Raw genomic sequence first — 288,358 nt, 5'->3', positions numbered from 1 at the left:
TCCCCCTCCCCCGTATCACCTGATCACTGCCTGATGTCTAACCATGCATGCTTCATTGTGTATCGCAGGACCAAACGTCCAGGCACCCATCCCCGCAGATGCAGACCGCCCGCAGGATGCCCCTCGGAGACCACAGGAGACGGAGAGACCCGCACCCTCCAGCATGCGACGCCCGCAGGATGCCCCTCGGAGACCACGGGAGACGGAGAGACCCGCACCCTCCAGCATGCGACGCCCGCAGGATGCCCCTCGGAGACCACGGGAGACGGAGAGACCCGGACCCTCCAGCATGCGACGCCCGCAGGATGCCCCTCGGAGACCACGGGAGACGGAGAGACCCGGACCCTCCAGCATGCGACGCCCGCAGGATGCCCCTCGCACACCACGGGAGACGGAGAGACCCGGACCCTCCAGCATGCGACGCCCGCAGGATGCCCCTCGCACACCACGGGAGACGGAGAGACCCGGACCCTCCAGCATGCGACGCCCGCAGGATGCCCCTCGCACACCACGGGAGATGGAGAGACCTGGAGCAACAGGGAGACGACACCCCCGTCACGTGCGGGAGCGACCACCCAGCGATGAGGGGGGCAGCCACAGGCCCCCGTCACATCCGAGCCAGGACACCCCTACACGGGACACCACTACCCAGGACACCCCTACCCGGGACAGCACTACCCGGGACAGCACTACCCGGGACAGCACTACCCGGGACAGCACTACCCAGGACACCCCTACCCGGGAAGACGAAATACCGGACAGTGACTCAGAGTGGATGGGTGGAGACGAACCCCCACCCCAAAGTGCCATGGACTCAGAGTGGGACGAAGAGCACGACACAACGCCACTGCTGTCACCAACACCCTCCACCATCGCAGAAACACTCACCACGGTTGGGCACTTTAGTGATGAGGCGTCTGGTACACTCACTGGTGCGCACAACACAGCCGTCCCGGTACAGCAGGTGGAGGTAGGAGCAGCAGAGGGACCGGGCGGTCGGAGGGCAGCCCAGGCCAAGCGAACATCTGCCGCCCAGATGGATCCCGGGTTCCTGCAGTTACCACACCCACACATAGATCCGATGCAACCACCGACCCGGAGACGAGCGAATAGGGTGACGGGTGGCTTGCGGCGGCTGCGGTCGCAGGTGGAGGAGTCCACCCGCATCCAGGAGCTGGGAGTGGTCCCGGTCATGCGTGCCACCCAGGCTGACACCGCACGGGTGGCGTCCGCGGTGGAGGCAATGGGTGCGACGGTGTCAGACATGGGGAACGGTTTGCGAGGCCTGGGGCCTTCCGTGCAGGCGGCGTCTGTGGCCCAGGAAATGGCTGCCCTCTCACAGGAGGCCATGAGCCAGTGCCAGCGCCAGATGGCAGAGGCGCTCAACGCCATAGCCCAGTCTCTGCAGGCCATGGCCCAGTCTCAGCAGGCCATGGCCCAGTCTCAGCAGGCCATAGCCCAGTCTCTGCAGGCCATGGCCCAGTCTCTGCAGGCCATGGCCCAGTCTCAGCAGGCCATCGCTGAGGGCATCGGCGCCAGTGGCCATGTGCGAGCTGGCGTCGCACTGTCGCAGACAGGGTTCGACAACCCCCTGGGCTCCATGGCTGCAAACCTGCAGACCCCTGTCGATACCAGCACGGGCTTCCAGGACTGGCAGCGCCAGATGTCGGGGGCGCGTCGGATGGCCAGTCCGTTCGCATCCCCCACCCATGTAGAGGCCTGGGGGCCATCGGGCACCCCGAGGGAGGAGGAGGTGGTGTGGTCCGTCCCGGCTCCCTCTGTAGGGGAGGTCCCGGTACACCGCGACACCTCGGACTCCCCCCCTTCCGTCCTAGGTGCATCGGGTGGGCAACGGGCAGGACAGGCTGGCAGCTCGCCATCCCAGTCGCCCGGGCCGCAGCCTGGCCCATCTAGGCCAGGATGCCCCAGGAAACGGCCGCCAAAGGGATCCAGTGTCAGAGGGCAGGAATCACAGGAGTCCACCTCCAGTTCTGCTGTACCGTCTGGGGAACCACGTAGACGTAGTCAAAGGGCCCGTAACGCCAAACAATTAGACACTGAGTAAGTTGGCACGGGTGCAGGGCACAGATGAGTTTTAGGGGCTAGGGCACGTGCATGAACTCCTTTGGTTATTAAAGTCAATGTTACACCTACCGAAGCTGCCTTTGTGCTCTGTCCAAAGTGTGCGGGCGTGTCATGTACGTTGAGCGCAAGTGTGTGTGTGACGGGTGGTCTTACCTCAGCCCCAGGTGAGTCTGCCCCTTCCCCCTGGGCCGCCATCAACATCCTCCGGGCAGAGGACGGGACCGTGCGCTGCAGTGTCACAGCCGCATGCAGGGATTGTCCGGGTGGATGGTGGTACTGTGGCCATGGGTCAGACATAGTCCAACGATGTAGAGCCAGGAGCTCATCGGAGGCGGGTTGTCATCATCCTCCATGGCCTGCGATAGACACGCGTCCACCCGCAACTGGGTGAGCCCGGCCCGTTGTGCCGCCGGTGGATCGGCAATTGGGGGTGGGGGGGTGGTGTGCATGCGGGTGGGGTGTGTGGGGTTGGGGAGGGGGGTGAGGGTGCTGGATGGGTGGGGTGTGTGGGTGGTCGGCTGTTGTCATGGTGTGCGGTCTGTGGCCATACTACCCGATTCCCACGCCCATCTAGTCAGTGAAGCGGGCGTCTATCAGTCTGTCCCGTGCCCGCTGGGCCAGCCGGTAACTGTGGACAGCCACCCGCCTGTGTCTACCCCGTCTGCCCTGACCATTGCCCCCATCCCCCTCATCTGGGGAGGACTGGGCCTCTTCCTGCTGCTCCTCCACTCCGCCCTACTCTGCCTGCGGCACATCGCCCCTCTGCTGGGCTATGTTGTGCAGGACGCAGCACACCACAATGATGCGGCCGACCCTATCTGACCGATACTGGAGGGCGCCCCCAGAGAGGTCCAGGCACCTGAAACGCATCTTCAGCACGCCAAAGCACCTCTCGATTACTCCCCTTGTCGCTACATGGGCATCATTGTAGCGGTTCTCCGCCTCATTGCGTGGCCTCCGTATAGGCGTCATCAGCCACGATCGCAATGGGTAGCCCCTGTCGCCCAGCAACCAGCCCCTCAGCCGGGGATGGCGTCCCTCGTACATGCCGGGGATGGATGACCGCGACACACGAATGAGTCGTGTACACTGCCTGGGTGACGGGCGCAGACGTGCAGGATCATCATGCGGTGGTCGCAGACCACCTGTACGTTCATTGAATAGGTCCCCTTCCTATTAGTGAACACGGCCCTGTTCTCTGCAGGTGGCCGCACGGCGACGTGCATCCCATCGATCGCGCCCTGGACCATGGGGAACCCGGCAACGGCAGAGAAGCCCACGGCCCGGGCATCTTGGCTGGCCCGGTCCACGGGGAAGCGGATGTAGCGGTGCGCCATGGCATAAAGGGCATCTGTCACTGCCCGGATGCACCGATGCACCGATGTCTGCGATATGCCGGACAGGTCCCCACTCGGTGCCTGGAATGACCCCGTTGCATAAAAGTTCAGGGCCACCGTAACCTTGACGGACACGGGGAGAGGGTGTCCCCCGCCAGTGCCACGCGGTGACAGGTGTGCCAGCAGGTGGCAGATGTGTGCCACGGTTTCCCGGCTCATCCGGAGTCTCCTCCTGCATTCCCGGTCCGTGAGGTCCTGGTATGACTGCCGGGGCCGGTACACACGGGGCGCCCTCGGGTGCCTCCGTTGCCGTGGGGCCGCGATGTCCTCCTCCCCCTCCTCGTCCTGTCGGTCAGGTGTCCCTCCAGCCTGGGCGGCTGCCGCCTGCCCCTCTGCGGCAGCCTGCGCCGCCTCTCTGGCACGCTCCTCCTCCTCCTCCTCCTCCTCCTCATCCAGGGCAACATAGACATGAGCGGCTGCCACCACGGCGGCCAACATCGCTGGATGGTCTGAAAACATGACGGCCTGGTGGGGGGGAGGGGAACGACGACATGTCATCATTGCCCATATCCCCTCCTCCCCCCAGCCAGGTGGCATGGACCGCATGGGTCCAACTGTTGGAGGCTGGCACCTGGCCAGGTGGACCAAGTCATTTGCCCTCCCATCACCCACCCCGGCACGGACCGCCTCCCCAACCCCCAACCTCCACCCCAGCACGGACCCCCCCCAACCTCCACCCCGGCACGGACCCCTCCCCAACCTCCACCCCAGCACGAACCCCCCCCCCAACCTCCACCCCGGCACGGACCCCCTCCCCAACCTCCACCCCAGCACGGACCCCCCCCCCAACCTCCACCCCGGCACGGACCCCCTCCCCAACCTCCACCCCAGCACGGACCCCCCCCCCAACCTCCACCCCGGCACGGACCCCCTCCCCAACCTCCACCCCAGCACGGACCCCCCCCCCCAACCTCCACCCCGGCACGGACCCCCTCCCCAACCTCCACCCCAGCACGGACCCCCTCCCGGCACTCCCCCGGAGCCCAGCCTACTCTAACCACCCCCCCCCCCCCCGCCGCACACACACACACACACAAGCCGAGACACACCTCTCCTCACGCAATCAGTCTGCAGCCACGCCATTTCCTGCCCAGAGCCAACCCCCCAGGCCGTCACTCACCTCCTCGCTGGTCGGCGTGAGCCTGGAGCACCGGGTCACGCCGATGAAAAGGAGGTTTGATTCACGTCGACGTGAACGGTCATCACGTCGACGGGACTTCGGCCCATCCGGAAGGGAGAATATCGGCAGGCCGAAAATCGGCTGCCTTGCGCAGACCCGTGACATTCTCCGCGGCAGCGGCGCCATTAACGCCCCGCCGACTTTTCTCCCTTCGGAGACTTCGGCGGGGGCGGGGGCGGGATTCACGGCGGCCAACGGCCATTCTCCGACCCGGCGGGGGGTCGGAGAATGACGCCCAGTATTCTAAATGGGGCCTAACTAATGCTTTTCAAGCTTCAGAAGTACATCCCTGCTTTTATATTCCAAGCCGCTTGAGATGAATGACAACATTGCATTTGCTTTCTTAATTACGGACTCAACCTGCAAGTTTACCTTTAGAGAATCCTGGGGTGAAATTCCCCCCCTACGGCGCGATGTCCGCCGGCTGGCGCCAAAACAAAAACGGCGCCAATCAGACGGGCATCGCGCCGGCCCAAAGGTGCGGAATGCTCCGCATCTTTGGGGGCCGAGCCCCAACATTGAGGCGCCTGAGGGATTTCCGCCCCGCCAGCTGGTGGAAATGGCGTTTGGTGCCCCGCCAGCTGGCTCGGAAATGCGGCGCATGCGCGGGAGCGTCAGCGGCCGTCGACAGTTTCCCGGCGCATGCGCAGTGGGCAGAGTCTCTTCCGCCTCCGCCATGGTGGAGGCCGTGGCGGAGGCGGAAGGGAAAGAGTGCCCCCACGGCACAGGCCCGCCCGCGGATCGGTGGGCCCCGATCGTGGGCCAGGCCACCGTGGGGACACCCCCCGGGGTCAGATCGCCCCGCGCCCCCCCCAGGACCCCGGAGCCCGCCCACGCCGCCTGGTCCCGCCGGTAAATACCAGCTTTGATTTACGTCGGCGGGACAGGCAATTTCTGGGCAGGACTTCGGCCCATCCGGGCCGGAGAATTGAGCGGGGGGTCCCGCCAACCGGCGCGGCCCGATTCCCGCCCCCGCCCAATCTCCGGTACCGGAGACTTCGGCGGGGGCGGGGGCGGGATTCACGGCGGCCAACGGCCATTCTCCGACCCGGCGGGGGGGTCGGAGAATGACGCCCCTGGACTAGGACTCCCAAGTCCCTTTGCACTTCAGCATTATGAATTTTGTCACCGTTTAGAAAATAGTCCATGCCTCTATTCTTTTTTCCAACGTGCAAGACCTCGCACTTGCCCACGTTGAATTTCATCAGCCATTTCTTGGACCACTCTCTTAAACTGTCTAAATCTTTCTGCAGCCTCCCCACCTCCTCCATACTACCTGCCCCTCCACCTATCTTTGTATCATCGTCAAACTTAGCCAGAATGCCCCCAGTCCCGTCATCTAGATTGTTAATATATAAAGAGAACAGCTGTGGCCCCAACACTGAACCCTGCAGGACACCACTCGCCACCGGTTGCCATTCCGAAAAAGAACCTTTTATCCCAACTCTCTGCCTTCTGCCTGACAGCCAATCGTCAATCCATGTTAGTACCTTGCCTCGAATTCCATGGGCCCTTATTTTACTCAGCAGTCTCCCGTGAGGCACCTTATCAAAGGCCTTTTGGAAGTCAAGATAGATAGCATCCATTGGCTCTCCTTGGTCTAACCTATTTGTTATCTCTTCAAAGAACTCTAACAGGTTTGTCAGGCACGACCTCCCCTTACTAAATCCATGCTGACTTGTCCTAATCCGACCCTGCACTTCCAAGAATTTAGAAATCTCATCCTTAACAATGGATTCTAGAATCATGCCAACAACCGAGGTTAGGCTAATTGACCTATAATTTTCCATCTTTTTCCTTGTTCCCTTCTTGAACAGGGGGGTTACAACAGCGATTTTCCAATCCTCTGGGACTTTCCCTGACTCCAGTGACTTTTGAAAGATCATAACTAACGCCTCCACTATTTCTTCAGCTATCTGTAGCCCATCTGGGCCCAGAGATTTATCAATTTTTAGACGTCTTAGTTTCTCTAGCACTTTCTTCTTTGTGATGGCTACCATATTCAACTCTGCCCCCTGACTCTCCGGAATTGTTGGGATATTATTCATGTCTTCTACTGTGAAGACTGATGCAAAGTACTTATTTAGTTCCTCAGCTATTTCCTTGTCTCCCATCACTAGATTACCAGCATCATTTTGGAGCGGCCCAATGTCAACTTTTGCCTCCCGTTTGTTTTTAATGTATTTAAAGAAACTTTTACTATCATTCCTAATGTTACTGGCTAGCCTACCTTCATATTTGATCCTCTCTTTCCTTATTTCTCTCTTTGTTATCCTCGGTTTGTTTTTGTAGCCTTCCCAATCTTCTGACTTCCCACTGCTCTTTGCCACATTATAGGCTTTCTCTTTTGCTTTGATGCATTCCCTAACTTCCTTTGTCAGCCATGGCTGCCTAATCCCACCTCTGATAACCTTTCTTTTCTTTGGGATGAACCTCTGTACTGTGTCCTCAATTACTCCCAGAAACTCCTGCCATTGCTGTTCTACTGTCTTTCCCACTAGGCTCTGCTCCCAGTCGATTTTCGTCAGTTCCTCCCTCATGCCCCTGTACCTTTATTTTTGTAACACCTTTACATCTGATTCTACCTTCTTTCTTTCAAATTGGAGATTGAATTCTACCATATTATGATCACTGCCTCCTAAGTGCTCCCTTACTTTAAGATCTTTAATCAAGTCTGGCTCATTACATAAAACTAAGTCCAGAATGGCCTGTTCCCTCGTGGGCTCCATCACAAGCTGTTCCAAAAAGCCCTCCTGTAAACATTCAATGAATTCCCTTTTCTTGGGTCCACTGGCAGCATTATTTACCCAGTCCACCTGCATATTGAAGTCCCCCATGATCACTGTGACCTTGCCTTTCTCACATGCACTTTCTATTTCGTGGTGCATTTTCTGCCCCCGGTCCTGACCACTGTTAGGAGGCCTGTACATAACTCCCATTATGTTTTTTTTGCCTTTGTGGTTCCTCAACTCTACCCACACAGACTCCACATCATCTGACCCTATGTCGTTTAGTGCTATTGATTTAATTTCATTCCTAATTAACAAGGCAACACCGCCCCCTCTGCCCACCTCTCTGTCTTTTCGATAGGTTGTGAATCCCTGGATGTTTAAATGCCAGTCCTGAATCCCCTGCAACCATGTCTCTGTGATGCCTACCACATCATACCTGCCAGTCACAATCTGGGCCACAAGCTCATCTACCTTGGTCCGTACAATGCGCGCATTTAAATATAGCACCTTTAATTCTCTATTGACCATCCCTTTTTGTTTTCTTAGTGTGGTGGACCTTGGTTTACTGAGCCTTTCCATACACTGTGTCATATTTTGTGGGATGGGGACTATCGTAACCTCTCCTGAGTTTTGTCTTTTTGTGCTTTTTTGTATTCCTAAGCAGCTACGCTTCCCATTGATTACTTCACCTCTTGGTTCCCTGACTTTCCCTTCCCCCCCAATCTTCAGCTTAAAGTCCTATTGACCACCCTATTTACTCTTTGCGGGACTCTTTATCCTGCTCACAAAGGATACTATCTATCCCCCGATAATAGAATCCCCTACAACTACAACTTGCCTATTTACTCCCTCCCCTTGAATGGCCTGCTGAACCATGGTGCCTTGGCCAGCTGACTCATCCTTCCTGCAGCCCTGTTCGCCATCCACACAGGGAGCAAGTGCCTCATACCTGTTGGACATGGTCAAGGGCTGAGGCTCCTGAGTTCCTGACTGCTGGTTCCCTTTACCTGCCTGACTTGCAGTCACACCCTGCTGTCCCTGGCCACTGGCAGGATTTAAACTACTTACTCTGACAGGTGTGACTGCCTCCTGAAACACAGTGTCCAGGTAAGTCTCCCCCTCCCGGATGTGCCTCAGTGTTTGAAGCTCAGACTCCAGCTCATCAACTCTGAGCCGGAGCTCTTCGAGCAGCCAACACTTACTGCAGGTGTGGTCGCTGCAGCTCGCAAAGGGATCTGCCAGCTCCCACATCAAGCAGCTCAAGCACATCACCTGACCAGCCATCACTAATTAATTAATTAATTAGTTTAATTTAAGTTTACAAGTTTAGCTGTGTTTTTTTTTTTAATTTGGGGCAGATTTGCTATCAACCAATCAGATCACAGCTTCCCTCTGACATCACTTTTGGAAAAAAAAACTGGAAAACAGGAAGTTACCGTTAGGTTTTTATACTCACAGAGACTGCTCCTCCTCCTCTGCACGGCTCCCGAAATTAGGCCCGAAGAAAGAGAGAGAACAAAACAGGTGGGAAAAAGCACCTTCTCCCACTGTTCACCGAATTACCTCACTGCACCAAATTACCAAATTCTCACTCTGTCTGTGTCTCACTCACCCAGGCTGTGTCTCTTTGACCTGCGCAATGCTTACTAATGTGCGCTTTCTGTCTGCCTTTTATACAGACGTTAGGATGACTCACACTAAAACTTCAAAGAGAAGAATACAATGTGTACCTTTGTGCCCCTTAACAGGCCTCAGGTGACTGCCAGATAACTGCCTCTGAGCAATTAGGGTGGGGGCAGCTTCAGCCAATCAGACACTAATCTACACTGCACTTTTAACTGAAAAACAGCAAAATTAGATTAACCACTTACCTTTCCTGGTTACCTCACTGCACCAAATTACCAAATTCTCACTCTGTCTGTGTCTCACTAACTCAAGCTGTGTCTCCTTGACCTGCGCAATGCTTACTAATGTGCGCTTTCTGTCTGTCTTTTATACAGACTTTAGGATGACTCACACTAAAACTTCAAAGAGAAGAATACAATGTGTACCTTTGTGCCCCTTAACAGGCCTCAGGTGACTGCCAGATAACTGCCTCTCAGCAATTAGGGTGGGGGCAGCTTCAGCCAATCAGACACTAATCTACACTGCACTTTTAACTGAAAAACAGCAAAATTAGATGAACCACTTACCTTTCCTGGTTACCTCACTGCACCAAATTACCAAATTCTCACTCTGTCTGTGTCTCACTCACTCAGGCTGTGTCTCCTTGACCTGCACAACGACTCAAGAGGCGCTCCAATGTAGCCGCAGGAGGGTCTCTAAAATTGTACCGGCCTGCTGTGTCCTGCACAACATGAAATGAAATGCAATTAAAATCGCTCATTGTCACAAGTAGGCTTCAAATGAAGTTGCTGTGAAAAGCCCCTAGTCGCCACATTCCGGCGCCTGTTTGGGGAGGCTGGTATGGAATTGAACCGTGCTGCTGGCCTGCCTTGGTCTGCTTTAAAAGCCAGCTCTTTAGCTCTGTGCTAAACGAGGGTGCAGCAGAGGGGGAACATGCTGGAGGAGGAGGAAGAATGGCAGGCCTCATCTGAAGAGGAAGATGAGGAGGGTGTCCATGAGGATCTGCGCATGGAGTCCGGGTTGACAAGGCAAGCCGCGTGCTCCAGGGTCGTTGTACACGGGACAACCTCATCACCTCCCAATTTTCTAACTAAGAGACCTGGCCACTGGCAGCTCCCCCGCCCTGTCCCTCATCTCCAGCTACCTCCGCTCCCTGCACTTCATTCAGAATCCCCTTTCCCATAAGTGCTCAACCCTTGCCTCACCCTCAATCCTTCACTTCACCTTCCCTATCACCCTTTAATCCACCTTCCCTCTCCCCCAGTCCCTCACTCCACCTACTTCCACTCCATCCACCTACCAGAGCTCCCTCTGTCCTCTCCGCGGGTCCTACCTGTATCACTACAGGGTGTTGGCCATGGGTTGGCATTATCAGAGGTTCTTGTCCACAGGATGGAGGATGATGATGACTCGCTATGAGATGAGTGTCATGATATTCAAACACACACATCATGATGGACACACTAACAGGCAAATCAGAGTACACAACACCACAACCAATCACAGACAAGAACACCAACCATATAAAAAGCACGAGCACGACACCTGGTGGTCAGTAGGTCTGGGGAGAAGGGAACAAGAAAGAGCTGTTAAAACACCACAAGCAGGGAACCCCCCACGTGCAGAGTGCAAAGACCAAACTGTAAATAGTAAGTTTAAATAAAGAAGCGTTGTACCATATGCAACTGTGTTGGCTCATCTGTGTGTCAGAACACCCAACACCACATGGTACAGGAGTGGATCGATACCTGCCTACTAACCTGCCATTCTGGACATGGACCACACCGGCAAACCGCAGCCGATGCAAGTCACGGGGAACCTAGGTACCAACTGGAAGCTCTACAGGCAGCGATTTGACCTGTACATCCGTGCCACCAAAAAACAGAATGTCTCGGATGACTCGAAGATTGCAATGCTCCTCTTCTACGCAGGTCCGCACGCAACCGACGTCTTCAACTCACTGGTGTTCGAAGAAGGCGAAAGCCAAGACAAATATGACACGGTCATCCTCAAACTGGACCAGCACTTTCAAGTTGAAGTAAATGAAAGTTTTGAAAGATACCTCTTTCAGCAACGCCTGCAAGGTAAGGAGGAGCTTTTTCAACCCTTTTTGACGCACCTCCGGATTCTAGCGCAGTCCTGCGGTTACGGCACCACCACAGAGTCCATGATCAGGGACCAGATTGTTTTTGGCGTTGCCTCTAGTGGCCTACGCCAGCAGCTTCTTAAAATGAAAAGCCTCACCTTAGCGTCTGCTGTGGAAGCCTGTGTCCTCCACGAAAATGCTACCTGCCGTTTTGCCCGATTTCAGGCGTCCGAGTTGGCACGGAGGGGGTCCCCAGCCGTCGAATCGGCAAGCCAGGCCGCCCACGACGTCGAACGCATCCAGGCCGTCGATTACTTCCCGACCCACGGCCCGGACGACAGCGGCCGCTTCCCGCGCTTTTCGCGGTCTCCCGCGCAGGTGCGCGCCAAAAATAACGGCCACAACGAGGGACGCACTGCGCAGGCGCGCCCACCGCAAGATCGCACTGCGCATGCGCAGTGGCGCAACGAACGCCGTGACGTCATGACGTGCGGCAATTGTGGAGCTCTACATTTAAAAGGGCAATGTCCTGCAAAAAACCGACAGTGCCACAGATGTGGCACGATGGGCCACTACGCAGCCCACTGTCGTTCGGCTCAACCCATGGATCCGGCGCATCCTCGACAACCTCGCAGACGAGTCAGGACCGTCCAGCCCACGCATCAAGACTTCCAGTTAAGTGATGCAGATGACCAGGATGCCTTCCGAGTTTCCGTCATTGATGTCAACAAGGTCAATGCCATCAATCCAGCCGATGAGTGGTGTGCCACCCTGACGGTCAACCGATCTCGCGTCGCCTTCCGTCTGGACACCGGCGCATCCGCCAACCTGATTGCTTACTCTGCAGTCCAGGCCATGAAGGTCAAACCACCCATCATGCCATCCCGGCTCAAGATGGTTGACTATAACGGGAACGTCATCCCGTCCATAGGATCTTGCCAGCTACAGGTGACTCACAAGAGGTACACGGCCACACTCCCCTTCGAAGTTGTCGGCTCATCAAAGGACTCGTTACTGGGCGCACAGGCGTGTAAGGTCCTTCACCTGGTACAGCGCATTATGTCTCTCTCTCCAGATGAGACATCCGACTTCCCGGATGCTGAGTTCCACGCAAATCTCCATTCCCTCCTTGCTCACAACCAGGAGGTTTTTGAAGGCATGGGGACATTGCCATACACGTACAAGATTCGACTCAGACCGGACGCCATCCCTGTCGTTCACGCACCTCGCAGGGTTCCTGCGCCACTCAAAGACCGCCTCAAGGCACAACTGCAGATTCTTCAGGACCAAGGGGTCCTATCCAGGGTCACGGAGCCCACGCCATGGGTCAGCTCCATGGTCTGTGTAAAGAAGCCCTCTGGCGAGCTCCGTATATGTATAGATCCAAAAGATCTGAATAACAATATCATGCGGGAACACTATCCCAACCCGAAACGAGAAGACCTCACCAGCGAGATGGCACGAGCCAAAATATTCACTAAATTGGATGCGTCCAAAGGATTCTGGCAGATCCAACTGGACCCGGCCAGCCGAAGACTATGCACATTCAACACCCCTTTTGGCAGATTCTGCTACAACCGGATGCCATTCGGCATCATTTCGGCATCTGAAGTATTCCACCGCATTATGGAGCAGATGATGGAAGGCATCGAAGGGGTACGTGTATATGTGGACGATATCATCATTTGGTCCACCACTCCGCAGGAACACATGCATCGTCTACGACGTGTCTTTACCCGCATACGACAAAATGGCCTGCGTCTCAACCGTGCGAAGTGTGCCTTCGGCCAGACGGAGCTGAAATTCCTCGGGGACCACATCTCAAGGTCAGGGGTCCGTCCCGATGCAGACAAGGTTAGCGCCATCACAGCCATGCCACGACCGGCTGACAAGAAGGCTGTCTTAAGATTCCTGGGCATGGTCAACTTCCTTGGGAAGTTCATTCCCAACCTGGCTTCTCATACAACAAATATGCGCCATCTCGTAAAAAAATCGACAGAATTCAACTGGCACCAATCGCATCAGCGGGAATGGGAGGAGCTCAAGCACAAACTGGTCACGGCACCAGTGCTGGCCTTCTTTGACACGACTCGCCCTACAAAGATCTCAACAGACGCCAGCCAATCTGGTATTGGAGCGGTACTCCTGCAAAAAGACAGCACGTCATCATGGGCCCCGGTTGCGTATGCCTCACGAGCCATGACCCCTACCGAACAGCGCTACGCGCAAATCGAAAAAGAATGCCTGGGCTTGTTAACTGGACTGGACAAGTTCCACGACTATGTGTATGGCCTGCCACGATTTACAGTCGAAACTGACCACCGCCCCCTGGTCAACATCATTAACAAAGACCTGAACGACATGACTCCTCGCCTCCAGCGCATCTTACTTAAACTCAGGAGGTACGATTTTGAACTGATCTACACTCCGGGGAAGGAACTCATCGTGGCGGACACTCTTTCCCGAGCAGTGAGCACACCACCAGATGCGGAGGGGTTCGTGCGTCAAATTGAGGCACACGTAACTCTGACAGCAGCAAATCTGCCAGCTGATGATCCTAGTCTGGCCCACATACGCGCAGAGACGGCGACTGACCCCCTTCTGCAGCGAGTGATGCGCCACATGACGGAAGGGTGGCTAAAAGGGCAGTGCCCCCAGTTTTATAATGTGCGAGATGATCTCACCAACATAAACGGGGTCCTTATGAAATCACACAGGATCGTTATTCCGCACAGCGTGCGCCAGATGATTCTTCATCAACTACACGAAGGCCACTTGGGCGTCGAAAAATGCAGACGAAGGGCCCGGGAGGCGGTATATTGGCCGGGTATTAATGAAGACATAGCCAACATGGTGCTCAACTGCACAACCTGTCAGAGGTTTCAGCCGGCGCAACCTCCGGAAACACTTCTACCACACGAGATGGTGACGTCCCCCTGGGCGAAGGTGGGTGTTGACCTATTTCACGCGCTCGGCAGAGATTACATTGTTATTATAGACTACTTCTCAAACTACCCGGAAGTCATGCCTCTCCATGATCTGACGTCGTCCGCAGTCATTGGGGCCTGCAAGGAAACATTTGCTCGCTATGGCATTCCAAGGACTGTCATGTCAGACAATGGACCTTGTTTTGCCAGCCGTGAATGGTCGTCCTTTGCCGCAGCATATGGTTTCACTCATGTGACGTCCAGCCCTCTGCATCCACAATCGAACGGGAAGGCTGAAAAGGGTGTCCACATCGCCAAGCGGCTCCTGTGCAAGGCGGCTGCTGCCGGATCGGACTTTAACCTTGCCTTGCTGGCCTATCGATCGGCCCCGTTATCCACGGGTCTCTCGCCAGCGCAGCTACTAATGGGTCGCTCCCTCAGGACGACGGTACCGTCCATCCTGGCACCAACGACAGACCATGAGGCGGTTCTTCGGAACATGCAACTGCAGCGTGATCGCCAGAAAAGTCGGTACGACACACGAGCGACGGACCTGCCCCCCCTGTCCTCCGGAGACAAAGTACGCGTCCATCAACCGTATGGTGGCTGGTCAGCACCGGCCGAAGTCCTCCGACAAGTGGCTCCCCGCTCGTTCCTGGTTTGCATGCCGGATGGTTCCGTGCGTCGCCGCAATCGGCGCGCCCTTCGCCGACTTCCACGCTCACAGCCACACAGCACGCACACGCCAGATCCTCAACAGGCTTCCGAGGATGACTTTGTGGAGCTGCCGCACATCACGCCCTTTCCGTCGCCGCCCATGGCCAGGCCTGCACAGCAGCCGGTGGTTCTTGATCCACCCTTGAGGCGGTCAACCCGAACTCGTCGCAAGCCCATTAGACTGGACTTATAATACCGTTCATATGTTTAACAAGTTGCACAATTTTACATGATAACCTGTTGTTGTTTATCGTTCCAGAGGTCGTCTGACTGGACAACTGTTCAAGTTTTTTTTCTTCTTCTCTCGTTTGCATTTATGTTATGTTATGGTACAACTTGGCTCATGTGACGCACCCGACATCGCCCCATGTACATAGTTCCGTCATATGCACATGTTGCACACGACACACACACACTCCTAGATGCACTCACGACACGATCATATTTATCACCACGTAGGCACATATCTTTGTAAAAAGGGGGGATGTCATGATATTCAAACACACACATCATGATGGACACACTAACAGGCAAATCAGAGTACACAACACCACAACCAATCACAGACAAGAACACCAACCATATAAAAAGCACGAGCACGACACCTGGTGGTCAGTAGGTCTGGGGAGAAGGGAACAAGAAAGAGCTGTTAAAACACCACAAGCAGGGAACCCCCCACGTGCAGAGTGCAAAGACCAAACTGTAAATAGTAAGTTTAAATAAAGAAGCGTTGTACCATATGCAACTGTGTTGGCTCATCTGTGTGTCAGAACACCCAACACCACAATGAGTTCAGATGCTCATCATCGTTTGACAAAGTCTGACTCCTGCCTTTAGGATCACATTCCACTGTCTGCCCGGGTGGTCCCTCCATGTATGCTGGCCAATCCTTCTCACGGGCTCGCCCTCCCTCAGTAGCCAGGGCGCCTGTTTCCTGATTTTTGAAACCACAAGTGAAACTCGTCGTCAGTAATTCCTCCGAGCGGAGGCAGAGCATTACGGAGGCCCCGGAAAATACAGACGCCCACTCCGGGCCCATTAGTGATATGCTAACGGTGTTTACTGTATATGCGCAGTAGAATCGCGGGAGGCACTGCACATGGCATTCCGTCGGGATCCCGGCGCCGGCCACGATTTCCGGCTCACACATGATTCCCCACCCAATTCTGGCATCGCTGGACGAAGAATCCTGCCCCCAATCTTCCTATAAGCTCAGGGATAGGAGGAGAAAATGAGACAAAGGAGGGGCCTCACCACTCAACAACTGAGGATGTAAGGCCAGCAGCAGACAGCAGTAAATGAGATTCAGGAGGCAGCCTTCCAGGGATGGTAGAAGAAGGTCACTGACACAGCAACACATCTTCAGGTTACCGACAAATTATCTCCAGATGTCTGAGGAATCATGCCAGGGATGCCGTTGGCTGTCCCAGGAAGCAGTCACTGGAAGTTGCCAGATCCTGCAGAAAAACCCGCAGCCACATGGATTTGGTGGCAACCCCATGCCAGTGGCTCTGAAAGTGACTCCGGTGCTCAACAATTTCATCGTGGGCTCCACAGGCGGCATGTATGGCAGCATGCAGGCTGCCACACAAAGGAGCATCAAAGAGGTGATTAATGTAACGCCAAGTAGTTCATCAGGTTTACCGCCGATGATGACATCATGGAATTGGGATTTTCAGCCATCACTTGTTTTCTTGAAGCGAAAGGTGTAATTTAATGCTCTCATGTTGCCGTTATATTGCCCCAGGGGACTGCTAGTGACATATATAAACAGCAACGGATTCCACTCTATAAATGTCCAACTGGTTTGTAACCACAGGCAAAAAATGCATCCGACATAAAATAGAGAGTTCTTTCTACAAAAGCACATAGACCATCGCACATCCCTCCCCCCATTTTCACCCTTTACTTCTGGTTATGGGTCTGCCTGTCCTGAAGGAGAAAGAAGAGATTTACTGACTTGACAATGCCACGTGACTCCCTTGTTTTCACGCAGCCCCATCACATATACCGGCCCGTCCATGTATCCAATCACACACTTAACCAAACTGTCACATGGTTTTGTGTGCAATGAGATCCTAAGACTGATCAGATAGTCACCCACCTAGCCCTAGCTGCAGACTTTCACAAATACATAGCCTCATGCCCACCGTGGCATTTACCCAGGTGGATTGAAATACGTCATTGACCCTTTTCCTTTGCTGAACCCATGGGAGGGAATCTCCATCGGCTGACGCCGGTATCGGGAAACGCGATTGGGCAGAGATTCGATTTTGACGCCAAAATTGTGCCGGGCGCCTGTTTCATGGCAAATTACAATTCTCCACTGCCTCGACGGGCGTGAATGCGTTCCACTCCGCACGTACAGTAAACACCGTTGGCATATGATTAGCAGGCCTGATCCGGTATTCTCCAGGCCCTGCACGATTCTCCGCCTCCATTGGGGAGAATTCCGGCGGCGAGGTTCACTTGTGCTTTTACAAATCATGAAACAGGACCTGTGGCTGCTGAGGGAGAGAGAGGGGATACGGAAAGTGTCCAACATCGCCATAGTTTCTCACAGTTGTACCGCTGGCCGGGGGGCTTCTGCCAGTGTCGAGGGGAGGAGCGTGGGGTGGCCAGGAAGTGGGCTGTGGGGTCGGGATGGAAGGGCATGGAACACCATAACCGCAGCCTGCAAGGCAGCCATGCAGTTGTGCACGCCACTTACAGCCTACTGTGAACTTAGTGCCATGGGTCATGTGGGTGTCTCCCAGGCCACACCCCCAGGTGCCCTCTGGCCACGGCCGACCTACCAGTGGGATGGGTACACTCCAGCGCAACCAGTGCCATCTTATTAGCTGGGATGGTGTGTGTGGGGAGTGAAGTGGGTATATGCGGCTGCAGCTTGTCAGCCTCCTGAGTGTCAATCGTGAATCTGGCGAATCAGACATCATTTCTCCTAGGAATCGATTGTGTTCCACGTTGCGGCAAGGTCGCTGAATCGGTCCAGGTGCGGCGCCAGTTTTGCTGATCATGGAAGTCCACAAATCCTGTCCCGGTGCCAACACTTAGCCTCAGGGACGGAGAATCCTGCCCACAATCTTTGGAGGACCCCATGGTAGTTAACCTCCTCTGCAATTTTCATCCAGGCCACTTGAGTCAGACAGGAGGATCCCCTGTTGCTATCATTCGGGAATAGCATTTCCCTCCATTCTCTGACAATCTGGAGCAATATGAGGCAAAAGCTGTGACAGTTTGGATTGAGTGAGCAATTGGATCCAACCTAGCACATTGACAGGACAGTATGTATGATGGGGCTGCATGCAGACATGGGGTCAATTGGCATTTGTCAAGTAACCAGGCTGGCTACCAGATGACAGACCCCCTACTCTTACCAAGGGCAAGTACTGAGAGAATAAAAATCAAAGCAGAAAAATGCAATTTCAGGTGAAAAATAAACTGATGATATCTTCCTTGGTAGAGACTGCATATTTATTATCAAGAGCGACACATGGAAGTTGCAGATGTTGAAATAGAAACTTGGATGATTGTAAAGTCAATGATAATTCGACAGGGACATTTTTTGATGGAGCTAGTGTCGTACATAGAAAATGATAAGAATTTAAGGCAAGGTTTTATGTGAAAACCCTGTAAATCAATGACTGATGCATCGGTTTTTCTGGCTGCACATTTACCTTGACCCTTTCACTTTCATTCCCTGACAGATAATTTTCAAAACTTCCTCAGGCTAATTGATCAGCCTGCTTGATGCATTAGTGGATTGAAGTCTGATTCATGTGTCAAACTGAGGAAACAAAGGGTGACTTGAAAAGACTGTTGATGATTAAGTTCAATAACTTTCACAGCATGGGCAAAACTTTGCCTTGGTCAAATGCGCCTTAGGTAACTCCTTGAACTGAATTAGGTTCAACCGGGTGCATGAAAACATGGAGTTGACCCTGTATTGAGCCTCCCTCCAACTCACACCTCTTGCCTGCCTCGACAGATGTGTTGGATAAACAGTCCAGAAAGTCCAACATGATCAATTTAGCTATTGGGGGGTTTGAATTTATACAGGTCACCATCATAGGATTTAAACGCCTCATTGACCTGGAGAGGGGAGGAATAAGGGGCGGGATTCTCCCATCTTACGGCAGAGTGTTGACGCCGTCATAAAAACTGGAGAGTTTAACGATGGTGTCATCGGACTGCTAAGTGTAGTGATCCCCTGCCTTACAGGAGGCCAGCACGGCACTGGAGCGACCCACGCCGCTCCAGCTGCCGATACCGGCGTCAAATGGCCGCCACGGGTGTCTGCGGCTCTGCGCATGCGTGCTGCGACCAGCGCGAATGCGCACTGCTACCGGCGCAAGTGCGCGGTACCTTCCTTCTCTGCACCGGCACTGACACAACATGGCGTAGGGCTACAGGGGCTGGCGTGGAGCAAAAGAGGGCCCCCCACAGGAGAGGCCAGCCCGCCAATCAGTAGGCCCCAATAGTGGGCTAGGCCACAGTGGAGCCCCCCCCCCCCCCCTCCCCCGGGATGCCCCCCCCCCAATCAGGCACGATTTGTGCCCGGCCTGGCGATTCTCCGAACCGGTGTGTGCTGAGAGAAGCCCGTCCAAGGTTTCCGCCCAGATCGACTATCTGAGGGATCTCACGGGAGGCCTCATGGTGTTTGAATTGGTGAGCCAGAAGATTACTGGCCATCTCCCTGTGTTCATAAAAAGTGTCCCTGGAGCGCTGTAACTAGTTAAAAGTGTCCCTGGAGCGCTGTAACTAGTTTACATCTTTGTTAGTGGACAGTAGCTTGAACTGGATCTGGAAATTTTTCCTGAGCGCCAATAGAACATAGAACATATAGTGCAGAAGGAGGCCATTCAGCCCTTCGAGTCTGCACCGACCCACTTAAGCACTATCCCCGTAACCCAATAACCCCTCCTAACCTTTTTGGACACTAAGGGCAATTTAGCATGGCCAATCCACCTAACCTGCACATCTTTGGACTGTGGGAGGAAACTGGAGCACCCGGAGGAAACCCACGCAGACACGGGGAGAACGTGCAGACTCCGCACAGACAGTGACCCAGGAGGGAATCAAACCTGAGACCCTGGCGCTGTGAAGCCACAGTGCTAATCACTTGTGCTACCGTGCTGCCCCCTAAATCTGGGGTTGGATCGAGCGAGTAATGGTGATCCACCTCTAGAATGGAATCCACCAGCCTGTGCTGCTCCAACTTCATTGTCCTCAGCATGTATGCTCTAAAGATTAAACAGTGCATAATTGATGCTTTTTAACAAAAGCTTCCGCATCTCCCGGTATGTCAAGTGATCTTATTCCCCGAATGTCACTTGAAGGTGAGCTGGATAGAGCTTCCCGAACTTGACTCTATTCTTGTATAGGATGGGTTTTATTGCATCAAATGCAGCTCTTTTTTTTTTAGCTAGATCTGCACTCTTGTCCTGGGATAGCCTTGCAGATTGGCCTTCCCATTTGAGATCACGATGCTTCTTGGCCCATCAAAGGACCTGCTCTTTTTTGTTTAAAATTATGGAACCTTGCAATCATCGCACAAGGTGGAGCTCCAGGGCGAGGCTCAGGTCGAAGTGATCGATGGGTCTGATCTAATTTGGAGGGGGATGTAAATACACCCTCACCCACCATCTTGTGGAACATGCCCGAGAAATATTCAGTAGGGGTGCGCCCCTCAGTCCCTCCGGTAACCCCGCATTCCAAATATTCTGTCTCCTGGATCTATTGTCCAGGCTATTCAGTTTGGTTTTTAATGATCTGTTGACTTCGACCACCAAAGCAAGATCGGACTCCAGAGAGGAGATCCGATTTCTATGATCTCATAATGCTGCTTCATGCTCTTAATTGTGGCTCCATGAGCTTCGGCGGTCTTACTTGTAGTTTCAAGAACCAAATGAATGGGGCCACAACCTCTGCAATTGATCATTTAAGATCCAGCTCGATCACCAAAATGCTGGTGGGAGCCTTGGCCTTTAGTGAAGTGGTCGGAGAGGAAGAAGCTACCTCTGCCATCTTACCTCCAGTAGTTCCTTGAGAGGCTTCAGAATCAGTCAATGAATTTCGGCTCAAAACGTTTTTGGCTCTGTCTCCCTTGGACATCTCAGAGAAGGGAGAACTCTACCCAGCTAAATTTCAAGAGGGACCAAGAAGTAAAAGACCTAGCACCTACCTGGTGTAACCAGTAAAAAGGACAAAAAGAAGAGTTATCCAGCAGGACACGTCTCGTGCGCATTTTCCCCTCACATCGTGCCACCAGTAGTCTCTGGTGTTTCTCTTCTTTAAGATGACAATGCCATTGGTCAATGCTGGAAAGAAAAATGTATACAACTCCTCAACCATAAATGCACATTAACGGCTGATACCGTCTCGGCTATTGCCCCAGTATCCTATGGTAGAATCCATGGTTGAACACTATTAACGGGAGAGCTACGAGAAGCAATTTGATGAAAAACAACAAAGCCTGCAGCCTCTATGGTATTCTAACTGAGATTTTCAAAGCCGGTGGACTATTGCTGACATCTACATTCAATGCACTCATTCTGCCAGTTTGGCAGAAGGAATAACTTGCCCCAAATTCAGGAATGTGACATTTCTAACTATCTTCATGATGAGAGCTAAATCATGCTGTGGAGACTTCACTCTTGTCTATAACAGGAAAAATCCTGATACTATCCTGATACGTCCGTTAGTGAGGAACTCCCCAGAGACAGCGGGCTGAATAATACTGTAGGTGATCGGCCTTTATCCCGGCCAATGAGTGCTGACAGGTGGGAGGCCCGGTTTCAAACTGGCATAATAGTATTGGAGATGCCACCAGGCATCGTCATGCCCAGATTACATTCAGTGCTGTGGGAATTGCTCCTGATCTGCGAGTGTAGTATTCAGGTCACAGTGGGGCTTTAGGTCTTTCAGAGAAATTTCTGACATGGTCCAGACTGAGTCCGCAGCCGCCACGCTAGTATCCCAACTGGCAGGCCCACATTAGATCCACGCCGTCGGGACTTCGGCCAGTCGAGGCGAAGAATGGCGGAGCGGGCCTCCAGGAATGGCCCCAGGTAGGTGCTATGCGGCACGGCATCAGGGTGTGGAGAATCCAACTCCAGATCTACAGTTTGCGGATGCCTGCAGTTTCATTGTCCACTCTGCACCAGATTTGTAAGCGGTTCTTTATCTCATCAATTCTGCATTTAAGAAACTTGGCCTGTCCTTGAATGTTGCCAAAACAAAACTCAAAAATCAACCCAGAACTAATCAGCCAAATATTCCACCTCCTTTATACTTTATATGATGAAGGAGAATCTCTGGAATAATAGACAAGACTAATGTACTTCTGATCTTTGAAGATCGAGGTTATCGTTCTAAAAAATATTTAGGAGTATTACACAGATGCTAGAGTAGCCAATTACATACAAAACAGTGCCAAGATATGGTGGAGGACTTCTTGTCTTCCTCGTGTAGATGGGAGTTACAAAAGTTTGACCAAGAACCACATAGCTGAAAATGTTATTCCCTTCCAATACTAATGAAGCATTAGCCATTAGGGTCCACTGAATTTAATCCACTGAAGTTTCTAAAATCCCTATCTTCAGATTTCTCTCTAACAACTACAAGGAAAGAATCCCACTTATTGGAGAAGTTTTACTTGACCCACCCTCTCCTGCATTTCTTCTTGGGCCTGTCTAGTTTTCTGATGATCTGAAGGTGGAACACTCTGGCATGGTAGACAGTTCGCCTTCTCATTTAAATGCTGAATTCTGTGCAGGCAATTTGGTTTCTCCAGGATCAAACTTTTCCTTGGAAACTGTGACTCAGTATAATGTTATGAAATCCCCATTTTTTCCAAATGTCAGCCACTTCATTTGCACTCAAGTCACCATTATTCAGGTGTTGTCCCTCGAAAGCAGAATTAACATCAGCCGAAAATTTCACAGAAACACTTCACTTGAGATGACTCAAAGCTTCAGATCTGTCAGAGGTACTCACAGATCAAGTCAGCAATTTTAGTGCCACAGACAGGGGGCTGCATGCTCCCAAAATGGGACTGTGTCTCCCCTCTGGCGCAACAACGCTGATGTTTCACTCTCAAGATTCCTTGGAAAAAGATGAGCTGATTCACTGACCTGCAGGGGGCTATCAGGGGCCCAGAGTGATTCACACAGCTTTAGCTGTGGATATGGGCCCCCACACTTCTGGTTTTGAGTCCGCGCATGTGTACGGCGGTGGCCTCCAGCGGCCGAACACCTTGGCAGACTCGGACCGCAGAGGCAGATGAAGAATGTAGGCCCCCCCCCCCGATCGTCCGTGCGCCCGAAGATCCGACCACCCCGATCTGTCCCCTGGCTGCCGAGAAGGACCCCCCAACCCCCGGTGTTCGATCCCCCGCCCCCAACCAGGTTGGAACCATGCCGTTGGGAACGTGGCCGGTCCGGAGTGGAGGATCACTGGGCGGGCCTCTGGCAATGGCCTCCCAGCTGCGCGGAGTACTCCGCGAACACGCCGATTCTCGGGTCCCGGAAAATCACCGAACTGGCGCCGGGCCCGATTTCGGCGTGAAATTGGATTCTCCGCCCCCGCGCCAAACGCGATTTTGGGGCGGGGCTGTGGAGAATCCAGCTCATGATATGACTGCAGGAAGAAGGGTCTTTCGGGGGTGACATCTTTGTTTTGAGAGGGAGCATGCATGTTAACCCACTGAACCTGGAAAATTATCAAACACCTGAACAGCAATTTACTTGTACTTCTTTCAATTTAGTATACTGTACTTGCCGCCCTACACAGGCGAGACTAAATGCAGATTTGCTTTTTTGCTGAAACACAGCTTCCTGTCATTTTAATTCTCCACCTTGCTCCCACTCTGATCTTTTTGTTTGTGGCCTGCTCAAGTGTTCCATTGAAGCTCAATGTGAACCCAAGGAACAGCAGCTGAACTTTCGAATATGTTGTGGTCTCCTGACCAAAGGAAGGGTATAATTGCCTTAGAGGGAGTACAATGAAGGCTCATTCATCTGATTCCTGGGATGAGGGAATTGTCCTATGAGGAGAGATTGGATAGACTATGCCTATATGCTCTAAAATGGAGAACGAGACGATCACATCAAAAATATCACATTCTTAAGGAGCTTGACAGGTGCTCCTTGTTGGGGAGTCTAAAATGAGGATTCAGTCTCTTTATCTCAGAAGGTCAACGATTTATAATAATAATAATCTTTATTGTCACAAGTAGGCTTACATTAACACTGCAATGAAGTTACTGTGAAAAGCCCCTAGTCGCCACATTCCGGCGCCTGTTCGGGCACACAGAGGGAGAATTCAGAATGTCCAATTTACCCAATAGCGCATTTTTCAGGATTTGTGGGAGGAAACCGGTGCTCCCAGAGAAAACCTACGCAGTCACAAGGAAAACGTGCAGACTCCGCACAGACAGTGACCCAAACCAGGAATCGAACTTGGGACCCTGGAGCTGTGAAGCAACAGTGCTACCCACTGAGCTACTGATTTAGAACTGAGATAAAGAGAAATGCCTTCATTTAAAGGTCATAAATTGACGGAATTCTCTACCACAGAGAGTTCTGGAAGCTTATTGTTGTGGATATTCAAGACAGCTTTTGGGGATGATGGAAATTAAGGGATGTGGGGATAGTGTGGGGAAGTGGAGTTCAGCTAGAACAGTGGTTCCCAAGCTGTGGTCAGTGGACAACTGGTGGTCTATGAGAGTACTGCAGGTGGTCCATGAGAAAAAATAATGCCGTTACCTGTACCTCCTATGTATCATAATCAATGTTACATTATTATCCACAATGTAATTTGTTTCACAAACATCCTTGTGTAATATAATCCACAATGTATTTGTGAGTATGCATCATAAATTACTAGAAATAGCCACGTTTTTAATTCATGTCAGGCGTAGGCTTTTGATGATGATCTATGATCCACATAAAAGAAAAGGTTGGGAACTGCTGAGCTAGAAGATCAGCCATGATCTTACTAAATGGCAGAGCAGACTAGAAGGGTCAAATGATCTACTTCTCCTATTTCTTCTGTTCGTATATACAGATATATTAATTAGCCGAAATTTTCCGGCTGCTCCCAACGAGATGCCCCCCCCACCCCCCCACCCCCCCACCCCTCACCCCTCCACCCCCAGCCGTGGGTTTCCCAGGAAAACCCGTTGACAGTGGCGGTGCCAGAGGATCTCTCTGCCAGCCAATGGTGAGTTGCCTCTGCAAAACATGTTACGTACGGGATTGGAAATGCTTCCCCACTGGTCTTTGGTCTTAGCCAAGTTGATTACCTACCAAAGAGTTTGCTTTCACAATTGAAAATGAATTGTCTTAAAGAAGTCCTGCCAGAAATGCAATGGGGGGACTTAATTGAACTTACATTTGCTCTTTGACAAAAGCTAACACTATTTAAAATCTTGAGCAGATTGATAATGAACTGAGATATGACCCTGCTATAAGAGAAGAATGTTAGTAAGAACTCATAAGATATGCAGCTTTTGTTATGGTGGTGCCCACTGCCATCCTCCATGGTGCCATCAAAGAGTAATATTCATCTAAGGAGTGCACCCTAAAGTAAGAGGCATCAATCCCCATAATTGGCGATGAAGAATTCCAGGCTAATGAAGTCTCCAACATGGAAACATTTCCTAATCATCTGCAGATTGAATAGAATATCACTGACAACTGGATTCAGTTTTCTCCTGAAGTGCAATTTGGAACCAGGCACACATACAGGCAAGGATTTAGAAACCTTAGTGATTCCATTAGATCTGTCCTCCTACAGATCAATAAGTAATAACTCTACAAATGGGATTGCAAGGGAATGGTTCATGAGGCCTGCTCTGCCTCACAAGAGGACAGGAGAATTCTCAGGACAGTCCTTCCAGGTGACTCCACAACTGGGAGTTAATCTGTGCCTCTGACTTCTGAGGATCCAGGCCCAGATCCAGCCTGTTGCAGATTCATTGATTTATTTTTTTCTTTCTTTCTGAAAATAAATTTAGAATAAATTATTTTTCTTTCCCTATTAAGGGGCAATTTAGCGTGGCCAATCCACCTACACTGCACATCTTTTTGGTTTGTGGGGATAAGACCCACGCAGACAGGAGGAGAATGTGCAAACTCCACACAGACAGTGACCTGGGGCCAGGGTCGAACAGGGCTCAATGGACACCTTTGTCTTTAGAGGGTCATTGTAGAGGTCAGGAACTATTCACATCACATAGTTTAGGCCCCTAGATAGGACCTAGAAGAAATGTAATAGGGCAAAAGAAATATCATAAAGCATAAATGAGTTAAGAATTATGGTGATTCTTAGTTTATCGTTCTGAAATTTCTTCAAGACCATATGATGGTTCTTTCAATTTGTTTGCATTTCTTCATTTAAATAGAAATGTTAATATGGATTTTATTTTTTCAGAGATCCATAAATGTTAACACAAGTGAATAACAATCCTGGGGTGTAAGTTACAAATAGCTCCTTAGAATGACCCTATGGGAAAAATATGCAGCACAGTAGTTGCTTTCTCCTGCACTGTGTAGCCTTACCTTGTTCTGGAGCCACAATCTGTAACCTCATGGCCCGGAATGTCCCACACTCTACCACTACCACCAACCTTGGTTCAATGAGGAGTGCAGGAGAGCATGCCAGGAGCAACACCCAGTACACCGAAAAATGATGTGTCAACCTGGGGAACCTGCAACACAGAACTACAGCATAAGCAGCAAGTAATAGACAGAGCCAAGAGATCCCAAGAGATCATATCCAATCTCTACAGTCCTGGCACATCCAGCCATGAATGGTGATGGAGAATTAAACAACTCATTGGAGGAGGAGGGCCACAAATACTCCCATCCTCAATGATGGAGGAGCCCAGCACATATGTGCAAAAGACAAGGCTGAGGCATTCGCAATAATCTTCAGCTAAAAGTGACAAGTGGATAATCTATCTCGGTCTCCTTCAGAGGTCCCCAGCATCACCGATGTCAGTCTTCAGCCAATGCGATTCACTCCAGGTGACATCAAGAAACGGCTGAAGGTGCTGGATTCTGCAAAGGCTACGGGTCCTGACAATATTCCGGCAATAGTACTGAAGACTTGTACTCTAGAACTTGCCACACCTCTAGCCAAGCTGTTCCAATACAGCTACAACACTGGCATCTACCCAGTATTGTGGAAAATTGCCCTGGTGTATCTTGTACCCAAGAACCAGGACAAATCCAACCCAGCCAATTACTGCCGTATCAGCCTACTCTCAATCATCAGTAACGTAATGGAAGGAGTCATCAACAGTGCTGTCAAGCGGCACTTACTGAGCAATAACCTGCTCATGGACGCTCAGTTTGGGTTTCGCCAGGGTCACTCAGTTCCTGACCTCATTACAGCCTTGGTTCAAACATGGACAAAAGAGTTGAACTCCAAAGGTGAGGTGAGAGTGACTTAATTTGATATCAAGTCAGCATTTGACTTAGTATGGCATCAAGGAGCCCTAGCAAAACTGGAGTCAATGGGAATCAAAGAAAAACTCTCCACTGGTTAGAGCCTTATCTAGCACAAAAGAAGATGGTTGTGGTGGTTGTAGGTCCCGGGACATCACTGCAGGAGTTCCTCAGGATAGTGTCCTCATTCCAACCATCTTCAGCTGCTTCATCAATGACCTTCCTTCCAACATAAGGTCAGATGTGGGGAATGACTGCACAATGTTCAGCACCATTCGCCACTCCTCAGATACTGAAGTAGTCCATGTGCAAATGCAGCAAGACCTGGACAATATCAAGGTTTGGGCTGACAGGTGACAGGAACATTCGCGCCACACAAGTGCCAGGCAATGACCATCTCCAATAAGAGAGAATTAAATAATCGCCCTTGACATTCAATGGCATTATCATTGCTGAATCCCCCACTATCAACATCCTGGGGGATACCAGTGACCACAAACTGAACTGGACTTGCCATATAAATACTGTGGCTACCAGAGCAGGTCAGAGGCTGGGAATCCTGCGATGAGTAACTCACCTCTTGACTCCCCAAAGCCTGTCCGTCACCTACAAGGCAAAATCAGGAGTGTGATGGAATACTCTCCACTTTCCTGGATGAGTGCAGCTCCAACAACACTCAAGAAGCTCGACACCATCCAGGATAAAGAAGCCCACTTGATTGGCACCCCTTGCACAAGCATTCACTCTGTCCAACACCGACACACAGTAGCAGCCGTGTGTACCATCTACAAGATGCTCTGTAGGAACTCACCAAGGCACTTTCGGCAGCACCTTCCAAACCCATGATCACTAACACCTAGAAGGACAAGAGCAGCAGATACCTGGGAACCCCACCACCTGGAGATTCCTCTCCAAGTCACTCATCATTCTTACTTGCAAATATATCGCTGTTCCTTCACTGTTTCTGGGTCAAAATCCTGGAATTCCTTCCCCATAGCACAATATGTGTCCCTACACCACATGGACAGCAGCAGTTCAAGAAGGCAACTCATTACCACCTACTCAAGGGCAATTATAGATCTTCAACAAATGATGGTCTAGACCGCAAAGCCCACAACCCATAAAAAATTGATTTTTTAAAAATGCTTGTCTTATGGAGGGTGCAATGCCTCTCTCAGGCTTTAGAAGTGAGACAGAGATTCTGGAGCTGAAAGTCCATTGAGATCATTGAAAAAGAAGCGGCGTGGTTTGTAAACAATGCTCTCAGAGTATCTTCGTGAAGGCTTGACTCTTCTCTGCATCTGGCTGATTCACATAACCTGAATATCAGCTTCTTGCTGATTATCCACTTCTTGCTCCAATAATTCATTTAATTGCAGCAGAATTAAACATGGCGAACATTACCCCACTAAATACTCCACAATGGAAGGTCTGAAGTTTAGCTCCAAAATCAATTTACAAAAAAATACCAAGGCCAACAAAAGTTACAGTGAGAGGTTTTGGAAACATTGGACGGAATTTCCCTATTTTTCGGCACAGTGGCACAGCAAGCAGGAAAAATGGCGTGGAAGCTCCCGGCCCAAACATATCATTCAGCTGATAGCCAAATAAAAGGGAATGGGTGGATCCCACAATATTAACAGCGCGCCCACTAGAAGCTTCATTTTAAAAATAGTGCCCCAATGCACAATATTAAAATTAGAACACCACTCCATTACACAACTCCCACATGGCACTCTACCCGGTACATCCTTCTAGCACTGCCCAGGCACTGCTTCCCAGAGAAAGTGCCAGGGGGAAGTGCCAGGGGACAATGCCCAGGTTTGACCCACTCCTCCCTGAGCGATGCAGTCACTTGAATTCCTCTGGCCGGTTCTGCTCTCCAGGTGCACGCTATGGGAGAACTGTTATAATTCATGTAGGAAGGAGGGCACGCCAGATTGTGCAGGATTATGTAATGGGTGTGATTATCAGGCATAGAGGCCTTATGATGAGATGTAATTTATTGTAATGGACTTCCCAACATTGAATATCAGGATTGCCATTACGTTATTGGCAGGTTTGGGGGACAATTGAAATGGGAAATCCCAACATTTTAAATTGCATTTTGTGCCTCTCAGGATACTTTCTCCTCCCATCCGCATACACGCCCACTGAGGGCGTTTCAGCTCCTAGAGGCTGATCCACCTGCCATTCAATTAAAACATCATGATCTTTATTTAATTTCATTTATCTCCCTTTGATATTTGTCCCAAAAATATGTATATTGGTCAAATTTCCCTTCAGAGGTAGTTACAGAATTTCACTGTCCTTTCTGTGAAATAGTACTTCTTGATTTCTCTTTAAATGGCTGAGATCTCTGGCCTTTCTAAAAACTATTTTCACCTGCTTCATCAGATCCAATCATAAAAGCCTGTTTCATTAACACTTCTAAGAACCAAAACTGTAGGATAGACATGATGGAATTTTGTACACCTGGTATTAGCATGTCCTAAGTTAATTGTAAATTGCACTTTTTCAGATTGTTTTATTAAGCAGCCAATTCCTGAAAAATATTAAACAGAGCATAAACTGGGAAGGAGCTATCACAATTCTAATTCTCACCCTGCACCTAGAGGTGGACTAAGGCACACTTCCATCTGTTTCCATAACTAGTAAATGCCACAACAGGTAACTAGTCTGTCACCAGGGCCTTATAACTTGAGGGGCACCACATCAAGTGTAGCTGACCAGGAGTCCCTCCCTCTCTTACCGCCAGCCATTGGTGTGTTTGGAAGGATTTGCAGGTTGACCCACTTAAACCTGTGTGACCGCATTATGAACGCACCTTCCTTGGCCATTAAGTCTGTGGTGGGACTTGAACCTGAAGTTTATGGCTCAGAGGTAGGGATGCTACCCACTGCACCAGAGGACCACTCTTTAGCGAGCATGAGCATCATAGGTTTAATGGGCTCTGTCTGCGCTTTGTACTTTTATGTTTCCATGGAATGGATTTGCCTCTGAATTAACACGCTTTCGGAAGATTGGGGAATAAAATTGAGTACACGGTTGTCACTTCAAAGCCTCCAATAAAAAAGCAGTACCAGAATTATCCTCCAAATAAAACTATCAATCTATTTTAAGGCTTGCCAAGAGCATGATCCACTTGATGTGGATGCGAATGTTAATCCCTTCGACAAATTATCTCCAAGGTCCTGCCAAAGAATTACTGCAATTATATGTTCTTCGAGTCATTAAAAGATTCCATTAAGGCATAGATTTTAATCTTTACCTGTCCAGTGAAATCTATTTTGACTGTGATGTTAAAATGTAGGGTTTTCTGTTTCTCAGGCAGATAAGGTACCTGCTAAATAAGCTAATTGATGTCTTATTGCATCATTAAGAACTGATACAATAACTGAAGCCTGAGTCGGGAAGCTGCTGCTATTTTGTAACAGGGCAGAAGCTGGTCTGAAGTCAGAAAAATCTATTTTGATAAGTCAACATGGGGTGCGATTTAATGGCCTCATCACACTTCGGTGACTCCACAAGGCTGTTGAATCTTGCACGAGCCTCTCACAATATTCAAGATGCTCGAAACGTCTCATGAGATACAACAAAATCTCACGAGACATTGCGATCTGGCTCTCACCCTCGCTGGGCAAGATCCAATTAGCGTATTTAAGTGAGCTATTTCCACCTGCTTTACCAGATCAGCTGTGTGCTGCACGCCAGATAGTGTCCCAGCAGCCTCTTCACTAAAGTGCCCTACCGAGGTGAGTGTCTCTGGGATGGTGGAGGGTGTTGGAGACAGCTATGATGGAAAATCATTGTCATCCTCCTGTAATAGGTCCATGGAGGCAGAAGTCCTTTCACCAGAATCCCTTTTATTAACAAAACCAACAGCAGTACATCCAAGTGAATTCAGCTTGCTGTCAAGGATCAGGGATCTGACACTCCCTGTTATATACAAAGAAAAGGCTCCCTGATTGGCCCACTAATCAGGGAACTCGTATTCCAATTGGCCAATCGCAAAGGCCTGGTCTAAGTCATTATACCCCCCCCCCCCCCCTCCCCGCCCCCAAAGTCCGAGGAGCCCCCGTGGTTCTCGTGACTCACGGGTCTCCTGCTTTGTCCCTGTGCCGGGTCCTGATCCTCCACTTCGGCCTCCGACGTAGGTGTATAAGGGCTAGGCGCCCGTCTTTTCTGATGAGAGGGCCTGAGGTGCGGTTCGCCACCTTCCTCCGGCAGCATTATCCACGGTGTCCATATCCGAGTCCGATGTCCTCACCAGTGGTGCCGGAGGGGCGTGAATCGTTTGTCGGGGAGGACTCTCCACGGTCCTTGGTCTGCTGGACTGAGTCAGCTCCAGGGGAGGAAACAAATCCAAGGTCTGCACCTGGTCCAGGTGCTTTTTCACGACGTGTTCTCCTACATGTATCTGATACGACACATGTCCTGTCCTGGCCTTGACCATTCCTGCTACCCATGTGGGGCTATTTGCATAATTCCTGACCTATACGTTTTCGCCCGCGTTGAACTACCTTTCTCGGCAAGTGTTGTTGTGGCCCCTGCATTGGGCGTCTTGGTGTTTTTCTACTCTTCCGCCTAAATTTGGGGATAGTAGGCTCAGCCTGGTTCGGATAAAGATAGGGGCCAAGTTCAGATCGACCCTTCTCTCCCTTCTTCTCCTGCTCGCAACCTTCGCAAGAACCATCGACCAGAAACCGTAAGTTTGACTCCAGCGATCGCTACCCGATAGAGACTCCTAGCCATCGACCTGTATCAGCCTTTGAATCCCGCAGACCAGACCCAATTCGATAAGCCATTCGTTTTCCTGACCTGGTGGGCCATTCCCAAAAGTTAGATATTGGCCAGTAGTGGGAGGTAGTAGTCTAGAAAGTACGATTATTGTATAAGTATTTATTGCTGTATATAATAAATGACCATTGATTTTACTCTTACTAAGCGGTGTGCTGTCTTATTAATCATAACTAGAGCTTGAACCACGTGGCGGTATCAGAAAGATACCTGGCGACTCGTGAGCAAAGGTGACAGAATTAGAGCTAATAAAACTAAGGCTAATAAGAGCAACAACATCGTCTCCACAAACTGAAAAACAAATTAACTCTCCAGGGACTTCCCCAGTCAAACTACTATGCATTGATCCAGACTGAAAAACACATTCCTTTGGTCAATCTTACCTTCTACTTCTAGAAGCTGCCAGGCCTTGCAAATCAGGATTCTTCAAAAAAAAAAAGACCATTGCAGTCAAACACACTATAACCCCCAGGCTTATAACCCTTAAATTGTCCAATACGTAGAATCCAATATTCCTGAAATCTTCCAGTTGCCACAGCAGGTAGGGTGTTGAATTGAGCAATGAGTGTGGCTAGTAGTTCAGTGGTAAGGATATGACATATGAAGGTGTATTCACTGAACTTGACTACTTGTGAGCGGCCATTGAACTTTTTGCAGCATTGATATCTGCTCCTAATGCCTTCACGGTGTCTGTCTAGAGGGCACACTGACGTCCTATGAGTAAAGGATCTCCCACCTTTTGTTCGCCACTTGTACCGAATGTCAGAAAGTCAATGGACTCAGAGGCTGACTCCTATGTGATTGGTGATTTGTAAGCATTTGTGTATGCCTGTAATATGAAAATCATTGCTACAAAGATTTTAGCAGAATATTCCTGTCATAGTTGATGAACTTGCAATGCTAAGTGACTTGAAGATCAATGTTGTTACAGAGAAATACACAGAATATGCAGCATAGAAATAGGCCATTCAACCAACTAGTCTTTCCTAGGTCGGGATTCTCTGTCGGCTGATAGCAGAATCGAGAAACACGATTGGGCGAAGAATCGGTTCCGATGGCGAAATTGCGACGGGCACTGATTTCACGACAAATCACAATTTTCCTTTGCCTCGACAGTGGCATCAATGCGTTCCACAACACACGTACAGTAAACGGCGGTGGCATATCATTAGCGGTATTCTCTAGGACCTCCACGATTCTCTGCCTCCAATGGCCGAATAACCGATGGTGAAGTTCACTTGTGTTTTTAAAAATCATGAAACAAGCGCCATGGCTGCTGAGGGAGAGAGATGGGGTACGGAAAGTGCCCAACATCGTTATAGTTTGCTGACAGTTGTGCCGCTGGACTGGGGGCTTCTGCCAGGGCCGGTGAGATTAGCGGGGGGTGGCCAGGGGGTGGGCTGCGGGGTCGGGGTGGGCGGCACGGAGCACCATGGCCGCAACGTGCAAGGCAGCCGTGCAGCTGTGCACGCTGCTGACTGCCCACAGTGAACTTAGGGCCACGCGTCATACGGGTGTCCCCCGCCAGGCCACCCCCACTAGGTGCTCTCTTGCCCCAGCTCATTCATCAGTCATATGGGCACGCTCCAGCACACCCAGTGCCATCCTGTTGCCTTGGATGGTGTGGGGAGTGAAGTGTGTACATGCGGCTGCAGCTTGTCGGCCTCCTGAGTGTCAATCGCGAATCCGGCGAATCCAGCACCGTTTCTTATTAGCCCCTACACAGTCACTGAATCGGTCCAGGTGCGGCACCAGTTTTGCTGTCATGGAATTCCACAAATCCTGCCCCGGCGTCAACACTTCATCTCAGGAATGGAGAATCCAGCCGCTAATTTCTAAATTACACAAGGGCGGGATTCTCCGAGCCGCCGCAATCGTGCTCGCCGCGGGGGCGGAGAACAGCCGTCAGACCCACGATCGGGTCCGACGCCGCTTCCGCGATTCACCAGGGTGTGGAGAATCGCCGCCAATCACAGGCGCGCGGTCGACACGGCGCTGGTTGGGGGCCATTGAAAGAGGCCCCCGCGGCGATTCTCCGCCGGACACTGGTTGAGTTCCCGCCGGCGTGGTTCACTCATGATTCAACCCGGTGGGCACTCGGAGTGGCAGCTGCGGACTCAGTCCACGGCTACCCTGGTGGAGGGCGGGGGGATCGGTCACCGGGGGGGGCCTGCAGGATGGCCAGGCTCGCGATCGGGGGCCACCGATCCGTGGGCACGCACGATCGGGGGGGCCTATATTGTCGGGGCCAGTCCGCGGTGAGAATCCACCATGTTGCGCGGGGGCGCCGCCGCAAGACACCGCTGCGCACATGCGCGGAGTCCCGGCCAGAAGTGCAGGCCCCGTATCGGCAGCCGGAGCTGCGAGGAGCATTCCGGGGCCCTGCAACCCCCTCAGGTAGGAAAATCACTCTGATTGGTTCCCATTTTCTCGCGGGCGTTGGGACATAGCCCCATTATCAGAGAATTCCACCCAAGATTCCTCAAGTATATCTGAGACAGCTTTTCAGCATCTATTTCTATTACGTTCTCTCCCATGTCTTAATCTAGTTACCAATTGAATGCAGCCCAAGACCAAAGTTCAGAGAGTCGTGAACACCACCCAGTCCATCACAAGAACCCGCCTACCATCCATTGACTCCATCTACTACTCCCGCTGCCTGAGGAAAGTGGGCAGCAAAATGAAAGACCCCTCCCAACCAGCTTACTCACTCTTCCAAATTCTTCCATCGGGCAGGAGATACAAAAGTCTGAGAACACGCATGAACAGGTTTGCAAATAGCTTCTTCCCTGCTGTTACCAGACTCCTAAATTCTTATGGACTAACCTAATTAATACTACGCCGTATATGCTTCACCCAATGCCGGTGTCTATGTATTTACATTGTATACCTTGTGTTGCCCTATTATGTATTTTCTTTTTATTTTCTTTTATTATCATGTACTACATGATCTGTTTGAGCGGCCCGCAGAAAAATACTTTTCACTGTACCTCGGTACACGTGGCAATAAACAAATCCAATCCAATCAGTCAGTTCCTCTGCAGTGGGTTCCACATTAGTGCTAACCTATATTCAAGGCCCCCGATTTTTGATTCTCTCAAGTGGAAAGTGTCATGATATTCAAACATACATCATAACACAGACATAATGATAGACAGACCAACGGACCAATTAGCACACATAACACCACAGCCAATCACAGACAAGAGCAGACACAGTATAAGACAAGAAACACGACACTTCCTGGGCAGTCTATCTGGAGACAGCACAGGGCCAGGACCTCATTAGCAAGACACTCACACAGTCACAACGTGCTGAGTACCAAGTCTGATGTATAAATAGTTAGATGGAATAAAACTGCGTTGTACCAATCGCAACCGTGTTGGTTCGTCTGTACCTCAGAGCACCCAACACCTCATGATACCAGGAGTGAATTGATACCTACCGGCAAATCTGCCATCCTGAGCCATGGACACCCACAACAAACCGCAGCCGTTGCAAGTCGCTGGGAACCTGGGCACAAATTGGAAGCTCTTCAAGCAGCGATTCGAACTCTTCATGCAAGCCAATGAAAAACAGGGCGCCTCGGACGAAACAAAGATTGCCATGCTCCTCACTACCACAGGTCAGCACGCCATCGATGTATACAACCCCTTGGTGTTCGCGGAAGGCGAGAACAAAGCTAAGTATGACACGGTCCTCCTCAAGCTCGACAAGCACTTCAACGTTGAGGTCAATGAAAGCTTTGAGAGGTATGTCTTTCAGCAGCGCCTGCAAGGTAAGGATGAGCTCTTTCAGTCCTTCCTGACGCACCTCCGCATACTCGCGCAGTCCTGCGGTTACGACACCACCTCAGAGTCCATGATCCGGGACCAGATCGTTTTTGGCGTTGCCTCCAGTGGCCTACGCCAGCAGCTTCTAAAAATTAAAGGCCTGACCTTAGCATCTGCAGTTGAAGCCTGTGTCCCGCATGAAAATGCGACCAGCCGCTATGCCCAATTTCAGGTGACCGAATCGGCACGGAGGGGGTCCCAAGCGGTCGAATCGGCAAGCCAGGCCACCCACGAGGCCGAACGCACCCAGGCAATCGCGTTTCTCCCGGCCCGCGACCCGGACGAGGGCGGCCGTTTTGCGCGCTTCTTAAGGCCTCCTGCGCCAAAACCTACGCAACACTGAGGGACGTGATCGGCAGGCGCGCCCGACGCAAGACCGAACTGCCCGTGCGCAATGGCGTAACGAACGCCGTGACGTCATGACGTGCGGCAACTGTGGAGCTGCACATTTAAAAGGGCAATGTCCTGCAAAAACCCGACAATGCCTACGCTGTGGCAAGATGGGCCACTACGCTGCCTACTGTCGAGCGGCTCAACCTGTTGATCTTCCACATCTCCGACAACCTCACAGGAACGTACGGACCATTCAGCCTCCACATCAGGACATCCAACCCAACGACACAGATGACCAAGACCCCTTCCGGGTTGCGGTCATTGATGTGAACTGGGTCAACACCATCAATCCGGGCGATGAATGGAGTGCCACCCTAACGGTCAACCGATCGCCGATCACTTTCCGCCTGGACACTGGCGCCTCCGCCAACCTCATAGCATGGTCAGCATGCTCTGCCATGAAGGTCAGACCACCAATCCAGCCATCCCGGTGCAAGATGGTCGACTACAACGGGAACGTTATCCCGGCCCGGGGATCCTGCCAGCTCCAGGTGACACACAAAACACACACGGCCACACTCTCGTTCGAGATAGTTGGCTCATCGAAGGACTCCCTGCTGGGCGTACAGGCATGTAAGGCTCTCCACCTTGTGCAACAAATTCTCTCTCTCTCTCCAGACGGCACGTCTGACTTCCCGGATGCAGAGTTCTACGCACAGCTCCAATCGCTCCTCGCCCACAACCAGGAGGCATTCGAAGGCATGGGAAAACTGCCATACACCTACCGAATTCGCCTCAAACCGGACGCCATCCCGGTCATTCACGCACCTCGCAGGGTTCCTGCGCCACTTAAAGACCGCCTCATGCAACAGCTGCAGGATCTCCAGGACCGAGGGGTCCTATCCAGGGTCACGGAGCCCACACCATGGGTCAGCTCCATGGTGTGTGTCAAGAAGCCCTCTGGCGAGCTGTATTGACCCCAAAGACCTCAATAATAATATTATGATGGAACATTATCCCATACCCAAACAGGAGGAGATCACCAGTGAAATGGCCCAGGCGAAGATATTCACGAAACTGGATGCTCCTAAAGGATTTTGGCAGATCCAACTGGACCCGTCCAGCCGAAAGCTATGTACCTTCAACACCCCTTTCGGCAGGTTCTCCTACAACCGGATGCCATTTGGCATCATCTCGGCATCCGAGGTCTTCCACAGAATCATGGAGCAGATGATGGAAGGCATCGAAGGGGTGCGCGTATATGTGGACGATGTTACCATTTGGTCCACCACACCGCAGGAGCACATACATCGTCTCCAACGCGTTTTTGCCCGCATACGGGAAAACGGCCTACGCCTCAACCGAGCCAAGTGCTCCTTTGGCCAGACCGAGTTGAAGTTCCTGGGGGACCATATCTCCTGGTCAGGGGTCCGTCCGGATGCAGACAAGGTGAGCGCCATCACAGCCATGCCGCAGCCGGCCGACAAGAAGGCTGTCCTACGCTTCCTTGGCATGGTCAACTTCCTGGGGAAGTTCATTCCCAACCTTGCCTCCCACACGACGACTCTGCGCCACCTCATCAGAAAATCCACAGAGTTCCAGTGGCAACACACACACCAGCTGGAATGGGAAGAGCTCAAACGCAAACTCACTACGGCACCAGTGTTGGCGTTTTTTGACACGTCTCGTGCCACCAAAATCTCAAATGATGCCAGCCAATCCGGCATTGGAGCAGTGCTCCTGCAGAGGGATGACACGGCATCATGGGCCCCAGTGGCCTATGCATCGCGGGTCATGACCCCCACAAATCGAAAAAGAATGCCTGGGCTTGCTAACCGGTTTCGACAAGTTCCACGATTACGTCTATGGTCTTCCATGGTTCACGGTCAAAACTGACCACCTGGTCAGCATAATAAACAAGGACCTGAGCGAGATGACCCCTCGCCTCCAACGCATCCTACTTAAACTCAGGAGGTACGACTTCCAACTGGTCTACACTCCAGGGAAGGACCTCATCGTGGCGGATGCCCTATCCAGAGCAGTGAGCACACCGCCAGATGCGGAGGGGTTCGTATGTCAGGTCGAGGCACAGGTGGCTTTTACAGCGGCAAATCTGCAGGCTGACGACTCCAGTCTGGCCCGTATCCGCCGAGAGACTGCGGCCGACCCCCTTCTGCAGCGAGTGATGCGCCACATGACGGGAGGATGGCTCAAAGGTCAGTGCCCGCAGTTCTACAATGTACGAGCCGACCTAGCCATCATTGATGGTGTCCTTCTGAAGCTGGGCCGGATTGTGATTCCGCACAGCATGCGCCAGCTGGTTCTCAACCAACTACACGAAGGCCACTTGGGGGTCGAGAAGTGCAGACGGAGGGCTCGAGGGGCGGTATACTGGCCGGGCATCAGTGACGATATTGCCAACATGGTGCTCAACTGTACAACCTGCCAAAGGTTTCAGCCGGCGCAACCTCCATGGTGACGTCCCCCTGGGCGAAGGTGGGTGTTGACCTATTTCACGCGCTCGGCATGGACTATGTCATCATAGTTGACTACTTCTCAAACTACCCAAAAGTCATACGCTTGCACGATTTGACGTCGTCTGCTGTCATCAGGGCCTGCAAAGACACCTTTGCTCGCCACGGCATTCCGATGACTGTCATGTCGGACAATGGGCCCTGTTTTGCCAGCCATGAATGGGCGTCCTTTGCTGCTTCGTATGGCTTCACTCACGTGACGTCCAGCCCTCTGCATCCCCAGTCCAATGGAAAGGCGGAGAAGGGCGTTCACATTGCCAAGCGGCTCCTCTGCAAGGCTGCTGCTGCCGGATTGGACTTCTACCTCGCCCTGCTGGCCTATCGCTCGGCCCCACTAGCCACTAGTCTCTCACCAGCACAGCTGCTGATGGGTCGCGCCCTCAGAACCACTGTGCCTTCCATCCTGGCACCAACAATAGACCATGCTCCGGTACTGCATAGGATGCAACTGCAGCGCGATCGCCAGAAGAGATCGTACGACATACGGGCAACTGATCTTCCCTCCCTGGCCCCTGGAGACAACGTCCGCATCCACCTACCAGACGGTGGCTGGTCAGCACCTGCCGAAGTCCTCCGACGCGTGGCTCCCCGCTCGTTCCTGGTACGCATGCCGGATGGATCCGTGCGTAGGCGCAATCGCCGAGCCCTTTGCTTACTTCCACGCTCGCAACGGGACCCTTCACAGACGCTGTGTCCTCCACTGGTTCCTGATAGCGACTTCGTGGAGCTGCCATATACCATGCCCCTTCTGTCGCCACCCGTGGCCAGGCTCGCACCTCAGCCGGTGGTTCTCGACCCACCCTTGAGGCGGTCAACCCGAATTCGTCGCACACCTACTAGACTGGACTTATGAGATTGTTCACATGACAAACTTTTGCAACTACTGTTTTATAACATGTCACTGTTTTATCGTTACAGGCCTCGTTTGATCGTTCCAAATTTCAACGTTGTTCTTCTTTTGTTATGGCACAAACTCGTTAGCATGTCACACCTGACATCGCCCCTTGTATATAGTTAAGCCCCATGGACATGATGTAAATATTACGCACACACACACACCTTTAGCTGCACTCAGGACACATTTATATTTATAACCGCGTAGGCACATAATCTTGTAAAAAAGGGGGAATGTCATGATATTCAAACATACATCATAACACATACATAATGATAGACAGACCAACGGACCAATTAGCACACATAACATGACAGCCAATCACAGACAAGAGCAGACACAGTATAAGACAAGAAACACAACACTTCCTGGGCAGTCCATCTGGAGACAGCACAGGGCCAGGACCTCATTAGCAAGACACTCACACAGTCACAACGTGCTGAGTACCAAGTCTGATGTATAAATAGTTAGATAGAATAAAACTGCGTTGTACCAATCGCAACCGTGTTGGTTCGTCTGTACCTCAGAGCACCCAACACCTCACCATCCAGCCATTTGGAATGGGCGTCTACTATCATAAAAAACATTGAACCCATAAGCGGACCTGCAAAATCGACATGAAGTCGCAACCATGGTCTACCCGGCCTTTCCCATGGGTGCAGCGCAGCTGCCAGTGGCACCTTCTGCCCTTGTTGGCATTCTTGGCACCGACCTACTAATGTCGCTCTGTCTGTATCCAGGCCCAGCCACCAGATATAGCTCCTGGCCAGCATCTTTTTTGAGACTTCAGGGTGCCCATGTGGTAGCTTGGCCAGTATGGCTCGACAGCCCTGACTCGGAACTATTAGTCGAGCTGCCCATAACAGTATCCCGTCTTCCACATTAATCTGGGGCGAGATTCTCCGACCCCCCGCCGGGTTGGAGAATCGCCGGGGGCTGGCGTGAATCCCGCCCCCGCCGGTTGCCGAATTCTCCGGCACTGGAGATTCGGCGGGGGCGGGAATCGCGCCGCGCCGGCTGGCGGGCCCCCCCTCCCGCAATTCTCCAGCCAGGATGGGCTGAAGTCCCGCTGCTAGGATGCCTGTCCCGCCGGCGTGGATTGAACGACCTCTCTTACCGGCGGGACAAGGCGGCGCGGGCGGGCTCTGGGGTCCTGGGGGGGGGCGATCTGGCCCCGTGGGATACCCCCACGGTGGCCTGGCTCGCGATCGGGGCCCACCGATCCGCGGGCGGGCCTGTGCCGTGGGGGCACTCTTTTCCTTCCGCCTTCGCCACAGTCTCCACCATGGCGGAAGAGACTCCCTCCACTGCACATGCGCGGGAATGCCGTGAGCGGCCGCTAACGCTCCCGCGCATGCGCCGCCCGGAGATGTCATTTCCGTGCCAGCTGGCGGGGCACCAAAGGCCTTTCCCGCCAGCTGGCAGGGCGGAAATTAGTCCGGCGCGGGCCTAGCCCCTCAATGTTGGGGCTGGGCCCCCCAAGATGCGGAGGATTCCGCACCTTTGGGGCGGCGCGATGCCCGACTGATTTGCTCCGTTTTTGGCGCCGGTCGGCGGACATCGCGCCGATACCAGAGAATTTCGCCCCTGCTCTCTTCTGCTCCAGTAGGGTTGGACTTCCGCCTGGACTGGCCTTTCCATCTCCCCTGTTAGCACCGTGTGTTTTATTTTTGCTAATACTGGGTCCCTTTGTGTTCACAAACGAATGATGTGTGTGGCCACCGGAAGGGTGTCCAGGAAATGTAGCCACACCACCATTTCTTCTATTTTGGGTACTACTGGCGGGGTGTCCGGTAATGGCAGCCTGCTTAGTGCATCGCGGTTTGCAACCCGGGTTCCCGGCCGATGATCCAGCTGATACTGGCACGCTGCCAGTAGTAGGCCCCAGCGTTGGATCGGGGCCAAAGCTATTGGTGGCACCGCTTTGTCTTCTCTCAGCAAGCCCAGCAATGGCTTGTGGTCTGTGATTATCGTGAATTTCCGCCATGTTGTACGGCGCAGACGTTGCAGGTTGCCATCGTGGACATGCGCGGCCACGGACCCGGCAATTCTCCATCCGTATCTGCAGCTAAAGCTGGGGGCTCTATCAGGACCTATTCAGTTAATGATAGGGAGTTGGGGAGAGTTACAGAACAAAGAGATCTAGGGGTACAGGTTCATAGCTCCTTGAAGGTGGACAGGATGGTGAAGAAGGCATTCAGCATGCTAGGTTTTATTGGTCAGAATATTGAATACAGGAGTTGGGTCTTCTTGTTGAAGTTGTACAAGACATTAGTCAGACTACACATGGAATACCGTGTTCAGTTCTGGTCGCCCTATTATCGGAAGTATATTATTGAACTAGAAAGAAGAGTGGTCTGAGCTATAAGGAGTGGCTGGATAGGCTGGGACTATTTTCCCTGGAGCGTATGAGGCTTAGGGATGATTTTATAGAGGTATATAAAATAATGAGGAGCACAGATCAGGTAGATAGTCGACATCTTTTCCCAAAGGTAGAGCAGTCTAGAACTAGATTTAAGGTGAGAGGAGAGAGATACAAAAGAGACCAGAGAGGAAATTTCTTCACAGAGAGGGTGGTGAGAATCTGGATTGAGCTGCCAGATGCAGTGGTAGAGGCGGGTACAATTTTTTCCTTTAAAAAACAGTTAGACAGTTACATGGGCAGGGTGGGTCTAGAGGGATATGGGCCAAATGCGGGCAAGTGGGACTAGCTTAGTGATAGAAACTGGGCGGCATGGACAAGCTGGCCAAAGGGCCTGTTTCCATGCTGGAAACGTCTATAACTCTATGACTCTAAAGAACAATACAGCACAGGAAGTGGCCCTTCGGCCCTCCAAGCCTGTACCGGTCATGATACCAACCTTTGCCAAAACCCTCAATACTTCCTTGTGCCATATCCCTCTATACCCATCCTATCCTTGTGTTTGTCAAGATGCCTTTTGAACGCCATTAATGTATCTGCTTCCACAAACTCCCCTGGCAACGCGTTTCAGGCACTCACCACCCTCTGCGGAAAAAACCTGCCTCGCATATTTCCTCTAAACTTTGCCCCATGGACGTTAAACCTATGCCTCATGGTGACTGACCCCCTCCATCCTCGAAAAGAGTGCCTGCCCAACTACTCGATTCATGCCACATTAGCTATTCTCCAGTCCTCTGGGATCTCACCTGTAGCCAATGAGGATACAAAGACGTCAGTCAAGGCCCTAGCAATTTCTTCCTTTGCTTCCCTCAGTATTTGGGGGTAAATCCCATCCAGCCCAGGAGACTTATCTACCTTAATATATTTTAAAAGACCCAATACCTGCTCCTTTTTCGATGTTAACATGATCCACACTGTCCACACATCCTACCCAAGAATTATCTTCCACAAAGTCCATTTCTTTGGTGAACACTGATGCAAAGCACTCATTTAGTACCTTGCCCATTTCCCTGGCTCAACACATAGATTCTCCCCACTGTCCTGAAGTGGTCCAATCCTTTCCCTGGCCACCCTCTTGCTTTTTACATTTGACTAAAAAGCTTTGGGATTCACTTTAATCCTACTTGCCAGGGACTTTTCATGACCCCTCCCAGCCCTCCTAACTTCCAGCTTCAGTACCTTCCTACTTTCTTTATACTCCTCAAGAGTTGTGACTGTCCCCACCCTTCTATACCGTACAAAAGTCTCCTTTTCTTTTTGACGCGGTTCACAATATCTCTCGTTATCCAGGGCTCCCTAAACATCCCATTCGTATCCTTCGTTCTCTCAGGAACATGACTTTCCTGAATCCTAATTGACTGTTGCTTGAAAGACTCCCACATGTTCGATGTTGATTTACTATCAAACCCAATCCAAATTCTTCAATTCTGATGTTATCGTAATTTGCCTTTCCCCGGTTTAGCACCTTAATGTGAGGGTTACCCTCATCCCTGTCCAAAAGTACCCTAAAACTTAGGGAATTGTGGTCACTACTCCCAAAATGCTCCCCGACTGAATCCTCAGCCACTTGTCCAGGGTCATTCCCGAATACCAGATCCAGTACTGCCCCTTCTCGAGTGGGACTATCGACATATTGCATCAAGAAGGTTTCCTGGATACACCTTACAAACTCTGCCCCATCCAAACCCTAGGGGCTTTTCACAGTAACTTCATTGAAGCCTTCTTGTGACAATTATTTATTATTATTATTAACCCCTAACTAAATGAGTCCCAGTCAATATAGGGGAAATTAAAATCCCCTACCACAACAACCCTGTTACTTATGCACCTATCCAAAATCTCTCTACGTATCTGCTCCTCTATCACTTGTTGGCAGTTGGGGGGCCTGTAATAAACGCCCAACATTGTGATTGCCCCCTTCCTGTTCCTGAGCCTCATTGTATGAGCCCTCCAAAGTGTCCTCCCGCAGTACGGCTATAATATTCTCCTTAACCAGTAATGCTACACCCCCACCCCTTTTACATCCACCTCTATCTCTCCTGAAGCATCTATATCCTCAAATATTCAGCTGCCAATCCTGCCCTTCCTTTAACCATGTTTCTGTGATAGCCACAACATCGTAATTTCAAGCTATACTTCTGCTGTTGAAACAAATACATTTCAAACCACTGCGTTTGAGCAGACAGGTGATGTTGTTCTCTTATTTTTGTTCTCCATTTATCCTTCAATTATTACACCTTCTAAGCTAGCACTCTGGTTCCCATCTCCCCTGCTACACTAGTTTAAATCCTCCCGAGTTACTCTATTGGTGCCCCTCTAGTTTAGATGCAAACCATCCTTCTTGTACAGATCGCATCTGCCCCGGAAGAGATACCAGTGGTCCAGAAATCTGAAACCTTCCCTCCCACACCACCAGTTTAGCCACGTATTTAGCTGCACTATCCTCCCATTTCTAGCCTCACTGGCACGTGGCACAGAGAGTAATGCTGAGATTACAACTCTAGAGGTCCTGCTTTTTAGCTTATTTCCTAACTCCCTCAACGCTTCTGCAGGACCTAATCACACTTCCTGCCTATGTCGTTAGTACCTATGTGTACTACAACCTCTGGCTGACCACCCTCCCCCTACAGGATGCCCTGTGTTCGTTCAGAGACACCCTTGACCCTGGCACCAGGGAGGCAACACACCATCCTGGAGTCTCTTTCCCGTCCACAGAAGCACCTATCTGTGCCCCTTACTACAGAGTCCACTATAATTATTGCTCTCCTGCACTTTGCCCTTCCCTGTTGAGCAACAGAGACAGTTGTGGTGCCACTGTTCAGGCTGCTGTTTACGTGGCGCGGCTGCTAGCCCCCCACCAGGCGGAGCATCCGTGCGGGGGCAGCACCGACTTTTTCATTGTAAAACTAGACACTTCCTCCAGACAGTCTCAAAATCAGAGAATCCAGCCCTTAGTCTCAGAAACTTTATCTTATCTTATCGTTAATTTCCTTGCTTAGCCATGGATGTTTTTGCCCTTTTACAATCTTTCTTCCTCTCTGGAATATGTTTTAATTGAGAGGGATTGAATATGTCCTTTAACATCTGCTACTGCTTGGGTGGGATTCTCCGACCTCCCGCTGGGTCAGAGAATAGCTGGGGCGCGGTGTGAATCCTGCCCCCGCTGGCTGCCGTATTCTCCGGCGCCGGGGATTTGGCGGGGGGCAGGAATCGCACTGCACGGTCGTCGGCCGCTGGCAGCGGCAGCCCCGGAGATTCTCCGGCCCGCGATGGGCCGAGTGGCCACCCGTTTTCGGCCAGTCCTGCTGGCGTAAATTAGACCAGGTATTTGCCTGCGGGACCTACCTGTTGAAGCAAATACACTTCAAACCACTGCGTTTGAGCAGACAGGTGATGTTGTTCTCCTATTTTTGTTCTCTATTTACCCTTCAGTTATTATTCAGCGGGGGCGATCTGGCCCCGGGGATGTCCCCACGGTGGCCTGGCCCGCGATGGGGGCCCACCGATCCGCGGGCGGGCCTGTGCTGTTGGGGCACTCTATTGTTCCGCGTCGGCCGCTGTGGTCCTCCGCCATGGCCAACGCGGAGAATATCCCTCCCTGCGCACGCGCTGGGATGACGCCAGCACATGCTGGCGCTCCTGCGCATGCGCCAACTCGCGCCGGCTGGTGGAGGCCCTTCGGCACCGGTTGGCGTGGTGCCAAGCCCCTTCCCCACCAGCCGGCGTGGCGCAAACCACTCCGGCGCCGGCCTAGCCCCTGAAGGTCCGGAGGTTTCCGCACCTGTGGTGCGGCCCGACGCCTGAGTGGTTCACGCCACTTCTCGGCGCCGGGACCCCCCGCCCTGCCGGGTAGAGGAGAATCCCGCCCCTTATCACCTGTCCTACCTTTCAGTCTTCCTGCCCAATCCACCAGGGGAATATCTGTCCTCATGTCTTTGTAATCACCTTTATTTTACTCCAGAACTCTATTGCGGGACTCCAGTTTCTTACCCTCAAACTGAATTTGAAATTCTGGAATTCTATGATCACTTGTTGTCCCTCGATGCTCCTTTAATATAAGATCAGTATTTAATCCCTGCTTATTACACAGAACCAAATTTAGAATAGCCTACTCCTCAGTTGGCTCCACAATATATTGCTCCAATAAACAATCTCTAATACATTCAATTAACTCTCCCTCAAAGCTACTCTTGCCAATTTTTAAAATCCAGTCTAAATGCAAATAAAGATCACCCATAATTAGTATCAGACCTTTCTTAGAAATCCCCAGTATTTACTGGTTTATACTGTGTCCCAGTTGACTGTTACCCCTGACCATGTGTCCGTGATTGCTTATATGCAGCTGCAGCTTGTCACACTCTCGACTGCCACCCCTGACCCCGGCAAATTACATGCCAATGTTGGTTGGAATTCCGCGAGTTCCACGTGGTGTCGGTGCTGGCCCATTAGGATGTCCTGAATTGCACTGGGACCAGAGTCACTTTCGGGGCCGTAGAATTCACGTGATTCATTCCGGCATCAGCACTTAGTCTCTGAAACGGAAAATTCCGGCCCTCATTTCCGTGTCAGAAATAGACTAGCCGACAGCACCCATTCTGTTGCTCCTAAAACAGGACAGCCCCGGTCCTGTAGGTAAGGCATTAACTACGATTGTGTCAGTAAGGATGGCCAGGATACCTGGTGAGTGCAGCATGTTTTTAATCTGCCGGAATGCTTGCTCCTGCTGTGCATCCAAACACCATACTTGGGCCTTCTTCAATAGGTGCCTCAGACTCTGTGACTTACACACGGTTCACTTGGAATCTTGGTCAGCTGATTTACCATATCCAGGAATCGGCGAAGATCTGGAATGGATGACAAGTTCAGCAATTCACTGATAGCCTTTTTTAAATGGGTCTGCCATTATGTCTTTGCTGCTCACAAAGCGTCCCAAAAATCAAGTGGATGGTTTAGTGAATCCACACTCATCATCAAATATCCATCCTACTTCCTGGCAGCGGTTCGTGACAGATTTGAATACCTGGTCATGTTCTTTGGTGGTTGCTCCATTGACAAGAATGCCACCAGATTATGCCTTTCAGGCCTTGCAAGATGGAAGACTTCCTGAAAGATTTTGGGTGCCAAGTGTTGTGTTATGTTGCTTTGGATAACATAGGCTGCTACTTGATGAAGTCTTAACTAAAGGAAGCTCCAGACTCTGAAATGAGTTCAACGTGTTTATTGAACTATTAACATAGTTCTCAAATGAGTTCGACTCTCTGCTAATCTAACTGTAGTAACTCAGTCTAACTGTACCAGCTTGCTCTAAGCCACGTACTGAGATGTGATGCTGCTGATCAACCCTGTCTAACTCGCTAGATGTCTGTCTGTGGAAAGAGGCAGGGTGTGAGTGCCTCATCACTTTTATAGTGTTTATGTCATGCCCCCTTGTGGTGATGCCACCTCTGAGTGTCCTGACTGCCCATTGGTTGTGTCCTATTCTGAGTGTCCATTGGTTGCATGTTTGCATATCATGACATCTCCCCTTTTTTTCTTTTAGATGTATATACATGTGAATGTGTCTGTATGATGTGACTGACTGAGGAATGCAGAACAGAACAAACAAAACAAATGCTCATAAGTCCAGTCTCTGAGGCTTGCATCTGATCCTCGACGACCGCCGGAGAGGTGGTGGAGGGGATGACGGTGTCTTGACAGGCGAGTGGGAGGCACGACTGGTGGCCTCGTGGATCGAGGTGTCTGGATGTGGCAATTCAACTTGTGGAAATTGAGGAGAAAGTGGTTGTGGGCAAGCAACCTTTCGCAGTGCCCGTCGATTCCTTCGCACAATGGAGCCATCAGCCATACGTATGACATAGGATCCGGGCGCGGACTGTCGAACGGCAGCCGGAGCAGACCACCCACCATCCGGTATCTTGATCCTGACCGTGTCTGCCGGGGAAAGCACGTCCAGATCGGTGGCATGTGCGTTATAGCCCTGCTTCTGGCTGTCGCGACGCTGCTGCATCTTCTGCAACACCGGGATGTGATCAAGGTTGGGCAGGTGTATGGCAGGAAGCGTCGTCCGCAGGTCCCTGTTCATCAGCAGTTGAGCCGGCGACATGCCAGTGGACAAGGGAGTCGCCCTGTACGCAAGTAGTGCAAGGTGTGTGTCGGAAGCGGAGTCCGAGGCCTTGCGGATGAGCTGCTTAACGATGTGCACCCCTCTTTCGACTCTGCCATTGGACTGCGGATAGTGCGGACTGGAGGTGACATGCCTGAAATTGTACCTCTTAGTAAACATGGACCATTCGCGACTGTGGAAGCACGGGCCATTGTTGCTCATGACGGTGTTCGGGATGCCATGCCGTGAGAATGTCTCTTTACACGCTATGATGACGGTCCGTGAGGTGAGGTCTGGCAGCTTCAGCACCTCAGGATCGTTCGAAAAGTAATCGATGGTTAGGATATAGTCACGACCATTCGCGTGGAATAGGTCAATGCCAACCTTGGACCACGGAGAGGTCTCTAGGTCATGTGGTTGGAGTGTCTCCTTGCTCTGCGCTGGTTCGAACCTCTGACGGGTTTCGCAGTTCAGGACCATGTCCGTGATGTCCTGGTTGATGCTGGGCCAGCAGACAGCTTGCCGGGCCCTGCGTCTGCACTTTTCTATGCCCAGATGTCCCTCATGAATCTGCCGCAGCACCATGCGCTGGAGACGTAGCAGGATGACTATACTGTCCAGCTTGAGCAGGATGCCATCGACCAGCTTCAGGTCGTCCTTGACGTTGTCGAATTGAGGGCATTGCCCTTTCTGCCAGCCATTGCTGAGGTTGTGGATGACTCGCTGCAACAGGGGGTCTTTGGCCGTCTCTTCTCGGATGGAACGATCTTCTCATCTGTTGACGGGAGAATGCTTTCACACAGTTGTACCTGCAATTCAATGTGCTGGATGATCTCCAGTGGTTCACTGGGTGAGTTGACGGAGCGGGACAATGCATCGGCGATGATGAGCTCCTTGCCAGGTGTGTACACCAAATTGAAATCATACCTCCGGAGTTTGAGCAGAATTCTCTGCAAACGAGGCGTCATGTCGTTCAGGTCCTTTTGGATGATGTGGGCCAGAGGCCTATGATCCGTCTCAACAGTAAATGTTGGCAAGCCGTAGACATAATCATGAAATTTGAGGAAGCTGGTGAGAAGACCTAAACACTCCTTCTCAATCTGCACATATTTGGTCTTAGTGGGTGTAATTGCCCGTGACGGATATGCTACTGGTACCCAGGATGACGTGCTCTTTGAAGCAACACCGCCCCAATGCCATCCTGACTCGCATCTGTGGATATCTTGGTCTCTCGGTCTGGGTCAAAGAATGCAAGGACGGGTGCAGTGGTGAGCTTGGCTTTCAGCTCCAGCCACTCTGTTCGGTGCTCCACCTTCCACTCAAAGGCGGTTGATTTTTTCACCAGGTTGCGTAGGGCCGTGGTGTGTGTGGCCAAATTCGGGATGAAGTTGCCAAGGAAATTGACCATTCCCAGGAAGTGCAGTACTGCCTTCTTGTCCTCGGGGACTTTTATTGTCTCGATGGCTTTAATTTTGTCTGTGTCCGGGCGCACATCGTGTCGCGAAATCTGATCGCACAGGAACTTCAGCATGGATGTCTCAAAACAGCACTTGGACCTGTTTAGCTTGAGGCCATATTCACGTATGCGTCGGAATACTTTCTTGAGTTGCGACACATGTTCCTCTGGGGTTGTGGACCAGATTGTGATATCGTCAACGTAGACACAAGCCCCTTCTAGTCCCTCCATCATCTGTTCCATGATGCGATGGAAAATCTCTGATGCCGTAATGATGCCAAATGGCATTCGGTTGTAGCAGAATCTGCCAAAAGGCGTGTTGAAGGTGCAGAGCCTTCTGCTGGATTCTTCAAGTTGGATTTGCCAAAATCCTTGGGATGCATCCAATTTTGTGAAGAAGCGCATGTGTGCCATCTCACTCGTGATTTCTTCCCTCTTCGGGATGGGGTAATGTTCCCGCATAATGTTTTTGTTTAGATCCTTGGGGTCAATGCAGATGTGTAGGTCCCCCGAAGGCTTCTTTACGCACACCATCGAGTTGACCCAGTCGGTTGGTTCAGTGACCTTGGAGATGATGCCTTTTTGTTGTAGACTCGTGAGCTCTGCCTTCAGGTGCTCTCTCAGTGGAGCAGGGACACGTCGTGGTGCGTGGACCACTGGCTTGGCATCAGGCCGCCGTAGAATCTTGTACTTGTACGGCAGCGTGCCCATCCCGCTAAATACATCTGGGTACTGGGTTAGGATGTCGTCGATGCTGGCCTGAAGCTCCGAATGGGACGGCGTTGTGGTGTAGACCATTTGAATGAGGTTCAGTTGCTTGCAGGCGTGCGCACCCAGCAGGGACGCCCTGTCTGGTTTAACAATCTCGAAGTGTAAACTTGCTTGTGTGTGTCGGCTGGACACCTGCAGATGGCAGGACCCCAGTGCCTTGATTGCGTTTCCATTGTGGTCCAGGAGTTTGCAGGCAGCTGGAGGGATTGTGGGGGGGCTTCTTGATTCTCTTGAAGTCCACCTGCGAAATCAAGTTGGCAGAGGCACCTGTGTCCAGTTTGAACTGGATGGGGCAGTGGTTGACCTTCATCACTGCATGCCATTCGTCCTCGGAATCCACGACCAGGATTGATTGGACTTGCGATGTGTCCGGTGTGGCGTGTTCGCACTTCGTAATAATGCCCACCAGGTGAGTGTTGTCCAGGTATTCATCATCTGGATCCGTCACACTGCCTGGATCAGAGTCATGCATTCGGTGTTGCACACTTCTGATGCGCTGCTGTCGGAATTGGGAGCGTTGGCTCCTGACTGGTGGTGCAGATCTGCACAGGGCTGCTTAGTGGTTTGGTTTCCCACAGTTTAAACAGCGTCTGCCTCTTGCAGGGCAGCTTTTTAAAAAATGGGTGGTGCCACAGTTCGCACACGTCATGACGTCGGCGTCATGACGCTCAGTGCGTCGTTGTACATGCGCGATGCGGTTCTCGGACGTCTGCACCTGCGCAGTGCTGTTTTCGGCCATTTCGTGTTCCCGATCGCATTGCGCATGCGTCGGGCCCCAGGAAGAGCGCGCGAAATGGCCACTTTCGTCAATGTGGAGGCGCTGCATCTGGGAGATGGCCTGGACACTCTCCACCTCGTGGGAGGCTTGATTTTCACTTTCTGCCGTTTTGTACTGTGAATAGCGATTTTTAGAGTGCTCATGCACAGTACACGTTTCAATCGCGACTGGCAGGGTCATGTGCTTGATTTTCAACAATTGCTCTCGCAGAGGATCAGAGTGGACTCCAAAAACGATTTGGTCTCTGATCATGGAGTCAGTGATATCACCGAAGTTGCAGGATTGCGCCAGCAGTCTAAGGTTAGTTAGATAGGAGGTGAAGGATTCGTCTTTACCTTGCATCCTCTACTTGAAGATGTAGCGCTCGAAGATTTCATTGGTGTCCACCTCGCATGGCTGTCGAATTTGTCCAGGATGGTTTGGTACTTCGTTTTGTCCTGCCCTTCGGAAAAGTGAAAGGAATTGAAGATCTCTATCACATGGTCACCCGCAGTGGTGAGTAGAAGAGCTATCTTCCGCACATCGGTTGTGCCATTGAGGTCGGAGGCTTCCACGCATAGTTGCAATTTCTGCTTGAATGATCACCAGTTGGCACCAAGATTGCCGGTGGTCCTGAGCTGATGAGGAGCCTGAATCTTGTCTATTGTGCCAGTATTCAGTAGCTGGTTGTCACGGATCTTGCTGAGTTGAACTAAATAGACTGAACAGTCACTCCTGGTATCATGTTGTGTTGTGCTGCTTCGGATAACACAGGCTGTTACTTGATGCAGCCTTAACTAAAGGATGCTCCAGACTCGGAAATGAGTTCAACGTGTTTATTGAACTATTAACACAGTTCTCAAATGGGTTCGACTCTCTGCTAATCTAACTGTAGCAACTCAGTCTAACTGTACCAGCTTGCTTTAAGCCACGTACTGGGGTGTGATGCTGCTGATCAACCCTGTCTAATTCTCTGGATGTCTGTCTGTAGAAAGAGGCAGGGTGTGAGTGCCTCATCCCTTTTATAGTGTTTATGTCATGTCCCCATGTGGTGATGCCACCTCTGAGTGTCCTGACTGCCCATTGGTTGTTTCCTATTCTGAGTCTTCATTGGTTGCATGTTTGCATCTCATGACACCAAGATTGTTCAAAACGATAAACAATCAAAGCAAAATCTGTTGAATGGGATAATAATGTCAGTAATTTAGATTTTTCATCTGACAGTACCTGCTAAAAGCCACTGTGCCACCCCCCAGTTTAGTCAGGTCAACACTGATCTGAAAGGACCTATTTACTTTGGGAAGCGGAATCATTCCAGAACACCATTCTGTCAGCTTAGTAGCAGGGGAGATGACTCCTTCCTTAGTCATCGGGTCAAGTTACAGTAGGATGTTGGATGGGGCGGCATGGTGGCATAATGAGGCACTGCTGCTCCACAACGCTAGGGACCCGGGATTAATTCTGACCTTGGGTGACTGTCTGTGTGAAGTTTTCATATTCTCCCCATGGCCGCGTGGGTTTTCTCCAGGTGCTCCGGTTTCCTCCCACAGTCCAAAGATGTGCAGGCTAGATGGATTGGCCGTGCTATATGTCCCCTTAGTGTCCAAAGATGTTCAGGTTAGATGGGGTCACAGGGATATGGCAGAGGAGTGGCCCTGGGTAGGATGCACTTTCAGCCATTCAATACAGGCTACTGATAAAGGCATCCATTGGTTCACCAAGTTTCTGGGCCCTTTTGTTAAACTTGGCTCGTTCGATTAAATCTTATTACTAGATTACTTGAAATAATTATCAAAGACTTTAAAACATCTTAGAATTTGTCCAATGTTTCATTGATACCTGTCTTGCTATCACATCATCACTCGTTGCTCCAATAGAGTAGTGCTCCATTATGCTCAACTCTGTGTCTGATTTATCCCTTCCATGTGCCAAATCGGTCTGACAAAGTAAATTTGGAATCCATAGTTGTTTTAATCTTTTAGTAGGTTTTCCTGAATTTTTAAAAAAGTTTTATTGCAGTCATTCGAACCAGGGTCCTCAGCACCTAGGCAGCAATGCTAACCACTGTGCCACCGTGCTGTCCTGATAAGCCTTATTCAGTCACATCTTGCTGCACTAGCCAACAGTTTCTGATGCTTCTTTCCAGAGGAGAAGTTCCAGATTTTGAAAGAAAAGAGGTGGGTGAAAAATCTGTAATATCCCACACAGGGCTTATGGGATGGGAATGATTATCATCCCCATGCTTCTCATGCTGAGGTGCAGGGGAACTCAATTTAGATCGTATAAAAGGTCGGCAGTAAGGCACCGACTAGAGAGAGACCCAGTAGGGATCTACCGGGAAGGGTATGTACCGTAATTGTAAATAAATCAAAGTTCTTTATTTTACTCAGTGTGGACTCCCCTTGTCCTTATTAAAAAATCTCTTTGAGTTTGAGACTCCAGGATCAGTTATTAACTTACAGCTGACTCCAAATGAGGAGACTGAGCTGCTGCACCTGACCTGTGATGGCACATTAAAAACATGCCACAAATCCATGAGGCTGTCAGCATTCTGGAGTGGCATCTCCAGTGCTGAGTAAAACAAGCATTTTGTTGCTATTGCCCATCATGTTGACCTACATGTGCGAGGTTGGATTTTCCGTTCTCATAGAGATGAAGACGGCACAAAGGAACTGGCTGAACTCTGCACCTGATATGTGCATTGCCCTCTCCTCCTGTGAACCTGATTGGACTGAGATCATGAGGACCAAGCAAGCTCACTTGTCACATTAAAGGTAAGAAACTTGGAGTGGGGTCAGCATTACCATCACTGAATCTCCTACTATCAACATCCTGGGGGTTATATTTGATTAGGAATTGAACTGGTCTAGTCATATAAATACTGAGGCTTGGAATCCTATGGTGAGTAACTCACTTCCTGACTCTCCAAAGCCTGTCCACCATCTCCAGGGCACATAAAAGGCAGGGGTTTAATGGAATACTCTCCACTTGCCTGGATGAATGCAGCTCCAACAGCACTGAAGAAGCTCAACACCATCTAGGACAAAGCTGCCTGCTTAATTGTTACCCCTTCCACAAACATTCACTCCCTCCACTACCAATGAACAGTAGCAGCAGTGGTACCATCTGCGGGATGCACGGCAGGAAATCACCGAGTCTCCTTAGGCAGCATCTTCCAAACACATGACCGCTACCATCCAGAAGGAAGGTCAGCAGATACATGGGAACCCACACCACTTGGAAGTTCCCCTCCAAGCCACTCACCATTCTCACTTGGAAATATATCACCGTAGCTGGGTCAAATACCTGGAACACCCTCTTTATGCCTACACCTCAGGGACTGCAGTGTTTCAAGAGTCATAGAATCCTCATAGAATCCCTACAGCACAGAAGGAGGCTATTCAGCCTACCGAGTCTGCACAACCCTTGGAAAGAGCACCCTACCTAGGCCCTTGCCTCTACCTTATCCCTGTAACTCCACCTAACCTTTTGGATACTAAGAGGCAATTAATCATGGCCAATCCACCTAACACGCACACCTTTGGACTATGGGAGGAAACCGGAGCATCCAGAGGAAACTCACACAGACCTGGGGAGAAAGTCATCCACACAGTCACCCGAGGCTAGAATGGAACCCGTACCCCTGGCACTGTGAGGCAGTAGTGCTAACCACTGTGCCACCGTGCCACCCGTGAGAAGGCAGCTTACCACCACCTTCTCAAGGATAACTAGGGATGGGCAATAAATGCTGACCTCGCCAGCGAGGCCCACATCCCATAAATTAATTTTTAAAATTACAGAAAACAGGATGTGAGGAAGTGCAATCAAAGTAGCTGTGGAAGTCAGTGGGCAGGATTCTCCGATAATCGGCGTGATGGTCGGAACCCGGCGCCAAAAACGGCGCAGATCACTCCGGCGCGGGCCCCCCAAAAGGACGCACATTCTCCGGCCCGGAATGGGCTAGCAGCGGCGTGACGCCATTAGCATTGGCGTCACCCGTCACAGATGCGCCGCGTCATTGACGCCGCGCGGCATCACAGCACAAAAGACACCCCCCCCCCCCCCCCGCAGAGAGCCGTTCCCGGAGCGAAACATCGAGGCGCTCCTGGACGCAGTGGAGCAGAGGAGAGAGGCCCTGTACCACGGACACGGCCGCAGGGTCGCTCCTCGTCGCAGCCGCCGCCAGTGGAGGGAGATGACAGAGGCCGTCAGCGCTGTGGCAGTAACACCAAGGACAGGTGCCCAGTGCCACAAGAAGGTCAATGACCTTGTCAGGGGAACCAGGGTGAGTACCCCCCCCCCCCCACCCCACCTCCGATGTGTGGCACAGCCCTAGGTGCAACTGACATGGCTGCACCCACCCATGCAGCCTGCAGTGGCAGGATGTGTTGCGCACCTCTGCCAATATACACACAACCGCCTGCATGTATATCCCTGCCTAACACTGTTGCCCTTTATCACTGCCACCCACCCGCCCCCCACAGGAGAAGCGCGCACACAACAACAGGGAGCGTGAGAGGACCGGAGGGGGTCCAGCTGATGAGAGACCACAAACTGTTCATGAGGAGAGGGCCCTGGAACTCGCAGGCAGACCCGAGGACCGGGAGGTTACGAATGCAGAGGTCGGAGGCGCACCACCAAGTGAAACCCCCCACGGCCTGCCCCCTTCTCCCCTTCCACCATATCCCCCTGCCCCCATATCCCCTTTCCCCATATCCCCATAACCCCCATATCCCCCTTCCCTCATATCCCCCTTCTCCCATATCCCCCATATCCCCCTTCTCCCATTTCCCCCATATCCCTCTTCCCCATATCCCCCTTCCCCCATATCCCCCATATCCCCTTCCCCCATATCCCCCATATCCGCCATATCCCCCATATCTCCCATATCCCCCTTCCCCCATATTCTCCATATCTCCATATCTCCCTTCCCCATATCCCCTTCCCCCATATCCCCCATATTCCCCTTCCCCCATATCCCCCAATGTCCCCCATATCTCCCATATCCCCCTTCCCCCATATCCCCCTTCCCCCATATCCCTCTTCCCCCATATCCCCCTTCCCCCATATCCCCCATATCTCCCATATCCCCTTCCCCATATCCCTCATATCCCCCTTCCCCCATATCCCCAAATCTCCCCTATCCCCCTTCCCCCATATTCCTCATATCCCCCTTCCCCTATATCCCCCTTCCCCCATATCCCCCATATCTCCCATATCCCCCTTCCCCTTATCCCCCTTCACCCATATCCCCCAATCCCTCTTCCCTATATCCCCTTTCCCCCATATCCCCCATATCCCATATACCCCATATCCCCCTTCCCCCATATCTCCCATATCCCTCTTCCCCCATATCCCACATATCCCCCTTACCCCATATGCCCCATATTCCCCATTTCCCCCTTCCCCCATATCCCCCTGCCCTCATAACCCCCTTCCCCCATATCCCCCGATTACCACCTGTGTGTCGAACCATGCATGCTGTATTGTGTATTGCAGGACCAAACGTCGAGGCACCCGTCCCCGCGGATGGCGACCGCCCCCAGGAGGATCCAGGGCGGCCACGGGACAGGGAGCAACCCAGCCCATCAGACATACCACGCCCCCGGGACGATCCAGGGCGGCCATGGGACAGGGACTGACCCAGCCCATCAGACATACCACGCCCCCGGGACGATCCAGGGCGGCCATGGGACAGGGACAGACCCAGCCCATCAGACATACCACGCCCCCGGGACGTCCCAGGGCGGCCACGAGACAGGGACAGACCCGGAGCACCAGGGAGACGACACCCCCGTCTCGTGCGAGTGCGGCGACGCAGGCGGCCAGCGACGAGGGGGGCAGCCACAGGCCCCCGTCGCAGCCAAGCCAGGACACCCCTACCCAGGACACACCCACCCAGGACGCCCCTACCCAGGACACCCCTACCCAGGACACCCACACCCAGGACACAACCACCCAGGACACCCACACCCAGGGCGCCCCTACCCAGGACACCACTACCCAGGACACAACCACCCAGGACACCCACACCCAGGGCGCCCCTACCCAGGACACCACTACCCAGGACACCCACACCCAGGACACAACCACCCCGGACACCCACACCCAGGACACAACCACCCAGGACACCCACACCCAGGACACCCACTACCCAGGACACCCACACCCAGGACACCACTACCCAGGACACCCACACCCAGGACACCCCCACCCAGGACACCCCCACCCAGGACACCCCCACCCAAGACACCCACACACAGGACACCCACACCCAGGACACCGCTGCCCAGGACACCCACACCCAGGACACAACCACCCAGGACACCCACACCCAGGACACAACCACCCAGGACACCCACACCCAGGACACCCACTACCCAGGACACCCACACCCAGGACACCACTACCCAGGACACCCACACCCAGGACACAACCACCCAGGACACCCACACCCAGGACACAACCACCCAGGACACCCACACCCAGGACACCCACACCCAGGATACCCACACCCAGGACACCACTACCCAGGACACCACTACCCAGGACACCCACACCCAGGATACCCCTACCCAGGACACCACTACCCAGGACACCCCCACCTAGGACACCCACACCCAGGACACCCACACCCATTACACCGCTGCCCAGGACACCCACACCCAGGACACCCACACCCAGAACACCCCTACCCAGGACACCCCCACCCAGGACACCCACACCCAGGACACCGCTGCCCAGGACACCCACACCCAGGACACCCACACCCAGGACACACCTACCCAGGATACCCCTACCCAGAACACCACTACCCAGGACACCCACACCCAGGACACCCACACCCAGGACACCCCTACCCAGGACACCCCCACCCAGGACACCCACACCCAGGACAGCCCTACCCAGGACACCCCCACCCAGGACACCCACACCCAGGACACCCCTACCCAGGACACCCACACCCAGGACAACCCCACCCAGGACACCGCTGCCCAGGACACCCACACCCAGGACACCCACACCCAGGACACCCCTACCCAGGACACCCACACCCAGGACACCCCCACCCAGGACACCGCTGCCCAGGACACCCACACCCAGGACACCCACACCCAGGACACCCCTACCCAGGACACCCACACCCAGGACACCCCCACCCAGGACACCCCCACCCAGGACACCCCCACCCAAGACACCCACACACAGGACACCCACACCCAGGACACCGCTGCCCAGGACACCCCCACCCAGGACACCCCCACCCAGGACACCCCCACCCAAGACACCCCCACCCAGGACACCCCTACCCAGGACACCCACACCCAGGACACCCACACCCAGGACACACCTACCCAGGATACCCCTACCCAGAACACCACTACCCAGGACACCCCTACCCAGGACACCCACACCCAGGACACCCCCACCCAGGACACCCACACCCATGACAGCCCCACCCAGGACACCACTACCCAGGACAGCCCTACCCAGGACAGCCCTACCCAGGACACCCTCACCCAGGACACACCCACCCAGGACACCCCCACCCAGGGCACCCACACCCAGGACACCACTACCCAGGATGCCCCTACCCAGGACACCCCTACCCAGGACACCACTACCCAGGACACCTCAATGCCCAGGGCACCGCTACCCAGGACACCTCTACCCAGGACACCCCTACCCAGGACACCTCTACCCAGGGCACCGCTACCCAGGACACTGACACACACGACACTGACACACAGGGCACTGATACACAGGGGACGGGTGGACTGGAACCACCACCCCAGGGGACCATGGACTTTGGGTCGGACAAGGAGCACGACGCAATGCCACTGCTTTCTCCAACACCCTTCACCATCGCGGAGACACTCACCTCAGTTGGGCACTTTAGTGATGAGGCGTCTGGTACACTCACTAGTGCGCACAACACAGCCGTCCCGGTACAGCAGATGGAGGTAGGAGCAGCCAAGGGGCCGGGAGGTCGGAGGGCATCCCGGCGCGAGCAACCATCTGCCGCCCAGGCGGGTCCCAGGTTCCTGGAATTACCACAGCCACCCATAAACCCGATGCAGTCACGGAACCTGGGACGATCAAAGGGGGTAACGGCCGGCTTGCCGCAGCTGCAGACGCAGGTGGAGGAGTCCACCCGCGTCCAGGAGCAGGGAGTGGTGCCGGTCATGCGTGCCACCCAGGCCGAAACCGCAAGGGTGGCGTCCGCGGTGGAGGCAATGGGTGCGACGGTGTCAGACATGGGGAACGGTTTGCAAGGCCTGAGGCTTTCCGTGCAGGTGGCGTCTGTGGCCCAGGACATGGCTGCCCTCTCACAGGAAGCCATGAGCCAGAGCCAGCGGCAGATGACAGAGGCTCTCAACGCCGTGGCCCAGTCTCAGCAGACCATGGCCCAGTCTCTGCAGGTAGTGGCCCAGTCCCAGCAGGCCATCGCTGAGGGCATCGGCGCCATTGCCCAGGTGCTGGCCGGCGTCGCCTAGACACAGACAGGGATGGCCAACTCCCTGACCTCCATGGCTGCAAACTTGCAGACTCTTGTTGATACCTGGGCGGGCCTCCAGGACTGGCAGTGCCAGGTGTCGGGGAAGCGTCGGATGGTCGGTCTGTTCGCATCCCTGACCCATGTAGGGGCCCGGGGGCCATCGGGCACCCCGAGGGAGGAGGAGGTGCTGAGGCCGGATCCGGATCCCCCTGTAGGGGAGGTCAAAGAACATAAAAGAACAAAGAAAAGTACAGCACAGGAGGTGCCCTCCAAGCCCGTGCCGACCCAAGCCCGGAACACCGCGACTCCTCGGACTCCCCCCCTTCCTTCCCAGGTGCATCTGGTGGGCAACGGACAGGACAGGATTTCAGCTTGCCATCCCAGTCACCCGAGCCGCAGCCTGGCCCATCTAGGCCGGGCTGCCCCAGGAAACTGCCGCCAAAGGGATCCCGAGTCAGAGGGCAGGAATCGCAGGAGTCCACCTCCAGTTCTGCTGTACCGTCTGGGAAACCACCTAGACGTAGTCAAAGGGCCCGTAAGGCCAAACAATTAGACACTAAGTAAGTTGGCACGGGTACAGGTCACAGATGAGTTATTAGGGCTAGGGCACGTGTATGGACTGTTTGTTATTAAATTCACTTTCACACCTGCAGAAGCTGCCTTTGTGCTTTGTCCGAAGCGTGTGGGGGTGTGATGTGAGATGAGCGCCAGTGTGTGTGTGAGGGGTGGTATTATGTCGGCCTCAGGTGAGTGTTCCCCCTAGCCCCCTCCCCCCTGAGTCGCCCTCGTCACCCCCCCGGCAGAAGACAGGACCGTGCGCTACAGTGTCACGGCCGCATGCAGGGACTGTCCGGGTGGAGGGTGGTACTGTGGCCATGGGTCAGACATTGTCCAACAATGTAGAGCCCGGAGCTCATCGCAGAGCGGGTCGTCAACATCCTCCATGGCCTGCAATAGACCCGCTTCCACCGGCGACCGTGTGAGCCCGGCCCGTTGTGCCGCAGGTGGATGTGCAATGAAGGGGTGGTGTGCATGCGGGTGGGGTGGGGGTGGTTGGTGTTGTGTGAGTGGGGTGAGAGTGGTTGGTGTTGGGTAGGCGGGGTGAGGCTGGTTGGTGTGTGGGTGCGGTGAGGGTGGTTGGTGGTATGCATGCGGGTGGGGTGAGAGTGGTTGGTGGTGGGTGGGTGGGGTGGGGTGAGGGTGTTCGTGGTGGGTGGGTGAGGTGAGGGTGGTCGGCTGGTGCCATGGTGTACAGTCTGTGCCCATGCTCGGCGATTCCCACGCCCCCCCCTAGTTAGTGAACCTGGCAGTTATCAGCCTGTCCCGTGCCTGCTGGCCCAGCCGGTAACGGTGGACAGCCTCCCATCCATGACCAGCCGGACAGTCCTGACCATTGCTCCCATCCTCCTCATCTGGGGAGGTCTGCGCCTCATCCTGCTGCTCCTCCACTTCCCCCTCCTCTGCCTGCAGCACATCGCCCCTCTGCTGGGCTATGTTGTGCAGGACGCAGCAAACCACAATGATGCACCCAACTCTATCTGGCGGGTACTGGAGGGCCCCTCCAGAGCGGTCCAGGCACCTGAAATACATCTTTAGCAGCCCAGAGCACCTCTCTATCACACCCCTGGTCGCTGCATGGGCATTGTTGTAGCCGGTCTCCGTGTCAGTCTGTGGCCTCCGTATAGGCGTCATCAGCCACGACCGCAACGGGTAACCCCTGTCGCCCAGCAACCAGCCCCATAGCCAGGGGGGGCGTCCCTCGAACATTGCGAGGATGAACGACTGCGCCAACACGAATGAGTCGTGTACACTGCCCGGGTACCGGGCACAGACGTGCAGGATCATCATGTGGTGGTCACAGACCACCTGAATGTTCATGGAATAGGACCATTCGTGAACACGGCCCTGTTATCCGCAGGTGGCCGCACGGCGACGTGCATCCCATCCCATCGCCCCCTGGACCATGGGAATCCCGGCCGCCGCAGCGAAGCCCGCTGCCCGGGCATCCTGGCTGGCCCGGTGCTCAGGGAACTGGATGTAGCGGCCCGCAATGGCATATAGGGCGTCTGTCACTGCCCGGATGCACCGGTGCACCGATGCCTGTGAGATGCCGGACAGGTCCCCACTCGGCGCCTGGAATGACCCCGTGGCATAAGATTCAGGGCCAGGTAACCTTGACGGCCACAGGGAGAAGGTGTCCTCCCCCAGTGCCACGCGGTGCCAGGTGTGCCATCAGTTGGCAGATATGGGCGATGGTTTCCTGGTTCATCTCCTCCTGCATGCCCGGTCCATGAGGTCCTGGTACGACGAGCGGGGCCGGTACACACGGGGCCTCATCGGGCGTCTCCGTGGCACCACCTCCTCCTCCTCCTCCTGTCGTGCGGGCAGCCCTCCAGCCTGGGCGCCTGCCATCCTGCAGCATGCTCCTCTGCGGCAGCCTCCGCCGCCTCCCTGGCACGCTCCTGCTCCTGCTCCCCCAGGGCAACATGTAGAAGTGTGGCTCCCGCCACGGCGGCCAACATCGCTGGGTGATGACCGAACATAACGGCCTGCAGGGGGTGGGGGGGGATATACAACATGTCATCATTGCCCGTACCTCCCCCGGTCGCCGCAGCCAGGTGCCATGGGCTGCATGGTCGCGACTGTTGGAAGCTGGCACCTGGCCAGGCCGACAACTTCCCTAAACGCACCCCTCCCTGGCAGTCGGCCACCTCTCCCCGGCACTCGCCACCCCCCCCCCCCCTCCCCGGCACTCGCCCCACCTCTCCCCGCCAGTCGCCCCCCCACTCCCCGGCACTCGCCCCCCACCCCTCCCCAGCACTTGCCCCCCCTCCCTGGCCAGGTGCCATGGGCTGCATGGTCGCGACTGTTGGAAGCTGGCACCTGGCCAGGCAGACAACCTCCCCAAACCCCCCCCCCCTCACCACTCTTCCTCCCCCTCCCCGGCATTCGCCCTCTCCCCCCTCCCCGGCACTCGCCCTCTCCTCACCACCTCTCCCCCCCCCTCCACACACCCCCTCCACACAGACACACCCCATCCACACACCCCCCTCTCCACACACACCCCCTTGCACACACACACCCCCTTCACGTACACCCCACCCTGCGCACACACACACACACACCCCTCCACACACACACACCCCTCCCCACCGACTGCGGCCCTGCCGTCACTTCTCCTGCGGCCACCCCGCGCCGTGACCTACCTCCGCGCTGTCCGGCGTCAACCATCAGAACTGGTTGACGCCGTTATATAAGTGTTTTAATTTACACCGACGTAGTCACGTCGGCGGGGCTTCGGCCCAACCGGCCGGGAGAATTCGGGCAGCCCCGGGGCCCAAAGCGTCGCCTCGGTCCCCACCATTCTCCGAGGTGGGCGGCGTGATTCACACCGGGGCCATTTTTGGGGGGTCGGAGAATTTGGAGGACGGCGGGGGCGGGATTCACGCCAACCCCCGGCGACTCTCCGCCCAGTGAGTTTATAGTGAATATTTGTACTCTAACACAACACAAGTTCAGCCTCATTCCTCATCATATTCTTTTTACTCTGACTAACATATTATCAACTGCAGGTATCCTGTTAAAAAATGGTGAAACAAATGCTGCCCATTTCAAACATGTGTGGAAAATTTCACTTCAATGCCCTATCTATGCCAAATTTATGATAATGAAATAGCTATCACATTAATTCCTGAATATTTGAAAAGGAGCATAAAACAGTTGAGTTCTTCAGAGCATAAGCAATAAACACAAGTGTGATTAAATGTATTCCTGGAGGCTTCATCACTTGAATTTGTCCCCATGCTCTTGCTATGAGTCAGCCAACACAACCTTTGTGACTTACTGCCTTCCTAAACCAGTTGGAAAGGATAAAAACAGATTATCCAATTCAACGATGCTTGACTGTCAACCAAACAGCCTTTTTATCTCCCATTTTTGATAATTTTATATCTGGTAGCGAGAAATGTTCAAATAAAACAACAACAAAAAACCACAATTTTTTTAACCCCAATGATTCTCCTGCAGGATTGCACAGAGCAGCTTCCTGGAGGGTTGGTAACTGTAGCTGTGACTATGGTGACACTGCTATCACTGCATTTCATCGTGACTCACCTACAGAATTAGCGAAACATCCAGTTCGATGAGTTTTTCAATTAGCAGATAAAATATACCTTAATTTTTCCAAGGCAAGTAAATTCCATGATGGCTTTACTTTTGCAGTTTACCTGAATAGCCATCACCATAGCAACCTACAATTCAAACACATGCAGTAAGGAAAATATTTTGGTACCAATTTATACAGTCATTTGTTTCATTTTGAAGGAGTTTTTATGGAAACATGAGGTAAGTCAGAGGCTCGCTTCTCATTCCACAGCACCAGATCAGAAGCAGAGGTCATAAAGAATTTGAACATGAAGAACACACACATTAAAATAAATCTTGCATTTGAGTATCAGCTACAGGTACCTAATTTCAGGTTAATCAATTTGGAGATCCTGGAGCTATCAGTACAAACCAGAAGGCTCCTTTTTTTCCAACAATATGTTAATGTGTTGCAGACATTAGGATTTGCAGTCCTAGATGCTAATTAATTCAACTTTACAGATCCCAGGATAGAAATGGGAACCTGTATTTTCCTTTTCACTGTTCCTGAACCCACAACGTTTGAGGGAACACAGGTAAGTGTACAAGAAATAATCCTCTTTAATGTAAGCCTATTTCTTGGTTGTGTTTGACATTATGGCCGGGATTGTCCCTTCCGGGGACTAATTCCCCACGCCGGTGGGAAAACCGCCGTCAATGACTCCGGCGTCAACGGGCCCCCAAGGTGAGGAATTCTCACCTGTCTAGGGGGCTAGGTGGATGCCGGAGGGGTTGGCGACGCTCCAGCCGGCGCCGAAGGGACTGCGTGAATTTGCGCATGCGCGGAACGGCCGCCGTGATCTCGCGCATGCGCGGAACCACCATCGTGATTCCGCGCATGCGCAGACTGGCCGTCGTATTTTGGCACATGTGTGGAGGGTTCTCTTCTCCGCGCCGGCCATGGCGGAGCCCTACAGGGGCCGGCACTGAAGGAAGAACTGCCTCCACGGAACAGGCACGCCCACAGATTGGTGGGCCCTGATCACGGGCCAGGCCACAGTGGTCCCCCCCGGGGCCGGATCCCCCCGCGCCCCCCCGAGGACCGTCCCCACCGACTTACCTGCCAGGTCCCGCCGCGTGGGACCATGGGTAACACACGCCGGCGGGACTGGCCAAAAACGGACGGCCGCTGGGCCCAGAGAATGGCCGGGGCGGCCGCTGCCAACGGCCCCCGACCGACGTGGCGTGAATCCTGCCTGAAAAATGGCAGCGGAGAATACGGCAGCCAGCGTCAGGGCGGCGGGGTGGGATTCGCGCCGCCCCCCTGGGATTCTTCGACCCCGCGTGTGGGTCGGAGAATCTCCCCTAAAAGTGTTGTAAAAGATTGATGATATGTGCTGACTTGAGTGAAATCTTCGCCACTTATTATAAAAATCGGGTCAAAACGTGTACATTGGATCACTTAAAAACAACCAACTGTCTGAACAAACGATATGGTTTGTAGGAATATAACACACTCTCAAATTGAGAGAAGATAAGTCAAATACTCTTAAGTTAAAATTGGTGCCATGAGTCATTCTTGTTGATGTACTTTGAAGATACCAACCAACATAAACTGTTGCGCTCAAAACTTCTTCCAAGTAGAGTTCTACATGAACTACTGATTCATTAATTGAGGGAGGACAATGAGTCATAGGCCCGGATTTGGGGGGTACCCCAAAGATGCATGGAGGAATCTCCCTGGGAAGTACCCAGGTAAGGGTTTACATGCTAATTGTCTAGAAGTGCAAACCCAGGCAGGCAGGGAGGGCTTCTAGATGTGCCTGGGGTGCTGGCACCCCTGCTCTGCTGCTGGAAGGCCACCTCTTGGCCAGTAAACTGGTCCCAGCTGCTGATATAAACCTGCAGGCCACTGGAAAATCCCAGTGAACCTCCTTTAGTTGCCTGTGAATGGTCATTAATAAGAGGCTGTACTGTTTGTCACATGTGGACTGGTAGCCCTGCGAAATCCCCACACATTTTGCTTCCTGAAATTGACATGGGGACAGGATACATCCTGGAAATGGACGCAGCAGCCGGTGGGACTATTCTTAGTGCCCACCGCCTCTGCCGTCAGCCCTGGTGGGGGCTTGAAATTCTGTGCAACAAGTGAAATGTCCTCCTTCACCTTGAACTTTCAAGGTTTCTTTCTGTTTCAGACTATGTCAGTTCAGTAAAGGGACTCACCACCATCACATCAAGCCAAATTTGGGGGGGATGATAAATCTGGGCCTTGTCAATGCCAATGATATGCCTGCTGTCACATTTACAAGGGTCTACCACTGAGCAGCTGAAGCACCTGTCTGTTTCAAGCAGAAGCCCCTTAAATATGCAACCTATTGCTATTTAGGACAGAGCTGCAGTGTGCATTTTGCACTTTCTGGCCAGTTTTATCAGTGATACTGTGAAAGCTGTCTCAGTGAAAGCTTGAATTATATGGAGGAAGCAGAACAGCAGTGCCCCGAATAACTAATGACAGTGCTGTCGGCGTGACATACTTGCTTCACAGAACAGATTTTGCCTCTTGCTAGAACCCCTTCAGACTTTGGCTGAATGTCTTCAAATAGCTGCTTCATCTGGGTTCTTTCAGCCTCTTCCTTGTCTTCAGAGAAGACTGCTCCGCTTTAAAATATCCTTCTTCTTTTCTAACTTGTCCTGCTGGGAGAGAAAACTGCCTTTACTTGTGGTCAAAACAAGGGTTGCCAAATCAGACTTCAACTCTTCCCCAAAGCATTCTCAGAACGTCTCCTTGGCCCAGTGGCATAGTGGTTAGCACTGCTTGCCTCACAGCTCCAGGGACCCGGTTTCAATTCCGGTCTCAGGTCACTGTCTGTGTGGAGTTTGCACTTTCTCCCCGTGTCTGCGTGGGTTTCCCCCGGGTGCTCCGGTTTCCTCCAACAGTCCAAAGATGTGCAGGTTAGGTGAATTGGCCATGATCAATTGCCCCTTAGGATCCAAAAGGTTAGGTTAGTTCGGGTTACTGGGTTTAGCGGGGGGGGGGGGGGGGGGGCCTGAACCTAGATTGGGTACCCTTTCAGAGGCTGGGTGCAGACTTGATAGGCCGAATGGCCTCCTTCTGCACTGTAGTGATTCTATGAGTCTTAGTTCCACCCAGCAGTGACATCATCACCCCAACTTGAAAAACAAATTAACTCTCCAGGGACTTCTCCAGTCAAACAACAGTGCATTATTTCAGAATAAAAAAAAATTCCCCTGGTCAATTTCACCTTCTGGTTCCTAAAAGCTCCCAGGCCCTGCAAAACATGGTCTAAACAGAATAATTTTTTAACAACATGACCACTGCAGTCAAATACACTATAACCCCAAAGCTTGTAACCCTTTCACTGTCCAGTAGTTATAATCCACTGTTCCTAAGATCCTCTATTTGTCACACATACCTGGTCTGGCCTCCTTATGACTCCAGATTCACATCAATATGGTTGATTAATAAATGCCCCCTTGGCCTAAAAAGTCACTCAGCTCAAGGGCAATTAGTCATGGGCAATAAATGCGGGCCTGGCCAGCGACACTAGCAATCCATGAAAGAGAAAAAGGTCAGTAACTTTCCTTAATTTGTAGTTTCATTGACGTGCCAAAATGTGAACATTGCTTGATGGCATTCTGTGCTATCATTTTTAACATGTTGTGCTTTTAATTGTGGATAATTGATAGTGCTGATGACAGAACTCTTGGTATTGGATAATTACGGGTTCTCCAACAGTCTATTTATTCAGGAGGAAATCTGCAGAGAGGATAGCACATATCTGAAAGTTTACCAAGCTGAAAGAAATACATTCTAATAGGATCTTTTAGGGCGGACAGTGGTTAGCACTGCTGGCTACGGCACTCAAGACCCGGGTTCAATCACGGCCCTGGGTCACTGTCTGTGTGGAGTTTGCACATTCTCCCCGTGTCTGCGTGGGTCTCACCCCCACAACCCAATGGTGTGCAGGTTCGGTGGATTGGCCACGCTAAATTGCCCCTTAATTGGTAAAAAAAAAACTGGCTACTCTAAATGTAAAAAAATTATAATAATAGGATCTTTTAAATTTAAAGAAATAAAAGTAAACATAAAGATGAAATAAAAGGAGAGAGGGTGGAGGTGCTCAGTCCAGGGGTGGGATGGGGTGGGGTGGTGAGAGCAGGGAGGGAGTGGGCAAGTGCTGCAATCTGGGGGAGAGAATGGGCAGAGTTGCTGCAATCAGGAGAATGCGGTGGGGGAGGAGTGATGGGGAGGGAAGGGGGGTTGGGACATGCTGCAATCTAAGGGGGGAGGGAAGGAGTTGTAAAAGAAGGCATAGAGAGGTGTTAGAATCTGGGGAGAGTGGCAAGCAGAGGGATGGGAAGAGGGCAGAAGAGGGGAAAGGTTCTGCAATCCAGATTGGAGAGGAGGAGATGCTGCAATCTGGGGGAGTAGGAAATCAGGGATACATACATAGATACATAGAAGATAGGAGCAGGTGGATTCCTTTTGGCCCTTCGAGTCCACTCCACCATTCATCACGATCATGGCTGATCATCCAACTCAAAAGCCTAATCCTGCTTTCTCACCATAACTTTTGATCCCATTCACCCCAAGTGCTATATCTAGCCACCTCTTGAATATATTCAATGTTTTAGCATCAACTACTTCCTGCCATAATGAATTCCACAGGCTCACCAACTCTTTGTGTGAAGAAATGTCCCCTCATATCTGTCCGAAATGGTTTACCCTGAATCCTCAGACTGTGACCCTTGGTTCTGGACACACCCATCATTGGTCACATCTTCCCTGCATCTACCCTGTCAAGTCCCGTTAGAATTTTATAAGTCTCAATGAGATCCCCCCACATTCTTCTGAACTCCAGCGAGAACAATCCTAACCTAGTCAATCTCTCCTCGTATGACAGTCCCGCCATCCCTGGAATCAGTCTGGTAAACCTTTGCTGCACTCCCTCGAGAGCAAGAACATCCTTCCTCAGAGAAGGAGACCAAAACTGCACACAATACTCAAGGCGTGGCCTCACCAAGGCCCTGTATAATTGCAGCAACTCATCCCTACTTCTGTACTCGAAACCTCTCGCAATGAAGGCCAACATACCATTAGCCTTCTTTACCCCCTGCTGCACCTGCATGCTTACCTTCAGCGAATGGTGCACAAGGACACCCAGGTCCCGCTGCACATGCCCCTCTCCTAATTTACAACCTTTCAGGTAGTAATATGCTTTCCTGATTTTGCTTACAAAGTGAATAACCTCACACTGGAGGTGGCAGGGGGAGGGGGAATGGAAATGGTTGCAATTGGTTGTGATGGGGGAGGGTTAGATCAGGGGAGGTGTTGCATTTGGAGGGAGGGGGTGGTGCTGTAATTGGTGGGAAGTCAGTCGAGGGAATTGCTGTAATCTGGAGGCGCGAGTTGGTGTGTCTTTTTGGCCAGGCTATGTAGCCCAAAGAAATTTGCAAAAATTCCCGATGAGTGCAAAATACATCCAAACTTAATGAATAATTGTGGAATAAAAAACTGAAATAATTTTTTTATTGCTTCAATGGAATACTCCAAATCTATTAAATTCACAGAAATACTGAGTTTATTTTCAAGAGCCAATTGCGACCTGCTGTACATCTCAACAAATGCGAATCGCCATTGAAATTGTCAATCATGTAATTCTTGAAACTTTGTCTGGACCTTTCTGGCCGTGCATGCTGGCAGGATCTCCTGGATCTGTTGACAGCACACAAACCGCCGCGGGTTTCCCAACGTTTAGGCGTGCATTCAATGGGAAACACTGTTGACAACGGTGGGACTATAAGATCCTGCCATCGGCCAATGATGGACCTTCTCCTCCCGCCGGGCTTCACAGAAAATCCCAACTGTTGTTTCTGCACAAACAAAACAATTTAAAATCAGACAATAAAAATATTCCTCAAATGAAATTTAATTAAAAGAACACAGTGCTGAAGGCACTGGATACTGCAAAGGCTATGGACCCTGACAATATTCCGGCAATGGTACTGAAGAATTGTGCTCCAGAGCTTGCCTAGCCTTTAGCCAAGTTGCTCCAGAACAGCTACAACACTGGCATCTACCCGGCAATGTGAAAAATTGCCTAGGTGGATCCTATACAAAAGAAACAGGACAAATCAAACACAGCCAATTATCACTCTATCAGTCTACTCTCCATCATCAGCAAACTGATGGAAGGAGTCATCAGCAGTGCGATCGAGGGGCACTTACTCAGCAATAACCCGCTCACAGACGCTCTGTTCCCAGGATGTAACTGTTGTGCACACTCCCTGGGAAGCGAACCTCCGAACCCTTGGCCCATCTCTCCAGACATCGCACCCCCTCCCCAGGCACACCGTGTTCAGGTGATGGCTGTGAGTGAACACTCAGCAGACAGACAGGGGTCAGATTATGGCATGGATTGAGGAACACCAGTGCTCAGCTCTCTGCAGGTTATCATCACCACCCTCCCCTCGACAGTGACCCGCCAACAGTGCTGACACAGTCCCAGCACCCTGGAGTGATGAAACACATACCCTGGGAGTGTGGGAAATGGGGGTGGGGGTGGGGTAGGTAGCAATGATGGACCAGGCTATGTCCTAAGTCAGTCAGGCGAGTATGAGGGCCTCCTTGGCCCTCTGGGCTTGCTGGGCCCTTGTGGTTGCCACCTGTCCTGCAGCCTCTGGCTGGTTCCCCGGTTCATCTGTGGGCTCGTCCCCCTGCCCTTGCTGGTCCAGAGCCTCCACCTCATCCTCGCCCTCCTCCTCCTCCTCGGAAATGGTCACATGCTGCTCATCACCAATCTCAGCTCGTTGCCCCGTTGCTGTGCCAGATTGTGGAGGGCACAGCAGACCACCACAAAGTGGGCGACCCTCCCGGAGGTGTATTGGAGTGCAACAGCAGAGAGATTGATGCATTCGAACTGTATCTTTTTTTTAAATGTTTTAATAAACATTTTATTGAGGTATTTTTGGTATATTAACAGCAACAAAATAAACAATATACATGAAACCATAAACATAGTGCAAAAGCCATTTACCTTTCGTACAGGTCCCACCCTTATTAATCCCCTTATCTAATCTAAACTACGCCCCCCCCCCCCCCCCGCCGTCTGCTGACGATTAATTTTCTGCAAAAAGGTTGATGAACGGTTGCCACCTCCGGGCGAACCCTAACATTGACCCTCTCAAGGCGAACATGATTTTCTCCAAACAGAGAAAGCTAGCCATGTCCGATAGCCAGGTCTCCGACTTCGGGGACTTTGAGTCCCTCCATGCTAATAGTATCCGTCTCCTGGCTACCAGGGAAGCAAAGGCCAGAACGTCTGCCTCTTTCTCCTCCTGGATTCCCGGGTCTTCTGACACCCCGGAAATCGCAACCTCTAGACTCAGTGCCACCGTTGTTTTTAACACCGTGGACATGACGTCCGCAAACCTCTGCCAATATCCCCTAAGCTTTGGACACGCTCAGAACATGTGGACATGGTTCGCCGGTCCTCCCGCACATTTTGCGCACCTGTCCTCCACCCCAAAGAATCTGCTCATCCGGGCCACTGTCATGTGAGCCCGGTGAACAACCTTAAATTGTATCAGGCTGAGCCTGGCACATGTTGCAGACGCATTGACTCTACTCAACGCGTCTGCCCATAGACCATGCTCTATCTCACCTCCCAGCTCCTCCTCCCACTTGCGCTTCAGTTCCTCGGTCTGCGTCTCCTCTGACCCCATAAGTTCCTTGTAAATGTCCGAGGCGCTCCCTTCTCCTACCCACCCTCTGGAAACTACCCTGTCCAGAATCCCCCTTAGCGGTAGGAGCGGGAAGGTTGACACCTGTTTGCTTAGGAAGTCCCGTACCTGCAGATACCTGAATTTGTTTCGCCTCGCCAACCCAAACTTCTCCTCCAGCGCCCTGAAACTCGGAAAGCTCCCCTCTATAAACATATCCCCCATCCTCTCAATCCCTGCTGTCCGCCATATCCGGAACCCCCATCCATACTCCCCGGCACAAACCAGTGATTATCACAGATTGGGGCCCAAACTGATGCTCCCACTGCTCCCACATGTCCCCTCCACTGGCCCCAAACTCTCAGGGCCGCCACCGCCAATGGACTGGTGGAGTACCATGCCGGCGGGAACGGTAGAGGCGCAGTTACCAATGCCCCCAAACTGGTGCCCTTACATGAAGCCGCCTCCATACGCACCCACACCGACCCCTCCTCCACCACCCACTTCCTGATCATGGCTATATTTGCTGCCCTGTAATAATTGCTGAAATTTGGCAGCGTCAGCCTGCCCTCTCCACGACTCCGCTCAAGCGTTACCTTCAAAGAATAAAGAACAAAGAAAAGTACAGCACAGGAACATGCCTTTCGGCCCTCCAAGCCCATGCCGAGCATGCCGCCCGACTAAACTACAATCTTCTATACTTCCTGGGTCCGTATCCCTCTATTCCCATCCTATTCATTATTTGCCAAGGTGCCCCTTAAATGTCACTATCGTCCCTGCTTCCACCACCTCCTCCGGCAGCGAGTTCCAGGCACCCACTACCCTCTGTGTAAAAAACTTGCCTCGTACATCTACTCTAAACCTTGCCCCTCGCACCTTAAACCTATGCCCCCTAGTAATTGACCCCTCTCCCCTGGGGAAAAGCCTCTGACTATCCACTCTGTCTATGCCCCTCATAATTTTGTAGACCTCTATCAGGTCGCCTCGCAACCCTCTGTCTTTCCAGTGAGAACAAATCGAGTTTATTCAACTGCTCCTCATAGCTAATGCCCTCCATACCAGGCAATATCCTGGTAAATCTCTTCTGCACCCTTTCTAAAGCCTCCACATCCTTCTGGTAGTGTGGCGAACAGAATTGAACACTATACTCCAAGTGTGGCCTAACTAAGGTTCTATACAGCTGCAACATGACTTGCCAATTCTTATCCTCAATGCCCTGGCCAATGAAGGCAAGCATGCCGTGTGCCTTCTTGACTACCTGTGTTGCCCCTTTCAGTGACCTGTGGACCTGTACACATAGATCTCTCTGACTTTCAATACTCTTGAGGGTTCTACCATTCACTGTATATTCCCTACCTGCATTAGATCTTCCAAAATGCATTACCTCACATTTGTCCGGATTAAATTCCATCTGCCATCTCTCCGCTCAAGTCTCCAAACGATCTAAATCCTGCTGTATCCTCTGACAGTCCTCATTGCTATCCGCAATTCCACCAACCATTGTGTCGTCTGCAAACCTACTAATCAGACCAGTTACATTTTCCTCCAAATCATTTATATATACTACGAACAGCAAAGGTCCCAGCACTGATCCCTGCGGAATACCACTAGTCACAGCCCTCCAATTATAAAAGTACCCTTCCATTGCAACTCTCTGCCTTCTATGACCTAGCCAGTTCTGTATCCACCTTGCCAGCTCACCCCTGATCCCATGTGACTTCACCTTTTGTACTAGTCTACCATGAGGGACCTTGTCAAAGGCCTTACTGAAGTCCATATAGACAACATCCACTGCCCGACCTGCATCAATCATCTTTGTGACCTCTTTGTAAAACTCTATCAAGTTAGTGAGACACGACCTCCCCTTCACTCGCGGGGTCTTGCCCTCCCAGACAAAGCCCATGATCACTCTGTTGACCCGCTTTAAAAAGGACCGCGGAATGAAAATGGGGAGACACTGAAATACAAATAGGAATCTCGGGAGGACGGTCATCTTCACCGTTTGCACCCTCCCAGCCAGAGACAACGGAAGCGCGTTCCATCTCCGAAAATCGTCCTTCATTTGGTCCACCAGCCGGGCAAATTCAATTTATGCAGCTGGTCCCATTCCCGCGCCACTTGAATACCTAGGTACCAAAAGCTTCCCTTTACTTACCTAAACGGAAGCTCTCCCAGTCGCCTCTCCTGTCCCCTCGCCTGGACCACAAACACCTCACTCTTTCCCATATTAAGCTTATTCCCCGAAAACTGGCCAAATTCCCCTAGAGCCCTCATGATTTCTTTCATCCCCTCGATTGGGTCCGAAACGTACAGAAGCAGGTCATCCACATAGAGCGAAACCCTGTGCTCCCCCCCTCCCGACCAGTCCTCTCCAGCCTCTCGAGGCTCTCACAGCAATTGCCAACAGCTCTATAGCCAGCGCAAACAACAGTGGGGAGAGGGGGCATCCTGTCTCGTCCCCCAGTGCAGTCTAAAATAGTCCGATGTTGTCCTATTCGTCCGTACACTTGCCACAGGAGCCTGATACAGCAACCTGACCCAATCAATAAAGCCCCGCCCGAATCCGAACCATCCCAGTATCTCCCACAGATAGTCCCATTCTAGCCGATCAAAAGCCTTTTCTGCATCCATTGCGGTCACTACCTCCACCTCCCTACCTTCCGGGGGCATCATGATCACATTTAACAGCCTTCTTACATTGGCCACCAACTGCCTGCCCTTAACAAACCCCGTCTGGTCCTCCCCAATAACGTCCGGAACACAATCCTCAATCCTGGAGGACAAGATTTTGGCCAGCAACTTGGCATCCACATTTAACAGGGAGATCGGCCTGTAGGACCCACACAGCTCCGGGTTCTTGTCCCACTTAAGATTCAACAAAATCATTGCCTGTGACATCGTCGGGGGCAGCACCCCTCTTTCCCTCGCCTCATTGAACATCCTCATCAACACCGGCCCCAATATCCCAGAGAACTTTTTATAGAACTCCACTGGGTACCCGTCCAGACCTGGGGCCTTACCCGCCTGCATGGCCTTCAAGCCCTCCACTATCTCTTCCAACCCGATCGGAGCCCCCAGCCCTTCTACACACTCCCCGCCCACCTTTGGGAAATTCAGCCCCTCCAAGAAGCGCCTCATCCCCTCCGGCCCCGCAGGGGGTTCCGACCTGTACAGCCTGCTATAGAAGACTCTAACTGCCGTATTCACCAACCAGGTTCCCATCTCCGTCCTTTACTTTCCATATCTCTTTAGCTCCCTCCCTCTTCCTAAGCTGCTGTGCAAGCATTCTGCTGGCCTTCTCTCCATGTTCGTAAATCGGCCCCTCGCCTTTCTCAGCTGCTGCACCGCCCAACCTGTGGACAGCAAGCTAAACTCCGCCTGTAACCTCTGCTGTCCCCTTAAAAGCCCTGCCTCTGGGGTCCCCGCACACCTCCTATCAATCTGTAGTGAGATACCCTCAATTACGACTCAGGAGATAATTCAATGGCTTTAATTAGCAGAGAACCAGACAGCTGCCGAGAAGTGTGCTCACTGCACGCTGCCCACTGAACATTACCGTATATACAGTTCCCTGGGGGAGCGGAGACAGAGGCGGAGTCATTAAAGTACCTATTTGCCGGCGGGACAAGGCGGCGTGGGCGGGCTCCGGGGTCCTGGGGGGGGCGCGGGGCGATCTGACCCCGGGGGGTGCCCTCACGGTGGCCTGGCCCGCGATCGGGGCCCACCGATCCGTGGGCGGGCCTGCGCCGTGGGGGCACTCTTTCCCTTCCGCCTCCGCAACGGTCTCCACCATGGCAGAGGCAGAAGAGAGTCTCCCCACTGCGCATGCGCGGGAAACTGTCAGCGACCGCTGACGCTCCCGTGCATGCGCCGCCCCAACATGTCATTTCCGCGCCAGCTGGCGGGGCAACAAAGGCCGTTTCCGCCAGCTGGCGGGGCGGAAATCCCTCCGGCGTCGGCCTAGCGCCTCAATGTTGGGGCTCGGCCCCCAAAGATGCGGAGCATTCCGCACCTTTGGGGCGGCGCGATGCCCGTCTGATTGGCGCCGTTTTGGGCGCCAGTCGGCGGACATCGCGCCGTTTGGGGAGAATTTCGCCCCCCGGTCTTAAAGGGATCATCACATTAAAGGTACAGTTATACAGATATCGTTCATCACATTCACCCCCTGTTTAAAAAAAACGCATAGTCCATCAGGGGTGAAGTGGAATTACATGTTCAGTCTTTTGGGTGGTCTGATTGTCCGTGTTGACCTTCTCAGCTCTGGCGGTGGTGCGGCGGATACGGTCGTCCTCGGTGGGGATATATCCGGGAGCATAGTTGTCTGAGCCTTTGCCCGTGTTGGAGCAGGGGGGTATCTGGGGTGGCTAGGGTGATTGGTGCCGGCACCGGCTGGGGGAAGGGGACGCTATGGGGGGGGGCGCTGTCGGAGTCGGCAGCCGGTGCGAGGAGGGGAGCGTCGGTAGAAGGGGGGCATCGGTGGGAGAGCCAGCGGGTGCCAGATCTCGCAGGAAAACGGTGTCTTGCCTGCCGTCGATGTGCTTGACGTAGGCGTCTTGAGGGTTTGCGTGTAGCAGTTGGACCCTCTCAACTAATAGGTCTGTCTTTTGGCTCCTCACGTGCCTCCGGAGTAGAACTGGTCCCGGAGTCGTCAGCCAATGTGGAAGCGAGACCCCAGAGGTGGACTTCCTGGGGAAGACAAACAAACGGTTGTGAGGGGTCTCGTTCGTGGCCGTACAGAGGAGCGACCTAATGGAGTGTAGGGCATCGGGTAGGACCTCCTGCCAGCGGGTAATTGGGAGACTTCTTGACCGTAGGGCTAGAAGGACAGCCTTCCAAACTGTCGTGTTCTCCCTCTCCACCTGCCCGTTTCCCCGCGGGTTATAGCTGGTCGTTCTGCTCGAGGCGATGCCCTTGTTGAGCAGATATTGACGCAGCTCATCGCTCATGAACGATGTACCCCAGTCGCTGTGGGTATAAGTGGGGAAAACAAACAGGGTGAAGATGCTGTGCAGTGCCTTGATTACGGAGGCCGAGGTCATATCGGGGCAGGGGACAGCGAATGGGAAGCGGGAGAATTCATCGATGACAGTGAGGAAATAAACGTTGCGGTTGGTGGACGGGAGGGGCCCTTTGAAGTCCACGCTTAGTCGCTCAAAGAGCCCAGAGGCCTTTACCAGGCGAGCCTTGTCTGGTCGGTAGAAGTGCAGTTTGCACTCCGCACAGATCTGGCAAGCCTTGGTCATGGCCTTGACCTCCTCGGTGGAGTAAGGTAGGTTTCGGGACTTGATGAAGTGAGCAAGCTGGGTGACCCCCGGGAGACAGAGGTAATCTTGGATGGCCCTCAGGCGTTCTTTCTGCGCGTTGGCGCACGTGCCGTGGGACAGGGCATCTGGGGACTCGTTGAGCTTCCCCGGACGATATGTAATATCGTACGTATAGGTGGAGAGTTCTATCCTCCACCTCAGAATTTTATCATTCTTTATTTTGCCCCGTTGTGCGTTATCGAACATAAAGGCGACCGACCATTGGTCGGTGGCGAGGGCGAACCTCCTACCGGCTAGGTAGTGCCTCCAGTGCTGCACATCCTCCACTATGGCTTGTGCCTCCTTCTCGACTGCAGAGTGCCGGATTTCCGAGGCGGTGAGAGTTCGAGAGAAAAATGCTACCGGTCTGCCTGCCTGGTTGAGGGTAGCAGCCAGGGCGACGTCTGATGCATCGCTTTCTACTTGGAAGGGGATGGTTTCGTCCACCGCGTGCATGGCAGCCTTGATGATATCGGCCTTGATACGACTGAAGGTCGACTGAGCCTCAGCCGTCAGGGGAAAAACCGTGGTTTTAATGAGTGGTCGGGCTTTGTCCGCATATCTGTGGACCCACTGGGCGTAATAGGAAAAGAGCCCCAAGCACCGTTTGAGTGCCTTGAGGCTGCGGGGGAGGGGAAGCTCCTTAAGGGGGCGCATGCGGTCGGGGTCTGGGCCTAGGACCCCGTTTTCCACAACGTAGCCGAGGATGGCTAGTCGGGTTGTGTGGAACACGCATTTCTCTTTGTTGTGTCAGATTGAGGGCCCGGGCGGTCTGGAGGAACTTCCTCAGGTTTGCGTCGTGGTCCTGCTGGTCATGGCTGCAGATGGTGACGTTGTCCAAGAACGGCTATGTAGCCCGTAAGCCGTACTGGTCCGCCATTTGATCCATCGCCCTTTGAAAAACGGAGACTCCGTTTGTGACGCCAAAAGGGACCCTGAGGAAGTGGAAGAGCCGACCGGCTGCTTCGAAGGCCGTGTCGGGGCGGTCCTCCGGGCGGATAGGGAGCTGATGATAGGCGGACTTTAGATCGACCGTGGAGAATACTTGATACTGGGCGATTTGGTTCACCATTTCTGCTATGCGGGGAAGTGGTTACGCATCGAGTTGCGTAAAACGGTTTATGGTCTGACTATAGTCCACCACCAATCATTGCTTTTCCACAGACCGGACTACCAGTACTTGTGCTCTCCAAGGCCTGTTGCTAGCCTCTATGACCCCTTCTTTTAGTAGCCGCTGAACCTCTGACTTGATGAAAGTCATGTCTTGGGCACTGTACTACCGACTCCTGGTGGCGACGGGCTTACAGTCGGGAGTGTGGTTCGCGAAGAGGGGGGGGGTGCAACTTTAAGTTTAATAAGTCAGCACACCGCTTAGTAAGATTGAAATCAACGGTCATTTATTATGTACAGCAATCAATACTTACACAATAATCCCACTTTCTATATCACTACCTACCACTACTGGCCAATACTTAACTTTTGGGGATGGCCCACCAGGTCAGGGAAACAATGGTTTCTCGAATTGGGTCTGGCCTGCGGGATTCAAAAGGCTGATACGGGTCGATGGCTAGGAGTCTCTATCGGGTAGCGATCGCTGGAGTCAAACTTACAGTTTCTGGTCGATGTTCTTGCGAAGGTTGCGAGCAGGAGAAGAAGGGAGAGAGAGAGAGATCTGAACTTGGCCCCTCAATCTATAGGTCCCAGGGGCTTCCCGCCTCTCGGGGCGGCCCTTGACCCTGAGTCCCAAGTGATTGGACTTGTTCCCAATCACTGGGTTCGATATGCTCCAATAATGGGGCGATTCCTCGATCGGAGGGTGGTCGTTCACCTGTCTTTGTTTCGGCCACTGCAGGCGCCGAGAGGTCTGGCCTAGCAGTCAATTGCTAATATGTTGCAATTGTTCCCGGGGATAGCCGATTAAACTGCAGATGTCCGTGTTGATATGCTGCTAATAGTCGTAGGTATCGATCTGGGCCGACTTCCCCAGAGCCGAATACGCTATTCTGTCTGCAGCTGTCCGTTTGTGTCCTGTTGGCTGCTTTTCCCATCAGCCTTTTCGGTTAGCCATTTTATACGGGTTTTGGCCAAATTAATAGGGAACTTCAGTGTCAGGCTTCGGTGGCTGCACTGAAAGTCCAGACCGAGCAGCAGCGGGGCGCAGAGGTGAGGGAGGATATAAAGTTTAAAACGGGGGTATTCGGCGCCTTGAATAGCGAGACTCGCGACACATTACCCTGTGATTTGGACAGAATGAGACCCAGATGCGAGGGCGATAGTTTGGGAGGCGGGATAGGTGCGCAAGGAGCAGCGTCTTACGGTGTCTGGGTGAACAAAGCTCTCCGTGCTCCAGTAGTCAAATAGGCAGGGGTGTCGTGACTGTTGATTTGGACCGCATCATTGAGTTCCGCAGGTGCTTCGGCCGTGATTGATCGAGAGTGATTGCTCCCAGTTGCGGGTAGTCAGAGTCCTCGGTTGAATCGGACTCACAGAATGGCCGCCGGGAGTCACAAAATGGCCGCTGCCGTCGGTCGCACGTGTCGGATTTTGAAGATGGCCGCCGCCAAGATGGCCGCCCCATGACTCACATGAGAACGATGACATGTCAGAAGTGGGCGTGTCTGGCCGGCGCGCAGCCGCGTTGTGGCGCCTGTGGGCCCGGGTGTTCGATTTCTGGGCCCGATGAGTCTTTAGTTTCTGGCCTTTGGGCCCAGCCAGGCAGACCTTTGTGAAGTGCCCCTTCTTTCTGCAGTCGTTGCAGATAGCGGAGCGGGCTGGGCAACGCAGGCCTTGACCACAGAAATAGCACGGTGGGCCCTCGGTGTGAGCAGGCCTGTAGCGTGGCCGAGTCTGGAGGGGATCGAGAGGGTTTCGCAAGGTCCGCGGAGTACTTGCGGAGATTATGGTGGGCCGCTTCCAGGGAAGAGGCGAGCGTTACCGTGCCTTGGAGATCCTTTGCCCATCTTCTAGGAGCCGCTGCCTGATGTACGTGGATCGGATACCAGACACGAACGCATCACGAATATGTAAGTTCATATGGACTTCAGCCGTCACCTCTTTATGATCACAGTTCCTGGCGAGCGCGGTGAGTCTCTCCAAGTTTCTAGCGTTTTCCCGGAACGCTGGCGGCAGGTCGAGAGCAAGTGTCGGGCATGTACCTCGTTTATCGGCTTTACGAAGCACTTCTGTAGGATTTCGACCGCTGTTTCGTACGCCGTAGCCTTCTCGATCACAGAGGAGAGTCTGTGGCCCACCCGAGCATGTAGTAAGCTCAGCTTGCAAGGTCCGTCTACTGCAGTCTCTGAGGAGTTCAGATAGGCCTCAAAACACCGGAGCCAGTATTTAAACATTTCTGTGGCCTCCGGCGACCGAGCGTCCAGATTGAGCTTCTCCGGCTTTAGTCCGCTGTCCATCTCGAAGTATTCTGCTAATTAAATTGAGATACCCTCAATTACGACTCGAGAGAGAAGATTGATAATTCAAAGGCTTTAATGAGCAGAGAACCAGACAGCTGCCGAGAAGTGTGCTCACTGCGCGCTGCCCACTGAACATGACCTTACATACAGTTCCCTGATGGCGGAGTCCCCCAGGGTTCCAAACCCGGTCTTAAAGGGATCATCACATTAAAGGTACAATTATACAGTTATCATTCATCACATGTAGTATCTCCTTTACCAGTCGGTCCGTCTCTGCCCTATCCACCTTCTCCCTATGGGCCCGGATCGAAATCAGCTCCCCCCTGACCACCGCCTTCAGTGCTTCCCACACCACTGCTACTGAAATTTCCCCCATATCATTGACCTGCAGGTAGCTATGAATACATTTCCTCAGCCGCTCGCACACCCCTTCATCCGTCAAAAGACCCACATCCAACCTCCAGTGCGGGCGCTGGTTACTGTCTTTACTAACCTGCAGGTCAATCCAGTGCAGTGCATGGTCTGAGATTGTAATCGGCGAGTACCCCGTGTCCACTACCCCAGCCAGAAAGACCCTGCTCAAAATAAAGAAATCAATCCAGGAATACACTTTATGCACGTGTGAGTAGAAGGAGAACTCCTTCACCCTCGGCTGCCCAAATCTCCATGGATCCCCCCCCTCCATCAGTTCCATGAACCCTCTTAGTTTGTTTGCCATTGCTGGCACCCTGCCCGTTCTCGAGCTTGACCGGTCCAAGCCAGGGTCCATAACTGTGTTGAAGTCCCCTCCCATGACCAACCTGTGCGGGTCCAGGTCCGGTATCTTCCCCAGCATCCTCTTTATAAACTCCACATCATCCCAATTTGGCACATACACATTTACTAATACCACCTGCACCCCCTTTAGCTTCCCACTGACCATAATGTACCGACCTCCCACGTCCGAGACTATTCTACCCGCCTCAAACACCACCTGCTTATTGATCAGGATCGCGACCCCTCTAGTCTTTGCATCTAGTGCCAAGTCAAAGAACTGACTGACCCAGCCTTTCCTCAGTCTAAGCTGGTCCATTACTCTAAGGTACGTCTCTTGCAACATTACCACCTCCGCCTTCAATCCCCTAAGATGCACGAACGCACGTGCCCTTTTGACCGGCCCATTTAATCCTCGAACATTCCAGGTGATCAGCCTAGTTGGGGGGCTCATCGCCCTCCCCCCCCTCCGCTGATCAGCCATCCCCTTTTTTAGGCCCGCCTCCAGCCCGTGCTCCATGCCTCCACCGGTCCATCCCCAGGCAGTCCCCGCCCCAACCTCCCCTCTGTCCCTCAGCTTATGTCCCTCCCTCATCAGCAGAACATTCTGATGAATGTTCATCAGAAGTTGAACCTTCCCTAGTAACAACACCATGTAACCCAATCCCTTTACTAAACCACACATATGCGCACCCCCCACTGCGCTTCTGAGAGCTAGCTTGGTGGCCCCCATCCCCAGCGCCAGATAGTCTCCCACCTATTGTTCACCCCCCCCCCACTCATACAAACAAACTCCAACATCAAACAATCCTCACACAATTGCCCAACAGAAAAATCACCAAGATCAAAAACAAGAACACCACCATTCCCCAACAGTGCAAATGAAAACGTTAGCTCACTCAGCTCTACCGCTGGTTCCAAATCAATGCAAACGGCAACACAAACATCTTCCATAAAACACAAAACGAGAATTTTTTTCCCCCCCCAAAAACAGAGAAACAGAAAGGAAAAAAAAACCCCAAAACATGAACGTTGCAGCCAAGTTCAAAAGTTCTCAGTCCTTCGCCAGCCCTTTCTTTTTCGTAAAGTTCAACTAGTCCTCAGGCGACTCGAAGTAGAAGTGCTGATCCTCATGCATGACCCAGAGAAGGGCTGGGATCACCCTGATCTGGTTGGAGCCTGCTCTCCTCCTGGCCACCTCCACGCTCAGGTCTTGGTAAACCTGCAGGATGCTATTGTCCCACTTACAGCTCCGTGTCTGTTTGGCCCACTGTAGAATACGCTCCTTATCCAAGAACCTGTGGAATCTCTCCACCATTGCCCTCGGGGGGGTCTCCCATTCGTGGCTTCCTCGCGAGTGCCCTATGAGCCCTATCCACCTCCAAGGGTCGGGCGAATGCCCCATCCCCCATCAGCTTCACAAACATCCCAACTAGGGAAGGGGCGGTACTGGATCTGGTATTGAGGAATGAACCCGGCCAGCTGGTAGAAGCTTCAGTAGGGGAGCATTTCGGGAACAGTGACCACAATTCTGTAAGATTTAAAGTGCTGGTGGACAAGGATAAGAGTGGTCCTAGGGTGAATGTGCTAAATTGGGGGAAGGCTAATTATAACAATATTAGGCGGGAACTGAAGAACCTAGATTGGGGGTGGATGTTTGAGGGCAAATCAACATCTGACATGTGGGAGGCTTTCAAGTGTCAGTTGAAAGGAATTCAGGACTGGCATATTCCTGTGAGGAAGAAGGATAAATACGGCAATTTTCAGGGACCTTGGATAACGAGAGATATTGTAGGCCTCGTCAAAAAGAAAAAGGAGGCATTTGTCAGGGCTAAAAGGCTGGGAATAGACGAAGCCTGTGTGGAATATAAGGAAAGTAGGAAGGAACTTAAGCAAGGAGTCAGGAGGGCTAGAAGGGGTCATAAAAAGTCATTGGCAAATAGGGTTAAGGAAAATCCCAAGGCTTTTTACACGTACATAAAAAGCAAGAGGGTAGCCAGGGAAAGGGTTGGCCCACTGAAGGATAGGCAAGGGAATCTATGTGTGGAGCCAGAGGAAATGGGTGAGGTACTGAATGAATACTTTGCATCGGTATTCACCAAAGAGAAGGAATTGGTAGATGTTGAGTCTGGAGAAGGGTGTGTAGATAGCCTGGGTCACATTGAGATCCAAAAAGCCGAGGTGTTGGGCGTCTTAAAAAATATTAAGGTAGATAAGTCCCCACGGCCTGATGGAATCTACCCCAGAATACTGAAGGAGGCTGGAGAGGAAATTGCTGAGGCCTTGACTGAAATCTTTGGATCCTCAATGTCTTCAGGTGATGTCCCGGAGGACTGGAGAATAACCAATGTTGTTCCTCTGTTTAAGAAGGGTAGCAAGGATAATCCAGGGAACTACAGGCCGGTGAGCCTTACTTCAGTGGTAGGGAAATTACTGGAGAGAATTCTTCGAGACAGGATCTACTCCCATTTGGAAGCAAATGGACGTATTAGTGAGAGGCAGCATGGTTTTGTGAAGGGGAGGTCGTGTCTCACTAACTTGATAGAGTTTTTTGAGGAGGTCACAAAGATGATTGATGCAGGTAGGGCAGTGGATGTTGTCTTTATGGACTTCAGTAAGGCCTTTGACAAGGTCCCTCATGGTAGACTAGTACAAAAGGTGAAGTCACACGGGATCAGGGGTAAGCTGGCAAGGTGGATACAGAACTGGCTAGGTCATAGAAGGCAGAGAGTAGCAATGGAAGGATGCTTTTCTAATTGGAGGGCTGTGACCAGTGGTGTGCCGCAGGGATCAGTGCTGGGACCTTTGCTGTTTGTAGTATATATAAATGATTTGGAGGAAAATGTAACTGGTCTGATTAGTAAGTTTGCAGACGACACAAGGTTAGTGGAATTGCGGATAGCGATGAGGACTGTCAGAGGATACAGCAGGATTTAGATTGTTTGAAGCCTTGGGCGGAGAGATGGCAGATAGAGTTTAATCTGGACAAATGTGAGGTAATGCATTTTGGAAGGTCTAATGCAGGTAGGGAATATACAGTGAATGGTAGAACCCTCAAGAGTATTGAAAGTCAGAGAGATCTAGGAGTACAGGTCCACAGGTCACTGGAAGGGGCAACACAGGTGGAGAAGGTAGTCAAGAAGGCATACGGCATGCTTGCCTTCATTGGCCGGGGCATTGAGTATAAGAATTGGCAAGTCATGTTGCAGCTGTATAGAACCTTAGTTAGGCCACACTTGGAGTATAGTGTACAATTCTGGTCGCCACACTACCAGAAGGATGTGGATGCTTTAGAGAGGGTGCAGAAGAGATTTACCAGAATGTTGCCTGGTATGGAGGGCATTAGCTATGAGGAGCGGTTGAATAAACTCGATTTGTTCTCACTGGAACGACGGAGGTTGAGGGGCGACCTGATAGAGGTCTACAAAATTATGAGGGGCATAGACAGAGTGGATAGTCAGAGGCTTTTCCCCAGGTTAGAGGAGTCAATTACTAGGGGGCATAGGTTTAAGGTGAGAGGGGCAACATTTAGAGTAGATGTACGAGGCAAGTCTTTTACACAGAGGGTAGTGGGTGCCTGGAACTCGCTACCGGAGGAGGTGGTGGAAGCAGGGACAATAGTGACAGTTAAGGGGCATCTTGACAAATACATGAATAGGATGGGAATAGAGGGATACGGACCCAGGAAGTGTAGAAGATTGTAGTTTAGTCGGGCAGCATGATCGGCAAGGGCTTGGAGGGCCGAAGGGCCTGTTCCTGTGCTGTACATTTCTTTGTTCTTTGTTCTTTGCAATGTATGCCCCAGCGTCTGTTCCTTCGGACCACTCCGGGTGCCCAACGATTCTTAGGTTCTGCCGGCGGAACCTGTTCTCTAGGTCCTCCACTTTCTCCAGGAGCTTCTTCTGCTGGTCCCTCAGCATCCCCACCTCCAGCTGCACCGCAGTCTGATGTTTCTCCTACTCAGCCAGCACCTTCTCCACCTTCTGGATCACCCGATCTTGGGCGTCCAATCCATGCTCCAACCGCTCAATCAACTCTTTTATTGGGTCCAAGCAGTTCCATTTCTGCGTCGCAAATCCTTCCTGAATGACTTGCATCAGCTGCTCCATAGACTGCTGGGTCGACAAGCCAGAGGTCCGAACCTCCGCCATGCTGTCTTCTATTGCAGCTACAGCCCAAGCTTTCTCTGTCTTTTTATTTCTGCCCTTACGAACACTTCTAATCCTTCTCTCCATGAACCGAAGTGGGAATTCAGTAAACAATTGCCACTAACATCCGTTTTACAATTCAAGTCCGGTAGAAAAAACAGAGGAAAGAGCCAAAAGTCCCACCAGAGCGGGAGCCACCAAATGTGCGACTGACTCCTCCATAGCCACAACCAGAAGTCCCCCATTGGAGCCGTATCTTGAGGAGACCGATGCACCACACAATCACACCCCGGATGGCCACATGGGCCTCGTTGCACCGGGACACCGCTTCGGCCTCCGCCCTCCATACTGGCAACATTAGCCAGGTCCATAGCGGGTACCCCATAGCCCCAAGTGCCAGCTGCCCATCCTGGGCTGGTCCTCAAAGAGGCCAGGGATGACCAACTGCCCCAGGATGTAACTGTTGTGCACACTCCCTGGGAAGCGTGCACTCACGTGCATGACCTTCATCTGGTGGTCCCACACGAGCTGTAGGTTGTGGGAGTGGAACCCCTTTCTATTAACGTCGGGCACTCCAAGATGGCCCGGTGAGTGCAGGGCAACATGCGTGCCATCTATTACACCTGGTCCTGGGGCATCCCGGTGATGGTGGAGAATCCTGCTGCCTGGGCATCTTGCTGGGCTTGATCCATGTCAAAGTTGATCTCGATTTCTGCCCGGGCATAATGGGCATCGGTTACCTGCCGGGTGCACCTGTGGGCTGTGAGATATCACACAGGTCCCCGCTCGAGTCCTGGAATGATCCTGAGGCATAAAATCTCAGGACTGCAGTGACCTTCACAGCCACCGGGAGAGGGTGCCCTCCTCCTCCATGTGGAGCCAAGTCAGTGAGGACATGACACAGGTGCCGCACTGTCTCCTCGTTGAGGTACGCCTCCTGCGGCACACGCTGTCCATCATCTGTTCAAACGGCCAGCAATGCCTGTACACACTGGGCCGTCACGGGGCCTCCCCCTCTGGGTCCACCCTGGCTTGATGGGCATCCGGGTCCTCAGGGTGTAGGGTGGGGCCCAGAACATGGTCCGCCACTGACTTCAGCATCTGCTGACGTTGCTGCTGTCGCCGTCTCTGGGGCTGGATTCTCCCAAAATAGGACTATGTTCCCACTCCGACATAAAAACGCTGAAGTTTTGCTCTCGAGATCCATGCAAAAACGTACAGCTAATTGGCCTGCAGGGGGGCTAGCAGGGACCTGGAGTAATTCACTCAGCTTTAGCTGTGGATACAGGCCCCTACATTTCCTGTTTGAGTCCACACATGCGCACGGCAGCAGCCTCCAGAGACCGCGCCAAGCTCCATGGCGGACTCGGACCGCAGAGGCAGACATAATAATTAGACCCCCCCCCCCGATCGGTCACGCGTCCGAGCATCTCACCGCGTGGATCTAACCCCCGGCCACCTATAAGGCCCCCCCTCCCGCCAGGTGTCCGATCCCCGCACTCCCCAGCAGGGCGGCCATGGACTGAATCCGCAGCCACCACACCAGCATCGCGACCGGCAATAGGTGGTTAGGTCCACGCCGTCGGGAGCGGAGGATTGCTGGGCTGGCCTGTCAATGGGCCCCCAGCCACGTGACATACTCCGTGATCACTGTCATGATATACATCAGCATCTCATGGTGCAATCATTCACACACTGACACACTGATGGACATACAGTAGGACCAACCAACATACACAACATCGCAGCCAATCACCAGTGAGAGCACACGCACTATAAAGACAGGGGACACCAGAGTTCCCCCCCTTTCTAGCAGCAGCCAGCTCAGAGCACAGAGCTCACAGCCTGCCTCTCAGGCATTCACCATGTGCTGAGTGCCTCACCTAGATAGTGATAGGACAGGGTCCACAGATAAGCTGGTAATGCACGTACCCAAGTTTACAATATGTTATTACAGTTGAGTTGTTAATAAAATAGAGTTACACCATCTCCAGCCGTGTTGACCTGTTTGTAGACCAGAACGCCCAACACAACATGGTTCCAGGAGTGGAAGCATTCTAGCCCCTGTGAGACCTACCTGCAACTTATCAGCAATCTGCCATCCTGCAGCATGGAATACAACCTGTTCCAGCAGCGCCTGCAGGGTAAGGACGAGCCTTTCCAGTCTTATTTAACGCCCCTCCGCATCCTCGCGCAGTCCTGCGGCTATGGGCCCACCTCTGACTCCATGATACGCGACCAGATAGTTTTCGGGGTCATGTCGGACACCCTGCACCAGCAGCTCCTTAAAATCATGCAACTTACCCCAGCGACGGCCATCGAGACCTGCGTCCTGCATGAGAACGCCACCAGCCGGTACTCACACATCCAGACGGCTGAAATGGCGTGGCAGGGGCCCCACGAGGCGGAGCGGGTCCAGACGATCGAGTAACCCCCGGCCCACGGCCCAGAGGAGGGCAGCCATTTTGCGCGCTTTCCGAGGCCTCCCGCGCTTGTACACGCCAAAAGAGGGGATGTTGACGCGGAGGAACGCGGTGCGCAGCACTATGCAAGACCGCACCACACATGCGCGGTGGCGCAACGAACGCACTGACGAAATGACGTGCGGCAACTGTGGCTCCGCCCATTTAAAGCAGCAATGTCCGGCCAAAGCGCGACAATGCCTACACTGTGGCAGGCGTGGCCACTATGCTGCCTGCTGTCGAGCACCTCAGCCTGCCACCTCGCAACAGTTTAACCAGCCTCGCAGAAATGTTCGGGCAATTCTACCCACGTTCACCGAGTCCGACCCTGACATCATACAGACCAGTGACACTGAGGACAGGGAGCCTTTCCGCATTTCTGTCATCAACATAACAAGCTGTCCCTGAGTCGAACGCACCAGCCGCTGTCGGTGCACAGCATTGATCCGGACGACGAGTGGTGTGCCACCCTGACGGTCAACCGATCCCAGATCACATTCCGCCTGGACACTGGTGCTTCCGCAAATCTCCTCGCATGGTCAGCATTTCAAACCCTGAGGGTCAAACCAGCAATTCTTCCATCCATCTGTCAATTGGTCGACTATAATGGCAAAGTCATCCCCACCACATGATCGTGCCAACTCGAACTGATGCACAACTCGCGTAAAGCCATCCTACCCTTCGAGATCGTGGGCTCTTCAAAGGACTCTCTGCTAGGCGCACAGGCGTGCAAACTCCTCCACCTCGTTCAGCGAGTACACTCTCTCTCTCCAGAAGGCACGTCTGACTTCCAAGATGTGGAATTCAGGGCGCAACTGAACTCAATCCTCTCTCACAACCAGGATGCTTTCGAGGGCATGGGTACACTGCCCTACACATACAAACCCCTGCTCAAACAGGATGCCACCCCGGTAGTTCATGCATCTCGCAGAGTCCCAGCACCCCTCAAGGACCGCCTCAAGCAGCAGCTAGGACCTTCAGGACCAAGGAGTGCTTTCCCGGGTGACGGAGCCAACTGCAAGGGTCAGCTCCATGGTGTGCGTCAAGAAGCCTTCCGGCGAGCTCCGGATCTGTATAACCCGAAATACTTAAATCGCAATATAATGAGGGAACATTTCCCTGTACCCAAACGTGAGGAGATCACGTGCGAGATGGCTCGGGCAAAAATATTCACCAAGCTTGATGCCTCAAAGGGCTTCTGGCAGATTCAATTGGATCAGTCCAGCAGGAAGCTGTGCACTTTCAACACTCCATTTGGCAGATACTGCTACAATAGGATGCCATTTGGAATCATATCGGCCTCTGAAGTTTTCCATCGCATCATGGAACAGATGATGGAGGGCATCGAAGGTGTGCGCGTCTATGTAGACGATATCATTATTTGGTCTACCACACCGCAGGAGCATATCAGTCCCCTCCACCGCGTCTTTCAAAGGATATGGGACCAGGGCCTGCGCCTTAACAGAGCCAAATGTTCTTTTGGCCTAACCGAGCTCAAGTTCTTGAGGGACCACATCTCCCGGTTGGATGTGTGGCCGGATGCCGACAAGGTGGTGTCATGATATTCAGATAAACATCATGGTGCAAACACATATACACACTGATGGACAGATCAACGGACCAATCAACACACACGCAACATCACAGCCAATCACAAGCAAGGGCACACGCACTATAAAATTGGGAGCACCACAGTTCCCGCTCATTCCAGCAGGAGACAGCTCAGGGCACAGAGCTCACAGCAAGCCACTCAGACATTCACCATGTGCTGAGTGCCTCTCCAAGTTAGTGTTAGGGCTGGGTCCACAGGTTAAAGGGTAATGAACGAACCACAGTTACAAGTTTACAGATGTTGTTATTGTTAGTAATAAAACAGAGTTGTACCATCTGCAACCGTGTTGGTTCATCTGTGTAGCAGAGTACCCAACACGACATAGTACCAGGCTTGGAACCCAGCAACTGTGAGACCTACCTGCACATCTTCAGGAATCCGCCATCCTGCGCCATGGACACCATCAGCACGCCGCAGCCGCTCCAAATCGCTGGAAACCTTGGCTTCAACTGGAAGCTGTTTAAACAGCGCTTCCAGTTCTTCCTAGAAGCCACAGACAGGGAGAATGCTTTGGACACCGGGAAGATTGCCCTCCTCCTCTCCACGGCAGGGCAACACACCATCCACATCTACAACTCCCTGGTATTCGCGGAAGGTGAGGACAAGACGAAGTACAAGACGGTCCTTCTTAAACTCGAGCAACACTTCAGCGTCGAGATAAATGAGAGCTTCGAGAGATACCTCTTCCAGCAGCGCCTGCAGGATAAGGATGAGCCTTTTCAATCTTTCCTAACACACCTCTGTATCCTCGCGCAGTCCTGCGGTTACGAGGCCACCTCCGATACCATGATTCGGGACCAGATTGTTTTTGGGGTCACCCCGGGCACCCTACGCCAGCAGCTCCTCAAAATTAAAAGCCTCACCCTAGCCACCGCCATCGAAGCCTGCGTCCTCCATGAAAACGCGACCAGCCGCTACTCCCAATTCCAGGCGGCCAAATCGGCACGGCAGGGATCCTACGCGGCCGAATCGGCAAGGCAGGGGTCCTACGAGGTCGAGCGGGCCAGGCGATTGAATTCCTCCCGGCCCGCGGCCCGGACGAGGGCGGCCATTTCGCGCGCTTCCTGCCAAAAGAGGCGCGACGCAGAGGGACGCGATGCGCAGGCACGCTCTACGCAGGACCAAACTGCGCATGCGCGATGTCTCGTCGAACGCCATGACGTCACGACGTGCGGCAACTGCGGATCCGCACATTTAAAGCGGCAATGTCCAGCAAAGAACCGACAATGCCTCCGCTGTGGCAAGATGGGCCACTACGCTGCCCGCTGTCGAGCAGCTCAACCTGCCAACACTCCCCAATTCCGCCAGCCTCGCAGGGACGTGCGGACCATTCAGCCTCCATACACCGAGTCATACCCTGACGATAAACAGACCGGTGATACAGACGACCGGGAAGCCTTCCGTGTTGCAGTCATTGACAGGAACCGGATGTCCCCAAGCAGGACCCACCAGCCAACGCCAGTGAACAGTGTCAATCGGGTGATGAATGGTGTGCCACCCGAACGGTCAACTGATCACCAATCACATTCCGTTTGGACGCTGGTGCCTCCGCCAACCTAATAGCATGGTCAGCCTTCTACGCCTTGAAGGTCAGACCACCGATTTGGCCATCCCATTGTAAGATGGTTGACTACAACGGAAATGTTAGCCCGGCCATGGGATCCTGCCAGCCCGAGGTCACACAGAATGCATACACAGCATCACTGTCCTTTGAGATAGTTGGATCATCGAAGGACGCCCTGCTAGGCGCACAGGCGTGCAAGGCTCTCCACCTCGTTCAGCGGGTACACACTCTGTCTCCAGAAGGCACGTCCGATTTCCCGGATGCAGAATTTAGGGCACAGCTCCACTCGCTCCTCGCCCACAACCAGGAGGCATTCGAGGGCATGGGTACACTGCCCTACACTTACAGAATACGGCTCAAACCGGATGCCACCCCAGTCATTCACGCACCTCGCAGAGTCCCAGCACCACTCAAAGACCGCCTCAAGCAGCGGCTGCAGGATCCCCAGGACCAAGGGGTGCTATCCCGGGTCACGGAGCCCACGCCATGGGTCAGCTCCATGGTGTGCGTAAAAACGCACTCTGGCGAACTCCGGATCTGCATCGACCCGAAAGACCTAAACAACAACATCATGAGGGAACACTACCCCATACCCAAACGGGAAGAGATCACGAGCGAAATGGCCCGGGCTAACATTTTTACAAAGCTTGATGCCTCAAAGGGTTTTTGGCAGATTCAACTGGATCAGTCCAGCAGGAAGCTGTGCACCTTCAACACACCCTTTGGCAGATACTGCTACAATAGGATGCCGTTTGGCATCATCTCGGCATCCGAGGTCTTTCACAGAATCATGGAACAGATGATGGAGGGCATCGAAGGGGTGCGCGTCTATGTTGACGACGTCATCTCATCATCTGGTTCACCACACCACAGGAGCACATCAGTCGTCTCCAGCGCGTCTTTACTCGGATACGAGAACACGGCCTGCGCCTCAACCGAGCCAAGTGTTCTTTTGGCCAAACTGAGCTAAAGTTTCTGGGGGACCACATATCCCGGTCAGGGGTGCGTCCGGATGCAGACAAAGTGAGCGCCATTACAGCCATGCCGCAGCCGGCAGACAAGAAAGCAGTGCTACGCTTTCTCGGGATGGTCAACTTCCTGGGGAAGTTCATTCCCAAACTTGCCTCCCACACAACGGCTCTTCGCCACCTAGTGAAGAAGACCACGGAGTTCCAGTGGCTGCCCGCACACCAGAAGGAATGGGAAGAACTCAAAATTAAGCTCACCACAGCCCCGGCATTGGCGTTCTTCGACATTTCTCGAGATACGAAGATCTCGACTGATGCCGCCAGTCCGGCATTGGGGCGGTACTCCTGCAACGGGGTGACACTGCATCATGGGCCCCGGTCGCCTATGCCTCGCGGGCCATGACCCCCACAGAACAGAGCTACGCGCAGATCGAGAAGGAGTGCCTGGGTTTGTTAACCGGCATAGATAAGTTCCACGACTACATGTATGGTCTCCCTCAGTTCACCATGGAAACCGACCATCACCCCGTGGTCAGCATCATATAAAAGGACCTGAATGAGATGGCCCCCTCGCCTCCAGCGCATTCTGCTCAAGCTCCAGAGGTACAACTTCCAACTGGTCTACACCCCGGGAAAGGACTTCATCATTGCGGATGCCCTATCCAGAGCAGTGAGCACACCGGCCAATTCGGAGGGGTTCGTCTGTCAGGTCGAAGCGCAGGTGGCCTTCACATCGGCCAATCTGCCAGCTGATGATTCAAGTCTGGCCCGTATTCGCCGGGAGATTGCGGCTGACCCCTTTCTACAATGTGTGATGCGCCACATGACGGGAGGGTGGCTCAAAGGACAGTGCCCACAATTCTACAATGTCCGGGACGACTTGGCCGTCATTGACGGCGTCCTCCTAAAGTTGGACCGGATTGTGATTCCACACAGCATGCACAGGCTGGTCCTCGGACAACTGCACGAAGGCCATCTCGGGGTTGAGAAGTGCAGGCGGAGGGCCCGAGAAGCTGTCTACTGGCCGGGCATCAGCAACGACATTGCCAACATGGTGCTCAACTGCCCCACCTGCCAAAGGTTTCAGCCGGCGCAACCCCCTGAGACGCTTCAGCCCATGAGTTGGTGACGTCCCCCTGGGCGAAGGTGGGTGTGGACCTTTTTCATGCGCTTGGCAGGGACTACGTCATCATCATAGATTACTTTTTGAATTATCCAGATGTCATACGCCTGCACGATTTGACATTGTCCGCTGTCATCAGGGCATGCAAAGACATCTTCGCTCACCATGGCATTCCGCTTACTGTCATGTCGGACAGTGGGCCCTGTTTTGCAAGCCAAGAATGGTCTTCTTTTGCTGCTTCGTACAGCTTCACACATGTGACGTCCAGCCCTCTGCATCCACAGTCCAATGGCAAGGCGGAAAAGGGCGTTCATATCATCAAGCGGCTCCTCTGCAAGGCTGCTGATGCCAGATCTGACTTCTGTTTTGCCCTGCTGGCCTATCGTTCGGCCCCACTAGCCACTGGCATCTCACCAGCCCAGCTGTTGATGGGTCGCGCCCTCAGGACCACTGTGCCATCTATTCTTGTTCCTACACCCGACTATGCTCCAGTACTGCAAAGGATGCGACAGCAGCGTGCTCAGCAGAAGGTGGCAAATGACACTCGGGCAACTGATCTTCCTGCCTTGGCGCCTGGAGACAACGTCCGCATCCACCTACCAGAGGGTGGCTGGTCGGCAACTGCCGAAGTTCTCCGACGCGTGGCTCCCCGCTCGTTCCTGGTTCGCATGCCTGATGGCTCCATTCGCCGGCGCAATCGCCGGGCTCTTCGCCTGCTTCCACGCTCGCTACGTGATCATACACCGGTGCCACGTCCTCCTATTGTTCCTGATGTCGACTTCATGGAGCTTCCTGCCACCATGCCCATTCCTCTGTCGCCTGTGGCCAGGCCCATTCCTCAGCCGATGGATCCTGACCCACCCTTGAGGCGGTCAACCCGAATTTGTCGCCCACCCACTAGGCTGGAGTTATGAGCCTGTTTGAACATTGGACTCACTAAAATTTTATGCCACAATGTTAATATGTTTCTCTTTTTGTCGTTACAGGAGTTCGTTTTGATGCTTGATGTTTACATTTGTTTTGTTTATGGTACAACCTCGTTGCTATGTTGCACCTGACACCTTCCTATGTATATAGTTTAGCCTCATGTACATGTTGTAGATATTGCACACACACATTCAGCTGCGCTCAGTACACATCTATATTTATTAACACATAGGTACATATTTTTGTAAAAAAAGGGGGGGGGATGTCATGATATTCAGATAAACATCATGGTGCAAACACACATACACACTGATGGACAGGTCAACGGACCAATCAACACACACACAACATCACAGCCAATCACAAGCAAGGGCACACGCACTATAAAACGGGGAACACCACAGTTCCCGCTCATTCCAGCAGGAGACAGCTCAGGGCACAGAGCTCACAGCAAGCCACTCAGACATTCACCATGTGCTGAGTGCCTCTCCAAGATAGTGTTAGGGCTGGGTCCACAGGTTAAAGGGTAATGAACGAACCACAGTTACAAGTTTACAGATGTTGTTATTGTTAGTAATAAAACAGAGTTGTACCATCTGCAACCGTGTTGGTTCGTCTGTGTAGCAGAGCACCCAACACGACAGGTGGCAGCCATCACGGCCATGCAGAAGCCGACAGACAAGAAGGCGGTGCTACGCTTTCTAGGAATGGTCAACTTCATGGGAAAATTCATCCCTAACCTCTCTTCCCACACCACAGCTCTCCGGCACCTTGTCAGGAAGACAACTGAATTCCAATGGCTTCCCACCCACTAGCGTGAATGGGAGGAGCTCAAGGTCAAGCTTACCACCGCACCGGTACTGGCGTTCTTCGATCCTGCAAGGGAGATGAAGATCTCGACTGACACCAGCCAATCCGGCATTGGGGCGGTCCTCCTGCAACGAGATGACGCCTCATCATGGGCCCCTGTCGCCTATGCGTCACGTGCCATGACCCCCACAGAGCAGCGCTATGCGCAAATTGAGAGTGCCTAGGCCTGTTGACTGGTGTTGACAAGTTCCACGACTATGTGTATGGCCTTCCCCAGTTCACTGTGGAGACCGACCATCGCCCGCTGGTTGGCATCATCCAAAAGGACCTTAATGACATGACCCCTCCCCTCCAGCGCATTCTGCTCAAACTCCGGAGGTACGACTTCCAACTTGTATACACCCCGGGTAAGGACCTGATCATAGCAGACGCTCTGTCCAGGGCAGTCGACACTCCGTCCGACCCAGAGGGGTTCGTTGGCCAAGTCGACGCACATGTAGCCTTCGCTTCTGCCAGTCTGCCGGCCACTGACGAACGCCTTGCCCACATTCGCCGTGAGACTGCGGCTGACCCCCTTCTGCAACGTGTGATGCACCACATGACGGAAGGGTGGCTCAAGGGACAATGCCCACAGTTTTACAACATTCGGGACGACTTGGCAGTTGTGGATGGTGTCCTCCTGAAGCTGGACCGCATTGTGATCCCACACAGCATGCACCGGCTTGTCTTAGAACAACTGCACGAAGGCCAACTCGGCGTTGAGAAGTGCCGACGGAGGGCCCGAGAGGCTGTATACTGGCCGGGAATAAATGAGGACATTGCCAACACTGTGCTCAATTGCCCCACCTGTCAGCGGTTCCAGCCGGCACAACCACATGAGACCCTTCAGCCCCATGAGCACTTGGAGTTTCGGCGGGAGCGGCGTGCGGGGGCTGCCGGTAGGCGAGTATTTGAGTTTGAAACACTTACCTGGTCCCGTTTCTGTTCTTCTTTGCTGTTTTTTTTATTTTATTTTTTAAGGCGGGAACCGGAAGTTCGAACCGGACGTTCGACCTGCGGACTTCTGAGAAGGTTGCCCCCCCCCCACCAATAAATTCTGGTGGAGAGGAAACCCGAGACACTACACGTGTAGTGTCTCCCACCCACCCTCCTCCTCTAACCAAATCATAAAACCCATTGGTGTGAGGTAAGTGCCATATTATATTATTATTATTATTTTTTTAAAAATTTATTTATTAGCTAGATCTTGGTTGGAAGTTAGAGGGATGGCAGGGAAGGGAGTGCAATGTTCCTCCTGCAGGATGTTTGAGGTGAGGGATGCCGTTAGTGTCCCTGCTGATTTTACCTGCAGGAAGTGCAGCCATCTCCAGCTCCTCCAAGACCGAGTTAGGGAACTGGAGCTGGATGAACTTCGGATCATTCGGGAGGCAGAGGGGGTCATCGATAGCAGCTTCAGGGAATTAGTTACACCAAAGATTGGAGATAGATGGGTAACTGTAAGAGGGACTGGGAAGAAGCAGTCAGTGCAGGGATCCCCTGCGGTCGTTCCCCTGAGTAACAAGTATACCGCTTTGGATGCTTGTGGGGGGGGGGACTTAAGCCATGGGGTACGGGCCTCTGGCACGGAGTCTGTCCCTGTTGCTCAGAAGGGAAGGGGGAGAGGAGCAGAGCATTAGTAATTGGGGACTCGATAGTCAGGGGCACAGATAGGAGATTTTGTGGGAGCGTGAGAGACTCACGTTTGGCATGTTGCCTCCCAGGTGCAAGGGTACGTGATGTCTCGGATCGTGTTTTCCGGGTCCTTAAGGGGGAGGGGGTGCAGCCCCAAGTCGTGGTCCACATTGGCACTAACGACATAGGTAGGAAAGGGGACAAGGATGTCAGGCAGGCTTTCAGGGAGCTAGGATGGAAGCTCAGAACGAGAACAAACAGAGTTATTATCTCTGGGTTGTTGCCCGTGCCACGTGATAATGAGATGAGGAATAGGGAGAGAGAGCAATTAAACACATGGCTACAGGGATGGTGCAGGCGGGAGGGATTCAGATTTCTGGATAACTGGGGCTCTTTCAGGGGAAGGTGGGACCTCTACAGACAGGATGGTCTACATCTGAACCTGAGAGGCACAAATATCCTGGGGGGGAGATTTGTTAGTGCTCTTTGGGGGGGGGGGGGGTTTAAACTAATACAGCAGGGACATGGGAACCTGGATTGTAGTTTTAGTGTACAATCCACTAAATTGATAGTGTGTGGATCTATCAATCCACACACTATGTGTGGGAGAATGAGAGTATAGAGGTCAGGAGCACAGATTTGACTTCGCAGGAGGGGGCCAGTGTTCAGGTAGGTGGTTTGAAGTGTGTCTACTTCAATGCCAGGAGTATACGAAATAAGGTAGGGGAACTGGCAGCATGGGTTGGTACCTGGGACTTCGATGTTGTGGCCATTTCGGAGACATGGATAGAGCAGGGACAGGAATGGATGTTGCAGGTTCCGGGGTTTAGGTGTTTTAGTAAGCTCAGAGAAGGAGGCAAAAGAGGGGGAGGTGTGGCGCTGCTAGTCAAGAGCAGTATTACGGTGGCGGAGAGGATGCTAGATGGGGACTCTTCTTCCAAGGTAGTATGGGCTGAGGTTAGAAACAGGAAAGGAGAGGTCACCCTGTTGGGAGTTTTCTATAGGCCTCCAAGTAGTTCTAGGGATGTAGAGGAAAGGATGGCGAAGATGATTCTGGATAAGAGCGAAAGTAACAGGGTAGTTATTATGGGAGACTTTAACTTTCCAAATATTGACTGGAAAAGATATAGTTCGAGTACATTAGATGGGTCGTTTTTTGTACAATGTGTGCAGGAGGGTTTCCTGACACAATATGTTGACAGGCCAACAGGAGGCGAGGCCACTTTGGATTTGGTTTTGGGTAATGAACCAGGCCAGGTGTTGGATTTGGAGGTAGGAGAGCACTTTGGGGACAGTGACCACAATTTGGTGACGTTTACGTTAGTGATGGAAAGGGATAAGTATACACCGCAGGGCAAGAGTTATAGCTGGGGGAAGGGCAATTATGATGCCATTAGACATGACTTGGGGGGGGATAGGTTGAAGAAGTGGCTGCAAGTGTTGGGCACACTGGATAAGTGGAGCTTGTTCAAGGAACAGCTACTGCGTGTTCTTGATAAGTACGTACCGGTCAGGCAGGGAGGAAGGCGTCGAGCGAGGGAACCGTGGTTTACCAAAGAAGTGGAATCTCTTGTTAAGAGGAAGAAGGAGGCCTATGTGAAGATGAGGTGTGAAGTTTCAGTTGGGGCGATGGATAGTTACATGGTAGCGAGGAAGGATCTAAAGAGAGAGCTAAGACGAGCAAGGAGGGGCCATGAGAAGTATTTGGCAGGTAGGATCAAGGAAAACCCAAAATCTTTCTATAGGTATGTCAGGAATAAAAGAATGACTAGGGAAAGAGTAGGACCAGTCAAGGACAGGGATGGGAAGTTGTATGTGGAGTCTGAAGAGATAGGCGAGATACTAAATGAATATTTTTCGTCAGTATTCACTCAGGAAAAAGATAATGTTGTGGAGGAGAACGCTGAGACCCAGGCGATTAGAATAGATGGCATTGAGGTACGTAGGGAAGAGGTGTTGGCAATTCTGGACAGGCTGAAAATAGATAAGTCCCCGGGGCCTGATGGGATTTATCCTAGGATTCTCTGGGAAGCAAGGGAAGAGATTGCTGGGCCTTTGGCTTTGATTTTTATGTCATCATTGGCTACAGGAATAGTGCCAGAGGACTGGAGGATAGCAAATGTGGTCCCTTTGTTCAAAAAGGGGAGTAGAGACAACCCCGGCAACTATAGACCGGTGAGCCTCACGTCTGTTGTGGGTAAAGTCTTGGAGGGGATTATAAGAGACAAGATTTATAATCATCTAGATAGGAATAATATGATCAGGGATAGTCAGCATGGCTTTGTGAAGGGTAGGTCATGCCTCACAAACCTTATCGAGTTCTTTGAGAAGGTGACTGAACAGGTAGACGAGGGTAGAGCAGTTAATGTGGTGCATATGGATTTCAGTAAAGCGTTTGATAAGGTTCCCCACGGTAGGCTATTGAAGAAAATACGGAGGCTGTGGATTGAGGGTGATTTAGAGATGTGGATCAGAAATTGGCTAGCTGAAAAAAGACAGAGGGTGGTGGTTGATGGGAAATGTTCAGAATGGAGTTCAGTTACAAGTGGCATACCACAAGGATCTGTTCTGGGGCCGTTGCTGTTTGTCATTTTTATCAATGACCTAGAGGAGGGCGCAGAAGGGTGGGTGAGTAAATTTGCAGATGACACTAAAGTCGGTGGTGTTGTCGACAGTGCGGAAGGGTGTAGCAGGTTACAGAGGGACATAGATAAGCTGCAGAGCTGGGCTGAGAGGTGGCAAATGGAGTTTAATGTAGAGAAGTGTGAGGTGATTCACTTTGGAAGGAATAACAGGAATGCGGAATATTTGGCTAATGGTAAAGTTCTTGGAAGCGTGGATGAGCAGAGGGATCTAGGTGTCCATGTACATAGATCCCTGAAAGTTGCCACCCAGGTTGATAGGGCTGTGAAGAAGGCCTATGGAGTGTTGGCCTTTATTGGTCGAGGGATTGAGTTCCGGAGTCATGAGGTCATGTTGCAGCTGTACAAAACTCTGGTACGGCCGCATTTGGAGTATTGCGTACAGTTCTGGTCACCGCATTATAGGAAGGACGTGGAAGCTTTGGAGCGGGTGCAGAGGAGATTTACCAGGATGTTGCCTGGTATGGAGGGAAAATCTTATGAGGAAAGGCTGATGGACTTGAGGTTGTTTTCGTTAGAGAGAAGAAGGTTAAGAGGAGACTTAATAGAGGCATACAAAATGATCAGGGGGTTAGATAGGGTGGACAGTGAGAGCCTTCTCCCGCGGATGGAAATGGCTAGCATGAGGGGACATAGCTTTAAACTGAGGGGTAATAGATATAGGACAGAGGTCAGAGGTAGGTTCTTTACGCAAAGAGTGGTGAGGCCATGGAATGCCCTACCTGCAACAGCAGTGAACTCGCCAACATTGAGGGCATTTAAAAGTTTATTGGATAAGCATATGGATGATAATGGCATAGTGTAGGTTAGATGGCTTTTGTTTCGGTGCAACATCGTGGGCCGAAGGGCCTGTACTGCGCTGCATCATTCTATGTTCTATGTTCTATGAGTTGGTCACGTCCCCCTGGTCGAAGGTAGGCGTGGACCTGTTCCATGCGCTCGGCAGGAACTACATCATCATCATCGACTACTTTTCCAGCTATCCTGAGGTCATACGCCTGCACGACACCACGTCATCGGCTGTTATCCGGGCCTGTAAGGAAACCTTTGCTCACCACGGCATTCCGCTCACCGTGATGTCAGACAATGGCCCCTGCTTCGCGAGTCAGGAATGGTCTTCCTTCGCTAGTGCATACAACTTTGCACATGTGACGTCCAGTCCCCTTCACCCTCAGTCAAATGGCAAGGCAGAGAAGGGCGTCCACATTGTAAAAAGGCTCCTCTGCAAGGCTGCTGATGCAGGATCTGACTTCTGCCTCGCCTTGCTGACCTATCGCTCGGCCCCACTGTCCACGGGCCTATCGCCGACCCAACTGCTTATGGGTCGCACCCTCAGGACCACTGTGCCGTCTATTCACGTCCCAGACCTTGACCATGCTCCGGTACTTCGGCGGATGCAACAAGAGCGTGAGCAACACAAGGTGGCTCATGATGCTCAGGCGACTGATCTTCCTTCCCTGGTGCCTGGAGATCATGTCCGCATACATCTTCCGGAGGGCGGCTGGTCGGCAACCGCTGAGGTTCTTAGACAGGTGGCTCCATGCTATTTTCTGGTTCGTTTGCCTGATGGCTCCATTCGCCGCCACAATCGGCGTGCCATTCGTCTGGTTCCACGCTCGCTACGAAATTCTGCACCGGTGCCACGCCCTCCTGTTGTCCCTGACATGGACTTTGTTGAGCTTCCGGATACCCTGCCTCCGTCTCACTCGACCGTGGCCCGGCCCATTCCTCAGTCGGTGGATCCTGAACCACCCTTGAGGCGGTCAACCCGAAATCGTCACCCACCCCAAAGACTTGATTTATAAACCTCGCACTATTGGACTCACTGACTTGTTCTGCCGTGCTGTTTAAGAGTTTTTCATCGTTTGTTAATAGCATTTATTTTGTTCTTGGTGTAACATAGTTTTCCTCTGCACCTGGGCACCTTCCCATGTATATAGTATGGCCACATGTACATATTGATGTCAATAATGCACACACATGATCAGACACACTCACTACACTTTATTTATTCTCATGTAGGCACATATTCTTTGCGAAAAGGGGGGATGTCATGATATACATCAGCATATCATGGTGCAATCACACACACACACACACACTGATGGACATACAGTAGGACCAACCAACATACACAACATTGCAGCCAATCATCAGTGAGAGCACAAGCACTATAAAGACGGGGACACCAGAGTTCCCGCTCATTCTAGCACCATAGAGCTCATAGCCTGCCTCTCAGACATTCACCATGTGCTGAGTGCCTCACCTAGATAGTGATAGGACAGGGTCTACAGATAAGCTGGTAATGCACGTACCCAAGTTTACAGTATGTTATTACAGTTGAGTTGTTAATAAAATAGAGTTACACCATCTCCAGCCGTGTTGACCTGTTTGTAGACCAGAACACCCAACACGACAATCACGATCGCTGAACCAGCGTGAGCACTTGCTGGGGAGGCTGATGAATGATGGGAGGCCGTTGGATATTGGGGTGGCTCTTGTTAACTGTATAAAAATAGGTGTTAAGTGGTGATAATTGGTTTCTTGCCATGCTACGGCGAGATCCTGATTTTGCCTAGGGAAGCGGGCGGTTGCACCGTAAACTGTTTGGCGCCTGGTGCAGTTCACGTTTTTGGCCTCTCCTGCTATTCACCGGCCTCGTTTTGCTCGAGTGAGAATGCATCGAGGCCAGAGAATCGCACCCAGAGTTTTATGATTTCACTTTCTTGCATTCGTTAACCTGTAAATTAATCTAATCCAGTGCATTTTAGCCTATTTGCATTATTTGTTTATTTATCACTCCCACCTTTCAGGGGAACCAGGAGAACATGGGAGCGCCCGATTTGTTCTATGTACTATATTCGGGGAAATGTATTAATCCTCGGTACATAATCCTCATATAAAGGCACAGTAATTGGCCATAAATTTTGGTTTTATGGAAACCCTTCTTTTCCTGCGGAACATGAGGCAAGTATTTTTTGGGACAGCCCCAACAATAACTATTTCTTTTCACCCATCTCCTGGCCTATCCCCTATCAATCAATCCCTTAATTATGCATGAAGTTGCCATTGACCTCAATTTCAGCTAATAATCCCTCATGCAGAAACTTGTCCTGAAGTCCAGGAGTTTAATGTATATTGATCTTTTCTTATCTACCATCTCAGTGATTTGATTAGAGAATTCTATTAAATTAAATCCAAACTGGAAGCCATCAATATCAGTTAGTTACCAAGAAGTCAAATGGAGAATTCAAAAGAATTTTATTGATACAGAAAGTGTTGAGAATGTGGAACTCTGTACCAAAGGAAGTAGTTGGCGTGAATAGCATAGGTGCACTTAACGCAAAGTTAACTAAGCATATGGTGCAGAAACATGTGGAAGGTTTGTGTTAAATGAGGAAGGATGAGAAGGGGCTCAATTGAAGCATCAACGCCAGCATGGACTGACTGGGTGAAATGGCCTTGTTTCTTTGCTGTATATTCTGTGTAAAACAAATCCCCACAATATACCAACTCGCTTTTGATGAAAGGTAATCTCGATCTGAAGCATTAACTCTGTTTCTCTCCACAGATGTTCAGCAGGATTCTCCATTCCTGAAGCTAAATGTTGATGCAGGGGCAGAATTAACGACAGCAAAACCAGAGCACCACTTGCACTGTCCCCACCTCCGCCAGCCCAGGGATTCGATGGGACCATGTGATGGAATAGGCAGCTCGCATGGAGGGATCACCCAGGTGGACGGTGGACAGTGCGCCTGTGGGCATGAGTCAGACATTGTCAAACAATGCGAAGCACCGGAGCTCATCGGGGTTGTCATGGTCCTCCATCCCATGGACTAGACTGTTACTGTCAACCCAGGGCCAGGTATGTATCAAGGAGGGGATTGCGGCGGGGTTGGGAGGGAGTTGGGGTCAGCCAGGGGGTGGCGGTGGATAGGTAGGTGTGGGATGCGGTGTCCAAGCCCCTGGCTAATCCCTCCTCTTAGTCAATAAACCTGGAGGTGATTAGAGCGTCCCGTGCGCATTACCTCTGGCGCACACGTAGTGCGGCCTCCCATGCCCCATGTCCTGCCCATTATCATCCTCCTCCACATCCTCCTCAACAGATGAGGACTAGTGGTCATCCTCCTCCTCCAGCATGTTGTCCCTCTGCTGTGCGATGTTGTGGAGGACACAGCTGGCCCCATGATACAGACGGCCCTCCCAGCGTCATTCTGGAGGGGCCCTCCAGTATGCACTGGGTTGGCAAGCCCAGCACCCCCGGGCTCTTTCCCTGTGAGCAAAGGTGGCTACTCACCTCCACGGCTCCCCACAGAAGCCCTTCAAAAGGAGTACTAAATGGCATCTGCGTGAGCACTTGCTGGGGAGGCATGATGATAATTGGTTTCTAGCCACTGTTATTGAAAATATGGAAAGATGTGTCATTTGAATTATGGAAGTCTGGCAATATCTGGTCTGAGAGAAACATGAGAGGATACAGGGAAAGATCCCACAAAGGGTTAACAGCAGCTGCCAGAGCAGGATTGTAAAATGCAGATATCCTTGGTCAAGCAGGCTTAGCAAACACACAGGATTTTGAATGAAGCCAAAAACAATGGCTCACACCTTCATTGAGAGTAACTATCTTAGTTAGCAGCTGGAAAAAAGGATGAGATTCAGTTGAATTTGGTGATAATTCTAGGTGTGAAAATTTGCTAATACCAGGTAAATTAAAGAAAACTGGAGACTATCAGTCGACGAGAAACATAATTCAAAGCCAAAATCAAAGTCAAAATTATGAGCTGAGGAAACAATTGAAAAATAAATGACAGGAACCAAACCAAAAGTAACACCTCTGGAAGTCAAAGCATTTTGAACATCACAAAGGAAGCAATGTAATCAGATCTATGAGATGAAGTCATGTCAAAATGAATACTTAGTTGGATTAGAACGTTTAGATCAAAGATACTTTTTACAATCAAAGAAAATAAGAGTTACTTTACAATAACGTCGTAAAAACTTAACTGTCAGAAAAATATATAAACCCAGAGATCAGGGCAGGAACTACCAGAACCAGAACCAGAACCAGAACTCAAAGAGAGAGAGGTGGGAGAAGCAGAGTCAGATTACAGTCAGCTCGGCCATGGGAAAGAGACAGTGCAAAGCAGCCGAGCTAAAATAGCTAATACATCTAAGGAAGACTAGAATTTAAAGAGGAGGCAAAGTCAGCTCAGAGTCAGCTCAGAGATAGCCAGCAGAGCCAGCTCTCACAGCTCGGTACATGGGAAAGATAGGACATAGCAACCGAGCTGACCAGCGAATACATCTAAAGAAGACCAGACTTTAAAAAGAAGATTGATTGTCAAGATGGGCCTGAAGGTCCCTTCAACCAACCAGAAGGATCCAGAAGCAATATCTTTTTACCTTTCTGTAAAGAAAGTATTTGCAGCTTTGAAAAGAAAAAATATAATAATAAAATAACTTAATTTAACCTGAAATAGTGGTTATTCCAAAGTCTACTTTACTTACTTAGCAATGCGGGACCCAGGATCGATGCTACTATGTGGTAAGTAGATTAAATCTTCGGTGAAGGTATGGGTTATACCAGGGGATAACTTGAAAACATAGTTTGACCTGAATAGCACCCACTGAAGCCTGCATCGGAGTCGGGGAGTGAGAATCCCTGATCAGCATTTAGAATGTTGGCCCTTTTTGGTATAGGGGGAATTCTAAGAATAGTGGTGACTTTTCAAAAACACCATGCTACGGTGAGATCCCGATTTTGCCTACATGAGCGTGCCGGTTGCATTGTAAACTGTTTGGCACCTGGCCTGGTTCTCATTTTTGGCCTCTCTTGCTATTCACCGACCTGGGACGGTTTCTCCGACCCCCCGCCGGGTCGGAGAATCGCCGGGGGGGCGGCGTGAATCCCGCCGGCGCCGAATTCTCCGGCACCGAAAATTCGGCGGGGGCGGGAATCGCGCTGCGCCGGTCGGCTGGTCCCCTCCGCCGATTCTCCGGCCCACGATGGGCCGAAGTCCCACTGCTGTCATGCCAGTCCCGCCGGCGTGAATCAAACCACCTACCTTATCTGCAGGACTGGCAGTGCGGGCAAGCTCCTGGGGGGGGGGCGTGGGGCGATCTGGCCCCGGGGGGTGCCCCCATGGTGGCCTGGCCCGCGATCGGGGCCCATCGATCTGCGGGCGGGCCTGTGCCATGGGGGCACTCTTTTCCTTCCGCCTCGGCCATAGCCTCCGCGATGACCGATGCGGAAGTGACCCCTCCCCCCTGCTCATGCGCAGGGATGACATCAGCACGCGCTGACGCTCCCACGCATGCGCGGACTTCCGCCAGCCGCGAAGACCCTTAGGCCCTGGCGCGCATGGCGCCAAAGGCATTTTCCGCCGGCCGGCGGCGCGCCAACCACTCCGGCGCGGGCCTAGCCCCTCATGGTGCGGAGAAATCCTCACCTTTGGGGTGGCCCGACACCGGAGTGGTTCACGCCACTCCATCTCGCTGGGACCCCCCGCCCCGCCGGGTAGGGGAGAATCCCGGCACTGGTTTTGCTTGAGTGAGAGCGTAATGAGACCGGAGAATTGCGCCCATAGTGTCTGCTTGGTAATAGGCCGGGATTCTCCGGTATCCGGCGGAGCGGGCCGTACCGGCGCCAAAGAGTGGCGTGAACCACTCCGGCTTCAGGCCGCAGGCCGGCGCTGAAGTGGTTGGCGCCACGCCAACCGGCGCCGAAGGGCCCCCGCCGGCCGGCACGAGTCAGTACATGCGCAGGAGCGCCAACGTGTTCCCAGAACCGCTACCGTGATTCCTGCGCATACGCAGGGGGTTGCTTCTCCACACCGGCCATGGCGGAGCTTTACACAGGTCGGCACGGAGGGAAAGAGTGCCCCCACGACACAGGCCCGCCCGCAGATCGGTGGGCCATGATTGCAGGCCAGGCCACCTTGTGGGCCCCCATGGGGCTGGATCCCCCCGCACCGCCCGAGGACTCCGCAGGCCGCCCTCAGAACCAGGTCCCACCGGTACAAACCTTGTGTAATTCACGCCGGCAGGACTGGCCGAAAACGGGCGGCCGCTTAGCACATCGGGGACGGAGAATCGCTGGGCGGGGGGGCCACTGCCAACTGAGAATTCGGCAGCCGGCGTCGGAGTGGCGGGGCAGCATTCACGCCGCCCCCTGGGGATTCTCCGGCCCGGCAGGGGGTTGGAGAATCCCGCCCATAATTTTTACAACAAACCTCAAACCTCTCTTTGAAGTTAAGATAGCCTTTGCAAGGGTTAAATAATAGTCTTGAAACAATGTTTAAAGTTTGTCATTGTGATTGGCATAACATACATTTGGGAGACTCCAGTAACTTCTGAGGAAATGGAGGTGTTCTGTAATGTTCCTCAGGTATTGGAGAAGTTTGAAACCTTCCAGCGAGGCTGCATATCACTCTCGCAGCAGCATATTGACAGCAAGGCTGCCTTGTCTGGAAACACACTGCCTTCCAGACACAGAGTGAAAATAAAAATATTTTACTGGCATCTGCAACAGTTGTGAGGACATTTTATTTCAGTAGGGTGTGATATAAAAGACAAGAAATACAATTTATGGTGCAGAGTACAATGAAACGTATTAAATTGGGAAGATGCGATTATCACATCTGCTGATGTTGATGTCTAATGAAAAGTAAATACTGTAACAGATATGTGTGCTTTAATAAACACACTGCAAGCTTTTGCCATTCTGAGACCCATCAAAGGAACGACTGAGCACACATCAAATGATATCCACAAGTATTTTATTCTCGATGTTATAAGGCTGTGCTAAAGGCTCGTGCAGTGTCGCACAAAGTTTCAGTTCATTCCAATTAAATGGGAATTTTTAGCTTTGAACGTCAACGGAAACCAGTAACCTTCTGTGCCTTGTGACTTGCAGGTAGCTCAATAAAGAAGTGTCAGTGCTTGTCAGCACACCCTCTCTCACTTTGAGCAATGCAGTCAGTATTAGTCCTTGCAATGCCAGTTTCTACAGAACACTTTGTTCCCTCAAGCTAGTCATGTTTTAATTATTTCCATTCAGGTGTCCTGAAGCGCAATAATTATTTAATATTTCAGTGACCATTTTGTTATTAATAATTAAAAATTAGTGGAGATTTTAATTATGTCATAGAAAACAGGGGAAGCATCAGACTTAGCAAACCGGATTTGCCATGCTGAACCCCAATTATTTTAATGACAGTGTCTCATTATTATTTTGTGGCCAACTCCTTGCCCATAAAGAAATAAAGAGGCAACTGGTTTGGTGCCAATTGTGAGAAACACTGCTCACTTAATAAAAGATTTACACTTAGTCAAATTCTGAAGAAGTATTTATTATCGATCTTGCAAGAGCGGGTGCCTCCAGTAAGCAACAGCAGACACAAAGAATTCACACAGCAATTCACACTTAGTTATATACAATCCATGAAAATACAATCCGTGGGAAACCATCCCTGAGAAACACATCCCACAAACTATAGAAAGGGCAGCTCCCTGATCAGTGATCCCTTATTTGGTCTATCCCTTGCATAGTGAGTTCTATCCGCTCCTGGTACATCCTTGGACCGGCAGTTAAAGATAAGAATGAGGCCCTTTGCTTGCACCTGCTATCTCCCCTTTGCTTAGCAAGTTCTGTTATTGTTCATTCCGTTCTTCCCCGAAGGTCATCCTGGTACATCGTTATAATAATTTGCTCACTATAGCTTACTCAGAACTTGACATGTTAATTTTCCCATCATGCTTCATTGTTGACATCTTAATTGTGAACCAGAGTATATACATGTAAAAACAACACAAAAACAACACAGAATGTTCATTTCTCACAAAGCCCCATTTTTTTCTTTTTACTGTTGTTGCTTTTTACACTTCGTAGTCTCCTCTAACCTACCCCAAAATTGTCCAACATCCTCTCAACTTCCCTTTCTATGGGGCCGTCCCCTCCTTCAGTCTCCCCACTTTCTAGTGGGCAAATTGTATCCTGACCCAGGGGCATCTGCTTGGTCAAGGCTGTTTCGATGAGCCTCTGCACCAAGCCTCTTACACACGGGATGATGCAGCAGCCTATTGCCGCCAGTGCTCCGATCACCATGATGATGGAGGTGAGGATGGATACAATTAACCCTTTCCATTTCCCAAACAATGATTCAAGCCACCCAGTCATGGATGTGTCTGCCCTTGAATTGTGTGCCATTTCCACAGCCAGAGTGGTTAACCCTTGTAGCGCACGGGTAATCGATCCGTCGGGTGCCGTGTTGTTGGGGACAAATGTGCAACACTGTCCCTTAAGCATAACGCATACACCACCTTACTCTGCCAAAATCATATCCCGAGCCAATCTATTCTCCCAGGCCATTCTACTGGTTGCATCCAGTTGTTCTGCTATGCCCTTCACGGCGTCCCTGGTATAATTGATGAACCTCTGTTGGTTATAGTATATATAGTTTTTCCAATCCACATTCTTATTGATCGTAACCCACCAGAAGAGGGACTCGAACCCAGCTGCAATCTGATTTTGGGCTTTGAACTCATCTGGTACTCCTCTGGGAATCCTGTCATCAAATGAGGTAGGTATGCCCCGTTTAGATCGTCCCCCTTTTACACTCCCCCTCTCCTCGTGTCTTTCATAGGCTATACTGAATGGAATGGCGAGCTGAACTAATGCGCATGTCCCTTTCCATTGGGGGGGTAGAGTGGGTCTTAGAATCTTTCCTCCGCAATACCACCATATATCTGCATGTGGTATTTTTAGTGATGAGTAATTGCCCTGGGTGGTCACGTTCTTAGTCTCAATACAAATCTTGAGGTCTCCCATATCTTTACTTAGCCCCGTATCAGAACGACATATACACAATTTGTGATGCGTCACAGCAACCAAGAAGGAGGGAGGGTTTGCTGATAGTTTCTTATTAACAGGAGGAAACATCAGAGATGGGGCAGTGCAGGTCTTGTTGCCCCAGGCTGTCGCATCTTGGTACAGGGCCATCATACAAAGAACAAAGAACAAAGAACAAAGAAATGTACAGCACAGGAACAGGCCCTTCGGCCCTCCAAGCCCGTGCCGACCATACTGCCCGACTAAACTACAATCTTCTACACTTCCTGGGTCCGTATCCTTCTATTCCCATCCTATTCATATATTTGTCAAGATGCCCCTTAAATGTCCCTATCGTCCCTGCCTCCACTACCTCCTCCGGTAGTGAGTTCCAGGCACCCACTACCCTCTGCGTAAAAAACTTGCCTCGTACATCTACTCTAAACTTTGCCCCTCTCACCTTAAACCTATGCCCCCTAGTAATTGACCCCTCTACCCTGGGGAAAAGCCTCTGACTATCCACTCTGTCTATGCCCCTCATAATTTTGTATACCTCTATCAGGTCGCCCCTCAACCTCCTTCGTTCCAGTGAGAACAAACCGAGTTTATTCAATCGCTCCTCATAGCTTATGCCCTCCATACCAGGCAACATTCTGGTAAATCTCTTCTGCACCCTCTCTAAAGCCTCCACATCCTTCTGGTAGTGTGGCGACCAGAATTGAACACTATACTCCAAGTGTGGCCTAACTAAGGTTCTATACAGCTGCAACATGACTTGCCAATTCTTATACTCAATGCCCCGGCCAATGAAGGCAAGCATGCCGTATGCCTTCTTGACTACCTTCTCCACCTGTGTAGCCCCTTTCAGTGATCTGTGGACCTGTACTCCTAGATCTCTTTGACTTTCAATACTCTTGAGGGTTCTACCATTCACTGTATATTCCCTACCTGCATTAGCCCTTCCAAAATGCATTACCTCACATTTGTCCAGGTTAAACTCCATCTGCCATCTCTCCGCCCAAGTCTCCAGACAATCTAAATCCTGCTGTATCCTCAGACAGTCCTCATCGCTATCCGCAATTCCACCAACCTTTGTGTCGTCTGCAAACTTACTAATCAGACCAGTTACATTTTCCTCCAAATCATTTATATATACTACAAAGAGCAAAGGTCCCAGCACTGATCCCTGTGGAACACCACTGGTCACAGCCCTCCAATTAGAAAAGCATCCCTCCATTGCTACCCTCTGCCTTCTATGGCCTAGCCAGTTCTGTATCCACCTTGCCAGTTCACCCCTGATCCCGTGTGACTTCACCTTTTGTACTAGTCTACCATGAGGGACCTTGTCAAAGGCCTTACTGAAGTCCATATAGACAACATCTACTGCCCTACCTGCATCAATCATCTTAGTGACCTCCTCGAAAAACTCGATCAAGTTAGTGAGACACGACCTCCCCTTCACAAAACCGTGCTGCCTCTCACTAATACGTCCATTTGCTTCCAAATGGGAGTAGATCCTGTCTCGAAGAATTCTCTCCAGTAATTTCCCTACCACTGAAGTAAGGCTCACCGGCCTGTAGTTCCCGGGATTATCCCTGCCACCCTTCTTAAACAGAGGAACAACATTGGCTATTCTCCAGTCCTCCGGGACATCCCCTGAAGACAGCGAGGATCCAAAGATTTCTGTCAAGGCCTCAGCAATTTCCTCTCCAGCCTCCTTCAGTATTCTGGGGTAGATCCCATCCGGCCCTGGGGACTTATCTACCTTAATATTTTTTAAGACACCCAACACCTCGTCTTTTTGGATCACAATGTGACCCAGGCTATCTACACCCCCTTCTCCAGACTCAACATCTACCAATTCCTTCTCTTTGGTGAATACTGATGCAAAGTATTCATTTAGTACCTCGCCCATTTCCTCTGGCTCCACACATAGATTCCCTTGCCTATCCTTCAGTGGGCCAACCCTTTCCCTGGCTACCCTCTTGCTTTTTATGTAAGTGTAAAAAGCCTTGGGATTTTCCTTAACCCTATTTGCCAATGACTTTTCATGACCCCTTCTAGCCCTCCTGACTCCCTGCTTAAGTTCCTTCCTACTTTCCTTATATGCCACACAGGCTTCGTCTGTTCCCAGCCTTTTAGCCCTGACAAATGCCTCCTTTTTCTTTTTGACGAGGCCTACAATATCATTCGTCATCCAAGGTTCCCGAAAATTGCCGTATTTGTCTTTCTTCCTCACAGGAACATGCCTGTCCTGTATTCCTATCAACTGACACTTGAAAGCCTCCCACATGTCAGATGTTGATTTGCCCTCAAACATCCGCCCCCAATCTATGCTCTTCAGTTCCCGCCTAATATTGTTATAATTAGCCTTCCCCCAATTTAGCACATTCATCCTCGGACCACTCTTATCCTTGTCCACCAGTACTTTAAAACTTACTGAATTGTGGTCACTGTTACCGAAATGCTCCCCTACTGAAACATCTACCACCTGGCCGGGCTCATTCCCCAATACCAGGTCCAGTACCGCCTCTTCCCTAGTTGGACTGTTTACATATTGTTTTAAGAAGCCCTCCTGGATGCTCCTTACAAACTCTGCCCCGTCTAAGCCCCTGGCACTAAGTGAGTCCCAGTCAATATTGGGGAAGTTGAAGTCTCCCATCACCACAACCCTGTTGTTTTTACTCTTTTCCAAAATCTGTCTACCTATCTGTCTACCTATCTGCTCCTCTATCTCCCGCTGGCTGTTGGGAGGCCTGTAGTATACCCCCAACATTGTGACTGCACCCTTCTTATTCCTGATCTCTACCCATATAGCCTCACTGCCCTCTGAGGTGTCCTCTCGCTGTATAGCTGTGATACTCTCCTGAACAAGTAGCGCAACTCCGCCTCCCCTTTTACATCCCCCTCTATCCCGCCTGAAACATCTAAATCCTGGAACGTTTAGCTGCCAATCCTGCCCTTCCCTCAACCAGGTCTCTGTAATGGCAACAACATCATAGTTCCAAGTACTAATCCAAGCTCTAAGTTCATCTGCCTTACCCGTAATGCTCCTTGCATTAAAACATATGCACTTCAGGCCACCAGACCCGCTGTGTTCAGCAACTTCTCCCCGTCTGCTCTGCCTCAGAGCCACACTGTCCATATTCCCTAGTTCTCCCTCAACGCTCTCACCTTCTGACCTATTGCTCCCGTGCCCACCCCCCTGCCATACTAGTTTAAACCCTCCCGTGTGACACTAGCAAATCTCGCGGCCAGGATATTTATGCCTCTCCGGTTTAGATGCAACCCGTCCATCTTATACAGGTCACACCTGCCCCGGAAGAGCTCCCAGTGGTCCAGATAACCGAAACCCTCCCTCCTACACCAGCTGTTTAGCCACGTGTTTGTCTGCTCTATCTTCCTATTTCTAGCCTCACTGGCACGTGGCACAGGGAGTAATCCCGAGATTACAACCCTCGAGGTCATACATTCCATGCTCCCGCTATTGTCTGTCCACACCAGTGGAAAGGGCTCCATATGGGTCTGTGGTCTACCTGATGCGCAAGCATAACAATTGTCTTTCTTCAGCGTCTGGGCCGAAGACCTCACCCACTCAATCCACGCATTCTGTTCCTCATAGCCGGTCTCTATCTCAAAGGCTTGCTCTAAATGTTTTACTTCAATTATTTTGACTCCCTGTCCTTTCTCCGCCTTGTCGTCATTAGTGGGAGTTGCTCCCTGGTCTAATAAAATACGGAAGCAGCATTCAGTCTTGCCATTTCTCATGATCACCCCGAATATCTCATTTCTAAGTGAACAAACTCTATTGCCTGACTCCATCCAGGCCGTGTGTTTTACGGTGATGTATATGGGGTGACAAGTACCAGCATTGCACGTTGAGGGGGGATCACCATTAATCTGGTGAATGGAGACGACCGGTGGTGCCCCTCTGGGCAATCGGCAGAACCTTTTCAGCCAACCCTCCCTCTCCATAATCATCCCCCCTCGGTAATAATGAAGAGAATCTACCCTAAACTCCTTTCCCTGCCCCGGTGACACGCAGTCTATGAGAGTGCACAGATCAGTTCGTATTACCTGAGGGTACCGACTTTCTGGGATTGTCAATGTAATCACACGACCGATTCCAAACTCCCACATCATTAATATTATTATACATTGCATAGTCCATTTTAGCTGTAGTTTCGGCATATTATTGAACAGTTCAGGATTTAGTGTCTTTTCAATCTTATCTTAAATGGTTCCTCAGTGGCCTCCACATGCCATTGTTCCTGTTCTGGCGGTGATTTAACGGGACCCTTCGTTCTGCTGTAATGAGTCCAACCTTTTTCAGCAGTTCGTATGGCAGTCTCTGTGGTTAACAAAACCAGGAACGGCCCGTCCCAAGTGGGTTGAAGCTTGTTTTCTTTCCACGATTTCACCAGTACCCAATCTCCTGGTTTAAATTTGTGGACTGCGAATTCAAGGGGAGGTGTCTGTGCTAGCAGTCCTTGTCTCCTGAGGAATGATAATGAGGAACAGTGCCAGTATATATTTCTTCACATAAATATCTTTACATTCTGCAATGGGCCATTCTCCCATTGTTCCAAGGTATGGCAATCCGAACAACATTTCGTATGGGGACAGCCCCAAATCTTTTCTTAGAAGGGCTATCGGTAAGCATTTTGTCCAGGGGAGCCTAGTTTCTAGTATTATTTCTGACAAACGATTTTTAAGAGTTTGATTCATCCTTTCCACCCGTCCCGATGAGGGGGGGTGTCAAGGAGTGTGGAAGTCCCAATTTATCTCCAGACTTCTAGTAGTGACTTCTTTAATAGAATCGACAAATTCATCTACAGAAAACCTATATGTTTAATAAGTTATTGTGTTTGATATTCCAAAATAAATGTTTAGAATTAGCCTGGAAATCAAAACTTCAAACCATGTGGAAGCTGGTCTTAAAAAAAAACCCAAAACAACTTTGATTAAAAAAAACAGATCGTTCAAGGACATCTGATAACGGGAATTTGGCAGCAATCCAACCCTTACAATCGATGAATTTGAGCTGAAATACTATTATTGAAATGTTACTGATCAATCAACTGTTTGACTGTATTATATTGTATAATTTATTAATACTGAATCAGTAGTATCAAATTTGATTAATTTATTAATTATAATAATTAGTTTGAAATGCCTGGTTGTTGGGCCCCTGCGGTTGGCAAGGTTGTATGCTATATTGGGAACTTGCCGGACAGGGAACTGACACTGCGGTTGATAAGACCTTAGAGGTAAAGTGACTTCCCCTGTCCGAGTCTATATTTTCTACCAACCCGTATCGGGGAACTATTTGCTCCCGAATGATTATTTCAGCCTATTCACGGGTGATAGTTCAGTATTTGCAGCCTTCTCTGTAACAAACTGTCTCTCTCTCTCTCTCTGTATTGAAACAGTGACTCTAGACATGTTGCAGCCTTCTCTGTCTCTCTCTCTCTCTGTATTGAAACAGTGACTCCAGGCATGTTGCAGCCTTCTCTGTCTCTCTCTCTCTCTGTATTGAAACAGTGACTCCAGGCATGTTGCAGCCTTCTCTGTCTCTCTCTCTCTCTCTGTTCTCTGTATCTCTCGCTCTCTGTCTCTCTCTCTCTCTCTGTCTCTCTCTCTGTTCTCTCTGTATCTCTCTCTCTCTGCCTGTCGCTCTCTGTCTCTCTGTATCTCTCTGTCTCTCTCTCTCTGTCTCTGTATCTCTCTCTCTCTGCCTGTCTCTCTCTCTCTGTATCTCTCTCTCTATCTCTCTCTCTGTCTCTGTATCTCTCTCCGTCTGTCTCTCTCTCTCTGTATCTCTCTCTCTCTGCCTGTCTCTCTGTATCTCTCTCTCTGTCTCTGAGAGGGGCGATATTGTTGGAGAGGACAGTGTGAAACAGATTGGTAAGCTCGAGGAAATACTTGTTAGGAAGGAAGATGTGTTGGGCATTTTGAAAAACTTGAGGATAGACAAGTCCCCCGGGCCTGACGGGATATATCCAAGGATTCTATGGGAAGCAAGAGATGAAATTGCAGAGCCGTTGGCAATGATCTTTTCATCCTCACTGTCAACAGGGGTGGTACCAGGGGATTGGAGAGTGGTGAATGTCGTGCCCCTGTTCAAAAAAGGGACTAGGGATAACCCTGGGAATTACAGGCCAGTTAGTCTTACTTCGGTGGTAGGCAAAGTAATGGAAAGGGTACTGAAGGATAGGATTTCTGAGCATCTGGAAAGACACTGCTTGATTAGGGATAGTCAGCACGGATTTGTGAGGGGTAGGTCTTGCCTTACAAATCTTATTGAATTCTTTGAGGAGGTGAACAAGCATGTGGATGAAGGTAAAGCAGTGGATGTAGTGTACATGGATTTTAGTAAGGCATTTGATAAAGTTCCCCATGGTAGGAAACCCTGAAAAGTGTGAGGTTGTCCATTTTGGAAGGACAAATATGAATGCGGAATACAGGGTTAACGGTAGAGTTCTTGGCAATGTGGAGGAGCAGAGAGATCTTGGGATCTATGTTCATACATCTTTGAAAGTTGCCACTCAAGTGGATAGAGCTGTGAAGAAGGCCTATGGTGTGCTCGCGTTCATTAACAGAGGGATTGAATTTAAGAGCCATGAGGTGATGATGCAGCTGTACAAAACTTTGGTAAGGCCACATTTGGAGTACTGTGTACAGTTCTGGTCGCCTCATTTTAGGAAGGATGTGGAAGCTTTGGAAAAGGTGCAAAGAAGATTTACCAGGATGTTGCCTGGAATGGAGAGGAGGTCTTACGAGGAAAGGTTGAGGGTGCTAGGCCTTTTCTCATTAGAACGGAGAAGGATGAGGGGCAACTTGATAGAGGTTTATAAGATGATCAGGGGAATAGATAGAGTAGACAGTCAGAGACTTTTTCCCCGGGTGGAACAAACCATTACAAGGGGACATAAATTTAAGGTGAAAGGTGGAAGATATAGGAGGGATATCAGAGGTAGGTTCTTTACCCAGAGAGTAGTGGGGGCATGGAATGCACTGCCTGTGGAAGTAGTTGAGTCGGAAACATTAGGGACCTTCAAGCAGCTATTGGATAGATACATGGATTACGGTAAAATGATATAGTGTAGATTTATTTGTTCTCAAGGGCAGCACGGTAGCATTGTGGATAGCACAATTGCTTCACAGCTCCAGGGTTCCAGGTTCGATTCCGGCTTGGGTCACTGTCTGTGCAGAGTCTGCACGTCCTCCCCGTGTCTGCGTGGGTTTCCTCCGGGTGCTCCGGTTTCCTCCCACAGTCCAAAGATGTGCAGGTTAGGTGAATTGGCCAATGATAAATTGCCCTTAATGTCCAAATTGCCCTTGGTGTTGGGTGGAGGTGTTGAGTTTGGGTATGGTGCTCTTTCCAAGAGCCGGTGCAGACTCAAAGGGCCGAATGGCCTCCTTCTGCACTGTAAATTCAATGATAATCTATGATTAATCTAGGACAAGGGTTCGGCACAACATCGTGGGCCGAAGGGCCTGTTCTGTGCTGCATTTTCTATGTTCTATGTTCTATTTTCTATGTTCTATGTTCTGTATCTCTCTCTCTCTCTGCCTGTCTCTCTCTCTCTGTATCTCTCTCAGTCTCTCTCTCTCTGTTCTCTGTATCTCTCTCTCTCGCTCTGCCTGTCTCTCTGCATCTCTCTCTCTGTCTCTCTGTATCTCTCTCTCTCTGCCTGTCTCTCTCTCTCTGTCTTTCTCTCTGTCTGTGTTTGCTCACTACCTCATTTACAGTTGCAACCATCATTTTCGTTTTCTGTTCTTTTTTTTTGAATGCTCTGACTTCTCCTGAATTTAAAGGAGAATTTACAAATCCTATGTCTCCATCTCCAATCGGGACTTCCCGAAGGGGGTTCAGTTTCGTTATTTCTGGTTCCTTTCCCTGTCCTTTTGTGGATCTTAATATCATTTTACTCCCTCCTGCTTCTTCAGGGCCTGCCTCTGATTTACCTTTATTCACTTGTTGGCTATCTGGCGAGTTATCGTCGTTTGACTTATTCTTATAAGGGGGTGGCAAATTATCTAGGACATCCCATTGTTCAAAAGGGGCGGTGGGAACGTCTTCGGCCTGTGGGATTAATGGATATATTCGGGTGGCGTTCCTGCTAGGAAGCCAACAACTCGCGTAACTTACTTCTTTATCGGAACAGGGTCTTTTATCATTGACATATATATTCAAAACTTGGCACACCCAATCTTTGTCCGAACCGTATTTCAGCCAAAAGACTGAGGGTTTACGGATTGCTTCTTTGACCCATATGAAGCAACAAAATCTTATCATTGTTTTCCTGTCCTTATTTTTTGTACGTGGCTCTCAAAATCCCAATTCACTAACATCCGACCCACTGGGCTTTCTGGTGGGATATTCGTAGGGATTCTCTTATCAACGCCGTTTCCTTGTTTCTCACAACCTTGTTTCGAGTTTTTACTTCCCATTGTAATGTACTCAACTTTCATTTATTTCTAAGTAAAGTGTCTAGTTATGACCCTGTCACAACAATCACAATCCTGAAAGCACTTATATCATCAATCCGCCCATACACTTATACGGATGTCTAGATATAAACTCCAGAGTCCTTATATCATCAATCCGCCCATACACTTATACGGATGTCTAGATATAAACTCCAGAGTCCTTATATCATCAATCCGCCCCTGCGGATGTCTAGATACGCACCCAAGTCAACAAGGTAGTACTTAAAAGCCGTTTTTCTTACCTTGCTCCGTGCACAGAGTTGCCTGACTTCCCTCACGGCGTGCCTGCCACTATAATCCGTTACTTGCTTCTTCAGAATGACTACCCTAGGAACGTGTTCAGTTGACCGTGGGTAACCATTCAAGATGAAGTACGAGACCGTTTAAATAACGGGACACGTCTTCTCGGTTCCTCTTGAGCCACCCCCCCTGATCAATGAAAAACTATCCCGGCCACGAGCCCCCAATTGTGAGAAACACCGCTCACTTAATAAAAGATTTACACTTAGTCAAATTCTGAAGAAGTATTTATTATCGATCTTGCAAGAGCGGGTGCCGCCAGTAAGCAACAGCAGATACAAAGAATTCACACAGCAATTCACACTTAGTTATATACAATCCATGAAAATACAATCCGTGGGAAACCATCCCTGAGAAACACATCCCACAAACTATAGAAAGGGCAGTTCCCTTATCAGTGATCCCTTATTTGGTCTCTCCCTTGCATAGTGAGTTCTATCCGCTCCTGGTACATCCTTGGACCGGCAGTTAAAGATAAGAATGAGGCCCTTTGCTTGCACCTGCTATCTCCCCCTTGCTTAGCAAGTTCTGTTATTGTTCATTCCGTTCCTCCCCGAAGGTCATTCTGGTACATCGTTATAATAATTTGCTCACTATAGCTTACTCAGAACTTGACATGTTAATTTTCCCATCATGCTTCATTGTTGACATCTTAATTGTGAACCAGAGTACATACATGTAAAAACAACACAAAAACAACACAGAATGTTCATTTCTCACACAACTGATGAAGATCAGGCAGTGTCGCTAACTTTTGGTTGGTTCAATTGGCTCTGTTTTATAACCTTTGCTCTCGAGTCGCCAGGTATCTTTATGATGCCGCCACGAGGTTCAAGTTCAAGTAATGATCAATAACTCAACACACCAATTAGTAAGATTCAAATCAAAGCACATTTATTATACACAGTAATCGCTACTCATGCATAAATTCTACTTCTAAGCTACTTCTACAACTAACAGGCCTATACTTAGCTTCGGACCGGCCCACCAGGTCAGGGGAACAAATAGCCTTTTGTTCAGGTCCTGAGTCTGCGGGATTCAAAGCTGGTATGGACTGGTAGCTAGGAGCACCTATCTCGTAGCGAGCATTGACTTGAGACTTACTTGCTTGGACGCAACAAGACAGGTCACTGTCAAGGGTTGGTTCAGGTTGCTGAGTGACCCTGCCAAAGAAGGACGATTTGAACTTGGGGGCTTTACTTTATAGTCCCCAGGGGCTTCCCACCCTTCGGGGCGGACCCCGTACCTGGTTCCAAGTGATTGGACTACTTTCACTTGGATTGATTTCTCCAATGCTGGAGCGGTTCCCTGATCGTTAGGCGGTCCCTAAATGTCCGTTGGCCTTCCTTTGTCTTTGCTCCTGCTGGCGCCGAGGGGTCTGGCTTGGCTTTGTTTACCTTAACTGTTGCCATTGTGCCTGGGAATCGCACATTACTATGTAGATGGCTGCTACATTCCTATGCAGATGGCTGCTGGTTTCAGTGCTGTCTGGTTGTTTTGCAGGTTCCAATATACATGATTTCTGTATTTGCTAGTCTTTACCTGTGTTGGCTGAATTTCCCTTCAGCCTTTGCGTCCATTTTAAGTCGGGAAGTGGCCAACCCAGGTGGCTACAGCAGCTTGCTGACATGCTAGTATTTTGCAGGGGAACATTTGAGCGGGCTTGGATTTGGGGGATGCCTGGAGCAGCAGCGGCATAACACTCCTTGTATGATCTCCTCCCAAACCCACAGAAATACATTTAGTACTAACCTTGTGTAATCTCGAGTCCTGGAAGGTTCTAACGTTAGAGTATCCACACATATTCTAGCCAGTGGACTGTAAAAATTACCCCGGTATCTTACCTATCGATAGGGCCCTGATTATCATATAACCTATGGAGTCAAGGGAGTGGCTGCCAGGTACTAAAATAGCTGTTTGGTGGTATCCACACGGTTTTAACTTGTTCTGTTCAATTTTGTCCAGTTGGATACAGTTTAAATCCCCCTTTTAATATTAATGAACCACTATCTAATCTCCCATGCCGTGGTTTATAGTTAGTCTGTGTTTAATGATGCTTAGTGTGACCTGGATTTAGTAATCCGTGATGGTAGCCATTTCGAGAAATGGTATGAAAACAAAAAATACTGGAAATTCTCAGCAGGTCAGACTATGGATGAAATTCTCCGTCGGCTGATGCCGAAATCGGGAAATGCGACTGGGTGGAGAATCTATTTTGAAGACAAAAACGTGGCGCCGGTTTCACGCCAAATCGCAATTCTCCGGTGCCTCGACAGCAGTGTCAATGCGTTCCACTCCACACATGCAGTAAACACCGTTGGCATATCATTAGTGGGCCTGACCCAGTATTCTCCAAGGTCTCCACAATGCTCTGTCTCCGATGGGCCGAGTTCCCGACGGCGCAGTTCACTTGTGCTTTCAAAAATCGTGAAACCAGAGACGCGGCTGATGAGGGAGCGAGAGGAGGCAGGACATGGAGAGACGCACCATGGGCTGCCGGGCCTGACACTGGTCGGATTTGATGGAGTGGGGGTTAGGGTTAGGGCCGAGCCGGGGGGGGGGGCAGGGTGACAATGGGAAGGGCCGTGGGGCCAGGGTGACCCCCAGGGAACTAGGGCAGTGTCCAGGCATGGACTGCTATTGCTGCGACATGCAAGGCAGCCATCTTCCTGCGCATCCCATTGACCACCAACCCTGGCCCCTGGTTCTGCAGAGTGATACCAGCCGTAAGAGTGCCCCCAGCCCCTCACCCCAACCAAACTCCTTGAATGTACCCCCACTTCTAAGGAAGATGGTCCAGAATTTTTTGACCGCTTTTGTGGCGTGTACACTCTTTACTCCGGGGACATTGCTTTCAATGAAGGCACACGGTCGGCCCAATTTAATGCACTATTAATGCAGGTTTTGCCTGACCGCATAGCATCCAGTATTAATACTAATAACATGGATTGGTCTGACAATTCTAAACCTCAAATGAAAACGTGCTGTGTCTTATTATTGGAGCAATGGCCGCAACCGTGAGGCCTGTTACAAAGACACTTCGCCCAAAATTAAATCCGTATTCATCCAACGTCCCTCTCAAAGAAGAGCTCCTAAAGGTCAGAACTCTCAGGCAGATTCACGTTACTATCGCCCAGATTGCACGGACCCTCCTGAATTTGGTTACCGCTCACAGGCTCCTCACCCCTTCACTCCACACATGGAGGATTTCGACAGCGCTCCTCCACGTCGTGCTCCTGCCAAATATAATGGCACTTGCTTCAACTGTCAACGTACAGGCCACTACGCTAGGGATTGTCCGGCACCCCGACGATAAGATAGATTTCAACCCCGCCGGCAGACACCCTTTACTACCTCTAACCCCTACTGACTAGCCAGATCGAACTTTCCGGTCCTCTCAACAGGCCACTCTGACGAGCCCACCGCTACGATTTACGATTTACATAGAGGGCGTGCCTATCCGCTTCCTGATTGACACCGGCGCGACTCATTCTACGCTAGACTGGACATTAATTCAGAAATATGGCTTTTCCCTTTCTGATAAGCATGTGGAACTTGCTGGTTTCATGGGGGAAGGTGCTGTTTATCCGCTTACGAAGCTGCTCTCTGTTCAATTTGAGGGCCGGGAATGTTGCATCCCTTTCACAGTTTCCCGCGTCCTCGGTGTCAACCTGACTTGCTGTGTCCCTTGCAGGTGGAAATTGTTTGCCTTGATAAAGGCATTACTATATCAGCTATCCCGCAGGCCCAGCTTTGAAATGTTCCCCTTTTCACTACTCCACAGTGGTGGTCGGTTGATTTTGATCCCTCACGCTTTTCACCTCCCTTAGATATTCTCGATCCACATGTCACTCTTTGCTACGATCATACAGGATGCTCGCCTGATTTGGAGAGCATTTACCAAGACGCCCTCGGTTCTCTACAATCCGTTTCCTTCGTTGGCCTCACTAAGGGAAAAGAAGGGTCTGCCTTTCTTGTCAATTTACCCCATGGCCTCTGGCTTCAGTCGGGACCCCACGTGACCCTTTCTGTGAACGAAGGCTACAGTGCCAAGCCCTTGGGATTTCTGCACTACGAGGATAAGCTGATCCTTTCTTTAATGGAAGTCAAATCCTACTCGCAGGCACTTTAGAATATTTTCAATGCCCATTTGTCCTCATTGGCACATTGCACCACCATCGTTCAGTCCAATCAACGACTTCTGAACTACCCGCAGATTTATGGGCGGCCTCCAAACACGAGGTTGGTCTCACTAATGTCCCTCCCGTTGTTATTAAAATTAAACTTGACATGCCCTTGCCCTCGATTTCACAGTACCCTTTGCGCCCCAAGGCTGAAGAAGGAGTCTCGGTCATGATTCAATCGTTCCTTCAACAGGGAATTGTGGTACCATGCCAATCGCCCTGTAACACCCCGATTCTTCCAGTTCCTAAGATAGGAAGACTATCCAAATGGCGTTTGGTCCAAGACCTCCGACGTATTAATCAGATAGTGGAACCCTTACATCCTATTGTCCCAAACCCGGCGACAATCCTTAGTAATGTCCCACCGGAACTGACTATTTTCACCCTTGTTGATTTACAACATGCCTTTTTTGCGATACCCCTCGCCCCTGAATCACAGTATTTGTTTGCCTTTACATTTAAGGGCAACCAATACACTTGGACTAGGCTCCCACAGGGCTTCATTCATTCTCCAACCCTTTTCTCACAAGCATTGCACTCCCAGTTAGCGACATTATCAACTCCTGGTGGCTCCACCATTATTCAATATGTTGATGACTTACTCCTTGCCAGCCCTGACTTCAACGCTAACCAGCGTGACACCGTTTACCTGCTCATCCGTCTCCATTCATGGGGATATGTGATCCCAGCCGCTAAAGTTCATAAAGGCCAGCGGCAGGTCAAATTTTTGGGTGTCCTAATAAGTGCTATGGATCGCTCCCTTACTCAGGAACACATTACTCCTATACTGCAGACCCCATTTCCTACATCGCCCAAGCAGGTGCGAGCCTTTTTAGGATTGGTGAACTTTTGCAGACAATGGATTCCGAATGTTACTGTCCATACTAAAGATTTAACTCCGTACTCCTCTCAAAATGCTCCTCTTAAGTTTGAACTTCCTGATTCAGCAAAACAATCTTTTGTTACTCTCAAAAACGCCCTGGCTACCGCCCCAACGCTAGGACAACCTATGTATGACAGACCCTTTCAGTTGTACGTTAATGTTCTTGATGAATGTGCCACTGGTGTTCCAACACAAGAACATGGTGACCGGCGTCGCACCGGTCACCTACTATTCTATGAAATTGGATCCTGTAGCTTGCGGTCTACCTCCCTACACCCAAATTCTTACGGCTGTCCATTTGCTAGCACAGGCAGCCTCTAATCTGACCCTTCACCAGCCAGTACAGGTGCGTACCTCGCACTCTATTGTGGCTCTCCTAACGTCTCAGCAAACCCAGCATCTGACTCAAGCCCGCTTGAGCCACTATGAGGTTTCACTATTGCAAAACCCCTACCTCTCTTTTCATTACTGTTCTACCTTAAATCCTGCTGTGTTCCTCGAACAGCCCCCCGATAACCTTGCGGACCCGCCACACGATTGTTTGTTTCGGAATCACTTCCTTACCGCGCCTCGCCCGGATTTAACGGACCGGCCTATTGATAATCCAGATCTAATTTTTCATGTTGATGGCAGTTCCTCCATTTCTCTCACTGGCATCCCACAGTCAGGATATGCCGTGGTAACCGACACTGACGTGCACGAAGCAGCAGCCTTCGAGACCCCTGTCTCCGCACAAAAAGCCGAGCTATTTACCCTTACTCGAGCATGTATTTTGGCCACAGGTAAAAGTACTAATGTTTACACTGATTCTAGGTATGCCTTTGGCGTGACCCACGATTACGGTCGTCTCTGGCAACAGCGAGGCTTTCTCACCTCTGCTGGAGCTCCCATTCAAAATGCTCTTTGAATTAAAAATCTCTTCGATGCTATTCAGCTTCCCCATCAATTGTCAATCATTAAATGTGCTGCGCACACAAAGGGGGACACTCCTGTTCAATTAGGAAATGCCCGTGCTGATTCGGCTGCTAAGGCTGCAGCTATATCAGCCTCTCTGATTGTTCCCAGTGAGGCTAATCAGGCTCGAAACCAGGTACCTGCATTAGGAACGAAGGGCATGCCAGACATAACTGAAGTTCAAAATTTCCAGAGGGACGCCTCTGATTCCGAGCGCACACTATGGAAGTCAATGGGGTGTTCACACTCCTTGACACGAGACCTCTGGCTTACTCCCGTTGGTCAAGTTTGTATTCCGAATTCTTTATTGCCGGTACTTATTGATTATTTGCATTATTGTACCCATCTTGGCAAGGAGGGAATGTACAGGTACTTCTGAAAACTTGATGGCACCCAGATTTGAATACAGCAGCACAAACGTGGCTGGATCGATGCGTCATTTGCATGAAACATAATAAGGGTAAAGGCATTAAATGCCCTCCAGGAACCACTCCCTTGCCAGATGGCCCTTTTGCCTGTATTCAGCTTGATTTTATCGAATTGCCAAAAGCACAGTGCTATAAATATTGTTTAGTAATAATCGACGTGTTTAGTAAATGGATTGAAGCCTTCTCCACCACTATACAGTGGTGAAGTTGTTGTTAACGGAAGTCATTCCTCGTTTTGGGGTACCCAAAATGGTGAGCTCAGACAATGGACCACATTTTGTGGCTCGGATCAATACTGAATTGTGCGAAGCACTCGTAATTAAACAGCAACTGCACTGCGCGTATCACCCGCAGGCTGCAGGAATTGTGGAAAGAGCCAACGGGACTTTGAAAGAAACATTATCTAAATTAACTGAAGAAACTGGGATAAATTGGCTAAAAGTATTACCCTTGGCACTGTTTCACATGCGAGTGACTCCACATTCGCGGACCGGACTGTCAGCTGCAGAGATAGTCTATGGTCGGCCAATGAGGACTCCCTGGGATGCCCATGAAAAACCCCTAGAGGGAGTAGACCGCCAAGTGATGGGGGAACAAATGCAGAACTATTTTAAGCAATTAACACTTTCTCTGAAGTTTCTCCACTCACAGGTAAAACAGGCACATCTCCCAGTAACGGCAGGGACAGCCGTCCCTCGATATCCAATGATCAAACCCGGAGACCACGTGTTGGTTGAAAAACTGGGACAGAAAGAAACTAGGGCAACACTGGAGCAGACCCTTCCTCGTACTGCTGACTATACCAACTTCCGTCAAACTTGAAGGACGTTCAAGTAGGATACATTTATCCGATTGCAAGAAGATAGTCTCCAACCCAGACGAGAACACAGGATGAAGATCTTCATTATAATTTTTGGACTCTCTGGACTATTTAGCCTTAATGGCCACTTGGTAGTAAAAAAAACGACCTAAACGAGACCTGCCTTCCAATACCTATTTATATATGTCATATCTTTATGCCGAAAAATTGAACGTAAGCAAGTGTTGGGTCTGTACCCACATCCCCGTCCATTCGAGGGGAGGAATACCTCTCCAATCCCTCCCCTTTCATATCGCAGAGACGGTTGAATGGATTTTATGACAAAATCAAACAGGGAGCAGAGGAGATAGGGGGGATATGGAAATATGGAGATCTGCTGGCTATGACATGACTAAATTTTCAGCTTCGTATCAACCTACCTATAATCATGCCTTGTCTCCACCCTCCCTCACTGTCGTATAATGTTCAAGGTTCCATGTGTTTTAATAAATCAGGGAAAGCAAAGTTAATGGGGCAAAGTAGATGCAACCTTACAGTTCACTGGCAAGGACCGGTACCAGGCATATCCAACAAGGGCATGTTGAACTGTGATTGGTCCAGGGTATGGAATATAACCTCTAACATTTCATGGGGACAGACATCCCCAATCCCCTGGATGACATCAGCTGATGATTTTACGGCCTATAATGGAACGTATTTCATATGCGGCACTAAAGCATATCCATGGCTCCCCATTGATTGGACAGGATCCTGCTTTTTGGGATATGTTGTACCTCAAATGCGTCACCTACCCACCCTTAAGCACTCCCCCTCGCGAGCAAAAAGGACTATTTCTAAAACGGAACAGTTCTTTATGATGGCCTTTCCCTTGTACGGAACGGGCAAGTCATCCGACGAACTGATCCACATGGCCACGGCATTGGAACAACTGGTGAACGTAACGGCAGCAGAAGCCAGGGAAGCTGGACAGGCACTGGCTGAGGTCTCAGCTGAGCTAGTAGCTGTCCGGACCACGGCATTACAAAATCGACTTGCTTTGGATTATCAGTTAGCCTCGCAGGGAGGAACGTGCGCTATCGTAGGTCAGGAGTGCTGTATTTATATTCCAGATGGCTCTGAAAATATCACTAACCTGGCTGACCATATTAAGAGACAGACTGCTCAAATTCAAGAGATTGGCAGTGAATTTCATGACTATAACCCGTCGGGTTGGCTAGGATGGTTGGGTCACGGATTATTTGATTTGATCTTTAAGGCCTTCATTCTATTACTCCTAATTTTACTAGGGATAGGATTGCTTGGTTGCTTGTGTAAATGCATTTTCAAACGAGTCATGGATATACCTATTTAACTAGTTGTCATGATATGACAAAAGGAGGGAATGTGATATGGTATGAATTAAGTAATGGCATGATGGGAAAACTGGTCAATGGGAAGACTGGTCAAAAGGTTTGATACAATATAAGAAAGACTGAAACTACTCATTCCAGCTCACCAGGCCCAGGTAAAGAATGCTGCCCTAACCATTTTCAGACTAGTATGGCCATGGGCCAACTCTGCATAACTTGAAGTCTGAAAATATCAGCGAAGGTCGAGCCATTCCAAAACACCAGACCTCGGCAACTCCTGATAAAACTAACTCGTCATAACCCAGGGCCGTAGGAATTTAAAACAAGATAGGTTTAGGAAGAAACAAGTCTATTCCGACCTTTCAATGCTTCCTCCGAAGACTAAATAATGGTATGAGTGATATGACCAAACATGGTCTGGTCTTTGCTTCCGTTTGTATTTCCGATCAAACTCCTAACCATACTGTTGTCACATAATCTTGATAAAAATAATGTATACATATTGAGCTAATTCTCCGCGAAAGCACGGAACTTGTGAAAGACTCAGCAGTTTTGTTGACTGCTCTCTGACTTCAAGTTTCAGCCATTACTGCATGCAGTTGTTTTCGAAAATAAAGCTTGTTATTCTGTATTTTTAAAAAATATATATTTTATTTAAGTTTTTTGGCCAAACATACCAATACGTAGTGTTTCTTTTACACAACAATAAAGCAATATAAATAACCGTGGCCAGTTTTAAACAAATAAATAAGTAATATATAAACAAAAAGCAAACTAAATGGCAACTGCCTTGTCCAAAATAAATACTCTCCAAAAATACAATCCAACAATCCAATATACAATTACATATACCAAATACCTATACATATACAATAACATCCCTGAGAGTCCGTCCGATTCCTCCCCCCCCCCTTCCCCCCCCCCCCCCCGCTGGGTTGCTGCTGTTATCTACTTCTTTTCCATTCCCTCTATCTTTCTGCGAGGTAGTCGACGAACGGTTGCCACCGCCTGGTGAACCCCTGAGCCGAACCCCTTAACACAAACTTAATCCGTTCTAACTTTATGAACCCTGCCATATCGTTTATCCAGGTTTCCACCCCCGGGGGTTTGGCTTCCTTCCACATTAACACTATCCTGCGCCGGGCTACAAGGGACGCAAAGGCCAACACGTCAGCCTCTCTCGCCTCCTGCACTCCCGGCTCTTCTGCAACCCCAAATATAGCCAACCCCCAGCTTGGTTCGACCCGGACTCCCACCACTTTCGAAAGCACCTTTGCCACCCCCACTCAGAACCCCTGTAGTGCCGGGCATGACCAGAACATGTGGGTGTGATTCGCTGGGCCTCTTGAGCATCTCGCACACCTATCCTCTACCCCCAAAAAATTTACTAAGCCATGCTCCAGTCATATGCGCCCTGTGTAGCACCTTAAATTGTATCAGGCTTAGCCTGGCACACGAGGACGATGAGTTTACCCTATGTAGGGAATCAGCCCACAGCCCCTCCTCAATCTCCTGCCCCAGTTCTTCTTCCCATTTCCCTTTCAGCTCATCTACCATGATCTCCCCCTCGTCCCTCATCTCCCTGTATATGTCCGCCACCTTACCGTCCCCCACCCATGTCTCTGAGATCACTCTATCCTTCACTTCCTGCGTCGGGAGCTGCGGGAATTCCCTCACCTGTTGCCTCGCAAAAGCCCTCAATTGCATATACCGAAATGCATTCCCTTGGGGCAACCCAGATTTCTCTGTCAGTGCTCCCAGACTCGCAAACGTCCCATCTACAAATAGATCTCTTAATTGTACTACCCCAGCTCTTTGCCATGCTCCAAATCCCCCATCGATTCTCCCCGGAACGAACCTATGATTGTTTCTTATCGGGGACCGCACCGAAGCTCCCGTCCCTCCCCCATGCCGTCTCCACTGCCCCCAAATTTTCAATGTAGCCACCACCACCGGGCTTGTGGTGTATTTCTTTGGTGAGAACGGCAGCGGCGCCGTCACCATTGCTTGCAGGCTGGTCCCCCTGCAGGACGCCCTCTCCAATCTCTTCCACGCCGCTCCCTCCCCTTCCCCCATCCACTTACACACCATTGAAACATTGGCGGCCCAGTAGTACTCACTTAGGCTCGGTAGTGCCAGCACCCCCCTGTCCCTACTACGCTGCAAGAATCCCCGCCTCACTCTCGGGGTCTTCCCAGCCCACACAAAACTCATAATGCTCTTCTCAATTCTTTTGAAAAAAGCCTTTGTGATCACCACCGGGAGGCACTGGAACACAAAAAGGAATCTCGGGAGGACCACCATTTTAACCGCCTGCACCCTACCTGCCAATGACACGGACACCATGTCCCATCTCTTGAAATCCTCCTCCATCTGTTCCGCCAACCGTGTTAAATTAAGCCTATGTAATGTACCCCAATTCTTGGCTATCTGGATCCCCAGGTACCGGAAGTCCCTTGTTACCTTCCTCAACGGTAAATCCTCTATCTCTCTGCTCTGTTCCCCCGGATGCACCACAAACAACTCACTTTTCCCCATGTTCAGTTTATACCCTGAAAAATCCCCAAACTCCCCAAGTATCCGCATTATCTCTGGCATCCCCTCCACCGGGTCCGCCACATATAGCAACAAATCATCCGCATACAAAGATACCCGGTGTTCTTCTCCCCCCCTGAGTACTCGCCTCCATTTCCTGGAACCCCTCAGTGCCATGGCCAGGGGTTCAATCGCCAATGCAAACAACAACGGGGATAGAGGACATCCCTGCCTCGTCCCTCTATGGAGCCGAAAATAGTCAGACCCCCGTCTGACGAATATGATATAAAATAGTTATTTTAGAGATACTAGTTAATGTAATGTAGAAATAAGCCACTTTGATTCTGGCAGTTAGGGAGAAAGGGATTTGAGACCGCATGGAAAAAGCAGGAAGAGGTGTGTCTATGAGAGTGATGCTGCATTGATAGGGGCCAGAGAAAGGGATTGGAAGTGAGCCAATCAGAATAGATCAAACAGGTCAGGAGGGATATAGGCTGACCTATGGGCATCGAGTATGTGAAACTTGATACCATTTGAATTGATTTGCAGAGATCCCTTTGTTTCTTTGTTCATTCGCTTTCTGGGATATAGGAAACTGGATGTCTCTTATATTTCTATGAAATTAATCAAGCTTGCAAGCTAAATAAATAACTTCTTTTTACGTGCGAATCCATCTCAACTTTTATTGAGGCCAGACTGACAGAGAAAGAAATTTGGAAATCAACATTTGGTGCCGAAAACCGGGATTTCTCAGGGCGATCCTGATCCAACTGCGAAATCAGAATTAGACTGATTATGAACAGGAGGATGGGGAACAAAGGGCCCTCAATGTAGAACTGGAAAACGACCGCGCATTGATTGTTCCCCTCTTCTTATCGTCTGATTAGTCTGGTCACTCGCGGTTGGCACAGAAAGACCGCCTCGACGAAATCACAGGTCAGTCTGGGGATTAGCAAATTAATTGATGGGATTTCATATTGTTGTTTCGGCTTGGGTTAGGGTTTTGGGTTGATGGGACATCTCAAATGATGATTCAATTCCAAGTATAAGGGCTCAGAGGCTGATGTGACTTCATTAATGAAGGTTCAGTCTATTATATGGGTTCAGAGGCTGATGTGACTTCATTAATGAAGGTTCAGTCTATTATATGGGTTCAGAGGCTGATGTGACTTCATTAATGAAGGTTCAGTCTATTATATGGGTTCAGGGGCTGATGGGACTTCAATAGATGAAGGTTCAGTCCAGTATAACTGTTTTTAAATCTGAAGATGGTTCAACTCTATGTGTGAGTGTTTTAAATATATAGTTGATTAAGCTAAAATTGTCTCCTTGGACTGTAAAGTTCCGAGGTCTAGTTGAGATTGTGAGGAATGCTGCATATTGGTTGAAGCAGAAGTCTCTCAAAGGGTTAACAGCAGCAGGCGAAGTTGAAAACAGACAGTGCTTCTCACTCAGGCTTTGAGATAACAGCAGCAGCCGTAGTGTAATCGGATACCTTTCCTTTGAGTCAGTGAACACCAGCAAAGTTACGTTTTGAATTAATTAAAGGAAACCAGTGGGTTTCTCCACCTCTTTGATAAAAGTTATTATTTTCGAAAGCAATTGATTGAAATTGCCAGAATCTTAAGTTTTACTTACTTGAAATAAGGTTTATCTCATTTTATCTGGAGATTAATAGAAACTTAAAGAAGATCATGGACACCATTTTAAAAAGTGTCAATCTGGAGATGATAGTTGATTTTGCTAATACTTATGTGTATGTAAAAGAAAAAAAAACTTGTTAAAAGAAAAATTGTTAAGATAAAGAAATAATTAAGTTGTAAATGTCATACAAGTTTGTGTTAAGCAAATTGTAAATTTAGTTCTGAGTTGAGATCAGAGCTAAGCTTGCAAGTTGCAGTAATTCAATTTGAATTTTCAAACATTTTTAAGTTTAAAAAAAAAGAGAGCAAATAGAGAAAAAAAGGACACAGATCTTGAATGCGTTGAATAGCACATTTCAAAGGCCCATAAATCTTTCTGTTATCTTAGACCTAAAACCTAGGAAGATTGAAGAGCCAGAGGAATTTCTGGAGCGTTTTAATGAAATCTACCGGGGGCAGTCAGGCGATTTGCTGTATCAAAATGGTCAGAATTCCCCTCAATACTGTGCTATGTTAATGCATTGCCTACCACCTTCTGTGGTTACTGCTGTGAAATGTAATAACATGAATTGGACAGAGAACGACCCTTCCCAGGTGGCAAGGGCAGTCAGATTTTACTGGAAGGAGGGTGTAGGCCAAGAAGGAGGCTCAGTTACAAAGGTTAAGACTGAGTATGTAATGAAAAAGGATGATCTGCGATCCCAACAAGCGGCAGAAATGGTAGTTTACCAGCAGGAGCTCCAATATAGTGACTTTGGGTGGGTGGATCAGCGAAGAGCAGGATGAGACAACAGTGCTATATTTCTATCACCCCCCAGTGGTGGACGTTAGACGTTGAATTGTCACTGCATCACGTTACCCTGGCCTATGACAGAACTGGACGAAACAGGGAGTTGGAGGACAAATACCGGCCATTACTTGAGACCGAATGGCCAGTCAAGGTTACAGCCACAGTCACGGGAAAAGAAGGTACAGCCGATTTTGTTACAATATCACCACATTTATGGCCACAGTCAGCTTCGGTAAGCCCTCATATTACATGTCAGGTCCATGACCAGTACCATGCCAGGGATATGGGGCGAATGGTCAGCATCTTACCGCAGCTCGTCAGAATAGGTATGAGATATACCTTTTGAACAATCCACGTCTGACATTTAAATACTGTACCACTATCAATCCAGCCTGTTTTCTTAGTGGTCCCCCTGTCCATGAAGACGCACCTGGCCACGACTGTTTAGCCTTGATTCAGGAAACTACCACAATAAGCGGCGATTTGAGTGACATTTCGTCAGAACAACCTGACATGATTATGTGTGGTCAAATATCCCACCGGGGTTTAGTTAATGACCTACTGCAGGCCCTCCTTATGCCCGCGCAGATTTCCGTTATTAAATGGGCTGCCCACACGAATGGTACAACCCCAGTTGACGTTGGTAATGAACGAGCAGATTGTGCAGCGCGGACAGCCGCGCAAATTCAGCAAGTGATGGTGCCTAAGATGTTAAGTCAGACTAAACGATCTACTATAAATATGTCTGCTTCTGACAAGTCAATGCCAACCATCCAAGACGTCATAAGGTTACAGGAGGACGCTCCTGAGAGTGATAAACAAATGTGGAAACGGTTAGGTTGTACATATGATTCTGTTTCCTCTTTATGGACCACGCCTGCACATCAGACTTGTATGTCTGATGTGCTGGCTTTATGGGTCATTGAATGTGTACACTTTGCAACTCATTGTGGGGCTCGAGGGACTAGTGATTTGTTGCTGGACACTTGGTGGCACCCTAAAATGCAGGGGTTGGCCCAAAGTATCAGTAATCGGTGTTTGATTTGTCAGCAATATAACACCGGAAAAGGTATCCCTTGTGGGAAGGGGCAAACCCCGTTGCCCAGTGGTCCCTTTGAGACGCTCCAAATGGATTACATTGAGTTGGAAAGGTGTCAATGTTACAAATATGTTTTGGTCATTGTGGATGTGTTCAGCAGATGGGTCGAGGCGTATCCGACTATCTATAGTAAAGCTGCTACTGTGGTTAAAGTCTTGATGAGGGAAATCATTCCCCGGTACGGTATACCAGCTCAGTTAAGTTCTGACAATGGGCCTCATTTTATTGGACAAATTAACAAGGAGTTTTGCTCCCAGTTGGGCATACGCCAGCAGTTACACTGTGCTTACAGACCGCAGGCGGCCGGGTTGGTTGAGAGACACAATCAGACCCTCAAAACTAAATTGGCTAAATTAAGAGCAGACACGGGACTGACATGGCTTAAGTTGCTCCCCGTAGGCCAAACTGAGGAAAACCCGGGTAGTAAACCTTGGGAGCCCTCGGGGCAATAACCAAGGAGTTGTCTCAGCTACGGTTGTTTGCAATGCAGAACCGGTATGCTCTTGACTATCTTCTGGCCCGTGAGGGTGGGGTATGTGCCATAGTACAGGGCAAGTGTATCATGGGAGTTCAGGACTTGACCGCTAACATCACTAAATTTATGGATCGCATACGGGATCACTTGGACGGGATGCAGGATCCTGGCTCTTGGGGTAACTGGGGATTTGGAGGATGGAAGGACTGGTTGATAAATATGGCCATGTATCTAGTGGTAGCTATCGGCTGCATCTTTGTGGGCCTGGCCATCCTTAAATGTGTGATGGGTAGAATGCAGGGTGCACTGGATCAGATCACCGCCCCAATCACCGAAAAAAATTTAACTGTTAAAATCCATGAGGGTGAGGCAGATGAAGGGGGCTAAGACAGGAATTGGAAATGCAGCGACGGATCGTTTAGATGAGGAACCGTAGCTATGGATTGGATAGTTTGGTTATCATGGAATGATAAAAGGAGGGAATGACGAATGTGATATAAAATAGTTACTTTAGAGATACTAGTTAATGTAATGTAGAAATAAGCCACTTTGATTCTGGCAGTTAGGGAGAAAGGGATTTGAGACCGCATGGAAAAAGCAGGAAGAGGTGTGTCTATGAGAGTGATGCTGCATTGATAGGGGCCAGAGAAAGGGATTGGAAGTGAGCCAATCAGAATAGATCAAACAGGTCAGGAGGGATATAGGCTGACCTATGGGCGTCGAGTATGTGAAACTTGATACCATTTGAATTGATTTGCAGAGATCCCTTTGTTTCTTTGTTCATTCGCTTTCTGGGATATAGGAAACTGGATGTCTCTTATATTTCTATGAAATGAATCAAGCTTGCAAGCTAAATAAATAACTTCTTTTTACGTGCGAATCCATCTCAACTTTTATTGAGGCCAGACTGACAGAGAAAGAAATTTGGAAATCAACACGTCCATTCGTGACCACGCTCGCCATCGGGGCCCTATACAGCAACTGTACCCACCTGATATACCCGTCCCCAAAGCCAAATCTCCTCAACACCTCCCACAAATAATCCCACTCCACTCTATCAAATGCTTTCTCGGCATCCATCGCCACCACTATCTCCGCTTCCCCCTCTGGCGGGGGCATCATCATTACCCCTAGCAGCCTCCGTATATTTGTATTTAGCTGTCTCCCCTTCACAAACCCAGTTTGGTCCTCATTGACCACCCCCGGGACACAATCCTCTATCCTCGTTGCCATTACCTTGGCCAGAATCTTAGCATCCACATTCAGGAGGGAAATGGGCCTGTATGACCCGCATTGCAGCGGGTCTTTTTCCTTCTTTAGGAGGAGCGATATCGTTGCCTCTGACATAGTCGGGGGCAGCTGCCCCCTTTCCCTCGCCTCATTAAAGGTTCTCATCAGTAGCGGGGCCAGCAAGTCCAAATATTTCTTATAAAATTCAACTGAGAATCCGTCTGGACCCGGGGCCTTCCCCGCCTGCATGCTTCCAATCCCTTTCACTACTTCCTCCGTCTCAATCTGTGCTCCCAGCCCCACTCTCTCCTGTTCCTCCACCTTAGGAAATTCCAGCTGATCCAGAAAGCACTTCATTCTCTCCTTCCCGTCCGGGGGCTGCGCTTCATATAATCTTTCATAAAATGCCTTGAACACTCCATTCACTCTCTCCGCTCCCCGCTCCATCTCTCCCTCCTCATCTCTCACCCCCCCTATCTCCCTCGCTGCTCCCCTTTTCCTCAGTTGGTGGGCCAACAACCTACTCGCCTTCTCCCCATATTCGTACTGTACACCCTGTGCCTTCCTCCATTGTGCCTCTGCCTTACCCGTAGTCAACAAGTCAAATTCTACATGTAGCCTTTGCCTTTCCCTGTATAGTCCCTCCTCCGGTGCCTCCGCATATTGTCTGTCCACCCTCAGCAGTTCTTTCAGCAACCGCTCTCTTTCCCTACCCTCCTGCTTTCCTTTATGTGCCCTAATAGATATCAGCTCCCCTCTAACCACTGCCTTCAGTGCCTCCCAGGCCACTCCCACCTGTACCTCCCCATTATCATTAATTTCCAAGTACCTTTCAATACATCCCCTCACCCTTAAACACACCCCCTCATCTGCCAATAATCCCATGTCTATTCTCCAGGGTGGAAGCTGTTGTTTTTCTTCCCCTATCTCCAGGTCCACCCAGTGTGGAGCATGATCCGAGATGGCTATAGCCGTGTACTCCGTCCCCGTCACCTTTGGGATCAGTGCCCTTCCCAAAACAAAAAAATCTATTCGTGAAAATACTTTATGTACATAGGAGAAAAACGAAAACTCCTTACTCCTAGGTCTACTAAATCTCCAGGGATCTACTCCTCCCATCTGCACCATAAAATCCTTAAGTACCCTAGCTGCAGCCGGCCTCCTTCCGGTCCTGGACCTCGATCTGTCCAGCCCTGGGTCCAGCACCGTATTAAAGTCTCCACCCATTACCAACTTCCCCACTTCTAGGTCCGGGATTCGTCCTAACATACGCCTCATAAAGTTGGCATCATCCCAGTTCGGGGCATACACGTTCACTAATACCACCGCCTCCCCTTGCAGTTTGCCACTCACCATCACGTATCTGCCCCCACTATCCGCCACTATAGCCTTTGCCTCAAACATTACCCGCTTCCCCACTAGTATGGCCACCCCCATGTTTTTTGCATCTAGCCCCGAATGAAACACCTGCCCCACCCATCCTTTGCGAAGTCTAACCTGGTCTGTCAGCTTCAGATGCGTCTCCTGAAGCATAACCACATCTGCCTTAAGTTTCTTTAGGTGTGCGAGTACCCGTGCCCTCTTAATCGGCCCGTTCAGCCCTCTCACATTCCACGTGATCAACCGGGTTGGGGGGCTCTTTACCCCCCCCCCCCCCCCCCCCCCCACCTTGACGACTAGCCATTTCCTTTTTCAATCCAGCTCCTCACCCGGTTCCCACGTAGCTGTATCCCCCCCAGGCGGCGCCCCCCCCGCCCCGACCCCCCCCTCCCATACCAGCTCCCCCTACTCCCCAACAGCAGCAACCCAGTTAACCCCCCCCCCCGCTAGATCCCAAGCTAGCGTAATTGCACCCCCCATGTTGCTCCCAGAAGTCAGCAAACTCTGGCCGACCTCGGCTTCCCCCCGTGACCTCGGCTCACACTGTGCGAGGCCCCCTCCATCCTGCTTCCCTATTCCCGCCATGATTACCATAGCGCGGGAACAAAGCCCGCGCTTCCCCTTTTGGCCCCGCCCCCAATGGCCGGCGCCCACAGCTCCTCATCCTCCCTCACCCCCTCCCCCATGACATGGGGAAGAGAGAGAAGTTACAGGGTCGCAGGTTTAACAATCTGGGAAGTCCTCTCTTCCCCCTTTTCCCCCCTTCATCCCACAAATTCACCCCCCCACTTTTGTCCCAAACGTTCTTTTTCTGGCCCGCTCACTCCAGCTTCTCCTCGACAATAAATGTCCAAGCCTCGTCTGCCGTTTCGAAATAGTGGTATTTCCCTAGATGTGTGACCCACAGTCTTGCCGGTTCCAACATTCCGAATTTGACCTTCCTTTTATGCAATACCGCCTTGGCCCGATTAAAGCTTGCCCTCCTTCTCGCCACCTCCACACTCCAATCTTGATACACGCGGATCACCGCATTCTCCCACCTACTGTTCCGAGTTTTCTTGGCCCATCTGAGGACCATCTCTCTGTCCTTGTATCGGAGAAATCTCACAACTATTGCTCGAGGAATTTCTCCAGCCCTCAGTCTTCGCACCATAGCCCGATAGGCTCCCTCCACCTCCAGCGGACCCGTCGGGGCCTCCGATCCCATTAACGAATGCAGCATCGTGCTCACATATGCCCCGACGTCCGCCCCTTCTGCACCTTCGGGAAGACCAAGAATCCTTAAGTTCTTCCTCCTCGCATTGTTCTCCAGCACCTCCAGCCTTTCCACGCATCTTTTGTGTTGTGCCTCGTGGATCTCCGTTTTCACCACCAGGCCCTGTATGTCGTCCTCATTCTCAGCAGCCTTCACGACCCGAAGCTCCTGTTCCTGGGTCTTTTGCTCCTCCTTTAGCCCCTCGATCGCTTGTAATATCGGGGCCAACAGCTCCTTCTTCATCTCCTTTTTGAGTTCATCTACGCAACGCCGCAGGAACTCTTGTTGGTCAGGGCCCCATATTAAACTGCCTCCTTCCGACGCCATCTTGCTTTGTGCCTGCCTTCCTGGCCACTGCTCTAGAGGATCCACCGCAATCCGGCTACTTTCCTCTCTTTTTTCCATCCGTGTCCAGGGGGGATTCCCTTCTGGATTACCGCAGTGTTATTTGCCGTTAAAATTGCCGATGGGGCTCCTATTAAGAGCCCAAAAGTCCGTTCCACCGGGAGCTGCCGAAACGTGCGACTTAGCTGCTCATCGCCGCACCCGGAAGTCCTTGTTATTCTGTCTTAACAATTGTGTTGTATCTTTCTACTACAGAAGCGGGAAAATATTGACTTTGACACAGTACCTTTGCCTGTTTAGACCATCCATTGCCTTTGGGGTCTTCTACTCTCACCGTATCTGCCAGCTGCAGAGGTTGAAATATTTTGGCAGACCTAACATAGAACCTCTTCTGCCTCTTTTTCTGAGAGGTCAATCGTCTCTCTAACAATTGGTTCACGGACACACTAGGAAAGCGAGGTAGAGTCGTACGTAGTTGCCTGTTCATTAACATTTGAGCAGGCAAGAGGCCATTGACTAGAGGTGCCGAACAATAGCTGAGGAGCGCAGGCTATGTATCCTCGCGACTGTCGAGTGCTTTCTTTAAGAATTGTTTGACAATATGCACTCCCTTTTCAGCCTTGCCATTCAACTGAGGGTAATGCGGGCAGGAAGTAACATGTTGGAAGTCATACTGTCGCGCAAATTCCATCCATTCATAGCAGTCAAAACAAGGACCATTATCGCTCATGACCACATCTGGAATGCTGTCTTTGACATTTTTAATAACACTTCTTGCCGTTGAATTCGACAACTGCGCTGTCTCTGGGTAGTTCGAGAAATAGTCTATTACCAGCAGGTACTCCTTTCCATTGAAATGGAAAAGGTCCATACCAACCTTCTGCCTCGGAGTTGTGACTGTCTCGCCCATCTGAATAGGTTCCTTGCTCTGCTTGCGCTGAAACCTTTGGCATGTTTCACAGTTCTCCATCATCAACTCAATGTCCTGGTTGATCCCAGGCCAATAGACTGCCTCCCTGGATCTCCTCTTGCACTTTTCCATTCCTGTGAGACTTTCATGCAACTTGACGAGGATCATTGACCGCAATGCCTGTGGAATCACAATCCGCTGATTTTGCAACAGAAATCCATTAACGTCACTTAATTCTGCTTGAATATTGTAGAAACTAGAACATGATTCTTTGGGCCATCCTTCATGAATGTACTTTTTAAAAAAAATGTTTAGTGTACCCAATTCAATTGCCCCAATTAAGGGGCAATTTAGCGTGGCCAATCCACCTACCCTGCACATCTTTGGGTTGTGGGGGCGAAACCCACGCAAAAACGGGGAGAATGTGCGAACTCCACACGGACAGAGCCGGGATCGAACCTGGGACCTCGGCGCCGTGTTCATGAATGTACTTTGTCACTTTCTGCAAGATGATGCCCTTCTTAGTTTCTTCTCTAATGACCTTTGTCTTGTTGTCAGAGGCTGGCAGAGACTCTGTCACCATGTTTACGTGGATATGTGTGTCCTTATCCAACTGGAGTCGTTCCTCATTGTCGGTAGCTCTGGAAAGCATGTCAGCTATGATAAGATGTTTACCCGGTGAATACACCAACTCAAAATCATATCTCTGCAACTTCATAAACATTCATTGCAGTCGCGTCGACATCTCGCTAAGAATTTTTTAATGATGGTGACCAGTGGCCTGTGGTCAGTCTCCACAATGAAGGGTGGAAGCCCATACACATAATCAAGGAACTTCATCAGCCCATTTTTCCATTAATGAGCCCAAGACACTTCTTTTCAATTTGTGCATCTCGGGTTCAGTGTCGGATATCGCCCTAGATGCATACACCACTGGCAGCCAGTCTCCTTCTAGATCCTGCTGGAGCAGGACAGCCCCCAAACCATCCTGTGATGCATCAGTTCAGATTTTTGTGCTCTTGGTTGGGTCAAAAAACATGAGAACTGGCAGCGTGGTGAGTGAAACCTGCAATGCCTGCCACTCTTGTTCATGGTTGCTGGATCACTGGAATGCTGCATCCTTCTTTATGGCCTCCTTCAAATGTGCTGTTTTGGCTGCCAAGTTGGGAATGAACTTATCCCCAAAATTCATCATACCTAGCATTCTTAAAATGCCTTTTTTATCCATAGGGCGTGTCATCCGCAGAATTGCCTTTATCTTGAACCCCTTGTGGGGACATAGGGGGCAGGATTCTCCAAGCCGCCACGCCGCAATCGCGCTCAGCGCAGGGGCGGAGAATGGGGCGTCAGACACGCGATCGGGTCCAATGCCTTCCCGCGATTCTCCGGAGAATCGTCGCCAGCCGCATGCGCGGTCGACGTGGCGCCGGTCGGGGGCCATTGAAAGAGGCCCCCGCGGCGATTCTCTGCCGAAAACTGGCTGAGTTCCCGCCAGCGTGGTTCACTCATGGTTCCATCTGGCGTGAGCTCGGAGTGACGGCTGCAGATCCAGTCCGTGGGCACACTGGTGGGGGACAGGGAGGATCTGTCACCGGGGGAGGGGGTTCCCAGGACGGCCAGGCTCGTGATCGGGGCCACCGATCAGCGGGCGCGTGCGGTCTGGGGGGTGGCTATATTTACGGGGCTGGCCCGCTGTGTGGGTCCACCATGTTGCCCGGGGAAGCCGCCGCTGGCAGCCGTCGCGCACATGGCCGGACCTGCGGCCAGAAGTACAGGGCCCCGTATCGGCAGCCGGAGCTGCAAGGACTACTCTGGGGCCTTGCCAGCCCCTTTCAAAATGGAGAATCACTCAGGACTTTCTCCTGGAAAGTCCAGAGTGATTCGTGCCCGCTTTCACCTGGGCGTTGGGACATAGCCCCATTATTGGAGAATCCCGTCCCTTGTCTCCCAGGAAGGTGAAACTGTGCATCCCGATTTGACATTTCTGTAGAGATCTACCATGCGGATCTAGTGGCACTTGCGAACACTAAAACTCAGTAGAAATTTGAGTTAATACTTCTGAGGTGCAAATAAGAATTGTTTATTGTCTTCTATTTGATCACAATTGAGAATCACTTAAATCTTATTCTCTAATAAGTCCGGCATGCAAAAGGACTCAAAGAGAAGTAATTCATACACAATTTAACTTTTAAATGATATAGAAATGATTTTCTTGCTTACGGCAAACAGCTTGCATTTACTTCAAGAGTTAGAGTGGAAATGTGAAAATATGAAAAGTAGAGAGACAGCGAGTAAGTTAGATCAAGGATTAGATGATTCATGAATAAAGATGGCCGTACGGACCAACGCGGTTATACTAAATCATATCAGTCTTTAGTCATCTATCCTATGTAATCCATATAGGTTTGGGTTAGAATCAAATGAGTTTGATTTGACGGTTAGCTGTCTTTCTTGTATGTACAACATTAGTTTTAATTGTTTCGGGTCTGTATACTTGAATATGTTAAGGAATGCGATACTGTGCTGTTATTGCGACCAGCTTGAACTGGTCTCTTGCTGACTTAGCTATTATAACAATAGCATCTTCATGTTACTGTGCCATTGCATGCTGTTGCTATGGAGTTTGCCCTGTCCTTGGACACTGTCTTGGAAAATTAATTCATTAGTTCAGTCAAAGTGTTTGTTTTAATCTCTACTGCTTTTGCATGTATCAGGTTCTTTTGTGTTGCTGTTGAATTATGTGTCTTTATATGGTACTGTCATGCTAGAATAATGGAGCTTATTAAAGTGAATTATGCTGTGTTATGCTGTTTTGTAAGCTGTATGTTTTGAGATGACCTAAGGTTATGAGAGTGTTGAAATCCTTAATTTAAAATGGGTAAAACTGGGGATTAATATTTATCCTAAATAGCTATCTTTTACCTATCAGGTGTATTTGTAACTGAAAGGGGCAACACAGGTGGAGAAGGTAGTCAAGAAGGCATACGGCATGCTTGCCTTCATTGGCCGGGGCATTGAGTATAAGAATTGGCAAGTCATGTTGCAGCTGTATAGAACCTTAGTTAGGCCACACTTGGAGTATCGTGTTCAATTCTGGTTGCCACACTACCAGAAGGACGTGGAGGCTTTAGAGAGGGTGCAGCAGAGATTTACAAGGATGTTGCCTGGTATGGAGGGCATTAGCTATGAGAAACGGTTGAATAAACTCAGTTTGTTCTCACTGGAACGACGGAGGTTGAGGGGCGACAAAATTATGAGGGGCATAGACAGAGTGGATAGTCAGAGGCTTTTCACCAGGGTAGAGGGGTCAATTACTAGGGGACATAGGTTTAAGGTGCGAGGGGCAAGGTTTAGAGGAGATGTACGAGGCATGTTTTTTACACAGAGGGTAGTGGGTGCCTGGAACTCGCTGCCGGAGGAGGTGGTGGAAGCAGGGACGATAGTGACATTTAAGGGGCATCTTGACAAATATATGAATAGTATGGGAATAGAGGGATACGGACCCAGGAAGTGTAGAAGATTTTAGTTTACACGGGCAGCATGCTCGGTACAGGCTTGTCGGGCCGAAGGGCCTGTTCCTGTGCTGTACTTTTCTTTGTTCTCTTTGTTCTTTGTTCTGTTAGGAAATAGTCGACTTCTACAATTTTGCCCTGTTTAATATCAGACCGTTTTTTCTGATACTCTTTAGGACACTTAGCAGACTCTTATTATGTTCTTCCCGAGTCGATACCCAAATAATAATGTCATCCAAATATTTGATTTGATTTTGATTTGATTTGATTTATTGTCCAATGCACCAAAGTGAAAAGTATTTTTCTGCAGCCGAGATGCATACACAGTGCGTACATAGTAGACACAAGAATAATCAACAGAAAACATTGACAAATGGTACATCAACAAAACAGCGATTGGTTACAGTGTAGAACAAGGGACCAAACAAAGCAAATACATGAGCAAGAGCAGCATAGGGCGTCGTGAACAGATCAGTCCGCGGGGGAGTCGTTGAGGAGTCTTGTAACTGTGGGGAAGAAGCTGTTCCTATGTCTGGATGTGCGAGTCTTCAGACTTCTGTACCTTCTGCCTGATGGAAGGGTCTGGAAGAAGGCAATGCCTGGGTGGGAGGGGTCTCTGATAATGCTGTCTGCCTTCCTGAGGCAGCGCGAGGTGTAGACAGAATCAATGTGAGGCTGGCAAGCTTGTGTGATATGTTGGGCTGAGTTCACCACACTCTGCAGTTTGTTGCGAACTTAACCTGAGCAGTTGCCATACCAGACTGTGATGCAGCTGGATAGGATGCTCTCTATCGCACATCTGTAGAAGTTTGTGATAGTCGATGCAGACATGCCAAATTTCTTTAGCTTCCGCAGGAAGTAGAGATGTTGTTGGGCTTTCTTGACTGTTGCATCAACGTGAATGGACCAGGACAGACTGTTGGTGATGGTGACCCCCAGGAACTTAAAGCTATCGACCATCTCCACTTCGGAGCCATTAATGCAGGCGGGAGTGTGTGTCGTGCTACGCTTCCTGAAGTCGATGATCAGTTCCTTGGTCTTTACAACATTTAGAGAGAGGTTGTTTTCGGTGCACCATACAACCAAGTGATTTATCTCCCTCCTGTAGTCTGATTCGTCATTGTTTGAGATACGACCACTACAGTCGTATCGTCCGCAAACTTATCGATTGAGTTGGAGTTAAATCTTGCCACACAGTCGTGTGTGTATAGGGATTACAGTAGAGGACTGAGCACACATCCTGGCGGGGCCCCGGTGTTGAGGACTATTGTGGAGGAGGTGCTGTGGCCTATCCTGACAGATTGCGGTCTGTTAGTGAGGAAGTCGAGGATCCAGCTGCATAGGGAGGGGTCAGCTCCAAGATTGCGGAGTTTGGTTATTAGTCTTGTCAGAATAATGGTGTTGAAGGCGGAGCTGTAGTCTATGAACAGGAGTCTTACATAGGTGTCCTTGTTGTTGAGGTGGTCGAGTGTTGATTGCAGAGCCAGTGAGATAGCATCTACTGTGGACCAGTTACGGTGATAGGCAAACTGCAGTGGATCGAGACCGCCTGGGAGGCTAGCACACACGGACCCCCAGGATTCCTTCAACTATATGCTTCATGGCACGATGAAATATCTCTGAAGGCGGGATGATGCCTAATTCCATTCGTAAAAAACAGTACCTCGGGAAGGGTGTGTTGAATGTGCACATTTTATTGCTTTCTTTATCTAGCTTCAATTGCCAAAAGCCTTGTGACGCGTCCAATTTGCTGAAACAGGTTGCTCCTGCCATTTCACACATTATCTCCTCCCTTTTTGGTGCAGGCTAGTGCTCCCTTTTAATAATGAGATTCAAATCCTTCGGATCCATGCAGTTTCTTAAGTCCCCATTACTCTTCTTTACACAGACCATGGAACTAACCCAGTTGGTAGGACTTCAATACTCTAATGACACCCAAGGCAGTCATTCTCTTGAACTCTGCCTTCAGTTTATCCTTTAATGGCACCGGCACACATCTCGGCATATGAATTACAGGCTTTGCATCTTCCTTCATTTGAATCTTATACGTATTTGGTAACATGCCAAAACCTTGGAAAATATCAGGGAAATCATTCAACATGGAGTCTCCTGAGGGATGAAAGCTTGTCGCAGCATTGTCAGCACTATAGACTCGTTGGATAAGCTGTTCACACGCCTCAACTCCAATTAAAGACTTGCGGTCTGCCGCCACCACAGAAAATTTCAGCTTGTACCTTTTGGTTTTGACATCAACTTCAAGCTCACAGGCTCCTAACGATGAGGGGCGGGATTCTCTGATCCCGCGCCGGGTGCCCGCCTAATTCCACCTAGTCCTGCCGGCGTCATTTGCATGTGGTCCTACCCGGCGGGACCTCAGCATTCTGGCTGCGGGGGCTGTTCTGGTGGGAGGGAGGGGGGATCCAACTATGGAGGGGCCTCCACGCTGGCCAGCCCGCGATCAGGAGCTACCGATCGGTGGGTGGGCTAATTCCGGGGGGGGGGGGCCTATGTTCCTCCGTGCCGGGACCCTGTAGTGCTCTGCCATGTTGCGTGGGAGCCAGCGCGGAGTCGGCTGGCCATGCTGGGACCCGTATCGGCAGCTGGAGCTGCGTGAAGCGCTCCAGTGCCGTGCTGGTCCCCTGTGGGTTGAAGGATCACTGCTCCTTGCGGCCAGATGACGCCGTCGTAAAACACTCTGGTGTTTACGACAGCGTCAATACTCTGCGCGAAAACGGAGAATCCCACATGAGATTTTGTTACCATTATAATCCCTTAATAATACCACTCTGGTAACTATTTTGGTTGAATTCATAGCTTTTTTACATCAGACAAGTTGATGAGGTTGGCCCACGCACCAGTGTCAAGCTTGCTTGACTGTTATTACTGTGCCATTTATCTTTACAATTATCTGCCTTCAATTCACTATTGCTACAGATTGGTACAAATATACTTCTGTTTGATATAACTTAAGTCTCCTTGTATTCGCTGGAGATCATGTCTACAAAGAATGTTTATCTCTAGACACACCTGATCAATGGCGCTGATTCTCTTTGATTGTTCAGGCCTTTTCCTTATATAACATTGAGCTGTGAGGCACGATCAATTGGACAAAGACGATAGTTGAATCCAACTGAGGCTTTATTGCTCTCAGATGTGTGGCCTCCCACAGCAGCTGGCGAAATGGCTGCTGGCTGGAGGACACACATATTTAAACCCCGCCTCCTGGGCGGAGCCAGCCGGCAGGGACTACCGGTGAACCTGTAGGTCCTACTGTACATCACCTAATACAGGTGCAACAGTGGTCTACCACATTCACCCCTGTTAAAAATTGAGTCCGGCAGGGGTGGTGGATAACTATATACAACAATGAGTTAATAATTACAAGATTTGAGCAAACAAATGTCCTTTGACGTCCGGTGGACCGGTCAGAGGTTTAGCCGGTCCGGCGCCTTGATGTTCCTCTAGGAGCGACGCAGTGGCGTCGGCGATGTTGGTGCTGATCTGGTCCATGGTGACTCTGGGAGCATGCCGAAATCCTCTTCATCGTCGGGCGTGGGCAGGGGGAGGACGGATGGTCCTGGGGAGGGGGACTGTTTGGAGCGACGGGGGAGGGGAGGGTGGCACCGGGGGCGGAGGGGGTGTGGGGGTGGAACCTGCTGGTGCCAGGTCCCTGAGGGAAACAGTATCCTGGCAGCCATCGGGGCATGCCACGTAGGCGTACTGGGGGTTTGCGTGGAGCAAGTGCACCCTCTCCACCAACGGGTCCGCCTTGTGGAGTCGGATGTGCTTACAGAGAAGCACTGTTCCTGGAGCTGCGAGCCAAGTCGGGAGCGACACCCCGGATGTGGACCTCCTGGGGAAGGCAAAAAGATGTTCATAGGGTGTATTGTTAGTGGCAGTGCAGAGTAATGAGTGAATAGAGTGGAGTGCATCAGGGAGGACCTCTTGCCAGCGGGAGGCCGGGAGGTTCCTGGACTGTAGGGCCAGCTGGACGTCCCTCCATACCGTCCCATTCTATCTTTCTACCTGTCCGTTTCCCCGGGGGTTATAGCTTGTCGTTCTGCTGGAGGCGATACCCCTGCTGAGCAGGAACTGACGCAGCTCATCACTCCTGAATGAGGATCCCCTGTCACTCTGGATATAGGCGGGGAAAGCGAACAGAGCGAAGATTGTGTTGAGGGCTTTAATGACGGTGGCAGACGTCATGTCGGAGCATGGAATGGCAAAGGGGAACCTGGAGTATTCGTCAATCACACTGAGAAAATATGTGTGATGGTCGGTGGAGGGGAGGGGGCCTTTGAAGTCCATGCTGAGGCGATCAAAGTGGCGGGAGGCCTTCACCAGGCGCGCGCGGTCCGATCGGGAAAAGTGCGGCTTGCACTCCGCACAGACCTGCCAGTCCCTGGTGATTGTCTTTACTTCCTTGATGGAGTAGGGCAGAATTTGTGCCTTAATGAAGTGTTACAACCGTGCGACTCCTGGGTGACAAACGCTGTCGTGCAGGGCCCAGAGTCGGTCTACATGTGCGCTGGCACATGTACCTCGTGATAGGGCGTCTGCGGGCTCGTTGAGTTAGGGCAATAAATAATCTCCTAATTGTAGGTGGAGAACTCGATCCTCCACCTCAAGATTTTATCGTTCTTGATCTTGCCCCGCTGTGTGTTGTTGAACATGAAGGCTGCCGACCGTTGGTCAGTGAGGAGAGTGAATCTCCTGCTGGCCAGGTAATGCCTCCAATACCGCACAGCTTCAATGATAGCTTGGGCCTCCTTTTCGACGGATGAGTGCCGCATTTCTGAGGCATGAAGGGTGTGGGAAAAGATACCACGGGCCTGCCTGCCTGATTGAGGGTGGCGGCAAGGGCGACGTCTGATGCGTCGCTTTCTACTTGGAAGGGCAGTATCTCATCTACAGAGTGCATTGTGGCCTTGGCAATATCAGCTCTGATCCGGGCGAAGGCTTGTTGGGCCTCGGCCGTCAGGGGAAACTGGGTGGACTGTATGAGTGGGCGGGCCTTGTCCGCATAGTTTGGGACCCACTGAGCGTAGTACGAAAAGAACCCCAGGCAGCGTTTGAGGGCCTTGGGGCAGTGGGCGAGGGGGAGCTCCATGAGGGGGAGCATGAGGTCTGGATCGGGCCCCAGAACTCTGTTCTGGACCACATAGCCGAGGATGGCTAAGCGGTTCGTGCGGAACACGCACTTCTCCTTGTTGTAAGTGAGGTTTAGGAGAGTAGCGGTGTGGAAAAATTTGGCAAGGTTGGCATCGTGGTCCTGCTCATCATGGCCGCAGAAGGTGACGTTGTCTAGGTACAGAAAGGTGGCCCGCAAACCGTACCGGTCGACCATTCGGTCCATCGCCCTTTGGAAGACCGAGACCCCGTTTGTGACGCTGAAGGGGACCCTAAGGAAGTGGTATAGGCGGCCGTCTGCCTCGAAGGCGATGTATGGACAGTCCGATTTACGGATGGGGAACTGGTGGTCGGCGGATTTCAGGTCTCCCGTTGAGAAGACCCGGTACTGCGCAATCTGGTTAACCATGTCAGATATGCGTGGGAGGGGGTACGCGTCGAGCTGCGTGTACCGGTTGATGGTCTGGCTGTAGTCAACGACCATCCTGTGTTTCTCCCCAGTTTTCACCACTAGCACTTGAGCTCTCCAGGGGCTGTTGCTGGCCTCGATGATGCCTTCCCGAAGCAGCCGCTGGACTTTGGACCTGATGAAGGTCTTGTCCTGGGTGCTGTACCGTCTGCTCCTGGTGGCGACAGGTTTGCAATCTGGAGTTAGATTGGCAAAGAGGGAAGGTGGGTTGACCTTTAGGGTCGCGAGGCCGCACACAGTAAGGGGTGGTAAGGGCCCGCCGAATTTCAGAGTTAAGTTCTGGAGGTTGCACTGGAAGTCCAGTCCGAGGATTAGTGCAGCGCAGAGGTTAGGGAGGATGTAAAGGCAGAAGCCGCTGAATTCTACGCCCTGGACCGTGAGCGTGACCGTACAGTACCCCCGGATCGTTACGCAATGGGATCCGGAGGCCTGGGAGATTCTTTGGTTGGCGGGGTGTATCATGAGTGAGCAGCGTCTTACCGTATCTGGGTGTATGAAGCTTTCGGTGTTCCCGGAGTCCAGCAGGCAGGAGGTTACATGTCCGTCGACTTTCACGCTGGTGGATGCGTTGGTCAGGGTATGCGGACGAGACTGGTCGATTGACATGGAGGCGAGTCTTGGTTGGTTGTCGGATAATGGGGCGGCTGCTGAGCCCGGGTCCTGGAACGCTGATGGTGCCCATGTGCTGAGGGGTAGACAAGATGGCGGCGCCTGAAGATCTTGAGGGTTACAAAATGGCGGCGCCCATGGAACGCACGTTGCGGAGATGGAACAAGATGGCGGCGCCCATGGAATGCACGTGTTGCACTGAGGGGAAGATGGCGGCGCCCACTGGCCGTGACCAAAGGGGGTGGGGCGATAGCAGCTACTGAGCGGGCCTGGCACACCGCGGCGAAGTGGCCCTTCTTCCCGCAGGCTTTACAAAGGGCAGCACGGGCCGGCAGCGTTGGCGGGGGGGGGTGCTTCTGTTGGCCGCAACAATAGCATCGGAGGCCCCTGGGGTTCGCTGGCTGGCGTGTAGCGCAGGCGTATTGGGTGGGCAGCGCCCCCGCTGGGGCGTCTGTCTGTGAGGTCCACGAAGCGTACAAGGGGTGGGCTGCGCTGCTGGGGGTGTAGGACTGGACGTTGCGCAGGGCGACCGTCATGGAGGGCGCTTGTATTTTAGTCTAAGCGAGGTCGCGCATGGCCCCTTCTTGGAGTCGTTGGCGTATGAGATCTGACCCAATTCCAGTCGCAAAAGCGTCCCGCATAAGGAGGTCTGAGTGTTCCGTGGCCGTAACGGCCTGACAGTCACAATCCCGGACTAGTGGGATTAGGGCCCGCCAGAAGTCTTCTATGGACTCACCAGGGAGTTGAGAGCGAGTGGCGAGTGCGTGCCTGACGAAGAGCGTGTTCGTTTTCTGTGCGTAGTTGTCCTTGAGTAGAGTCATGGCTTCGGCGTAGTTCGGCGCGTCCTGGATTAACGGAAAGACTTTGGAGCTCAACCTGAAATATAAAATCTGAATCTTCTGAGCCTCCGGAACAGGGGTTGGTGCCGCGTTGATATACGCCTCGAAGAAAGCTAGCCAGTGCTGGAAGTCCTTTCTGCTGTCGCTTGAGTGCGGATCCAGCTGCAGGCGATCCAGTTTGATACGGAGGTCCATCCTGAGAAACTGATGGCAATAAATTGAGGCACGATCAATTGGACAAAGATGATAGTTGAAGCCAACTGAGGCTTTATTGCTATCAGATGTGTGGCCTCCCACAGCAGCTGGCGAAATGGCTGCTGGCTGGAGGACACACACACTGGCGGAGCCAGTGGGCAGGGACTACCAGCGAACCTGTAGTACAGGTCCTACCGTACATCATCTAATACAGGTGCAACAGTGGTTTTACCACAAGCTGCAAACTGATTCCTGCCGTTACTGGTGTCACATGTTTTTCCATAAGCAGGGCATTGCCATGGTTTATGCCATTTGCCACATCACGGACACAAAATGGAGGATCAGATCAGCCACTCAAAATGGCCACCCGCACTGGGAGCACATTTCTTATTCAGCTGTGTCACCACACTAACGGTATCTGCCGCCTCTTCTGCCTTTGCGCCAAAACTATGGAGATTCAATATGTCGAGCTGCTTTGCAGCAAGCTCACTAGCATGACATATTTGAATGGCACATTCAAGTTGCAGGTCTGTTTTCCGCAGTAGCCGCTCGTGCACTTTATTATTGGAGATTCCAAAAACTATCTGGTCTCATATCACTGATGACGAGTGTGCTGAAATTGCACGACTGCACTTTCAATCGTGTGGAATGCCTTTCCCGCGTTCTGGTGCATGTACGGAATATGTAGCGCTCAAGGGTTTTGTTTTTTCAGCTGTTCTGACTGAATCTGAACAGCAGCCTCGGAAACAGCCTGGAGATAGCAAGGCTCACCAGCACCGGACGTAGTGACACATCCCTGGAGGTGCTGTTGAATGCAGTAGACGAGAGGAGGGATGTCATGTACCCCAGGGGTGGAAGATGGAGGCCCACCCGCCTTACCGTCTCTGCATGGTAGGCAGTTGCCAATGGGCAAACAACACACACCAGAGGGCAGTCCTGCAGTGCAGGAAAAGAATGAATGACCTCATGTGTGCCACCTGGGTAAGTGAACCCTCTACTGCTCACACTGACAGTGATAACTGGGTGATGGCCCTCAGTGGACAGGCTACCCTGGTGCTACCCGTGTATCGAGGGCTCTTTAACATGAAGAGCTGATGCCTCATAGTCACACTGCAGTCCATCTAGTCCTCAGGTATAGAAGTGACTGTGGGTCAGAGTGCTCCCATGCCCACATTTCTGTCCTTGGCCTGCTGCAATGTACCAGTGAAGCTCAACGCAAACTGGAGGAACAGCATCTCATCTTTCGGTTAGGCACGCTACAGTCTTCCGGTCTCAACATTTGTTTCCATCCTATTTCATTCCAACTGTCCTTTACCTTTTCTTTATTTCTTGTCTTTCTTTATATATATATTCCCCCCACTCTTTCCCCTTATCTTAGCCCCTTTCCTTACCTTTTCTCCCCTTTGCTTCCCCCTTTCCCCCCCCCCCCTTTTTCTCATTTGACCTCTCTCCCACCTGATGTGTTGGGTGCTCTGCTACACAGACGAACCAACACAGTTGCGAATGGTACAACTCAGTTTTATTGCTAACATTCATTTACAGTGGTAAACTGGTTACTGAGGTTCGATCATAACCCTAGAATCTGTGGACCTATTCCTAATACTATCTTGTAGTGGCACTCAGCACATGGTGGATGTCCGAGTGGCTTGCTATGAGCTCTGTGGCCTGAGCTGTCTCCTGCTGGAATGCCCAGGAAGTGTCGTGTTCTCTGTTTTGTACTGTGTATGCTCTTGCCTGTGATTGGCTGTGGTGTTGTGTGTGTGTTGATTGCTCCGTTGATCTGTCCATCAGTATGTATGTATGTTTGTGCTATGATGTTTACCTGAATATCATGACACCACCCATGTCCCACCTCCCCCACATCTACGTCTGTTACATCTTACCCTCTGATTTTAGTTTTGTTGCCGGTTGGCCTTTCACACCTTTTATTTTCTCTGGGGACTGCCATTAGCACTCTCTTCCCTTGGTTTCAGTGGCTATGACTTATCTTTCATTCCCTCACTCCAGAGCATAAATATCCCCCACTTTCTATGCCTTTTAGCTTTGACATCTGGGTCACCTGAACTCGAAACGTTAGCTCTTTTCTCTCCTTACAGATGCTGACAGACTGTTGAGATTTTCCAGCATTTTCTCTTTTGGTTTCAGATTCCAGCATCTGTAGTAATTTGCTTTTGTCAGTTGTCCAGCCTTCACAAATGAACCCAGGGAAGAGCAGCAGTAGCAATTGTGACACAGCCAAGCCCAGTTTTATCCCCAGTCAGTCTTCATACGCATGCATTTTCCACCAGGGAGAAGCATCGATTGCAGATATTGCCTTCCTATTCCAGGGCACTGAGAAAAATTACAACCACAACCACATCCCAGCAACCTCAACAAAGATGATGAATTCAAACTAAGATTTTCTGGTCTGTAGGGTTGAGTGCCAAACTAGCTGACACTCTTAACCATTTAGTCATTAAAGGGAACATAATTTAAATGTCTCTTGAAGTAGTTCTAATAAGGGGCGTCATTCTCCGACCCCCCGCCGGGTCGGAGAATCGCCGGGGGCTGGCGTGAATCCCGCCCCCGCCGGTTGCCGAAGTCTCGGGCACCGGATATTCGGCGAGGGCGGGAATCGGGCCGCGCCGGTTGGCGGCCCCCCCGCTGGATTCTCCGGCCCGGATGGGCCGAAGTCTCGCCGATAAATTGCCTGTCCCGCCGGCGTGGATTAAACCACCTTTTGATCGGCGGGACAAGGCGGCGTGGGCAGGCTCCGGGGTCCTGGGGGGGCGCGGGGCGATCTGACCCCGGGGGGTGCCCCCACGGTGGCCTGGCCCGTGATCGGGGCCCACCGATCCGCGGGCGGGCCTGTGCCGTGGGGGCACTCTTTCCCTTCCGCCTCCGCCACGGTCTCCACCATGGCGGAGGTGGAAGAGACTCCCTCCACTGCGCATGCGCGGGAAACTGTCAGCGGCCGCTGACGCTCCCGCGCATGCGCCGCCCGGAGATGTCATTTCCGCGCCAGCTGGCGGGGCAACAAAGGCCGTTTCCGCCAGCTGGCGGGGTGGAAATTCGTCCGGCCCCGACCTAGCCCCTCAATGTTGGGGCTTGGCCCCCAAAGATGCGGAGCATTCCGTACCTTTGGGGCGGCGCGATGCCCGTCTGATTGGCGCCGTTTTGGGCGCCAGTCGGCGGACATCGCACCGTTTCCGGAGAATTTCGCCCAAGGTGTCTATCTCTGAAATATTAACTGATGATGGCCGCAATTCTCCAGTCCTTCTGATTCACTTTTCCCGCCAGCAGTGCATCCCTCCCCCATCCCCTGTGTGTCCCCGGGTAGATTCAATGGAAAATCCCATCGAAAAACAGTGGGAAGATAGAATCCCACCAGCAGCAAACAGCACGCGGCTGTGCGACAGGAAAATCCCACCTGTTGTCTTTTTTCAGATATTGGTTGGTCTGTTTTTTATTTCTGTTTTTAATGTCAAATTTCCAATGTTTTCCCTTTTACCCCAAACTTGACTCTTTTCCACCTACTAAAGCTGATAGCGGGCGTGAATCTCCCAAAGAATTTCTAAGTTCATTTGTGACGTTTTTTTCAGGGAGTTTCCTGTCTCTGCTGGCGAGTTCCCCACTGCTATTCAATGACACTTAGTCACTTTTCTGGGCCCTGGGGAGTTTCTCAACGGTTTAGACCACACTTGGAATTTTTTTAGCACTGGGTTGCTGAACTCAGAGATCGGGCCGCCATTTTGAAAGAGTGCCCCATCTCTAAGTGAGCTTCACCCCCACCCATAGGGTACTAACCCATACCCCTCAAGTAAGGACACCTGCTATGGAGATCCTGGGGAGCCCTTCTCTTAATGCTCCCCCAAGCTTCCTTACAGCATCTCCTCCCTTCCAGGACCCCCACCCATCACCACACGAACCTCCTAGAGGGACCTACTGACTTGCCCTGCACCCCCGTCAAATCCCCCCTACCATCCTATTTCCATGGGCATGCCGCCCCCCCCTCAGGCCCTGACCCATGGCAGAGCCGCCCTGGCATCCAGGCACGTTGCACTGCCACCCTGGCACCCAGGCAGTTCTCCAGCCAGCTTGGCAGTGCTATCTGGGCACCTTGGCAGTTCCTGGGGGAGGGCCAGGGGGGCCATCCGGCATTCACCCGGCCCAACCAGGGGTCTCCGATTGCCCGAGAGGGTGCCGTTCCACCTGGTCCACAATCTTGTGGACCAACTCTGATTGGCGCCCAGCTGAAGCCTCCCTCGGGAGGCCAGGCAATCGAGGAAGCCCAGTGTATCCCGGGTGAGTAGGTCATTAGTAGGTTTAAGATCTACTTGCAGAAGATCCATTTGGTTTCGATTCCAATGCCTCGCGGGACTTGGGTGAAACCCGCGAGGCTCGGAGGCTGCGGGGAGACCTGCGGGAGTGCTCTCCCGGGATTCTCCGCCCGCGTTGTGCTCTCTCTTGAGCACAACGTGGCTGGAGAATCGCACCCATTAACTGCCTATACATGCCTATTTTTTAAATTTAGTAGCCTTTATTCTGTAAACATGACAAGGCCTAATGTGAATGCAACTATCATTTTGATACCCTTCTTCGATTTAGCAATACAGATTTAGAATATTTGTGCTTGTGTACACTTTACCTTAAATGGTTCTATTTTCGCTTTTCATTGCTGAGGCTCACGGGCTATGTGCATTTGAGTCCCTGGCTTCCGAATGAAATTGCTACAAGATGAGTCATTCATTTTCCAATTGCAGACATAACCAATTCAATGAAGCATGTTTATTTCATGAATCTTGGAAGCCATCAATCATCTGCTGCAGTGTAGATATATTTGAAATATTGTTCATTATTTTGTATGTAACATCTCTCAGTCACTATTGTTATTGGCCAGGGTTTAGAGAACCCCAAAGTGTATCACGGAGTTCACCTGACCCACAACTTTTAATAGATTGTGGTATGGGAAGCACACGGCCCACTCTACAGGTGTGGTACAGCAGAAATCGAAAAGTATTTTTATAAACAAAACAATGTTTATTCGATGAACTCAAGTTAACCTTTTTAAAACATACAGTGAACATCTTAGCAACCATCAATTCAAATACAACCCCCAAAGAATACAACATTAAGTAATCCTTAATAACTTCCCAAACGACATCCAGAAGACAAAAGAAACACATTTTAACAGAAGCACATCAGGTTTACATTCACTACTGAGAACATTTATAATTCCGAATTCACCAAATGATCGAGATAGTCTTTTCATGGCAGAGAGATCAATAGTACACCTGCTCTGTCTGGCTTCAGCTCCAACACTGAAATCAAAACTACAACACACCCTGCAGCAAACAGCCTAAAACAAAAGTAAAAAGCTGACAGACAGCCCAGCTCCACCCAATCTCTGACATCACTGCAGTAATAAACATCCATTTCTCAAAGGTATATTTCTTAAACACACATTTCTTAAAGGTACTCTCGAATGACATCAGCCCCAAGAAAATATAAATAAACCATCAATTTCAAGATGGTTTCATTTTTCACCTTTTCACTATCCTTTAAGAAATGCACACAGTAAATATACTTTTTCATTTCAAAAAACAACACACGCAAACAGGTATAATAATATGGTCCATTTTTTTTCCCGTTCGTCTTCCTCCAATGGAAATCCTCCCCGATTGACAGTCTAATTGAACAAGAAGGTCTCTGCACGATCCATCCATTCCTCTACGCCTCGGCATGTCTCTTTAACGTCAGATACTTTAGTTCAATCTGATCACGGAGTCCCTTGCAATTCTCCAACACAGGAGCATTGGTTATCACAGCTTTCAGGCAGTCAAATGTCTGTTGAAACTCCGCTGTCCATTGAAATTTTCGACGTTTCTTCAGCAAGTCCATCACTGGAGCAATCACGCTACAAAGCGTTTGCACAAATGTTCGATCAAATCCACTCATGCCAAGAAATCGCATTAGTTCCCTTCATCTTGAGAGTATCGGAAACCCCTCAATAACTGTTGGTTCCACATACTGTGTGACCATTCAACCCTGCCCGTTTGTATGGCCAAGGAAAGTGGCTTGGGCTTTTCCAATTTCACTTTTGGCTAGGTTTATCACCAAACCCGCATCCTGAACTCCATCAGATGTTTTAAATGTTGTTTCCATGTCTGGCTGAAAATTACCAGATCGTCGATGTATACTGCACAATTGGGTAATCCTGAAACGACTTTGTTAGTTAACTGTTGAAATGAGGCTGGGGCGTTTTTCATGCCAAATGGCATAACTTTGAATTGGTATATACCATCTGGAGTCACAAAAGCTGAAATATCCTTTCCCCTTTCGGATAAAGGTACCTGCCAGCAACCTTTAAGTAAATCCAGTTTGGAAATAAAAGCCGATTATCCCACTCTATCAATGCAATCCTCCAAATGTGGAATAGGATAAGAGTCCGTTCCTGTAACTGCATTAACATTTCTATAGTCCACACACAACCGTTGGGCACTGTCTGGTTTAGGTACCATCACTGTGGATGAGCTCCATTGGCTGCAACCCACTTCAATTATGCCACTTTTAAGCATACTCTCTATCTCTTTGTTAACCTGTGCCAATTTTATAGGGTTAAGTCTGTATGGATGTTGTTTGATTGGAACAGCATTTCCCACATCTACATCATAGTACTTCCCAATTTATCGCCACAAAGTTGCCCATGTGATATCAATAACTCTTTCAGTTCAGTCCGTTTTTCTTCTGGAAGGTAACTCAACAATTTATCCCAATTTTTAAAAATATCCTCGTTTTCCAATTTAATTTGAGATATGTCAAATTCTTGGTCATCTGGATTTGGTTCATCACTTTGAGTTAGAATCATTAAAACTTCCTCCTTTTTCTCTCCTTCCCTTTCAAAGTACCTTTTAAGCATATTCACATGATACACTCGGTGAGTCTTCCTTCTATCTGGTGTTTTTACCACATAATTCACCTCACTTAATTTCCTTTCAATCTGATAAGATCCACAAAACCTTGCTTTTAAAGGTTCACCTACCACTGGTAACAACACTAAAACTCTATCTCCACTGGCAAAACTAGGAACTTTGGATTTCTTGTCCGCTACCCGTTTCATCACATTTTGTGCAACTTTGAAATGTTGTCGAGCCAATTCACCTGCTCTACTTAATCGTTCCCTAAAATTTGACACGTAATCCAATAATGTAATTTCTGATTTCTCACTCACCAATTTTTCCTTGATCAATTTAAGTGGTTCTCTTAGCTCATGACCAAAAATTAGTTCAAAAGGACTAAATTTGGTTGACTCATTGGGTGCATCCCTAATTGCAAACAGTACGAATGGAATTCCTTTATCCCAATCCTCTGGATAATCTTGACAATAAGCCCTCATAATTGTCTTTAATGTCTGATGCCACCTTTCTAATGCTCCCTGCGATTCTGGATGGTGAATCGCAGTTGATTTAAATTGTTTTATTCCTAAGATATCCATAACTTCTTTGAATAACCTGGAGGTGAAATTTGATCCTTGATCTGATTGAATTTCTGTGGGTAGTCCATAGCTAGCAAAGAATTTAAGTAACTGCTCCACAATCTTTTTAGCTGTAATATTACATACTGGAATGGCCTCTGGAAACCTAGTAGACACATCCATTATAGTCAAAAGATATTGATTCCCACTTTTTGTTTTAGGAAGCGGTCCTACGCAATCAATTAGGACCCTTGTAAAAGGCTCCACAAATGCTGGAATGGGTATTAAGGCCGCTGGTTTTATCACTACTTGAGGTTTCCCTATCACTTGACATGTGTGACATGATTGACAAAATTTAAATACATCTTTATGTAGTCCAGGCCAATAAAAATGTTTCTGGATTTTAGCTTAGGTTTTCCTTATTCCCAAATGACCTCCCACTGGTACCTCATGTGCAACTCGCAACACCTCCTTTCTATACCCTACCGGCAATACTACTTGATGAACTTTTGCCCATTTTTCATCTGCCTGCATATGTAAAGGTCTCCATTTTCTCATTAAGATATCAGTTTTACGGTAATAACACTCTGGTGTACACGCACAGTCCTCTTCCGTGTATGCTTTCTGATACATCCATTTTATTTCTATATCTTTTTGTTGTAACTCCGCCAATTTACCTAAACGAAAAATATCTGCCTCATCCTCCATCTGTTCTTGTTCTTTTTCAACCATCTGGTCAAAATTTGTTTCTGATAATTGCACTTCAACGTCATCTTCACTCTTTGATTTCTCCTCTTGTCTTAACCTGTGACTTTGCGACCTTGTTACTACACAATCCGGAAAAATCCCAGGATATTCGTCCTTCAACACTTTTGTCTGGTTTTCCACTAGCTTATCAACTGCAGTAGACATCACTCCCACCTGCGATCCAACTGTATCATTACCCAAGATAAACTGTATTCCTGGACAAGATAGTTTCTCAATTATTCCTACTACCACTTCACCACTCTTCACTGGACTATCCAACCTTACCTTATATAATGGAACACTACTCTTCTCACCCTGAATTCCACATATTACCATCTTTTCTGGCAATATTCCTCCCAAACTACATAACTCCTCATCTCTTACCATCAAAGATTGACTAGCTCCGTATCTCTTAAAATTTTGACTTCTTTACCTACTCCTCCTGAGTGAACTTTACCCACACAAGTAAATTCTTTAATGTGATCTGGCACCTTCTTATCCATCACCTCTTGATCAGGTTGTACAATCTTTTGCACCTCCTTCACTTCACTTGGGCTTTCCTTTCCCACTTTAACAAACCCCACTGACTTATCTTGTTTTACCACATCAGCCTCCCCAGTGCTTTTCTTCAAACACCAACACTGTGACTTTACATGGCCTAGTTTATTGCAGTGAAAACATTTGAAACTTTTCATTTCCCTTCCACACTCCTGCATTTCTTTTTAAATCTGAGGTACACTCTCCTTATTATCTCCCATCAGATCTCCTTTACCTCTACCACCTGAGCATTTCTCTTTTCCCCAGTTTCTATCCCTCACGGGCTGAAACTGATGTTGAAAACTAAACTTTGATTGATGAACTAATTCATAATCATCTGCCACTTCTGCTGCTAACCTCACAGTTTTAACCCTCTGCTCTCACACATGAGTTCTCACGACATCAGGGATTGAATTTTTAAGTTGTTTCATTTTGCTCTGGCTTACCAACCACAGTAGGCATCACTCCCACCTGCAATACAGCTATATCATTACCCAAGATAAACTGTAATCCTGGACAAGATAGTTTCTCTATTACTCCTACTACCACTTCACCACTCTTCACTGGACTTTCCAACCTTACCTTATAGAATGGAACACTACTCCTCTCACCCTGAATTCCACATATTACCACTTTTTCTGGCAACATTCTTCCCAAACTACATAACTCCTCATCTCTTACCATTGAAAATTGACTAGCTCCCGTATCTCTTAAAATTGTGACTTCTTTACTTGCTCCTCCTGATACACATGAGTAAACTTTACCCACACAAGTAAATTCTTTAAAGACATCTGGCACCTTCTTATCAATCACCCCTTGATCAGACTATACAATCGTTTGCACCTCTTTCGCTTCACTTGGGCTTTCCTTTACCACTTTAACAAATCCCACTGTCTTATCCTGTTTTACCACATCAGCCTTCCCAGTGCTAATCTTCAACCACCAACACTGTGACTTTACATGGCCTAGTTTATTACAGTGAAAACATTTGAAACTTATCATTTCTTTTCCACCCTCCTGGATTTCTTTTTAAATCTGAGGTACACTCTCCTTATTATCTCCCATCAGATCACCTTTACCTTTAGCACTTGAGTAATTCTCATGTCTCCAGTTTCTATCCCTCACTGGCTGAAACTGATGTCGGAAACCAAGCTTTGATTTATATACTAATTCATAATCATCTGCCATTTTTGCTGCTAATCTCGCAGTTTTAACCCTCTGCTCTTCCACATGAATTCTCACTACATCAGGAATTGAATTTTTAACTGCTCCAAAAGTATAATTTCTCCGCGAGCTTCATACGTTTGGTCTATTTTCAAAGCCCTTATCCACCTATCAAAATTACTCTGTTTGATCCTTTCAAACTCCTTGAATGTTTGACCAAATTCTTTCCTTAAATTTCTAAACCTTTGTCTGTCAGCTTCAGGCACTCGTTCCTCTGCACCTGAGATGGATTTTTTCACCTCCTCATACGTCCCAGATACCTCCTCCGGTAGTGATGCAAACACTTCACTTGCCCTACCTATCAGCTTTGTTTGAATCAGTAATACCCACATCTCCTGTGGCCATTTCATTTGTTTAGCTACCTTCTCAAATGAAATGAAAAAGCCTTCTACCTTCTTCTCATCAAACCTTGGCAATGCTTGGACATATTTAAATAGATCCCCACCAAGCCTTCGACTATGACGCTCTTTATCACTATCCTCATCACCATCATCCAACTGTACGTTTCCCTTTATGCCTGCCAATTTTAACTGACTGTCATGTTTCATGACCATTTTCTGAAGTTTAAACTCTCTCTCTTTATCTTTTTCCCTGATCAGTATCTCCCTTCCTCTTTCTTTTTGTTCTGCCAGGGCTATTCTTTCTGTTTTCCTTTCTTCTCTCTCTTTTTCCTCTCTCTCTCTTTCTCTTTCTCTTTCTTTTTCCTCTCTCTCTTTCTCTTTCACTTTCTTTTTCCTCTCTCTCTCTTTTGTATTCAAGCTGCTTTCATTCTTTCTCATGTTCCATTTGTTTAATTTGTAACTGAATGTTTGCTATTTCCAATGAGTCAAATTGTATCTCAGGCAACTTTAAATGCTTAGCCACTGCCATAATTACCTCATCTGTTCGCATTTTGTCAGGTAATGTTAACTGCAATGTTTTTGCCAAATCTAACAGTCTGCTTTTAGTCTCTGTCAGTAAGGTACTGCGTGTGAGCACCTCCACCCCCAAAAACTTCTGAGCCTCTGAAAGAGCCATTGTCCACAACACACTCCCTACTTAAACTAAAGTACCACACCTGAAACGCACCCACGATATGCTCACCCCTCACTGTCTTTAAGTTCTCCACGCCAATCCAATAGATAGACTTTTATCCCACTCGAGCCCCCAATTTGTTAAGGGCCAGGGTTTAGAGAACCCCAAGTGTATCATGGAGTTCACCTGACCCACAACTTTTGTTAGATTGTGGTATGGGGAGCACACGGCCCACTCTACATGGTGGAGCATAAAAGGAAAAGTTTTTTTTAAAGCAAACCAATGTTTATTCTATGAACTCAAGTTAACCTTTTTCAAACATACTGTGAACATCTTAGCAACCATCAATTCAAATACAACCCCCAAAGAATACAACTCTAAGTAATCCTTTAAGCTTTCCTTTTAACATCCATAAGACTTCAAACACCTTTTCCCAGAAGCACACCAGGTTAAAGTCACTACTGTTATTAGTTTTAAATCACCAGGATCAATTTATAGTCTTTAGATTACAGAGAGAGATTCATACGCCTTCTGGCTGTGACTGCAGCTATCCAGCTCTGAAAACGAAACTAAAACACACCCTGCAGCAAAAAGCCTAAAACAAAAGTCAAAAGCTGACAGACAGCCCAGCTCCACCCACTCTCTGACGTCACTGCAGTAGTAAACACCCATTTCTTAAAGGTACTCTCACATGACACTCTCCTTATTATCTCCCATCAGATCACCTTTACCTTTATCACTTGAGTATTTCTCATGTCCCCAGTTTCTATCCCTCACAGGCTGAAACTGATGTCGGAAACCAAGCTTTGATGTATGAACTAATTCATAATCATCTGCCATTTCCGCTGCTAATCTCGCAGTTTTAACCCTCTGCACTTCGACATGAGTTCTCACTACATTAGGAATTGAGTTTTTAAACTCCTCCAAAAGTATAATTTCTCTGAGAGCTCCATACGTTTGGTCTATTTTCAAAGCCCTTATCCACCTATCAAAATTACTCTGTTTGATCCTTTCAAACTCCATGTATGTTTGACCAAATTCTTTCCTTAAATTTCTAAACCTTTGTCTGCAGGCTTCAGGCACTAGTTCATATGCACCTAAGATGGATTTTTTCATGTCCTCATACATCCCAGATATCTCCTCCGGTAGTGATGCAAACACTTCACTAGCCCTACCTATCAGCTTTGTTTGAATCAGTAATACCCACATCTCCTTCAGCCATTTCATTTGTTTAGCTACCTTCTCAAATGAAATGAAAAAGGCTTCTACCTTCTTCTCATCAAACCTTGGCAATGCTTGGACATATTTAAATAGATCCCCACCAAGCCTTTTACTATGACACTCTTTATCACTATCCTCATCACTATCATCCAACTGTACGTTTCCCTTTACGCCTGCCAATTACAACTGACTGTCATGTTTCGTGGCCATTTTCTGAAGTTCAAACTCTCTCTCGTTATCTTTTTCCCTGATCTGTATCTCCTTTCTCTTTCTTTTTGTTCTGCTAGGGCTATTCTTTCTGTTTTCCTTTCTTCTCTCTCTTTTTCCTCTCTCTCTCTTTCTCTTTCTCTTTCTTTTTCCTCTCTCTCTTTCTCTTTCACTTTCTTTTACCTCTCTCTCTCTTTCATATTAAAGCTGCTTTAATTCTTTCTCATGTTCCATTTGTTTCATTTATAACTGAATGTTTGCTATTTCCAATGAGTCAAACTGTATCTCAGGCAACTTTAAATGGTTAGCCACTGCCATAATTACCTCATCTTTTCGCATTTTGTCAGGTAATGTTAACTGCAATGTTTTTGCCAAATCTAACAGTCTGCTTTTTGTCTCTGTCCGTAAGGTACTGCGTGTGACCGTCTCCACCCCCAAAAACTTCAGAGCCTCTGAAAGAGCCATTGTCCACAACACACTCCATACTTCAACTAAAATACCTCACCTGAAATGCACCCACAATATGTTTACCCCTCACTGTCTTTACGTTCTCTACACCAATTCAATAGATGGACTTTTATCCCCCTCGAGCCCCCAATTTGTTATGGGCCAGGGTGTAGAGAACCCCAAAGTGTATCATGGAGTTCATCTGACCCACAACTTTGAATAGATTGTGGTATGGAGAGCACACGGCCCACTCTACAGGTATGGTAGAGCAGAAATGGAAAAGTATTTTTTTAAAGCAAACCAATGTTTAATCTATGAACTCAAGTTAACCTTTTTAAAACATACTGTGAACATCTTAGCAACCATCAATTCAAATTCAACCCCCAAAGAATACAACACTAAGTAACCCTTTAAGCTTTCCTTTTAACATCCACAAGACTTAAAACACCTTTTACCAGAAGCACATCAGGTTAAAGTCACTACTGTTATTAGTTTTAAATCACCAGGATCGATTTACAGTCTTTAGATTACAGAGAAAGATTCATACACCTTCTGGCTGTGACTGCAGCTATCCAGCTCTGAAAACGAAACTAAAACACACCCTGCTGCAAACAGCCTAAAACAAAAGTAAAAAGCTGACAGACAGTCCAGCTTCACCCACTCTCTGACGTCACTGCAGTAGTAAACACCCATTTCTTAAAGGTACTCTCACTACAGATACTTATATACATACCCACTTATAAACACGCATTTCTTGAAGGTACTCTCACATGACACTCTCCTTATTATCTCCCATCAGATCACCTTTACCTTTATCACTTGAGTATTTCCCATGTCCCCAGTTTCTATCCCTCACAGGCTGAAAATGATGTCGGAAACCAATCTTTGATTTATGAGCTAATTCATAATCATCTGCCATTTCTGCTCCTAACCTCGCCGTCTTAACCCTCTGCTCTTCCACATGAGTTCTTACTACATCAGGAATTGAATTTTTAAACTCCTCCAAAAGCATAATTTCTCTGAGAGCTTCATACGTTTGGTCAATTTTCAAAGCCCTTATCCACCTATCAATATTAATCTGTTTGAGCCTTTCAAACTCCATGTATGTTTGACCAAATTCTTTCCTTAAATTTCTAAACCTTTGTCCGTAGACTTCAGGCACTAGTTCATATGCACCTAAGATTAATTTTTTTACCTCCTCATATGTCCCAGATACCTCCTCTGATAGTGATGCAAACACTTCACTAGCCCTACCTATCAGCTTTGTTTGAATCAGTAATACCCACATGCCCTGTGGCCATTTCATTTGTTTAGCTACCTTCTCAAATGAAATGAAAAAGACTTCTATCTCCTTCTCGTCAAACCTTGGCAATGCTTTGACATATTTAAATAGATTCACACCAAGCCTTCGACTTTGACGTTCTTTCTCACTATCCTCATCATTGTCATCCAACTGTACGTTTCCCTTTACGTCTGCCAATTTTAACTGCCTGTCATGTGTCAAGGCCATTTTTTGAAGTTCAAACTCTCTCTATTTATTTTTTCCCTGATCTGTATCTCCCTTTCTCTTTCTTTTTGTTCTGCTCGGGTTATTCTTTATTTTCTCCTTTCTTCTCTCTCCTTTTCTTTTTCTCCTCTCTCTCTTTCATTTTCCTCTCTATCTCTTTCTCTTTCTTATTCCGCTCTCTCTCTTTCTTTTTCCTCACTTTCGTATTCGAGCTGCTTTAATTCTGTCACGTGTTCCATTTGTTTAATTTGTAACTGAATTTTTGCCATTTCGAATGAGTCAAACTGTATCTCAGGCAACTTTAAATGCTTAGCCACCACCATAATTACCTCGTCCTTTCGCATTTTGTCAGGTAATGTTAACTGCAATGTTCTTGCCAAATCTAACAGTCTGCTTTTAGTCTCTGTCCGTAAGATTATCATAGAATTTACAGTACAGAAGGAGGCCATTCGGCCCATCGAGTCTGCACCAGCTCTTGGAAAGAGCACCCTATCCAAGGTCAACACCTCCATTCTATCCCCAGAACCCAGTAATGTCACCCAACACTAAGGGCAATTTTTGACACTAAGGGCAATTTACAATGGCCAATCCACCTAACCTGCACATCTTTGGACTGTGGGAGGAAACCGGAGCACCTGGAAACCCACGCACAGACGGGGAAGATGTGCAGACTCCGCACAGACAGTGACCCAAGCCGAAATTGAACCTGGGACCCTGGAGCTTTGAAGCAATTGTGCTACCCACAATGCTACCATGCTGCCCCTGTCCACAATGCTAAGGTATTGCGTGTGACCGTCTCCACCCCCAAAAAGTTCAGAGCCTCTGAAAGAGCCATTGTCCACAACACACTCCCTACTTAAACTAGAACACCACACCTGATAAGCAACCAAAATATGCTCACCCCTCACTGTCTCTCACTGTCTTCAAGTTCACTGAGCCAATCCAGTCGATAGACTTTTATCCCGGACGAGCCCCCAATTTGTTATGGGCCAGGATTTAGAGAACCTCAAAGTGTATCGTGGAGTTCACCTGACCCACAACTTTTAATAGATTGTGGTATGGGGAGCACACGGCCCACTCTACAGGTGTGGTACAGCAGAAATCGAAAAGTACTTTTTAAAGCAAAACAATGCTTATTCTATGAACTCAAGTTAACCTTTTTAAAACATACAGTGAACATCTTATCAACCATTAATTCAAATACAACCCCAAAATACTACAACACTAAGTAATCCTTTAAGAACATAAGAACATAAGAACTAGGAGCAGGAGTAGGCCATCTGGCCCCTCGAGCCTGCTCCACCATTCAATGAGATCATGGCTGATCTTTTGTGGACTCAGCTCCACTTTCCGGCCCGAACACCATAACCCTTAATCCCTTTATTCTTCAAAAAACAATCTATCTTTATCTTAAAAACATTTAATGAAGGAGCCTCTACTGCTTCACTGAAGCTTTCCTTTTACATCCATACGACTTAAAACACCTTTTACCAGAAGCACATCAGGTTAAAGTCACTACTGAAAACATTTGCAATTCTGAATTCACCAAATGAGCAAGAGATAGTCTTTTGATGGCAGAGAGATCAACAGTACACTTGCTCTGTCTGGCTTCAGCTCCAACACTGAAAACAAAACTAAAACAGACCCTGCAGCAAACAGCCCAGCTCCACCCACTCTCTGACATCACTGCAGTAGTAAACACCCATTTCTTAAAGGTACTCTCACGCAGATATTTATATACATACCCATTTATAAACACCCATTTCTTAAAGCTGCTCTCACAGGACACCATGCAGTGGGATTCTCCGCCAGCAGGATTCTCCGTTGCACTGGCAGCACACCCACACCCATGGGTTTCGCAGCCGCATGGCATAGTGGTTAGCACTACTGCCTCACAACCCCAGGGGCCTGGGTTCAATTCCAGCTTTAGGTGACTGTCTGTGTGGAGTTTGCACTTTCTCCACGTGTCTGCATGGGTTTCCTCCGGGCGCTCCGGTTTCTTCGCACAGTCCAAAGATCTGCAGGTTAGGTGGATTGGCCATTCTAAATTGCCACTTAGTGTCCTAGAATGTGCAGGGTAGGTTACGGAGATAGGGCGGTGGGGATCGGTGCAGACTCGATGGGTCAGATGGCTCCCTTCTGCACTGTAGGGATTCTAAGTTCTATAAATTAATTTATAAAACTAGGGTGGAAGGCAAGAGAGATTAATGACAAAAACAATCATGATGCAAGACAAATGGAGATGATAATTGGAGAGATAAAGAAAAAAAAGTTGGGCCTAGAGGAGATGTAAATAGAAAAATCACAAACATTATCCCTTTGTCATTTAATACCACCTGCCATTCACTGTATGACAGCCGTTCCATTTTGATTTTTACTTCCACTATCCCCCTTCACCTACCTGCCTTTAATTTTGCTTAAAACCTGTTACATTTCTAACTTATTCCAATTCTAATGAACGTTCTTTGAGCTGGAACATTGGGATGGATTTTACAGGATGCCATGGGCCCCATGCCTCAATTAATAAGTCAGTATAAGGAGCCTGTCCACAGGAAAAACATCTTTCCTGCTGCCATTTCATGATCAATTGGTCAGTAATAGGCTGGAGGCCTATCCTCAGGGACAAGATGTCCCGCCTCAGAGACCTGTCAGACAGTTGGATGGGCAGCAGCCCCGTGGGCCAAGCAATGCCAGGTGGGAGCAATGGCTGCTGCTAAGACCATAAACAATGCCAATGGTGATCGTCGCTGGAGCCGGGTACAAAGGTATTATCTGATTTTGGGAGGGTGGGGGTGGGCGGCTGTCTCCCATGGGCACACAGGTCCTCTTGCCTTACCTGGTACCAGCTGCGCACCAAGCTGTTGAGCTGCATATTTGGCATAACCCTCCTCCTGTAAAAAACACTGACAGAGGGCGGGTTGAGGCCATTAAGTGGCCATTAATAGTAATCAGATGGTCGGACCCATTTCCAGAAATAAGTGAGCCCATGCATTTCACAGCAGGACAGTTATCATAATTGTAAGTCACTTTTCCATTTATTCAGACGAATAATGCAGTTCAGGTTATCCTTGGAAATATACGCGTAAGGACGAAATATTAAATTTCCCCCTGATAGCAACAGCATAGTGTCATGTGAGAGTACCTTTAAGAAATGGGTGTTTAAGAAATATACCTTTAAGAAATGGTTGTTTATTACTGCAGTGATGCCAGAGAGTGGGTGGAGCTGGGCTGTCTGTCAGCTTTTTACTTTTGTTTTAGGATGTTTGCTGCAGGGCGTGTTTTAGTTTTGTTTTCAGCATTGGAGCTGAAGACAGACAAAGCAGGTGTACTGTTGATCTCTCTGCTATGAAAAGACTATCTCTTGATCATTTGGCGAATTCGGAATTATAAATGTTTTCAGTAGTGAATGTAAACCTGGGGTGGGATTCTCCCCTACCCGGCGGGGCGGGGGGTTCCGGCGTAATGCAGTGGCGGGAACCACTCCGGCGTTGGGCCGCCCTAAAGGTGCAGAATTCTCTGCACCTTTAGGGGCCAAGCCCTCACCTTGAGGGGCTAGGCCCGCGCCGGAGTGGTTGGAGGAGTAGCGGGGGTTGGCCAGAAGGTGAGCTGTGGGGTCAGAGTGGATGGGCACGGAGCACCAATGCCACGGCCTGCAAGGCAGCCGTGCAGCTGTGCGTGTTGCTGACTGCCAATGTGAACTTAGGACCATAGGTTGTATGGGTGTCCCCCATGGCACTCCCCTAGGTGCCTCTGGCCCCAGCTGATCCACCAGCGGGATGGACGCGCTCCAGCGCAACCAGTGCCATCTTGTTGGCTGGGTTGAGTCTGTGTGGGGAGTGAAGTGTGTGCATGCGGCTGCAGCTTGTCAGCCTCCCGAGTATCAATCATGTACCTTGCGAATCCCGCACCGTTTCCCATTGGAATCGATTGTGTTCCACAGGGTGCCAGTGCTAGCCCCTCCATGGTCGCTGAATCGGCCCAGGTGCACCGCCAGGTTTGCTGTCATGGAAGTTCACGAATCCTGCCCCGTCGTCAACACTCAGGAACGGAGAATCCTGCGGCATATCTTTTAATTCCCCAAGAGATCAAAAATTTGTCTATTCCAACCCTCAATATATTGAATAATGGAGCAGCCACAACCCTTTGGGATAGAGAATTCCAAAGATTCACAACTCTTTGGAAAACATTTCTTCTCATCTCAGTATCAAATGATTGATCCAATATCCTGAGACTGTGCTCCCATGTTTCAGACTTCCCAACCGGCAGCCCCTTCAGAAATGTGAAGGTTTCAGGGAAATAGTCACTCATTCTTTTAAACTTCAGAGAATAAAAGCCTAATTTACTTAGCCTCTCATCATAAGACAACCTCCTCTTCACAGGGATCAACCTATTGAACCATTTCCAATGCACGTGTATCCTTTCTTGAATGTGAAAATTAAAACTGCACACAGTACTCCAAATACGGTCCCACCAAAACCCCCATGCAATTGTAGCAACACCTCTTTATTCTTGAGGGGTCTTGTGGGGCAGTGAGTAGAATCCCAGCCACTGAGTGAAAAGCTCTGGGTTCAAGCCCACCCTGGGACCTGATGGTCAAGAAAAGTGCATTCATAACACGGTCAAATAGGTTGATAGTGCAAATCCTTCTAAACATGCCAAAGGCTGGCGATAAGAGTGGGAGAGGCTCCTGGTCAGCCAGGCCTGGTGGGGAATGGTGCCCATCAAGCTATAAACCCCTGGCAACAGACTAGCGACCTGTTCGAGCAATTAACAGCTATGGAAAGAGACAAAAGTCTGCCTTGGTGCACCATTAGTAAAGAGAATTGGAATTCTTTATTCTCTTAGTCCAATCTCCTTTCAATATACCATTCACATTCCTAGCCTCTTGCTGTACCTGCATGCTAATTTTCCATGATTCTTGTACGAGCACCCCCAAGTCCCTTGAACATCAACACTTACAAGTTTAACAGCTTTTTAAAAACATTCTGCTTTTCTATTCTTATGATCAAAGTGAATAACTTCACATTACCCTTCATTATAATCCATTATAGTCTACTCACCTAACCTGTTTATATCTCTTTGCAGGCGCTCTGTGTCCTCCCCTAAGCTTACCTTTCCACCTTGCTATGTATCATCAACAAACTCTGGGCATGATCCAATGGCCACGCTGCGCCTAGAAGCAGCTCGCAGCAGCGCAGCTTGGCCAAGAAAAGCAGGGAGAGCCCAGTCCTGGGGTCTACTTGGCTCGCAAGGCCTCGCGAGATCTTATGTAATCTCGTGAAATCTTGCGAAGTAAATCCCTCCCATTGTGGGCGGGATCACTTTTTGGCAAATCTGCATATTAGAGCGAGGCAATAAGCCTTACTCTAATGTGCAGATTCCCGAGGTACCTTTGGCTTTGGGATTCAACCCTCTTGGATCAGAAGCCCTTAGGGGATCAGACAGAACGGCACTTGTGGGTCTCCCAGGAGAATGGAGCTACATGTCCTTTGTGCAAGGTGGTGCCCTGGCATGCTGGTGGCACCTGACAGTGCCAGCTTGGCAACCTGGCAATGCCATTTGGCATTTTCTGCTTGCGTGCAATCGGGGCAGGGGTACCCTCCGTGGGTGTTTGGGGGGGGGGGGGTGCATTCGGGCTGGAGGAGTCGCTTTACGGGCCTCGGAAATTTAATAATGGCATTCTGATCTCTCGCTACACTGGGCAGTTCTGGCCAGCGGAGCTCCCCAGTGTACAAAATGTGGTTATGTGCAGCCTCGGCCACGCGTTCCCCACTGAGGCACCCTGTACAACGCAAGTTGCGTTGTATAGCCATATGTTTCTCGGCACTGCGTGCGCCAGGAAACACGCAGCTAAATGCACTCGCTATAGGACTTTATTCCCAATTAGTTGAATCAAGGCCCCTGTGTTTTCACCTAAATCACAAATACAGATTGTAAGTAGCTGAGGCCCCAACACTGATCCTTGCTGCACGCTATTATTCACTGCCTGTCAACTTGAAAAAGCTCCATTTCTGCCCATTATTTACTTTCTATCTGTTAACCAATCCACTACTCATGCTGAAATACTACCCCAAACTCCATGAACCTTAATTGACTATTAACCTTTTGTGTGACATCTTATCAAATGCTTTTGGAAATTTAGGTATACTATGTGCACTGGTTCCACTTTAACTACCCGACTTGCTACATCTTCAAAAATCTCTCATAAATTTGTAAACCCATTTTGACTTGTTCTAATCATACTCTGCTTTTTTCTAAGTGCTTTGTTAACGTTTTGCTAATAATAGATTCCACCATCTTCCGGATGATTGATGCTACGCTAACTGGTCTGCTTTCTCTCTCCCTTCTTTCTCGAGAAGTGGTGTAACATTTTTCCTGTTTCCAATAGGATGACATCATAGATTATCATAGAATCATCATTCCGGAATCTAAAGGATTTTGCAAAATCATAGCCACCACATCTTCTATCTCTGCAGCTATCTCTTTTAGAACCATAGGATGTAGGACATCAGTCCCAGGGATTGTTTGGATTTTAGTTCCTCAGGTTTTACCATTACCTTTTCTCTGCTGATATTAATTTCCCTAATTTCCTCACTTTTTAGCCCCTAGGTTACCCTCTATTCCTGGAATGAAATTTATGCCTTCTGAAAAATGCAAAAAATGAAAATCGCTTATTGTCACAAGTAGGCTTCAAATGAAGTTACTGCGAAAAGCCCCTAGTCGCCACATTCCGGCGCCTGTTCGGGGAGGCTGTTACGGGAATCGAACCTTGCTGCTGGCCTGCCTTGGTCTGCTTTCAAAGCCAGCGATATAGCCCTGTGCTAAACAGCCCCTGTCTTCCACTGTGAAGACAGACACAGAATATTTTTCCAATGTCTCTGCCGCTTCTTCATTCTCCATGATAATTCCTCCTCTCTCTGCTTCCAAGGGACCAATGTTTACTCTTTTTCTTTTTATATATTTATAAAAGCTCTTGTAGTTTGTTTTTCCCTAATTATCAACCTTTTGGTGGCACTCTGCTGGTTTCTAAAGCATTCCCAATCCTCAGACTTGCTATTATTTTTTGTAACATTGTAAGTCTCTTATGTTAATCGAATAATATCCTTAATTCTCTGAGTGAGCCACAAATGGGTCTTTCTCACTGAGTTTTTGCTTTTCAATGGAATGTATTCTTGTTGAAGGTTTTGAATGTTTTCTTTAAATGATCCCCACTATTCACTTACCTCCATACCTTTTAGCCTATTTACTCTATTAACCTTAACCAGTTCTCCCTCATACCTATGCAATTGGCTTTGTTTAAGTTGAAGAGTCTTGCTGGTGATTGGAGTATGTCACTTTAAAATCTGAATGGAATTCAATGGTATTATGATTACTATTTCCCAGAGGAACATTTACCATGACATTACTAATTAATCCTACTTCATTAGACAATACTAACTCTAAGATAGCTTTATCCCTAGTCAGTTCCATCTTGCTCCAAGAAACTGCCACAGAAACATTCCACAAATTCACCTTCTAGACCATTCTTGCCAACTGGATTGTCCAAATCTATATGAAGATTCAAGTCCCCCACATTTATGACATTGGGTGTAATCTTCCGGCCTTGTTACACTGGCGCTCAAGCATAACAAGGCCAGTGAGGAGCAGGAGAGGCCAAAAACGGGAACCGCGCCAGGCGCCAAACACTTTGGGATGCAACCGGCCCGCTCCCGTAGGCGAATGGCTGGTTTAGCACACTCGGCTAAATAGCTGGCTTTTAAAGCAGACCAAGGCAGGCCAGCAGCACGGTTCAATTCCCATACCAGCCTCCCCGAACAGGTGCCGGAATGTGGCGACTAGGGGCTTTTCACAGTAACTTCATTGAAGCCTACTTGTGACAATAAGTGATTTTCATTTCATTTCATTTCTAAATCCCGCCGTAGCGTGGCAAGAAACCAATTATCACCACTTAAGGCCTATTTCCATGCAATTAACGAGAGACACCCATCACCCAATGGCCTCCTGTCATTCAATGGCCTCCCCAGCAAGTGCTCACGCTGGCAACAATTGGTAGTCCTTTTTTAAAAATGTGAACCTGATGGAAGGGCTTCTGTGGCGAGCCGGGAAGGGGACTAGCAATTATTCGCACAGGCAAAGAGACCGGGCGTGCTGTCTCTGCCACCCCAGTGGTTGGAAGGGGGGTGCGAGACCCTCGGCTGGTGGTGGGGGACCTTCCTGAGGCGTGGGCCGCTATGCGAGGGTGGGGGGAGAAACATGTGGGAGGGCAACTGGGGAGGGGGGTGCTATTGCTCGTAGCACCACCATGCCAACCCTTGTATCGCAGGCCCATGGCAGGGGCAATCCCTGTCCCTGCCCGTCTGCTCCACCGATCACCCATAACCCACTCCGACTGCTGAGGCCTCTGGCTGTGCGGCTGAAGGCTATCGCTAATGGGGAACTGGCAATTGTGGTTAAGTGAGCACTTGACACATGCCAAGTGGGTTGCCGTGGGTAGGCGGGCCATGTAGCACATAGGAGTCATTGCCTAGCATTCCAATCAAAGCTGGATGCCTGGACACTGCATGGGGGGGGGGGGGTCAACATCCGAACACCCAGGGGATGGGGCACAGCTCCCAGGACACGACCATGGCCGGAGGGTGGGTTGGTGCCACGGAGACGGGAGGGGGGGGTTGCCTGGAGAGTCCGGGGGTCAGCCCGCATTGCGGAAGAAAGTGACAGAGGCATCATAATGTTGGTGCAAAGAGTTGTTTAATGTGCTGTACAACACCCCAGTCCCGATAGTGCCGCCCCCCCCCCCCCAACCCCCCTGGCCCCCAACCCCACCCCTCCCCATTTGCTACCTAACCCCTCCCCCTACCCCAGTGCACTCAGTGATGCTCCATGTGCTTGGACCTCCTAGATCTACCACTATGTCTTGGTGTTTCCCCAGGGTGCACATCTGTGGTGGGGCAGCCAGTTGCTTACCTTGTTCTGGGGCCTTTGATGCCCCTGGTGGGTGTCCTCTGGGACTCTGGGGCCAGAGGGCCTCGGCTCACTTATCGGCAGCACATGCACAGCCATGCTACCCTGTCCCCTATGCTGACCCTGAGACACGGCCTTATCAGAGGGGTGGAACGCGGGAATGTTGGTGGCCACTCTCATTACCCCATGGGACGGGCCCTGGTTGGCACTGAGTGCCCCTTCCTCCTGGTCGGTGCCCATAGGGCCCTGGGGTTCACCTTCCGATGGAGGGGCAACTGTTTTGAGCTCCGGCTGCCCCTGCATCATCTGGCTCTGCCAGACCTAGTGGCTCCCCATACACCATTGTGTCAACGTCCTCAGTCACTGGGACACATCCCCCAGTGAACGGGCCATGCTCTATAGCGCCTCAGCCATGCCCACCTGCGACTGGGACAAGCTCTGCAGCGCCTCAGCCATGCCCACCTTCGACTGGGACAAGCTCTGCAGCGCCTCAGCCATTCCCATCTGAGAACGGGGCATGTACTGTGGAACCCCAGCAAGGTCTGCCCGAGATCTCAGCCAGGCCGTCACCGACTGCGCAATTCCTTGGACACCATCACTCATGGTGCCGATGTCGTTCACCAGCTCTCCATTGTTGTCGCTATCCTAGCAGTGTTGACTTCAGTGCCACTCATTGCCGACGCCATCTCCTGCATCCGTAGCCTCTGGGACTCCTCCAATTGGCCGTGAATCTGCTGGAGTGATGCTCACATCTCCCTCTGAACATCCCAGCCGCTCCCTAACTTCTCCATCAGCTCTGGGAAACTCTGTGCCAGGGATGCAGCATCAGGCTGGAACCCAGCTGGGTCCTGGAATCCAGTAGAGCTCCGACTGGGGGTTCCTGCCTCCACCAGATGTACATCAGCAGCAGTGTGGCGCTCACCAAATTCAGCTCCAGAACCCTGTCCACTAACATCTCCCACCAAGGTGTGTGTATCTGCGCTGTTGGAGGCTGGGGATGACAGCTTTGTCACAACCATAACATTGCATCCTCGGATCTCTCCTCCGAGATATTCTCCTGGGAGTCGGGGGGTCGAGATGGGCCGACGCCGTCGGCTGGAGGACCAATGGACATGTAGTCAGTGGGGGGGATGGGCCAGTCAGTGGGAAGTTAGTGTCTACTCACTCTGGCTGCCCGGCGTAGGTCGTTGACCTTCTTCCGACACTGGAGGCCAGTCACCTGGTCACACTGCCCAAGCTGACTGCTGCTGCCACCTCGCACCAGGCAGCACTGGCTGCCTTGTGGCTCACCCTACGGGACCCTTGGGAGAACAGGTCATCCGTCCTGCTCTCCATAGCGTCTAGGAGCCTTCCCAGGTTAGCATCCCCAAGTCTTGGGGCCGGTCTCCTCGGCGCCATTGTTGTGAGCTGGCTGGGGTTGGCTGAGCAAGTGCACTTTATGCTGTTCGAACTTGTTAGCGGGGGGCTGGCAAGCCAGCATTCGGGGCGGGAAGCCCATGAGGCCTCGTTAAGTGGACCAATTAACGTTGAATAGTGTTGCCGATCTTGCCGGGCCAAGCACCGGGAAACACGCGGCGCTTGTCCTTATTCATCGATGCACAAATTTTGTTAAACTCTCCATGCTTCCCTGTTCCATTTGGTTTGCCTTTAACCACATCGCTACACTGTTCTGGTGCCTCGATCTTTCTTTTTGGATTTCAAAATCTCCCTTCACCTGAGCCCTCCCCCGTTAGTTACATAGAACATAGAACACAGAACATACAGTGCAGAAGGAGGCCATTCAGCCCGTCGAGTCTGCACCGACCCACTTTAAGCCCTCACTTCCACCCTGTCCCTATAACCCCTCCTAACTTTTCTTGGACACTTAAGGGCAATTTAGCATGTCCAATCCACTTAACCGGCACGCCTTTGGACTGTGGGAGGAAACCGGAGCACCCGGAGGAAACCCACGCAGACACGGGGAGAACGTGCAGACTCCGCACAGTCAGTGACCCAGCGGGGAATTGAACCTGGGACCCTGACGCTGTGAAGCCACAGTGCTAACCACTATGCTACCGTGCTGCCCTAGTTCAAAGCCCTTTCCACAGGCCTAGGTAAATGTTCGGCCAGGACACTCGTCCCAGTCCAGTTTAAGTGGAGCCCATCCCAACGGAATAGCTCACTCTTCCCTGATTACTGATGCCAGTGCCCCATGAATCAAAACCCTTTCTTCCCACACCACTCTTTGAGCCACATGTTTGATTCTCTAACCTGCTTGACCCGATGCCAATTTGCGCATGGCTCAGGTAACAATACAGAGATGATTAACTTCAATGTTCTGCATTTTAATTTGGTCTTGGTCCTATTTCTATCTATGTTGTTGGTTGCCACATGAACCACGTCAACTGGATCCTTCCTCTCCCACTCCAAGGTCCTCTCTAGCCATAAGAAAATGGAAACAGGCAAGCAACACAATCTTTGGAATTCCTGATCACAGTTACAGAGAATAGTATCTATTCTCCTGGCTTTAGTCTCCTATCGCAACCACATTCCTTTTCAATACCTCCACCCAAATGTCATCATTTACCATGGTGCCTTGGTCAGTCCGCTCATTCGCTTGCAATCCTTCTCATACACACAGGTAACAATGTACCTGTTGTACAAAGTGAGGGGTTGAGTGTTTGTCAAAGATACTTAGTGAGGATGCTCTTAACTACATAATCTGTTTCTCCCTCAGTAGCATCATCCTCAAGGCATGCCACTTATCCGAGGAACCCTCCTTGATATCCGAGTAGGAACCACCGAGCGATGCACTCACATCACACTTGCTCTGCACTATGCACCAGCGCAGATACAGGCACAGCTACTGTGTGTCATCTCAGTTTGGAGTGCACTGTGCCCTGACACATCACATTCACTGGAGTAGCTGGTGGAAGTAGAGGGTTCCCAGGGGACCAGCAGTTCAAGGACTGCTGGATACCAGGACCACACTGAAACCGAGGCAGATGATGGGCCTCTGGATAAAAGCAAATTACTGCGGATGCTGGAATCTGAAACGAAAGAGAAAATGATGGAAAATCTCAGCAGGTCTGGCAGCATCTGTAGGGAGAGAAAAGAGCTAACGTTTCGAGTCCAGATTACTATTTGTCAAAGTTAAAAGACAGAGAAAGTGGGAAATATTTATACTGTGGAGTGAGATTGAAAGATGAGTCATAGTCACAGAAACCCAGGGAAACGAGGTGCTAATAGCCACAGAAACCAAAGGGAAAGAGTGCTAATAGCAGTCCCCAGAGAGAACAAAAGGTGTGAGAGGTAAAACAGCAGAGAAACTAACATCGAATTCAACAACTTCAGATGATTAGCTCTACCCCAACCTCGACCCATTTGTTTTCATCCCATTTCATTTCAACTGTCTTTTCCATTTCTTTCTTCCTTGTCTTTCTTAATATATATTAACCCCCCACCCCCATCTTACCCACCTTTCCTTACCCCTTCTCCCCTTTGCTTCCCCTCCCCCCAGACCTACATCTGTCACAGTTTACCCTCTGATGTTAGTTTGTCTGCTGTTTGGCCTCTCATACCTTTTGTTCTCTCTGGGAACTGACATTAGCTCTCTTTCCCTTGGTTTCTGTGGCTATGACTCATCTTTCATTCTCACTCCACAGTATAAATATTTCCCACTTTCTCTGTCTGTTAGCTTTGACAAAGATTCATTGGACTCGAAACGTCAGCTCTTTTCTCTCCCTACAGATGCTGTCAGATCTGCTGAGATTTTCCAGCATTTTCTCTTTCGATGGGCCTCTGGAATTGTCTCTTAGGTGGTAGATGTCAGATGTCCAGCGTAGGAATATCTGGCAAAGATCCCTGAAGGTCTGTGTGCCAAGGTCTCTGTCTTGGAGTCCATGTGGAGCATGAGTGCTCTGGTGACCGTGAACTCCGGCGGCACAGCCTCCGCCATTGCGAGAGTGGCTACTCTGATAGAGAGGCAGCTCCGGGAACAGAATCAGGGTTCCTGGTGTTGCACTTGAATCTGCAACTCTCGGGAGGTCACTGCCAGTGTCAGAGATGGATGAAGCTCCTAGTCCCTCTGACAGCTGCCCGTCTATCATTGGTGAGCAGGGAGGTCCAGACGTGCCTCACACTGGTTGATGAGCTGCCTGTTGTCTCTTAGTGATCTTCTCATGGTGCTCCAGACGAGGGCAGCAGCTCCTCTGCCCCTCTGCCAGTGGTGACCCTGGCACCTTCTCAGGCAGCGATAATGGAGGAATGCCCAGCCATGTCACACATTCCCAGATGAAGACTGCTCAGGCCTCACTGGCCAGAGGACAACCACCAAGGTCATCAGGGCTGACACATGGCAAAGTCAGCAATCTACCTCCAACATTGTTGTTTGTGGAAGGTGGGGAGGGGGGGGGGGGCGGTGCTGCACCAAGACAAAGCACTCGCAGGCATAAATTTAAGTCATCGTGGGCGCAGGATGGGGTTTTGATGGGTGACTTTTATTCATTTCATCAAAGAAGTGATTTGTTTCTGTGTAACTGTGGCAACCATTTTATGTCCTGTTCCTTGTTCGCAAGTATTCAAAAGATGTAATTAAGTATTGTGTTGCAATGACTTGAGTGTCCTTGTTTCCTATAGGGGCAGCAAACTTTATTACAGAGATTGTGAGGCGACATTGTAGTTATGGCATTGCCTTCACGGAAATGTGTGTGAAGGGGGCGATGCCCTTTTACTGAGATGGAAGCTAAGTCTTGGCTGCCTAGCAGGAGCATTGATTCAATGCCTTCCTGGTGTCCCGGCATCCCTGAAGGTTCATCAAGTCTGACTCCGGTCCAATTCCGGAGAGTCAGGGGACAGAGTTGAATATGGTAGCCATCACAAAGGAGAAAGTGCTAGAGAAACTAAGAGGTCTAAAAATTGATAAATCTCCGGCCCAGATGGGCTACATCCTAGAGTTCTAAAGGAGATAGGTGAAGAAATAGTGGAGGCGTTGGTGATGATGTTTCAAAAGTCACTGGAGTCAGGGAAAGTACCAGAGGATTGGAAAATCGCTGTTGTAACCCCCCTGTTCAAGAAGGGAACAAGGAAAAAGATGGAAAATTATAGGCCAATTAGCCTAACCTCGGATGTTGGCAAGATTCTAGAATCCATTGTTAAGGATGAGATTTCTAAATTCTTGGAAGTGCAGGGTCGGATTAGGACAAGTCAGCATGGATTTAGTAAGGGGAGGTCGTGCCTGGCAAACCTGTTAAAGTTCTTTGAAGAGATAACAAATAGGTTAGACCAAGGAGAGCCAATGGATGTTATCTATCTTGACTTCCAAAAGGCCTTTGATAAGGTGCCTCACGGGAGACTGGTGAGTAAAATAAGGGCCCATGGTATTCGAGGCAAGGTACTAACATGGATTGACAATTGGCTGTCAGGCAGAAGGCAGAGAGTTGGGATAAAAGGTTCTTTTTCGGAATGGCAACCGGTGACGAGTGGTGTCCCGCAGGGTTCAGTGTTGGGGCCACAGCTGTTCTCTTTATATATTAACGATCTAGATGACGGGACTGAGGGCATTCTGGCTAAGTTTGCCGATGATACAAAGATAGGTGGAGGGGCTGGTAGTATGGAGGAGGTGGGGAGGCTGCAGAAAGATTTAGACAGTTTAGGAGAGTGGTCCAAGAAATGGCTGATGAAATTCAACGTGGGCAAGTGCGAGGTCTTGCACTTTGGAAAAAAGAATAGAGGCGTGGACTATTTTCTAAACGGTGACAAAATTCATAATGCTGAAGTGAACTTGGGAGTCCTAGTCCAGGATTCTCTAAAGGTAAACTTGCAGGTTGAGTCCGTAATTAAGAAAGCAAATGCCATGTTGTCATTCATCTCAAGAGGCTTGGAATACAAAAGCAGGGATGTACTTCTGAAGCTTTATAAAGCATTAGTTAGGCCCCATTTATAATACTGTGAGCAATTTCAGGCCCCACACCTCAGGAAGGACATACTGGCACTGGAGCGGGTCCAGCGGAGATTCACACGGATGATCCCAGGAATGGTAGGCCTAACATACGATTAACGTCTGAGGATCCTGGGATTATATTCATTGGAGTTTAGGAGGTTGAGGGGAGATCTAATAGAAACTTACAAGATAATGAATGGCTTAGATAGGGTGGATGTAGGGAAGTTGTTTCCATTAACAGGGGAGACTTGGACCCGGGGGCACAGCCTTAGAATAAAAGGGAGTCACTTTAGAACAGAGATGAGGAGAAATTTCTTCAGCCAGAGAGTGGTGGGTCTGTGGAATCCATTGCCACAGAGGGCGGTGGAGGCTGGGACGTTGAGTGTCTTTAAGACAGAAGTTGATAAATTCTTGATTTCTCGAGGAATTAAGGGCTATGGAGAGAGAGCGGGTAAATGGAGTTGAAATCAGCCATGATTGAATGGTGGAGTGGACTTGATGGGCCGAATGGCCTTACTTCCACTCCTATGTCTTATGGTCTTATGGACTCCTGGTTCTCGCCCTATGCCTGCCCTTCATTGGAACGATCTGTTGAGTCTTCTTCTGAGATGTGTGGAGATGCCTCGATATCCTGATCCTCGAGTGGGTGTCCATCCGTCCCGTCCCCCCCCCCCCCCAACCTTGTCAGTGTCAGATTGTGCAGAGTGCAGCAGACCACGGCAATAAGAGATACATGCTCTAGAGGATATTGCCAGACCCCCCAGAATGGTCCAGGCATCAGAAACCCACCTTCAATAGCCCAATATTCCTCTCAACCACCGCCCTTGTACAGGTAGGACTCCTACTGTACCTTTCTCCACATCTGTCCTCGGGTGCTGGAGTGATATCATGAATTACATTTTCAAGGTGGTTTGTCACCCAGCAACCAACCATCCAGCCGAGTTGGAGCCATGAGCAGTCATGGCACCTGGGAGTGTTGCAGTATGTGTGCATCATGGGAGCTGTCAGGGTTCCTTGCTGACTTGAAGAATCTGCGTCCTGAGGTTGCACTCTGTCTGAACGTTCGTGGAGTAGTAACCCTTTCTATTCACTAAAGCACCCGGTTGATCCATTGCACCCTATGGCACCCTGGATGTGGAGTAGCCCTACAATAGCTACAAAGCTTTTGGCTCGCTCAGCCTGGTTGGCTTAGTCAGGACCAGGCAGCAGTGCAGGAAGAGGCCTGCAGCAATGTCCGGGGGTTGAGGTGATTGGCCTCCAACAAACACAATGACCTTCCATTGTGCTGGGTATGACTCTAACTAGAGGAGAGTATTCCTCCTGATTCTTAATGGATTCAATTTTACTGAGATGTTACTCTCAGTCAAATGTTGCCCTGATGCCAAGAGCAGCCATCCTTACCTCGGGAATTCGGTTTGTTTGTCCATTTTCAGACCAAGGCAGTAACATGGTCTGGAGCGGAGTGATCTGGTACACAAACTGAGCATTGGTGAGTGGATAATTTGAGAGTAATTGCTCTTTGATAGCACTGTCAATGACACCTTCCACCAATTTGCTGATGATTGACAGTAGGCTGAAGAAGCAACAAATGGTTGGATTGGATTTATCCTGCTTTTTATGGACATGAAACCCTGGACAATTTTCCACATTGTCAAGTAAATGTCAGTATTGTAACTGTGCTGAACAATTTGGCTCGCGACACTAATTCTGTAGCAAGGGCATCAGGCTAGCCTACAAGCAGAAAATGGTTCGGGCCATTTTTCTTCCACTGTAAGGTTCACTCTCTGGGTGAAGCAACCCATGTCATTAAAATTTTTCATCGCAGAAAAAAGGGGAAACACAAGAAACCATCATTTACTTCAACATGTTTGAAATATACTACAGAAAAACAAGGCACTCAACCATAATTTGATGGTAATAATTGAAAATTACAAACTTAATTCTAAAATAAGTACCTGGCCAAAGTAAAGTTTTGCAAATTTTGCATAGCTTAAAACGACAACTTATAGCAGACAGATGGCAGAACCTTGTTTCTTCACGTTGCTTCACACTTCATTGTAATTCACTACATAGAGTCATAGAAATATCATAGGGTTCATTTCCCTGAAGTGCTGTAGGCCTCCTACCAGATATGTGGAGTGAGAGTTCCCTAATACAAGTACCATTGGTAACCCTCCTCCTGCAGGAATGTATTTCCATCACTACCCATATAACGAAGACCAGAGTGCAGTGAAGGATTCCATTCCAAGACGTGCTGAATCTCCCAACGAATATATCTATTTTTAAATTGTGTTGTATTCTCTTCAGGAGTCCAGGCCTCACATCCTCCGATATTGATCTTCCTGACAGGCCATTCAAGAATCTTCAGCATAAGAATGCAATAAATCTGGATCTAAGACTGGCGTACAGTCGTTCCAACCTCCTCTTGCCAGAATTGCAATGGGAGTACACTAGAATGGCTGTAGAATCCTGAGGCAAAGGTTCAAAACAGTTTGAACACAGATTAATTATTTAAGGGAAGTCATCAATATACTCGGTGGCACTCAACCAAAGTGTATTTTTTTTAACTAAATGACCATCTAAATACACAGACGTGGTGGATGAGAAAGTCCTGGAAGAAATGTAGAGCAGAGACCTAAACCTCTTGCTCTTAAATCTACTTTCCGTTCCTGCAGGCAAAGGATACATAAAAGGAAAATGTCAAAGAGGAATGTGGGAGGTAAGAAAAAGAGTAAATGGAGAGGATTAAACATATCATAGATCATAGAATTTACAGTGAAGAAGGAGGCCATTCAGCCCATCAAGTCTGCACCGGCTCTTGGAAAGAGCACCCTACCCAAGGTCAACACCTCCACCCTATCCCTATAACCCAGTAACCCCACCCAACACTAAGGGCAATGTTGGACACTAAGGGCAATTTATCATGGCCAATCCACCTAACCTGCACATCTTTGGACTGTGGGAGGAAACTGGAGCACCCGGAGGAAACCCACGGGGAGGATGTGCAGACTCCGCACAGACAGTGACCCAAGCCGGAATTGAACCTGGGACCCTGGAGCTGTGAAGCAATTGTGCTATCCACAATGCTACCGTGCTGCCCTATATAAAAAGGTTACAAATGGTTGGTGAACTTGTGATGTAATCACCAGATAGGGAAACAAACAGTGTAAAGGAGTTACAATCAGCAGTTGGTCTATCATGAAAATTAATTGAGTGCAATTGAAAAGCATTTAGCAGCCAATTAAGATATAATTATGGAAATTTTATGCATGAAACTAACATGAGAAACATTGAACTGCTCTTCAATTAAACAATCCCAGCTCCTGCTGATAATAAAAGGCACCGCTCTTGCACCCTCAAATAAACTGCCTCTGTCCAAAGAATAAAGATTTACAAGGATAATACCAGAACCGAGAGCTTACACGTACAGTAGCAACAGTTTGCATTTATGTAGCATTTTTAACATTGTAGAATGTCCCAAGGCACTTGACAGCAACATTACTGAACAGAAAAATGACACTGAGCCACATAAGAGATGTGAGGGCAGTTTACTATTAGCTTTGTCAAAGTGGTAGGTTTTAAGGATTGTCTTAAGGAAGAGGCAGAGGGGTTTAGGGGAGAATTCCAGAGCATTTGGCACTGGCAGCTGAACGCATTCAATGGCGTGGGAGGGTTGACCAGGTTTGGGATCTGTTCTTTTTTAAAGAGAAGACTTAGTGGTGACCCGGTAGAGGTCTTTAAAAACATGAAGGATAAACATGGAGAGAACCTTTCCACTTGAGAGAATCAAAAATCGGGGGCCTTGAATATAGGTTACCACTAATGTGGAACCCACTGCAGAGGAACTGACTGATTGGATTGGATTTGTTTATTGCCACGTGTACCGAGGTACAGTGGAAAGTATTTTTCTGCGGGCCGCTCAAACAGATCATGTAGTACATGATAATAAAAGAAAATAAAAAGAAAATACATAATAGGGCAACACAAGATACACAATGTAAATACATAGATACCAGCATCAGGTGAAGCATACAGGGTGTAGTATTAATTAGGTTAGCCCATAAGAATTTAGGAGTCTGGTAACAGTAGGGAAGAAGCTATTTGCGAACCTGTTCATGCGTGTTCTCAGACTTTTGTATCTCCTGCCCGATGGAAGAATTTGGAAGAGTGAGTAAGTCGGGTGGGAGGGGTCTTTCATTTTGCTGCCCACTTTCCTCAGGCAGCGGGAGTAGTAGATGGAGTCAATGGATGGTAGGCGGGTTTGTGTGATGGACTGGGCTGTGTTCACGACTCTCTGAACTTTCTTGTGGTCTTGGGCTGCTTTCAATTGGTAACTAGATTAAGACATGGGAGAGAACGTAATAGAAATAGATGCTGAAAAGCTGTCTCAGATATACTTGAGGAATCTTGGGTGGAATTCTCTGATAATGGGGCTATGTCCCAACGCCCGCGAGAAAATGGGAACGAATCAGAGTGATTTTCCTACCTGAGGGGGTTGCAGGGCCCCGGAATGCTCCTCGCAGCTCCGGCTGCCGATACGGGGCCTGCCCTTCTGGCCGGGACTCCGCACATGTGCGCAGCGGTGTCTTGCGGCGGCGCCCCCGCGCAACATGGTGGATTCTCACCGCAGACTGGCCCCGGCAATATAGGCCCCCCTTATGGTGCGTGCCCACGGATCGGTGGCCCCCGATCGCGAGCCTGGCCATCCTGGAGGCCCCCCCCGGTGACGGATCACCCCGCCCAGGGTAGCCGTGGACTGAGTCCGCAGCTGCCACTCCGAGTGCCCACCGGGTTGAATCATGAGTGAACCACGCCGGCGGGAACTCAGCCAGTGGCCGGCGGAGAATCGCCGCGGGGGCCTCTTTCAATGACCCCCAACCAGCGCCGCGTCGACCGCGCGCCTGTGATTGGCGGCGATTCTCCAGACCCTGGTGAATCGCGGAAGCGGCGTCGGACCCGATCGTGGGTCTGACGGCTGTTCTCCACCCCCGCGGCGAGCACGATTGCGGCGGCTCGGAGAATCCCGCCCTTGTGTAATTTAGAAACTAGCGGCTGGATTCTCCATTCCTGAGATTAAGTGTTGACGCCGGGGCAGGATTTGTGGAATTTCATGACAGCAAAACTGGTGCCGCACCTGGACCGATTCAGTGACTGTGTAGGGGCTAATAAGAAACGGTGCTGGATTCGCCGGATTCGCGATTGACACTCAGGAGGCCGACAAGCTGCAGCCGCATGTACACACTTCACTCCCCACACCATCCAAGGCAACAGGATGGCACTGGTTGTGCTGGAGCGTGCCCATATGACTGATGAATGAGCTGGGGCAAGAGAGCATCTAGTGGAGGTGGCCTGGCGGGGGACACCCGTATGACGCGTGGCCCTAAGTTCACTGTGGGCAGTCAGCAGCGTGCACAGCTGCACGGCTGCCTTGCACGTTGCGGCCATGGTGCTCCGTGCCGCCCACCCCGACCCCGCAGCCCACCCCCTGGCCAGCCCCCGCTACTCTCACCGGCCCTGGCAGAAGCCCCCAGTCCAGCGGCACAACTGTCAGCAAACTATTACGATGTTGGGCATTTTCCGTACCCCATCTCTCTCCCTCAGCAGCCATGGCGCTTGTTTCATGATTTTTAAAAACACAAGTGAACTTCACCATCGGTTATTCGGCCATTGGAGGCAGAGAATCGTGGAGGTCCTAGAGAATACCGCTAATGATATGCCACCGCCGTTTACTGTATGTGTGTTGTGGAACGCATTGATGCCATTGTCGAGGCAAAGGAAAATTGTGATTTGTTGTGAAATCAGTGCCCGTCGCAATTTCACCATCAGAACCGATTCTCCGCCCAATCGTGTTTCTCGATTCTGCTATCAGCCGACAGAGAATCCCAACCTAGGAAAGACTAGTTGGTTGAATGGCCTATTTCTATGCTGCATATTTTGCTTATTTCTCTGTAACAACATTGATCTTCAAGTCACTTAGCATTGCAAGTTCATCAACTATGACAGGAATATTCTGCTAAAATCTTTGTAGCAATGATTTTCATATTACAGGCATACACAAATGCTTACAAATCACCAATCACATAGGAGTCAGCCTCTGAGTCCATTGACTTTCTGACATTCGGTACAAGTGGCGAACAAAAGGTGGGAGATCCTTTACTCATAGGACGTCAGTGTGCCCTCCAGACAGACACTGTGAGGGCATTAGGAGCAGATAACAATGCTGCAAAAAGTTCAATGGCTGCTCACAAGTGGTAAAGTTCAGTGAATACACCTTCATATGTCATATCCTTACCATTGAACCACTAGCCTCACTCATTGCTCAATTCAACACCCTACCTGCTGTGGCAACTGGAAGATTTCAGGAATATTGGATTCTACGTATTGGACAATTTAAGGGTTATAAGCCTGGGGGTTATAGTGTGTTTGACTGCAATGGTCTTTTTTTTTTATTAAGGATCCTGATTTGAAGGGCCCGGCAGCTTTTAGAAGCAGAAGGTAAGATTGACCAAAGGAATGTGTTTTTCAGTCTGGATCAATGCATAGTAGTTTGACTGGGGAAGTCCCTGGAGTTAATTTGTTTTTCAGTTTGTGGAGATGATGTCATTGCTGTGCAGAGCGAGGGGTTTCAGAGAGAATTTTTTTGAAGAAGATGCTTTGGAGAAGAGTTGAAGTCTGATCTGGCAACCTTGTTTTGACGACAAGTAAAAACAGTTTTTTCTCCCAGTCGGATAGTTTAAAAAAGAACGGTAATAGTTAAAGCAGAGCAGTCTTGTCTGAAGGCAAAGAAGTGGCTGAAACGACCCAGTTGAAATATGTATTTGAGGATATTCAGCCAACAAGAGCCAGAATCTGTTCTGTTAAACAAGTATTACTCTATGACATGCTGATTTGAAGCTGGATTGAGAGCTGTATGTTTCTTTTCTTGTTGTTCAATGGAAAATTGAGTGATAGTGTTTAAGGGGTAATGTAGGCGAAGTTAAAGGGTTTAATATTATATTCATAATGAAGTTTTGTTTTACAAATACCAAACCCTTAATCCTTTGTGCAACGACTCCTGGAGTGAATCATTCTTTCCACACAGCCTCACAAATAAACTAATATATTGGGGTTTCAGACCAGTTTCCTAGCCACTGTTGGGGTCTAGTCTGGGACCGTAATACTGCACTTACCTTCTGCATTTCCTATCATGGTTCATACTTCACAATCATAGCTTCACCTCCCCCTCACACACCAGGCACTGCCGCATTCCTCACACCCACATCTCACAGCTTGCACACACTGCCAGATATTTAGGCATGACAACTACATTGCTCGGCACTAGCTGACATACTTGCCTCTCTCATGCAGGGCAAGATGGTGAATAAGAACAGCCAGCAGCACCTAATCGGCGAGATGCAACCATGGCCATATGTCCTCACCCTGTTGGAGAAGATAATGTTCACTCTCATAATAATAATCTTTATTATCGTCACAAGTAGGCTTACGTTAACACTGCAATGACGTTACTGACAAAAATCCCCCAGTCGCCACACTCAAGCGCATGTTCGAGTACACAGAGGGAGAATTCAGAATGTCCATTTCACCTAACAGCACGTCTTTCGGGACTTGTGGGGGGAAACTGGAGCACCTGGAGGAAACGCTCGCAGCCACGGGGAGAACATGCAGACTCCGCACAGACAGTGACTCAAGCCGGGAATCGAACCTGGGGCCCTGGCGCTGTGAAGTAACAGTGTGCTACTGTGCCGTTCATTGGGGCAGCCATGACTGAAGCCATGGTCAGTGAGCGAATGAGGGGTTAAAAGGATTGATGACCCCCTGAGGAAAACGGTCATAGACAGATTTTAGCATGTTTATATAGAAGAGATGAGGCATTGTGTTTGTGCAGAAGCAACCTGCTGCCTGGGTGGATGAAAGAAGTGATGATGCCGGTCCAGTCACGCCTTTGCCTTCCAGCATCCTTTGTATGCAGACACAGACTTTCAGGGACAGTGAACGTTGCTCTGACAATGTATCAGAGCAATGCAAAGAGAATCACTAAGCATCTTACTCTGTCGCATGCAGCAAAAAATATTCTTAACTGTGCCTCTGCAACACATTTCATACACCAGCTTAATGCCCAGGAAATGATTTGCCAGTCAGCTCGTGTACTGTGGTCCCAGGTTGTCTGGCTTTAAATAGGATTGCAATATCAGGGGTATTGATTTCCTGGGGACAGCTTTAACAGCGTGTAGTGGAATCTCGTTGATCTTTCTCTAGAGATGCAGCCATTAAAAAATGTTGCATCTGAGATAAAGCATCACATTTCTTAATATCATGTATGCCGGTTCCTAGTTAAATAAGCAAGGGGTTAAAAATATAAAATTATAATTTTCTACTTTACAGCCAAAAAACACCTTCTTAAATGGTCAATCCCACTTTTACATTGTCCCCTTTAGTTCACAAATATTAACATTGAATATTAAGGTATTCAGTTTGACTGATGTACAATCCAACAGAAGAGTCGCAGGAACGCACGTTAGGATAGGAACAAAGGTTTATTACGGTATACACAATAATAACAAAAGCAACAACTCCTCTCCCCAAAGGGCCACGCTCCCCGACCTGCATCCAGGTAGGTGTTTTTATACTGAGAGGATTTTATATTGAAAGGGAAAACCCGCCCCCAATTACCAGGGAGTTCATGCTCTGAGGTATGGGGAGTCGTATAAAGCACAGTCCTTGGCCCCCGAGGAGATCATAACACCCCTCCCCCCACAAGTCCAGTGAAACATCCATGTCTGTTGGCTGAGACAGAGGCCCTCTTGTTGATGTGGGGAGCGGACAGCGATCCAGTGTCGATGGGGCGGGAGGTGTGTAACGCACCGACGACCGCCGTTCACATGCGGGGCATCGAGACTGGAGTGATACAGCCGGTAAGGGCACCGCCATTGAAGGTGGCTGAATGGCTGCATGCATGTCGGAATCGGAGTTCTCCGAGGAGGCATTGGGCATCTCAGCATCCTGGGCCTCGATGGGCGGAGGTGATGTGCAGCGATGTGGGCAGTGGTCTCGGTGCCGATCTAGGCAGTGATGGAGACCACGGGCATACTTGGTCTCACGCATCCTCAGTCTGCTCCAGAGGTTCCTGTGTGCGGCAGGGGAGGTCCAGGTGACAGCTGGCTTCATGTCCCTGTGCCCGGACCGAATAGGAAACTGGACTAGTTGCCCTGAGTTCCACACCCAGGATCCATGTGGCGCCAGCGCTGAAATTTTGAAAGTCCTCTGGCTTGAGGTCACACAGCAGTGTCCGTCTCAGAGCGGTCCTGTTGCTGGCGGATCCGTGCACTGGTGTCATAGAATCATAGAATCTACAGTGCAGAAGGAAGCCATGCAGCCCATTGAATCTGCACCGGCCCTTAGAAAGAGCACCCCAATTAAGCCCACATCTCCACCCTGTAACCGTCTCCTAAATCCATGTCTCCCAGCCCCGTAACCCAGTAACCCACCTAACCTTTTTGGACACTAAAGGTAATTTAGCATGGCCAATCCCCCGAACCTGCACATCTTTGGACTGTGGGAGGAAACCGGAGCACCCGGAGGAAACCCACGCAGACACGGGGAGAACGTGCAGACTCCGCACAGACAATGACCCAAGCCGGGAATCGAACCTTGCACCCTGGAGCTCTGAAGCAACTGTACTAACCACTGTGCTATCATGTTGTCCGAGATGAAGAGGCGGAAGTGGGTCCAGAGCTGGTGTCCCATCAACAACTCCACTGGTGCCACTCCAGTGGTGGCATGAGGGATCGTTCGGTAACTGAAAAGGAACCAGTCCAGCCGCATCTCCCAAGATCCAAGCTGGAAGTGCACCCAACTTCAACTCCTCAAAGACCGTGTTAGGGAACTGGAGCTGAAGATGGATGAACTTCGGATCATCCGGGAGGCAGAGGGGGTGATTGAGAAGAGTTACAGGGAGGTAACCACACCCAAGGTACAGGACAAGAATAGCTGGGTTACAGTCAGGGGGAAAAAACCAAACAGGCAGACAGTGCAGGGATCCCTCGTGGCCGTTCACCTTCAAAACAAGTATACCGTTTTGGATGCTGTTGGGGGGGATGACCTACCGGGGGAAGGCCCTAGCGGCCAGGTCTCTGGCGCTGAGTCTGGCTCTGGGGCTCAGAAGGGAAGGGGGGAGAATAGAAAAGCAATAGTTGTAGGAGATTCAATGGTTAGGGGAATAGATAGGAGATTCTGTGGTCGCGAGCGAGACTCCCGGAAGGTATGTTGCCTCCCGGGTGCCAGGGCCAGGGATGTCTCGGATCGTGTCTTCGGGATCCTTAAGGGGGAGGGGGAGCAGCCAGAAGTCGTGGTGCACATTGGTACCAATGACATAGGTAGGAAAAGGGGTGTGGAGGTAATAAACAAGTTTATGGAGTTAGGCTGGAAGTTAAAAGCCAGGACAGACAGAGTCGTCATCTCTGGTTTGTTGCCGGTGCCACGTGATAGCGAGGCTAGGAATAGGGAGAGAGTGCAGTTGAACACGTGGCTGCAGGAATGGTGCAGGAGGGAGGGCTTCAGGTATTTGGATAATTGGAGCGCATTCTGGGGAAGGCGGGACCTGTACAAGCAGGACTGGTTGCATCTGAACCAGAGGGGCACCAATATCCTGGGAGGGAGGTTTTCTAGTACTCTTCGGGAGGGTTTAAACTAATTTGGCAGGGGAATGGGAACCGGATTTGTAGTCCAGCAACTAAGGTAGCCGATATTTTGGACGCCAAAGCGTGTAATGAGGCAGTGGGGAAGGGAACACTGACAAAGGAGAGTACTTGCAGGCACGGAGATGGGTTGAAGTGTGTATACTTCAACGCAAGAAGCATCAGGAATAAGGTGGGTGAACTTAAGGCATGGATCGGTACTTGGGACTACGATGTGGTGGCCATCACGGAAACTTGGATAGAAGAGGGGCAGAAATGGTTGTTGGAGGTCCCTGGTTATAGATGTTTCAATAAGATTAGGGAGGGTGGTAAAAGAGGTGGGGGGGGGGGGCTGGTGGCATTGTTAATTAGAGATAGTATAACAGCTGCAGAAAGGCAGTTCGAGGAGTATCACCCTAATGAGGTAGTATGGGTTGAAGTCAGAAATAGGAAAAGAGCAGTCACCTTGTTAGGAGTTTTCTATAGGCCCCCCAATAGTAGCAGAGATGTGGAGGAACAGATTGGGAAACAGATTTTGGAAAGGTGCAGAAGTCACAGGGTAGTAGTCATGGGTGACTTTAACTTCCCAAATATTGAGTGGAAACTCTTTAGATCAAATAGTTTGGATGGGGTGGTGTTTGTGCAGTGTGTCCAGGAAGCTTTTCTAACACAGTATGTAGATTGTCCGACCAGAGGAGGGGCAATATTGGATTTAGTACTTGGTAATGAACCAGGGCACGTGATAGATTTATTAGTGGGGGAGCATTTTGGAGATAGTGACCACAATTCTGTGACTTTCACTTTAGTAATGGCGAGGGATAGGTACGTGCAACAGGGCAAGATTTACAATTGGGGGAAGGGTAAATACGATGTTGTCAGACAAGAATTGAAGTGCATAAGTTGGGAACATAGGCTGTTAGGGAAGGACACAAGTGAAATGTGGAACTTGTTCAAGGAACAGGTACTATGTGTCCTTGATATGTATGTCCCTGTCAGGCAGGGAAGAGATGGTCGAGTGAGGGAACCATGGTTGACAAGAGAGGTTGAATGTCTTGTTAAGAGGAAAAAGGAGACTTATGTAAGGATGAGGAAACAAGGTTCAGACAGGGCATTGGAGGGATACAAGATAGCCAGGAGGGAACTAAAGAAAGGGATTAGGAGAGCTAAGAGAGGGCATGAACAATCTTTGGCGGGTAGGATCAAGGAAAACCCCAAGGCCTTTTACACATATGTGAGAAATATGAGAATGACTAGAGCGAGGGTAGGTCCGATCAAGGACAGTAGCGGGAGATTGTGTATTGAGCCTGAAGAGATAGGAGACGTCTTGAACGAGTACTTTTCTTCTGTATTTACAAATGAGAGGGGCGATATTGTTGGAGAGGACAGTGTGAAACAGATTGGTAAGCTCGAGGAAATACTTGTTAGGAAGGAAGATGTGTTGGGCATTTTGAAAAACTTGAGGATAGACAAGTCCCCCGGGCCTGACGGGATATATCGAAGGATTCTATGGGAAGCAAGAGATGAAATTGCAGAGCCGTTGGCAATAATCTTTTCGTCCTCACTGTCAACAGGAGTGATACCAGGTGATTTGAGAGTGGCGAATGTCGTGCCCCTGTTCAAAAAAGGGACTAGGGATAACCCTGGGAATTACAGGCCAGTTAGTCTTACTTCGGTGGTAGGCAAAGTAATGGAAAGGGTACTGAAGGATCGGATTTCTGAGCATCTGGAAAAACACTGCTTGATTAGGGATAGTCAGCACGGATTTGTGAGGGGTAGGTCTTGCCTTACAAGTCTTATTGAATTCTTTGAGGAGGTGACCAAGCATGTGGATGAAGGTAAAGCAGTGGATGTAGTGTACATGGATTTTAGTAAGGCATTTGATAAGGTTCCCCATGGTAGGCTTCTGCAGAAAGTAAGGAGACATGGGATAGTGGGAAATTTGGCCAGTCGGATAACGAACTGGCTAACCGATAGAAGTCAGAGAGTGGTGGTGGATGGCAAATATTCAGCCTGGATCCCAGTTACCAGTGGTGTACCGCAGGGATCAGTTCTGGGTCCTCTGCTGTTTGTGATTTTCATTAATGACTTGGATGAGGGAGTTGAAGGGTGGGTCAGTAAATTTGCAGACGATACGAAGATTGGTGGAGTTGTGGATAGTAAGGAGGGCTGTTGTCGGCTGCAAAGACACATAGATAGGATGCAGAGCTGGGCTGAGAAGTGGCAGATGGAGTTTAACCCTGAAAAGTGTGAGGTTGTCCATTTTGGAAGGACAAATATGAATGCGGAATACAGGGTTAACGGTAGAGTTCTTGGCAATGTGGAGGAGCAGAGAGATCTTGGGATCTATGTTCATACATCTTTGAAAGTTGCCACTCAAGTGGATAGAGCTGTGAAGAAGGCCTATGGTGTGCTCGCGTTCATTAACAGAGGGATTGAATTTAAGAGCCGTGAGGTGATGATGCAGCTGTACAAAACATTGGTAAGGCCACATTTGGAGTACTGTGTACAGTTTTGGTCGCCTCATTTTAGGAAGGATGTGGAAGCTTTGGAAAAGGTGCAAAGAAGATGTACCAGGATGTTGCCTGGAATGGAGAGTAGGTCTTACGAGGAAAGGTTGAGGGTGCAAGGCCTTTTCTCATTAGAACGGAGAAGGATGAGGGGCGACTTGATAGAGGTTTATAAAATGATCAGGGGATTAGATAGAGTAGACAGTCAGAGACTTTTTCCCCGGGTGGAACAAACCATTACAAGGGGACATAAATTTAAGGTGAAAGGTGGAAGATATAGGAGGGATATCAGAGGTAGGTTCTTTACCCAGAAAGTAGTGGGGGCATGGAATGCACTGCCTGTGGAAGTAGTTGAGTCGGAAACATTAGGGACCTTCAAGCAGCTATTGGATAGGTACATGGATTACGGTAAAATGATATAGTGTAGATTTATTTGTTCTCAAGGGCAGCACAGTAGCATTGTGGATAGCACAATTGCTTCACAGCTCCAGGGTCCCAGGTTCGATTCCGGCTTGGGTCACTGTCTGTGCGGAGTCTGCACGTCCTCCCCGTGTCTGCGTGGGTTTCCTCCGGGTGCTCCGGTTTCCTCCCACAGTCCAAAGATGTGCAGGTTAGGTGGATTGGCCATGATAAATTGCCCTTAGTGTCCAAAATTGCCCTTGGTGTTGGGTGGAGGTGTTGAGTTTGGGTAGGGTGCTCTTTCCAAGAGCCGGTGCAGACTCAAAGGGCCAAATGGCCTCCTTCTGCACTGTAAATTCAATGATAATCTATGATTAATCTAGGACAAAGGTTCGGCACAACATCGTGGGCCGAAGGGCCTGTTCTGTGCTGTATTTTCTATGTTCTATGTTCAATGGTCAGTTTCTTCATGGCATGCTTGAAGGTTTGGACTGCCGGTTTGGCCACCCCGTTTAAGGCTGGGTGATACGAGGCAGTCCACATTTGTCGGATTCCATTCGAGGCCACAAACTACTCCAACTCCCTGCTGGTGAAGGCCGCGCTGTTATCAGACACCAACACTTCAGGTATTCCATGGGTACTGAACGTGTGCCTCAGCCTGCCTAAGGTCACCTTTGTTGTCACGGTCTGTACCTTGTGGACCTCGAGCCACTTTGAGTGGGCACCCACCATGATGAGGAATGTTGCACTCAGGAATGGTCCGGCGAAGTCTGTGTGTATGCAGGACCAAGGTTTTCCAGGCCATTTCCAAGTGGGAATGAGTGGGAGATGGGACCTTCTGGTTCTTTAATTAAGAGCCTCAGCACTGAGTCACCTTCTTGACATCCGAGTCTATCCAGGCCAGTAAATGTAGTTGTGGGCAAGCATCTTCATCTTGGACTGCCCCAGGTGTCCATTGTGGAGGTCTTGCAGTAACAGCACACGACTGCATTCCGGGGCGACAAAAATACCAACTTCCACACTCAGCTCCGGAAGCTTCGTCGTATAGGCCCGCAAATCATTGGGCAGGGCTCTGTGTTGGCCCCTGTACTGGATCATGTGCTGAACCAGGGATAACTGCGGGTCCATCTGGGTCCATTCTTTAATGCGAGCCGCCGTGACTGGCAAAGAGTCCATGAAGTGAAAGGCCGCTATTATCTCTGCGGCCGAGGCGGGACTCAGCGGCCCTGTGGGAGGGGCAGGCGGCTCAATGCTTCGGCATGCGGGATCCACGTGCCCAGGCAGTGTTCCAGTGTATACCGTGCGCCGCTAGGAGTGCCCACCGCTGGACGTGATCAGGGGATCCTCTTTGAACAGCCCGAGCAGGGGCTTGTGGTCCATATAGACTGTGAAAGCCTGACCATAGACGTACTGGTGGAACTTCCTCATACCAAATCCGGTGTCATGTGAGAGTACCTTTAAGAAATGGATGTTTAAGCAATGTACCTTTAAGAAAACAGTGATGTCAGAGAGTGGGTGGAGTTGAGCTCAGTTCAGCCGTTTTGAAGTTTCAGTTTTGAGGAAAAGGGCTTGGGAGTGCCTGTGTTTTGCAGTGAGCTGGATCTGCTGTGATCCCTGCCATGAAAGACTATCTCTGGATCATTTGGGTGATTTAAACTCATAATAGTAAAGCCTTTAACCTGATGTGTTTCTGTTTCAAGGTGTTAAGTCTCTCTTGGATGTTGAAAGGAATAACTGATGGATTATTTAGTGTTGTAATATTTTCGGGGTTATCTTTGAAGTAAGGGGTGTTAAGAGATCCAATGTTTATTTAAGAGGTTAAGTTGAGTTCATGGAATAAACATTGTTTTGTATTTAAAAACCCATGTGTCCATAATTGTAATCCCACGCCTGGATAACAAGCCACGTGCTCGGAAAAGCAACAAATAGCATTAAAGGGGGAGGTTGGTTGAACTCCATGATACATTTTGGGGTTCTGAACACCCCTCGCCCATAACAATTGGGGGCTCGAGGGGGATAAAAGTCTATCTATTGGATTGGCTTTTGTGAACTTAAAGACAGTGAAGGAGTGTTGCTTTTCCGGTGTGGTATTTTAGTTTAAGTGGAGAGTGTGTTGTGGACAGTGGCTCTTTCAGAGGCGCAGACGTTTTTGGGGGTGGAGACTGTCACACGCAGTACTTTACGGACAGAGACTAAACGCAGACTGTTGGGTCTGGCAAAAACATTGCAGTTAACATTACCTGACAAAATGCGAAAAGATGAGGTAATTATGGCAGTGGTTAAGCATTTAAAGTTGCCTGAGATACCGTTTGACTCATTGGAAATGGCAAAAATTCAGTTGCAAATTAAACAAATGGAACATGAGAAAGAATTAAAGCGGTTTGAATACGAGAGTGAGAGAGCGGAAAAAGAAAGAGAAAGAGAGAGAGAGGAAAAAGAAAAGGAGAGAGAAGAAAGGAGAAAAGAAAGAATAGCACGAGCAGAACAAAAAGGAAAAGAAAGGGAGATACAGATCAGGGAAAAAGATAAAGAGAGGGAGTTTGAACTTCAGAAAATGGCCATGAAACATGAAAGTCAGTTAAAATTGGCAGACGTAAAGGGAAACGTACAGTTGGATGATAGTGATGAGGATAGTGAGAAAGAGCGTCATAGTCGAAGGCTTGGTGGGAATCTATTTAAATATGTTCAAGCATTGCCAAGGTTTGACGAGAAGGAAGTGGAAGCCTTTTTCATTTCATTTGAGAAGGTAGCTTAACAAATGAAATGGCCACAGGACATGTGGGTGTTACTGATTCAAACAAAGCTGGTAGGTAGAGCTAGTGAAGTGTTTGCATCACTACTGGAGGAGATATCTGGAACGTATGAGGAGGTGAAGAAATCCATCTTAAGTGCATATGAGCTAGTGCCTGAAGCTTACAGACAAAGGTTTAGAAATTTAAGGAAAGAATTTGGTCAAACATATATGGAGTTTGAAAGGCTCAAACAGAGTAATTTTGATAGGTCGATAAGGGCTTTGAAAATAGATCAAACGTATGAAGCTCTCAGAGAAATTATATTTTTGAAGGAGTTTAAAAATTCAATTCCTGTGTCGTGAGAACTCATGTGGAAGAACAGAGGGTTTAAACTGCGAGATTAGCAGCAGAAATGGCAGATGATTATGAACTGGTTCATAAATAAAAATTTGTTTCCGACATCAGTTTCAGCCGGTGAGGGATAGAAACTGGGGACATGAGAAATACTCAAGTGGTAATGGTAAAGGTGATCTGATGGGAGACAATAAAGAGAGTGTACCTCAGATTTAAAAAGAAATCCAGGAGGGTGGAAAAGAGATGAAAAGTTTCAAATGTTTTCACTGTAATAAACTAGGCCATGTAAAGTCACAGTGTTGGTGGTTGAAAAGCACTGGGAAGGCTGATGTGGTAAAACAGGATAAGACAGTGGGATTTGTTAGAGTGGTAAAGGAAAGGCCAAGGGAAGCAAAGGAGGTGCAAACGATTGTACAGCCTGTTCAAGAAGTAATTGTTAAGAAGGTGCCAGACGTTTTTAAAGAATTTACTTGTGTGGGTAAAGTTTACTCATGTGTGTCAGGAGGAGCAGGTAAAGAAGTCACAATTTTAAGAGATACAGGGGCTAGTCAATCTTTAATGGTAAGAGTTGAGGAATTATATAGTTTGGGAAGAATGTTGCCAGAAAGCATGGTGATATGTGGAATTCAGGGTGAGAGGAATAGCGTTCCATTATATAGGTAAGGTTGGAAAGTCCAGTGAAGAGTGGTGAAGTGGTAGTAGGAATAATAGAGAAACTATCTTGTCCAGGAATACAGTTTATCTTGGGTAATGATGTAGCTGGATCACAGGTGGGAGTGATGCCTACAGTGGTTGATAAGCCAGTGGAAAATCAGTCAACTGAAGTGTTGAAGGACGAATATCCTGGGATTTTTCCGGATTGTGTAGTAACAAGGTCGCAAAGTCACAGGTTAAGACAAGAGGAGAAATCAAAGAGTGAAGATGAAGTTGAAGTGCAATTATCAGAAACGATTTTTAATCAGATGGTTGCAAAAGAACAAGAACAGAAGGAGGATGAGGCGGATATTTTTAGTTCAGGAAAATTGGCGGAGTTACAACAGAAGGATGTAGAAATAAAACGGATATATCAGAAAGCATACACGGAAGAGGAACCAGTGTTATTACCGTAAAAGTGATGTCTTGATGAGAAAATGGAGACCTGACATATGCAGGCGGATGAAAAGTGGGCAGAAGTTCATCAAGTAGTATTGCCGGTAGGGTATAGAAAGGAGGTGTTGCGAGTTGCACATGAGGTACCAGTGGGAGGTCATTTGGGAATAAGGAAAACTCAAGCTAAAATCCAGAAACATTTTTATTGGCCTGGACTACATAAAGATGTAGTTAAATTTTGTCAATCATGTCACACATGTCAAGTGATAGGGAAACCTCAAGCAGTGATAAAACCAGCGCCCTTAATACCCATTCCAGCATTTGAGGAACCTTTTACAAGAGTCCTAATCGATTGTGTAGGACCGCTTACTAAAACAAAAAGTGGGAATCAATATCTTTTGACTATAATGGATGTGTCTACTCGGTTTCCAGAGGCCATTCCAGTACGTAATATTACAGCTAAAAGGATTGTGGAGGATTTACTTAAATTCTTTACTAGATATGGACTACCCACAGAAATTCAATCGGATCAAGGAATGAATTTTACTTCAAAGTTATACAAAGAAGGTATGGATAGCTTAGGAATAAACAATTTAAATCAACTGCGTACCATACAGAATCACAGGCAGCATGACATAGGTGGCATCAGACATTAAAGACAATGTTGAGGGCGTATTGTCAAGATTATCCAGAGGATTGGGATAAAGGAATCCCATTCGTATTGTTTGTAATTAGGGATGCACCTAATGAGTCTACCAAATTTAGTCCTTTTGAACTAATTTTTGGCCATGAGGTAAAAGGACCACTTGAAATTGATTAAAGAGAAATTGGTGGGCGAGAAATCGGAAATTACACTATTGGATTACGTGTCAAATTTTAGGGAACGATTAAATAGAGCAGGTGAATTGGCTAGACAACATTTGAAAGTTGCACAAAATGTGATGAAATGGGTAGCGGACAAGAATCCAAAGTTTGTAGTTTTGCCAGTGGAGATAAAGTTTTAGTTTTGTTACCAGTGGTATGTGAGCCTTTAAAAGCTAGGTTTTGTGGACCGTATCAGATTGAAAGGAAATTAAGGAGGTGAATTATGTGGTTAAAAACACCAGATAGAAGGAAGACTCACCGAGTGTGTCATGTGACTATGCTTAAAAGGTACTCTGAAAGGGAAGGAGAGAAAAAGGAGGTTTTAATGATTCTAACTCAAAGTGACGAACCAAATCCAGATGGCTGTGAATTTGACATACCTCAAATTAAATTGGAAAATGAGGATGTTCTTAAAAATTGGGATGAATTGTTAAGTTACCTTCCAGAGGAAAAACAAACTGACCTGAAAGTGTTATTGATATCACATGGGCAAGTTTGTAGAGATAATTTGGGAAGTACTAAAATGGCTATACATGATGTAGATGTGGGAAATGCTGTTCTCATCAAACAACATCCATATACACTTAACCCTTTAAAATTGGCACAGGTTAACAAAGAGATTGAGAGTATGCTTAAAAATGGCATAATTGAAGTGGTTTGCAGCCAATGGAGCCCACCCATAGTGATGGTACTTAAACCAGACATTACCCAACGGTTGTGTGTGGACTATCGAAAGGTGAATGCAGTTACAAGAATGGATTCTTACCCTATCCCACGTTTGAAGGACTGAGAAAGTGGAACAATCTGCTTTTATTTCCAACTTCCAGACATGGAAAGAACATTTAATACATCGTATGGAGTTCTTCGATCGACTTCAGGAGGCGGGTTTGGTGATGAACCTAGCTGAAAGTGAATTTGGAGAAGCCCGAATCACTTTCCTTGCGGAATTTCCGATACCCTCAAGACGAAGGGAAATAATGCGATTTCTTAGCATGAGTGGATTTGATCGAACATTTGTGCAAACGTTTTGTGGCGTGATTACTCCACTGATGGACTTGCTAAAGAAACGTCAAAAATTTCAATGGACAGCAGACTTTCAACAGGCATTTGACTGCCTGAAAGCTGTGATCACCAATGCTCCTGCATTGGAGAATTGCAAGGGGCTCTGTGGTCAGATTGAACTAAAGCATCTGATTCTAAAGAGAAATGCCGAGGAGTAGAGGAATGGATGGATCGTGCAGAGACTTTCTTGTTCAAAGAGACTGTCAATCGAGAAGGATTTAGGTTGGAGGAAGAAGAACAAAGGAAAATGGACTATATTATTATACCTGTTTGAGTGTGTTGTTTTCGTTAAATGAAAATGTATATTTACTGTGTGTATTTCTTAGTGGATGGGGCAAAAGTGAAAAATGAAACCATCTTGAAGTTGATGGGTTTTTTTTTCTTTGGGGAGGTATCATGTGAGAGTACCTTTAAGAAATGGATGTTTAAGCAATGTACCTTTAAGAAAACAGTGATGTCAGAGAGTGGGTGAAGTTGAGCTCAGTTCAGCCATTTTGAAGTTTCAGTTTTAAGGAAAAGGGCTTGGGAGTGCCTGTGTTTTGCAGTGAGCTGGATCTGCTGTGATCTCTGCCATGAAAGACTATCTCTGGATCATTTGGGTGATTTAAACTCATAATAGTAAAGCCTTTAACCTGATGTGTTTCTGTTTCAAGGTGTTAAGTCTCTCTTGGATGTTGAAAGGAATAACTGATGGATTATTTAGTGTTGTATTATTTTCGGGGTTATCTTTGAAGCAAGGGATGTTAAGAGATCCAATGTTTATTTAAGAGGTTAAGTTGAGTTCATGCAATAAACATTGTTTTGTATTTAAAAACCCATGTGTCCATAATTGTAATCCCACGCCTGGATAACAAGCCACGTGCTCGGAAAAGCAACAAATAGCATTAAAGGGGGAGGTTGGTTGAACTCCATGATACATTTTGGGGTTCTGAAAACACCTCTCCCATAACATCTGCAACCAGGCCCTCTTTCTCGATTAAGGCATAGTTCCGCTCGTCAACGGCGAGTGTGCAAGATGCAAAAGTTATCGGCTTCTCCGACCTGTCGGGCAATCAGTGTGCGAGAACTGCCTGCATGCCATAAGGGGAAGCTTTGCACGTGAGGAGTAGCATTTTTTCTGGGTCGAAGTGTGCGAGCAGCTTCTCAGAGGTCAACGGCTTGACCTCTCGGAAAGCATCCTGGTGCGGGGGCCCCGTTCCCACTGGTGTCCTTTCTTCAACAATTGGTGGAGCGAGCTGAGCAGCGTGGCTAAGTTGGAGGTCAATTTCCGTAGTAATTTATGAGCCCTAAGAAAGAGCGGAGCTTGAAGGATGGGAGCCTGCCAGATGGCCCACACTTTGTCTTCCACTGGGTGAAGGCCGTGCCTGTCTACCCGGTACCCCAAATAGGTGACTTTGGGGGCGTTAAGAATGCATTTCTCTCTGCAGAGGCAGATGCTGGCCAGTTCAAACCGCAGGAGGATTTTGGCAAGGTTCTCTAAATGCTCTTTGTCAGAGGCCCCAGTGATGAGTACGTCATCCAGGTAGACGGCCACCCTGGGTAGGTCCCGCAGGGTGTTTTCCATTATGCGCTGGAAAATCACACAGGCTGATGAAACCCTGAATGGGAGCTGGGTGTATTCGTACAGCCCTCTGTGGGTGTTGACTGTGACGAACCTCTGGGAGTCTGGATCTAAGACCAGCTGTAGATACACATGGCTCATGTCGAGTTTCCTGAACGTTTTCCCCTGCAGAGTTTGGCATTCAGGTCCTCGATGTGAGGGACCGGGTAATGGTCGAGGCAAAACAGTTCACTGCCGTCTTGTAGCCCACGCAGAGATGCATGGACCCATCAGGTTTTAACACAGGGATAACTGGCACAGCCCAATCGGCGAAGTGGATGGGGCAATGACACCCAAGCGCCCCAAGCGATCCAGCTCTGTGTCGACCTTGGGCTTAGTGCCTATGGTACTCGGTGGTCTTGGAAATAATGGGGTTGTGCGGCTATCCATGCTGATTTTGGACACTGCACCTTTTATCGAGGCCTTTGCCGAAGATTTCAGAATATTTTGCCAGCACTCCTTCCAGGCCGTGGGGGTACATGTGGTAGACACGTTGCCAATCCAATTTTAACTGCCGCAGCCAGTCACGGCCCAGTAAGCTGGGTCAGACTGCCACCATGGATAAACATGCCGACTGGTTCCGATATGTCACATTCACGTAGGTGATGTTCTCAATGACCAAGGGCTCTCCTGTGTATGTGGCCAATTGGGCACCTGTGTCCTGAAGTTCCAAGGTCTGGATATCGGCCCAGATCATGGTGAATGTCCGACGGCTGATCACTGAGACAGACGCTCCGGTGTCGAGCTCCATGTCAATGAGGTTTCCATTCACCTTCCATGCAATCCGGATGGGCGTGACCCTGGGGGCTGTAACATAATGCAACTGCTGGTACGTGTCTTCTAGTCCTCAACATAATATGCTTGGCCTCCAGGGGGCGGTAACGGGGGGAGGGTTGGCGGGGAATGGCGCCTTCACGGGCCCATCCGGCATCCTGGCCCTGATCACGGTGTCTGCAGACGCCATCTTGATGCTCTGGCTCAGAGGAGTCGTCTCGGTTGCGCCTGGGTCCTGCGGTCAGTCCTGCTTTGCGGAAGTTCAGGTATTTCGGGACTGGTTACAGCTGGCCGGCGGTCACTCCGGCAACCGAGGTTCAGGGCCACCAGGTCCTGCAACTCTTGGATCTCACGCTCTCCCAGGAAATGGTGATGTCTAACAGCATTGGAGGATTAAGTGGGCCTCGATAAGAAGTTTCCTCTGGGTGCCGGCGACTTAAGAGTTCACAGACGAAATGGTCCCATAGAGATTTGGACAGTGCAGCCCCAAACTCACATGAGGTGGCGAGCGTCCTCAAAAGACTTGGAGTCCGGCTTGTCCGGATGGATGAGGCTTTTGATGAGCACATTAGTGGGTTCTCTGACTGTGATCAGTAGGTAACAGTTTGTGACTCAGCAACAACAATTGTGTAAGACTGAAAAAAAATACTGTACCCGCTCGACGCACTGGATCCAGTCACCAGTACCAGCATTGAACTGTTCAAATTCCCGATGTGCAGCATCTCTCCATTCAGAGTGGAGGCCTCTCTGAGCCTGGACAAAGTGGGTTTCCAGTATAGTGCATGGCGGCTGCGGCAGCTCCATTTCACCCTCATCGCCAGTATAGAATCCAATGGAAGGGATGCAAGAATGCACGGTAGGATAGGAATGAAGAAAGATTTATTATGGTATACACAATAATTACAAGAGCAACAACTCCTCTCCTTTCCGACCTACACCCAGGTCGGGGTTTTTATACTGAGAGGTTCTCTCCTTGTAAAGAGGAAACCCTGCCTCCAATTATCGAGGAGTTCATACTCTGAGGTAAAGGGGGAGAATCGTACAGAGCATAGGACATGGCCCTAAGGAGGTTGTAACAACTGGTTTAGTGTTTTAGCAGCTTTTCAGACAAAAGAAGCAGAATCCCAATTTATCATTTTGGTTGTAAAGTGTGGAGATTTAAATATTGATCATGGCAAAGAAGATTTGATAGTAGCACGGTCATTATCATTTTAAAATTGAAAATTACTAATTATAGAATATGCTGAGTTCATCTTAATAACACTGACAATGTTTACCAAGAGGAGTGAATATAATGAGGACATTTGTTTGCTGCCATAATTTCAGTAAATAAACATAACCATTAAGGCCACTCATGTTAACACAGGCTTTGTGTTACAGATCAATTGTGGGCAGCACGGTAGCCTTGTGGATAGCACAATTGCTTCACAGCTCCAGGGTCCCAGGTTCGATTCCAGCTTAGGTCACTGTATGTGCAGAGTCTGCACATCCTCCCCGTGTGTGCGTGGGTTTCCTCCGGGTGCTCCGGTTTCCTCCCACAGTCCAAAGATGTGCAGGTTAGGTGGATTGGCCATGATAAATTGCCCTTAGTGTCCAAAATTGCCCTTAGTGTTGGGTGGGGTTACTGGGTTATGGGGATAGGGTGCCGGTGTTGACCTTGGGTAGGGTGCTCTTTCCAAGAGCCGGTGCAGACTCGATGGGCCGAATGGCCTCCTTCTGCACTGTAAATTCTATGAAATTAATCATTTTTAATGTCTGCTTCTTCATTTTAACATGCCAGAATTGATAAAATGTTTGTGTAAACTACATATTACGGTAATGCTTGGTTTGGTATGCCTGAAGTGTTCCCCAAAAATGGTATGCTAAATACTACCATTTAGAACATAGAACAGTACAGCACAGAACAGGCCCTTCGGCCCTCGATGTTGTGCCGAGCTTTGTCCGAAACCAAGATCAAGCTATCCCACTCCCTGTCATTCTGGTGTGCTCCATGTGCCTAGCCAATAAATGGGCCAAATAAAAACAATTTTGCCAGAAGAAAACTTGCAAAAAGGCTGGTTTATGAACCTGCTAGAGTGCTGCCCACTGCCTTCCTCCCTACTCATAGCAACTGCACTACCTGGACAGAGCCTGAAACAACACAGCACAAGGAATTGCCAGAATTCTTCCTTACCTGACCTGTCATTAAGTTGGGGAAACAGGCTTAATGTTAACCTGACTGCTGCAGAGTTCACACCAGGACCATGAACACTTATCTGGGCCCGAGCAGCTTCCCTGAGGACCTGCACTGAGCTGAGGCTGAGGCATCCTGGGGGTTAACTTGGCCTTGGAGAGCAAGTGGTAGGTCAGCAGGAGGCCAGAGTCTAGCTGGAAGGCCGGTGGATATGGGTGGGCGGGAACCATGTTTGTGGACCTGTTTGAAGTGTAGGAACTGCAACGAGTGTCTGATTCCTACTCGGCAACATAGTGGCCCAAAGAGCCACCTCCCAAAGCTTAATTTGGATATTATTGGCATGCGTTTAGATGCATATGCAGTGCTTATTTGCCAATGTAGTTCTCGGAACATGTACAGTGAAGACGTAGCAATGATATTAGCATGCAATGCTCAGGTTAAAATGGAGATGGCCAGTAGTGCTATTCGGATAAGTTCCCTACTTCTTAACAAGCAATTAGAAAGGAAAATGGCCTGGTAACTTTTATTGCTAGTGATTGGAGTCCAAGCATAAGGAAGTATTTCCGTAATTGCACAGGGCTTTGGTGAGGCCACTCCTGATGTTGGGATGTGAAAGGGAAAAGGCAGTGCATTCCATACCCCCACTATTCTCTGGGTAAAGAACCTACCTCTGATATCTCTCCTATATCTTCCACCTTTCACCTTAAATTTATGTCCCCTTGTAATGGTTTGTTCCACCCAGGGAAAAAGTCTCTGACTGTCTACTCTATCTAACACCATCTACCACACTGGAGCTGAACTCCACCATGCTCCTATGCAGTGATAAGAGACTGTCTGGCAGCCTCTCAATACACAAAGCATCTCACTGTGCATCGTCCTTCGCACTGTTCTATCTACCAGCTAACCAAAGTACTCATCTGTTACCCTGCAGCAGAACTCTTCTATGACCTCATCCTCCAGTGAGCTGTCAAACAAACCATCCTTTACCTCTGGCCTGGTGCTCAGTGACTTACTACCTGCTGGTCCCAATTCTATACTGCTGCAGTACACCCTTTCCTGTTTCCACTAATAGAAGGGAAATGATGCATTGTATTATGTTATTCAAACTAAGCCTCAATTTGCAGTGTGGAACCAAACAGGTCAGGCATGTATATACATTCTCCAACTTTGTAATATTATACCAACTTCTCAACTCCTTAATAAATGAACTTGCATACTTGTGTGTTAACCAACCCCTTGATCTTTATTTGTTAGAAAGCACAAGAAGAAAAATACAACATGGTACACTGATCGAGGATTTTTCATGCACATATTATGCAGTAGTTTCTAATCAGAGATCGGAGCACAAACAGCGTGGGCTGGATTCTCCGTTCCTGAGGCTAAGTGCCGACGCTGAAGGAGGATCCGTGGTGCTTCACGACGGGAAAATTGGTGCTATCCCTTCATTGATTCCGGTACCGGTGAGAGGCCAAAATATGATCCCATCCACAATGCACAGGATTCACATTGCAACGTCTCACGAGATCGCATTAGATCTCAAGAGGCGTTAAGAGCTAGGTAGATCCCAGGAGCGGGGTCTCCCGACTCCTATCGGCCACGTTGCGCGGCAGCGTGCTACCTTTCAGTCACAACGTGACCGTTCGATCGTGCCCCTGGTGTTAGGGTGTTACAGTTCACTCAGGGAGTCTGAATTGCTGTGGCAACATGTATTTTTACATGCATGTTGTAGCTTGGAGCTATGGATGGTGGTGGTCGAGATTCCAATTTTCTTTCAATCATATGGCTGACCAGGAATCTCTTCTGTTCTTGTTGCCTGTTGTGGCATGCGTTGGAAGGACTTTCAGGTTTATATTCAACCTATCTGGCCGTGTTATGAATCACCTTCCTTGGCCATCAAATTCTGAATCGAGTCCACAGCTTCTGGCACTACCTACTCCACCACATGAACTTGTAGCACACATCAGGTAAGTAGTCATATGATATTCATTGATTCAGTGTTGTGCTTCCTTGGTTGTGTTTCTGAAAAATAACATTGCAAAGTTTGAAGTGAACATCCCTTGTCACCTAGCAGCTGATGTGTTAAGTGAGACTAGAAACAGGCTTCCGCCACAGGAGATGGTTCAACACAGTTTTATTGAACTTGCTGATTGCTGTACATAATCTACTGTGGGTTGACACTCTATTAATCTAACTGATAACCTCATACTGGCTTGAGCAGACTAGCTCTCTACCACATGGAGATGGTGCGTACTGGCTTGTACACTCTTACTATCTCAGTAGCTGTGTCCTGTGAGAGAGAGTCTTAATGCCCTGTGGGCTTTATAGTGGTGGTGTCCTGTCTGGTGATTGGTTGTTCTGTGTCATGTGTGTTCATTGGTTATCCTGTGTGTCAATCACTGCCTGTCTGCATCTCATTATATACATGAGTGGATATTATGACAGCAGCCATACTCCTTATGTGTGGTCCATAAGTATCAGGAAGTTTGGAATGCTACAAGAAGAAAGTCTGACGCATTACAATATTTTAGTGGTTGCACATCAGCTGCACATTGATGGCATGGAACCTCTTGCGGTCGATGCCCAGATTGCTGTGTGTGCAGTTGATGACACCCTGCAACTTTGGGAAGCCACTCATTATGACTGGTGCAATCGCAGGTGAAGTTGGCATAATTGTCCGCCCTGGAAAACAAGCCAATGGTCAACATTCTTCTGCATTTGCAGGCTGGAAACTGGCAGATTTTCATACATTCTGCAGCGGAGACAAGGACAGTCTGGGCTTTGGTGGCTTTGACAGTCACTGGAAATTTGTGGCTACCAGGCCCAGCAGGGAACAAGTGTTCTCTGAGGAGACTACAGATGTCTCTGACCACTTGACACAACATCCTGGGTCCCCTGAGACTCTGGTGTTCAGACATGTCAAGGAAATCCAGCCTCTGTCTGTAATCTGAAACTAAAAGAGAAAATGCTGGAAAATCTCATTTTCTTTTACATTTTATTTTTTCCTTGTCTTTCTTCATATATATATATGTATATATCCCCCCCCCCCCCATCTTATCTCCCCTTGATGCACTATCAATTACGACGAGACAAGAGTAGAGAGTAATCGAGGCTTTATTACGCAGAGGTGTGGAGCCTCCTACAGCTGCTGCCGAAATGACTGCAGCTCGGAGAGCCCACACATTATACTCCGCCTACTGGGCAGAGCCAGCAGGCAGGGATCTACCCCTGTACCGTAATACCTTCGCATGCAGTATATACAATATAACAGTGGTGACTACCACATTCACCCCCTGTTAAAAAAGAGTCCAGCGGGGTGGTGGAAAACTATTTACATACAGGTTGTTTAAAACTTTAGAAAGAGTTTACAAATTTAGATGATCAGGCGCCTTGATCCGTCGTTGCGAGCGCCGCAGGTCTGGTGGTGATTCAGGCGTCGGTTTGGTCATCGGTGACTCCGGGAGCGTGTCGACCTCATCTTCATCCCCGGGTGGGACCAAGGGGGGGACAGATCGTCCTGGAATGAGGGCTGTGGTGGGGTGCGCTGGGGGGAGGGAGGGTGGCGCCGGGGCAGCAGGGGGAGGAGGTGGGACCCAGCTGGCACCAGGTCCCTGAGGGAGACTGTGTCTTGGCGGCTGTCGGGGTACGCTACGTAGGCGTTGTGGTAGTATGCATTAGGGGTCATGTGGGACTGTGAAGCCGTGATGTCATTGGCTGACAGATCCCGGGTCCTGGTTGGCTGTTGACCTTTAGCTCCGCCCTGAAGGCGGAGTATAAGAACCAGGAGTTCTCCCCCGCAGGCCAGTCTGCTACTGAACTGCGGGGAACAAGTCACGCTTAATAAAGCCTCATCGACTTCATCTCTATTCGTCTCTCGTGAGTCTTTGTGCGCTACAATTTATTAAGCGTGCTTAAAAGAACTATGGAGCTCAGAATCATCCCAGAATGCCTGAGGATCAGCCCCAACGCAGTGAACTCAGCAGCAGTTTTCAAACACTGGCAGACTTGTTTCGAGGCCTACCTCAGAACGGCCCCCGGCCGGGTCACAGAAGACCAGAAACTACAGGTCCTGCACTCGAGTGTAAGCCCGGAAATTTTCCATCTCATCGAAGACGCAGAGGATTACCAGACGGCGTTCACAGCACTAAAAAGCATCTATGTTCGCCCAGTGAACCAGATCTACGCACGCTACCAACTCGCAACGAGACGGCAAAGTCCCGGAGACTCGATAGATGATTTCTACGCCGCGCTACTAATTTTGGGACGGGCCTGCAGCTGCCCGCCGGTAAACGCGATGGAACACACGGACATGTTGATGCGTGATGCTTTTGTGGCTGGTATGAACTCTTCCCAAATTCGCCAAAGACGTTTAGAAAAAGAGTCGCTAGGACTCTCAGAGGCACGGGCCCTTGCAGCCTCACTAGATGTGGCCGCGCGAAACGCCCGCGCCTACGGCCCCGACCGCGCGGCAGCCCCTTGGGCTCCGTGGACCCCCGTCGTGACAAACCCCCCGCCCCCTCCCCCCCCACCCCACAGGCTTGCGCGGTTCAGACGCCAAGTCGTCCCGGGGGAGCCCGCTGCTATTTCTGCGGCCAGGCGAAACACCCCCGGCAGCGCTGCCCGGCCCGCACAGCGATTTATAAGAGCTGTGGGAAAAAGGGCCATTTCGCGGCTGTGTGCCGGTCCCAGGAGGTCGCCGCTGTCCCCGGCGAACAAGGATTCCTGCGCGCTTCTAACGCTCCCCAACCCCCCCAGCGCCCCATGTACGACCCGCAGGCGCAACCAGTTTGGGTCCCGGCCACCGCTGTCCAGCGACCCATGTACGACCCGCAGGCGCAACCAGTTTGGGTCCCGACTACCGCTGTCCCCGGAGAACAAGGCGATCTGCGCGTTTCTGACACTCCCCAACCCCCCCCAGCGCCCCATGTGCGACCCGCAGGCGCCGCCATTTTGGGTCCCGGCCACCACGAGGGGAGGAGGGGCGCCGCCATCTTGGGATCCCCCAGACCTGTGCGACGCATGGGGATGGCCATTTTATCCACCCCCGCCGCCATCTTGTGACCCCCCAGCCATGTGCGATGCATGGGGGCGGCCATTTTGTTCACCCCGCCGCCATCTTGGACGGCAACAACGGACCCCAGTGTCGACGGCTCCACGGGGTTCTAGGAAGACGCTCAAGCACTACGATCACGTCTGGCCTCAATGACGCTGGACGAAGCACAGCCCCGGACGCTCCAGACGACGACAACAACGGTGCTGATAAACGGGCACGAGACACCATGCCTGGTCGACTCCGGGAGCACGGAAAGCTTCATCCACCCCGACACGGTAAGACGCTGTTTTTTGACCATCCGTCCCAGTGCGCAAAAGATTTCCCTAGCTGCAGGATCCCACTCCGTACAGATTAAAGGCTTCTGCATAGTGACCCTAACGGTGCAAGGGAGGGAGTTTAAAAACTACAGGCTCTACGTCCTTCCCCAACTCTGCGCGCCCACATTACTGGGATTAGATTTCCAGTGCAACTTGCAGAGCCTAACGTTTCAGTTCGGCGGCCCAATACCCCCACTCACTATCTGCGGCCTCGCAACCCTCAAGGTTGAGCCCCCATCCTTGTTTGCAAACCTCACCCCAGATTGCAAACCCGTCGCCACTAGGAGCAGACGGTACAGCGCCCAGGACCGGACATTCATTTGGTCCGAAGTCCAGCGGCTACTGAAGGAAGGCATAATCCAGGCCAGCAACAGTCCCTGGAGAGCACAGGTGGTAGTAGTAAAGACAGGGGAGAAGCAAAGGATGGTCATAGACTATAGCCAGACCATCAACAGGTACACACAACGAGATGCGTACCCTCTCCCCCGCATATCCGACATGGTCAATCGGATTGCCCAATATAAGGTCTTCTCCACCGTGAACCTCAAGTCCGCCTACCATCAGCTCCCCATCCGCCCAAGTGACCGCAAGTACACAGCCTTCGAGGCAGACGGGCGATTATACCACTTCCTAAGTGTCCCATTTGGCGTCACAAACGGGGTCTCGGTCTTCCAACGAGAGATGGACCGAATGGTTGATCAACACGGGTTGCAGGCCACGTTCCCGTACCTCGACAACGTAACCATCTGCGGCCACGATCAGTAGGACCACGAGGCCAACCTCCAAAAATTCCTCCAGACCGCTAAAGCCTTGAACCTCACATACAACGAGGACAAGTGCGTTTTTAGCACAAACCGGCTAGCCATCTTGGGATATGTAGTGCGCAATGGGATAACAGGCCCCGACCCCGAACGCATGCGCCCCCTCATGGAATTTCCCCTCCCGCACTGCTCAAAAGCCCTAAAACGCTGCCTGGGTTTTTTTTCATATTACGCCCAGTGGGTCCCCCAGTACGCAGACAAGGCCCGCCCCCTAATACAGACCACGACCTTCCCTCTGTCGACAGAGGCTTGCCAGGCCTTCAGCCGCATCAAAGCGGATATCGCAAAGGCCACGATGCGCGCCATCGACGAGTCCCTCCCCTTCCAGGTCGAGAGCGACGCCTCCGATGTAGCTCTAGCGGCCACTCTTAACCAAACGGGCAGGCCCGTGGCCTTTTTCTCCCGAACCCTCCACGCTTCAGAAATCCGCCACTCCTCAGTGGAAAAGGAAGCCCAAGCCATAGTGGAAGCTGTGCGACATTGGAGGCATTACCTGGCCGGCAGGAGATTCACTCTCCTCACGGACCAACGGTCGGTAGCCTTCATGTTCGATAATGCACAGCGGGGCAACATTAAGAACGACAAGATCTTAAGGTGGAGGATCGAGCTCTCCACCTTCAACTATGAGATCATGTACCGTCCCGGAAAGCTGAACGAGCCGTCCGATGCCCTATCCCGCGGCACATGTGCCAACGCACAAATTAACCGCCTCCAAACCCTCCACGAGGACCTCTGCCACCCGGGGGTCACTCGGTTCTACCACTTTATAAAGTCCCGCAACCTCCCCTACTCTGTGGAGGAGGTCCGTACAGTCACAAGGAACTGCCACATCTGCGCAGAGTGCAAACCGCACTTTTCAGGCCGGATGGTGCACACCTGATCAAGGCTTCCCGTCCCTTTGAACGCCTTAGTCTGGATTTCAAAGGGCCCCTCCCCCCCACCGACCGCAACATATACTTCCTGAACGTGGTGGACGAGTACTCCCGTTTCCCCTTCGCCATCCCCTGCCCTGACACGACAGCGGCCACAGTCATTAAAGCCCTTAACACCATATTCACACTGTTCGGTTGCCCCGCATACATCCACAGCGACAGGGGTCCTCCTTTATGAGTGACAAGCTGCGCCAGTTCCTGCTCAGCAACGGTATAGCCTCGAGCAGGACGACCAGCTACAACCCCCGGGGGAACGGGCAAGTAGAGAGGGAGAACGGCACGGTCTGGAAGACCGTCCTACTGGCCCTACGGTCCAGGGACCTCCCAGTTTCACGGTGGCAAGAGGTCCTCCCGGACGCTCTCCACTCCATCCGGTCGCTACTGTGTACTAGCACTAACCAAACGCCTCATGAGCGCCTCCTTGTCTTCCCCAGGAAGTCCTCCTCTGGAACGTCGCTGCCGACCTGGCTGGCGGTCCCAGGACCCATCCTGCTCCGAAAACATGTGCGGGCGCACAAGTCGGACCCGTTGGTCGAGAGGGTTCGCCTCCTCCACGCGAACCCGCAGTACGCTTACGTGGAGTACCCCGACGGCCGACAGGACACGGTCTCCCTGCGAGATCTGGCGCCCGCCGGCAACACGCACACCCCCCCGACACCAATCACCCCCTCCCTGCCACCGGCGCACCCCGCGAGCGCCCCCTTCCCGGGGGGATCGGTCCTCCTCCCAGGTCCGACCAGAAGTGAAGCGGAAGCAGAAACCGTAAGGCTCCCGGAGACGACAACACGGGAACAAGCACCACCACCGGGGCCGAGGCGATCGACGAGGACGACCAGACCGCCCGACCGACTCGTGGCATCGATGTAACACTACTATATTGTGGACTGTAACAAGAACGTTTTCCTTTTTCCCCCCTTTTACTGTAAATAGTTCAAAACAAAAAAAAAAAAACCTCTGTACATGCTGTGATGACATGCAAAGGTTTTCCTCCCAGGAACAGCCTTGTAAACCCTTACCACCATACGAAGCACCACCCCGCCGGGTTCATTTTTAACAAGGGGTGAATGTGGTAGTATGCATTAGGGGTCATGTGGGACTGTGAAGCCGTGATGTCATTGGCTGACAGATCCCGGGTTCTGGTTGGCTGTTGACATCTAGCTCCGCCCTGAAGGCGGAGTATAAGAACCAGGAGTTCTCCCCCGCAGGCCAGTCTGCTACTGAACTGCGGGGAACAAGTCACGCTTAATAAAGCCTCATCGACTTCATCTCTATTCGTCTCTCGTGAGTCTTTGTGCGCTACAGGCGTACTGCGGGTTCGCGTGGAGTAGCTGTCCTCTCTCAACCAACGGGTCCGCCTTGTGGAGCCGCACGTGCTTGCAATGGAGAACGGGCCCTGGAGCTGCCAGCCATGTTGGGAGTGAAACCCTGGAGGTGGACTTACTGGTGAATGCACGGTAGCATGGTGGTTAGCACAATTGCTTCACAGTTCCAGGGTCCCAGGTTCAATTCCCGGCTTGGGTCACTGTCTGTGCGGAGTCTGCACATTCTCCCCGTGTGTGTGTGGGTTTCCTCCGGGTGCTCTGGTTTCCTCCCACAGTCCAAAGATGTGCAGGTTAGGTGGATTGGCCATGCTAAATTGCCCTTAGGGTCCAAAATTGCCCTTAGTGTTACTGTGTATGGGGATAGGGTGCAGGAGTGGGCTTGGGTAGGGTGCTCTTTCAAAGAGCTGGTGCAAACTTGATGGGCCGAATGGCCTCCTTCTGCACTGTAAATTCTATGAAATACAAAGAGACGTTCATGGGGAGTTTCGCTAGTCGCAGTGCACAGGAGCGACCGAATGAAGTGGAGGGCGTTGAGGAGGACCTCCTGCCAGTGGGAGGCCGGGAGATTTCTGGACCATAGGGCCAGCTGGACGGCCTTCCAGACCATCCCATTCTCCCGCTCCACCTGCCCGTTTCCCCAGGGTTTGGAGCTGGTCGTCCTGCTCGAGGCAATGCCTCTGTTGAGCAGGTACTGGCGCAGCTCATCGCTCATAAATGAGAATCCCCGGTCGCTATCGATGTAGGCGGGGAAACCAAACAGAGCAAAGATAGTGTTGAGGGCTTTGATAACAGTGGCAGATGTCATATCTGGGCATTGGATGGCGAAGGGGAATCTGAAATATTCGTCGACCACATTAAGAAAGTGCGTGTTGCGGTCGGTGGAGGGGAGGAGCCCTTTGAAGTCCACGCTGAGGCGTTCAAAGGGGCGGGAGGCCTTCACCAGGCATGCATGGTCTGGCCGGTAGAAGTGCGGTTTACACTCCATGCAGACCTGGCAGTCTCTGGTGATAGCCCTGACTTCCTCGATGGAGTAGGGCAGATTGCGGGCCTTTATGAAATGATAAAAATGGGTGACCCCTGGGTGACAGAGATCGTCGTGTAGGGTCCGGAGTCGGTCCACTTGTGCGCTGGCACATGTACCTCGGAATAGGGCATCGGGGGGCTCGTTGAGCTTACCGGGGCGATACAAAATCTCGTAATTATAGGTAGAGAGCTCGATCCTCCACCTCCAGATCTTATCATTTTTGACCTTACCCTGCTGTGTGTTGTTAAACATAAAGGCAACTGACCATTGGCCAATGAGGAGAGTGAATCTCCTGCCAGCCAGGTAATGCCTCCAATTCCGCACAGCTTCAACGATAGCTTGGGCCTCCTTTTCGACAGAGGAGTGCCGAATTTTGGAGGCATGGAGGGTGCGGGAAAAGAATGCCATGGGCTTGCCTGCCTGGTTGAGGGTGGCGGCCAGAGCGACGTCTGATGCATCGCTCCCGACTTGGAAGGGGAGCGTCTCGTCGACCGCGTTCATCGCGGCCTTGGCGATGTCGGCCTTGAGACGGTTGAAGGCCTGGTGAGCCTCAGCCGTTAGTGGGAAAACGGTGGAGTGAATGAGTGGGCGGGCCTTGTCTGCATAGTTAGGGACCCACAGGGCGTAGTACGAGAAGATCCCCAGGCATCGTTTGAGGTCCTTGGGACAGTGGGGAAGGGGGAGATCCGTGAGGGGGCACACGCGATCGGGGTCGGGCCCTAGAACTCCGTTCTGAACCACATAGCCGAAGATGGCTAATCGGTTCGTGCTGAACATGCACTTCTTGTTGTAGGTTAGGTTGAGGAGTTTGGCGGTGTGGAGGAATTTGGAAAGGTTAGAGTCGTGGTCCTGCTGGTCGTGGCTGCAGATGGTGAGGTTATCCAGGTGCGGGAAAGAGGCCCGCAGTCCATACTGGTCAACCATTCGGTCCATCTCCCATTGGAAGACCGAGACACCGTAAGTGACGCCGAAGGGAACCCTAAGGGAGTGGTAAAGGCGGCCGTCCGCTTCAAACGCGGTGTACGGATGGTCCGCCTTGCGAATGGGGAGCTGGTGGTAGGCAGATTTCAGGTCCACTGTCGAGAAGACCCGGTACTGTGCAATCTGATTGACCATATCAGATATGCGTGGGAGGGGGTACGCGTCGAGCTGCGTGTACCGATTGATGGTCTGACTGTAGTCAACGACCATCCTGTTTTTCTCCCCAGTTTTCACCACTACCACTTGTCCTCTCCAGGGGCTGTTGCTGGCCTCGATAATACCTTCCCGCAGCAGCCGCTGGACCTCCCACCTGATGAAGGTCATGACCTGGGCGCTGTACCGTCTGCTCCTGGTGGCAACGGGTTTGCAATCCGAGATGAGGTTCGCAAACAGGGAAGGTGGGTCGACCTTAAGGGTTGTGAGACCGCAGACAGTAAGGGGTAGTAATTTCAGCGTTAGGCTCTGGAGGTTGCACTGGAAGTCCAGGCCGAGTAGCAAGGCAGCGCAGAGGTTGGGGAGGACGTAGAGCCGGAAGCCGCTGAACTCTACCTCCTGGATGGTGAGGGTGGCGGTGCAATGCCCCCGGGTCAGCACGGAGTGGGATCCAGACGCCAGGGAGATTCTCTGGTTGATGGGGTGTACCGTGAGGGAGCAGCGCCTTACCGTATCAGGGTGGATGAAGCTCTAAGTGCGCCCAGAGTTCAGAAGGCAGGATATCTTGTGCCCATCGACCTTCACTGTCGTCGACGCGGTCACGAGGTTGTGCGGTCGGGACTGGTCGATCGTGATGGAGGCCAGACGTGGCTGGTCGGGGGCGGTTGCAGGCGATGAGCAGCCCAATGAGGTGCCCGATGAGCAGGGGTCCTGGGGCGGGGAAGATGGCGGCGCCCACGGGCGGCACATGTCCTGAGGCAGGCAAGATGGCGGCGCCGACGGGCCGCACGTGTTGTGATGCGAGCAAGATGGCGGCACCCACGGGCCGCACGTGTTATGAGGGGAGCAAGATAGCGGCACCCACGGGCCGCACGTGTTGTGATGCGAGCAAGATGGTGGCGCCCACGGGCCGCACGTGTTGTGAGGGGAGCAAGATGGCGGCGCCCACGGGTCGCACGTGGTCTGAGGCGAGGAACATGGCAGCACCCATGGGTCGTACGTGGGGGGTGCAGGGACAATAGCGGCGATCGAGCAGGCCTGGCACACAGCATCAAAATGTCCTTTCTTCCAACAGGCCTTGCAGAGCGCGCTCCGTGCCGGGCAGCGCTGCCGGGGGTGTTTTGAATGTCCGCAGAAGTAGCACTTGGGTCCCCCGGGGTTGGTTGGCTGCCGCGCGGCGCAGGCCTGGGGTTGGCTTGGGGAGGTCGCTGATGGGGTCCACGGTGGGGTGTTCGCTGGCGGGGTCCACGATGCGCAGGAGGGCTGGGCCGTGCGGTCGGGGGCATACGCCTGTATATTGGGTGAGGCGAATGTGAGCGAGAGCGCTAGTTTCTTGGTCGCCGCGAGGTCTAGGGTAGCCCTTCTAAGAGGCGCTGGCGGATGTCGACCGACCCTATGCCTGTAACGAACGCGTTTCTAAGCAGCAGGTCAGAATGTTCAGCGTCCGAAACGGCCTGGCAATCGCAGTCTCTCACCAGGACGTGCAGGACACGCCAGAAATCTTCCACAGACTCACCGGGGAGTTGATGCCGCGTGGACAGGAGGTGCCTGGCGTAGACTTTGTTAGTCTGCTGAGTGTAGTTCTCCTTCAGTAGCGCCATGGCCTCAGCTTAGGTCGGCGCGTCCCGGATGAGGGGAAAAATATCGGAGCTCAGACACGTGTAGAGGATCTGGAGCTTCTGTGCCTCTGGGGTGGTTCAATCGCAGATCCAATGTATGCTTCAAAGCAAGCTAGCCAATGTGCGAAGGCCGACTTGGCATTGTCTGTTTGAGGGTGCAGCTGCAGGCGATCCGGCTTGATGCAGAGATCCATCGCTATAAAATCTCTGCGTAATAAATTGATGCACTATCAATTACGGCGAGACGAGAGTAGAGAGTTATCGAGGCTTTATTACACAGAGATGAGGAGCCTCCCGCAGCTGCTGCCGAAATGGCTGCAGCTCAGAGAGTCCACACATTTATACTCCGCCTACTGGGCGGAGCCAGCAGGCAGGGATCTACCCCCGTACCTGTAGTACAGGGGCCTTACCGTAATACCCTCGTATGCAGTGTATACAATACAACAGTGGTGGCTACCACACCCCTGTCCTTATATTTTCTCCCCTTTGTTTCCCCCTTCCCTGTACTTCTGTCACAGCTTCCCCTTTAACTTTAGTTTCTCTGCTGTTTGGCTTTTTGCATTTTTTATTCTCTCTGGGGGCAGCCATTTTCACTCTTTTCCCTTGGTTTCTGTGGCTATGACTCATCTTTCATTCCGTCACCCTACAGTATAAATATCTCCCACTTTCTATGCCTTTAGCTTTGACAAAGGGTCATCTGGACTTGAATCGTTAGCTCTTTTCTCTCCTTACAGAGGCTGCCAGACCTGCTCAGATTTTCCAGCAATTTCTCTTCTGGTCTCAGATTCCAGCATCCGCAGTAATTTGCTTCTATACTCTGTCTATAATCCCTGCCTTGTGGGTAGTGTTTCCTGTAAGCTGCATCTATTCACAACTAATAATTAGAATTACATAAGGTATAACATATGAGTGTAATTACCAATCATAACCGGGGCATGTACCTTTAATTATAATATTGCCAAGCATGTATTTGTCTCTACTTATCTGTTAACTGCTAGACATGCGTGAGACAAAGAAATGTCTGAGCTGTGATACTCCCCTTCCATTGTCCAATGTTTCTGTAACGCACACATGGACAGCAGCTGCATAATGATCAATTGAATTTTTGTATGCAAACTGTGTGATTCCTGCCTCCCTATAATTAATATATCAAGGGTCTTTGAGTTGCATCTGCAGACTGTCTGTGCTGAAGCAATTGGTTTCTCATCACTAGTTTTCTGTCTTTAAGAATTTACCAGCTAGCAAGCATCAGCCTGTGTGTGCCTGTTGGTTTTTAACCCTTTCAAGGTGTACTTCTCAGACATTCCCTCTCAATTTAACAAATCTGAAAACACCAGGTTAAAGTCCAACAGGTTTGTTTCGAATCACTAGCTTTCGGAGCCCAGCTCCTTCCTCAGGTTCGCCATTTAAAAATGGTGTCCCAATCTCTAGCTGCAATGTGGAGCTCTGGCGAGCGGAGCTCTGACTGTACAATGCGGGGCTATGTGCAGCTTCGACCATGCATTCCCCTTTCAGGCCCCTTATTCAACGCGAGTCATCTTGAATAGTCATGTGTTTCTCGGCGCTACAGGTGCCAGGAAACTCACGGCTAAACGCGCTCGCTAGGGAACTTGGTTCCCTTTCCGGAATGATGTGGAGATGCCGGCGTTGGACTGGGGTGAGCACAGTAAGAAGTCTTACAACACCAGGTTAAAGTCATACAGGTTTGTTTCAAATCACTAGCTTTCGGAGCACAGCTCCTTCCTCAGGTGAATGAAGAGGTAGGTTCCAGAAACATTTATACAGACAAAGTCAAAGATGCCAGACAATGCTTTGAATGCGAGCATTTGCAGGTAATTAAGTCTTTACAGAGCCAGAGAGAGGGGTGACCTCAGGTCAAAGAGGTGTGAATTGTCTCCAGCCAGGACAGTTGGTAGGATTTTGCAAGCCCAGGTCACATGGTTAGGGGTGAATGTAATGCGACATGAATCCAAGGTCCCGGTTGAGGCCGTACTCATGTGTGCGGAACTTGGTTATAGGTTTCTGCTCTGCGATTCTGCGTTGTCGCTCGTCCTGAAGGCCGCCTTGGAGAACGCTTACACGGAGATCAGAGGCTGAATGCCCTTGACTGCTGAACATTCCTGCCTGGCGATTGTCGCGCGATGTCCATACATTCCTGACCCTGGCACCCGTCCCTGATGCCAGGGGTACCATTGACTGGCACTGCCCTCACTGGGGGCTGCCATGGGCGTAGCCCTGGGTGTGGTACGCCGGTGGATGGCGGCCAGTTGGGCGGGATGTTTGGGGCCCGGGGGGGGGCACTGTGGTGGGGGTGGTGGGTGCGGGGGTGGGCGCACTCAAACGGCCGGTATTACTGTGTAGAACCAGAGGTCGAGGTGGGTGGTCAGTGCGTGCACAGCAAGATGGCCGCCATATTGGCCGTCAGTGTCTGCGCATCGCCCCAGTCCTGTGGTGGGGGCACCTCGGACCATTGGCCTGTTTCCCCCCCCCCTCCCCCAGCCCTGGCAGAGCTCTCACCATCCCAGCCAGCATGGTCAGTGTCCAGGCCGGCAGCCCGCAGTCACTCCACTCTGTGTCCATTCTCCTCTCTCTCTCTCGCTCAGCAGCCATGACGCCAGGTTCACGATTTTTGAGACCACAAGTGAACCATGCCATCGGGAACTCGGCCCATCGGCGGCGGTGAATCGCGGAGGCCCCGGAGAATAGGGGTCAAGCCCATTAATGATATGCCGATGGTACTTAACATTTAGGCCATTTTCAGGGTGCCGGAGCATCCCGATTTAGGGTCAAACCGGCACCTACCGCAATTTTGGCGTCAGAGGCTATTCTCTGCCCAATCCCACCTGTAATCTCTGCAATACCATTTCAAGGTTTCCCAGGTGCTCAGCCTCCATGGCTATCATCGCGATAGACTGCAACATGCAGATCACGTAATATTCCTTCCATGACACACTGAAACACGGTGCATGCCAAGGGATCGCAAAATGGAAGTCAGTTGTGATCGTACAATCCTTTGAGTATTGAAAGTGACGTATGGGCAGCACGGTGGCGCAGTGGGTTAGCCCTGCAGTCTCACGGCGCCGAGGTCCCAGGTTCGATCCCGGCTCTGGGTCACTGTCCGTGTGGAGTTTGCACATTCTCCCCGTGTTTGTGTGGGTTTCGCCCCCACAACCCAAAGATGTGCAGCATAGGTGGATTGAACACACTAAATTGCCCCTGAATTGGAAAAAATGAATTGGGTACTCTAAAAAATGTTTTAAAAGAAAGTAACGTTTTCTTGCGCCCTTGTTCAATTTGAGCTGTGAATAAGTATTGCTCATATCTAACTTGGTCAACGTAGAACCACCTGCCAGCGTGGCGTAGAGTTCTTTAATTTGAGGTGGTGGGTATCAGTCTAAACGAAGATTACTGCATCGCATTTCAATCAAACTTTGAAAGTTAAGTGCAGTGAAATCACACGCTTGAGTGATGGAATGCACTTACCTTTCTTTGAGGTGATCAATGTTTGCAAACATTAGGGTTTCACCATTTTGGCCACTGAAGCTGAAAGGATATGAATGGATCAAAGCTGCAGAAGGTTTTTACGAGTTGTCAATCACAGACCACGAATCGAAAGCTTGCAGAGGATTGGACATGTTGAGCAGCAAGGTAAGTATTACAGCTGTAATGCTTCCCACAGCCCCTGTCTGGGATTCTCTCTAGCTTCCAGACAGTGGTCTCTTTTCTGGGGGAATAGTCTGTTGGGGGAGGGCGGGTTCCCTTAGTCAGGGGTCCTTTGAGGGAGGGTCCTTTAGTCGGGCGTTCCTCGGAGGGTCCCTTAAATCAGGAGGTCCCTATAATCAGTGGGTGACTGGGAGAGACCCTTTTGTCAGGAGGTCCCTGTGGATGTCTCCCTATCACAGGGGTCTCTGTGATGGCTCGCCTATCACAAGGGTCTCTGTGCTGGGTCCTTCTCTTACAGGGGATCCTGTGAGGGGCCCGCCTATTACAAATGTCCCTGTGGAAGTCCTCCTATTACATGGGGGGGGGGTCTCCGTATCGCAGGGGTTTGTGGGGGACCACCTATTACAGGGGTCCCTGGGTTGGGGTCCCCTATTGCAGGTGGGGCGTGGGTGGGGTCACCCCTGTACTTGGAGGGTGGGGAGGGCAACCAGGCAATCTGGGTTTGGGGGGGGTTGCCGTGCTGTCGGGAGAGTCAGGGTTGATTTGCAGTGCGAGGGGGGGATGGCCGACCGCAAGACCTCGCTATCAGGTCACCCGTTCAAGATTGTGGCCCGATAATGGGATTCCCTAGGAATCCCTCGTATTCCACGCCATGTATTGAGCGTCACGGTGGCGGAGTGTTTAGCACTGCTGCCTCACGGCACTGAGGACCTGGATTTGATCACCCCTGTGTCACTGTCCGTGTGGAGTTTGCACATTCTTCCCGTATCTGCGTGGGTTTCACCCCCACAAACAAAGGTGTGCAGGGTAGGTGGATTGTCCACGCTAAATTGCCCATAATTGGAAAAAAAATATTGGGTACTCTAAATTTTTAAAAAAGGTTTGCGCCAGCAGGGCCAGATGGAAGATTTAGGGGGTGGCGACTGGCAGGCATTGAGCGCTTTGGTGACTTGGTCATACGGGTCAGATTCCAAGGGCTGGAAGACCAAGAGGAAGTGTACGCATGCCCTGGGGGAATGGCTTTAGGTACTTGCAGATTCAGGACTTCATAAGGAGAGGTTGTGTCCTTTTCTGGGCTGCCGTCTCTGGAGTTGCTGAACAAGGTGCTGTTAAAGGATGAAATAAGGGAGGGGAAAGCGCTCGATGTTTATCAGGAATTGATGGAGTGGGTGGGAGCCCTGGTGGGGGATATTAAGAGGAAATGAAAGGAGGAGATGAGAGGGGAGGTGGGAGTGGAGATCTGGGCGGAGGCCTTGCTGAGGATGAACACATCCTCATCATGTGCGAGGTTAAGTCTCATCCAGTTTAAGGTGGTGCATAGTGTTCATACGACAGTGGTGAGGATGAGTAGGTTCTTGGTGGGGGTAGCGGGTAGGTGTGGGCGGTGTGGGGAGATGTGGTGGTGGGGACGCGCATCATGTCCACATTTTCTGGGCATGTCCAAGATGGAGGTGTTTCTGGCAGGGGTTCTCAGACGAGGGCCAGGATTCTCCATTGGCCGACGCCTAAATCGGGAAGCGCGACTGGGCAGAGAATAGGTTCTGAAGCCAAAATCGTAGTGGACGCCGGTTTGGCGCCAAATTGCAATTCTCCGTCACCTCGACAATGGCGTCAGTGCATGTTAGAATGCTCATACAGCAAACACCGTTTGCATGCCAGTAGCGGCCCTGACTCGGTATTCTGTGGGGCCTCCACGATTCTCCATCTCCGATGGACCGAGTACCCAATGGCACGGTTCACTTGAGCTTTTAAAAACCGTGAAAAAGGCATCATGGCTGATGAGGGAGATAAAGGAGGTAGGACACGGAGAGGCATGACCTTGGGCTGCCGGGCCGCACACTGGTCGAGTTACCTGGGGTGGGGGGTCGGCCCTGCGAGGGCCGGGTGGGGCCTTGCGAGGGCCAGGGCGGGGGGGGGGGAAGGGGGAGGGTGGTGGAGGGAGGGGTAACAGGGGAATGGGCCAAGTAGCCAGGGTAACCCCCCCACTGGATTGGAGGGGTGACCAGTCACGGACTGCAATTGCACCTGCGCACGCCACAGTAGCTCCTAAGGGGGCATCGGGCGGGGAGAGTACCGTTGGCAAGGGCAGCGTCATCCGACAGTACCCCAATGCTTCAGGGACTCGCGCCAAGGCCAGAATCCCCAGGGTGCGGAGATGGGGGGGGGGGGGGGACATGCAGGGGCACAGACCGCAGTGCCAACCGGGGCCAACATGTATCCCGTGGGACATGATTGGGCACGGCAATGTGCACCATGCTAACGTGTCAGCCTTCCACCCACTAAAGACAATGGATATTGTAATTCAACCAACAATAGTGGTCTTCCTGCAGGTTGCCGCAGCCCAGGGGGATGCCCTGCAGCTGTAAAAGCTGGCACTGCTCGAGGAGGAGGAAGCTGCAGCAGTGGAGCTTGCAGTAGTGTGCAGCAGTGGAGCGTGCTCCACAGGAACAGGAGTCATCCGCCAAGGATGGAGAATCAACCGCCCTACAGGCCGAGGAGGAGGTGCAAGGGACGTGCTGCATGAGGCCTTGTGTGTACCAGCAGCACCTGTCATTTGGGGACTTGTGTTGCCAATCGGCACCAATAATGTTGCCAATTAATAATGATGCTCTTTAGAGTCACCAGGTATCAAATGATACCACCACAAGGCTTTACCGGATATCGATCAAAGGACCACACAACCAGTTAGTCAGTTCAAGTTCAAAGATAGTTTATTTACACACAAGGATTACTTCGACATGCAACACAAAACACTATAAGTTAAACTACACCTAACAACTACAATAACCTATACTTAACTTCAGGGCAACCGGCTCTATGCAGATGGACAAGGCCTTTGTCCGGATCCTGCGTGGCTGGGTGGAAGATGTGGCTCTGTTTCTGCTGGGCTCATCCATCTGGTAGCTATCGTTGGTCTTGAACTTGTCTGTCTGGTCGTTATGCTGCACTTGGGTTGGCATAGGCCGGATCCAAGAGAGACCGAGTACATTGCTTTGTCTCTTCTTATCCCTCTGGGATTTTGCGCTCTTTGGGGCGGTCCTTAACTTGAACCCAATAATTCTACAGGCTTCGATCACTGCCTTCGATTTTGGCCAATAAAGGTGCGGGTGCCTTGATGGCGGGGCGTGTCCTGAGCGGTCATTGACCTTGGCTGTTTGGGCTCCCTGAGTAAAGGGAGTGGCGCCGATTAGTCTGTATCTGTATCGGTTACCTGAGTACAGTTTTTTTGTTCTGGGTAAATGGGCCATTAGAATGCAAACGAGCAGGGGTTTCGATCGAGTCTAGCTATCTGGGTTGCAAATAGACACACAAATGCTGAGTCTGTCTGAGTCCTGGGTTGGCCATAATTCCCATGGTCCTTTGCAGGTGGCCATCTGAGATGGCTACACCTGCCAGACCGAGTATGCCGTCGAAGACTGCGGCTGAGCAGGAAGACAGTGCGACATATCTGCCAGATCATGGAATACCTGGCAGCGCAGAGGTATGGGAGAGGACACACGCTCCCAGTGGCTGTCAAGGTGACGGTCGCCCTGAACTTTTACGCCACTGAGTCCCTCCAGGCACCAAGCAGGGATCTCATAGACCTCGGTGAACAGGTGCATCCGCGCTGTCACGGAGGCCCATATGTGGCCAGTCAGCATAATGCATCCACTTCAATGTGGACTGAACCCATCAGGATGTGCAAACAGCTGGATTCACCGACATCCCCTTGGCCCAGGGGTGATCGACGGCATGCATGTACCCCTACGAGCACCTACAGATGACAGGCCGCTCTGTACAAACCAAAAGGGGTTCCACTCGATGAATGTGCAGCTGATACCTGACCATCAGATGTGCATCATGCGCGTCTGTGCCCGATACCCAGGCATTGCGCACAACTCCTTCATCGAGCCACTTTTTTTCTTATAAATTTAGAGTACGCAATTCATTTTTTCCAATTAAGGGGCAATTTAGCGTGGCCAATCCACCTCCCCTGCACATCTTTGGGTTGTGGGAGCAAAATCCATTTAAACAAGGGGAGAATGTGCAAACTCCGCACGGACAGTGACCCAGGGCGGGATCAAACCTGGGATCTCGGCGCCGTGATGCAGCTGTGCTAACCACTGCACCACTGTTCTGCCTCATCCTAGCACACTTGACGATTCCTGGCATGTTTGAGGTGCCCTCCCCTGGCTGGGGGCTTGGCTCCTGGGCGGCAGGGGTTATCAGCTGCAGCCATGGAAGATGATGCCTAACAGGAGGCCACAGACCGATTCTGACACCCGCTACGACGCCCATGCGGCGACCAGGAGTGATTGAGGGGTGCTTCGGCCTCCTGAAGATGCGGTTCAGGTGCGTGGACCGCTCAGGAGGCGTCCTTCAGTATGATGCCGAGAGCGTCGCCCACATCGTTGCGGCCTGCTACGGCCTCCACAACATCGCGCAGCAGAGGGGAGATGTGCTGTAGAAGGATGAACGCCAGGCCTCGTCCAACGAGGATGCGGGGGAGGGGGAGGATGGGTAGGACATGGAGCCCAGGCAGGCACATGAGGCGACACGATATGACCGGGCTAGGTCATAGAAGGCAGAGAGTCGCAATGGAAGGGTGCTTTTCTGATTGGAGGGCTGTGACTAGTATTGTTCCGCAGGAATCAGTGCTGGGACCTTTTGCTGTTTGTAGTATATACAGAGGGTAGTGGGTGCCTGGAACACGCTGCCGGAGGAGGTGGTGAAGCAGGGACGATAGTGACGTTTAAGGGGCATCTTGACGGATACATGAATAGGATGGGAATAGAGGGATACAGACCCTGGAAGTGTAGAAGATTGTAGTTTAGACGGGCAGCATGGTCAGCGCAGGCTTGGAGGGCCGAAGGGCCTGTTCCTGTGCTGTACTTTTCTTGTTCTTTGACATGTGTGCCAGGGCCAACATATGCGGGGTGCTCTGATTGCCTACAGGTTCACCGACTAGGGGGAAGAGGGGAAACTGGCCAGGGGCACGGACACCACATCCCACTCCCACTCCCGACCACAACCCCGCCTGCCTCTCCTTCCATGATACATACTTACCGCACTACTAGGTCTATGGGATGGAGGATGCTGACAACCCGCTCTGCGATGGGGTCCGGTGCCCCACATCATTTGACAACGTCTGACTCCCGCCCAGGGTAGCACTTTCCACCGTCCACCTGGGTGATCCCTGCATGCGAGTTGGCTATTCCATCACACAGTCCCATCGAATCCCTGGGGTAACGAGGCCAGCCACCCACAACATCCGCCCATTCCCCAAACTCCCCTGCACCCCGCCTGGCCTGCCCAGACCAGCCCACCCCTCACACTGTTCTGACAGAGCACCGAGGGTACATCAGGAGTGGAGGTGGCCTGCTGTGATTCACACCCGACGATCTTTGGTCCCCGTTGGCGGCCGTCTTCTGGGGTGAGCAGGCCTGGATGGGCCCAGCTGCTGCTTGGGTGTCCCAGTGCCGTGGCGCAGCCCTGTTCTGCCCGCTGCCCACCTGATGCGCCAGGGACAGGTGGGGGGGGGAATGGTGGGTGTGCGGGGGAGTCTCTGGTGCTGTGGTGTTCTAGCACCTCCCCTGTGGGAGTCACCGGCACGGGCCCCAATCACCTCCTCATTTGGGGTGCCCCGGGCTACTCCATGGGATGGGGGTGCGAGCATAGCTATCCCCTGAGGGTCCCCCACCACCGCTCTGGTCTTGACCAGGATCTGCATGCTCATGGCCATGGAGCACAGGGAGTGGACTAGCTCTGTCTGAGACTGTGCCACCACCTTCCTGGTTTGTGTCACATCAGCCAGTGACTGTGCCATCTCCCTCTGGGACTGGGTCACCTCCCTCTGTGTCTGTGCCATGTCTGTCAGCGTTCCCAGCCATGGCCTGCTGTGACTTGGTCACGCTCAGAAGCACCGCTGCAATTTCCAGGTGGCTCTGGCACATGGCTGCCTGTGAGGCACCAACACTGTCCTAGGCCTCGGCCAGCACCTGTGCACAGACTGCCCCAGACCTTGGACCTGCTGATCCAAAGCCCAAACCCTCGCCCCCAATGCCTCCACCACGGATGCCAAACCATGCGGTTTTGGACTCGGGGGCGTGCATGGTCGGCACGACCTCCTGCTCCTGAATGCAGTTGGATTCTTCCAACTGCACCTGCAGGTACTGGATGCTCGCCGACAACCTCTCATGTAGTTCTTGGCTCTGCGACTGCATCTCCCAATCGATGTCCGTTCCAGAAGCCCGAAACATGTCTGGAAGCAGCTAGTTCCTGAAGTCGGTCTGCCCTCCAACCATCCGTCCCCTCAGGAGTTCCTACCTCCACCTGACGTACAGGAACATGTGTTCACCCGGAGGTGGAAGCCTTTTATTAATTAGTTTAAGGAGGTTTGAGGAGTCAGCAATGCATGGAAAGGTTGGGGGTGGTAAAGGGGTTAAAATGGGAAGGTGGGATGTGAGGAGGGGCTGGTGTCAGGGGAGCAGGGGGAGTGGTTGTTTATTGAATTGTTTGGTTGTTGTTCTGATTCTGTTTGTATCCATGAAAATGCCTTGAATAAAAATATTTTCGAAATAAAATTAAAATGTCACATCACCAAGGAAGGGCAATAACAATTGAACATGCTCACCACATTTTCTCCAGCCATATAGGGCAATCACGTGGTTTTCCACTGCTAAGAAGACAATGTAGTTTCACTTTTTCAACCCTGAAACTGTATCTACAGTGTTCCTTACTACTCACATTGCAGATTTAACTTCCCTCAAGTACTCACGGCATCCATCCACATCTGACATAAAGGCAACGGCAGCAGGAGATGCAATGACCTCTATGAACATATTTTCAGAGGTCAGACCACGGCACGTTGCAACTAGTAGCTTTTGTGATGTGAGACCAGGTAGCAGGCTCACAACTAATGGCCAGTGCTTAATCATGCACATTGGATTATTGAATAATCACCATATTCATAATGTGGAACAACTGTGTCTATGGGAGTTCATAATCGGAATTTGATGAAGGCCTATATTCCAGACCCTTGAATGTCCTTGACTATTAAATTAGCAGCAAATGGCATCCTGGAGACTTCTAAAAAATCCAAGTGAATAAATTGGTGCCAAAACTATATACAATGGTTGTACGCCTATGCCACCTGTATGCCTTCAATAATTATAAATCTTTTGTTGCTCACCACCACATCTAGGTGCAGGCCTGACATCTGCAGCTGAGGTGTAGGCAGCCCGCTTACTGTTATGCCCTGTTTACTCTGAGGACTTTGGTGGGTGCCCTCTGGTAGTCTGAGGCTTCAAGCTGCAAGTGGAATCTCCTCGGCCTGACCTTTTGGAAGCAATGGCAGAGAACTACAGGGCAAAGCTACCTTGGCATGTCCTGGGATGAAGCCCTCAGGGTACCTGGCTAGTGCTCCTCCAACTTGTGGGTGCCCAAATGCCTGACTCTTTGAAGATAAGGGGCACCTGGAATGAAGTTTAGGGGCTCTGTCCCGTCTTGCCTAACCATTGCTGCACTGCACCAATGCCTGAAATAATGAGCACCGGTCTGGGAGTCACTGTACATTCTTCTGGACCTGGGTCTCCAAGCCACCTGCCACCCTTTCCATGAAGCAGCCACAACCTCGTACAGAATGTGGATGAACACCTCCAGCCTTCGGTCATTCTTTGCATGACATTTTCATCAGGTCTCATGGTAAAGCCCCTCCCTTACCTAGTGCTATATTATAACTAGGTTCTAGTCTTACTCTGGGTATACAATGGCACATAACAACCATGTGGCTTAATAAACTTTATGATCACAAGTCACTCCAAGCTACTCACAAACTAGCTATTGGTTTTCCTGCATGCAAAGATCCCATCCCAGGGTGGACACTCCGCTGAACGAGTCATCTTCATGTCTTCAGTGGCTAACCAGGTCACACCTTAATTATTGTGCCAATCCTTTCTAGCTCCTGCTATGTCACTCATGCAGATGTTCATGCCCCTTTTGGGACATCAGACAATGGTAGCACATATATTGTCCAATCCCTTTTCACCTGGGGTTGTTGCCAGGAAATTGTATTGTGGACGGATCCCCTTTTCTCCTCTCATTCACCTTTGCCCAGTCCACACACTGCTATGTCCATCTTATGGTTTTGCCCACCTTAAGTCAGTTTCAACCAGTTGAATAGAAAGTTCAACCTTCAGCCATAAAAACTTCAGCATTTATACTCCTATATCAGCAGGACCTTCTTGAGGGGTAGCAGTCTCAGTTCTTATCCGACCCAGAGTTTTTATTGGTGGGTTATTTTATCCGTTAAGTGAAAAGCAGAAAAACATGTTTAACGTTGTCTAATTAAGCAATTACATACTTTTTTTCCCCATTCCTTCAGTCAGTTTTTCACTGTATCATCACTCTTTGTCGTTGCATGCAAGACTGCCAAGAGCCATTTACAAGCATGAGTATCACATCTAAAGCAGATTCAGCTACAATAGTAAAAATAAGAATATTGGAAAAAACATGAGTGAAAAATGGAATTTGAAAGAAAATGGGTTGACCTAAAGTCTTGCAATATCCACCCTTTAAAAGTATATGAATTATTGCTTCATTTACTCTAACGGAATCAATTTACTTTGATCTTCTTTTCACATTTTTTTCTCGCCTATTTCTCTTTCGATATCGAAAACATTGAATGCAACAAATACAATACAATAATGAGCTGAATTACAAAATGAGATGCAAAATAATACATATCCATGGATGAATCTGGATTTTCATTCCATAATTCCAATAGAATGAAAAGTATTTGGGGTATCGGGGACCAAATTAGTGCTCTCCTTGGCTTGCTTTGTCTGTTGTTCCAATTTATTTTCTTCAGCCCAGTTTTGAAATCCCCAATATTTGATCCAAAGGAGCCAAGTCAAGAGTGTTAACCCAGGAGGTCCCTGTATTAAATTTTGTTCATCGTGACCAAGGCTTCTTCGCCTTTTTCCCTACTTCTGAAATATATTCTCTCCAGTTTTATTGTTCACTGGTGACCAGTACTCTACTAACCCTTTCAAGTATGCAAAGTTTTAGTTTTTGCTTACACCCTTCATGCAAACCCAAATTAGTCAGTTTCAATATGATCGGACCGCCTCATGGCGTACATCACGAAACAGATCTTTCCAGTTGGTATTAACACATTTGGGTCGGGTGTAAATTTAGGGCACATTACTTACTATTGAAATTAGGGGTGGAACCTTCTTAGGTTGTCTCACCCATCGGCCCCACATCCCCCTCATTCTGTTATTTGAACAACTGATCTCTGTACTCAATGCCTACCCTTTGTTTCAGGATTCAATATTAGCAATCATTGTCTCCTTATGTATTGCTAATAATATCTTGCCTTCCATAATCCAATAGTTTCTATATCCTTGACTGGTTTAACACTGTTTTTAATAATAATAATCTTTATTGTCACAAGTAGGCTTACATTAACACTGCAATGAAATTACTGTGAAAATCCCATAGTCGCCACATTCCGGCGCCTGTTCAGGTACATGGAGGGAGAATTCAGAATGTCCAAATTACCGAACAGCACATCTTTCAGGACTTGTGGAAGGAAACTGAAGCACTCAGCGGAAACCCACGCAGACACGGGGAAAACGTGCAGACTCCGCATAGACAGTGACCCAAGACGGGAATCGGACCTGGGACCCTGGTGTTGTGAAATAACAGTGCTAACGACTGTGCTACCGTGCCGCCCAAGAGTCCATGCTGAGTTTTCCCAAATTCCTCAATTATTCCAAGCATTCTTACTCCCAAGCCCTTAACTGTTAAAAACTAATTTTGCTCACCTTGACATGTATCAGTGTGTTAATTCTGTCCTGACTGTTTAAAAGTAAGTGGAAGTATGGGGGCAGGATTCTCCCAGCCCTGTGCTGGGCCGAAGAATCCCCACGAACGGGCCACGCCGCCCCGACGGCGGCACGCGATTCTCCGTAGTGCGGAGAATCGGCGCCATTGGCGCCGGGGTGGTTGGCGTGGCCATAGGAAAAGAGCCGAGTCCCGCCGGCACTGTTCTAACCTGCTCTGGGCCGGCAGGACCTTGGCATGTAAGGGTCGGGTGGCGGCCTGTGGGGAGGGAAGTGGGGCGACCCCGGGGGGGCCTCCGATGTGGCCTGGCCCGCGATCGGGACCCACCGATCGGCAGGCCGGCCTCTGTGGCTGGGGGCCTCCTTTCCTACGCGCCAGCCCCTGGAGCCCTGTGCCATGTTGCGTTGGGGCCGGCACGTTGAAGGTGATGGCACCGGCGCCACTGCACATGTCCTCGTTGGCGCCAGCACAACTGCGCATGCGCGGATTCCGCAGTGCACTCTTCGTGCCGGGATCTGCAGCTGGATTGTCGCAAACCGCTCCAGCGCCGTGCTGGCTCCCTGTAGGGGCCAGAATTAGACGTGGGAGCGGCCCGTTGACGCCGTTGTAAAACGCGACGGCGTTTACGACAGCGTGGACACTCTGCTGCGGGATTGGAGAATCCCGCCCAAATTGTGGAATATGTGCCTTGATGATCGAAAAATGTTGTGGTGATTTCTCCGCCAGCGGGATTCTCTGTTCCACTGGCAGCCCGCAGGTTTCCCAGCAGCGTGGGGGGGTGCCTACAATGTGAAATCCCAATGACCAGCGGCAGGATTGGGAACTCCCATTGCCAGCAACGGCATGCTGCCGAGAAACAAGCCGCTGGGGAGGCCAAGATTCCACCCCATTGAAGCATTCCATGTCATGCCATTTGTCAAGTAGGTGCACCATGACTGAAACCCGTTCTTCAGTGCATTCTCACATCCTTTGAACGAGCTAATTTGAATTGGTTTTTAGCATATTTCTGCCCACCTGTACACTTTCAGTGTCTCAATATAATGCCACAAATTCTTAACTCTCAGGATGTGATCATAGATTATCATAGAATTTACAGAGCAGAAGGAGGCCATTCAGCCCATCGAGTCTGCACCGGCGCTTGGAAAGAGCACCCTACCCAAGGTCAACACCGCCACCCTATCCCCATAACCCAGTAACCCCACCCAACACTAAGGGCAATTTTGGACACTAAGGGCAATTTATCATGGCCAATCCACCTAACCCGCACATCTTTGGACTGTGGGAGGAAACCGGAGCACCCGGAGGAAACCCACGCACACACGGGGAGGATGTACAGACTCCGCACAGACAGTGACCCAAGCCAGAATCGAACCTGGGACCCTAGAGCTGTGAAGCAATTGTGCTATCCACAAGGCTACCGTGCTGCCCAGATCTTATCAAAAGATCTCAAACTCTTAGTTTTTCTCTCCATATATGGTCCCAATGCCTCAGGTGATGGTCCAATCAACAACCTCAGTTCACTCTTTAAAAGAACATAGATAGGGACACAAACATCACCATGAGAAAATCAACAAGAGGAGTTATTCCTATTTCCATTTGGAGTTGTATCTTTTTTCCTAACTCTATCTGTTTTGCTTCATCTCCTCATACTGTTTTATGCATGCAATCGTTACTGGAGAAACTTTACAGATCAATAACATTTACATAAAATCTTTATCGACCAATTGACTAAGGCATTAATATATTTTGCTTGCTTGTTTTTTTTTTCTTAAACATGTTATTTTCTCCAACAGCCTACTAAATTGTACCTTTTTTGCTTTGATAAAGTGATCCCAAATTCAAATAGCATTCTTGTTAGGCTAACAGGTTTTGTTAGTGTTCCATTTATTCTAAAAACAAGAAAAGCACCGAGACTGTTCTTCCATTAGCTTTTTCTAAAGTTAGAATTTTTTTATCCCCTTAAATTTTCCTTTGAATACTTGAAATGGCAACTCACATCACGTTATTTTAACAATTCTAATTTCAGAAACAATTACATCAATGGTTTTACATGTTGTGTTGCATCAGAGACAATGGTATGTCAATATCTCCAATACTGCAACACTTTGTCAGGAAAGATATGCAGCGGGATTCTCCGTTTGCCGACGCCGAAATCGCGAAACACGATTGGGCGGAGAATAGGTTCCGATGTCAAAATCACAGTGATGCCAAATCGCGATTCTCCGTCACCTCGACAGGGGCGTCAATGTGTACGGTGGACACTGTTTGCATATCAGCAGGGGGCCTGACCCGGTATTTTCTGTGGCCTCCATGATGCTCCGCCTCCGATGGGCCGAGTTCCCAATGGCGTGGTTCATTTGTGCTTTTAAAAGTCGTGAAACCGCGTGGTGGCTGCTGAGCGAAAGAGGGGGTACGGAAAGATTCCAACATCGCCAGAGTTTGTTGATAGTTGTGCCGCTGGCTGGAGAGCTTCTGCCAAGGTCGGGGGGAGTTGCACGGGTTGGCCAGGAGGTGGACTGTGGCGTCAGGTTGGACTGACACGGAACACCATTGCTGCAGCCAGCAAGGCGGCTATACAGCTGCGCATGCCGCTAACAGCCCACTGTGAACTTAGGGCCACGAGTCGTATGGGTGCCCCCCCCCCCCCCCCCCAAGGCACCCCCCCGGGAGCCCATTGGCCCCAGCTGACCCATCAGCTGTATCGGCGTGCTCCAACACAACTAGTGCCACCCTGTTGGCTAGGATGAGTGTGTGTGTGGATTGTAATGTGTATATGCGACTGCAGCTTGTCAGCCTCCCGAGTATCAATCACAGATTCAGTGAATCCCGCATCATTTTTCATTGGAATCGATTGAGTTCCACGTGGTGCCGATGTTAGTCCCTTGACAGTGGTGGAATCGGTCCAGGTGTGCCGCCAGTTTTGCTTTCGTGAAAGTCCACAAATTCTGTGTTGGCGTCAACACTTAGTCTCAGAAACGGAGAATCCCGCCGAACACATGGTAACAAACAACCTGAATGGTTAAGGCCATGCAGGTGGTTTCAGCCCATGTTCATTGTCAGAGAGAACAGTGATGTGGGCGGAAAATCTGGAGAGAATCGCGTTTCCCAATTTTCTATGCCCCTTATCAGTGATGTCACGAGGTTCATGCCCTTTATTTGAATTAATTTAAATAAGTTTGAGTATAATTATTCAGAACGGGCAGCACGGTAGCCTTGTGGATAGCACAATTGCTTCACAGCTCCAGGGTCCCAGGTTCGATTCCGGCTTGGGTCACTGTCTGTGCGGAGTCTGCACGTCCTCCCCGTGTGTGCGTGGGTTTCCTCCGGGTGCTCCGGTTTCCTCCCACAGTCCAAAGATGTGCAGGTTAGGTGGATTGGCCATGATAAAATTGCCCTTAGTGTCCAAAATTGCCCTTAGTGTTGGGTGTGGTTACTGGGTTATGGGGATAGGGTGGAGGTGTTGACTTTGGGTAGGGTGCTCTTTCCAAGAGCCGGTGCAGACTCGATGGGCCGAATGGCCTCCTTCTGCACTGTAAATTCTATGATATTCTATAAACACCCCTCAATATGACTCTCCCTCATTAAATATTCATACTGTCACCTCATTAAATATTCATACTGTCACCTCGGTGAGACAGCATGTTTTTAAAAACAAGATAACAAGCTTCAGCTGAGGAATCCCTCTAGGGGGGCAAAGTTAAGTATAGTCCCCGAGGGAAAGGGACATACCCAAGCTCTGCCACCTGACACAGCCTGTCAGGGTGCAAACCTGTACCGGGGACAGGCCCTCTAGGGAGCCAAATTGGAGGGAGCGGGGGGGGGGGGGGGGTTCCCATTATGTGTGGTTTGATTATGGGTAGGAGCAGAGAGAGACCAATGAGTATGGGAGGGTAAGGAGAGAGAGCCGATGATTATTGAGGAAGTGGGTGGGAGTTAATGGTCAGATCTGAACGGGGCACCCGTTAAAGATGTCACCCCGATCTCTGTGTCGATGGGCTCGACAGCTCTATCAGGACCTGCTCAGCCAGAGTAATGGCGAAAACTCCACACATTCATTTGCTTTCTTCAGAGAGACTCAGGATTTGGAGTGAAAACTGGTCTGTGCATCTGGAGAGCTACATGCCTGTTTTCAGTCACAGCCTGACACTTTGAAACAATATGGTAAGATTCCGTCCCAAGTCTCTGAAAGCTTTTATGCTGTGTTTTAATAAAACTCTGGGTTCACTTGAAGCTGGAAACCATCCATTGCCTGTTTAAAAAGAAACACAAACAATCCATTGTGGCTCTGGCCAAGAGCCAAATGGGTTAATATGTCCAATCATATCTGTACATTCAGAAACTTAACATTAAATTATACAAAACTTGTCTGGTGAATTAAATAAAAAAACAGCTGTAGGCAGAAAGGGTTAACTTCCCTGTTTGATTTTTCAGGTAGCAAAACATTCTCAAATGCACACAATTGGATCACTTTACACAATATTTGAGAAAAAACTTCCCTGCCCACAAAATAAACCCATCTCAATTTCAAACTGGTTTTATTAAATTTTTTTGTTATCTCTTCTTCAACTTCCCCCAAATTTTATTTAAAATTCCAATTGATTCCAAACCTTTTAACATTTTGGAAGATGTTTCTCATCTAAGATTTTATGGTACCACCAGGATTTAAGGTGCAATTTTAGCAGTTCCTCTTCAACAATGATACAAATGTTCCGTTAAGTTCAAATTGGATTTCTGTCAAACTTCTTCAACGCTTAGACTTGACTCCATATTTGGGGAACAAACTGGAATGCCCTTTCACAACTGTACAAGAATTTTTTTTTAAATTATTTCCTCAGCACAAAAACACAGCTGAATTTTCCATCGGCCGGATTCTCCTTTTCACCGGCAACGCAGGTTTCCCGATGGCGTGGGGGTGCCCACAATGGGAAATCCCAATGGCTGGCTGCCGGGACGGAGAATCCTGCTGCTGGCAGGGGTGCACCGCCACCCGTTTAGATGGAGAATCCTGTCCACAGCATTTTAAATTAATGTCATTTGTTTCCAAACTGTTTAGCTTCTCCAAACAAATTTTTTAAATCTTTGATGTTTGTGAAAAACACCCTGCTTTAACAATTATTTGACAGAAATGTAAGATATGCTCTCAGCTAGGTAAAGGTACCCCTTCATAGGATCAGGGTGAGATATGGCCAAGTTAAAAGCGACACTGTAGCCTGATGGGTATTCGCAAAGGCACCAGCAAAGCCTGATGGTTAAAAAGGCTAACTCTACAGCCTTCGTTCAGGAGCTGCCGCACTGTCAGGGCTGGTTTAACTCAGTGAGCTAGACAGCTGGTTTGTGATGCAGAACAAGGCCAGCAGCGCGGGTTCAATTCCTGTACCAGCCGAGAATTCTGAATTCGCCCTCTGTGTACCCGAACAGGCGCCGGGATGTGGCAACGAGGGGATTTTCACAGTAACTTCATGGCAGTGTTAATGTAAGCCTACTTATGACAATAAATATTTATTTTTAACATTTATTTTTAATGCTGATGAACGGAAGTGAGGCCTGGGAGGTGGCCGCAGGGGTTGGCCAACTGGGGGTGGAGTTGGCGGGAGGGGGGATGCGACATGGAAATATTGGAATAGGGGCAGGGTCATGGGCAGAGAAGCAGGTCATCTTGGAGGGCCCGGTTTAGGGAGAAATTAAAGGGGGCAGAATTGGAAGGGCAGGATGGTGGACAGTAGAGGGGAATGGAGGCGCAAGCCTCCAGTAAGGTTCGCAACATAGAACGTATCCTTCTTTCTGAAGGATGCTGAGCCTGTGGAACAGGGTTATCCAGAGCTGATGGAGACATTAGGGAGCGCCCGGGACATTCAGAAGAAGATGTCAGCGACACTCCAGCGGGTTCATAGTCAAGTAGAGGAGCCCCAGAGGCTACGGGTGTAGGAGATGGCACTGGCAATGCGTGGCACAAGGCCAATACTGCTAAGGTGGCAACTGCAATGCAGAGTCTGGTGCACAATGTTGGCACCATTAGTGAAGGTGCCCAAGGCACCGCACAGTCGGTGACGCCCATGGCTGAAGGTCTCGACAGAATGTCCGCCTCACTGGGGGATGTGACCCAGTACCAGGCTGACCTTGATGAGGCTCTGCGGGCCATGTCCCGCTCTCAGATGAGAATGGCCAAGGCACTGCGAAGCTTGTCCCAGACACAAGTGGACATTGCCAAGGCGCTGCATGTCCCAGTCACTGAGGAGCATCGCAGAGGGTGTCGACACGATGGTACAGACGATGTGGAGCTGCCAGGGCTAACACAGCCAGATGATGCAGGGGCAGCCGGAGCTCGAACCAGCTGCATCTCCATCCCAGGGTGAACATCAGGACCCTATGAGCACAGAATGGGGGGAGCGGGCGCTGAGTGCCAACCTGGACCCGTCCCATGGAGTGGCGACAGTGGCCACCAGATCACCCGAGTTCCACTCCTCTGATGAGGCCACGTCTCGCAGCCAGCACACGGGACAGGGCAGCACCGCTGTGCATCTGCTGCCGACAAGTGAGCCGGGGTCCCCTGGCCTCAGAGCCCCCAAAGGCATTGAAGGCCATGGTATGTGGAAAACAGCTGGCCGACTCCACCTCAGTTGTGCATCCTGCGGTCACACCTAGATGTAGTGGTAGTGCTGGGAGGGCAAAGCACATCGAGGATTTCTGAGGGCACCGGGGAGGGGATAAGGTAGGTAAGGGGTGATGGATATGTGGGTGAGGGCAGCACCATCGGGATGGTGGGGAACTTTTGTGAACAACCAGAATGATGCCTCTGTCACGTTCTTCCGCAATGGGAGCTGACCTCTGAATCCTTGGCCCATCTCTCCAGGCACGTTCTCCTCCCGTAGCACCCACCACCCTCCAGCTGTGAACATGTCCCCGGAGCTGTGTCCCATTCCCTGGGTGTTCGGATGTCGGCTGCTGCGTATGTGATGCTGCCTCCCACTGTGTTCAGGCACAAGGTGTGATTGGGAGGCTAGGCAATGTCCCCCACATGCTACATGGCCCGCTCACCTACGGGAATCCACTAGGGTTGTGTGAAATGTTCACTTAACCACGATTGCCAATTCCCTATTAGCAAGAGCCTTCAGCCGCGCAGCCAGAGGCCTCGGCTGTCGGTGGGGCAGACAGGCAGGGACAGGTAAACATGATCCAGGAGTTGGCATGGTGGTGCTGCGAGCTCCGCCATGTTGCACGGGGGCCGATGCAAAAATGGCCGCCGCGCCCATGCACCGACCGCGGCGAGCAGTGCAGGGCCGTGTACGGCAGCTGGCCCCCTGTGGGCAACAGAATCGCTGGGCCAAGAGGCCTGTTGATGCCGATATTAAACACTCCGGTGTTTATGCCGTCATCAACACTTAGCCGCGTTTTCAGAGAATCCCGGCCCACAAGTGTAACCCCACATACATGAAAAGATCGAGACAGGAAAGAGACCAGTTAGGCCAACACTTGTAATTGGGAAAATGCTGTAATTCATTAGTAAGGAGGAGGTAGTAGCAGGAAATTTAGAAAATCAGAATATGACCAGGCACTAGAATCAATTGAGCGACTCGAGTGCCAGGCAATGACCATCTCTAACAAAAGAGAATCCAACCATCTCCCAATGACATCCAATAACATTACCATTGCTGAGTCCCCATTATCAACACCCTGGGGGTTACCACTGAACAGAAACTGAACTGGACAAGCCATATAAATACTGTAGCTAAAAGAGGTCAGAGGCTGGGAATGCTACAGACAGCACTCACTTTCTGAACTCCCAAAACCTGTCCACCATCTCCAAGGTATAAATTATGGGTGTGATGGAATGCTCTTCACCTGCCTGGATGAGTACGGTTTCAACACTCAAGAAGATTGACACCATCCAGGACAAAGCAGCCCGCTTGATTGACAGCCCATCCATCAGCTTCAACATTCACTCACTCCAACAATGATGTTGAGTGGCAGCAGTGCCATCTACAAGTTGCACTGCAGCATCTCACCAAGGCTCCTTTGACAGCACGTTCCAAACCCACGACCTCTACCACCTAAATGGCTTTAGAACTGAGCACTAAAATTGTTAGAGCAAACAAAACATTGATGAAATCAAAGTTGGAGAATTGGATTTTGAAATGTTCGACAACTGAAACTAATTTTTTTATAGTGACGCAACCTATGCTAATCTCCGTGATGATTTATACAAGTGTAGAAGGATTTATAATTTTGCTCCTGGGGGAGGACGGTAAATATTGCCCTGTGGCATGGGAAACTAAAAAGATATGAAGAGAGGTAAAAAGTACATTGACAGCAGAGACACTTGCCTTGTGGATGCAGTGGATATTGTAGCCATCTGGGATGGCCACGTCCCGATTACAAAATGGACACTTGCAAAGAATGCAGGGAAAATTGGACAATACTAAGAAACAAGCAGGTGCAAGCTCTGTCTGTTGATTAGAACCTTAAACTCTCAGACAGGACAGAAACTACCAAACAGTCTACATACTAATGAGCCATCTCCGGGGACAAAAGGGAAACATTTAGATTCACAATGTTAAGGCAGACACCCCGGCACCAGAAGAGGCTAAAACAAAGCAAACCAACGGTCACTAGGACACGCCCAACGATCAGGGAACCACCTCTCTATTGGAGGAAGATCGATATGGATGATTGGGAAAGACCCAATTAGTTGAGGCCAAGTTCAAGGCCCGCCCAAAAGCACGCAAAGCCCTTTTTAGGATAAAAGGTATTCCCCAAGGGAGAATCTTTTTCCTTTGGCTTTGGCTCCCAGCGAAGAGAGAGACCAGCCGAGCAGCTGCATCAGACCAAGTAAGTTCCAAGTCAATGCACGCTACGAGATAGACGCCACTAGTTGCTATCCTGATAACAGCTCAACCCAGCAGCCTCAGAACCGAGCAATTGCCCTTGTTCCTCTGACTGAGTGGGCACCCGAAGCTAAGTCTAGGCTTTAGTAATAGTGGTAGTTTAGTTTGTAGAGTTTATGCATGAGTAGATTTGGCTGTGTGTAAATAAATGAGCATTGTTTTTGAACTTACTAACTGGTGTATCGAGTCATTGATCAGTATTCGGTTCTGAACCTTGTGGTGGTGTCGAAAGATACCTGGCGACTCTTGAGCAAACATAATTAAACATCTAAATTAAGAGCCAACCAAAGAGAGCAACAATATGGCATTTTTTATATCCGGGATCCTGACTGGAATTTTAAATGGAACAGGATATTCGGGAACAGTATCTATAGAGTGTCACATAGACAGTGGGTGGGATTCTCTCAGCCCGGGGCCGGGCCAGAGAATCGCCGCGACTGGCGCAAATCTCACCACGCCGCCCTGACGCCATTCCCTGCAGAGCGGAGAATCGCCGCCATTGGCGCCCGCGTGGGCAGTGTGGAGCCGGTAGAGCGCCCTCCCCCGCCGATTCTCGGCCCGAGATGGGCCGAGCAGCCGTAACAGAAATCCCGAGTCCCGCAGGCGCCATTCTAACCTGCTCCTAGCTGGCGGGACCTCGTCGTGGAAGGGTCCGGGGGCAGCCGGTAAGGGGGGGGGGGGCCTCCGTTGTGGCCTGCCCCGCGATTGGGGCCCACCGATCAGCAGGCCGGTCTCTCTGGCTGGGGGCCTCCTTTCTTCCGCGCCGGCCCCTCTGGCCCTACGCCATGTTGCGTCGGGGCCGGCGTGGAGAAGGGAGCCACCGCGCATGCATGCGTTGGCGCCGGTGCCACTGCACATGCGCGTGTTGGCATCGGTGCCACTGCGCATGCGCGGACCCCGCGGCGCCCAGTTGACACCAGGATCAGCAGCTGGAGCGGCGAGGGTCGCTCCAGTGCTGTGCTGGCCCCCTGTAGGGGCCAGAATTGCTGATCCTGTGGCCATGTTGACGCCGTCGGAAAATGCGACGGCATTTCCAACGGCGTCAACATTTAGCTTCAGGATCAGAGAATCCCGCCTAATAAGTCCCTTTGGGAGAATGTCCATTCTACAAAATGTGTCAATGAAAAGAGACTATGGATTGACATAGTGAGCATAAAACAGATGCTAGAGAACACTGAGATTCACAAGATCAGATGGGTTGATAGCAGTTACCAATTATCTGACTCTTTGAAGAAGAGAAGCGCAAAGAAATTATCAGAAATTATTAGAGAGGCATCTTTTCTTGTAAGGAAGAGCTAGGTGAGTGAAAAAAAACTTTTTAAAAAGGGAGATTAGAGTGCATCTATTGCAGAAAAATATATACATTTGTGTTATGGTATTTTGTAATTTACGTCAAAATTAAAGATTACCTTTATTTTCTTTCAGAGAAGAGTTAATCTTCCCTAGTACTTAAACTGGAATTGGGATTTTAATTGTTAATAGACTGCACCAAATATAGGTAGCACTGTGGTGCTATTGGAGAAGTGATTACTGAACACAATAAACTTGGGAGTTGAAGTCAAGACCTACTTTCTAGTTCTTATAGAGTTACCAGCACAGCTCAACATCCTTTTGACCCCACAAAGTCCTAATTCTTTATTAATTCTAATATCTATTTTCCACCTAACTATATCTCTATATTTTGTGCTACTGAAAATGTGTAGAGATGAGTGTGTTTTACTATATACCAGGCTGCAACAGGCACACTTCAAATTTTCAAACAGCAGCTTGAGCTGGGACTTATGTTTTTCAACAAATCAATGCTGGAACCTAGTGCAGTCCTGCTCTGAACGCATTTTGGCGTCTAGGCAATGCTGTCCATGAGGATTTTACCACTAATGATATCAGGTGAACAGTGGCTGTTCACAATTGATGTGGTTTCTGCAGTTCCGAGCAAATGATTGCAAATGATGTGGTTTTCAGTTTATTATTATTTCATATGACTTAAGAACGCATTTGCACATTAGAGTTCCACGGCTGAATACAAGTTAAGACTATTCCGTACTGAATTTTGTCAAAGTTATCAGGTAGGGACTTCCGGTGGTGGCCATGGAGTGAGTGGTTGCACATTTGGCAGCTCCCGCTCGAGTCGGCTTGTTTGGACCTTTTCCCCGTTTGTTAAGTGGACGTTTCAGTGAAAAGATTGTGTAGGTATGACTGGAGAAAGTTAAACTCTACTGGCGGATGGATCCTCAGACCGGTATTGGGTCGAGAAGAAGGGGGCAGTTGGAGCAAAAGAATCTTCAAGCACCACAGGTCAAGATGGCGGAGGGTAAAGGGTCAGCCCTACCTGCCCAGTGGTCAACGGAGCAGCTGGTGGACTTCTTGAACGAGAAGTTCAACCGGCAGAGGAGGGAAGCCCAGGAGGACCTAGCCAAGAAAGTGGGACCATTAAAAGCGGGAATTGACCATGTGGAACAGAAGCTGGAGTCCCAGAGCCAGGCCATTCGGAAAGTGGAGGAGATGGTGGGGGAGCACGAGGAGCAGCTTGCCTCATTGGCGGCCAAGATTGGAATGATGCAGAAGGCCCAGAAGCGGTTAAAGGAGAAGACCTAGAGAATCGCTCCCGAAGACAAAATCTAAGAATCGTGGGCATGCCTAAGGCATCGAGGAAGCGGTCGCTGGCTCGTGTGTAGCCAAGATGCTGGAGAAGCTGATGGGGGAGGGCACCTTCAACCAGCCCCTGGGCGGTAACTGGGCACACAATGCGCTGATGAGGAACCTGCAGGTGATCAAGCTGCCGAGGGCGATGGTGGTGTGTCTCCACCAATTCCTGGATAAGAAGAAGATATTTAGGTGGGCGAGGAGACGAGGAGATGCACCTGGGAAGGCAACAAACTTTGGGTGTATCAGGACCTGGGCGCGGACCTGGCGAAGAAGAGAGCCGGGTCCAATCGGGTGAAGGCTGCCCTCTTCAAAGAATGGGGTGAAGTTCGGGATGCTGTACCTGGCCCGCCTCTGGGTCACATTTACAGCCGAGAATGGGAGCGCAGTGGGGGTGGTCAGGTGATTACTGTAGCAGAGGGGGATGGGGTTGCTGTTTTGTCAGGGGATGGGGGGAGGGGGTGGCTGCTGACAAAGGTGTGATTGCTGTGACACAGCAAGAAAAGGAGTGCTGCCGGTGGGCAACCGAGGGTGGGCCTGGAGGGTCGTGTGATTCGGGCTGGGGTCAGGCCCAAGAAGGGATATGGTGGATCGGCAGGGCAATGGGCGGGGTACCTCCCATCCAGGTTGATCACATGCAACGCGAGAGGGCTGAATGGGCCAGTCAAAAGATCACATGTGTTCACGTACTGAGGAGCTTGATGGCGGATGTAGCCTTTTTGCAAGAAACACACTTGAAGATCGGGGATCAGACAAGATCACGGAAAGAATGAGTATGGTAAGTCTTTCATTTGGGATTAGATAGGAAGACGCAGGGCGTGGCGGTGTTGGTAAATAAACGGTTGGGTTTGAGGTTTGGTTTCATTGTGGTAAATTCGGGAGGGAGGTTCGTGATGGTGAGTGAGAAGCCAAAGGGGATTTGGTTAATGTTTATGCCCCAAATTGGGATGATGTGGAGTTTGTGGGGCGGGTGCAGGGAAAGATCCCGGACCTGGATTTGCATCTGTTGATTATGGTAGGGGACTTTAACACGGTCGTTGAACCAGGTTTGGACCGGTCGAGCCCGAGGTCGGGGAGGGTGTCGGCGGTGGCGAAGAAGCTGAAGGGGGTCATGGAGTGCATATGGGGTGGACCCGTGGAGGTTTGGGAGGCCGAGGGCGAAGGAATTGTCCTACTTCTCCCATTTGCACAGGGTGTATTCTCGGATTGATTTTTTGTGGTGGTCAAGACGCTGCTGGAGGGAGTTGTTGACTCGGGATACTCCGTGATCGCGGTTTCAGATCACGCGCCACACTGGGTGGACTTGCAAATGGACCATGGAGGGGCCCAGCGTCCGCAGTGGAGACTGGACGTTTGGTGAGGAGTATGAGCAAGTGAGGGCCGCCATTCTGGGGTATGCGGAACTGAATGATACGGGTGAGGTCTCGGCCGCTGCGTTACAGGTGGCGCTCAAGGCAGTGGTTAGTGTAACGATACGCAGTAACAGTGTATATAACAAGTGTATATAGCCTCTGACCACTAGGTGTCAAGTAAGAGGAACAGGACACTGGAACCGGACAAAACCAGTCTTGGTCAGAGTTACAGGAGCTGTTAGCAGCATGGTTAGAAGCTCCACAGTTTGGTTAGGAATAGTTTAGTCTAACCACAGTTTATTCAACATTAACTAACTAGTCTTGAACTAGATGTTGTGTCGTACACGGATTCATTTATTATCATAGTACACAAACATAACAGTCAGGGGGGAGTTCATATCAATCCGGGCGCATAGGGAAAAGGTGGAGCGAACAGAGACAACAAGGTAGGTGGACAAGATTCTGCAGGTAGACAGGAGGTAGGATTGTTGAAGGAGAAGCAGAAGCTCCAGGTGGAGTTCAGGTTGGTGTCCACGGGGAAGGCAGTAGGGCAATAGCGGAAAGCCAGAGGGGCAGTGTATGAGTACAGGCTGAAGGCTTGTAGGATGCTGGCCCACCAACTCAGGAAGCAGGAGGCACAAGGGAGATTGGCAGGTGAAAGACGGAAGGGGCAGAGTGGTACTGGACTCGGTGGCGTTGAATGGGGTATTCGAGGCGTTTTACTGGACGCTTTATGAATCGGAGCCCCTGGCTGGCGGGGAGGGAATACGGTAGTTCCTGGATGGGTTGGAGTTCCCCAAGGTGGAGGAGGACCTAGTGGAGGGGCTGAGGGCCCCCATTGGGTTGATGAAAGTGATGGAGTGTATGGGGGCGTTGCAGGCAGGGAGGCCTGTGCCCAGGTGGGTTTCCTGTAGAATTTTATAAGAGGTTGGGGGTGACCTGGGGCCGCTGCTGGTGAGGGCATATATTGAGGCGAGGGAAAAGGGGAACTCCCCTGGACATTATCGCAGGCGTCCACATAGTCCATATTCCTAACACTGAAGAAGGGTAAAGATCTGGAGCAGTGCGATCCTGTCGCCTGATATTGCTATTAAATGTGGACGCTACGTTGCTGGCAAAGATCCTGGCCTCGCGAATTGAGGACTGTGTGCCGGGGTGACAGGGGAAGATCAGACAGGCTTTGTAAAGGGGAGGCCACTGTCGGCGAATGTTAGGAGGTTACTAAACGTGATAATGATGCCCCCGGAGGATCAGGACGTAGAGGTGGCAGTGGCAATATGAATGGGTTCAGATACTTACAAGTCCGGGACTTTGTGAGGAAGCAGGTGCCGTTCTTTCCCGGTTTGTCGTCCTTGGGATAACAGGATAAGGTGCTATCGAGGGAAGGAGTGGGTGAGGGTAAGGTATCTGAGATTTACATGGTGCTAATGGACTGGGAGGGAGCCCTGATAGGGTAAGTCAAATGGGAGGAAATTGGGGGGGGGGGGGGGGGGGTGGTAATGGAGGCCGGGTTGTGAGAGGAGGTTCTGAGGAGGATGAGTGTGTCCTCATCGTGTGCGAGGCTCAACCTAATCTAGTTTAAGGTAGTTCATAGGGCAAACATGACGGTGGCTAGGATGAGCAGGTTCTATGAGTGGGTTGACGACAGTTGTGGGCAGTGCGCAGGGAGGTCTGCGAACCACGTTCACATGTTTTGGGCATGTCCGAAACTGAAGGGGTTCTGGCAGGGGTCTGTGGTCATAATGTCCGAGATGTTGAGGGTGAAGGTGGCCCCGAGACCAGAAGTGGCAATATTTGGAGTGTCGGAAGTCCAGGGGGCGAGAGAGGCTGATGTTCTGGCCTTTACCTCCCTGGGAGCCGGAGTCGGATTTTGCTGGAGTGGAGGGACTCGGAGCTGCCGAAAGCAAGAATGTGGGTGAGTGATCTGGCAGAGTTCCTAAGGTTGGAGAAAATCAAGTCCGTCTGCTGAGTGTCGGTTGATGGACTTGCCCAGAGGTGGAAACCGTTAAACAACTTCTTCAAGGAGAATTGAGGCATCAGCAGGCGTTGGGGGGGGGGGGGGGGGGAGTGAAAGTGAGAGATAAAAGGGCTAAAGTGGGGAAGGCAGGACAGGAAGAGGGGAAAGGCAGGGGAGTTGGGGGTTTTTGGTTATTTATTTATTTATGATGATGTTCCTATTTGTTCTTGCTCTTGTGTTGGTTTGTATTTACTGTTTATACAAATGCCTTAATAAAAATATATTATTTAAAAGTTACCAGGTAGGGCCACTATTTACAGCCTGCAAACCCCAAATTATTTATTCCTATTCCATTTATTCTCATTCCCATCTCCATTAACAAGTTTTCAATCCATGGTAATATTTTGATCTCAATCGCATGAGCTCTAACTTTGTACAATAACCTTTTGGTTTCCCCCTCATCTATGCTTACAAGATACAATCACAAAAACGCTGAACAAATTTGCCAAGCAGGATTTCCCTTTCAGAAATCTGGACTGAGGCTAACCAATCATATTATGATTCTGTTCCAAGTCCCTAATAAATTCTAGCACTTTTGCCCATGATCTTAGTCGTGAACATCCTAAATTGGTGGCATTTCTGATGAAAATATCTGCCCTACACTCCTATTTCAACCTTTTTTGGCATAAGCAATTTGAATGATTGTGGTGGGGTGGATGCTTTATCAGAGTAGATAGCTACTGTTGCTAACTTTGGCTTAGTTCAATTGCTCTGTTTTATTAGCTTTGCTTTTGAGTCGCCAGGTATCTTTATGATACCGCCACGTGGTTCAAGTCCGAGTAATGATCAATAATCCAATACACCGATTAGTAAGGTTTAAATCAAAGCACATTTATTATACACAGTAATCACTACTCATGCACAAATTCTACGTCTAAGCTACTTCTACAACTAACAGGCCTATACATAACTTGGAACTGGCCCACCAGGTCAGGGAAACAAATGGCCTTTCGTTCGCTTTCTGAGCCTGCGGGATTCGAAGTTGGTACAGATTGATAGCTAGGAGCTCCTATCTCGTAGCGAGCATTGAATTAAACTTACGAGTTCGATCTTCACTGCTCCGGTCACGGTCAATGTTGGTTTGTTGTTGCTGGGTGACCCGGGCAAGACGAAGAGCACAAATAGGTGGGGAGGAAGAGAAGAGCGCGATTTGAACTTGGGGCTCAATTCTTATAGTCCCCAGTGGCTTCCCGCCTTTCGGGGCGGACCCTGTACCTGGTCCCAAGTGATTGGACTTTGTCCCAATCGCTTGGTTCGATTTTCTCCAATGCTGGAGCGATTCCCTGATCGATGGGCGGTCTTGAGGTGCTCGTTCACCTCCTTTTGTGTAGGCTCCTGCTGGCGCCGAAGAGTCTGGTTTGGCTTTGTGTGTCTAAATGTTGCTTATTGTTCCCGGGGATTGCTCATTAGTATGCAGATGGCTGTTGTTTTGTTATGCTGATGGTTGCTGGTATCGATATTGTCTGGCCGTTCCAGAGGTAAATACACAGCCAACCTGCAGCTGCTCATTTGTGTCTTGTTGGCTGACTTTTCCATCAGCCTTTGCCGTTCGCCATTTTGAAGCGGGAGTTGGCCATTTTAAGTGGCGACATTCCCTCCTTGTGATGCTAACGCGAAGCGTGAAGGATCACATAACTACGTTGCTTTCCATTCCCTGATCTGGGGGGGGGGCACTTCCTTCGTGGCGTCTGCACTGACCATCACTATGCAAAAAATATTGAACTGACAATTCTAAGGGGCGCAATGTCAAACAGGGACATGCATTACAAAACAATAAACTGGGAACCTCTAACTATTCTTAATACACTACACTCACTTAAACATTTAATTATCCTAACTTCCTCAACCATACAAACAAAATCATAGCAGTTTATACACATTTTTTCTGGCTTGGCAGTCAAGCTCAGGATCGTACAATTGCTCATGAACATTTCTTTACATTACTTTATTTACAATAAAACCGCAAATGAATGCTCTTTATTACAGATCGCTGGGGTCAGGGGTCTGGTCATATCCGAAAATAGGGGATCTGATCCTATATACCGGGGTTCGAGCGCGGTAGACTCTCCTTCTCCATTTCCTTAGACGCATAGTCTGCACGGTGCAGCAGAGTATCGCTAATACCAGTAATGTTTCTATTACATATGACAGAGAGTACCAGGTTATAAACCTGGCACACCAAGATGGTGTGGTGTCGCTGGTGACTGGGCTCTGGGTACTGCGGGGAAGTGAAACATTAACGGCTGGGCGGCTTGAAGTCATGGAGTTCGCGTTCACTCGTAACCAAATGTCCATAAAGATGAGCCATCCTGAGGATGTCCTCATGGTGCTTCTTCTTTTCTTTTCTTTTCTTCTCCGGTCCTGGAGCTTCTGGAGTTCTGTGGAAACAAGCATAGTGTCTGTAACTATCTTTGTTTAACATCTTGTATGATAGTCTGTCTGTCCTTTAGTGCCAATTACTCCCTTTATAATTGGTCACTATGTGTGACTCCCTCATTTATTTTCAAAAACCGAATTTTAGGACAAGACACACTTCCCAATAGTGAACCAGTGCGAGCCGTCTCGCAGACTGCGCAATTTACCATCCAAATGTTTGAGGATGTAAATAGCATGTGGTTGGCAACCTAAGGGTTACCTGAAACAAAACAAAACTTTTTGAACTGAAAGTGCCAAAATGAGGTGCATATGGGCCGCAACAGGTAAGAGTTGGATGGAGTCCCCGAGTAGGACGGCTACCAATACCGTGTCTCTCCTACCTGAGCGTGGTTGACCAGAGGGGGGGTTCTCAGGCAGAGCGGGTCCCAAGCCATTTCTCCACTGCGTGAGCAACCGACAAGAATGGGCAAGAAATGTAGTCATCGTGGTGGGGCTGCCGTAGTGGTTCTTTCCTTCGAACCAGAAGGGCAGTTACGAACAGGCGTCTGGTACCGTAACAAGTCACAACAAACAAGCTAGTTCCATGAACTAGTGTCTGACAATAGTGAGTCTCTGTGGGCAAGTCCTCAGAGGTTTCGGTCGAAAAGGCGTGCGGACAAGTTCTCAGAGGTTACGGCCGAAAAGGCTTGGGGCCGTGAAGGAAAAACAAAATTCTGTCGGACATACAACATTTAACAAACTTACAAACAACATAAAACATTCTGCAGGTTCCATCAGAAAGGACACCACTTCTCCCAAGCGGTTCCTTTTAAAACATCATCTGGACACTTCAGTTCTCGGTTGCAAACAGGGTCGCAAAGGGGTTCTTGGTTTGGGAGTCAGACCCAAGGTCGTCATCTTCTCCCGGGTGCCAAATTCTTGAGTGTATCAGGGCTGAAAGGGCTGCATGGTGTGAGGTGGGGTCTCTCTCGTCGTTGCGGACGAGTCGGAACGAGTTATCTCGGTGCCAATAATTGGTGTCTAGTTGTGTGGAGACAGAATCGGGGTCGTCAGTGTGGTTCGGTGGTCGGTGGTGGGGTTTATTTAGGAAAGTGATCATGAAGGGATCACTTGGATCGTAATCGGAATCGCTGGGTGTGGGGCCTGTTGCATGGGGATAGTAGGGATGCGTGCTGTGGATATCGTCCGAGTCACAGTCGCTGTCTCTGCTGCTGCAGTCGGTGGGCGCTCCGGGGTGGAGTGTATATTTCGGGGGTGGAGTCGAGGTCGAGTCCGTGGCTGGGCTGGACATGTTGGGGGATGGTAGGGTTACGTTGGCTGTGGGCGGGGTGTGGTGCACTGCGTTGAGCATGACGTGGTGTGAGTGGTTAGACTGTGTTCCGTATGCCTTCAGCTGGTTTATATGGAACCAAGCAGTCTTACCGTTGGGATATTTTATCTTATATACGGAAGGGCTTACTTTATCCGCAATGGAGTACGGACCCGAGTATTTTGGTGACATAAATATGCTGGGGTTATATACAGAGAGCATAACTTGCTGTCCTATACTGTACTCAGTCGCATGCACTGTCTTGTCGAAACAAGCCTTGCTCTGTTTCTTTCTGGTGCCCAATTTTACTGCGGCTGCGAGCTGAGCCGTTTTAACATTTTGAACTAATTGAGCTATTGCTTTCTCGTGTGTGAGGGCCGTCACTTCGGGGCTGGTCAAGTCTAAACCTAACAAATATTCTGTGCCTTTCATGGGGCGTCCGGTTCTGAGACTGTGTGGGGTGTAACCTGTGGAAGTAGAAATTGTGTTACGCAAAAACATCAGCGTGAAAGGGAGGACTGAGTCCCAAGTGGTGTTGTTCTGCTGGACCATTTTTCTGAGGGTGGATTTTAGGGTCCGATTCATGCGCTCCACGATACAACTCGACTGTGGGCGGTATGCTATGTGGAATTTTTGGGTGATGCCAAATATCGTGAGGACGTTCTGCATGACACGTCCAGTAAAATGGGAACCTTGGTCTGATTCAATGCTGCGGGGGAGTCCCCATCTTGTAAAGATGTGGTGGGTCAAAATCTTGGCTGTGGTTTTTGCAGTGTTTGTGCGGGCTGGGAATGCTTCCACCCAATTCGTAAATGTGTCAATTACCACAAGTACATATTTATAGCCATTCCTGCAAGGGGGCAATGGTCCTGTAAAATCAATCTGGAGGTTAGTCCAGGGGCCATTAATGGGTCGTGTGTGGCTGAGTTCAGCCTTTTTAGCATATCTGTCCGGATTATTCTGGGCACATATAAGACAATTCTCGATGTAATGGTTTACATCTTCCTTTAAATTCGGCCACCAACAAAGCTACTTGAGATGGGCTGTAGTGGGATCGATTCACTGATGTCCATGACTGTCATGGAACAAACAAATCAGTTGATTCCTGTCCTGTTCAGGAACCACATAAAGGTGTCTTTTAACACCACACTGTCATGTGTGGTCAGTGCATTTTTGAACCTCTCATAGGGAGCTGGATATTGTCCTTTTACAATCTCCTTGAGATTGCTGTCCTGCTTCTGGGCCACTACTAGATCCTCGATCTTTGTCTGTGAGACCTGAACTGCACTCACTGGTGCGCTTTCGGGGGGTGTCCAAATATATCCATGTCTGGAACCTGCCTTAGCCAGTGCGTCGGCTTTCAATTTCCAGGGGGGGAGGCATGATGATGACTGCGAACTTTGACTATCCCAAAGGTCCTGTTCTGGGCTCTCTGTAAAATGTGACAGAGCAATGGGGCTGAGGGGAAGGGTTTTCCATCTGCGGAAACAAATCCTCTTGCTTTCCGCAGGGGCAGGAATTCCGTGAGGCTGTGGCAGACATAGAGGCTGTCCGAGTATATGTCTGCTGGGCTGGGGAAGGAATCTGGGTGTTCCACTATATATGCGATGGCCGCGAGCTCTGCTGCCTGCGCGCCTGAGTGGCCTGGAAGTTTTAACGATATTTCCTCAAGGGCGCGTCCCTGCGCGCCCTCAACATAGATGCCGCAACCTGTTATGCGCTTCCCGTCCAAGACTGTGGAAGATCCATCCACATAGATCTTTATGGGCTCACACGTGCCTGTGTGCTGGGGGCTCTGGGTTGAACTACCTATCTTTCTGGGGGGTGTTTTAGCGATAAAGGGGCCTGTGTTGTGGTGTGGAGAGATAATCTCGCATTCATGGGGGGTTCCGGGGTACTGTAAGTTGTCGGCTAAAAAGGTGTGCGTCTTTGTCCGTTTAACAGTGATGTCCCATCCCTGCAAGAGAAGGGTCCATCTCGCTGCTCTAATCTGGCTTACTGTACCGTCCTTGAGTCGTCCATCCAGTAAAAGTTGGGTGGGGGTGTGTTCGGTGAGAATTGTAATGGGGTTCAGTCCGGTAATATATGAAAAGTACTGCACTGCCCAAAATACTGCGAGCAGGTGCCTCTCACAGGCTGAAAATCCTTGCTCCACAGCATCTAAAATTCTGGAGGCATAAGCTACGGGCCTTAACTGGTCGTGCCGTTCCTGGAGGAGCACGGCGAAAAGGGTGCGGTCTGTGGTCACTACCTCTATGGCGTAAGGGGAAAGCGGGTCTGGAACTTGTAGTGCGGGGCTGCTATGAGTGCCTGTTTTAAAGAGTCCACAGCATCCGTATGCTGCGGAAGCCATTCCCAGGGGGCTCCTTTCTTTAGGAGGTCTGAGAGGGGTGCTGCCTTGCTGGCGAAACCGTCAATGTGGTTTCGGCAGTAGCCATAACCAGTCCTAAAAACGACCGGAGGGCTGAAACGTTCTGGGGAAGGGGCAATTTAGCGATCGAGTCAATTCTTTTATGCTCGATCTCGCGTTTACCATGTGTGATAATTGTTCCCAAATATATCACCTTTTCTTCCAAAATCTGGGCCTTTTTGGGGTTGACTTTACAACCGATTGAGTGTAAGAGTTCCAGGAGTTCGGACAGAAGCTCGATGTGCTCTTCCTTGGTGTCTGTCTGGAGTAGTAGGTCGTCTACATACTAAACCAGACATTCGGGGTGAGAAAATTTGGCTAAACCATTTGCCAGCTGTCGGTGGAAAATGGAGGGGGAGTTGTGGAAGCCTTGTGGCAGGCATGTCCACGTGTATTGCTGTACTTGAAAGGTGAAGGCAAATTTGTACTGGCACGCCTTTGCCAATGGAATGGACCAGAATCCATTACTGACGTCCAAAACCGTAAAGAATCGGGAATTGAGTCACTGCTTGAGCATGGTCTCGGGACTTGTTGCTACTGTGGGGGCTGCTGCGGGGGTGATTTTGTTGAGTTCCTGGTAATCGATGGTCAGTCGCCATGATCCATCGGGCTGTCTCACTGGCCAAATCGGGGCATTATTAGTGGAGGTTACTGATCTAAGTACGCCCTGCTCTAATAAGCTTTCTATTACCTTGGAGATTTCTCCCTCTGCCTCTTGGGGAAATCCATCCTGTTTTTCGGGTCTAGGGTCAGGTCTTGTTATTTGTACGGAGCCAGTCATCCGTCCACAGTCGTGCTTGTGGGTCGTGAATGCTGCCCTGTTCTTTTGCAGAACTGCCCTAACCTGTTTGTCCGTACTAAGCGTGGTCGGGTTGAACCAAAATTCGACAACTGCGCTAATTTTGTTCGCGTACTCTCCTATGTTGAGTGTTACCATCTTCCAGACACACTGGTTGACTGGATCGAATGAAAGATTATGGGAATTCATGAAATCGATTCCCAGAATGTGTTCTGCTGCGTGGGGCAGGGCAACTAAAACTACGGGGTGCTTGGTGGTGATGGTGCCGATTTGAATGGGTACAGGGGCTGTGATGTGTCCCTGCTGTGTGTGGCCTGTAAAGCCGCTGAGGGTGATGGTGGCTGTAGTGGGCCACGTGTCTTTTTGGAATATGGTGGAGGAATTTATTGTGGTGCGGGACCCTCCTGTGTCCCATAGAAATTCGATGGGCTGTCCATGAATTTTCACTGCAACTACCGGTCGTCCAGACCTATCCCAAAGGGTGTCGCAGACCCAACTGGGGGAGCCCGTACACCATCAGTCCGTTCCGGTCAAGTCCATCTGATCTGAACGGGCGCTAACGCTATGAATGGGCTCTGTCTTTTTCTTACTCGGAGTGCCCGTCTGCTGGGCTCTCTGTGGCTTTTTAGGGGCATTGCATTCTCTTGCGAAGTGTCCTAACTGTCCACAGTTGGAACACTCCTGTGACTTAGGTGGGGGGCTGTTCTTTCCCTCATTCACCCATGCGGGGTTCTGGTGTGTTTTTACTGCCTGTATATCTGCGCCGGCCTGCTTTTCCTCGGTATTCTTAACTGCGGGTTTACTTTGAACAGATTGCTCCCAAGCGCGGGACAATCTTTTCACTACCCACTTCTCGTTATGGGCCTCCTCTGAGGGATCATAACTCGTGCAGGCTTTCTGTCCTGTTTCTGTGGCATGGGAGATAAGGGTGCGGGTCCATTTGGCCATGTTGTCTGGGGACAAATGGGCGCGGTCTAAGTCTCCAAAGACTGCTGCAAAGTGGAGCCACAGGCATCCAGCAAACGCTGTGGGGTGCTCGGATTTCTTTTGCCTCCATTTGTTGAGGCCATCTACGGGGTCACCCCAGTTGTACCCGATCGCATCCAGGATCACGGTATGCATTTCTGCAAGGGTGCCTCCTCCTACATTCTGTGGGTCAGGAAGGGCTGCTACGACTGAAGGGTCTAAACTTAAAACCATGAGCTTTACATGCTCTCGCTCATCCAGGCCGTACATGGTTGCCTGATGCTTAACTGTGGCAAAGAAATGGTGGGGGTCTGAGGTGGGGAGGAACGGTGTGATCTTATCGCACGCATCCCGTAATTGGGTCACTGTTAAGGGGGTGGAGTATAGAAATTCCGCATCGTCCGATGTGGCTGTGCGGTGGGTGGTTACTGGATTCATTGGAGCTTGAACTATCCGTTGTGTGGGGGGTTGGGGCGCTTTCCTCTTTTGTGGCTTTCCCTGCGCACATGTTCCCTGAACATATCTCTGTGCTGTTTCGTTCAATTCTTCCCAATCAGGGCCGTCTTCCTGATCTAATTTTTCTCCAAAGGTTTCCTGGAAACCTTTCTGAACTGAAAGCAGCGATTGCAACTCTGCAATCTGCTTCCGGCACTTTGCGTGATCTAGCGTGCTTTGTCTTTGTTCTGTGGTGGCAGCATGGAGTGCTCTTAACGCTGCCTTGTGGTCACTACACTGTCTCTGCAATGCCTCTACCTGCTTTTCTGTTTCTTCACGTACCAGGACTCCACGTTGCGTGTCCTGATAGGCCTTTTCATATTGAGACTGGAAGCTGCTTAAGTGCGCAAACAAGACTGGTGTGCCCTTTTGGCATCCTCCACCTCTCCATCTTTTGCTGCCAACTTCCTTCTCAATTCCAAATTCTCCTTTTCTACCTCGCTTACATCGACCTTACTAATTCGATGTATGCCCTCAACTTCTTTCCGGAGCGTCCTAACGACCTCCTCTGTGCCTCACAATTGTGCCAAGCAGGACACGATTACCATCGGCTTGCGAGCTTTCCCTAAGCTCTTTTTGTGGATCTCGCTCAGGTTCTCCCACCAAGTATGTCCTATACTCCCGGGACCTGATTCCTCGTTGTCACAGAATTCATTCCAAAGGGGCCATCCTTTCCCTTTGAGATATTTCCTGATCTCTTCCTCCCAAATGGGACATTGTCCCACTCTACTGCTGCTTGTCGCTGCGACCGCAAATTCCTCTGGGTTCATTAGGCGCTGCATTGCCTGCATTGCCATCTTTCCTATCTGAATGCTGCTCTTCAAATTTGGGATATAAAAGGGGCTGTGTTTCGATTGAGGGTCTGTTGGCTTGACCTCTCCACCTTCGACTTGACCTCCTGCAGCCTGTGACCGTAAGTACCCTGCAGCAGCTTGCGAAACTCCCTTGACTTTGATAGTGGTTGAGGCTTTGGGGCAGAGGGCTTGATTTGTGTTTTGTGCCATTGCTAAAATTGTGTAACAATAAGATTTTACGTTGTGTCCGTTATAGTACTTCCTGAATAGACTTAGTTTGTGTTAGAGCTTAAGATTTTATTATAATTTCTTCTGTTTGATGATTTTGACCTGGGTTTTGCAATAAACCTCGATTTGCTGATAATTGGAGTCGTTTAAATTCTTCAATCTCTCACCAGCAATCTCTGACCAGTCATTGTTAAGATATTCCTCACCTTAATTCCAGGGTCGAGAATCTAGGGTCATCTTGAACGATTCAAACCCATTCACTCAGGACAGGCTGCTGGTTAGGTAATAAACAGCAGTGTCCTATTCTCTCTCTTGGGAAAGCTACTCCAGCGAAGTAGGAACCGGGTGGGTGTTGTACCACCGGCAAGAGAGAGAATCACCTGGGCATTGGTGGGGGTCTGGATATCTGTGTGATATAAGCCTCAGGCTTCTGGTTAGGGATAAACGGCGGGCCTGATTCAGTGCTCTCTCCCGCGGAGGTGTCCCAGTGCGGCATCCCCTGGCCTCTGAAGTTTCAGTGCCAGCTGGAGAGAGACACACACAGATACTCAAACCCCAGATATCGGCCCAGTAGTGGAGTAGCAGAGATGGAACCCTCTACACCCCCCCCCCCCACCCCCCAACGAACCTCAGCACTCGCACACTCGGTAGCAGAATACTGCGCCCATTTGGTCATGATCATCACACACACACACACACAGATACACACACAGCTGAGGCTACCATGTGTATCATTACTGGAACACAATGCCCAAAACAACCCCCTTGGCTCCCTGTACTGGAAAACATCACTCCCCACACATCCGCCAACTTGCAATAAACCACAAAATGAAAGAAAAGGTTTGCAATGCCCCCCACTTATTACTTCATCCTGTTCTATTTAGCTCACCTAAGGTACAACTCCCATCAATGTGGCCGATCTGGAAAAAATCTTCCCACACAGCACTTCAATGCAAATTCCACCTCGGCAAATAATGACAATCATTGGACATGACAAAGAAGTATCTGGTCTCAAACCCAACCCAACAGCTGTCTGGTTTCAACCTTCCAAGGAAAGAGTGATCCACCCTTATCAGCTTCAGGACCTGTCACAGCCCGTTTGGCCAACCTCCACAGATGGGGCATTAGTGTCAGCCCCCATAAGTGCCTGTGGAAGAGAGAAAATGATGCACCACATCATAGAAGAATGTCCAGACCACAGACTCAACAAAGGCCTATCCGTACTCAACACAGCATGACTGGAAGAAACTGCTTGGCTTACGGTCTTTGCATTCACTAAATAAATATCCCAGTTCTGCCTATGTGGCTGCACAGTGATGGAAGCCATCTTCACAAGTCAAATGGTGAGAATTTCAGGACTCGGTCTCACTCAATTAATAAACTAAATAAATGTACTATTAAAATAAATTAAATTAACCAAACTGAGGGGCAAATTAAAGGGGCACCGCATCAAACGAAAAACAAATTGCAAGGAAACTTAACATCAAATCAAAATGTGATGAACAGGGTCAATAAAACACCACAGTTCCCGTGGTGCCCACTCACCAGGCATGGAAGGCCTTGACAGTGCTGGAAGACATCGCATGCTCCCTCTCGAGACACCGGCAGCGAATATATCTCCTGTCGAGGGGCAGGTCATTGGTGTACTGGGAGCCTATTTGCAATTAATTTCTTAACAGAAGGTTAAACAGCAAGTTCTACAAGGTAGAACAATTTTGAACTCTTACAATTCAACAGCAGCTGTATCCCATCCACATCACAGATGTTTGGAGAGCAGCTTCTGAGGATGCAGACTGTGCAGTGAGTACCATAGTGTACTCATCAAACCTTTAGGGTCCAAGACTGTCAGGCTGATCCTACACTCATCCCTAGAGCATCTCGACAACAAGGACTCCTACATCAGACTCCTATTTATTGACTACAGTTCCACCTTCAACACCATAATCCCAGCCAAGCTCATATCAAAGCTCCAAAACCTAGGACCTGGCTCCTCACTCTGCAACTGGATCCTCGACTTTCTGACCCACAGACCACACTCATTAAAAATAAACAACACCACCTCCACGATAGTCCTCAATATCAGGGCCCCGCAAGGCTGAGTACTTAGCCCCCTACTATACTCCCTATACACACACGACTGGATGGCAAAATTTGGTTACAACTCCATCTATTGATTTGCTGACGACACGACCATAATGGGTCGGATCTCGAACAATGACGAGTCAGAATACAGGAGGGAGATAGTGAACCTAGTGGAGCGGTGTAACAACAACAATCTATCCCTCAAATGCCAGAAAAACTAAACAGCTGGTCATTGACTTCAGGAAGCAAAGTACAGTACACACCCCTGTCTGCATCAACGTGGCTGAGGTGGAGATGGTTGACAGCTTCAAATTCCTAGATGTGCACATCACCAAATATCTGTCCTGGTCCACCCATGTTGCTGCTGTAGTGATCTCCGTATGTGCATGTACACAAGGGGTTAATGAGTAATCAGTAGCATCACATGATCACTAGAGGGCCGGACCAACGGGGGTATAAAAGGCAGCCACATTGGGTCTTCGGCAGTCTCTCTCCCGGGTGCACTGTGATCAGGGCAATATCGGAATAGTTCAGATAGTTAGTGGAGTTACGTATAGTCACTGTTGTTAGATCTTGTTAACCTTCTCCCTAGTATCAAAGTTAAGGGAAAGAACTCATGCACTTATTATTATAGTTACCCAATAAATCTGTGTTGTTACTGGACGAGTTCGAGACTTCTTCATCAAGATTCAGAGGACCTCATCATCAACCTAGGATTGAGTAACACGTGTTATCAACCATGCAGGTAACACAACATGGCATGAGGTGTTGGCCTTAACAACAATAAAAAAACAAAAACTAGCTAGATTAGGTTACACAAAAAAAAAAAAAAAATTTGGATAGATATTCATCCACGGAAGTCTTCGCAGCACTCAGACCTCTCAGGCAAGAAAAAAACGGTAAGATGGACTCACTTCCAGCTCCACAGCACCTCAGAACCTCTGGTAATCTCCAGTATAATTGGAAAATATTCCTTCAACAATTTAATCTATTTATGGAAATTAAGGACATGACTGCTGTGCCAGATTCTAAAAATATTGCCTACCTCTTATCTGCAGCAGGGAAACAGGCCATTGATATATATAATTCATTCACTTACGCGGAAGGGGAGGACAAGGACAAACTGGACATAATTATTTAAAAATTCGACAACCACTACAAATCTGAGGTTAATGAGACATTTGAACGCCTTAAATTCACCAGGCGGCTACAAAAACCAGGAGAATCGTTCAGCAGTTTTGTCACTGACTTAAAGCTGATGGCCCAATCCTGCAATTATGAAAACATCTGTGACTCCCTCATCAGGGAACAAATTGTCAGTGGCATCTCTGATGAGGGACTCAGAAAATCTCTCCTGAAACACAGAAGCCTGACCCTTGAAATGGCCATTAAAAAATGTTCTGCTCATGAAATTACTGAAGCACAGTATGAACAATTTACTCACCGGGAACAAGGCCTCCACCACGAGGTTGGATCCGTCAAAATGGTGGCCCAGGCATCTAGAAGGCGTTCCTGCACTGGCAATCCCGCGCGTGCAAACCTGGAGGTGGCACAAACACATGCGCAGTTCGCCCGAAGATTGGAACCGGATGACAAAACTACTGCGCATGCGCAAGCGTGGCGGGACAGCGTGATGACATGTCTTCACTGCGGACACTCCCATTTAAAAGGGCAATGTCCGGCTTTGGGCAAACAGTGCCTGAGGTGTGGATGGGATTTATCCTAGGATTCTCTGGGAAGCTAGGGAGGAGATTGCTGAGCCTTTGATCTTTAAGTCATCTTTGTCTACAGGAATAGTGCCAGAAGGCTGGAGGATAGCAAATGTTGTCCCCTTGTTCAAGAAGGGGAGTAAAGACAACCCCGGTAACTATAGACCAGTGAGTCTTACTTCTGTTGTGGGCAAAGTCTTGGAACGGTTTATAAGAGATAGGATGTATAATCATCTGGAAAGGAATAATTTGATTAGAGATAGTCAACACATTTTTGTGAAGGGTAGGTCGTGCCTCACAAATCTTTTTGAGTTCTTTGAGAAGGTGACCAAGCAGGTGGATGAGGGTAAAGCAGTTGATGTGGTGGATATGGATTTCAGTAAAGCGTTTGATAAGGTTCCCCACGGTAGGCTATTGCAGAAAATACGGAGGCATGGGATTCAGGGTGATTTAGACCATAAGACCACAAGACATAGGAGCGGAAGTAAGGCCATTCGGCCCATCGAGTCCACTCCACCATTCAATCATGGCTGATTTCAACTCCATTTATCCGCTCTCTCTCCATAGCCCTTAATTCCTTGAGAAATCAAGAATTTATCAACTTCTGTCTTAAAGACACTCAACGTGCCGGTCTCCACCGCCCTCTGTGGCAATGAATGCCACAGACCCACCACTCTCTGGCTGAAGAAATTTCTCCTCATCTCTGTTCTAAAGTGACTCCCTTTTATTCTAAGGCTGTGCCCCCGGGTCCTAGTCTCCCCTGCTAATGGAAACAACTTCCCTACATCCACCCTATCTAAGCCATTCATTATCTTGTAAGTTGCTATTAGATCTCCCCTCAACCTCCTAAACTCCAATGAATATAATCCCAGGATCCTCAGACGTTCATCGTATGTTCGGTCTACCATTCCTGGGATCATCCGTGTGAATCTCTGCTGGGCCCAAAATTGCTCACAGTATTCTAAATGGGGCCTAACTAATGCTTTATAAAGCTTCAGAAGTACATCCCTGCTTTTATATTCCAAGCCTCTTGAGATGAATGACAACATTGCATTTGCTTTCTTAATTACGGACTCAACCTGCAAGTTTACCTTTAGAGAATCCTGGACTAGGACTCCCAAGTCCCTTTGCACTTCAGCATTATGAATTTTGTCACCGTTTAGAAAATAGTCCATGCCTCTATTCTTTTTTCCTAAGTGCAAGACCTCGCACTTGCCCACGTTGAATTTCATCAGCCATTTCTTGGACCACTCTCCTAAACTGTCTAAATCTTTCTGCAGCCTCCCCACCTCCTCCATACTACCTGCCCCTCCACCAATCTTTGTATCATCGGCAAACTTAGCCAGAATGCCCCCAGTCCCGTCATCTAGATCGTTAATATATAAAGAGAACAGCTGTGGCCCCAACACTGAACCCTGCGGGACACCACTCGTCACCGGTTGCCATTCCGAAAAAGAACCTTTTGTCCCAACTCTCTGCCTTCTGCCTGACAGCCAATCGTCAATCCATGTTAGTACCTTGCCTCGAATCCCATGGGCCCTTATTTTACTCAGCAGTCTCCTGTGAGGCACCTTATCAAAGGCCTTTTGGAAGTCAAGATAGATAACATCCATTGGCTCTCCTTGGTCAACCTATTTGTTATCTCTTCAAAGAACTCTAACAGGTTTGGCAGGCACGACCTCCCCTTACTAAATCCATGCTGACTTGTCCCAATCCGACCCTGCACTTCCAAGAATTTAGAAATCTCATCCTTAACAATGGATTCTAGAATCTTACCAACAACCGAGGTTAGGCTAATTGGCCTATAATTTTCCATCTTTTTCCTTGTTCCCTTCTTGAACAGGGGGGTTACAACAACGATTTTCCAATCCTCTGGGACTTTCCCTGACTCCAGTGACTTTTGAAAGATCATAACTAACGCCTCCACTATTTCTTCAGCTATCTCCTTTAGAACTCTAGGATGTAGCCCATCTGGGCCTGGGGATTTATCCATTTTTAGACCTCTTAGTTTCTCTAGCACTTTCTCCTTTGTGATGGCTACCATATTCAACTCTGCCCCCTGACTCTCCGGAATTGTTGGGATATTACTCATGTCTTCTACTGTGAAGACTGACGCAAAGTATTTATTCAGTTCCTCAGCTATTTCCTTGTCTCCCATCACAAAATTACCAGCGTCATTTTGGAGCAGCCCAATGTCAACTTTTGCCTCCCATTTGTTTTTAATGTATTTCAAAAAACATTTACTATCATTCCTAATGTTACTGGCTAGCCTACCTTCAAATTTGATCCTCTCTTTCCTTATTTCTCTCTTTGTTATCCTCTGTTTGTTTTTGTAGTCTTCCCAATCTTCTGACTTCCCACTACTCTTTGCCACATTATAGGCTTTCTCTTTTGCTTTGATGCATTCCCTAACTTCCTTTATCAGCCATTGCTGCCTAATCCCCCCTCTGATAACCTTTCTTTTCTTTGGGATGAACCTCTGTACTGTGTCTTCAATTACTCCCAGAAACTCCTGCCATTGCTGTTCTACTGTCTTTCCCACTAGGCTCTGGTCCCAGTTGATTTTCTTCAGTTCCTCCCTCATGCCCCTGTAGTTACCTTTATTTAACTGTAACACCTTTACATCTGATTTTACCTTTCTTTCAAATTGGAGATTGAATTCGACCATATTATGATCACTGCCTCCTAAGTGCTCCCTTACTTTAAGATCTTTAATCAAGTCTGGCTGATTACATAACACTAAGTCCAGAATGGCCTGTTCCCTCGTGGGCTCCATCACAAGCTGTTCCAAAAAGCCCTCCTGTAAACATTCAATGAATTCCCTTTCCTTGGGTCCACTGGCAGCATTATTTACCCAGTCCACCTGCATATTGAAGTCCCCCATGATCACTGTGACCTTGCCTTTCTGACATGCCCTTTCTATTTCGTGGTGCATTTTGTGCCCCTGATCCTGACCACTGTTAGGAGGCCTGTACATAACTCCCATTATGGTTTTTTTGTGAGGTGACTTAATTGAGGCATACAAGATGATCAGAGGATTGGATAGGGTGGACAGTGAGAGCCTTTTTCCTCGGATGGTGATGTCTAGCATGAGGAGACATAGCTTTAAATTGAGGGGAGATAGATATAGGACAGATGTCAGAGGTAGGTTCTTTACTCAGAGAGTAGTAAGGGCGTGGAATGCCCTGCCTGCAACAGTGGTGGACTCGCCAACACTGAGGGCATTCAAATGGTCATTGGATAGACATATGGACGATAAGGGAGTAGTGTAGATGGGCTTCAGAGTGGTTTCACAGGTCGGCGCAACATCGAGGGCCGAAGGGCCTGTACTGCGCTGTAATGTTCTATGCTCTATGTTCTATGATACAAGCCTCTAAATGTAGAGCTGTCCTACACATGACTTCCACAGGACAAAAACTGAGGCCCTGCGACGTTAGGAACGTTGCATCAATGGAACACAAACCAACCTACGGTGACTACTTATCTGAAAATGATGACCTAGCCAGTGACTACTCATACGGTATGGACACAGTTGAATCAACTGAGGAGCCTTACATAACAGTCACCACGCCTCATCCGACATGCCCGAAAGTAAACATTAAGAGTTTTAAAGTTACAAAACAAACTTTTTTCCTCCAATGACAGAATGAAGCCCAAGCCGCCACCCACAGTTAAACATTGCCACCGCACCACCCTGGAACAAGCTGTTTGCAACACCCAAAGAGGAGAACACAATGACAAATCCAGAGCAAAAGATTTGTTCATTGACAATGGCTACTCAGGAGATGAGTTCCTCATTGGACAAATAGAGCACCATGACACATCCTCAGCAAGAAGAGATGATTTGCTCGCTGACAAATGCTACTCAGCCATGGATGAGTTCGCCGGATCTGATGATCATCGCAGCAGCAACATGGGTGCCAAGTTCAATATGAGTCTCATGGTAGAGGAATCCAGTACCATGACGACATGGCAGATCGTCGATACAATGGATGACAGCCACATGTCAAATATCCGAGAAGAAGGCGACGCCACACAGAGAGAACAGATCGACTCCACAGAGGGAGTGATACCAGCCTCCACAGCAAGCTTGTTGACAGACTCCAGAATGGACGCAATTAAAGACTCTGGAGTGACAACACGAGGAAGACTATGACGGTCTATCCGCCTTATATGAGCAACCAGCAGCAGCCTATGAAAGTTTATCCAGCTCATGTAACCAACAAGAAGACATTGAATGTCTACCCACTGTATGTAAAAACAGTGACAAAGTGATCACACTCGACATACAGAGTGTGCAGGATCACAGTGAGACTGACAGATCTCAGCTCGTCTGTACAGAAGCACAGAGTAGGTCTACTCTTGGGTCCAGAGAGACCACATCAATTGAAATCTTGAAGATTTTGTCTCCAGAAGAGGAGCACCAAGAAATCAAATGTGATTCAAATGAACCGGAAATAACTCCTGAAGAGGAGTATAAAGAGATCACAGATGATTCAAATGTACCAGAAATGTCTCCAGAAGAGGAGCACCAAGGAAGCAAAGAAGAGCAATCAAATCCACCACAAATGACTGATGTCACCAACATCAATGCAACATCAATCATTCTCACAATTCTCAAGGAAAAACGCTCAACGAAACATCGGCTACCAAAAAGGGCACTGACACAAACACCTTTGAGTATGACTCGAATAATACACATGGTACAGTCAGTGAGCAAAACTGTAACAACAACAAGACCAACAACGGTATCAACAAAGACAGAAGCCACAAAAACAACAACAATGAAACAACGACCTGTACATCATGTCACAACTCCACACATAAAGGACAATGTACCAGCACAGTTCAAAACAGTGGTAAGACTACAAACATTACATTCCATGACAACAAATCTCTCGATTTCATATCTGCACCACAGCAAGCAATCAACCCAGATTTCAAGAACGAGGACGTAGGGAGTCAATACTGCAAGCACAAAAAAAAAGTCCAGGATTGACAACAAGCTGCTTCGACCATTCGAACACCTCATGATGATTTGCTGGTCACTTACATACATGAACACTGACGATGTTCACAATGAAATGACGACATCAACATTGCCACCTCAATGACAGAAGAAGAAGCAACCCAACTGATCAAATTCATAAAGTTTAGACTCACAAATTTTCTTGTTAAGATTGGACTCTTTAAATATTGATCGACTTTGTACAGTCATCATTACCTTCACAGATTATACACAGCGTTATTTGTCTTACCTGTCTCCAGTTAGCTGCATTCATTATGTTTGTTCAATTTTCTTTACAACATACAGAAAATATGTAACACAAGGAAGAGGGGGGGATGTAGTGATCTCTGTATGTGCGTGTACACAAGGGGTTAATGAGTAATCAGTAGCACCACATGATCACTAGAGGGCCGGACCAACGGGGGTATAAAAGGCAGCCACATTGGGTCTTCAGCAGTCTCTTTCTCTCTCGGTGCACTGTGATCAGGGCAATATCAGAATAGTTCAGATAGTTAGTGGAGTTACGTATAGTCACTGTTGTTAGATCTTGTTAACCTTATCCCTAGTATCAAAGTTAAAGTAAAGAACTCATGCACATATTATTTTTGTTACTCAATAAATCTGTGTTGTTACTGGACGAGTTCGAGACTTCTTCATCAAGATTCAGAGGACCTCATCATCAACCTAGGATTGAGTAACACGTGTTATCTACCACGCAGGTAACACAATAGATGCTACCACCAAGAAAGCACAAAAGCGCCTATACTTCCTCAGGAAACTAAGGAAATTCGGCATGTCCACATTGACACTTACCAACTTTTACAGATGCACCATAGAAAGCATCCTATCCGGCTGCCTCACAGCCTGGTATGGCAACTGCCCGAAGACCACAAAAAACTTTAGATTTGTGAACACCGCCCAGTCCATCACACGAACCCGCCTCTCACCGATTGACTCTATTTACACCCCCGCTGCCTTGGGAAAGTGGGCAGCATAATCAAAGACCCCTCCCACTCTTCCAACTTCGTCCATCGGGCAGGAGATACAAAAGTCTGAGAACACACACAAATAGATTCAAAAACAGCTTCTTCCCCACTGATACCAGGGGCGAAATTCTCCCCAAACGGCGCGATGTCCGCCGACTGGCGCCCAAAATGGCGCCAATCAGACGGGCATCGCGCCGCCCCAAAGGTGCGGAATGCTCCGCATCTTTGGGGGCCGAGCCCCAACACTGAGGGGCTAGGCCGACGCCGGAGGGATTTCCGCCCCGCCAGCTGGCGGAAACGGCCTTTGTTGCCGCTGACAGTTTCCCGCGCATGCGCAGTGGAGGGAGTCTCTTCCGCCTCCGCCATGGTGGAGGCCGTAGCGGAGGCGGAAGGGAAAGAGTGCCCCCACGGCACAGGCCCGCCCGCGGATCGGTGGGCCCTCGATCGCGGGCCAGGCCACCGTGGGGGCACCCCCGGGGCCAGATCACCCCGCGCCCCCCCCCAGGACCCCGGAGCCCACCCACGCCGCCTTGTCCCGCCGTTCAAAAGGTGGTTTCATCCACGCCGGTGGGACAGGCAATTTATCGGCGGGACTTCGGCCCATCCGGGCCGGAGAATCCAGCGGGGGGGCCCGCCAACCGGCGCGGCCCAATTCCTGCCCCCGCCGAATATCCGTTACCGGAGACTTCGGCAACCAGCGGGGGCGGGATTCACGGCAGCCCCCGGCGATTCTCCAACCCGGCGGGGGGGTCGGAGAATGACGCCCCAGACTCCTAAACAACCCTCTTATGGACTGACCTGATTAATACTACACCCCTGTATGCTTCACCAGATGCCAGTGTCTATGTATTTACATTATGTACCTTGCGTTGCCCTATTATGTATTTTCTTTTCTTTTCATTTACTAAATGATCCGGTTGAGCTGCTCGCTGAAAAATACTTTTCACTGTACCTCGGTACACGTGACAATAAAAAATCCAATCTAATCATCTTTTTAGGGGAACTCCTAAAAGCAGTCTGAATTTCAGTGTTAGGTTTCAGAGACACTGCAGTTAACAACTTGATGAGCAATTTGTGCTGATAATCCTCACATGTCACACAGTTGCTCTGCATTAAAGTACAAGAAAATCTTATTTTGGAGTGAAACAACACTCCTGAAATATGACAGATACATGGGTGAGCTTGCTGGGGAATAAATAGAAGCCAGGTAAATTAACACTGGCAGTGGTGTCTTGCCTGAAAAAAAAATATTCAAGCATCAGCTGACTCAATCCAGCCCTTTTTAAATTGAATCCTCACTAGGGTTCAGCCACTCTTTGGGCAGTGAGTAAGCAATACCAGGCATAAGCATTCACAATGTTGGGGATTTTGACCAAGTTTGGGAGGTCCAATTACTTCCAGCAGCAGATCCATGCTAACGTGTTGTGCTTGTTGCTGCACTTGGGTGGTGAGGGCGAAATAAATCATCCAATCCTGTGGTTTAACACTCCTTCACTGGATCTGCAAAAACTCGCTCCTTAATTGAAAGTTATCTAGAGTCTAGCTAGTCAACTTGAAACAAAGTCAACAAAGAAGGTTAAGAGGTGACTTAATTGAAGCATACAAGATGATCAGAGGATTGGATAGGGTGGACAGCGAGATCCCTTTTCCTCGGATGGTGATGTCTAGCATGAGGGGACACACCTTTAAATTGAGGGGAGATAGATATAGGACAGATGTCAGAGGTAGGTTCTTTACTCAGAGAGTAGTAAGGGCGTGGAATGCCCTGCCTGCAGCAGTAGTGGACTCGCCAACACTAAGGGCATTCAAATGGTCATTGGATAGACATATGGACGATAAGGGAATAGTATAGATGGGCTTTACAGTGGTTTCACAGGTCAGCGCAACATCGAGAGCCGAAGGGCCTGTACTGCGCTGTAATGTTCTATGTTCTATGTTCTTAGGTGCGTATTACACCAACTCGTTCAGGATTTCCCCAAAATGGTGAATACCTATACCTTGGATTGTGCATCCTTCATTGACCATCCATGCACGATCAGGCATGGATTTGTCAACCTTCCTCACGAAGCACTCAGACTTCCTGGGACTCACCCGATAGGTGTCCTGGCGGAAAATACAATTGTCAGCTGCTGCTGTTCAGCACTCTAATTAACGCCCAGCACAACAGGCTCCGAATCTTGTCCTGAACCTCGTCTTCATTAACAGTAACTGATCTGATCTAGATTTCCCTTTGTTAACAGCAACGGATCTTGTCCAGAACCCCCTCTCCAGAACATCATTTGCGCATATTTTAAATATTGATTTTCCTGCAAATACTGTTTTACTGTAAAAGAAAATCTCAACTAAGGATACACTGACACATACAGCACACAGGAAAGAGAGATAGACACAAGACGGAATCTAGACACTCACAAGACAAACTCACAAGCAGGAACTGATTAATGCTGTGACTCTTTTGTATCCAATGGATCATGCAACCTGGTTGTAGGGAAAAGGGTAAGGTGGAAGTAGCTGTACTTATCACAGATATTATAGAGTTAGGAGTTTTAAAAGAACCAGCGGAGTCAGGAGTTTAATAGGAGCGAGTAAGGAGCCGGGTGTTTAAAAATAGCGAGGAGCCACAATTTAAAAATAGCGAGAGGTGCCAGGCATTTACAATTAGCGAGTGGTGCCGGGAGTTTAAAATTAGCGAGTGGTGCCGGGAGTTTAAAAGAGCGAAAAGTGCCAGATGTTTGAAAGAGCGAGAGGGGCCAGGTGTTTAAAAAGAGCGAGAGGTGCAGGGAGTTTCAAAAGAATGAGAGAGGAGAAAAATGATGGCAGGGCTATAGTGATTCAATATTTAGGGGCACAGACAGACTCTTCTGTGGCTGCAAATATGAATTGAGGATGATATATTGCCTCCTGATGCCGGGGTCCGGGATGTCACAGAACGGCTGCAGGGCATTCTGGAGAGGGAAGGTGAACAATGGTCCTGGTGCACATTGGTCAATGACATGGGTAAACTCAGGGATGGGGACCTGCAAGCCGAGTGCAAGAATTTAAGAGATAAACTAAAATGCAGGACATCACATGTAAACTCAGGATTACTCCCAGTTCCACGGCCAGTAGAGAGAGCAGGAATAAGAGGATAGATCAGGTGAATGCTTGGCTGGAGAGGTGGTGTAGTCAGGAGGGATTCATATTCTTGAGGTACTGGGACTGGTTCTGGGGAAGGCAGAGCATTAGCTGGTGATGTAGAAGATGTAGTGATAGGCGTGGAATTACAGGAGAAGCAACGGTTAGAAAGTGTCCAGCAAGGGAAAATGGTGGGGTGGAACTGTTTATACTTCAGTGCAAGGAGTATTACAAACAAGGTAGATGAGCTAAGGGCACAAATAGACACATGGCAGCAGGATGTCATTGCTATAATGGAAGCCTGGCTAAAGGAGGAGCACAATTGGCAGCTCAATATCCCTGAATACAGAGTTTTCAGGCAGGATGGAGTGGGAGCTAAAAAAAAGTATGGGGAGCAACGCTAATGGTTAAAAAATCAATTCCAAAACTGAGAAGGGATTATATACTATATATGTCAACATACGAGGCTTTATAGATTGAGGTTAGAAATAAGAAAAAGGAGCAGTGGCTCTCCTGGGAGTATACTAGACCCCCAAATAGAGAAAGGGAGATAGATGATCAAATATTTAGGCAAATATCTGCCTTTAAGAACAAGAGGGCAATAATAGTGGGAGACTTCAACTATCCCAATATCAACTGGGGTTCAAACAATGTAAGGGGAACTGAGGGAGAAAAATTTGTGCAGTGTGAGTCCAGGAAATGTTTTTCAACCAATTAGTGACAAACCCAACAAGAAGAGCTGCAATTCTAGACCTATTCTTTTGCAACGAAAAAGGGCATGTGGGTGAAGTGACAGTTGGTGACTATATCGGGGATAGGGATCATAATTCAGTATTACCATGGAAAAAGACAGAGATAGAAAATTTTACAGAAATGAGGAGGAACTTGGCCGGGATGGACTAGGCAGCACTGCTGGTGAATAATTTAGTGGCAAGCAGGTGGGAAGGACTAAAAAACGAGATCCTATATATACAAAGTAGACATGTCCCCTCCAAAAATAAGAGTGGTACTGCCAAATATAGACCCCTCCCCCCTCCCAGTTGTCTAGAGTAATACAGGGAAAAATCAAACTGAAAAAGAAAGCATACGATCAGCACAAACAACTAAGCACTGCATATAGCATAGGCGAGTATAGGAAGTGCAGGGCCGAAGTCAAAAAGGAAATAAGGAATCAAAGAGAGGGCATGAAAAAAGATTAACAAGTAATATTAAGAAAACCCAAAGATGTTTTACCAATATATTAATGGTAAAAGGTTAGCTAAGGAAAAGATGGGACCTATCAGAGATGAAAAGGGGAACTTGTGGGTAGATGTAAAGGCTATGGGAACGGTTTTAGATGAATACTGTGTCTCTGTGTTTACAGAGGAAACGGATGATGCAGATATAGTAGTCCAGGAGGAACACTGTGAGATATCGGATGGGATAATCATAAAGAGAGAGGAAGTACTTGGAGGATTGAAATCCTTGAAAGTTGCTAAGTCGCTAGGGCCAGATGGATTGTTTCCAAGGCTAATGAAGGAGACCAGGGAAGTGATAGCATATCCTCCGAGTCAGATTTTCCAATCCTCACTAGGTACACGGGAGGTACCGGAGGACTGGAGAAATGCAAACGTGGTTCCATTGTTTAAAAAGGGATCAACAGAAATGGCAAACAATTATAGGCCAGTTAGTCGTATGTCGGTGGTGGGCAAATTAATAGAATCAATCCTGAGATAGAATTAACTGTCACTTAGAAAGGCATGGACTAGTCAGGGATAGTCATCATTGATTTGTTAAAGGAAGGTCTTGCCTCAAAGGTTTGCTTGAATTCTTTGAGGAAGTGACAAGAAGCGTTGATGAGGGCAGTGCAGTTGACATTGTGCACATGAATTTTAGCAAGGCATTTGACAAAGTACCACATGGCAGATTGGTAAAGAAAGTGAAAGCCCATGGGAAACTGGGCAATGTGGCAAACTGGATAAAAAGTTGACTTAGTAACAGGAAACAAATGATTGATGATTGTCCTTGCAATTGGAAAGTTATTTCAAGTGGTGTTCCATGGGGCTCGGTGTTGGGACCCTTACTGTTTGTGTTATATATTAACGATTTGGGCGTGCACATGGGGAGCACGAATGGGAAATTTGCAGACGACAAAGACTGACTGAGTGGTGGCTTTAATCTCCAAAATTATATAGATGGGTTGGTGGAGTGGGTGGTAAAGTGGTAGATGGAATTTAACACAGAAGTGTGAGGTCATGCATTTAGGGAGATCAAACAGTTATAAGAGTACACAATAAATGGGAATATACAAAGAGGGATAGGTGAAGTAAGAGATCTTGGTGTACAAGTACAAAGGTCCCTAAAGGCAGTAGTTCAGCACGGTAGCATTGTGGATTGCACAATTGCTTCGCAGCTCCAGGGTCCCAGGTTCGATTCCGGCTTGGGTCACTGGCTGTGCAGTGTCTGCACATCCTCCCCGTGTGTGCGTGGGTTTCCTCCGGGTGCTCCGGTTTCCTCCCACAGTCCAAAGATGTGCAGGTTAGGTGGATTGGCCATGATAAATTGCCCTTAGTGTCCAAAATTGCCCTTAGTGTTGGGTGGGGTTACTGGGTTATGGGGATAGGGTGGAGGTGTTGACCTTGGGTAGGGTGCTCTTTCCAAGAGCCGGTGCAGACTCAATGGGCCGAATGGCCTCCTTCTGCACTGTAAATTCTATGTTCAAGTAAACACTGTTGTAAAGAAAGCATATGGAATCTTCTCCTTCATTAGCAGAGATAGAGAATATAAAAGGATATAATGTTGGAATTGTATAAAACGCTGGTGGGGCCACAACTGGAGTATTGTGTGCAGTTCTGGTCACCGCATTACAGGAAGAACGTAATTGCTTTGGAGAGAGTGCAAAGGAGGTTTACAAGAATATTGCCACGGGTAGAAAAGCGTGGCTATGAGGAGAGATTGGATAGGTTGGGAGGTGACTTAATTGAGGTGTACAAAATTATGAGGGGAAGAGATATTAGAGTGGGCAGAATAAAATTGTTTCCCTTGGTAGAGAATTCTAGAACCAGGGTACACAGATTCAAGGTAAGTGGCAGGAGGTGTGGAGGGGACATGAAGAACTCCTTTATGCAGAGGGTAGTGGGAGTCTGGAATTTGGTGCCTGAGTTGGTGGTGGAGGCAGAGACCCTAAACTCTTTTTAAAATTACCTGGATTTGCAGCTCAAGTGCTGTAAGATATGGACTGGGTGCAGGGAGGTGGGGAAAGGGCACCTGGTTATCCTCGGGCTGACATGGACAAGGTGGACCAAATGGCATTCTTCTGTGCTGTATCCTTTCTATGATTCTATAACATGACAGTAGAAGAAACGGTTGCAGCTATGAATAAGACAAAAATCGAATCTATATGGAAAGAGAAAACATGAAGAATCAAAGGGTCAACCACTAACACATCATCTGATAGTGAAAATGAGCCTTGGGCTACATTAGTCAGATAGTAAAATTAACTTCAGCCCAAGAAAGCCATTGCTACTTTATACTTGCTAATAGGCGTCTATGATACTCCCATAAGAGTACCTCGTTCACATCCCTTATCACAGCTCCTCACAAATACCTAGATGATAGCGAGAAATTGGAGGCAAACAGAGATTTCTTCCCACTGTACTCCAAAGTATTGCATTGTGCCACATGCCATCATGTGATTTTCCTCATCCTTGGTATGTTTGATTATGTGACATAGGGGTCTTCTGTGGAATCATTAAGTACCAGTAATGTTACTGTTATATATCTGGGTTGTTATTGTTATGTTGTTGCATGGTCAGTTTAAGAGTTGAGTCTCGTGATAGTCCGTGACTTCATTGGCTACTTCGTATTGGCTTAAAAGTCAATCCAGACCAAGCCTTGGTTGATTACTGTGGTTCAACCCACGTGCTTCATTGTTTCCATTCTTTTATCCTGCAAGTCCAATAACAAGAGTATAAAGAGAAAACTGGTGTTGGAGAACGGATCAGAAAAAAATAATTTCTCTTAGAGGAAAAGAAAATCAAAGCTTTTGACAGTCAACGTTGAGGCAGATCAACAGTAGGTCATCAATCGCATCCCGCGCCTGGCATGGCACTGGAGTGGTAAGGTGATTGTGCACAAATCAAAAAGAAAAGGGTGCATACCTGAAAGTATCCCAAGGAGTTCAAGCTACAGAGCTTGCCATGTGTAATAAAGTAAGTCACGGAAGTAGAGGGGGCAAAGAAAAAAAAATTCTAGCATAGTTAGCTGCTACAATTGGCTTATTCACCATTAGTAAAATATGTGGAGATGCCGGCGTTGGACTGGGGTGAGCACAGTACGAAGTCTTACAACACCAGGTTAAAGTCCAACAGGTTTGTTTCGATGTAGTAAAATAGACATTACAATAAGGGAAGTTGCGAGAGAATTCTGATGTCGCTGAAAAATTGCCACGGGCCCATTTGAGGAAGACGCAGACAACTGGAAATTATATGCAGAGATTCCACTACTTTATCTCAGCCAATAAAATTTCAGAAGATATTATGGTCCTTGTTTTCCTTAGTAAAATTAGAAGAAAAACTTATTATTTCCTCTGAAGTTTGGTCTAACCTGATAAACCAGGTGGCAAAACATCAAGAATTGGTTAAAATATGAGGAGACCATTATTCACCAAAGCTCTTCTTCAGGAGTGGAGCGCAGTCGGACCTGTGAGAGACAGCCTGTTTCCAGGAGGAGGGTAAATACAGTGCGAGTCTCGGGCCTTCATTTACCTTAGGGAGCTGATCTTCAACAGACAGTCTGTACCCAAGAGGAACAAAAATACAGCGCGAGTCTCGGGTCCGCCCTTACCGTTGGGAGCGGAGAGCAGCTGGACCAGCAAGAGACAGTCTGTACGTGAGGAGAAGAGTGGATACAGAGCAAGGCTTGGGGCCTTCACTTAACTTCATGGGTGGAGAGTAGTTGGACCTGCGAGTAACGCTTACCTGAGAAGAGGATAAATACAGCGTGAGGCTTGGGACCTTTAATTACCTTCAAGAGAGGAGAACAGCTGGATCTGCGAGGGACAGTCCTTACCCGTGAAGAGGATAATTACAGCACGAGGCTTAGGGCCTTCAATTACCTTCAGGAGGAGAACGGCTGGACCTGCGAGGGACAGCATGTACCAGGGAGGAGGATAAATACAGCACGAGGAGAACAGCTGGACCTTCGAAGGACAGCATGTACCCGGGAGGAGGATATATACAGCACGAGGAGAACAGCTGGACCTGCGAAGGACAGCCTGTACCCAGGAGGAGGATAAATACAGCGCGAGGAGAACAGCTGGACCAGCGAGTGACAGCATGTACCAGGGAGGTGGATAAATACAGCGCGAGGAGAACAACTGGACATGCGAGGGACAGCCTGTACCCGGGAGGAGGATAAATACAGCGCGAGGAGAACAGCTGGACCTGCGAGGGACAGCATGTACCCGGGTGGAGGATAAATACAGCACGAGGAGAACAGCTGGACCTGCGAGGGACAGCCTGGACCCGGGTGGAGGATAAATACAGCACGAGGAGAACAGCTGGACCTGCGAGGGACAGCATGTACCCGGGAGGAGGATAAATACAGCGCGAGGAGAACAACTGGACCTGCGAGGGACAGCATGTACCCGGGAGGAGGATAAATACAGCACGAGGAGAACAGCTGGACCTGCGAGGGACAGCATGTACCAGGGAGGATAAATACAGCGCGAGGAGAACAGCTGGATCTGCGAGGGACAACATGTACCAGGGAGGATAAATACAGCGCGAGGAGAACAGCTGGATCTGCGAGGGACAACATGTACCCGGGTGGAGGATAAATACAGCACGAGGAGAACAGCTGGACCTGCGAGGGACAGCATGTACCAGGGAGGAGGATAAATACAGCACGAGGTGAACAGCTGGACCTTCGAAGGACAGCATGTACCCGGGAGGAGGATATATACAGCACGAGGAGAACAGCTGGACCTGCGAAGGACAGCCTGTACCCAGGAGGAGGATAAATACAGCGCGAGGAGAACAGCTGGACCAGCGAGTGACAGCATGTACCAGGGAGGTGGATAAATACAGCGCGAGGAGAACAACTGGACATGCGAGGGACAGCCTGTACCCGGGAGGAGGATAAATACAGCGCGAGGAGAACAGCTGGACCTGCGAGGGACAGCATGTACCCGGGTGGAGGATAAATACAGCACGAGGAGAACAGCTGGACCTGCGAGGGACAGCCTGGACCCGGGTGGAGGATAAATACAGCACGAGGAGAACAGCTGGACCTGCGAGGGACAGCATGTACCCGGGAGGAGGATAAATACAGCGCGAGGAGAACAACTGGACCTGCGAGGGACAGCATGTACCCGGGAGGAGGATAAATACAGCACGAGGAGAACAGCTGGACCTGCGAGGGACAGCATGTACCAGGGAGGATAAATACAGCGCGAGGAGAACAGCTGGATCTGCGAGGGACAACATGTACCAGGGAGGATAAATACAGCGCGAGGAGAACAGCTGGATCTGCGAGGGACAACATGTACCCGGGTGGAGGATAAATACAGCACGAGGAGAACAGCTGGACCTGCGAGGGACAGCATGTACCAGGGAGGATAAATACAGCGCGAGGAGAACAGCTGGATCTGCGAGGGACAACATGTACCCGGGAGGAGGATAAATACAGCGCGAGGAGAACAGCTGGACCTGCGAGGGACAGCATGTACCCGGGAGGAGGATAAATACAGCGCGAGGAGAACAGCTGGACCTGCGAGGGACAGCATGTACCCGGGTGGAGGATAAATACAGCACGAGGAGAACAGCTGGACCTGCGAGGGACAGCATGTACCCGGGTGGAGGATAAATACAGCGCGAGGAGAACAGCTGGACCTGCGAGGGACAGCATGTACCCGGGAGGAGGATAAATACAGCGCGAGGAGAACAGCTGGACCTTCGAAGGACAGCATGTACCCGGGAGGAGGATAAATACAACGCGAGGAGAACAGCTGGACCTGCGAGGGACAGCATGTACCCGGGAGGATACATACAGCGCGAGGAGAACAACTGGACCTGCGAGGAACAGCATGTACCCGGGAGGAGGATAAATACAGCGCGAGGAGAACAGCTGGACCTGCGAGGGACAGCATGTACCCGGGAGGATAAATACAGGGCAAGGAGAACAGCTGGACCTGCGAGGGACAGCATGTATCTGGGAGGATAAATACAGCACGAGGAGAACAGCTGGACCTGCGAGGGCCAGCATGTACCCGGGAGGAGGATAAATACAACGCGAGGAGAGCAGCTGGACCTGCGAGGGACAGCCTGTACCCAGGAGGAGGATAAATACAGCGCGAGGAGAACAACTGGACCTGCGAGGGACAGCATGTACCCGGGTGGAGGATAAATACAGCGCGAGGAGAACAGCTGGACCTGCGAGGGACAACTTGTACCCGGGTGGAGGATAAATACAGCACGAGGAGAACAGCTGGACCTGCGAGGGACAACATGTACCCGGGTGGAGGATAAATACAGCGCGAGGAGAACAACTGGACCTGCGAGGGACAGCATGTACCCGGGAGGAGGATAAATACAGCGCGAGGAGAACAACTGGACCTGCGAGGGACAGCATGTACCCGGGTGGAGGATAAATACAGCTCGAGGAGAACAGCTGGACCTGCGAGGGACAGCATGTACCCAGGAGGAGGATAAATACAGCGCGAGGAGAACAACTGGACCTGCGAGGGACAGCATGTACCCGGGTGGAGGATTAATACAGCGCGAGGAGAACAGCTGGACCTGCGAGGGACAGCATGCACCCGGGAGAAGGATAAATACAGCGCGAAGAGAACAGCTGGACCTGCGAGGGACAGCATGTACAAGGGAGGAGGATAAATACAGCGCGAGGAGAACAGCTGGACCTGCGAGGGACAGCATGTACCCGGGAGGATACATACAGCGCGAGGAGAACAGCTGGACCTGCGAGGAACAGCATGTACCCGGGAGGAGGATAAATACAGCGCGAGGAGAACAGCTGTACCTGCGAGGGACAGCATGTACCCGGGAGGAGGATAAATACCGCGCAAGGAGAACAGCTGGACCTGCGAGGGACAGCATGTACCCGGGAGGATAAATACAGCGCAAGGAGAACAGCTGGACCAGCGAGGAACAACATTCTTGCTGTTCAAAGAGCGCGCTGAATTTGAACAAAGTTCAAAACTGACATCACATGAAAGCAGTAAGCTGATTGGTTGGTGTGTAGCTGACATTAGTGACTGATGGATCTCTGTGTCTATTCGGAACCCTGGATATGCGTTATCCCTTCTCAGTTCCCAAATAACAGAGATTCCAGACTGAACTTTTTGGCAAAGTTATTTGAAACTTTATTCGTCAGCTTTTTAGTGTCTACTGGTGATTCAATTTCAGTACAAAATTTTAGAAAGTTCCAACTAGCCCTGCAGCAAGCTAGTCAGATCGATTTTCTTTTGCAAATACAGTAGTTGAATTCAAAACACAATCATATTTCTTGGTAATTTCTTCGAATCAAGATGCACAGTACCAAAAACGACTGAGTGATTTAAAACAAAAGAAAATGGCGATTTTGCAAAGCAAGCAGAATAGGTTTCAGAAAATAGGTTAGAGTGATTCCGGAATAGAAGAATTGTTTGCTCATCCCAACAACTGATCTTTTAAGGAGATTACTATCTTAACCTTTTGCCCTCTTTACAGCTGTGATTGTCTTCAACTAATTTATAATTCACTCAATTCGACCAAACTGTCTGTCTGTCAATTTTAAAGATAAATGATTTGGGGTAATTTTCCATAACATTGTCTGAGCGAAACACATTTCCCATCAGGACTTATCACCATGGACTGACTGGTCATTACCGTGGAAACGGAACTGGGACCTCAGCCCAGTTCTTTAACACAAAGGGTATTTTTGCTATTTGACCTTGAAGTCTCTCACAGTTTACACAACTTGCAAAATATGAACATTTTACATCTTATCTGATCAATTTCCAGTTAGTCAGCTTCTCTGATTCTCATGGTCAATATGATTCAGTCAATTACTCCCAATGATTTCTTATTTAAACCCCCTAGCTACCTCATCTATAGCTAACCAGAAAATCTGATTTCTATCGGTGACCATCTTTAAATAGCAGAAACTTAAATGACTGAACAAAATAACAGTTAGGGAATGAAGCTGGGGGAACAAAGGAGTGAAGAAAAATGAATCTGAGAGCAGAATCAGGTGGCTAAAAAGACTAGAAAGTGTACTGCAAGTTTCTATCTCCAAAGCAAAGCAGATAATTGGGAGTGCAGATATATTCTATAATAACAAGGAGTAGAGAAGGGCTCCAGTTAATGTTATTTGATATCAAAGGATTAATTTAACTTTAAGGGTTAAGATATGACAGTAGAGCTCCAAGCCGTAGTCTGCTTCTTGCTCCATGTGGGAGACCAGGAATGTTTACAGCATGTGTTCGGGAAGTGTCTCCAGCTCCTGAAAGCCCAAGTTTCGGAGCTGGAGCGATGTCTGAGGACACTGTGGAGTATCCATCAAGTGGAGATATCATGGATAGCACAAACAGAGAGGTGGCCACACTGCAGGTTCAGACACCACAGGCAGGAAGGAAATGGTTGACCACCAGGCAAAGCAAGAGAACTAAGCAGACAGTGCAGACTGTGGCTCGAGGTATGGTGCAAGAGGGAGGCCTTTAGATACCTGTATCATTGGGATCTCTTCTGGGACAAATGGGACCTGTAGAAGCGGGATGGGTTGCACCTGAATTTGGGGGGGGTTGGAAGAGACAATAAATTCCTAGCAAGGAGGTTTGTTCATGCTACTGGGCAGGGTTTAAACTAATATGGAAGGGGGGTGGGATCCAAAGTAACAATACAGTGGGTGAGAAGATGGAGTCAAATCACAGAATACTTACAGTGCAGAAAGAGGCCATTCGGCCCATCGAGTCTGCACTGGCCCTTGGAAAGAGCACCCCACTCAAGCCCACACCTCCACCCTGTAACCCAGTAACCTCATCTAACGTTTTTGACACTGAGGGGCAACTTAGCATGGCCAATCCACCTAACCTGCACTTCTTTGGACTGTGGGAGGAAAACGGAGCACCCGGAGGAAACCCACGCAGACACGGGGAGAACGTGCAAACTCCACACAGACAGTCACCCGAGGCTGTAATTGAACCCGGGATCCTGGCGCTGTGAGGCAACAGTGCTAACCACTGTGCCACCACTAAATAGAAGGCACATGGGAGGACTGGTAGGCTAAACTGCATTTATTTCAAAGCAAAGAGTCTGACTCGGTAGACTAATGAACTCAGCACATGGAATAATGACATTATTGCAATCACAGAAATCTGGTTAAAAGGGTAGGACTGGCAGCTGAACGTCCCAAGGTATTGAGGTATTAGGCCGAATAGAGGGGGAGGTAAAAGGAGGAAGAATGTAGATAATGATTAGGGAGAACATCATGGCAGTACTCAGGGATATCTTAGTAGGTTCCTCAAATGAAGCCATATGAGTAGAACTTAGTTGCAAAAATGGGTAATCACATTGCTTGGAGTGTATTATAATAGGCGCCCAAAAAGCCAGGGAGAGATAGAAGGGCAGTTATGTAGGCAAATCTTTGAGAAGTGTCAGAAAAATCAGGTAATAATCATAGGGGATTTCAACTTCTCCAATACTAACTGGAATAATCAGAGTGTGAAAGGCTTAGAGGGGGCAGAATTCTTAAAATGCATTCAGGAGAGGAAGTCAGGGATCTGGGTTTTGGGAATGAAGACTGCACGTCATGAGGGGGAGGGAAATTGAAAATGACATCAGCCTTTAAATGTGAGGTTGTGATAGGCAGGTAGATAATTGGAGGATGATGAGTGTGTATTAGTCCCAGGCCTACAGCAAAGCCTGGTCTCTTGTCATCTCAAATTTCCCTGCCACTGGGCCAAAACCTCGTTCCACTGGGACTGTGTGGTGGCTGGTGTGCAATGACTGCTCCACATTAAAATAATCCACGCACAGGCATCTTCCAGCCCAAACCCACATTACCCATCCAAATGAATTGTGGGACTTGGAATGTCAGGACCATTATGGACAACCTCTGACGCCACAATACTGACATCGCCACCCTGAGTGAGACATGACTGGCAGGAGGAATCCGGCTTAAAGACAAGGTGGTGGATACACCTTCTTCTGGGAAGGCAAACCAGAAGAAATACATTGTCTCTATGGGTCGGCTTTGCCATAAAAAATAAATTGGTTGGACGTTTCAACAAATCGCACTGCGGGGTGAGCGACCGATTCATGACCCGACAGCTCACCCTGGCCCAGAAGCAGCACATCACAGCCGTCAGTGCCTATGCCCCAACCCTAGATGAAACGGACGAGACAAAAGAGGTATTCTACTCCACCCTCGACCAAATGCTGTCCCACATCTCAAAGGGAGTCAAGCTGATTCTCCTTGGCGACTTCAATGCTAGAGTCAGGAAGGACACAAACCTTTGGAAGGGCATGTTAGGCAGGGAAGGCATGGGGAAAACAAACGCCAACAGAGTCCTCCTCCTGACAAAATGATCATCATGAACATCCTGTTCCGCCAGAGGAACAAGCAGGAGACCTCATAGCAGCACGCCCACTCCAAGGACGGACGGCTAATAGACTGCATCATCGTCCGAACAAAGGACCGCAAAGACGTCCGCGTCACCCGTGCTATGACCGGAGACAATGACTGCTGGACTGACCACCAACTAATCTGCTCTACCATCTCCATCAACCTGGCCCCAAACCGGCACAGGCAGAAACTACTCGGCCACAGGAGACTTAATGTCGCTGGACTCAAAGACCCTGAGAAGAAAGAGCTCCTCAGTTGTCGCTTCACAGCTAACCTGGTGACAACCAACAAGCCAGAGCCGCAGAATACCCACAGCGCCTGGTCCACCTTAAAAGCCCCCATAGTCAGCACCTGAGACGCTCGGGCTCTCGACCAGGAAATACCAAGACTGGTTCGACAAGAACGATTAGGAGATCCAGGATCTCCTTGACCGCAAACACAAGGCATTCCTGAACTGGCAGCGCCACCAAAACGCGAGTGAAAGGAAACAAGCCTACAGGCAAGTGAAGGCCGAGGTGCAACAAAGAACTCACACCTAAAGAACAGATGGTGGGTGGAAAGAGCTCAGGAGACTCAGCAACTTGCCAACAACCACTATGTGTGCGGCTTCTTTGGCACAATCAAAACCTACTGTCCAACTACCCCGGGACCCACCGCACTGGGAGCCAAAAACAGAGAGACATTCATGAAAGACAGAGAGGCAGTCAATGCCCACAGGAGAGAGCACTTCGAGGACCTCCTCAACCAAGACACAACCTTCGACACAAGTGCCCTCGACTCCGTCCCACAACATGCTTCCCCTTCACCGTCTCAGCGCAACCTTAGCTTGTCGTGAGGTCGAAAAGGCCATCCCGGCAGCTGAAGAGCAACAAGACCTCTGGCGCAGATGGAATCCCCGCAGAATTATTAAAATGCGGCGGAGAGGCACTCTTGACAAGAATCTTGACAAGAATACACAACCTCATCACCCTTGTCTGGAAGGAAGCGAGCATGCCAGGCCATCTCAGAGATGCCTTAATTGTCACCATCTTCAAGAAAGGAGACAGGTCCGACAGTGGAAATTACAGAGGGATTTCCCCACTCTCCGCCACGGCAAAGGCCATCACGAGAATGCTCCTCAACTGCTTCCTCCAAGTGCCTGAGACTCCTTGAGTCTCAGTGCGTCCTCCGCCCATCAAGAGGCTCAATGGGCATGATATTCAGCACGCAACAAATCCAGGAAAAGTGCAGGGAGCAGCATCAATTTCTGTTTCTGGCCTTCTTCGATCTCGCAAAAGCCTTCGACTCTGTCAACCGTGAAGAATTGTGGAAAAGCCTCCTCAAATTTGTCTGCCTGCAGAAATTCGTCACCATTCTCCACCTGCTCCACGATGACATGCAAGCTATGATTGTCACCAAAGGAGCCAACACAGACCCAATATGTGTGCAAACTGGGATCAAACAAGGCTGTGTCATTGCACCAACGCTCTTCATGTTCCTCACAGCATCACTCCATCCCGTCACTCTGAAACTCCCAGCTGCAGTGGAGGTAGTCTACCGGTTAAGCGGCAACTGTTAAACCTCCAGCGCTTCTAGGCCAGAACCAAGAGCACCCAAACATGTCATCGAGCTGCAGTACGCAGATGACACCTGTGTGTGGGCATATTCAGAGGCCGAGCTGCAAAGCATTGTCGAAGCATTCCGAGGTATGTGAGAGACTGGGCCTCAGACTAAATATCCGGAAAACAAAGGTTCTCTACCAGCCCGGTCCTGCCACACAAACTTCCATCAAGATTCACAGCGTGCCCTTGGACAAAGTGGATCATTTCCCATACCTCGGGAGCCTTCTCTCGCAGCAGACATTGACGATGAAATCCAGCATTGACTCCAATGCACCAGTGCAGTCTTCAAACGCCTGAGGAACAGTGTTTGAAGACCAAGACTTCAAATCCAGCACCAAGCTCGTGGTCTACAGAGCAGCCATGGTCCCCGCTCTGATGAATGCATCAGAAACATAGACACAGCAGACGCCTCAAATCCCTGGGGAGATATCATCACCGTTGCCTCCACAAAATACTGCAAATGCACAGGCAGGATAGGCATACCAACGTGAGTGCCCTCTCTCAGGCCAATACCCTCAGTATCGAGGCACTGGTCACGCTCAACCAGCTGCAATGGGTTGACACAAGACTCCCGAAACAAGTGCTCTACTCCAAGCTCCGCAATGGAAAACGATCACTAGAAGGGCAGAGGAAACACAACAAGGACTCACTGAAAGCCTCCCTAAATAAATGCAACATCACCATCGACACGTGGGAATCGCTTGCCTTAGAACCCGCAAATTGAAGAAAAAGCATCCAGGAAGGCACCAATGACTTACAGCGTCGCAGGGTGGAGCACGTGGAGGCCAAGCATAAACAGAGGAAGGAGAGCACGGAGCCCAGAGCAGTCCACCCACTTCATCGATCACCACCTGCCAAACCTGTGGCATAAACCAGTGGCAGAGTCTGTGGATCCAGAATTAGACTATTCAGCCACGACAGAATAGATTTTAAAACAACCATCTATCCGGTTCTATGCGGCAATCAATACCACTACCATTGATTGAGGATTTGTTTTTCAGCCGAGCAGTTCAGTAAGATCAACCTATCGCAGGCCTATTAGAAATGGATGATGCAGCTGAATCTCAACACCTGCTCACCATTATCATGCATAAAGGTCTTTTCCACTATAAGAGATAACCTTTTGGAACAACATCACCACCAGCTTTTATTTCCAGATCCTTAGTGGTTTACAGGAGGTACTGTGTTACCTTGATGATATACTAATTACTGGTATAATTGAACAACACTTATGTAACATAGAAGCCACGCTGAAACACCTTCAGATGATCTTCATGTGAGGGACGATAAGTGTGAATTCTTCCAAATTTCAGCACAATATTTAAGCCATGTGATTGATAGTAAGGGTTTATACAAAGCACCTAAAAAGATGGAGACTATAATGGAGGCTCCACGACCAATAAAGCTAACAGAGTGAAGATCATTCCTAGGGTTAATTAACTATTATGGGAAATTTGTCCCGAATCTAGCAACCCTACACAAACCATTACACACTTTATTGTGCGTGAAACAAGAGCGGCCACCAGAATGTGAAAAAGGGCATCAATGAGCTAAACAAGCACTGAAGGAGTCATAAGTGTTGGTACATTTCAACCTGAAGTTGCCACTACAACTTGAAAATGAAAATCACTTATTGTCACAAGTAGGCTTCAAATGAAGTTACTGTGAAAAGCCCCTAGTCGCCACATTCCGGCGCCTGTTCGGGAATTGAACAGTGCTGCTGGCCTGCCTTGGTCTGCTTTAAAAGCCAGCTCTTTAGCCCTGTGCTAAACAAGCCCATCACTTGCCTGTGATGCTTCATCGTATGGAGTTGGAGCGCTGGTGTCACACAGGCTATCTTCAGGGGAAGAAAGACCAATAGCATTTACAGCACTTACCTTAATAAGCGCTGAACAAATCTACGTTCAGTTGGAGAAGGAGGCACTGAGTATTATTTTAGGTGTGAGAACATTTCACCAATACCTATTATGTCGTCACTTCATGTTGTTGACAGATCACAGGTTCTTAACACCTTCTTTTGGGCCACATAATGGTATTCCTTCGTTGGCAGCAAATTAACTCCACTGATGGTCTTTCATATTATCTGCACATTCGTATAAGATCAAATATCGTGAGTCAGAGAGCCATGCCAATGCTGATGCATTGTCACATTTGCCTTTGCCTGCTTGTCAGACACCACCCAGTAGTGAAAATATCTTCTATTTTGTGCAGATAGAACACGTTCCAGTGACATCAGCTCAAGTCCAGTGACAGACCAGAAATGATCCCATGATGTGGAAGGTACTGGAAATGGCATTTAAGGGGAGGATAACAGCAACAATCCTCAATTTAAGCCGTATATTTCCAGGAAACTCAAGTTGACAGTACTATACTAGGTATAGATCAAATGAAGGGTCATACGCAGAGCTACTTCTGGCGGTCAGGAATCGATGCCCAGATAGTGGAAAAAGCAGGATCGTGCCAGTCATGCGCGGGTAAAGAATAGGCCACCATTGTTCCCACTGCATCCTAAAATGCCTTGGCAAAGTCTAAACATTGATTTTGCTGGTCCATACAAGGGCACTTATTCATTGTTGTAGTAAGCATACACTCCAAGTGGCCTGAAGTGGTCCTGATGAACTCAACAACCGTGGAACTCAATGAGAGTTTCGTCAAATTTGGGAAACCAGAACAAATCGTCAGCAACCAAAGTCCACAGTTTATGGCTTAGGAGTTGGTGGACCATTTAAAGTCGAGTGGCATCCAACACATCAAATCAGCACCTTATCACCCATCCATGAATGGTTTTGCCGGAAAGGTTTGTCCAGTCCTTGAAGCATGCAGTGAAAGCTTCCAAGTATCAAGGTTCATTACATCACCGCTTAAACAGTTTCTTGGCGATGTATCACAACACCCGACATGCAACGACAGAGTTCCCTAGCTTTACTACTATTGAAGAGGAAGCAAAGAACTACTTTTAATCTACTCTTAATCTACACAGGAGACGTCCAAGGTATTAGAACACAATCAGCAGTCACATATCATGAGAAGATAATTTAAACAAGGAGAGCAAGTGTTGGCACACAGCTATACCACTAACGATAAGTGGGTTCCTGCAATTGTACTGGCTCAAACTGGTCCAATCTCTTATACAGTACAAATGGGAGATGAATTTGTGTGGAGACGACACTAAGATCAGTTGTTATCTACACGTATCGATGTGTCAGTACCATATATGAGAGGAAACATCATCCATAAACCAGATTGTGTGACTTCTAGTCAATCCGCTGAAGCAGAGGTTGCCAAAAAGTCCCCGACAGACAAGTCTTCCTTCTGCAAAAAAGACCGTGACGCCTTACCGGGCAGAGACACCCACAGAAGAACCTGAGAATATATCAAAGGTCAAGAACAATCAAATCCCTGAAGTTCAACCAGTGCAGAATAGATGCCCACCAGATCGTCTTTCCTATTGGCTGTATTACCACTGTGTAATAATTGAATGTCTGCCTTTATATATATGTGTCAATGACTATGTAAAACTACTAGCTATTTGTTGTGTTGGACCTTAGAAGGGGGAGGTATATTATCTATGTGGGTTGTTATTGTTGTGTTGTTGCATGGTCACTTTAGTAGTAGAGTCTCATGACAGTCCGCGACATTATTGGTTACTTCATAGGCTTAGAGTGAGGCTAGGCCAAGCCTCTGTACAGTTAACAACTATCTAATAAACCTGTTGAGTATGGAGTTCAATCCACGCACTTCAGCATTTCTTTTCTTTTACCCTGTAAGTACAATATACAACACTTACAACACAAAGGAGGCATTAATCCCATTACACCTGCTCCATTGCTTTGAAAAAGTCACCCAATTAATCCAACCCACCCTGCTCCCTTTTGAAATGAATCTGCTTCCATCACCTTTGAAACAGTGCACTCCGGATCACTTGCATATCAAGGCAGATATCCTCTCTTAACAGCACTGTAGGTGTACTTACATCATATGGACTGAAACTTATTGGGCTAGATTCTATGGTACTCAGGCTAATTGCCGGCACCAACGGAGAACCCGTGGTGTCCATGAAGGAAACATCGGCGCATCTCCCTCACCGTTTCCGGTGAGGGGCTAGCACTGACACCACGTGGAACACCTGTGGATCACGCGGGAGAACGGCCAGAGAATCGCTGAGTCCCGGGCCTTGCATGCGCAGGGCTGACAAGCTGCAGCCCCGCATGTCTATACTCCCACCGGCTGCGCTGGGAAACATGGCGCCAGCCGTGCTGGACCGCGTACCTGCCCACCCCGACCCCACATCCCACCACCTGCTCACCCCCCACCACTCACCCCAGCCCGAGCAGAAGCCCCGCAGGCAGCAGCACGGATCTCGGTCGAGTGTGGCAGTGCTGGATACTCTCCGCAGCCATGACTGCTGGGACCACACGCGGCCTGTGCCATCGAGAACCTGGCCCATCGGAGGCAGAGCATCACGGGTGGGCCGGCTGATGAGGCGCCAATGGCGTTGCGGCTGCGCATGGCGCGTGTCCCGATGACGCCGATTTGGAGGGGGTGGAGCATCGCGAACCAGCGTCAAACCGGCGCCTACCCGAATCCAGCGTCGGAAGCCATTCTCCGCCCGATCGCCGTTCCCAATTTCAGGCTATGGGAATCCCGCCCCTTGTAACTTCAGGATGTCAAGTACCCAGAAACTCTGCAATTGCAATGATTCACTCAGAGCTCCAGAGGCTAAGTTTTGAACCCCACCACAGAGCCAGTGAGAACCTCAACTTTCCTACTCCATCAGTGCTGGATGGGCTCAGTTGAGCAGACCAAAGTAAAAATCCAGTTTTGGGCATGTTAGGTGGGGAGTTTCATGACGGCCATGTTGGCGGGGCCGCGGCCCATATTCAACAGCACTTAGTGCTAAAAATAAGCCCCTACGTGAATATCAGCTTTACTGGCTCCCTTGCCATCTTATTCGCCCGATTTGAGCCTAAGCTGCTCGCTGCTAACAAGAGGGAGCTGCTTTTAAGTGCTTTAGCACCACTGACTCCCATTCAACACGCGAGCATGGCAGCGCACAGATCTGCTCCTTGCTTCAGTGATTCTGACCTGACACGGCATCGCGACACTGTGGATGAGAGGCTGGGCACCCTGTTCCTCCAAGGGGGTTGGAGTACCGGCAGTAGGGTGAGCAATGCTGCCTGGCATGCAGTGTCAGCAGCTGTCAGTGCGGTCAGCATGAGCAGGAGGACCACTGTTCAATGTAGGAAGAAGACAAAGGACCTCCAACGAGCAATAATGGTAAGTTACTGTGGAATCCATATCCTGGTTCTTAGTGAAGGACATGGGTCGGTGGAGGCAGAATGATGGAGGCAGTCGTAACAAGAATGCATTTTTCTGTAAAGTACCGTAAACTCCAAGGGCAGGAGGGGAGATAATTATGCAAAAGAAGGATCAAAAGTGCTTGGTTTTCTATTGGTCCGTTTACCCTGTTTTCTATTGGCTAGAATTACTGTCCTTTCATTGATCTAAAATTGTAAAAGTTTAACTGTGATATTATTGGTGTGCGTGACGTGCAAATGAAGGACTAGACTGCAAACTGTAATTCTATTGGTTAATAAAGTCTAACAGTTTCTGCTTCGCTGGACTCAGACAGAGCAATGCAGTGAACCCCACTGATTTGCTCTCCTTGCACACAAGTCAATAAAGATTGACAAAGAGTACTCCCGTGTACGCCTTGCAGTAATTTTGACATTACCACCTCTCTTCTGGAATCAGTCCCCACCTTCCACCTCCCAAAAGACCCCAGAAAATAAATGTACATAAGTGAAGTTTCATATGCTTTAAACTGGAACAATCATGAGATGCCTGGATGACAAGTAATATTATCACACAAATGATATCACAATGTAACAGGATCACCAAATCATCTACCCCAATACTGCAGTTATTTAAAATACTACAGAAATGGGACTGATAGTGGAAAATGTAAATCCTGAACAAATCACATAATGTTCACTCTCTAGTATCCAAGGGTCCTTCCTGTTGATGCACTTATTTCCCTTTTCTTTACTTTAGCTGTTAGCATTTTTGATCCATGGATGCTGAATGGACATATATCTTTTAAGTCAAGCAGCTGAATGAGGAATTCGAGAAGTTGCAACATAGTATATGATGCTGCTAGCTTTGGACAGTAAGACCCAGACTTTGTGGCACCTGAGAAATTGGGTGGGACTCGGTTAGATTGGTTGGTTCGGGCCAATGAATTGGCCAAAAAGCTATATACTACCTGGTAACAGGTGGCGATTGGATCCTGCCTGAAAGGAATGATTTCCAGAGACCTAAACCAAGCAGAGTTGAGACCTGGGCACACTCACACAAGTACCTTCTCTCTCTCTCTTCTCCCCAGAAAGGCAGTGAGTTGATGTATCCCTGAACCTAGAGAGAACTTGAATGACTGTATCTACAGTGAAACTATTACAGACTGCAAACAAAACCTGGATCTGCAAGCTTACTTTGAAGGAAGGTCTGCTTAAAGACATCCATCTGAAACAAAGACTCTTTTTCCTTCGACTTATTAATTTCAGCCCTTTCTTCCCCTCTGTGTTTGTGCATCTTGTGTGTGAGAATGTGTGTGTGGGGGGGGGGGGGAGTTTAAAGTGGGAGATTAGGAATTAGATGATAGTTAACCAGTTTTATTTGCTGCATATTTCACTATACTTCTTGTTATTAATAAAAAGTAATAGTGTTTATATTTACAAACCTGGTGCCTGCAAGTATTGGGCAGCCAAGGGCCAATGTTTCCAAAAACACTGCTGTGACCTGTGTTTTTTTTTTTAAATATGTTTATTCAGAATTTTTCATCAAAAATTTTCAACCATTCAAACCCCCCGCCCCCCCCGTAACAAAAAAGAAAAGAAAAGTCACAGAGCAAGACATAAACATATCAATCCAACATAATACAGAACTTTGTACAATGGGTTCCTCCCGCACATATTGACTTTTCCATATGTTTATGTTTTTTCCTTTCTCAAGTGCCCCTAGGAAAAAACCCTTTCCCCACCCACCCTTCTACCCCCCCCCCCCCCGAAGGAAACCCCCCCCCTCCCCTCCCGCCCCCCCCCCCCTCCCTCCCTGGGTTGCTGCTGCTGCTGACCGACCTCCACCTAACGCTCCGCCAGATAGTCTAGGAACGGCTGCCACCACCTGAAGAACCCCTGCGCAGACCCTCTCAAGGCAAACTTAATCTTCTCCAGCTGAATGAACCCTGCCATGTCGTTTATCCAGGCTTCCACACAGGGGGGCTTCGCGTCTTTCCACAATAGCAAGATCTTCCGCCGGGCTACCAGGGACGCAAAGGCCAGGATACCGGCCTCTTTCGCCTCCTGCACTCCCGGCTCGTCCGCCACTCCAAATAGTGCTAGCCCCCAACATGGCTTGACCTGGACTTTCACCACCTTAGACATCGTCCTCGCAACACCCCTCCAGAACCCATCCAGTACCGGGCACAACCAGGACATATGGGCGTGATTGGCCGGGCTTCCTGAGCACCTCCCACATCTGTCCTTCACCCCAAAGAACCTACTCAGCCTCGCCCCTGTCATATGCGCTCTGTGAATAACCTTAAACTGTATCAGGCTGAGCCTGGCACACGAGGAAGAGGAATTAACCCTACTTAGGGCATCAGCCCACAGACTCCCTTCAATCTCCTCCCCCAACTCCTCCTCCCATTTGCCCTTCAGCTCCTCTACCAGAGCCTCCTCCTCTTCTTTCATCTCCTGCTATATCACCGACACCTTGCCCTCTCCGACCCCTACACCCGAAATCATCCTGTCCTGAATCCCCTGTGCCGGGAGCAAAGGGAATTCCCTCACCTGCCGCCTCACAAACGCCCTCACTTGCATGTACCTGAAAACGTTTCCCGGGGGTCGCCCAAACTTCTCCTCCAGTGCCCCTAAGCTCGCAAATGTCCCATTGCTGAACAGGTCCCCCATTCTTCTAATCCCTGCCCGATGCCAGCTCTGAAACCCCCCGTTCACCCTTCCTGGGACAAACCGATGGTTATCTCTGATCGGGGACCACACCGAGGCTCCCATCGCACCCTTGTGTCGTCTCCACTGCCCCCAGATCTTTAGCGTTGCCGCCACCACCGGACTCGTGGTGTACCTTGTCGGCGAGAGCGGCAGCGGTGCCGTCACCAGCGCCCCCAGGCTCGTTCCTTTGCAGGACACCATCTCCAACCTCTTCCATGCCGCCCCCTCTCCCTCCATCACCCACTTACGGATCATCGCCACGTTGGCTGCCCAATAGTAGCCACCCAGATTCGGCAACGCCAGCCCTATCTATCTCTGCTACGCTCCAGAAACCCCCTCCTTACCCTCGGGGTCTTGTTTGCCCACACAAAACCCATAATGCTCCTGCCTACCCTCTTAAAAAAGGCCTGGGTGACCATAATTGGAAGGCACTGGAACACAAAAAGAAACCTTGGGAGGACCATCATTTTAATCGACTGTACTCTGCCCGCTAGCGAGAGTGGCAACATGTCCCATCGTTTGAAGTCCTCCTCCATCTGCTCCACCAGTCACGTCAAATTAAGTTTATGCAGGGCCCCCCAACTCCTAGCTATTTTGATCCCCAAGTACCAAAAGCTCCATTCCGACCTCCTCAACGGTAGGTCGTCTATCCCTCTTCCCTGGTCCCCTGGATGCACCACCAGGATCTCACTTTTCCCTACATTGAGCTTATAGCCCGAGAAATCCCCAAACTCCCTTAGGATCTGCATGACCTCCACCATCCCCTCCACTGGATCCGCCACATACAGCAACAGGTCGTCTGCATACAGCGACACTCGATGCCCCTCTCCCCCTCAGACCACCCCCTTCCATTTCCTGGACTCCCTTAATGCCATGGCCAATGGTTCAATTGCTAATGCAAATAACAGGGGGCACCCCTGCCTCGTCCCTCGATACAGCCGAAAATACTCCGACCTCCGCCGATTCGTAACCACACTCGCCACCGGGACTCTCTTTAGGAGCTGAACCCAACTGATAAACCCCTCCCCAAACCCAAACCTCCGCAACACTTCCCAGAGATACTCCCACTCTACTCGGTCAAAGGCCTTCTCCGCTGCCACTATCTCTGCCTCTCCCTCCACCGATGGCATCATTATCACGTTTAGGAGCCTCCGCACATTGGTGTTTAGCTGCCTGCCCTTTACAAATCCCGTCTGGTCCTCGTGAATCACCCCCGGGACATTGTCCTCAATCCTCGTAGCCAGCACTTTTGCCAGCAACTTAGCATCCACGTTAAGGAGCGAAATCGGCCTATACAACCCACATTGCAGTGGGTCCTTATCCCGCTTCAGAATCAAAGAGATCATCGCCTCAGACATTGTCGGGGGCAGGGTCCCCCCCTCCCTTGCCTCATTGAAAGTCCTCACCAGCTAACAGGTCGACGTACTTCCTGTAGAACTCATCAGGAACCCATCTGGTCCCGGGGCCTTCCCTGCCTGCATGCTCCCCAGTCCTTTAATCCGCTCCTCCAACCCAATTGGCACCCCCAAACCAGCCACCTCCTGCTCCTCCACCCTCGGGAACCTCGGTTGGTCCAAAAATCGTCGCATCCCCTCTTCCCCCACTGGGGGCTGGGATCTGTACAGCTCCTCATAGAAGGCCTTAAATGCCTCATTTACTTTCACCGCACTCCGCACCGTAGCTCCCCTTCCATCCTTGACTCCACCTATCTCCCTCGCTGCCATCCTCTTACGGAGCTGATGTGCCAGCATCTGGCTCGCCTTCTACCCATACTCATACGTCGCCCCCTGTGCTTTCCTCCACTGTGCCTCTGCCTTCCCTATGGTCAACAGGTCGAATTCCGTCTGGAGACTTCGCCTCTCCCTAAGTAGTCCCTCTTCAGGGGCCTCTGCATATCTCCTGTCCACCCTTAAAATCTCCCCCACTAACCTCTCCCTTTCCCTGCCCTCTCTCTTCTCCCTGTGACCCCTGATGGAGATTAACTCTCCCCTGACCACCGCCTTCAGCGCCTCCCATACTACCCCCACCTGCACCTCCCCGTTGTCGTTGGCCTCAAAATACCTTTCAATGCACCCCCGTACCCTCCCGCACACCTCCTCATCTGCCAGTAATCCCACATCCAAACGCCACAACGGGCGTTGGTCCCTCTCCTCTCCCAACTCCAGTTCCACCCAGTGCGGGGCGTGATCTGAAATGGCTATGGCCGAATACTCCGTTCCCTCCACTTTCGGGATCAGCGCCCTGCTCAGAACAAAAAAATCTATCCGGGAGTAGGCTTTGTGTACGTGGGAGAAAAAAGAAAATTC

This window comes from Scyliorhinus torazame, chromosome 15, assembly GCF_047496885.1.
Source record: "Scyliorhinus torazame isolate Kashiwa2021f chromosome 15, sScyTor2.1, whole genome shotgun sequence".
Classification (NCBI taxonomy): domain Eukaryota; kingdom Metazoa; phylum Chordata; class Chondrichthyes; order Carcharhiniformes; family Scyliorhinidae; genus Scyliorhinus; species Scyliorhinus torazame.
The sequence above is the reverse complement of the archived record's forward strand: the minus strand, read 5'-3'. Positions refer to the sequence as shown.